Source organism: Haemaphysalis longicornis, unplaced genomic scaffold, assembly GCF_048455015.1.
Source record: "Haemaphysalis longicornis isolate Haplotype H1 unplaced genomic scaffold, Haemaphysalis longicornis Haplotype H1 scaffold_5, whole genome shotgun sequence".
NCBI lineage: Eukaryota > Metazoa > Arthropoda > Arachnida > Ixodida > Ixodidae > Haemaphysalis > Haemaphysalis longicornis.
Genome location: NW_027526385.1, coordinates 77,555,030 through 77,768,046, shown reverse-complemented (window position 1 = coordinate 77,768,046; position 213,017 = coordinate 77,555,030). Strand labels below are relative to the sequence as shown.

At 47.7% G+C, this 213,017-nt stretch overlaps 6 protein-coding genes across 8 annotated transcripts in view; 2 read left to right on the top strand and 4 right to left on the bottom strand.

Annotated features, from left to right (window-relative positions):
- Positions 1-23,058: 23,058 nt before the first annotated feature.
- Crc (bZIP transcription factor crc) lies at positions 23,059-28,797 on the top strand. The gene is made up of 3 exons (XM_077670776.1): positions 23,059-23,198; positions 26,506-26,724; positions 27,645-28,797. The coding sequence occupies exons 2-3, from the start codon at positions 26,634-26,636 to the stop codon at positions 28,649-28,651; spliced, it is 1,098 nt and encodes a 365-aa protein (XP_077526902.1). The 5' UTR covers positions 23,059-23,198; positions 26,506-26,633; the 3' UTR covers positions 28,652-28,797.
- A 4,059-nt stretch (positions 28,798-32,856) lies between these two features.
- Positions 32,857-49,007, bottom strand: LOC144138481 (glucose-induced degradation protein 4 homolog). Its single transcript, XM_077670774.1, has 5 exons — positions 48,765-49,007; positions 45,185-45,352; positions 42,929-43,030; positions 41,641-41,771; positions 32,857-38,000 (listed from the first exon to the last, which is right to left on the bottom strand). Exons 1-5 carry the CDS (start codon positions 48,912-48,914, stop codon positions 37,937-37,939), a joined length of 615 nt encoding a protein of 204 aa, XP_077526900.1. The 5' UTR covers positions 48,915-49,007; the 3' UTR covers positions 32,857-37,936.
- A 214-nt stretch (positions 49,008-49,221) lies between these two features.
- On the top strand, positions 49,222-64,689 carry L(2)k14505 (ATP synthase mitochondrial F1 complex assembly factor 2 homolog l(2)k14505). Of its 2 annotated transcripts, none has more exons than XM_077670773.1 (8): positions 49,222-49,309; positions 49,909-49,956; positions 50,022-50,167; positions 51,067-51,164; positions 56,256-56,336; positions 58,357-58,469; positions 61,542-61,657; positions 64,295-64,689. In XM_077670773.1, exons 1-8 carry the CDS (start codon positions 49,237-49,239, stop codon positions 64,439-64,441), a joined length of 822 nt encoding a protein of 273 aa, XP_077526899.1. In that variant the 5' UTR covers positions 49,222-49,236; the 3' UTR covers positions 64,442-64,689. The 2 variants fall into 2 exon arrangements, with proteins under 2 accessions (XP_077526899.1, XP_077526898.1); XM_077670772.1 differs by lacking the exon at positions 49,222-49,309 and adding an exon at positions 49,506-49,674.
- Positions 64,690-71,401: 6,712 nt separating this feature from the next.
- Positions 71,402-80,637, bottom strand: Hoip (NHP2-like protein 1 hoip). Its single transcript, XM_077670771.1, has 5 exons — positions 80,478-80,637; positions 80,085-80,202; positions 78,808-78,911; positions 77,923-77,956; positions 71,402-71,707 (listed from the first exon to the last, which is right to left on the bottom strand). Exons 1-5 carry the CDS (start codon positions 80,478-80,480, stop codon positions 71,583-71,585), a joined length of 384 nt encoding a protein of 127 aa, XP_077526897.1. The 5' UTR covers positions 80,481-80,637; the 3' UTR covers positions 71,402-71,582.
- Positions 80,638-87,085: 6,448 nt separating this feature from the next.
- Positions 87,086-176,610, bottom strand: LOC144138477 (uncharacterized). 2 transcript variants are annotated; one of them, XM_077670769.1, is made up of 10 exons: positions 175,834-176,610; positions 111,846-111,948; positions 103,978-104,154; positions 101,950-102,194; positions 99,998-100,101; positions 96,585-96,693; positions 95,058-95,225; positions 93,217-93,339; positions 92,315-92,716; positions 87,086-90,921 (listed from the first exon to the last, which is right to left on the bottom strand). In XM_077670769.1, exons 2-10 carry the CDS (start codon positions 111,928-111,930, stop codon positions 88,045-88,047), a joined length of 4,290 nt encoding a protein of 1,429 aa, XP_077526895.1. In that variant the 5' UTR covers positions 111,931-111,948; positions 175,834-176,610; the 3' UTR covers positions 87,086-88,044. The 2 variants fall into 2 exon arrangements, with proteins under 2 accessions (XP_077526895.1, XP_077526896.1); XM_077670770.1 differs by lacking the exon at positions 175,834-176,610 and adding an exon at positions 130,704-130,840.
- Positions 176,611-212,000: 35,390 nt separating this feature from the next.
- Positions 212,001-213,017, bottom strand: part of LOC144139778 (kelch-like protein 10) — a 4,588-nt gene continuing 3,571 nt past the window's right edge. Inside the window, exon 2 of the mRNA XM_077672038.1 lies at positions 212,001-212,099. Within this exon, the coding sequence (XP_077528164.1) occupies positions 212,001-212,099 (99 nt within the window). The remainder of the gene's footprint in view (positions 212,100-213,017) is intronic.

The window sequence follows — 213,017 nt, the reverse complement described above, 5'->3', positions numbered from 1 at the left end:
ATGCGTTTTTATAAGATGCAGCTGATTGTTTCAAAAGTAAGAAATAACCTATTAACCATAATCAATCACGTTTATCTTACATTTCTTGCAAGCGTCAGTGTTTTTGCAGTCCGGATGTCAGAAGCGCGAGCACGCGAAGGGAGTAACAAACAAGAGAAAAGTACGCTGTAACCAGCTGTACAGCTGTCGCCTTGCAGAAGAAAAGAGCAACCGACGACCGCCGAACAACGCGTTTCCCCCCTTAAAATCGGGGCAGTCTGCCGGTCGAGCGGCGGGAAGCAGGCGGCGCGTCTGTAGCAGACGACAAGACAAACGTCGACAAAAATGAACTCAGTAACTACTCTACGTGTAAACCGAACTTGCTGGACACGTGCTAATGTGTATGCTTTCATAAGTCGAAAGAAAATTTTACCCAGCCCTCTTCCTAGCGCGAGAAATGCAGCACGCGCGCAGCGAAAAAAGCACGTGCCGAATAGGCCGCCGGCCCGGCGTACTCCCCCGGAGGGGAGAGGGCAGCGCTTCCCTCGCCCGGCAAACTTTAGCTTCGCCTCCCTATACGGCATTCAGGTACACGCAGCCTGAAGCCGTGCTGCGGCTTCACGCTGCATGGTGGTCATTTGCGGGTATAGTTTACGTCGACGTTTATTACAGGGCATGCAACCTCTAGTTTCCGGTCGGCTGATACGAGAGTTCGTAAGAAAGTCGCCCAGATTCTTATTGGGCGAAAGTCCCGAACTTTCGCCCGCGACTTTTTTTTAAGGTTTTTGGCATGCTCTGGCTCGCATTATTGGCTCGCATATTAGTATCATCGATAACCTGTTCCGGGTTTTTCTTATCAAAGAGCACGGTGCTGAGTTCTCGACAGTTAGAGTCAGAAGCGGATTGGTTTGTGATAATTCTCCTAAAATGATGGGCTGGACTATGCAGTTTTGATATCTTGCCGTGCCCGCTATGGCTACTTTGTAAATGCAAATACTGCCGCCGATCTGTCGGTTTTGTATACAGTTTCGTTTGAATCCTGCCCAGGGAAGTTGTAACAGTAACGTACACAATGTTTACCTTGTGTCGGGAGAAGAAAAATACAGTCACCGACCGTTTTTTCGGACTCTACGGGAACCGCTGATAAGTCCGAATAATCGGGAGTTCGAAAAAAAGGATTGACTGAACAATAAAACCTTCATTCGCCCAACGGACGGAAAAACGAATGTAGCGCTTCTGTACACACGCAGGCCTATGCGCCTGTATTTCTTCCAGCGTTTGTTCGTCACTGTAGGCAGACAGTGTTATAAGGGCTCGCGCTAGATCAGTATTTGATGCCTCTGGCGTTGGTGGCACGTCATCATCGGAGTCACTGTCAACCTGCGCCGGTTCCAGGTCCCGGCGTACGATTTCGTCACCGGCACACGGTAGGGCGGTACTATCGATGTTGGTGAAAGCTTCAAAGTCAGCCGCTCCAACATCGACACCACTAGCACGGAGGTCATGACACTGCGGCAGGCGGCATCTCAGCTGTGGGGTTCTGGAGTGTGTCATTATCCTTGTCCTCATTGCCAGCCACAAATCCCGCATGCCGAAAGCAGTTGCGGATGGGGTCCTGTGTCATTGCCCTCCAAGTATCAGATAGGATACTGATAGCCGACAGCGCATCCACAACGTGGCTATTGTCACTGTCCACAAACAACAGCACACGATTCAGAAGGCGCGATCTGCAGTGCAGATTGAAGTTCTTGAGGAAACCTTAGTCCACTGGTGGTATTCGGCCGTAAACATTCCAAGAGCACTGAAGCTGGAGTCCAAAAAATTGAAGGAGGGGAACAGCGCAAATCTGACAGACACGAGAAGAAGGAGACGACACGCACAGCGCTGACTTACAACAGTTTATTCTTTACCGCTGGGGCACATATATACCACCACGGGTAAAAATACAAGGAAAAGCAAGACTAACACGATAGTGTCTCTTATCACCATTGGTCGTCACACATCACCTCTCGCTCTGCGCCACAAAAACACGTGCTGCACTAACCTGGGGTCAAAAAATCTAATTCTTTTTGGGAGAGGGTCAGAGATTGCATGCTTACGCATTTATCTTTTAGGCGGGCGATTTCGGCAGCTTCAATTATTTCTCTGGTGGTTTTATGCTTATTTTTTGCTATGACCTTTGTCTCGGAAAAAATAGGGCTGCATCCGCTAACACTGCCGTCCCTACATGAAGACCCAGGTGGCCACAGGTGGCCACTGGCCACAGGTGGCCACCGACAAAAAATTTTGCCGAATCAAAGTTCCCAGCCGCCGCCCCTCAGACTGGAATTTTGCCTAATTTGTAGTAATCGTCGCTCTGCAGAGCTTGGGCCCCCTGAGAGGAGTAATTTGGCCACCAAGACGCCTGGTGGGATCTTTAACGTGCACTGAGGACTGCCAGTACACGGGCGTGTAAACATTCACCACCACCACGTGAATGCTACCCTTTCCGCAGAGCGCGGTTGGCCCGCGATGTCGGGCAGCCGCCAGCATCGACATGCCCAGCCGCTGCACACGCCTCGCAGAGACTGAGCCCCTGCGGAAGGGGGAGGGCATCCCCTGGGAGAGGAGGACATGGGGCCTGGTAACGGCCCAGGTCCGGTCCTCCTGTTCTCCAGCTGGCGGAGGGGCCGGCCACCATAGGCGGAGCTGTGTTCTCCACCAGGTGGCACTTACGCACGCGCCCCTCTCCGCTGTGACGTTATACCGGTTTCCCGCCTGTCACAGGGATGCCCTCAGTAGGGAACTGTTTTAGGTGCCTTATCAAGTTAGCGAACACACTGTGGAGGAGTGACAGGAACACGAAGCTCTAGCAAAGCATTGTGGGATGCAGGACCTAACGTGTGCAGTGCTGTTCCCGTTGGGTCACAAGTTTTACATATTTAAATGAGTCTACAACCATACCACCGACTCTACAAGTGATGTTACAAAAATTTAATGTAAAAATGTGCAGGTATTTAGGAAACTGTCTACTAATACGGAGCATTCAGTTAATCCTCTTGACTGCATTGTTGTTTCCTATATATCTGGCGAAATATGGTTATAAGTAGACAAATACGTTTGGCTATTTATTTTTCTATAGTGTTTGGTTTCTATTTGCCAATGATGTATATTTACACGGTTGCCAGTTTAGGACGCTCTCTCTGCATAACGATTGTGTGAGTGTCTCAACTCCGCGACGTATATGTTTTTGCAGAGATCCATGTCATAGAGAATTTTTGGGACACTTTTACCGTTTTTATTCGTGTTTGTGCACTTATTTTTGCGGATTTGTAATTTTCGCCTTCGCTTTGTGGAAGCGGTGTAAAGGTAAATATTGTCACGCGACGACCGGACAAAGAAGAGACGAACCATGCGTGACGGTTGTGCAATATATTCCCAAGACGATAAGACCTATGCACATGCGGTCATGGCAGTCCACTGGGATGCGTGCAGTCTTGGGCAGTAACTAGTTACTAGTAACGCGTTACCGGTAACTAGTTACTTTTTTCAGTAACTTGTAACCGTAACTAGTTACTTTTAAGTTAGAGGAACTTGTTACTGTAACACTGTTACTTTTTAGTGGAGTAACTGTAACGAGAAATATCGTTACAGTTAATTTATTTCTATAAAAATATATCCTACAGCAACACTCATTAACGACCAATGTACAGTTTGCGCGTTTCACTTTTTTGGCCTTCCTTCCGCAGAACCTTCGTCTACTTCATGTATACCAGCGCACTCCCTTCTCATGGGTGAAAAACAACTGGACTAGAAATGTTTAGGCGTGCACGTGTGCGTGGTGTCCCACGCGGTCTACTAAGGGCTCGAAGTTTCTAAGTCTAAGCTGCAGTATTTTCCTCAGTAGCGCGACATCGCTCTCACCCAGGCCATAAATAACGGTGTGACACGCGCCTAAGCGCACGTGGATGCATGTTGACGCGCGGCTGAACCATTTTCGCCTCATCTGGAGTGCAGTAAAAGTGTTTGACACGAAGGTGAACAGGGAAACAAACACCCACAAACGCCGCACAACGCAATGAAACCTTTGCACTTTCGCGCAAGCCTGGAAAACTCTGGTCAGGGCGTCGCTTTCTCATTAGCGACGTGCAGCCCCGTTTGCAGGGTCATAAAAGGCCGCGGGGAGTCTCTCTATGGCCTCGCGCTCGTCCTGCGCTGTGCGCACTGTAGAGTGTTCGATTCACAAGTCGCAGTTGCTTGCGACCATTGTGCGCTTTAGAGACCCCTGGCCGTATTTGGGACCACGCGTTTGGGACTCCTGGTCTAGAGGCTTCATAGAGTTGTCAACAGTGCTCGAACGAGGCCGAGGGAGTAATAAATTTCACGCTCCTCCACACATACGACGACCCCAACGATGGTGGCCCCCGAGTGCCCTCACATCAGCCAGCATCTTGGCCGGCAGACGTCTGACCACACTGCCACTGCACAAAGAAATGTTCTTGGAAAGCCTCGCGACTTCGTTTCGAGGGCAGTGGCCGAAACGAAAACAGTAGCTACATCTGCTTTTGAATGTTGGGTGCAAGGAATACTTGGGCGAGCTTCGTTCGGCCTACGCCTCAAAGCAAACGTATGGAGGGGTTCCTGGGATCGGCGACGTGATTGCTGTGGAAGGCTGGGATTGTGAGAGCAATTTTTTTCGGTCGAGACGGCAAAATCCGCCTTCAGTAAAGCGTTCATTCCAGTTTCTATTCCCTTTGGAAACATCTTGTCTCATTCCGGGGATGGGGGTGGCTGGGGGTTGGGGGCGGGAGAACGACTCCGAGGGCCCACGACAAATGTCGCTTCGGCAATGGCTCAAATTGGTCTGTCTCCGACCACAAGTACAAAATAAAAAGTTAACGAAGCGCTTTTTTTTAGTATCTTTCAAAAACACCTCGACAACCGATGTACTCCCACGTCCGTTTCCCTTTTCCTACAAGGGCCTTCCGTCGATCCGTCACCTCCGCCCCTTTTTCCCATTCTCTCTCACTACACGGGGCGGTCAAGCGACGGCATTGCAGGAGAAATTAAATTAAGTTGACATTGACTCTCTCATCCCAAGGCGAAATTAAATTAAGTTAACATTGACGCTCTGATCCCAACTTTGAAAAACCACTAATGCTATGCTACAATGATGTTTGCAAATAAATTTCTTGCAGCGATATTGCAGCAACAACAAAAAAATAAAGTTCCTTATGATGGATAGCAAAACTTCCGTAATAAAAAAAAATGAGGCGTACACACCGATTGTTGGTTTGGGCATGAGAGTGCATCATTTTAGGTTCCCATCGTGTAGGCTTTACCAGGTGAAATTTTTACTACCTGCATGCCTTCGTACGTTTTATTAAATAAGCCAAATAATTTTATCTATTACTTAGTTTCATACAGTAAGGAAAAGTAACGACGTTACTTTTTTCAGTAACTGTAATGGTAACTAGTTACTTTTGGAAAATTCGTAACTGTAACTGTAACAGAGTTACTTTTTTGGGTTAGGTAACTGTAACTGTAACACTGTTACTTTTTTTCGGTAACGTGCCCATGACTGGATGCGTGGTACCTGCTCCTTAGTCGTCTTCACTCGTGGGGAGGGACAGTGCTTGGCTACTCTCTGGACTTCGTCTCACTCACGAGGCCTTTCACCCCCGGTTGAAAGCGACCGGCCCGATCGATGCCGCAGCAATGTGACGACTGCAGTGCGGACGAGTGATGTAATAAAAACCCTTTAGAAGTGCTTGCCACCACGGATGAGAATGATCTCTCATAATGTCCAGTTCGCAACAGCGGTGGGAAAGCAGCGACGAAGCGTCTCAGGTAGTCAGAAGCACGTACGACCGGTAGTTTAAAAAAACTTGTTGCGGGCTAATTGGTTCGTGATTCTTAAATATGTTTAGCGCAAAAAACCAAAGACAGTACACCTCCTTTCTTGAGTAGCGTCTTTGGTTTTTTTGCGCTAAATATATTTAAGAAGCACGTACGACTGCAGGGCTGGAAGCAGGGCATCTGCCGATGTGTTTACAAAACGATGGTGGGGTTGGTGGTGGTACCAGTGAGATGGCTCATATTCGCTCAGGGGGATTGACCAGAAAATGGGCGCCTTATCGAAAGAAACTATGCAGTTTCTTTCTTGCAAGGGTACTTTTGTAAGGGTTTCTGTTTTTCTGCTGCGATGCGGCTTGAAAAGCCTCGATGACCACAAAAAAATTTCAAATCGCCAAATATTTAGTGGAGGCAACCTTTACGAGGCATATCGTGTGTATGATTCACGCCCATACGTAGTAACTGCAGAATGCACCAAGCTGGAAGTCGAGGTTGAAATGCAAGTCTTTTCCTTCGCGCAAACTCTTATGCAGTATTTTGTTGCCTTCATGCAGTTCGGCGTATACAGTAATACATTGTAGCTAAATGCTCCTGCAAAGCGGGCTTGGTAGCCCATCCTGGTATGCTGTGGTTGGGACGTTTGACAGTTGACAAATGGCGTCGTGCACGAGAGAAGGAAATTTCATGGGCACCTTCTAAGATTTACCACAAAAAGAAAGAAAGTTTGAAAGAAGTCGCTGAAAGAAAGTTTGAAACAAGGCGTGCCATAAAGATTTTGGCCCAGATAGACCCGATTCTTGTTCCCGTTTACGTTCCGTGGCCTTGCACGTAATTGAGCCTGTCGAACTCAAAATTGTTAAGCTCAAAAATAAATCTAGGAAAATATGAAGAGTAAAATAATCGAAAGGTCTGGTCTATTACACGGAGATTACTCATCAGCAGATGATACAGCGGCGATGCCATCTGCACGAGGAATGTTAGAGCACAGCGACACAACATCAAGGGTAAATAGCAAGCAGTTATCAGAAATTTCAACTTTGACAACAGCTATTCTTTGCCGGTAGCTATTAAATCATCGCACTCTCAATGCACGTTTTCCGGGTGTTTGAAAACTTATTTACTCGATATGTACTAAACAATTCCTGCTTATTCCTGTTCTTTGTTGTCGAAGATAAGCCTTAAGTACAAGAACGGCCCTAAAAGGAACGGTAAGAGACAAGTCTTTAATCGAAACGTTTATGAGGGACCCAAAATTCTTCAAATGTGCTCTCAAATAGCCTTAACAGCCATTGTGCTCAGAAACAAAAAATTTTGCCGAATCAAAGTTCCCAGCCGCCGCCCCTCAGACTGGAATTTTGCCTAATTTGTAGTAATCGTCGCTCTGCAGAGCTTGGGCCCCCTGAGAGGAGTAATTTGGCCACCAAGACGCCTGGTGGGATCTTTAACGTGCACTGAGGACTGCCAGTACACGGGCGTGTAAGCATTCACCACCACCACGTGAATGCTACCCTTTCCGCAGAGCGCGGTTGGCCCGCGATGTCGGGCAGCCGCCAGCACCGACATGCCCAGCCGCTGCACACGCCTCGCAGAGACTGAGCCCCTGCGGAAGGGGGAGGGCATCCCCTGGGAGAGGAGGACATGAGGCCTGGTAACGGCCCAGGTCCGGTCCTCCTGTTCTCCAGCTGGCGGAGGGGGCGGCCACCATAGGCGGAGCTGTGTTCTCCACCAGGTGGCGCTTACGGACGCGCCCCTCTCCGCTGTGACGTTATAGCGGTTTCCCGCCTGTCACAGGGATGCCCTCAGTAGGGAACTGTTTTAGGTGCCTTATCAAGTTAGCGAACACACTGTGGAGGAGTGACAGGAACACGAAGCTCTAGCAAAGCATTGTGGGATGCAGGACCTAACGTGTGCAGTGCTGTTCCCGTTGGGTCACAAGTTTTACATATTTAAATGAGTCTACAACCATACCACCGCCTCTACAAGTGATGTTACAAAAATTTAAGCCTTGGTTACTGGATAGTTGGTAATGTTTTCTCAAAGAACAATTACTGCGTCGCTGAAATACGAGAGACAGGAGGGTGCCAAAAACCTGCCGAAAACTACTAAATGCAGCACTCACCTTTTACCATAAGCTGCCACCAACGCTTGAATAAACAAACTGCGTCGCTTGGGCTGAACTGGTACCGCTGTCACAAGTTGTAGGACCAAACAAAGCCCACGGCCTAAAAATATTCGCAGAAACTTTGAAAATCGTCTTTTAATACGTAACAATTTATGTGCTATGAATTAATGTAACACACGACAAAGATCCCCGTGGCAAAATCCCAGCACTTTAGCCATAAAATCAGTGTTCAGCCAGTTACATGTGCCTTCTAAGTACCTTCGTCTTATAGAGGAGAACCGTTGGCACGACAAGAAGAAATGGTCGATTGTTTATGGTTCGTTGCAGAATGCGCATAGCGGCAACGGAGCCGGATTACAGCGGTGTAAGTAAAAATTTAAATTTGGCACGCGACAGCGAAAGCTTGTGAGGGTGACTTTGCAAGCTCGCGACTGGCTTATGCTGCACTTCCGTGAGTACCAAAGGTCCCCGAGCTCCGAGTCTTCGTAAACAGAATCAGGCATAGTTCCAGGTAATAGGCACAGCCTACGAAAGCGAGCCGAAGTGAGGAGACTAATGGGTGGCAAAATCTCCACTGCTGGACCGCCCAATGCCATTCCCGCCAGGGCATCCGCCGATTCATTAAGCCAGATACCTGCATGCCCAGGCACCCAAACCAAACGAAGTTTTCGGTGGGAGGAAGGCGAGCTCGACGTAGGGGGGATGAGGTTGTGGAACTAAGTGCAGAAAAAACGGCAAATGAATCCGGGAGAATTATTGTCTCTTGTGTAGAAGAGCCAAGCTTACGAAGGGCCAAGACTATTGCGAGAAATTCTGCGTGGAAAGAAGTAAGAAAGTTTGGTAACCGGGGGAAAAAAGCCCAATCTAGACCGGGGGAAAAAATACCCACGCCTTCCTTCTCCTTCCGAACAGAGGCATCAATAATGGCGTGGGAAGAGAAACCGTTCAGATGATCCTGTAGGAGGCCTGTCAAAAGATTCAGAGGGACTAATTTAGACTTAGAGGGTGAAAATTTCATCAAACGAGATATCTAAGGACGAGACTCCATCAAGTACGGAAGCCGACAAGAGGGCCACATTTAAAGGGTCAAGTAGGGACTGTACGAAGTCCACCTGTGGTTGTTTGAACCGCGGCCATGGACAACCGAAGGACAACGAAGGACCTGTAACGAAGGCTGTTTGCGGCCTAGATATGGGCGATTCCATAACACGTAACTGTGCATCTACGCTGCACGAGGGCATGCATGCGGGACTAATTGACGAATTCGGGCTTCCATGTGTAAAACGTTGAGTGGCACATAACCAGGAAGACCCTGACATAACCTTAGAGCTTGTCTTTCGAGAATTATCAATGGGCGAAGTTTTTACAACCAAATGCTAGAATTGGCCGGACAAGGTTCTGAGGGCAGGTGTCAAGACGACGACGAGGAGGACCCACACGCGCGCCTCCATGACTCTTCGTCTTGACACTGGGTTGGGAGTTGTCCACGAAGTGGGCATACTCCGATGAGGGATATTGCCCGTGGAAAGGAGGGTTAAACTAGGGTGACCAAACTAGGGGCCGAAAGAGGAGACACAATTCAATAGAGAGTTATAGCAGATCGGAAAAACGGATCCGGTACGGTAACGTCTACCGTGTGGACGCCACCGCGCATGCGCAGAACCCTACCGTATACCGGAGCGACTTGGCTGCGCGGTACCGAGACATACCGTGTCCGTCGTTCGGAAGCGGGCGGCCGCTTTGGAAGAGTTTAGTACACGTACGATTGGCTCACGCCTAGTCGAACGGATTGTAAATATGAGATCGTTTAAGAAAAATGAGGTTGCAACAAGTGAAATCCACACGATTCTGACAGCTCGAGGAGCAAGCGAAACACGGTCCCGGCCCAACTGCCGTGGCTTGTGTCGTCGAACGACGCATGTCCGATAGCTTCTTTTAGGTTAAATAAAGGCGATGCGGCTACTTAACTAGTATTAACAGCAACATGGGACCCGTCTACAAATCGGCGAGTGAGGAACAGGCGGTATCAGTGCGAGGGACTCTCAAATACAACGAAAAACTAGAAACAGCCAGCCGTGTGTACTGATCTTGACCTACTGGCGCCATTTATTGAAATGGCGTAGAGTTAAAATGTCGCTCCATGTTCACGCAGTCGCAGTTCGAATCTCTGTAGGGGCGTTGGATGGTTTTTTTTTTTTTTTTTCTCTAATACTGTCTTTAGCGCTTTTGAGAACAGAAAACTAATATTTCAGCACAGGAAGCGCCACAGACTCACGAAAAATTGCCAAACGACGTACAACACAAGTCGCTCCCAGTCACGGTAGCATGGCCGGTAGTTACGGTCTGCTATAACTCTAAAAACGAGCCTTCCCGGTACGGTCCCGTAGCGGCTACCGTGTACCGTACCGGAACCGTTTTTCCGATCTGCTATAACTCTCTAATGTCTTTCTCACATCCGTACGGAAAGACAGAAAGAGTGATTTTAATAAATATAGAGTAAGCGCAGACAGGTCGGCTTGATCATAGAGGCCCCGGCCTGCTACTCTGTGTGATGGAACGGAACGGGGGAAAAGAGGGTTGTTCGAAAGTGACACGTATGATGATAATCGGGTTGAGGTGAGAGTATAACCGCATGCAAATACTGCCTATACCGTATACAGTACATGTTCAACAGTTACCACGGAAAGGGCTGAGCTACAACATGGCTGCCAAACCGCTGCTTTTCAAAAATGCCAGAACAGTGCCTTGAACTCCTTGTTTGAACGCCACGTGTCTGGCTGAATTCCCAGAAGGCCATTCTCAGGCAATATCCGATTGCCTAGCCCAACGACGTGGCTAACTCTCCGCGCAGGTGCATGAAGGCAGGACAGTTGCAGAGAACCTGGGTTGAATGGCCTCTGGAATATCACACATCCGTATGGGCAGTGTGGTTACGTTACGCTGGAAACAGCGCAAAGTAATCACGGGCGAGTGCGCATGCGCAAAGCGCAGGCCAGCAGCAGACAGCCGTAATTGGCTGCAGCCCTCAAGGCACACTTGGCTGCTTCCGGTCGGCGTTCGCCACCGGCCACCCGATATCTAGCGTGGATATCTCACCGGCCGAGGGCCGCTTCTTTTAAGTGCGAATGCACTTCTTAAGCGAGCCTGAATCGTCCGCCGCCGTCCGCATAGCAACAGCTGCGGGTGCGCGCGCTCCTCGTCTTCCTTGGCAACGGGGGGAGATGGGCGCGCGCTGCCTGGCCGCTGACATGGCGCATACCCACGCGGGGGATTGGCCAGGAATCTCCTCGTCTTCCTTGGCAACGGGGGGAGATGGGCGCGCGCTGCCTGGCCGCTGACATGGCACATACCCACGTGGGGGATTGGCCAGGAATCGGGCGTGAGAAGGGCTAATGCACCCGCTTAAAGGAGTACTGACACGAAATTTCAAAGCTGAGATCCGCTCTAGCAATCAAGTACAACGACAACACAAATAGGTGTCTGTGAATAAATGCATCTTTCTTTCTTTGTAGTTGTGTGTGTGTGTGTGATTTCTCTTTCGCGAACATTACCGAACCGCGCAAATTCAACTCCTGCATTCGCACTTTCACATTCTTCCCCTCGGGGAAATGCGGGGAATTTTTTCGTCTTTCGTAGGGCAAGCTACACTGCGCTACCTCGGGCAGCCTTCGTGGGGTGACCAGTTTCGCGCTTGAGCGCCAGAGTTCAAACCACGTCCCCTTCAGCAAGCGCCCCGCAACGAAGCAGCGGCCCGGTAACGGGGAGAGACAGGAGAGAGGTAGGCGAGGAGAGAATAAAGAGACGTGCGCGAAATCCGTGCGTGGGACGTGGCGGAGGAAGGCGAGGAGGCCGCCGCCGCAGCGATAAGCGCGCGCGCCATGAAGGAAGGCCAGGAGGTCACGTGCGTCGCAGAACCGTGTGCGATAGAGGAAGACGAACATCCAGCTGTGGTCCCTCTTACAGCGGCGAGGCTTAAACAACGCCGTGAGGCGAAAAAGAGGAAACAAGCTACTGTTCCGTACAGCTTCGCTTCCGTCAAGTTTGACGCATTAGTGTGAGCTTCCTTCATTTTTTTTAACGGCGATGGCCGAGAGGCAGCCGCCGGGCGTCGTATATTGCCGCTGTTTCGCCGGATTGAGTTTAAAATGAACAAACAAAGCGGCATGAAGTAAGAAAAAAAGCCAGGATCGAGGCTGACAAGAACTGGGCCGCAAAAGTGCCGAAGGCCCGGGGTACTTTTTGTACGAAAAACCCGCGGAGGCGGCGGCTATAAAAGAACGGGGGCCTAGTCCCAAAGCTTTTATTTATACGCAAACTTAGTGCTGGCTGCCCGCAGTGGTACCATTCCTCAAATGAGGCCGAAATAGTCCGTCCGTCCGTCTGTCTGTCTGTCTGTCTGTCTGTCCGACCGACCGACCAACCGACTGACTATTGCCCAGCTTCTGCCGGGATGAGAGAATTAAAGTTTCTGAAATACACTGCTGGCCGTCCGTGTCGTACAGACTCAATAACGCGGGTTTTCTGAAACCTCACAAAAAAAGCATAGACGCATAATAACCAATAAATGATTTTTTTTAAGTTCTTAAATCGATCAAATTGCTTTCTGCGCCAAAAGATTACTAATATGAACGGTGATAAACGGAATTGAGGATGTTGCCCTAACCAACCTCAAACTGGGCGAATGAATATCTGTAATTCTCGAAATCTGGAACGCGCTAGATTGCCCTGCCGAGTGACTTATCTTCCAGCCTTAACTCCTGGGGCTAGAGGCTTGAAAATTGAGCAGTGCGTTCCCTCCGTGATAGAGACCCGTGTAAGCAGCGTTTTTTTTTATTTAATTACAGCCATTTCCGGCTAAGAGACAGAGTTAGATATGTCTCTCAACACATTCATCTCAGCTTTTTTAAAGTTATCGAATCGGTTCCTGTCTCTGATGATTACTTACACAAATACTCGAAATAAGTACAAGATTTTCCACTGATCAAACCTCAGATTGGCAATCTGGCGATCCTAGCAACCTGAGAGAAAATAACTACGAACGGGTAGCCATGAGGGGCACCAAAAACACTGCAGTGATTCTAACGCATTGAACCAAATTATTACATCGGTCTTTTTTCGCGTTACTGCGCGTTATATGCGAAAATACGGGTGACGCCGTTTGAAAGTGCTTGGGAAACAAAATTGAACTTTCGCGATTTTGGCATACACCCAAAGCCAGCGCCATTATATCGCAAAGAACTCGTTTCATATATTTCGCTGTCATCGGGGACCATGTATACCCAATGCCACCCTCGGTGACCTCATAGCCGTCTCATAAGTATTAAATAAACACCCGTACTCGCCTGAACCCTGAGTGGGTTATAATTTATTTGCCCTCGCTAAAGGAACCCTTGAGTGCACAAAAATATTCGCCTCTATCGGTAGATTACAGTACCGTAAATGCAAATATGCCACTCGCTGAAACAGCAACTGCTTATTAAAGCCAAAAACATGCCATAAGTGTGAAAACAGGCACCACCGCCTTATACGTATCCCACACCACGACAATTGTGGCGTCAAAAATCCTAAGTGGTAAAACGAGATAACGTGGTGGAGCTTGTGCAAGAAGTTTCATGAAAAAAAAAGGAAAGCAAGTATGTGTAAATGTGGAAAAATGAATCCGGGAACTCCTTCTGAACACATTAGTTTCAAGAAGGCGCGAGTTTAGCTCTTAAGCATTATTAAGCAGCTTCTTTTACTACAACTGCTGCTCGTTAGATTCAGTTTCAGTTAAATAGGCCCAATGCCTTGCATGTGATGATGATGATGTTTATTAAAGGATGTACCTAGCCTTGCGTGGTATGCCGGCAATTGCTCCCCCGATAAACACCTTCTTGCCGCTATGCGCGGAAAATCACCAGGAGTCACATGTGCCCCTTAAAAACCCGAGGATCAGGCGCAAGATGTCTCTCCTGGTGATCCAATGGCCTATAGGAAAAATGATATCATCAAATTTAAAAGGTTAAGTCTCCTGCCACGCGCGTGGCACGAGCTGCGCCCCCCTGGTAACGGCTGCTGCCACGCAGAAGTGACGTCAAGCTAAAATAATCACGTGACTTCCTGTCGTTCACGTCTTGTTCACGTCGTTCACGTCTTGTGTACCGATGTTCTTCGCCCGTGGTTCGAATGGCAGGCCTGACGCATCGTTACGTCCTTATCTCCCTGTACAGCGGCTGCCTCGGGGCGCTTTTTTCTTGTTGGGAGGTGTGCTTGTAATTATTTAGATTGGGTATTTTTTGTGAACTTGCTGTTGCACGTCTTGGTAAGCCTAACGCATTGTTTTCTGCACGCTGCTTCGCCCCGCTTTTTACATGCCCCTAGAACTGTAGTGTTGTCGTTTAATATTTTGTAAGCTTCACGTTGTCTTGCAGTTCGCGTGCTATCGGCTTTACGCGCCAGCATTCGTTGTCTACTTGTGCCTCGCTTCTTCCATGCCAAGCCTTGTGTTCTAATTCTAGAGTGGTGGCTCAATTATAAAACGTGGGGATCAGTATTTTCCATCGCGTCGCGCCGTGGGTGATGACATGCCAACGCGAGCGACGTAGTGTCAGCGTGTGCACGAATCGAGTGTCGTCTGGTAGCGCACGGCATCATCGAACGCAATCCGACCTCGCATGTAGCTTCTGCAATTTTTCCCCCGGGGCAGTAGTACTATCGCCGAGAAATGTATCCTGACTATTCCGCAGAAACTATCTGTGCACGCGGCGCTGCAGAATCCGTGCAGGGAGCGCAGCTTCACTTCCGTGGGTGGAGCCCAACTGCCCGTCCAAAGATATCTACTCAAGATACCACTGAAACCATTCGCTGACTGGCTGGCTTCTTGTGCAAGGAGGCTCAAGCTCCAACTGTGCAAGCATGGGAGAAGTGCAGCCGATAAGATCGCCGTGTGAGCCAAGTTTGGAACTTCTGCTAGTAGTCCTTTAAAAGTATGGTGTGTATAAGGTTAACAAGTGACAGTTCAGTTATTGTTCATCTTTGCGCAGATTTGTTGCTCTTTCAACTTAGAAAGCCTTAATGAAATGATAGGCAAGGCTTAAAATTACTGCTTGGCTTTTATTTCCTTTTCCTTCGCTCCAGTACCTTTCGCCTCCTCTAACCTGGTTAGGCAACAAAACTGCCTCCTGCATCTGCTTTGAGTATGTATTTTGATAGGCTCGTTCCTTCTTTACTCTTGTGTTTGGCTTGGTTGGAATTGAACATAACCAGCCACAATACTTTCATTCACTCTCAGCAGGATGGGCTAATGATGATGAGAACTTATCTCGGAGGCTTGCAGTCTATGCACAAATTCCAAGTGGCCCATCCCAAGCACTCTGCGGAATTCAACTTGACACTAATGCTTGTATTCGCAACTGGTGAAGCGTGCTTAAGCGTATACTGTCCAAGCCTTTGGGGTAGTGAACAGGAAGAGTTTCCAATTGTGAGGGGACGTTTCACATTCTATTGTTTTTTAACTCTGCACTGTGTAAACTGTTTTGGAAAATTGCTCAAGTGAATTTACTTAGTGGTAAGGGGCATTATAAAATGTCCCATATTTCGTTCACAATGATGCAAGTCTCGTCATAAGCCAGCTGCTAGAAAACACATTCACGGGTTGTGTGTTGTGTGCCCATTAGCTGTTTCTTTTTCTTCCACAAAACGGGCACTTAAACAATCCTTTAAGCCAACAGGCTTAAAAAATGGTTTATCAAGTACAACTTCAGGATAATGGTTGGTGTCGAGCGTGACATTGCCCACTCCCAAGAGTACTTCTTAATACCTTGTGCAAGAACTGGAGCCAAGGCCACGTGCGTGGATGTGAATGTCTGTCGGTGTTTGTGAAAGTTGCAGTACAGCTGGAAGGTGTATGAGTCATGGGTGGCTTTAACAATAAAATGACTGCTGAACGTACTTTTGCTCTGGTATCAATGAGCAGCATGTAAGCATTGATAAGTGCTTCACTGTTGACGTTTTTGTTACACAAAAGCAGGCCATGTTAAGGCCCCCTGGCAAATATTCATGAAAAACACTGGACCAAAAAGCTGCCAACACATGGAAACAATGTTGATCACGGCACCTTTCCTAGTACTACAGTACCATTTATCAGTGCTGTGTTTTTTTCCCCCCAACTAGTAAACTATCCCAGCGCTGCACCTTAAGCCAGAAATCAAACACTTGCTTGTCAATGACAAGTGATCTGCCAAACTTCCGTGTCTATGCAAAAAGTGAGTAGCTCCACTTTCTGTGCACTGTTTGCTGTGAAGCTCCATTTCTAAACAAAATACCGGGGTTCTTCTGGAAGATGCACAGCATTAAAACCTCAACAAAAAAGGGATAAGCAAGCGATACTTTCTTGCACTACACTAGAGTCCTGCGGGAAAGCCAAACCAGCAAGTGATCTTTTTCTACAAAGCACTGCAGAGGAGCCAAGAAAAAGATTCCTTTTTGCGGACACCAAAGCTACGCTGGAAAGCCAAAATGTGTGGTGTCTGTTACTGCAGATTAGCTGCAAGACGGGCATGTTCACGCAAAGATTTATGAACCAGGCTGGCGGGGTAACAAAATCATTGAATGAGGTTACAACAAAATGTGTTATGAAAAATGATATAATACTGTTTGCTATAAATAGCAATTAAAGGTATAAAATGGTTTTGACACCAATTAAATGGCCTGTTGGAAATCATTGGCAAAACCTAAAGAGCAACATTTCATACAGCTGCAAATGTGAAATAGCAAAGCGTGGTTGGGGCCTGAATTCAGCAGGCATGCTCCAGCTGAGAATGTATAATTGCAGGGCAAAACAATTATAAAGGCCTAGGGAAAAGGTGAGCTTAGTTGAGTTACCACCAAGGTATTTGGTAGAGAGAATAGTTACAAAAATAAAGAAGCAACATGGGAAGCTTTACTTTCCCTGATTTAAGTTTATCAGCACTGAGCTTCATGTTCTGCATGTCCCATTGAAGAATGTTACATCTGCATGCACTCGGCACATCACATTTTACGGTATAACACAGTTTACTTCGAACATAGGTAAATAAGAGAATATTGCATAAGCAGTTCATTTATACGTGAAATAGAAACAGCAGTGTTTTTAAAACGAAGCCCGTAAGTGTGCTGAATGAAAGGTACCAATGATGAGTTTATGTTGTCACTAATAACAAATTTCAACGACCTTGTCAGAAACAAACCCCTTCCATGGAGGGACTTTGTGTAATCATAAGATTTTTTTTATAAAAGGTTGTAAATGCCCTGTAAATGTATGTCAAAAGGTATTTTAACGCCCTAGTCGTGGCCTGTGAGTCATCGGCGCTTTTTTCTGGTGTTTAGATGATCAAGGGCTGTTGTACGGGATCCACCTTCTCTTCTCACTTTGGTCACCATTTTCTTAGTCACTGCATTCATGTGCTTGGTCAGGGAGCTAGCAAGTGAGGACGAAAGTCGGCACCAACTATCAGCCGAGTTCCTTCAGGCTGGGACAATTGCTGGAGAGGCTAAACAATGTTTTTAAAATCCCTAACTGAAAGCTTTCACTTTTTGTTTTGTTAAAGAACATTTAGGCAACCCTTCAAGAACTGTCCGAAATTAAAAAATGCCTATTGTGCTCGTTAAATAGTTAATCTACGCAGAGTGAACGATGGCATAAGATCTATTGATGCGAACCTACCCTTTGAAACTGCTTAATATTTAGCAGAGACTCACTCTATTCATTAGCTGTTTTATGGCACTGTGTGGGTGGGCTACTGGTTTCCACCTACGGAGCCTGTGGGCCGTGCTAGTTTCCAGTCCTCCTGTCAAATGTTTTTGGGGACTAGCACTACCCTGCAGTGTGCGAGCCATGGATTCCTTGGGTTGGCCATGGGAAATTCTAGTGAATCGTTACAAGCCACCAAAGAAAGTGAGCATTTGTTTATCGACCACTGTTTTGTGGCCACGAAAAGTTTCATTCATTAAAAAGACTAACAAATGACATCAATTTTATTGCAAACTTCAAACAAATAATTGGTATTACAGAAAATGTGTAAAGCAGCTGGAGCTCCATAGCCACTTTCCAGCTATTTCTCCATGCCATCACAGAATTTTGTTTGTGTGACTAACAGATACCGACCTATTCCATTGCAAAGAAACATAACTGGGCGATTGCAGTGGGGCCTCTAGTTCCGTTTGATCATATCACTTGAGTGTTTACGTACAGTTAACATACTGATGACTGTGTTTATAGTGCATGCACATATAACATCAATGTAGTTTGAAATTTGGATCTTTTTCACCATTTCTTTTTGTTAAATTCGCCCCATGACAGCCTTGACGTTTGCCTATCAATTACATTTGCAGCATGCTCGCTGCTTATACCTGTTTACACAAACAATCCGTAGATGCTTTCACGTACCAGGCACATCTGAAGATTCTCTTTGACGTTGCTTATTGAGCCTGTGCAGAACCCATAGGTTTTCATATGCTGGAGTGCATGTATGTGTATTAGATATGATGGCCGGCCAAGTGTACACCCTTGATATTACCGTCTGTACAGAGAGACTTATCTGACCCTATCGTCTGGGTGTCCTGAATTAACTTCCTTTGCATGAGGGACTCAGTCAAGTCTGGCCAACATAGCGTACACCACGGTACAGTGAGACGTGAAAGTTATACCAGTGCAGTAGCTATGAGATGAAGCGCCTAGCTAGTCTACCTTTTGAAGGTCGCAGGTCCTAAACTGTCGTAGAATCATGTATTCTACTACGAAATCTTTGGTTTCTACTAGGAAATCTTTTTAAGCGCTGAATATCACGCAATTATGATGCTTGTGGCGCATGCTCACAAGACTTTTCTGCTCATAAAACGAATCCTGGGTGTAAAACAAGTTTTAAGCTGAAATTTCGCCCACTAGAAAATAAGAACTTCCCGATTTTCCTAAGTTTTCCTTGCTAATATTTCAGAAGAGGAGATCTACTGTAGTGGTACGTACGCGGTACATGTGTGGGGACACCAAAGATTACATTTCCTATTCTTGGCGCAATTGTCTGTAACTGTAACGCGCACATGTGCCTAGTAAAAAAACAGTTACCGCCACTACCCTTCGTCCTCGGCACTGTACATTCCGATTATCTTTTGGCGCTGCATTTCGAGAACACACACCGCGATTTCAGGTCGCCCATTTAAGCATTCTGAACTTGCCGTGGTGCAAACTGTTGATAGCAGATGCCGCCGCGCCGACATGCGTCGGAAGGTTCACAGAATAACGCTCGGACGGTGTCTTTTCTTGTGTGGAACGCAGCTTGTTCGAACGGGGCCAGTCGGATGTGCGATGTCGTCTCACGTACGCTGAAACTGTACGTAGGTACCATCGGCGTACACCAAGCATAACCAAGCGGTAACAGGTCAACATTACTCGAGAGCGGCTATTTTGCTGCGGTCTGGAAAGGCTGGCTGGGTCCCCACGCAATACATAATCACAAGCAACTTTCTCACGTTTTCACATAGTGCTTCTAACAATATGAACTCCGGTTTATCTACGTTGTCGGCCCGAGAAAATCGGAGCTTCGTCACGCTATAGTGCCTGGAATATAGCACTGTAGTCACGCTTTCGGATACGCGACTCCATGTACGCGATACGGCAGCTGGCAGCAGCAGCAGCATCGCCGGCTGCTCCCGCAAGAACAAAAATTGTTTGTTTAGAAAAGTTTTAGCAGTTTAATGGTGCGTTATTTTGTACTACAAATAAAAAAATGCGTATTTCGGACTACACTACACAAAATAATGGCAATTATTAGTGTTGTGACGTCTTCATGACGTCATTATGACATCACGCGTGGCAGCAGCCGTTGCCAGGGGGGCGTGGCTCGTGCCACGCGCGTGGCAGAAGACGCTGCCAATTTAAAAATCATCAATACAGAACACTTCAGATCTTTGTGGCGATTACAACGCCAACCTTGTGTTACCAAAGGAATGAATAGGACAGAGGCATCCTTATTGTTCCGCTACCGGACCAACTCAGCGCGGACACCAGCGTCGCTTCATGAGATGAACCTTATCACCTCACCGCTGTGCGCAACGTGTTGTGTAACAGGTGACATCGGACATTTTCTTATGGACTGCCCAGAGCATGCGACGGGCAGGTTAACTTTGTTTAAAGGAGCCATGAAGAGAAAACACAAGTTTGGTTCATTGAAAAGATTGCCTCGTTAGAATCATACTGACACAACTTTTAACGTAAACTTCGCTCAAATAAGCTACATATCTAGGGAAAAAAGGAATGGCCATGCGACCCACCAGCTCATTTTCCGCAACAGAACCTATGATGTCATTCGAGTCAGTTTTGCGATTGGCGGAGGCCGGCACAAGCGGACGCAAATTAGGTAGCGCTTAGAAGCTAGCCGAACGAGTGATTTGCGCTTAAATTTAGGGCAAATTTTTTACAAAGCAATAAGAATGATGGGACAAACAGTCAAAGTTACGAAAGCACATGTAAACATAGAAGTACTGATGCGTACTGCTGTTCGTACTGCGCAGCTCATGCTTGGTTTAGCTGCACAGCACTACGGGGCTTGGGGTTGTCTCAGATGCCACTGGCCGGTTGACGCAAGCAACGGTATCTTACGTGACCATATTTGTCGAGCGAGCAATGTTTCAGGAAACGATAATTTTCTCCCAGAACAAAAACAAGCCAGGTTTAAATACAGTCAAAAACAAACCAAAGGCTTGCCATGGTATGGTGGCGCCATCTAGGTTCTGGTAACGTAAAGAAACGCGGGGACGCACCAGCACCGCTGTACAGGGTGGAGACACCCTTTGAACGGTCCCGTGCCGCCGCAATTGGGCCAACGGGCTCAACGCGTTGTTCTTTTCGTTTCCCACGAGACCTAGCAACGCGAAACAGATAATATGATTCAAACTTCGCCAGTAAACCGCGTTGGGGCGATAATTTTTGCGCGGTTTTGACAGTGACTTGCTTCGGCGGCGAGCGAGCGACCCAAAATGGCGGTGCCACCAGCGTATACGTGTCTCTACCCTGTACGGCGGATGCGTGAAATAAGGTACTCTAGGCTGCAGAGCGGTCGGTTCCTGTGATGTCATTGCAGATCCCGAAACAAACGATTTAGCGGGAAAATCAATATTTTAACCTAAATTGATTAATTTCTCAGTGAATAATGCATCGTTTGCATCTGGACAAGCGCTGGGGGCACTACAAAACACGAAATCTTTCGAATAAAACAAACTTGCATTTTCTCTTCATGGCTCCTTAAAAACTTCGAAGGAGAGCCGCACCGCATGCCTCTTTGATTTGATTTGATTGTGGGGTTTAACGCGCCGACGCAACTCAGGCGATGAGGCGTGCCGTAGTGGAGGACTCCGGATTAATTTTGACCACCTGGGGATCTTTAACGTGCACCGAAATATCGAACACACGGGCGTTTTTGCTTTTCGCCTCCATCAGAAAAGCGGCCGCCGCAGCCGGGAATCGAACCCGCGACCTCGCATGCCTCTTTGGATGAATGTCTTGCATACTCTCAAAGGCCGTCAGAAGACTTACGCGAGTGAACGCGAAAGCTTTGACACTTTTCGCAGTTCAAGTTTATTTAGATGCGAAGACCAGTGGCAAAACCCAGAGATAAAAGGTGCAATCGGCTAAATTACGGGTCAGGCCACAGCCGCCTTGGTCAGGTAAATCGCGCGACTAGTTTCCACTTCTTCTGCGTCCCGCAAAAATGGAAAGAAAAAAAAGGGAGAGAAATGGCAGCCTTGATGATTCAATTTTAGAGAAATAAAGCGTCATGTACTGTTGAACAAAAGACGAAATAACATTGAATAGTGTGATCTTTTGGTTAAAACAAAATATTTTTTAGCCTTTGCTTCGCTCACATAACTTTCTTCATAGAAAAGTTGCGCCCACTGGAGGAGACAAATGTTAAGGTTACGGAAACATTGTTCGCAACTTTTGATGTTCTGGATCCCCTACAAGATCCCTCTTCACACTTTTTTGCGAATAATGCATATTCGCCACCGTTTACACTTGAAGCTGGTGCGGAAGTTTAATACACCTCATTCAAGTCACCCGAAATGCGTAATTTGCATCTTTTTTTGCGTTTTTCTACTTTCTACAGCCATTTTCGTTCTATTTGGTAATAAAAATTCATACTCAAAACATTTTCATCGCATTTTGTTTTATATCAATGGGTGTTGAATTTGGCGCCACTTAATTCTTCTACCGGTTCCGCTAGATAAGCTGCAACCTTTTACCCCTTGGTGGTGGATTGGAGTCGCAGCAAGCGTGGAGACAATATTGGCTGCTTGGATAGTCAAACGTGCCTTGAGGTTCCTACTGTTCGATTCCTATTCGTCCCTGCTATAAATCACAAGGAACATGAATACGGGCCCTCGAAGAAGACGGTGGTAGCGCTCAGCAGCTCACTCAGATATTTCGTCTAGCAACGTGAGTACATTCAATATGGCGGACATATGCTGACATCTATCCACCTCGAACAAGCTGTGTATGCGCTCTAGACGATTCGAAAGTCCGCTTGGGGCGCGATGGTGTGGAAGGCATGCGAACTGTAAACTACGAATATTGCGATCTTTGACTTCTGTGGTTTCAATAATAAAAGACACAGCATTCAATTGCATGGTTATATCTGCCAGCGGCTTGTATGGAAGCTCTAGGTTGCCTATGGCGTTGGGCGTTTGATGGCGGCAGAACAAAAAAATGTGGAGTTGTTTATTTCAAGCATTTATAATTAATGGCAATGGCAGCCTCAGCAGGCATTGCATTCATGCCTCTTAAGCCCCCACAAATGCTATACGCGAGAAAAAAGAAGTATTTGCGTTATTAGAATTACACTAAACGGCTGATGCAATACGCACTACCGTACGGACACACGTGTGCGGCTGGAGCCGGAGCACTGCCAAACTACTACCGTCGCCGCAACAGAAAATAAACCAGTATTCCCGGTTTTTTTATTCGCCAGAAATCAATGACCGCATACTATTTTTATAACTTAAAGCACATTTTAAGCATTAAAAAATAAGATGAACCCTTAATGACGTGCTTGTGACGGAAAATTAGGTAGCAAAATTGCGGATGATTCATCCCAAATGCGCGTGTCGCCGGACTACATTCTCATTCGCCCTCATGTCACGGACACAGCTAGATCGACATTTTTCTGCTCTCTGGGAACCACCAGTGTGATGGAATAGTTGCGCTTCACGGCTCGCACCGTAAGGTGCCGGCACCTTCAACCAGCAAGATGGAGTAAGTTTTTGTTCATCTTTCGTTTCGTCTGTGTGAATTAAGAGGTGGCGCGATGCGAAGCAGCCACCGCACGCAGCTACGTTTCCGGGTTCGTCCGCGCCATCGTTGTTATTGTATCGACACAAAACAAATGTCCTATCGTACTTTCTGTTCTAACTGAATTCTTAGAAATCGCTGGTGTGTCATGTGAGCGTGTATCTGTAGTAAATGAAGGCTACTGGTAGAATGACGAGACTGAAAGGTTAAGAGGCTACATTGCAGCGCATTGCATAATTCGCTTGATGACGCGGCAGGCGATTTGTCGAGTACTTATTAGAGCCAAAGGCAAGGTCAGGCTGCGTAATTCGATCCGTCTTGCTCGACGCGTGACATTCACGACAATCCGGAACCACTTTCGAGTTCGTTTACCTTGTCTGCCTTGCCCTCGATTTGGGCGGCCCTGACGTCGGCGGTGACGTCACCCAGACGTCATAAGTGTGCATATTCTCGTGTTACCAGTGCCATGCTGCCCCGAAGAGCAGTTTTCTTTTTCACGTGGGTTTGTCTGGCGCTTCCGGTCAGCAGGTGTTCGTGGAGTATCAGTTTGATAAAGCCCATTGTTTCAGGGGGGGCATTGCTGATAACCGTGTTTTCCTTGAAACCGAACTGCCTTTTTGGCGTCTACCTCTTGCCCCCTTTGAAGGGGCTCTCAAGCACTGCTCTGCATTTTATACCACTCAGACATTTCAAAAGCTATTGAATATACTTCCTTGAACTTGAACATCATGGTTGCACCACTGTGATGCAAGTCATCTACTACACAGACATTTAAAATTTGAGGTTATAGAATCCACTTTTCTTTAACAATGCTCTTTCCTTTGGCTCTTTCAACGTTTTCATGGTTGCTTAACTTGCAAATCTAGGCGTGTTGGTACACGATCAAAGAAAAACCAGCACAAAACCATCGTCAGAACAGTCCGTGTGGCCCTCTACTTGTACTTGTTTCCTTTTTTCCGCAAGTTTTCTTTGATCATGGTTGCTCTACTGCAACGCTGGTTATCTTGGTTGACGTTGGGAGTATTTTCCACACTTTCTCAAGTAGTGCCTTGAGTGGAGTCCCCAGATCGTTGAAACTTTTTATCATCATTATCGCTGCACCGATGAGATTATCATAATCTGTGCCCGTTATCACGTCAGCAGCTCTAGCTTGAGACACTTAGTCCTTCACACGTCAAATAGAAACACCACGGTATCCCCGGGATGTCGCGGCCCTTGGTCTCTCCTATTTTACATAGATGTCGTTGAGTTTGCCATGGTCTGCCGAATTGTGGATGCTGGCACACCACGACGATAGATCTGCAAAACTTTGGTCATGAAAAGACGCAGATTCTTTACAGATCTTTACAAGATTCTTTACAAGTGTCAGAAACAAAGCAGGCAGTCTTTTTTTTTTTTATTATTGCGCTGTATTTTTAAAAGGTAACAAAAAATGGGGCGTCACTGCCCTGAAGGTCACTGTATCACGTGCTCAACTCCTCCTGGGGTTTCGCTTGGGTAAGGAATAAGGAAAGAACAAGGTTACCTAAATATGAAAGTGTCATCCATGTGGTCACTATGACTTGTAGAGAATGGTGAGCAGCAGAGCCAATCCGTGAGCAGCAAAGCTGTCGAATTTCTTTAAGTGGCCGCATGAAAACCTGTTGCAGCTTTTATGGGCTTCTGGCACACACAAGAAATGTGTGTGGACACCGGAAATACGTTACTCAGTTTTGTGTGAATTGTTCGCTGAGCTGGTCGGAGCGCAACGCTGAAGCTGGGACTAAGCACTCGAGATAGAGAACTTCCTTTGTTTTTCTCTTTATAAAAATTAGTTACACTGCCTACGTGTGGTAGCCTTGTTGGTTTCCAGGCAGGACAGGACTGTTACTATCAGGAAAAGGTAGTAATAGTTGCAAACACCCATGTTTTAGAGGTTCGTCATTTTTAGTGTTGAAACAAACATTGGAAAGGAAACTTTGGGAGGCATCTCTAAAGCCTCACGGTTTTAGTGGGCTTTTGAAAAAAATTACTTACGAAATGGTTAGAGCTGCAGTCCACAAATATTAAGCACATTTCCTGAGGACATAATAGTACCCATCCTAATCCAAACTCCTGGAGTTTGAATGTAACAAGCGGAAGTTGCATTGGGGAGGAGCAGTGGATATTGCTAAAAGTAAAATAAGTAACAAGTAGAGACTAGCTAGTTGGGGAACATACATCATTGAAATTTAAGGGTGAACTAAAACAGGTGCAAGTGCCTTTGTCGTCCCCTTTTCTTGTCCCTGTTTTAATTCGCCCTTAAATTTCGATGATACTAAAATGACTTTAAAGCGCCCTGAGGGAGGAAAAGAGCGCAGGAGGCAGGCACGAAACAAATCTTACCAGATTTAAGCGAAACTACATTTCTTTCAAAGCTGCTACAACAGCTGTTGTGGGGGTAAGATAAAGGCCGTATTGTAGCTGTTGTAAATATTATGACCAGATGGCACTTGCAACGACCTCAGCACTGAGGAAGAGTGAATAGTTTTGTATCTTGTTTCAGCTTTTCTCTCTCTCTCTCTCTCTCTCTCTCTCTCTCTCTCTCTCTCTCTCTTTTACAAACATGGTGATTTGACTTCCATGGTCTAGATTAAGGAATATGGAAGTCAACTGCCCTTACAAATTTTTGTGTAGGAGCATCCAACAGACATTTGGTTCATGTTTTGTTTGTTCCACTGGGCGTCGAAATTTTCCTTTGCCATGGTTACTGACAGAAACAATTGCATGCCAATTTGATTTTGGTCCACTTGACGTTTGTACACGCATTGTCATGGAGCTGCGCGCTGGTAAGGGCGTCCCAATACTTAAGTTGTTTGTAAACAAAAACGGCATCACCGATGCAATGCAGTTGCTGCATATTTTGACGAAAAACAGCCCTTAAACGATCAGGAAAGAAGGAATTCACAATGTTAACACAACGGCTGCTTTAACGAGAACAAAATCTTTGTTGTCGTTGAGCACTTTTTCGTTTTTTTTTTTTTTGTCAAAATATGCAAGTCAACTAGCCAAATTTCAAACTGCAGTTGTAGATGGAAAATGAAAGCACTTAGTTGTTCCCACAATATGAATGTGCTTGTGCGTTTCACTTTGTGTGTGTGTGTGTGTGTGTGTGTGTGTGTGTGTGTGTGTGTGTGTGTGTGTGTGTGTGTGTGTGTGTTTCATAATGGACGTACCAGCACTGATGCTAGAGGCATTGACTTGGTATGCGCATGCTACGGGTGACTAACATTCCCCATGATGTCTATTGCAGGTTTTCAGGCTTTTACGCCTTGTTGCCTGCCTACACCCCGGCAAGTCAAAACGTTGACCAATCACCACAAGTCACCCGATTAGCACCCCAGACATCTCATTCAAAAGCAGGAGTCCAGACCGCACAGCATGGACGACCATTGGGACCTCGATTCGGTGATGGAGCTCTGCTGCTCCAAGCTCAGCCCCGAGCATGAGCTTTATGCATTCGAAGATGGAGGTACGTCTTTGCATGACGCCCTCGTTCAGCGAATCGGTGTTTTTTGGTGCAGCCTGTGGCTTCACTGCTTGCCACTAGCAATTGGTTCATTGATTTACTTCTGAACTTTCACTTCGGTTTATAACTGCAATGCTTGTCCAAAGTTGTGCTTCAATGAGAAAACAGGGATGTTTGTGCGTCAAGCGTGGCTTCCCAAATGTCTGTGACAGGGAAGTGGATACAGTCGGGCCTTGAGAAGTCAGTCTTGCATATGTCTAGTTTTGGGCTGTGGCTTTTGTTAAATTTTGAGATTGTGAGGTCTGAAGTGGGAAAGTTGAACAGGAGACAGGGAAGTGGATACAGTCAAGCCTCAGTCTCGATACAAGTCAGTCCTCAGTAGGTCGAGTGCCATAACTTTCGCGAATTTTTCAAACTGCGAGGTGTTAATTGTGAGTGCTTGACAAAAAAAGGTCGGAGTTTGTTAGCAGAAATGCCCAGCATTCATTGTGTATTGCACATTTACGCACTGTCAAGCTCTTGGTAGACTTCACTACTGCACAGGGGAAAGTCTGCCATGTGTTTAGTGTTGTGTGGGGGAGAGATGCAATTCATAGGGTATAGGTGTTGGTCATTTCGTCTGGATAAGCCTGTGACAGGACATCTCATTGTTACTTATGCTGAGCTGAGCAAATTCTTAAACATTTGGGGGGGGGGGGGGGGGTGGGGTGCACATACATGTGCTTGAAAAAGCGCAGTGGTTAAGGATGGTCCAGTGTTTTGGGCTAAGTATATCCTATTTGTAGGTAACCCAGTGAACTCAAAATCTTGAAGACATCACAAATTCGTTTCCTTTTAGCATTGATGTCATTGCAGCCTTCAATCGTTGCATCACTATTTTAGAGCGCACGTCGCTTGAACGCACTGTGCCACCTTCCTCGCAGGCAACCTAGACTGGCTGGACCAGAAGGTGGACCTGTCCGCCTGGGCCCAGCTGGACTTCCCCGATGACCTGCCCGCAGTGATGCTGGAGCCCAGCGACGTCCAGGCGGCGCCGCCTTTCCAGCCCAGCCTGCCCGCGTGTGGCGCTCCCAAGGCCGACAACTGGGAGTGCTACACCCCCTACTCCTCCCCTCCCCCCAGCACTCCCCCGACACCCAACGCCGTCGTCCCCAACGTCGACATCTTCATCAACTTCGAGAGCCCCGGCCACCAGGGAACCACCGACACTCCCACAAGCTCCTCTCGTCCCCCGACGCCCTACTACGTCTTGGGCGTCGGTTCGCCCCAAGGAGAGATCGGCGGGCCGGCATCCTACCTCGCACAGTGCAGCAGCCCGGCAGAGATTATCGAGTGCGCCGGGTCACCCGTCGTCGAGGAGGCGGTTGAAGAAGTCATCGCTGTTGCAGATCCTCTGAGCCAGTCCAGCAGCCGCGCTGCATCGCCGTTTGACAACACCGCAGACTCGCCCGTCAGCACTTGTCCGACGTATCTGGAAGACCCACTCCTCACACCATCAACAAGCTACTGCTCAGTCCCCTCGCCGGAAGATGTGAAGCCCGAGCTGCCGCTGTGCGGAAGCCCAGACCCTGAAGAGGACGATCCGATGGATGCGGACTTCGTGCCCGAGAACAACGGGTCCGATTCGGAGTCTGGGCCTGACGCAGCGTCGGCGAGCACGTCGTCTCGCGGCAGGAAGCGCACGGTTCGACGGCGTCGAAAGGTGGACAGAAACAGCCGCAAGGAGCGGAAGCGCCTTCAGAACAAGGACGCAGCGACGCGCTATCGGCAGAAGAAGAAGCAGCAGTTCAGTGTCGTTGAGCAAGAGCTGGAGGAGCTGAAGACGACAAATGTCAGCTTGCAGTCGGAGGCACAGCGGGTGCAGAATGAGATCTCTTATCTGAAGGGACTGATGAGAGAGCTGTTTCGAGCAAAGGGCCTGATTAAGTAAATTCGTGGAGTTGTTTAACAAACCACCCCCTCCCCAAAAAGGTCCGCAAAGCATCGGCACGCACAGTAGACCACGGCCACATGTAAAAATGCTGCACAGCAGATACAAAATGCCCTTGTTGCATCAGAATGTTACAGGACTTAAAACACCGGTTGATATTTTACACAAGTAGTCATTACTGGTGAAATTTTATTGTCACCCTGGCTGTTTATGGCAAAATCTGATGAGGCCAGCAACTTAAGATGACCCCCGGTTGGCTTTTCGAAAGGTTTATTTGAGCCGCGTTCATTTTGTTACACTTTTTCATGGTGTTCCTACAACTAGTGCTGATGGCCATGTTGTTAGTGAAGCTGCATGTTGTGGTCGGGCTGTTGGGTGTCCTCCACTGTTTCCTCCTATGACATCGTCACAACGCCTTACCTTCTTTTTGTTTTACCCCCATTGCATTCCGATGCATGCCTGTAATGAAATGTATTTATGTACTTGTACTTGATGAGCATGTATGTCATGTGCAAATAAAACGTATACAACCCATAAACATTTGACTGAATTCCCTGCCACTTTTATATGGCAGCTGTTTTCATTCTTTGGCATGTGTTATTGAAATGTCGCTCGATGCGACTCTTCTAGCACGCATAAAGTTGTTTGCGGTAATAGGGACTATTCTTGCAACCTTGTTCCTGTTCACTACGAAGGCTGCATGAAAAGGGTAAAGGTTAGCTGTGATACTCTTTCACTACACAAGTTCAATTGACGCATACATGGTAATGCTCTCTTCTCGTTTGCAGTGCTTGTGCACTTATCCCATAAACATTTGACTGAATTGTCTGCCACTTTTATATGGCAGCTGTTTTCATTCTGTGGCATATGTATTGAAATGTCGCTCGATGCAACTCTTCTGGCATGCATAAAGTTGTTTGCGGTAAAATGGACTATTCTTACAACCTTGTTCCTGTTCACTACGAAGGCTCCATGAAAAGGTTAACGGTTAGCTGTGATACTTTTTCACTGCACAAGTTCAATTGATGCATACATGGTAATGCTCTCTTCGCGTTTGCAGTACTTGTGCACTTATTGGCTGCAATTGAGGGTGCAGTGATGAAAGTTTTCGCTTCAGCGCAGTTCTTGTTTTCCCAATGCAAGTAGTGGTGTTCGTTCACACAAGCAACTGTGAACAGCAACTACATAATGAACAATGGTGCTACCAAAGTGGCTAAAAGGGCCCTGTACCCGGACAATAGGTGAGCTGTAAGGTGGTTTACATCTAATGAACCTATTAAAGGTTCTGCAAATAGAAAAGTACTTTATTTCAGGGGCATTTGAAGGAATGCGTCTATTACAGGCCAAGCATAGCCCAGTTCTGATAGCTTGCTGCAAGCATTGCATCATTATAAGCGAGCTGAGGCGCCACGTGATGACGCGTTGCAGGTGTTTGCGAGCTTGATATGGCAGGATGGACATTGACTTGGCGGGAGTTTAAGCGAAGTACTGGTTGGGCATGTCTCGTAATTTCGTAACTAAAAAGGACCTTCAGAAAAAGGTATGGAAAAGAATGCAGCTAAGCACGACTGCTAGAGACCTGCCGGCGAGTATTGAGATATACAGTGCCTGATAATTGTTGCAGGTGAGTCCGAACCGCCATCTTCTACTCGCCTTTTTCTGATATTTGCACGCTTTAATCCTCTCCGAGAAGGGTACAAGCCAAGTTCTTCAAGTGTGGTGCAGAATGCTAAATACGTAGATATATGCCTTGCCCTCCGACACTCAAAAGGTAATCGTTTTTTTTATGTGAAGAATGCATAGAATTGAGCCAAGAGGCTATTTTACGGTAAAAGAAATCACAGGTCTTGCAAAAATTTCGTCACTTATAAGGCCCAAACCTAAGCCGGCCACACCAAAACCTGCGATTCTACAGTTACTGAGGTCGAACAATAGGGCTCTTCTGGCAGTTTCTTGAAACAAAAAAAAAAAGCGAAGTGAACAAGTAGATGGTGCTGGGAGCCTACAGGAAGTGAAGGCTCGTATTCGCAAGGGAACGACATCTCCACAATACAGACAGGTGGGAAATGTCCTTTGCTGCCACACGTTAAGGTGGAGCGCTCGAGATCGTTTGCAGCAACACTGACTGCATTGTACGCAGCAGTCTCCTCTTTTCCCCCTTCTGCCCACAGAGTAGTAGGCGAGAGCGTTCACTGTCAGGTGAACCTTCCCTTTACCCAAAAATTGTCTTGAAAAAGGCAGGTTCTTAACTAGCTGCAAGGATAATGAACGTTTCTTTGGCCTGATTACTTTGACAGGATTCTCTGAATTTGAGAGGCAAAACTTTGCCTTTTCAAGCTCTTTTAAAGACTGCTAATCTGTGTGCGTGCAGTTGCTGAAATCTCGCCACTACCTCAGTTGAAGTTCAACTCCGAAGGCTGGAACAAGCAGGCAGCAGAAAACGTAACCATGAAGAACAAGACCCCTTAAACACTTATGATGCTGTAAATACATAACAGTTAGTGCCTAATTATTCAATAGCTGTGCTGGCATTATGTGTGCAGCTATGTTCCTGGGCACTAAACAAGGCAAAAGTGGCCGGGGCAACGGCAGGGAGTACAGTGGCGTGCTGCACAGAATGCCCTGGCTCGCCAGTGACTGTTGTTCTGCCGGTTGAGGGCAGCGGGGTGCCAAAAAGGAGTGCAAAGATCGCTGAAAATGTGTCCTGTCACCATCATCGCATTGTGTTTCTTGTCTCCGTTACAGTGACTATAAAAGCTGCCGTGGCTTGCCGCCGTTGCTTTCTGCCTTGTCAGGCCTATATTAGGCTTAACATTAGGTAGCCCTAACATTGATTTTAGTGACCTGCCAAGCAATGTCAAATTAATTGTACATCAAGCTGAGAGTATGGGTTTACAACGTTGCACCTTAAAGAATAACGTTACGCCCACCATTGCACTGTCACGTACACGTGTATCCCTTTCCCACTGGGCAGGCCTAGTAGTATTATTTCTAAGGCATGCACTAATGGATCCACACAGTCTGTCATGGGTAATCGGGACGTCAGGTTGGCACATACGCGCATTTGCAGCCAACTGGAATTTTTTGCCGACTGTCTGCGTCCAACAAAAAATTGAGTGCCGTAAATTTAGCTACCGCGTTTTGTAGATGGCAGTCTTTTCATTTTATGGGCCACTTAAGAGACTATTACAATGTTGCATAAGCATATCACATAAAGTTGGCAGTGCGCAAAATGAGTTGCACCTGTGTTTGAGGTTTCTGCCGGCGAAAGTGAAATTTCAAAAAATTGGTCTCTTTACAAAAACAATAATCCCGACAGTTTCGATCCACGAAGGTTGCACTGAACAATGAATAAAAGTACTGGCTAAAATATTGAAATCTCAAACCATGGTAGTTTATGAATGTCAGAAAATCCTACACGAAACAAAACAAGGCTTTCAGTAAAGCATCCAGAAAATGTGTTCAGAATTTGCCTACCATCTGAAGCCGCTCAGAGTGAAGCCATGTGGCCTCTTGAAGCCAAGAGGTCCCGTGTTCTGCAATAGTGGTCTTGGATTTTGATTTGACTGTAGGGTTTAACGTGCTGACGCAATGCAGGCGATGACGTGCACCGTAGCAGAGGGCTCCAAATCAGTTTTTACCACCTGGGGATCTTTAACGTGCGCCGAAATCTCGTACACGCAGGTGGTTTTGCTTTTCGTCTCCATCAGAAAAGCGGCCACCATGGCCGGGAATCGAACCCGCGTCCATGGGCTCAGAATCGCGCCTTAGCCACTGGCCACCGCGGTGGGTGCACTAGCGGGCTCGTGTTTGCTCGCTAGTACTTTTTTCATGTCTGTGTTTTGCTGAATAAACAAGCTCGCATTGTAAAAAAAAAGTAAGTTTTAAAGACTTATAGGGAGAGCCTGCACCGATAATCTTGCACGTGATGCTTTTCTTGCCTGGTGGCTTCAGCTAAATCTGCATCCTCCATATGGCTCCTGCAAAAATTGTGCTTGCATTAGAATGAGAACCTGATATCATCCAGTAATCACTTTTACACATTGGTGTATGACATAGCACAAGTACTACCTGGCAAAGTTTGGCTTGAAGCTCCTATCCAAGCCAAGACAGGTCACGGACCCAGAACGCAAGTCTACAATTACACAAATCACCCGCACCTCAGCCAGGGGCGACGAGAAAACGCAAAAAAAAGTGACGCAGGCCGTGAACGACCGAAAATATTTTATTGGGTTCTCCGTCAACGAAACGTCTCCAGGAAGCCACTTTGTCGCAATGCACAGTCATGCAAGACGAGTTTGCGCGCACGCGTATAAATTACTGTACAAAGGAAAGCCCTCCTCTCCCCCACTGGGTGACTGCTTCTTCTCAAGGTACACTATTGTGAGGTTCCCACCGGCGTCGCGGCGTCTTGCACTGCAGAAGTCCAGTTCACAGCTGCGAATGATGCACGCCTCCTTTCGCGAGCTTGAGAAAAATACGCATCGTTAAAAAAACTTCCGGGGCAGGTTGGTGTGTCGGATAAACCATTTCCCCCTGTCTCACGACACAGCAAAAACTTGCTTTTCGGCACACAGCATTTCACTTTTTTGTGCATTCAGATGAATCGACACAACCGGAATGCTATTTCGAACAAGCGGAAATGATTCGAAAGTGGCAGAGGTGCAGAAAATGTGTGCTGTAGAGTGTAGCACAATATGTAATTTCGTCTCTGCGAACACGGCAATTTGTTCCTGGTTTCTGAACACGTGTGACAGCCCCCTACAAAAACGTGTGCAATTATCGTCATTATAAGCGGACCGCGCAACACCAACCAACACAACGGAGTGCAATTTATAAATTACACGAGGCACTCTTCACAATGCTCGCAATCTTTCAGCTGAACAAGATCCAGAGAACAAATTTTGAAAGGGGTCCTGAAGACAAAACACTACTTTGCCCAACTCACTAACCTCTTTTAAACTATGCCCGAAAGACCATTTTTTTAGCTGAAAAGAACGCAAGGCATATTCAAAACTTCCAAATTTCGCACTTCAGCAACATGTCATGCGCAGGAGTGTCGTAATATGGGCTAGCATTACGTCAAAAACAATAACAAAAACAATTATTTGTGCATTCCCTACTACGTGTTAGCCTTCAAGTGGCACAATCAAACAGAACTAGAGGTCCCAGTACACTGGTTCGTCTGTTTTCCCTTGATATCTGCATTATTTGTTCAAAGTTTGCGATACGATTGGTGCCACCACTATCAAAGCAAACGTTTTAATAAAGCAAACTTGTATTTTGTCTTCATGGCCCCCTTGAAAACAAGGTGCTCGTTGTCAAACCTTAATAAAGGAGTACTGACACGAAATTTCTCGCTTTCAGTTTTTATGCTGTAAAGAATACCTATTGGCCCAGTAATTACGAAAATTGAACCGAAAGCCGCCAGCCGCCAACACAGAATTATAGCACGTTTATTGCAACCAATTTCAAATTTGGTCGCCGCGCGGGAAAATGGCCGTTCAAAGGTCAGCCTGCAAGCGGGCCAGCCTTACGTCACGGTCTCACCCGTGACATCAGGGACGTTTTTCTTTCCTCCATGCGTTCGCCGCATCGTCTGCTACGATTGAACATGGTCCGCACTCGCCCACGCAGTCGACATGTCGTCTGAATCGTCAGACTCGGATGAGTCGCTGCCACCCGACAGACAGAACAACTTTATTTGGCCAGGCGATTCGGCCGGCGATGTCTTCGCCGTCGTACGTTTTTTAATATCACTGCGGCTCGAACCGGCGCAGACCGTGATAGCAACAGCTTGTCGCCACTCTTATCATCAATCTGATCGCGAAAAAGAAGTTCCACATGCGAGAAAGTAGATGTTAGTGTGTTGAAAAATTGTGCTTGGGGTTGTTATCAGCGCTGAATTTAAAAGTGGCGTTCAGATATTTGCCGCGATGGTAAGCCTACGCTGACCGGCAGAGGAGGTTCGGCGCTCCGACCCAGCACTGCCGGCACCGCGGTGCGGCGAGCGGCCGAAAGATGGCGCCACCTGCGCGCTAGAATCAAAACAGGCCACGGCAGATGTCTTGGACACCGATCGCTCAAACGGAAATTATTGCCAAAATAAAGCTCCATATGCGAAAAAGGGGATGATAGTGTGGTGAAAAGTTGTGCAAGAGATGGTCATTCGCAGTTGTACAGATACCAGCGATCAAATAGCCGCCACGATACTAAGCCTAGAGTTCCCAACACCCAAGGTGACCCGTGCAACCCCGAGCCCGCTGGCTTGGGCGACAGTTCTTGCGGCCGCCGCCGCGCACGAACTCAGTCCACGTTAAGCGCTGCATGTCGTCGCGTGGAAAATAATGCATCTTGGCGTCGTCGTCGATTTGCTCGGACAGGCTTCCACGAGCAGTACTTCGCATACCGCGAGCTTGCCATAGCACAACTTGGGCGAGCTCGGCGACGCGCACCGCCGCGTCGCCCGTCGACATCGCGCATGGCGCGGTGCCGGCACCGCGCAGTTTTCGGCACCAGTGCAAGGGAACACCATGCGCCGGCCACGAACTGAAAAGCAAAGACGTCGAACACGCAACGTTTACAAGCATTGCTCACACAGCTACGCCCACGTCCCCTGCCCAAACGAATACCACCGACAACAGCAGCGCAGGATATCGTTTCCGGTTCCGAAAATGACTATATGACGTCCCCCTGGACCGGCCAGACACGCAGGCCGATGTTTCGTCATGCCGAAAGCGATTTCACTAGTGCTGCCGATTTGTGGAAGCTCGCGGCCTAGACAATCAAAATCAATTTTAGATGTGATTCCGGCCTCGGATCGCTGCAAAAATTTCTGTGGGGCATCTGTACAAACAACTGAAGCCAATTATATCATTTTTTAGGCGTCAAAATTTGGTGTCAGTACTCCTTTAAAGAGATGCACTTTTTATGATGCAATTCTAAAATGTTTCTAAAAATCCATACGCAAAAATGACAATATCATTCTGAAACCGGAGCAATTCTGGACAAAGGCCAGCGCAACTAATTACCAAATACAAACAATTTGCACAACTTTGGGCGCTTCTCTTGGCCTAGCAGAGGCCTCATGTTGTCGTAATAATTAAAACTTTATCGGTCAACAGAATGACATACCACTCGATGTGAACCATACTGACCCAACTGAAACATTCGGCTGGTTGCATTGTTAAAACATTAAATGCGACAGTTTTTTGCCACACCTTAGCACATCCAGAAACCTGAATGGCAACACATTTGCTGCGGCATTTGCTCAGTTTACAATTTTCTGTAGTTGCGCCACCCTAGCAAGCACGCAGAAGCAGCGTATGCCATACAAAACAAGCTCCCAAAGCACGTAAGAGATAAAACAAAAAATATTAACGGGACCGGCGACTGAAATTTGTCGGGTATGTTCGCTCTGGCCCAAGTGAGAGGGCATCGCCTAAAATATGTTGTGAACTTGTTTGGCTGGAAATGTCATCAAACGTAAAACCACAATTTTTTGGCTCCACTGATGTTACGTAGGCCACCAGAAGGAATGATGTCACGTCACCAAATCACACTGCAACGCATTCATTTGCGCAGGAAAATACCGAAACACTAATAAAAGCGTGAGTTAAAGTAAAAACAGTGGCGCACTTTTTAATGTGCAACGTTTTGCTCCTGACCTGGCCTGTGAAACGCAGTTTCATTTTATGCTGATAGAGGGCTCTACAAGTAAATGCAAAAAGAAAAACTGGTTATTCGTTATTCGAGCTAAAAGCTATTGTTACGGGACATAAATAACCGGGGAAAATAAAAAGACCACAGAATGTGATCGTCGTCCAAAAGTTGAGCTCAAACAAGTGTGCTGTTGGAAAAAAACGTTGAAAATGGAGATAGCTAGCCATGCCTAGTGCTTGAATATCATGGCAGAAGTGTTTGAATGCTTTTGACCTGAAAAAGCTTGAAATAAAGAAGTCATTATTAATCCCCCCAAAACATACCTGCGCACATTTTCGGCATATTACACACAAGTTTCAGCTGGATAAAAAGTTTCCTTGTTACGTGATGCACCTACCTCCGTAGTGGGCAGTTAAGACACTCAACGTCGCCACCTTTCAATTTCCACAACAATTGGTGCCCGATTAGAATTATTCCCTTTAGGTTACCGGGTTCCTTTACATAATTCTCTCTACATAAACCGCAGGCTTTCATACGCACTAGCGAGCATACGATCAAGAAATTTCAGCTGTCGGTCTCCTTCAGGCAAGCACAAGCAGTCGTTTTTGAAGCCCTTTTGACGGCCAACTGCAGTGAAAATCTTGGCCTCTTGAATAAAAACACTGCAAGGTACGAAATATGAGAGCTAAGATTCACAATCTCAAAACCAAAATAGAAAAACTGCAGCCATTAGAGAAATGAAGCAGCAGCCAGCCAACCACTCGGGGAAAAAGCAGCTGCAGTAGAAATGCACCCAGCAGAGATCACCCGGAATGCAGTTATACTTCAGAGCTTGCGTGCCACCTTGTCTGTTACAGGGTTATTTCGAACGCTTCAAATGCCGTCAAACAAGGCCTTTCATGAGGCTATTTGGCGAAACACCGGAACAGTTGATTTGATAATAGTGTCTCCTGCCGGTCGAAAATTCATCCGGCTGAGGAGAGATTTCAGTGCAGTTGGTCGTCAATTCGTAGCTGCACAACCAGAACACCAAAAAACCGGGTCTATAACTTCCACACAAACATTCCAAGGCAACCGGCACGAGAACACTAGTCTCAAGTTACAAACTTGGGGGTTGGAACGCAAGGTGCACAAATCAGCTCACGAACCTTCTTTGCTGACGTGGCCACGCAAATTCACGCAACCGAGAAGACACACGCCGCTTTTACAACAGCCACGCGTTAAAACGCCACATCTCGGGGTAACCGGTTATGAGCAGTGCAAGAAGGCGACGCAACACGCGGGGATCGCCCACCAACTGGCTTCTCTTTGTCGACACCGCTGGGCAAGGCCAGCACGCCGGTGGCGACAGGACTAGAAGGAAGAAGACGCCACCCCCGCTTCTCTCGGGCGAGCACGCGCGCACACACACACACAGTTTTTTGCGGGCGTCTCTCAGGATTTGCGGTCCCGACCGGCGACGATGGCACAGTGGACGGGGGAGTCGTCGACGCTGTGGAAGCCCCGGCGAGGCTTCGGAGCCCGGGCCGGCCCCCTAAGCCCGGCGGCAGGCCGAGACGCGAGTCCGCTCGCAGTGACCGCCGTGTCACAGCGGCGCAAAAGGACGGCAGCGGTGCATCGGCTTCACCGGAACTCGTAGATTTGGATGCTGTGTTCGGGAACGTGCCGTAGCGTTAGTGACTGGTACCTGCGAGAGAGAAGGGGAGCATGGGGTGGTCATCGAGTGACCGAGCCAAAGTGGGAAAAAATACGGGAAAAAATTCGGAAATACTGCACCACCTGATTTCCGATCAAGGATGCCGGTGGCTGGCTTGCATAAGTTCCGGGCGAATGCCCACCCCCGAAACACCGCCCACCCCTTTTAGGGGTGAAATATTCATTTTACTAAAAGAAACGAAAGATCACCCACCCCCTAAAATCGACGTTAGCACTGATGAGTGAACAAAATAAACGCGAATCATCTAGTCATGTACTGATGCGGTCACTTATTTGTCCTTTCCGCACTTGGGCCGAAAGTTCGCCCATCTCGCATTTTTTCTTGAAATCTCTCCAGTGTTGATTGGCGGTGCGACCACTTTTTTCTAGTTTTTCGCACCTGACCCGAACGATCGCCCATCCTGTATTTCTCACTTGCTATCTCTGTAATTTGGGTGGGTGTTCTTTCTGAACTTTACGGTATATAATTTCCGGGTTTAAATTCCCTTGTAAAAGGAAAAGCTGGCTGTCACTAATAAATACAAAACTAATACAAAGAACATGCAGATCAAAACCGCGTTGCGGTGTGCTGGTGAAAAATAACTTGATTCCGCTTAGGCACAGTTCGCGATAATACGCACACTAGAGAGTGACGAAAGCAATGCTTAAATGTACGCAAAATTTTTCGGCACAGATTCAAGAGACTGACAGGTAAAATTTGTTGGGTATATATGTTCTCTAATCTAAGTGACAGAGCTAGAGCATCTGCGAAGACATTTTACCGCAAGGTGGTTTTGATAGCAATGTCGTGATACATTTAAAACCTTGTTTTTAGGCTGCAGAGCCGCCGGGATGAATGCTGGCAACCATGCCGCAATGCAACTTTATTTTATCTGTACTCGAGAACGAAGAAATTGCCAATAAAACACAATATAGGCTGAAACATTTTTATCATGTTTACACATCTTTTACTATATAAAATGCCAACTATCATGCATACTGGCAATCATATGATTAAGAAATTGCAAAGTTGTCGGTTTCAATCCGACAAGTAAAAAGTTCCATACGCCCTCATTCAAATTACTGGCCGCGCAACTAGAGCGCAAGATGGCAGTTCAAGAACATTCACGCACAGCCACATTTTAAGGCGAACGTTACGCGAATACTAGCCTCAAGTTACAAATCGGGGGTTTGAAGCAAAACACGCAAGGATAGGCTACAAGCCTTCTTGGAAAGCATGGCTGCACAAGTCCACACAACCGAAACGTCAAATGTAATTTCTACAACAGCCACGCAAAGCCACATTTCAGGGCAACTGCCTCGTTACAACCGCAAAAAGGGGAAAGGGGGATGTGTACAACATTGAGGCAGGGGTACACTTTCAGAAAACTGCGGGAGAAACTGCAGTTTATGTTGCCAGCAAAGTGGCTTTCTATGACGGAAACAATCGCGACACGAAAACACGCTTGTTAGTGGTGGGAGCATGCAATTGTACATGCACGTAGATATAGTTCGCACAGGCTTTTTCTTTTTTAGAGCTTTAATTAGTCACAGCATGCAACACGTGACACTCTGTTTCCAAGTCATTGCAGGCTGGGCACCTCTGGTGCCCTGCAAAACTTTAACAGAACGATTTGGCTGCGCCCGTCCATACCTAAACTGACCGCTAAGATACTAAATCACCCTTACTCGCAAAAGTAATGGGAGCATTTTTCCATTTAAAAAAAATCCCTGAAATAAAAACAAAGAAAGGTAGGCCTGCTGGGTCTGCACTGCAAACTGCTAGACAAACAGCAAGCCCGTTTTATCCCCAAACAATAAGATTGTGGCCGTCTTAAAGGGACACTGAAGTGAATTTGTCAAGCTCCCGTTTTTGCTTGCACTGCGTAGACTGGCTCAAATTAGCACACTTTTCATCGTTTATCCGGTTGACAAATCGGAAATTATTTTACAAAGCGCGAAAGAAGAAAAACTACCATGCGCGGTTTGCGGCGGCCGCACCAACTAAGGCTGTGACGTTGGGAGGAGGGGCGCCGTGATTGGACGATGCCCAAGGTCAGCAATCAAACAAGTTTCGGTTTCGGTTCTGTAAAACATAACCAATGGCGTTGTTGGATGGGCATTCTCAATATCTCAGTAATAATCGTACCGCGCTTCTGCCATGTTGTCGGCTGTAAAATGCACAAGATAAGCCTCCCAGGACGGCTTGTAGTCGTAGCATTCACTAGCCGAGACCTACGCAGTGCATGAACGCCCTCCGCGTACCCGCAGACGCCCAAATGTCATGCGCTTTTCCCCCATATTTGGAGCTTGCCTCCCTCATGCCTGTATCGTAAAAAGCGTGTTCGCACCAGGCCAAGGGTCTGTTCATTCTGGCCTGTGCCCACTGCCTGCAAGCAGTCGGTGCTTATGGCAACAGCACGCCAACGAGAACTCGCTAGCGCGCCAGTGCCAGCCTGCGCGCGTTTTGTGAACTAGTTCGTGGAGCCATGAACGTTGCAGCCCAAAAAAAGGTGAACTCAATATAGAAAACATCGGCGGAAAACAAAAAAGTTAACTTACAAAAAAAAAAAGCACGTACCCACGGGGATTCGAACTCGTGACTTGCAAAACATCTGCGGTGACATACCTAGCGCCCCAGACAACTGAGCCACGGAGCGGGACGCGGAGGCTTAGTTAATATAGGGTATATATTGTACAACCGGTTTACACTTTTATTTAGTTTTGGCATTTCAAGCAGCTTAGGTGACTATTTGTTGTACTGCGATCGTGCAGTAAGCGTCGCCCGAGTTTCCACAGTAGCTCACGTCTAGCAATTGCATTTCGTAGACGGAAAAGCGTTCGCAGATAGATGCGTAGTCGTGCTGCTGACCGCTGTGCTTGTTCGCCCAGCGCAAAAAAGTGCTTCCCGCGCCCTAGTTTTACGCTGTACGGTAAAAATATCAGTTGATTTTATTTCCTTAGTACCTATATTGACTTCGCTGACTCTTCTCCCGCCTTCAAGAGGCCTTATATTTTCCTACTGGCGTACCAGTCAGCGAAGCGGCGCATGTGCGCTTGTGCAGCGCTTGTGTGAAGCGACCTTGACTTGGAGCTAGATACAGTGTACAAACAAACCAAGTAAAGAAAGGCACATTCTTCCATTCACAAACGTGTCCTGGCTTCGTTTCAACTAAGTGAACGAATTGCGACCAAGCAATTTTTTTTTTAACCTCCTTGATTGCGACGACCCGCCGGCGGCCGGCGGACGAAACGCTGGGCCGACTGACTCTGTCGGCCGGGGAGCCGTGCAGTAGCGCAGCCAATTGCCAGCTCATCCCCTCCTGACGTCACACGAAAAAGCCACAGAAAATGGGCGAGCGTAAAGAGAGGAAGACAGCATTTTCGAATTAGTTTTTCTACTAAATAAAATCGCGTAAACGCGCCTAGAGTGGTCGAAACATGGCCTGGGGACTCCGGACTACAATTTGCGCTAGTAATCCCGCAATGTTTACATATCACTTCAGTGTCCCTTTAAATGCTAACCACTAGAGTGTGCTGAGTATAACAGGAAGTGCTCGGCATGCGCTGACTTGGAAACAGAAATACGGAGCTACACAAGCTCTCCGTAAGAGACGTGCGTCGCGGCGTACCATTCTGAGCTGCGGTGGTAATAGTATCCCTCGATGGTGGCGGACTTCTTCTGGAAGCAGATGTAGTAGAAGCCCGCAAAGGACGCCCCGTTGATGTCCTTGATCGTGTGGTCCGGCACTAAGAAATGCTCCTGCAAACATTGGAAACATCACTCACCAGGATAACTGATGCTCCGCGGAGGCAATGAAGCGAGTTGTATTCATAGGCAGCTGTCAGGTGCTGAGGAGATTTACGAGCCTTTTTCAACAAAGCGGTCACCATAAACTCCTTGGAGAAATCCAGCAGCCTACCTACCACTATACAAGTGCGTGCACTCGTAAGGAGGCCACTTCAGAAAATTGCCCAGCATCGAAAAAAATTATTTGGTTTTAAAAAATGAAAACTGGGGGAACTTACTGCCAATCATTCGATTAAAATGCAATAATATTGCTTGCTAATTATCGTCATAAGTGATTTATTGAGACCCGAACAGTAACAAGGCCTTGTTAATTATATGGGAAGGGAACACAGTGTTTTGGGACTGGTTCACAGCACGCCACTTTCAAACTACAATCAGTCACATGCCCAACGGACAGCTCCAAAGGGGTCAACCTCAATATGTTGCCTACAACTAGGTCATACTGCCTGGCATCACAAGAATGAGATATGCACCCCACGTAGTTTCGCATTCCCTTGCAGCAACTCCTTCTCAGAGGCTTCACAACTACACTGCGATGCCATGGTCTTAACCAGATGGCTAACAGTGGACAGATAATTGTAGACACGTCTGCTTTGTGTTGTGCCCACTTTTCAGTGTGTTTGCTTGCTAAGAGCTGGTAACAGTCCCCTAGGTCCTTCCTCCCTGAAATATTGAGAAGGTTCAAAAATTTTCGAAGGTCACATCACTTGAACTTTTAAAATCGTTTGGGTGTTTTATGCGTTGAATCTACACTGGGGCTGTGAGGAGCGTCTCGGTGGGGGGCTCCGGAGTAATTTTGACCACCTGGGGATCTTTTAACGTGCGCCGAAATTTCGAAAGACGGCTGTTTTCGCTTTTCGCCTCCATCTGAAAAAAAGCAGCCACCTCGGCCGCGTATCAAATCTGCAGTGTCCTTGGCTTAGCCACTGAGCCACCTTGGCAAGTGCTGTGCTTGAACTACCAGGACACACTGTTTTAACTGTGTCCCAGAATTGAGTCAAAATTGCGCCTTTAGAACGTGACCGTAACAACTGCGGACAAGTTTTTCTATTAACAACATTGCAACGAGCCCGATAACACGGTGTAGGACACAGCAGTGGGAGCCTCACCTTCCATCTCATGAAGACGTTTTCCGACGCTCGCAGGTTCGTGTAGTTGAAGCTGTCGGAGTTGAACGTCTTGGTGTAATCTTCAAACGACCCAAACTTGCTCTGCAAAACAAAACGTCAGCATTAGTATTACCAAAAAACAATGGCAACGAAGGGTGAGGTCAAAATACACGCAACGCCTGTGACAGTGGTCAACAATATCGTTTACTGCCAGCAGACTGGCGTCATCGCTGCTCCAAAAGCCATATTATTGTACAGCTGAGCTAAAAATGGTGCGCTCAGCAAACAGCGTTGTGGACAAAACGGTACGCCCGAAAGGATGGCACAAGTTCGTGGTTCCCACATGGAGCAGAGCCAAAGGTGGGTGAGGCGCCCGGAAAAGCATCAAATAACAGCCGTGCTGACAGGCCAAGAGTAAAGGACTTCAACCTCAACAGCTTCAAAGAGGATGAAATACGTAGCTGGTGGAGTCTGTTCCTTAGTGTACAAAATACTGCGGATTCAGTTAGCAAACACTTCACAAAGCCATAATTCTTTGTTGACCAACTCTGTCAACAGCTTCACAACCATTCTTTTCCCAAGTCCTGGTTCACGGGTCTGTGCACATGAGTCGATCATACAATTATCAATGCAATACTAAAAGCCAATTCGAAAATTGTCATTAACAAACCACACCATCCATTCCCATAGAAAAAAGTTGGAAACAAACAGTAAATGCTAGTTCAGCTCAAACATTTGTGAACTTCGTTTTGAACACGCTAATAGCACAACTGAGGGTAGAACACACAGAGGTTATTCCTCATGCGGGAATTTTTCTATGATTCATCATAAGTAGTGCTTGAAGTAGCAATTTTATTGAACTACATTTTTCTATGCCCTGTCTTTGTTTGCATAAAATTCATTGAAAACATACAAAAGAGCAAGTCCTTTTGAACTGCAACACTAACGAGCCCGTGTTTGTTGACAGCAAGCAACCACAAAACGGTTTTTTATGCTCAAAGTTGAAAAACAAAAATATGCCACAAAATGTGCTTGAAATATTGACCCACTTTGAATCCCCTTGCATTTAACAGCAGACTACTGCTCCTGGTTGCTACATGCGTCAATAATGCTTATTCAGAGACAAGAATTCAGGATATTCAAGGACTTCCAAGGCCCTTCCAAGGCATTTTCAAGGGTGCAGGGGAGCATGTGTACTAACGTTTCACTACCATTTTTTCACACTAAACGTCTCCTCCTTTACATCTAAAAAAAAATGATTTAAAAAAAATCTCTTTGGAATAGCTCCACCCTTTGGAAGTGGACAAGTTTACCCTCACCCGCAGTAGTACCGAGGAAGCTTTACAAAAGACACGCCCAACTTTTTCGAGCTCTGCAAATGCTCATAAAACACAGCCTCGAATAGCGGCTAACATAATACCTCTGCCATTCTCATTCCCCAAATTTCTGCGTTCATTATGGGGGATCGACGACTCCACTGGCTCTGCCCGCCATCATACCCGTCAAAATAAAATATTCCAGTAAAGCTTAGGAGCTAGATGCACTGTGTTCTCACATTCAGAGTTTTGCTTATCTGCGCTCATTTTTATTCCACCCAGGAGTATCAGCACTATTCGCTCTCGAAATGTAGTGAGGCATAGCTGTGGCAGGGCACAGCAACAGGAAGATATGTAAAATGAGTAACAGGATGAAGCAATGCAGAAAGCGGAATATGGAAAATTGGAAGGGGACGTATGGTAATTTCTGCCTCGTCCGATACAGGGATTTCATTTCGTAAGAGCCAGTGTGTAAAGCAGCACACCTGTGCTCACAAGCTCACTTTAAATTGTAAAAGCTGTTGTATAAAGCAGCCCTACTGCACCCGCCAGCTGGCTTTAAATTGTAAAAAGCATGTTTTTGATGGGGAGTGTGCAGGGCCACACTGATATAAGCCACGAAAAGTCGTTTACGTAATCGGTTCTCTTTGTTGCTTAAAGAAATCAAGGGTTTTCAAGGAGAAAAAAAAAATGCTAACTTTCAAGGCCCTTGAAAACTCAATTTTCAATTACACGCGTTTTCAAGGACCTGTACGAACCCTGTTATTCAGAATACCTGAGATTGTACGACGATGTTAGTGGCACGTTAAGGCAAGATCGTGTCGGCCAGCCAATCTACCCCATCATACACCGCAGCAGCAAATAGCACACTGGGGCTCATAGTTTATGAAAGTGCCAATGAGTGAACGGCCTGCGACTTTGCCAAAAGATGCATACGTACCCAGTGCTTCTTGTCGACCTCCTCATCCGCGTCCCATTTTCTCGTGAGGAACGGGTACTTGCCGCTGATAATCTCGCCGTCGAAGAATGTCGTCAGTGTGGGGTACTCTTCCGTGAGGCCCTTGATCTTCAGGTAGCCACACAGGTACGAATTGGCTTCGTCTACGTGCTGCACAGGGACAGTAGAGGGCAATGACCGGGTTAAAGAAGCCATGAAGACAAAATACAAGTTGGGTTTATTAGAAAGACTGCTTAGTCCCGATAACAATGATACCAATAGCATCGCAATCTTCGAACAAATAACGGAGGTATGAAAGAAAACGTGTGAAGCAGTCGCGACCCCCTTGCCAATTTCCCGCAACTTTTCTATGACGTCACGGAACCTTGTTTATGCGATTGACGACCGCCTAACTGACCTGTCGCAATGACACATGACTGGACGTCTGGAATGGGACCTCTAGTTCCATTTCACCGCATCACTTGAATGCTAACGTGCAGTTAACGCACTGAAAATTGTTTTATTGTTGGTCCGTATGACGTCATTCTTGCTCATAACACGTCACTGTGGCGCAAAATTCGAATGTTTTTGAATACGTCTTGCTTTTTTTCGTTAATAAAACATGTTTCGTGGCTGTAATGTAGCTGAGTGAGATACTGAATCCTAGTTCTTTCAAATTAAACGAAGTTGTATTTTCTTCTCATGGCTCCTTTAAGACGAGTTGTCTGGGCCTCGATAGAGCATTCTGCTAGAGGACTAGCAATCGATAAAGTTAAAAACAAACTGGGACAGGAAAGAAACTCAAATTAGCTGATAACAAATTGAGGCACAGAAGTCACTCAAACATACTTTCTGCGTGCCGCATTACCGTGTTCACAGCCTTATATGTACGTGAAACATGACTTCCGGGAAAACCATTAAAAGAGTCTCGAAGACAAATTACCGGTTCGTCGAAATAACACTTGTATCAATTGTGACGCAAACTCACTCGAATGAACCACACTGTGAGAAAAACACAACAAGCAGGCGGCTCAGAATCAACTCTCCTGCACTAAGGTTATGACCAATTGCAACACGTTTTTGCGATCGGCTGATGCCAATAAAATAAAATGCAGGTTGCACAGGGATTGTAAGCTTGCAGATGCAGCCTGTATGTTTAGTAGTTCCCCCTGGTTTAACATCGTTCGCATATAGCCTGGTGAAGAATCGCTCTGCTACCTTTATTATCTCGTCCGTGCCGTGTGTAACATTGCCCTGCTCGTCTCTGAGTGCGTACGTCTTGTCTTGGTCAATGGCTAGGTAGCTCCCTTTAAGTTGCTTGTAAGCTTCCTCCTATTTCAAGCGTTTTTCCAATTACTGCAATGTTATATGCACAAATGTTGTTTGTTTTGCTTCTTTTAATCAATTTCGAGATCTCGGCCAATCCAACTTAATCCACCGTACTTGACACTTTTATGTTCTGACGTTTTACAATCAGTTACTTCATTTTCCCAGTTTGTTTCCTACATGTTACTTCTCCCATAGCTGCTGCAGATTCTGTGATTGCCGTTGTTAGGTTGCCATCTAGCCTGTCTACACTATACTCGTGTAGAAGTGTGAATTTCTTTTGAAAGGCTATTTTATATTCTTGCATCCTTGCTCTGACTGACTCCACGCTGGCTTTACTACTTTTCAGATGTTTCCTTCTTTCTTTTTGAAGATTCAGCCTTAACCATCCTGTGATCGCTGCTCCAAATCTTACTTAGCATCGGTCTTGCACGATACCTGGTTTGTAACTTAAAATGAAGTCAATTTCATTTTTTGTTGCACCGTCGGGACTTTCCCGCGTCCATTTCCTATTCCTTTGTTTGTAGGAAGAATGTGTTCATTAACCGCGGGTAATTTCTCTCCACAAATCCCACCAGTGTATCTCCTCCACTGTTGCGATTGCCTATTCCAAAATTTCCCACTGACCTTTCTTTCATTTGCTTCTCGTGTACCTTTGCAAGTGCAAGTGCGAATTAAAAGTGCATTTACTTGCAACTGAGGGCATATTTTCTTTATAGCAGTAAGAATAGCTGGAAACAGTAGATGTTCTGAACAAACCCGTAAACATGCAAGCCCTTGCATCAGGCACTGCATCAGCGGATGCTGCACGCCCCAACACCATGTAGACAATTTTTGGGCGAGCTGGGCATGTCTGCCATGATATCGATCAATTGGCACAACGACAGCATTACTTTTGCGACCCTGTTTGTCGCGTTATACCCAATTTTTCACGAACTGATTACAGTGAACCGTAACAAAATACAGCACGTACATGTTGATGATAAAGCCCACTTTCGCATGGCCTCCTGTTAATCCAGTTCTGCTTCCTGTTGTGTTCAAGCATTTGAACGCTGTTTGAAGCAAACGTGCCAACTCTCCAATGCTGTACCTCCCTCTAACACGACTGCTGCTACACATAACACGCAATATGGTGGAAAAACTGAACGCAATGTGGTGGAGAAACTGAATTTTTGGCTTTTATTATTATTTTCTCAGTCAATAAAGCATCGATTGCTGGTGGACAAGTGCCAAGGGTACCATAAAATACCAAACATTAAGAATAAAACAAACTTGTGCGTGGCTGGCCCCTTTAGGTGTTAGCAAAACATCACCTGCGACCAGAGCTAATGCACCTTCAATTTAGAATTCTTCTGAGAAAGTTGCACATCTTCATTCTGTAGCTGCATTTGAATGAATGAGTGTACTGTCTTTACACAACACCATCACATGAAAAACGTTGTCTTGCGTCATTGTATCCAAAACAGATAATGGTTGAATCCGACACCACCTACCACGGAACCAAAGTCAAAACAGCCACAAAGTTGGCGTCTTAACACCGCGTCCACAGCGCAAGAGGAATTCTTGTAGGACACTAAACGTTCCTTACGCGGAAAGCAACCTCGGGCAGACAAACGTCGCAGCTTCACCGACCTCAGCAACAAACTGAAAAACGAAACCACGGGATGCGTTTGAAGCTACGATAATGCCTAAAGGCGCCAGAGGTTGTCCCTAATCCAAGGGGCTTACGTCTTAGCACATGCCGCCCCGTCCTAATCATCTGAAGATCCTAAACGCGCCGAGGCTATCCAAGGCTTGCCCCGACGACAACAGGCGACTCAGCAATCTCATCAGCTCTGATTGCGCGACAGCACGCTCCAAAGGTACACTTATCGCGCGTCGTCAAACAGCGGGAACGAAACGAAGACGTCACCTGGGAGGGCACAATTCCGTGCCAACGTCCCGAAATGTCTCCTGGCGGGCACTGCGAGTGCGCTTTGTTGAAAGAAGTGAACTACCGACGCACGCAGGACACTAGTGTCGCAACCACGGGTGCATGTGCCAGCAATTTCAACCGGATCGTGTATTACGCCATCCACGAACTGAACCGGCGTTGGCACCCTCGCGATTTTTCCGGGGTGCCACGGATCCCGCGCCCGAACTTGCAACCTCAGCTGCTGATCACGCGCCTTCTGGTGCAACGCACTTTAGACGTGGTGCAGCGTTAGCGAAGTCTTGTCGGGAGTTTGAAAGAACAGCCCGGCGGGGCCCTACTCACCTGAAGCACAACTTCGACGTCGTAGCTGTTACCCTTGCTCTTCTGCTGACCCTGGAACCGCGAGCCGTTGTACAGCAGTGACCTGGTGACGCCAGGCTGCTGTGCGTTGGCTGGTAGAGGTGGCACAATCTCTGTCGTCCTTACAGGCATAACTGGTTGAAGATGCGCGCTGGGACCGCGATCGCGACAGGTGACCCGTGCTTCAGCGAGTGGCCATGTTGAGTAGCTCGTGACGTTGCCAAAGCGCGAGAGCAATCGCGCCTCCTGATTGGACAAGCGATGTATGGGCGGTGCGTCATGGTGTGCCACATTTTCGTTCTCGAAAGTTCCCCAAAATGCGTGAAATGTTTTCCTGCGGGTCACAATTGCTCTTTATTTCTTTGAAAACGGCATAAAATTTTAGATAAAACATTCCAAAAACTTAAAATTACTCACTTCATAGTGTAACAGTTTCATTGTTTTGCGATTGCCGATGCCCCACAAAAGTTGTCCGTGCTCTAACCAAGAACAATGGATTCAAATTTTCGACATTGGTTTCGAACAAGGTTTCGGTATTTTCATCCTTGTGTCTTGCGTCAACTTGTCGTTTTAGATTGTACCGCTTCCTTTCGTGGTTCTGTTTTGAGTAAAATATTTTTTAAAAAAACGCTAAAGGTACGTCAAATATTTTGTTTTGACAGTTCCGCAATGATTGACCTAGCGGATAGAAATTTTCGGCAGTTTCGCCAACGCTTTCGTTTCGTATTTTCGATTTCGTCAGAGTGGCGCCTCACGACCGGCGCCCAACGTGGTTTCTGCGGTTTCTCTCCGGCGACAGAAATGTTTGGCTTCACATGCAAAATAAGATGCGCACTGTTCGTGGCTCGAAGCTCCATAATCACTGGGCATCATTCTAAAAGGTTCTATCCAGGTATCCCGATATAATTTGCACTTGATCTCCGTGTGTCGTGTCGCGGGAATTTCATTGTAGAAGTCAGATTTCTCAGCACTTAACTCGGCGTTGTGAGTAATTATTTGCTTTACAATAACGAGATTTAGAGAGATTTAAAGAAGAGGGGCAATTGTTGCTCTTCTGCATAAAAGCATTACACACTTATGAAACAAAATGGACTGAAGTGCGCCTTGTTTCGGTTTTCTGATGCAGCCAAGAGAAAGCGCTTCTACAAGGATGTCGGTGTTATTCGCTCCGGTGGTAAGTTGCATAATGGACCAATCGCGCGACAGTGCAAGAAACTCACCTGCTTCGAACATCAACAGATCAGTTCGAGGTTTGCCTCGACCAGAGAAAGCTGAAGACTCCACTTGGAAAGCTGCTCCTGATTCCCAACGAAGCATTGGCTGTCGCTGTCGCCACGGAATGGGACTGCCAAAAGGCGGACATCAACCCGAGCGAAATGCACCTGGTAAATTGCTGAGGCTTTCTCCGACCTCTTGTGTGTTGTTTGGCGTGCATTACTCTCAGTGTACACTCGGTGTTTGCGCCCTGCACTTGTCTACACCACAGTGCTGACGCAATTTCTCATTCCCATGAGGCGTTTTGGGGAAAGATTGCGTTTTATTTCTTTTTTTTTTTTCGGGGGGTAAGTGTGCTGTCGTCATCAATTGCTAGTCGCTCGATCAATATCTCTGTTTTTCCAAATTCAGTGCTTCTAGGTCAGGAAACATATGCTGTACAAGAAACGCAGGTGATGTGTCAGTGCAGGCGTACATACACATCATGAAACCTGAGAATTGTGTTGAGCCCCAAAGCACTTTATGAACTGCAGAACGTATGTTCTGGCTTACATCGGCACGAGTAATATAGTAATCGACCAATGTAGACTGGCCTGACGTTTCATGACATGACGAAAAGAGCCTTGCAGACTTTTTTTTACAAATTCTGGAACCGCAACATCTAACTTTGCCACCAATACAAGGCAACCGAGTAGCGTAAAACTTGCAAACGGACCAGGAGGCTTCTTTCGAGCTCTCGGCACAAAATTAAAACATAAGAGATGCAGTAATGTGCTCTGTTTTCACCCCTCGCAGCGGCTTAGATAACGAAACATAACAGGCACCAAACGCGACGATGGCCCAAACCAAAATGCTCACACGCCAAACGATGGTTTTTCCATACAAAGGTTATGTGGGAACTCTTATAACTTATTCCTACTGCGCACACGCGGCCTGTCGCCAGGATGCGCACCATGTACCGGAAGCCATGTGCTCCGTTGTTCGTATTTGAATGCATATCGAATGTACATTGTGGAGCGAGCACACAATGTACGTAATCGTCCATTTTCTTACTTGCCCAATTTTGCAGACTGGCCTCTGCAACACGGTTCTGGACAACCCGTCAAAGAAATCAAAGGAGGATGTAGCAGCTGAGATCCTAGACTTTCTCGAATCGGATACTCTCTGGTGAGTGCTGCTGTTGCAAGATCGGGTCCCTCGGGAGCTCCTTTTCTTTTTTGTAGGTAGCTTACGTGCCCCAAGGGGAGAACATTTGTGCCAGCCTATTCTTGTTGAGGTTGCATACTTATTTGTACAAGTTTCTGTCACAGTGATGGTGTTTGTGATACTATGGCATCCGTGTCGGAGTTTCTGTTGTCCTTAAACAAACAAAAAACAGAGGATAGCGGCCAGTTGTGTGCCACATTCCATATGACAAAAGTCTTTCAAATCCGAGAGAAACATTCCGTTTCCGAAGTGGTACAGAGCAGGGATTTCCTGTTTGCACCTAGCGTCATCTATTGGTTTACTTTGAGCGCTACCGATACCATCTTGAAGTACTGCTAAAAGGTCTTGCCATTCGGCCTTCATACCTTGAAGCTGTAGCCTCCGGTCTGGACATAAATTGCCTGGGTTTGAGGCCATGCAACTCTGTATTTTTTGTTTAGTCAACTGACTTCTGACTTTTCTTAACCAGAAAAGTTTTGTCCTACATTAATTTTTCGTGCTCTTTTTTTCTTAAATAAGGGTGTTGAGGTCACTGTAGTGGCACAAGGAAGCTTATCACTGTGTTTATTTCACTTTCTGTGCCGTGTGAAAAGGGGCGGTTTTGTCTCATTCGAGAAACGGAAGGATGCTGCCCAAAGCACTCCAATAGCACATACCCTTCCAGGGAGTTGACTGAGAAGATAGATGAGACCAAGAGAAAGCAAGCCGACTTTACGGCCAAGGCCAACTCAACTCTTTGAGGGTCAAATTTTCACACTGATTGTGACCCCCCAGGATCGATATTTTTTTATTGCTGATTTAAATTCTTCGGGCAAATCTATTTCGAGAAAAAGTTGTAATTTTTTTAGGGTGACCATAAAGTGACAGAAAAATTGATTGATTGATTGTGGGGGTTTAAAGGAGCCATGAAGAGAAAACAAAAGTTTGTTTTATTCGAAAGATTAGGTGTTTCATAGTACCCCAAGCGCTTTCCCGGAAGCAAATGATGCTTTATTCACTGAGAAATAAGGCAATTTAAGCCAAAATTTTAAATCTCCCGCTAAAATTGAACATTCCGTGACGTGTACAATGGCGTCATAGAGCCGGTCCATGAAACAGATACTTAGTATGTCGACTCCATATAGCACCCACACGCGGGAGTCGATCGAGACGGCAGCCATTTTAAAAATACTAGTAAAACCTAGTGCACCCGCAGCCCTAGTCACGGAATCGCCTGATCCGGAGAACAAAACTCTCGCCGAGGAGCTCGGGCTTGCATTTAACAACCTCACACCACAAAAACGCTCAATGCTTCTAAGTGCACGAGCGGCAAGAGTTGTGGGATACGCAGTGGACGGGAAAGCGACCATTCCGCGATAGCCACAACAGACGAACGCCCAGCCGTCGGCACCGCTGCCTCGTCAGCCCCGTCGCGACGGACGAATATAGACTGGTACGTATGTGCCGTATTTTGATTACGGTTAATAATAGTTCAATTTCAGTGGCAGTATCACTTATGCCAGTTGGCCGGTGTCGTGTATGGAAAGCCGTTCGCGCGAGCTCTCTGCTTCGACCAGAAAGATACGAGCGTCAATGCGCGGTGTTTACGGCATTTTTTTCCCCAAGGTCAGAGCGATTTGACGAAGTCGGCGACGAGCGCCAGCATGTCCCAGGAGTGAGCTAACGTAAGGGTCCCTGGTGTAATCACTTCCTCGGAAATGAAGCGAGCACACTCGTACTTCCTTTAGCTCTCTTTCTCCTCCGTTTGCAAAGTTCACAAAACGTAGCCACTTGCTTCGCCTAGGTTCGTCGTTGGGCAGCACATGAAAGGAGATCTCCTCACCGGCGGGGATGTCGCACTCCCTCAACGATTTGCCCGTACTACATGGGCATTTCAAAACGCAGCAACAAAATTTCATTGTAAAGTACTCGAACAAACTGAAGTTTTCAGTGGTTGTAAACTGGAAACGAGCTCGTAACGACAGCAGCAAGCCAACACCATTCGAAACTTACGCGACGACTGGCACTATCTCGTCGCTTCTTGCTGTTCCTTACTCCCCTCGTTTCTATTTTTACCTTTGCTGGTTGGCGATATGATGGCCAACCTCCTGTGAAGGGATTACGATACGAAGCAAGGTTGCGGCTGTGCGGGCTGGAACGGTTCGTTGGCCCCGAAGAGCCTCGAACCCGAAAATTCGTCTGCGCGACGGCGAGATGTCGAGCTCGGCCGGCGCTAGTTTCGTACGCATTGGCGCACACGCTTGCATGTTCGTTCGGACCTTCAACCGTTTACTCCACCGTTCTTTGTCATAAAAAGAATGTGCAGTGTGTTTCACGGGCATTTAGCTCGCTACGCAAACTGTAAGCCCTGCCTAACATGCGTTTGCTTTTGCCGGCCTCCGCCAATCGCAGAGCATTCCCAAGTGACATCACAGGTTCTGTTGCGGAAAATGAGCTGGTGGGTCGCATGGTCATTTCCTTTTTTCCTAATTATGTAGCTTATTTGAGCGAAGTTTGCGTTATAAGTGGTGTCGTTATGGTTCTAACGAGGTAATCTTTCGAATGAACCAAACTTGTGTTTTCTCTTCATGGCTAACGCGCCGACGCAACGCAGGCGATGAGGCGCGCCGTAGTGGAGGGCTCCGGATTAATTTTGACCACCTGGGGATCTTTATCGTGCGCCAAAATCTCGTACACACGGGCGTTTTTGCTTTTCGCCTCCATCAGAAAAGTGGCCGCCGCGGCCGGGAATCGAACCCGCAAAGTGACAGAAAAATCGTTTGTGTTGTTATAATACACGTGGTTTATTCATGAGTAGCACAAGAAAAATTCTAGACCTGAAAATTCTAAAAAAAAAAAAAACCACAGGAAAGATTTATGAGTTTCATGGGCGCAAGAAAGCGGAAAGCGCCCGGAGGACAAAACTGAAACTAGCTGCTGCATGCCCACACGTGACCGGATGTGCAAGCGATAGCCGGCGCACCGCTGAAGTAAAGAATAAAAAAAAGGAATGAGGAGCCATCAGTGCAAAAAAAAAAAATTCACATATTTCCGCAGTGTGGCAGCACACGCCAAGCGAGAGAAATGATCTCAAAATGCTCGCGTTTTAAACATATAAGCAATGACAAACATGTTCGTCATTGACCATTTTGAAGGATTTTGCAGGGGACGTACATGTACATCACTGTCCTTAAAAGGGTTACAGCCAGCAGTGCAAGTGATAATGTAATCCACACAGCTCTGTCCGACACGTGGCCCCATAGTACTGTGCAGCTTTAAAGGCCACCTTTAAGGTCAGTGCAAGATCCTCCGGAAACATAAGTCTTCTTACTTGCTTTGAAGGCCCAGCGATTATCGAAGATTCCTCCGCTGCTCTATCCTGTTTGCGTCGCTTCCTTCGCTTTCATTTGTTCGTGTTTTTACGCAAATTAGTCCGACAGACAGATTGGCCGCCACTCCCACGGCAGCTTCCTCAGAGTCATAGCTCTCCCCCGCGTGCACCTGTTCTGCGCACGTGCCATTGCATTCACCTGTCACGCGGCACACACCAAAATAATTTGCGTTCCATTCGGGCAGGGTGCAGGGTTAGCGAAGTGGTTGGAGCACATACCTGCTGCTCCGGCGATGTAGGTTCAACTTCCTAGCAAACCCAAATGTGATTTTATTTACTTATCGTAATTACCCGATTCTAACGCGCACTTTTTTTCCGGAAAAATATGTCGAAAAATCGCATGCGCGTTAGAATCGGATACGAAACCGAAACTGCCGAAACAGCGGAAATTTTGTCCCATCCATCGCCATCGCCATCTCAAGATGGCGCCAAAGTATTCTTTCCTCCATGGCTTTTAGCAACAATTTTTCGGATGCAGGAAGCACAGGTGCCGAGGCTTTTCTATCGGCGTTCACACAAATCGTCAAATCGTTCCACTTGCGCGCTTGATAACAGCAATGGCAGCAGCGGCTCTCACGCGTTCAGAACGAGCGGTCGGCTGAAGCGTGCGCCTCTGGAGAAGCTCGCGGGATGGGCGTGCGAGGCGTGGGCCACGATCCCATCAACCATGGTTGAGCGTTCGTTCAGAAGTGTGGCATCGCGAACGCACTTGACGGCACCAAGAACGAGATGTGGTCAGCAAGGAGTGACGAGGAGTGAGATGAGTGAGATTACTTCGAGAAATAAATCGCCCGTTCCTCTTGCACTCGTTTTTCTGGCTCACAAAGTTCCGTGCGCATTGCAGTCAGAGGTGCAAGTTTTTTTTCGTTTTTTTTTGCCAGGAAAGTCGGGTGCGCGTTAGAATCGGGGGCGCGTTAGAATCGGGTAATTACGGTATGTATTTTTTACAGCACCAGCCGTTTTGGTACCATTTGTGTTCATGCCAGGAGCAACTACAGCCACTTTTCGTGGTTGATGAGACATCTGAGGCTTTCGCCTGCGAGCTGTGCACGATAGTACAAACGTAGTGTAGCACAGGGCACAGACTAATGCCCCTGTCACGCGGCAGATCTAATAACATTTAGAGCAAACTGTTAGTACTTAGCAAACTGTTAGTAGTATCTAATGCCATTTAGAAAACTGTTAGGAAACTTATATTTTACCCTTCATGTTGTTTCTCAAATAAGGACAGACAAAACACTCCTAACAAAAAAGAAAATCTCGTCCCCAATGCACATGCTACCCTAATACGGATTTTTTACGATCTTGTCTCGGCTTTTGATGTCTACTGATGTCAGATAAACCGGTGATTGCCTTGTTTTTATTTTTAAAAATAATCCTTTGTTATGTTTTAAAAGGATATTATGTATTAAAACATTTTAGATGCACTTGAAATATAATTTTGCGGTTTTGCGAGCTCACTAATCATCACCGCTATCACTCACAAATGACATTTGTTTCGCCGAGACTGCACGGCCAAACCGAATGTCGTTAACGTCCAATGTCATCTGCTCTGAATGACATGAGATTTGCCGTGTGACAGGGGTATAGAGGGGTGTGGAGTCTCAGGGAGACGTTTTATGTATGTGTGTGCAATTGATGCGGCAGTGGAGCTTTAAGTGCACGCTTTGGGTCTTTCGCAGCTACCGGATGCAAGAACCCGAGGAACTTGTGGCCTTGCAGAGCGAGAAGTGGGACCCCGTCTTGATGTGGTACGAAAAGAGGTCAGTCTCTTAATGCATTTGACCCGTCACCCTCCTCTGGTTGTGTTCTGCACACTCAAATTTTTTACAGTACGCACCAACTTGTGTGTTTTACTTTACCCTTTATTTGAATACGAATATCTTCACTTTAGTGCATGTAGAGCTTATAAAACATAGCTACAAAAGGAAAAAGATAACTAAAGCAATTGGGACTTTACACGTTTGAGTGTTTATGTACCAGCGCTTGATAAGAAAACTGTACAAAAAATAGAGAAGAGAAGATTAAGATAAGACAGTACAACAATGGAACAAAAATTTGGCATACATTTCTATGAAGAAATGTGGGTTTCTCGACGTACTGTAAATACAGGAAGTATATTTGACCAGCTGGTGTCCCTGCAGTCATTGAAAAGAGGCCCTGGCATGACCAATACTTCACTGCAAGCGTCGCCAACAAATCATAGCCCTTGATTCCTGACACTCGTGAAACTTCCACTTATAGATTTTACATGGGTATAGTTCCACTTCAGCTAGAACACACCAAAGTTAACGTACACTTGTTTCGCACAAGGCTTACATGTGTCTGGCTTTCTTGCGAAGCTTTGGCGTCTTATGAGAAAGCGTACCCAAAGGGGCTTACTGTGAGGTGAAGCTTCATTGAAAGGTTCCAAGTCGTGTGGTCTACGATGGCCAGTGATGTGAATGTCTGAAGACTTCAGATACTTTGAAAACTGCGCTGCCAATTGAATCAAACACTGAACACTATCCACGAAGTGTTCAAAGTTTTGAATGTTCTCACACCTTTAGTAAAAGTGGAACTTTCTGCCTTAAATTTTTTATTTTAGGCAATTGTCGAACGTGATTTTTTTTTTTCTTCTTTTTTTCCCCCTATTTATGTAAAACACCTTACACAGGTTTTGGAGGTTGTTGGGTGAGAGGGGTTACATGAAAAGCGATGTAGATGTACAGTAACCCCTCGTTACAACGAAGTCAGCGGGACGACGAAAAATTTCGTTATAAGTGGTATTTCGATATAAGCGACCACTCGAGAAAACCTAAAGGAGCTGAGCTTTAATTGCATCACAACCGCAAGGAATCAAAACACAGTGTATTCAGCGAAGCAAACCTTTATTCAGGTTCCAAAAATGCAGTGAGCTTTCGCTGTTTCAAGTTCTTGCCGGCCGCGAGCAACCTCTGCTGCAATTTGACCAAGCATACATAAGGCTGTGGTCGGCGCCCATAAAAGTGGCAGTGGCTGTGGCCAAATTTAGGGGGGCATGCGGGCGTCACGAAACTCTACGAGAGTTTTGCACTGGAAAGCGCCGCACCGCAAATGCCGTGGCTCCAGTCTGAGGATGTCTTTGTTGCGCTCAAAAAATGATTAACTGCTCATTACGGGTACACAGTGCAATCATGAAAACTGACCAGTTTTGCATTAGCGGATTTGCATGATCAATAAGCAGTTTTTCCCCACGGTGTGGAGCCGTGAAGGTTGTAAAACAAGAGTTTTCCAGCGCCCCGTCGTCAATGACGCTGCTAATTCTACGGTTCGAGTGTCGGTGTTCGCGCACCGTCACGTCCACGCCATTGACCAATGTATAGAAACAAAATTCAATGACCCTGCCATGCATTTGGATCGTTTGTCTAAAATTGATGGCGCGAATCGAGCATGTTCGGCTCGAGAAAATCACGGGGGGAAAGACCCCGCCATGTTGACAGCCTGACTCGCCGCTGAGTCGTCATCGCTCGGCGACGCCTCCCCTCGCCACTTCGCTCTAAGCGGGTCAAGCTTTTCATGCGCTTCGAGTAATGCGGCCTAAAATGCATGTGTTGGGGTTGAGACCAGAATAAATTTCGAATAAAGCGATATTTCAAGTAAAGCGATTTCGTTATAACGAGAGATTACCGTAGCTTGGCTTCCTTTAAAAATGTTTGCCCCGGGTGGCTTGCCCAAAGTTATAAATAGAATGAGTCCCAAGCTCTCTCCACTGTCTCGTAAGTGTCACCAATGTGTGACCTCTGCACTTTGCCGCCCTCCAAGGTTTGGCGTCACGCTGGAGCCCAAAAGCGACCTGGCAATGTCACAGCTGCCCCAAGAAGTATGTGACAAGGTCTTCAAGCACCTCGTCTCCTATTCACTGTGGGGGCTGACAGGTGAGAACGATTTCTCGCTGCAGGCAGTACGCAGAATAGTTATGCAGCGAACTGTCTCCCACCAGGTTCTGACCATAACTGTGTGTGTCTATTAGGTCATGTTGACAAAGAATCATGCACCCCTTTCTAGCTCTCAATCTAATGTAGTTACATAAGAAGAAATCACTCTGATATTGGCCACTAAGATGGCTCTTTTACCACGCCTAGTTTGATGTACTTGTCACGATTAGTTAGCTCACACAGTGGAAGTTGTAAACATTACAAAATTCCCATCTGCTGCTGTCAATATGTTGCCATTTGTGGAGAAAGTACAGCGGAACCCTACTGATCGTTCCCCGGATTTACAATGGATCACCGCGGTCCTGGCAAACTCCCAGTAGGAACAATGCATTAGAAACCCCGATGATATGACACTTGGGGCGACGCGGTCCGCTTCATACGACGCACCCTGGCACGGTTAAACCGCCATTTTTCCCATCTTTTACACCGCTTCGCTGCCTCGTCTCGACCTTTTCTTATTCTTAACCCCCGTTTGACGCTGCTTGATGTGCAAAAGTCCGCAGGCGGGCAGTGGGCCAGACCACTTGCTGAACAGACGCAAGCAAGCAGGCGGGTACTTGCGAGTGGGAGTTAACTTTCAGCGACCCCATGGAGCAGCAGTACTCTACTGCACCAACTGCGAGAAGTCGAAGTTCAGGTGGCTGGCGGGCAGTGAATTTAAAGCTCCCATCAAGCCGCCGACGAACGTGAAAACACATACGATGTAATGACGATGACCAAACGCCCGCTTTCCTTGCCCTCTCTATCCAAGTTTCTTCTTTTCACGACGCTCTCTCTCCCTCTACCTCTGCTCTCTACTGATCAGTGTTTTTCAAAGTGGCATTGGCGCTGCGCCCTTTTTTTGGCTGCCTTTTTTTCATTGCCGGCTGACACTATCGTTCGTTTCACACTCGCCTTTTCCCCTCTCAATTTGTTCGACCACGTCGGCCTTGGGCACGCAAGGCGCAGGGCTGGCAAGCTATAAATGCGCCCGGTGACACGGGGGGTCTTTTTTTTTTTTTAATCTTTTGATTTTAAAATTATGTGAAAATGTGCTAAAGATCGTAGTTTAAATAAGTTCTTAGCCCACCTGTTGCATGAGACCGTCTACTAGGCCAGCATTTACCCGCACCCCAGTCATACGACACCCCGGTCATACGACACCCTGGTTATACGATGCTTTTGCGCAGTCCCTTGAAAGTCGTATTATCGGGGTTCCACTGTATGGTTACCGAAAACGGCTGCAACTCTTGTTTTATCGAAACTATCCTGAAACGTATTCGAATTCACTCTAAGGAAGCTATGTGTGTGTGCTTTTATTCAATCAATATAGTATAAAGTCACCATACATAACTCACTATAGCTATCCACCACAACTTTGCTGGTCTTCGATTTTCACAGTGGTGGAAGGGCTCTAAATTTTCGAATTTGAGCAGATATGTGGAAAGACCAAATACTTGGAGTAAACAAGGTTGAAACCAAATGTTGGGGGATCCTACTGATAGACATTTTTCCTGTAATTTCTGTAGTTAAGCGTACATTCAGGTATCACATTTTTCAACATCTTTTTTCTTTTTTTTTTTTTTTTTTTACGCTGCAGCTTTTTTCTACACCCCAGGTTGTCGGGCAATCAAAGGGCAGCTCATTCTCTAAGAGATTGGCCGAGAAGCTGTTAACTCTTTTGTGACCGCGCCACAGGCCATCGTTCACGGGTGAACGATGATTTTCAAACCTCCCGCCAAAAGTAAAAACGGCGCTATTCGAACAGTGGACGCCATCTAGCGTGTTCATTGAAAACCCTTTTTTCAGTTTCATTGCCGTTTGTTTACATTTTGTATGGGTAGACGGCGTCGTGAGTGAAATATGAATCCAAGGTAGCGGCGATTTGGGTGAAAATGGCGTCCTGTTTCACTGCGCACTCCGCAAAGGCAGACAGTGGTTTGAGGGACTTCGGCTACTGCTGCTGCTGATGATTTTTTTTTACCCCAGCAGCAGTGATGACCCCAGCAACGATGTGGATTCTTCAGATTTTAGTTCTGATGAAGACTTCCCATTCAACAGCCTCAGACTTTGACAGGTGCTGCCAGGAAATGTTCGTTTTTGACTTCGCGCTGTACTTATAAACAATACGTGCCTAATATCTGATGACTGCGGCATTACTTTCATGTGTAGGGTCTGGACAACGTACAGTGGGGGATATTTTGCCAAATGCACAGCGCCGTATCGCGTTATCATCTTCATGACAGCCTGGTGCTGGTGTAAAATTAGTGCTGTGGAGCGACTCGCGCTGCTTCTCAAAAGTGCTAAATTTATTTTTCTTGGTTTTTACAGCTGAAGGGATAATGATTTTGTGTCAGAATGCAAACAGGTATGCTTGGATACATATTTTAGAGAGACTGACTGACTCTGGAGTGGCTTCGCGGAGGAGCCCACCTATCAGGGCCGCTAGGTTGGTGGGCCCGCAAAAATCCAGAACTTGGTGTACAGCATTCATGTACTATATATTGAATCATAGCTTAGGAACGTAGAAACATTTTGTATATCTTAGAATTCCTGAAATAATTTTTAGGCTCAGTAAAATCGTCCATTTGTGTTTTGTATACTTTTTCTCTGCATTTTTTTTTGTTTTGTTGCCCAATAAACTGTCAATAATGACAGTTTTCACAAAAATGCTGTTATGTGTTTGAAAGAGAAATCTATAAGCTACAATTTCATGCATAGCAATGCTAAATGTGTCCAGTAGCTCAAGAGAGAAAAGGTTTTCTGGAAGCACTCGAAAAATCGGCGGTTTTTCCGTGGTCACAAAAGAGTTAACCATTACAATTGCCGTTGTTAACTTCAGGGGAAGTCACTTGAAAGGCTGTGATAACTGCGGTCAAACTGACACCTTGCTGTCGTACGGCAGTTTTCGATTCACGCTGTCACCCTCGTAAAGACACTGTCTGTGCTCACGATGTTTTGTTTTGATCGTGGAAAAAAAAATGTGTGAATCGGTTGTCAGCTGAGTACTACTGTGTTGGCACAACCCTTCAGGTATCCAGTACGGCACCGAGAGCCTCAAGTCACTAGTCCTCTGCCAGGCAGCCATCCACCAGTACTTGACAGTTGAGCAGGCCGTTACGCTTGCCAGGCTGGAGAGCGAATTCCAGGTATTTCTTTTTCTTCCCCCTACTTTCGGTTACTTTTTTCTTGGAATCCACAGTTGTATACCATTAATAATAATTAAAGTAGTAGTGACACGAAATTGCAAAGCTGAGGTAACTATGTAAAATGCTTCCTTTTTATCGGGAGATATCTCCCAGCAAGTTTCAACCGTAACGGGTCAGTATAACGTATTTTAAATCTATTTTAACCTTTGCCCACACGACAAAGCCCAGAGCAGGCCGACATAACATCATATGCTCCTTGCCCCAAACTGCCGACGTCGGGGCTCCCGTGATGTAGCTGGCGCGCTGGCTACGGTTGGCGTGCGCTGCTATGCCGTGTGTATCACGTCATGGTTTTGGGACTGACGTCATGCTGCTCGGGCGCGTGGAAATGCTGAAAACCGCAGACGGTCTGGGCATGCGCATTCGCTCTCTCACGCGCACATCCAGACCGTCAGCGGTGCAACAAGAATGGTGACGTCAGGTGCTACTTCCTGTCATGGCGGCCGCTCGGTGTTCGTTTTGTCGAAACCGAAACTGACACGAATAAACGACGCCGTAAATGATTGTTTACGCTGCAGTCGACCATCTAATGTGCCATTCTATGATTACTGGGCTAATAGCAAAAAAAACGTAGCATGAAAATTTCGTGTCAGTACTCCTTTAATAAAAAGGAACTGTGTTTACACAACGTAGTAACGACCAGCAGGACTGCTTGCATTTTATGCTAGAGATGGCTGGCTGAAATTTCTTTGAATTTTGTTGTTGCTGACTCAAGTAAGCTGCTTTATGCTATGCCAGTTTTGAGTTGATAGTTTGTGTCGCGTTTATAAAGAGTTTACCTTTTAACAAGATGTGGCAAGTCTGTAGCTTTTCTTTCTAGTGCTGCCAAAGGTGCGTTCAAGAGCACCCTGGTTCTTTTGCATCGGGGCAACGTAATTTAACACAATGTTCTACATGCATAGCGCCTGAACAAGCGAGTGTGCTGTGGTAGTGAAAGAGGCTATCTTCAGAAAAGACTGAGATGGCGTACTTCAAACCTGTGTGACAACCACAGTTAACAAACTGTGGTAGTTAACGAACGGTGTAGTAGTTAACGAGGTGGCCAAAATTGTACCTTCTGCTTTCACTTTGAGGATCGTTTTTCTTTCTTTTTTTTTTTTTTTTTTTTAATCTAAGGCCTAGACCTTCTGTACATAAGGAAGTAAAAGGTCACACGAGTTGAACAACTTTGTGCTGGCACAAATTTGAGTTCGACAGGTTCATTTCACTTTAAAGGGGCGCGAAGATGAATTCTCGTGCGGTTGTTTCAGCCATACAGCCGGAAGGGGGCTAGCCATATTTACAGTTAAAGGAATCGTTTCTTTGTCAATTTCTTTGCATCATTATGTGGCGCCTTCTACAATGCTTGCACTGAAACTGGAAGTGAAGCAAGGTGCAATGCCAGCAACTCAGTACTAAACCTTGGGGAGGCCTGGTTGAATCATGTTGGGAAAAGCGGGAGCAATACTTGGACAAGGAAGTAGACAGCACGGAGCGCTCTTTTTCACGCGTGGGAGTGAACAACCCGCACAAAGCCTACACTTTGGGGGGGGGGGGGGGGGGGGGCACAATGGGTGTACTAAAACGTTACCTAGATCTTGCAGATCTAGATGGTAAGAACGTTGTGATGGTGGCGGGTTCAGAGAGGAAAGCGTTATTATAAACACACGGAGAAAGGCCCTTTGTACTAGAAATGACATAGAAGAGCTGTGAGTTGGGCGTGTTGGTAAAGGTTCATGTTGGGAAAAGCGCGAACAATACTTGAGCAAGGAAGAAGACAGGACTGAATCAGTTGTATCTGGACTTACATGCTTTTGTGGAGGTAAAGCTCTACTACAGTGCATGTTTTGAGGTCGTTCATTGTCACAAGTGACCTTCGGCCACCACGTGACTAGGCGAGGTGAAACGGCTGCTTTGCTGGTGCTTGGTCCCTCAGTCTTGCCATCAATAGTGCGCCAGCGAAAGGATGGAGCCCATCATCCAGTAGATATAGCTTGTATTCATTGGCGAGGCATGCATGCAGGCAACCGTGTGAGTGCGCCGTCACTGGTTACGTCGGGCTCCGCGGAATGGCGGTACTTGTCCGTGCTAAGCACATAGTGCGTGTTGGACGTTCCAAACTCTATCCCGCAGAATGCAAAGTAATGTCTCAAGTCCAATGTGAGTGCGATTAATAACATCTCTGCTGACACCACCATTGAGAATCGGGTTGAAACGGAGCAGACAACGCACGGCGGTGTTTTTTTTTCTTCTTCTTCCCTTCGGCGTGCGGGCTCAGTGGCACAAGCCGCGCCATGTCTGTGGCACGCTGCAGTGCTTCGGCCATGTCCGTGGCCGTTTCCTGTGTTGCCAAGCGAAGAAATGGACAGCTAAACTTTTCAGTGAATACCACCTATAGTTAAAAGGCAGGCTGTGGAATCTTGAGCACAGGCAAGCTTTCGCGGAACACTGTGTGCATAGTCCTTGCCTTCGCCTGTGATGACTACGTAGGTTTGTGAGTTTTAAACCCAAGCCATTTTTGTTCTCTCTCTCTCTTTCTCATGTTTCGTTGTATTACGCTGTTCACTCAGCTAAAACAAGGCAAACTTTACCTCGCAGACAAGTCGCTGGGGGAGTGTGGAGTGGGCCCACGACCTCGACCGAGAACAAGTCCTGAGTCGGCTGGCCGCGGCCGTACTCTTCGTCCAGCTCACCTCAGAGTGGTCCTCGCTCGTCTCAAAGATGAGCGCTCGGTCGGAGAGGTGACGAGAACGCGGACGTGATTCCGTTGAGTCTACTAGGTGCACCGCCGTTCTGTTTGGGACGAGTGGTTTTCTTTAGAAGGACAGACCGAGGAAGAAACTGGGAGGAGTTGAAGAAAGTAGAACGTCTTTGTGCCATGTGCCCAGATGTGGACTTGTACCCAGCTGTGTATGGATTTCATAAGATCTGGCATGTCTGTACTGAACTTCGAGAGTTTGACTCTATGAATAAACGTTGTGCTTTGCAGTTGACGTTGCTGGTGTGGGCTGCGTTGCCTATTTTCAGGTAGAAGTTGTGATGGAATATTGGAGCAGGGCTGTTTGCAGAACAGTGTGATTTGGAAAAAGGTAACGCCTGTACTTCAAGCGAGATAATAAAAAGTTTTGCCTGTGCTAGAAATTACAGATATCGCCCCATTTCAGAGCAGCAGTATTTAATAGTACACATTACAAAAACATGGCTGCACCATGGAGTACAGTCACAACGGAAAAAAATTGACACAACAGACTCATGACTGCAGCAGAAATATTTGAGGCACTACTCTCTCTCGGCGCACCTACTGCAATAATGCCGAGCACATTCCATTTTTTTTTTTATTGGTTGATTGATTGATTGTAGGACTTAACGTACCGACGCAACGCAGGCGATGAGGCGCGCCGTAGTGGAGGGCTCCGGATTATTTTTGACCACCTGGGGATCTTTAACGTGCGCTGAAATCTTGAACGCACAGGCATTTTCGCTTTTCGCCACCACCACAAAAGTGGCCGCCGCGGCCGGGAATCAAGCCCGCGTCCTTGGGCTCAGCAGCACAATGCCTTAGCCACTAAGCCACAGCGGCGGGTTAAGCACATTCCATAAAAAGAAAGGGGTGGCCGGCGAAACGCACTCCAACAAACAGCTCACATTTGAAATGATACCGTATTTTCGCACGCATAACCCGCCCCTGCATGTAATCCGCACCCCCACTTTCAACCTATATCCTCGCGTATTGCCCGCACATTTTATACAGGAAAGGCTGCACCAAAGGCTCTGCTCAAGCAACACATTATATACTATGTAGACAGAAAAAGGGTATACTTAGCTAGCAGAATACACTGACTGCAAGGCGAAAGTCCCAATTCACTAATAAAAGTCAATTGTTAGAGTGCGCTCGTCCTTGTTTTTTCTTCCCTGTCCTTGTATGTTTTGCGCAATCGCTGCCATGGAAGGCTTAGTCAGTGTTACTGCGTAGGAGCTTCACAGCACAACGCGCATTGCCATGAAGCTGCACTAAAAGAAAAACCCCGTGTATTATCTGCACCCCTACTTTGCCCCTGAAATTTTTGCATTTCTGGTGCGGGTTATACACGCAAAAATACCGTAGCTCGCCCATTGCTTATTGGTAAAATCATGCGCCAATGTTGCTGCGGACGCAGGGTAATTTACTTTTTTTAGCTGGCGTTGCGAGCACCGGTATTTCATTTATCGCAGTTTAATTGCAGGGCCAACAGCAGGATGGGCTGTTTTCTGCTGGCCATAGAGTAGAATGGAAAATGGAATGTGATTGCCACTCTCGCTATAGACGCACTCGGGAACAATAGCACTGCATGTTTTTCTGATCCAGTCGTGAGTAACTTAATTGTGCCAATCTTTTTCCGCTGCGACTGTACATGGCTTTTTGCACAGCATATTTCAAGTAATTGGCTCGCACGAGACTTCTGTACATGGGTTCACTAATACCATTTATCGCATGTGAAAGGAGCGCATATTTATGCGCACTTCTATTCACTCCTGAGCTGTTGGTAGCACAGCACTTGCCTGGGGTGGTGACACGCCTAGCCATTCATGTCTACTAACTTCCACCTTAAGGCCTCGACTAGGGTGCATCGGTGTGCGCACAAGCCCCTGAAAAATGTTGGCAGCTCGACACCGACGCCTATTGACACACAACAAATGGCTTCTTTGATTTGTCGTTTTTGGACTACCCAAGAACTTCTTGAGAGCTGTCTATGGACTGCCCTTGCAGCAGAAATCGTTGTGAAAGAAAATAAAAAAAGATCCAGCAGCTTTCAGCCTGTTTAAAATGAGAATCGAGGAGACCAAAAGTCCTCCATAGGGCGTTTACAGTGGCTGAACCAAGAAGCTTATCCACAGTGCGAGGCGTCAGCATCACATTTGGCTCTGAGATCATTCATCTGCCAAGTCAGAGAGTTTGTATCACCTCCAGATTTGCTCCACAAGTGGTGGTAGCAAAGTGTCCTCCTCAAATGCGATTGCATTTTCGTTTGCCTGAAGCAGCTTGCTGTAGTGTGCTGGTACGTAGCAGCAAATTCTTTTTCCTGACTGTAACCATCAGTAGAATTACATACGGCACTCCATACCTCAGTCTCAAGAATAGTTGGCCCGACGAACTGAGTAACCTTATTCAAAAGGCATTCAAGCTTGTACTTGGCCTACACCTGACAACTTCTACTGGCAAGCTAATGAAGCTTGGTCTGCACAATACTTGGGACGAACTCGCTGAAGCCAAAAAGGCCAGCCAGCTCAAAAACTTCAAATGCACCAAAACAAGTCGCCGTACACTACGTTGCCTTGGCTACGATGCACAAGAGACAGCGCATTTAAGAAACAGCGCATCCCCCCTGCCCTATGCCAACTTATCACCGTTGCTCCCACCCCTAGAAATATGAATCTCGTATTCAATGCATACTGAAAAACAGCCAGGATCAACATCACCCACAGTGGGTCCTATGGAGGCAACAAACCAGCAGTCTGCTACACAGATGCTGCCCAGCACCCTCGAAAGTCTGTGTAGGCCATCAGTGTTGACAAGAACCGTGGCAGAGAACTCACAGCAGCCACAGTCTTGATCGCGGACATAGTCTGCAGACGAAATCACCACCGCTGCCATCACGGGCTCAGACTACCTCACCATCATCTCAGACTCCAAAACCGCCTGTCACAATTACCAACTAGGTCGTGTTTCTGCTCAAGCCATTCACATCCCGGACAAACTACAAAGCCCCCACCCCGAACCCCAGGCCATGCATCCCTTGAGGGGAATGAAGTGGCCCACGCCCCCACCCCGAACCCCAGGCCATGCATCCCTTGAGGGGAATGAAGTGGCCCACGCCGCTGCCCGTGAGCATGCCCTCTGGGCCTTCCCCTCATTGGCGGACCAATCGATGACCTCCAGCGACGACATTCCAAGAAGATACATTGGTGTCCTCGCCCACTACCAACGGCAGCACCGAATCTACCGCCCGCCACAGCCCAACATGACCAGAGAGGATGCCATTACCCTCGTACAACTGCAAACACCTACCCCCATGGAACACTACCCCATGCCATATACCCAACAGCATATACATTGACTTGTCAACACTGCCCCGCAACCAGAGCTCTCTACCATATGGTGTGGGAGTGCCGACAATCATCATCACTAACCCCCCACCCAACCCCAACCCTGGGGCAGCGGGAAAACCAGCTGACCAGTCCACGCCCTCAAGACCAGCAACTACTGGTGGACAGGGCCCACGGGGCAGCCAAGGACCAAGGCTTACTGGACTAGAGGCCTCCCACAAAGGAACTCGTGCAGTTCAATAAATGTTTATTCCTCCTCCTGGGTGTTACGTGTTTAGCCGGCGACTGCATCGAAGTTTTTGTGTGTGGATGAAAGACGGCCGTTAAAAATCAGAATCCATGATCACAAAATGCATCAGTTCACACTGCTCAGTTGGATGTTGGGACTGCTTTTTCGGAACAGTGGGAGGCCTCATTGCACAGGGCAAACGAACATTGCTCCCAAGCACAACAAGTGCATATTTTGGCAGGCTGTACCTATGTCTTGCAATAAGTGCGACAATCTGGTTGAAAAACAGGCCTAGACAAATATGGTAGCACGCAAGCATGCTGTGTGCAGTAGTAAAGGCTCTAGTGCCAACAGAGAGCAGGCAGTGCTTCTCACTGGAAAGGCATAAAAAAAGCTGTTAAAACTCTAATCTTTGCTCTGATGTTTCAACACAGCGGAGAGGCATAAACATGCGTAATAATGCAAGGATTCAGAAACAAATGCAAGTTGGAAATTTTGCAGTGAAACAGCTTTTCGCTGTACGCTAAGGAAATTACTGCACTCTTCTTTTTTGCTATGTTCAACCCCATTTTAGAATGCCTTTAAATGTCCATTACTTACTTTTCCAATGACATCTTCATTGACAAGAGAATGCAATGAGTTGCTTAAAGAGCACGGATGGCTAGCTGATGCCACGTAGCCATGTGACGCCATGTTGATAGCTGATGCCATGTGATCCCACTTTCTCTGTTCTTTGGCGACCGTTCTACAAAGGCAGGGACGTGCCAAAGATCACTCGGTTGCTACACCCTAGAGCTAATGGTGCGGGTTAAAGCTCGCTGGGTTGGGTGTAACGGTTTTGTATTGTGGACACATTACTGGTGTATATCTCAACTTCTGTTTGTTTCACTGGGCATCTGCCAGTGTTTCTGCAAAATAGGGCGCAAGTGAAGAGGACAGTGGAGTTCCAATTGTGTGTATAGTAGCAGTAGTGACTGCTTCCACGAGCCACGATAAATGCTTTGTACTATGGCCATTTGGTATGTATGCACCCAGTTCTGTAGTCTGTAAAGCAAGGCTTATGCATGATCAGTTAGAAGCTAAGGTGAAGGTTGTGGTGTGGTCAATAGGGCATGATCACTTATGTGAAGACATTGTGTCTCATCTCATTAGATTATGCATCTACCCTGAATTGCAAGGGTCCAACAGTGTTCATCAGTGCAACTGACACTGATGAGGTTATTAGTGCTCGAGAGATTGGATCATAAAGGCTGGTAATGCTTCCAAGTTGCTTGAGCTGCATACAGTGCAGGTCTCAAGAAATCTGCCAGGCAAGTTGATTGCATGCTGGTGCATTAATCTTTTTATCTTAGTTGTACCACGGTATTGAAATTTTTCTAAAGTGTTGAATCCATGTGGCAGATTTATTTGTTGATTGGGACGCCAAGCAGATTGACCCAGCCTTCTTGTGGGTCACTAAGTTTGTGAGCGCTGATAAAAAGGTGAACTTTGTCGCATTCAGGACTACCTCCTATCTTCAGCCGCACCAGTGGGGGCTATCTGCATGCCAGTAGTTAACTGTCAGAACATCCAGTGGTGGCAGATGTATTTTCTTTGTCCACAAAGTGATATCATCAGCGTACATGGTGATGCGAACATCACTCTTTTCATGAATTGCAACGGCCAGCTTTCTGATGGCAAGAATGAACAGCAGGCAAGAAATGACTGGACCTTGCAGTACACCTCTATTGTTACCAAACCGGGTTGGAGAAGGGTTGCCAGATTCCATGCCCAAGGTGCAGTTCTTAGAAAGTTCACGAGGTAGTTATTCATCTGGCGGCCTGGACAATAGCATGTGCAACTGCATCAAATGGTTTCCTTAGGTCCACTGCCGAATACACGAGGTGCCACATGGCCTGCTCATGGCCCTGGCATTGAGAACTCTTTGAAGATGTCATAGAACATAGTGAGTACTTGTGCGAAGTTTATAAAGCCCAAAACAGTCCCTGCTGGCTTTTGCAAAGTCCTGTGTGCTGTCCTGCAAACACTCATCTCCATGAAAGTGCTCTTAGTAACTGCCACTGGTATCCTGCTTTTATCTCACTTTTAGTCCATCCCAGTAGCCATGTGATTAAATAGCCCTTAAGATGCCTTGGAACTTTTTTTGCGCACCTATAGCTTCAACAGATTGCAGTGCTCTAGCCAGGTGTAGATATACTTCAAACTGTTGCAATTACCGCAATGAGCAACTGCTACCAATGCGGGTGGCGATGTGTGGAGCTGGGAACACAAAAACGCAAGCTAGAACGCATGAATTTTACTATTTTCCATGGGGGGGACTAAACCAAGGCACCACTTTGGTGCATTCGCACAGCATAACAGCAGCACTCTAGTGCGAACAAGTGACATGGGTGTTGCGCTCGGACAATGAAGCAGCAAATTTACACATTCACGCTCTAGTTTTCGCGTTCCACTGCAGCCCAACTCCAGACATGCCCAGCACCACACCCATGTTGGATGTGTCGGGGCCCGGGGCAGAACTCTCTCGAGTTGTGCTCATTTAAAAAATGACCATTCCGTGCCCGTTCTAATTGTGACGTAATTGAAGCTGTGCAGCCTCTTACTAAAGACGCACGCAAAAAAAAAAAAAAAAAGCGTTACACTCAATGTGAAAGCCGTCGGAAGTGCAGAGCAGTGATTCACCATAACGGGCTGTAGCGCTGTTATCTGCTCACTGCCACCACTGAACGCATTTCAAATTTCCCGACTTCGCAGTGCTCGCATGCCCCCTGCCTGAAGCTGCGCTAGCAGGAGCTCTCTTCTTTTTGTGCTTGTTTTTCCTCTCGCGCGTGCCAGTGTTGCACTGCCACTTTTTTTCGCTTACTATTGTAAAAAACAATCAACAAGCTTTCCTCACTAAATGAATGCGGGTGCCGCAGGTTAATTACGTATATTTTGCCTCGAATGTACCTACAGTTTTCTTTACACCACACAAACGGGGAGATGTACGACAAGCGCCAGCGGTTCACAAGTTTCAAACGCTTGCGACTGTATAAACCACTTGGCTTACGAAGCCTCTGTAGGACACAGCGACGACAGCCGCTACGATGGGACGCCGTGTGGCTCTACCTGAGTCCAGCAAGCGAGTTACGATGACAAGGCGAGCCCCTAAAGTGCTCTGCACTTAAAACTGACGCCTCGCTAGAGTTGTTCCTCGTCACATCCGTATCGCCTCCTTTCAGCCAATCAGGGCTGGCTAGAAACAAACGGAAACTTTCAAATGCACATGAAATGTACAAAACTGAGGACTCCACCCCTGTCCTGTGCAACCAAAGTTCCACCATGTGAAAAGGACCAAGAGGCAAGCTGTAGCATTCTTGCATTGAGAGAAAGAGCGAAAGAAAAGAGCGGTCTCAGGTTAAAAGCCTTTATCGGTTGTCCAGGCTCTTAAAACGAAAAGAGATAACATAAACAAAAGCAGCTGACAGCAGCAACGTGCTCCTGATGAATGCACAGAACAATTTCTCGTATGGTACAGGAGGCCGTGCGTGGCTTCTCCACGTGGTCGAGGTGGCTTGTGGCCGAGCTGTTGCCTCACACGAGCAGCTTCTCGATCTCCGTCTGGAGGCTCTGAATTTGGGGCTTGAGCTGCGACCCCTCGTTGACTGTGACCGAGCAGGCGATGACCGGTCTCGACACCCCGCACGCTCGGCCAAGGGCTGCACAAAAGGGGAGCAATCAGTGAGCCACACAACACAGACCGGCTATCTTCCAGGCCACGACTGTGCGACCTCACAAAACTTAAGATGCCCTAACAACCGTGTCATAAAACTTGCATTGGACATGAGGAGACCTTAAAGGGGCCACGAAGCCAAAAAACAACATTGTCTGGTTTGAAAGAACAGTGGTAACTCACTCGGCTCCATCCCAGTTACCAAGCACGTTTTTTAACTGCACAGCCGCCAATCACACAAACATGGTTCTGTGATGTGACAAGAAATCGCCGGAAAGTGGCCGAAGAGTCGCCACTGCCGCGTGTACTTTATTTAATAGTACCGTATTTTCGCGTATAACCTGAACAAAAAATGTGAAAATTTCAGTGGCAAAGTAGGGGTGCAGATAATACGCAGGGCTTCAGTGACGGTATCAGTGACGGCACAGGTGCTCGACACTCAATTACTGGAATTAAGCCATAAAATTGGCATCCGTTGAATCACCGAGCAAAATGCAAAATGCCACCTTTAATCACATTGTCTTTATTCACATCTATTTCGTTTTATTTTTTAACTGCAGTTTATAACCCCCCCCCCCCCCCCCCCAAACCCGAAAATAATTTCTGGCTATGATACTGTGGGAAGTAACAGACACCAGAATGGAAGGCTCCAAATTAGGACCAAATGAGATTACCGTATTTTCTGGTGTATAAGTCGCGGTTTTTTTCTCAAATTTTCTTGGTGCGTCTTATCTACCGGTGCGACTTATGGATGAAAATAAATCTGGTTCTCGGCGGCCGCGCGTGGCCAGCACACGTTAAGAGACGCAACTCTATAGTCTAAATGAATCCGAAGCCCAGTGCTACGGCGTTTCTCATAGCCCATATGTCACTTGGGTACGTTAAACCAAAGAATTTGCAGCTTTTTCTAGTCAAAAACAATGATAATGGCCTGCGACAAACGCGCGCCACTTCCTGCCATGCGCAGTAACTACAGTTCAGAATAAATTCAAAGTAACATTAAACTAAGTTGCAAAAACAAAATGCAGCTTATAAGTTATGACAGAGATTTGCGCTGAACCAGGTAAAAGGTAAACGTGCTGCTAATTTTTTAAATGACAGCTTGCTGATAAGTTTTGATTTTCGGGTCGCTTCCGCCACGTCACTTCCGTCCGCCATGACACCTTTATGGCAGTGATTTACGACAGCACGCAAGAAGCGTGCGACGTTTGGAGAGATGGCCAAATGGGTCTCTCACTCTTGGGACTCCATTTCTACAAAAATAGTTTTAGCCAGGTTCATAAAGGCCGGAGGGATGCGGTCTGCGAGTGGTGACGATGTTGGCAAAAAAGACATCAGGGAGTCAGCGGCCGACAGCGATGCGCCGGCGGAACTCCCACTTGAAGTTGCCGAATTATTTGTTAGCGAGCCGGAGGAAGAGGACTTCGATGGTTTTGCCTAGACACTGTCTGTAGGTACATGCCATCTGTGTGTATCAATAAACTATTTTGGAGAAGTTAGTTCTGTCTAGACTTTGGACGGTATTGCACGTGTCTAGCCCTCTTTACTGGGGAATGCTTTCATAGGCGGCGGGCGCCACAACCATGTACTTTCGCCGCACTTTCTAACGATCTGATTCATTATGAGTTTACCTAATTAACAAGTGCGTCGTGTACACCGGTGCGTGTTATACACCGGTGCGACTTATATACGTTTTTTTCAGAAAAACTGTCATTTTGAGGGGGGTGCGACTTATACAAAGATGCGACTTATAGACCGGAAAATACGGTATTCACATCGCACAGAGCACGAGCACCTTTTGCTGATGCCACAGTCAGCGTTACACTGATGTCCTTCAGTTGAGCTCCCTGATCAGTAAAATATCACAGTATCTGGAGGTCACAAGTTCCCCAAACGAAATAACTGAGACTTATGCAAATTTTGACAATGAACTCGGAAGGATCGCAAGGCTGCGTTCTCGCTGCTGTTCTGCAAACTCCTGCAGTTTCAGCAGGTAAAAAAAAATTAGCGCAAAATAACTTGGTGTCGACAGCATTTTCAATCTGTCTGTGCCAAGGTGCAAAGACCTTTCCAGAAACTGCAGCGCCGCTCCTTCCCCTGGCGGGCGCGCGCAAGGCGTCATGGGAACTGCGTGCGCGCGCGGGGCGAGCGCCGACGGGGTGGTCGCGCCGCGCGCCGCGTTCGCGGCGTCCGTCAAAGGACCAAGTTTAAGTAACGCGAAAGGATGGGCTTGCAAAGTTATGTTGCGCATCAATTAAATCATCTTTAAACCATAGAACCCAAAATAAGAAATAAACTCCGCATCCTTCTGAAGCTGCCTGCACCGCATGAGAACCTTTTGTCGTCTGCTAGCAACGTCGTCTGCTAGCTGCTGGCAGTTGCAAGCGTCTTCGTGCTTCTTGCTGCCCGCGGGAAAATAGAAATTACTCAACACGAGGAAATAAAAAACAAATGTGCACTTGAGCTCCCAAAGAAAAATACAAATAACCGGCTCTTGCCTCCGGCAGCCCGCGGGGAGCTGTGTGGGAAAACGAAGAAGCTCATATCGTGTGCACACGTTATTCGTGATGCATTTCCGCGTGTGTAAAGCTACACTCGTTTACGACCTGCCTTAGCGTTTGTAGTTCACGCGATACTGACGATATGGCGCCAAGGAAGCTGCAGGAGGCGGAAAAACGTGCTGTATGATCGGATGGGACAACAATACGCTACGAGACCGGCATGTTTCATTGCACAAGTTTCCGAAGGACAAGAAACTTAAAAAGGAATAAGTTCGCCAGATAAATCGCCAGGGTCGTGATGGCCGATTCCCTTTGTGGGAGCCGTCCGAACATCACAGGATATGTGGAGCCCATTTCAACGCGAGCAGACGCAAATGTTACATGAACCGTATGCGACCATTTTTCCACACCGGGTCTTCTCCGAGAGGTGTCCTCCGGTAAAGACAGGTACGCCCAGCATTATAACGTAAATTCCAGGCATCCGCTTCCAGGCATCCAAGACGAACTAGTGATATGCAGCACTGTCGAGATACCCCTGTCAGCTCAGAGTAATCAACGCCCGTTTTGTAATGATTTTTAGCACAAACGGCGTAACAGGGCATAAAGCAATATTTTCACTCCAGCAGGCAACGATGCGGTTTCTCCAACGACAGCGACTGCCTGCAGCCCGTTTCCTGCGGCATTGGAGTAACGGGGTTTCTGCTGTAGTGAGTTCAGCATTTCGACTATTTCTTTTCGGTCGCTCATTGTGGAATTATTTCCCAGTTTTAAGGTGTGGTGTACTTCCTGTGAGAAAACAAAGGAGACAGCTCGTCATAGCTGACCCAGGATTATTGATCGAAGATGAGCTCCGTGAATTTGGCGTTAAATTGAACAGATCCCCCATGTTAAATGATCGGCGTCAACTGACAGTAACGGAGGAAACACGCACACGGCAAATCGCCAACCTAAGGAGACACGTTGAGCGAGTTATTCGAGAAGTGAAGAACTTGAGAATACCGTGGTATGTTGTCCCAAATGCGATGGCTGACAAGCCAAACCGGATACGGAAAATTTGTTGCTACCTTAACAACTTCACACATGAACCACTTCTCAATTGATAATTAAGCAAAATGTCAACTATGCGTGTTTTGCATTAGCGCCCTCTGAACAGTTTTACCTTTGAGTCGGTATTGGTTAGTTTTTCTAACGGAGTAATTAAAAGTGTACGTGTCTTTTTTTCGACTGAAATAAACATTTCTATTTTCATATTTACACACAGCCGAAAACATAAAAAGAGCTTAGGATTGCACAATAAGACTCGCCACCTCTTGGGCACCAGTACTTGCAACAAATGCAGACATAGTGTAGCATGAATGGACGGTATACACACTGCAACTCCCCGAAATGCAGCAGTTTGTTGAAGAAATGCGGGCGGTGGTGAGAATGCTGAAGTTTGAAAAAGAAGCCAGTGAAGAAAACAGCTGTCCAGGACTTGATTGATTGATTGTGGGGTTTAACGCGCCGACGCAACGCAGGCGATGAGGCGCGCCGTAGTGGAGGGCTCCGGATTAATTTTGACCACCTGGGGATCTTTAACGTGCGCCGAAATCTCGTACACATGGGTGTTTTTGCTTTTCGCCTCCATCAGAAAAGCGGCCGCTGCGGCCGGGAATCAAACCCGCGACCTCGTGCTCAGCAGCGCAAAGCCTTAGCCACTGAGCCACCGCGGCGGGTCAGCTGTCCAGGACAGCAGATGTTCTGCATGCATCACACAATGTTAAACGCCGAAGCTGCACCGTCAACAAATGCTCCGTCCACAGGCGCTGTCGCGCACGGCACGGTTTGGCACGCTAGAGCTACATGAAGAGCGGCCCGGGCGGCAGCGGCGGCGGCTGCTGCGGCGCTCACAGTTCCCAGGCTGCTTTGCGGCCGCCGTTTGGGGGCGCGCGCAACTTTCCGGAAAGGTCTATTAAAAAACTTCACATACACGCCGCTCCATCGAACGATCCTGCAGCACTCGCATTACGGCCACCGCACCTTCGCGACCAGACAGGTCCTCATGGCAGGGCACACACTGGCGGCGTTCCAGAGAAGCGCATGGAGCGGTGAACAAGATCTGGTCACGCCATCGCGCGCAGTGTCAACACCTAAATGTATTCCTACACTGTGGTGTTGGGTAAAGTGACCGTTTCACAACGCCAGCGAAGACACTGCAGTGCTTTTGTTGCTGCATGGCCTTTTATATAGGGAAGCATCATTATCTCAAGATTTGACGCGGGCACCCTGCTAACAGTAACAAAACTGCCCATGTAAACAAAAATAATAAAAAATGCTGTATTTGAACTTTCATAATATGCACTGAAACTGAATTCTGAATTCTAACACGCAGCCCGGCATGCTTCGGCACTTTCCTCCCATGGTACCTTTTTTTTTTGTTTTCTTCTCGCACAAATGCAGGCTGGTTCGATCCGCACACCCAATATGCCCTGTGCCAGCACCTGTCTAGCGCTCAACACTGCCTTTTGTGTACCTTATTCCTAGCTCTCAGCTTTGCCACGATGTCTCGGGATGCCTGTAGCTCCATTCAGATTCAGAAGTGGTGCATGGCAACGGTGCAGAGAATTTTCTGTGGTGCCGGTGCAGTGCAGCAGCGGAGTTCCGCAGTGCCGTGCACCACAACTGCACCGTCAGCAGCACCCCTGCGTGTTTGCAATCGAGCGAGGTGCAGGCATAGTCGTCTCCTAACCATCCTCATCTGTCGTCCTCTACAACTCGATGTTTACGGCCATCTGGGTTGCGCCGAACGGATCAGCAACGACGTGAAGTTCATCCCGCCTATCTTCGAGCTCGACGTACTTCACGTGGTTGCCGCAACTGCCGGTAGCCGCCTGCCAACCCACAACGCCCCAACTAAGGCGTGTACTCATGGCACCGAATCGCTGCACTTCCTCCGTAGCAGGTGCAGCAGTTCTCTGCACCGCGGCTGCACCATGAGCAATCGAGGGACGCAGTGCATGGCACCTATCCTGCAGTGGTGAATCGAGCGCTTTGGTGCAGTGCACCATGCAACGTTGCAAGGAATCGCGTCTGAATCGAATGGAGCTTGCGTCTACCTTTCACCGGACGACTATAGGCACGTCTCAGCCATTCACAGTGAAGCAATAAGGGTTGCACTGACTTACCAACCCCTTCTCGCACATTCCTGAGTGCAATATCACTTCCAGCCGGCTGCGATAGTCACCCTTTCTTTCAGTTTTGGTTTAGAAAAGACCAAATTTCGATTCCCGCTTACAATGCAGCGGCGTATATCTGGGCCTCCAAATTTTGCACGTAGTACCTTTTAACAAAATACTACAGGAAAACAGTTCGTTTAAGAGGCCGAAAATTTCATTGCAGTTGTTGTTAGATAAACCTTGAATCACCACTAGGGTTTCCACATCCTTTAGTATGCTGCAGCACTTTGATTGATTGATAGTCACGGTCTACGTGAGTCTGTGCCGTTTATAGCAGCAAAGGTAAACAGCAACTTCCGATGCATTCACAAAAGGCATGGCCACAGCCTGTAGCACTGTTTTATACAGACGGGTGTACCACCGCAAGCTGCCTATTTTTGCATTTCGTTTGCCTTGAATTAAAGCAAACTGGCTGTAATGGCCCCAAAGCACCGCAACACAGCTCCAAAAAAACAAGAAAACTGCTCCGAGGCAGCGATGCTCACCATGTTTGGACCGCACGAACACGTATGGCACGTTCTGGGAAAAAAAAAAAAAAAGAAGAGAGAGAAAAGGAACACGGGTGTCAGCAACAACATGAGAGAGGACACCGACAGCCAACAAGGTCATTGTCGCAGTTGATTTCTTAAACCAACAGCTCTGTGGCGGGATTCCAGGTTTTGTCTATTTCAAATGTGCCCATTTTGATTGTTGGAAGGCATTGCACTGTTGGGATGAAAGAGACACCCTAAAAGGCAGCAAGGCTACACCACACTGCTCCTGTTACAGCAATTCAAAAAATCAACTACCGCTCTGTCAAACTAGATGAGGGAACTAGAAGCTTTTTGAAATCAAGTCCAACACCAAACGAACCAACCCAGAAGCGAACACCCATTTCTTATCGAGATGATTTGCTGCACTGCGACTGTGCTGTGTAGTGCTTTACTGATACCGACGTTTTCCCCCGATATGGCGTTTCCCTAGCATTAAACCATCATCGTCACTAGACGGAGGGGTGCATTTTCCATCTAATTTCGCACGTGCGTGCGCAGCCCTCTCCAAATCCAAACTCCTTTCAACCGTGCTGAAATGGCGCAATCGGGCAGACGCCGACTTCGTAAGACGAGGGACCCAGGTTCGATTCTTCTGACCACGGGAAGCGTTTTATTTTTTTCTTCACTTCACCCACAATCATCATCATCACAAAAGAAAGTTGGCTTTCCTGCAGTGTGTTTTGGGTGAACTACAGACGACAGACCAGTGAGAGGCTTCACAAAGCTTTTGAGACAGACAAAGCAATACGCTTCCACCCCTTATTTTTGTGTTTGCAATTTTCTTACCCCCCCCGCCCCCCTTCCCGAGCGAGTCTTTCCCTAAAAAGCAAGCCTCACCTTGTCTTCACACAGTAGTGGCAAATGCAGGAGAATTTCGAGGGGCGTCGCGTCGGCAGCCATGACGATGATTTCGGCGAGACCACGGTTCAGGGCCTTCGTGGCTGAAAGGCAAAGAGGAAGTCAGGTTCCGTGCCCTTGTCTTGCTGCTTCGCTAGGTCTTTCACAACCTCTCACTACCTCCCCAAGACCTGACAGAGGCTTTCCCCAACATTCCCACCAATACGAGGGCTAGTAACCAGAAGCCTTTTCCCCGCGAAGAGCCAGGAGTTAAAAATTCAGGTACAGATACGCATCCAAAACACGGATTTTTATCAGTAGAATGCAAGTTAATTTTTTGTGCTTAATAAACATACGGGTAGAAAGGAAGCACTACGCCGCATGCGTCAGCTTCGAAAGCCTACGTCTTTTGTCACCACTGCCCCCACTCCTACGGGGCCCCAAAGTCAGTCCCAGTTGCTTTTTCGTGTGGGCCGCTATTAGTGACATCCACACTCACTAGTCGAGGCCTAGACTACAGGCCAACAATGCTCCTGTCGGCCGACAAAGGCGTTTTGTGCTCTGCTTCACGATGCCACTGCAATAAAGATTGTTTACCACCTCTGCAGGATCATAGTTGAAATATTTTGCATACAGCTGTGCTCAGAATCTTGCAATAATTGCAGGAGGGCATAAATGTCTACTTGTGTCGGACGATTCTCAGTACTGGAGGACGAAACGGGGGCACAGCGAGCACGCCTGGCCTGTAACACCTTACCGATTGATAAAAGTATGAGTGCAAATTGGTGCACTCCACCCACTGACACTGCTAGTACCTCGGCACGCAACATGCGATGGAGTTGCGCAGTGTTACGCACGTCACAGGTCTGCCTCCACCCACTCGACTCGGCGAATTCATGTGCGTTGGTAAACAAGCAAAATGCACACGACTGCTCAGCAGTACTCTTAGTTGTGAAAGGTGAACTGTGTGGTACGGTAGGCGCTGCCAATAAGGCAACCATTGTAGTTCGGTGATTTTTTTTTTTCTTTTTATAAAGGACTGCACTAGTACCTTATTTAGTGACACTAGACTGCACGATGAAGACGAATGAATCTAATTTCGTGAGAAAAGTGTAACAGAGAAATAGCGCAAACGGGGAGTATCATAACATCGGTTATTACTGCTAGGCCAATCAACCAAGAAACAAGCAAAATCTGGTCGCCGTTCACAAAATGCGGCAACGCCGGGACGGCACAAGCCAGGTGATTTCAAACAGGCTACGCAGGAGAGGATTTACCTTCGTTGGCTCCCTTCCTCATCTGCTTGTAGTTGGTGGCCTGTTGAACGATGTTCAAAATCTTCGCCGTCAGCTCTGGATCGGCCAAGGGGTAGGCTTTCGGGTTCACCTCGTCGGTCTGAAAAGTTGGCGCCAAACACGATGTAGTCACAAGTTCAAGCGACGTTGCGCGACGATTCGGTGGATAAAAAAGCGGTAATGCGAACGAGGCAAAAACAAGTTAGCAGGCTAGACTGATTCAGAGCCACATGGTTGCAAGGGCTTCAACACAGCATGCGCCGCATGCATGTGCGACGCCAATCGGTAATGCACTCGTAGGCCTACGAGGCTGTCGTTGAAGTCTGTAGCACCAATGCAGCCAGTAAAACTTGAACTGAGCAAGACAGGACTCACCATTGTGTAGTTATGGAGTAGCTGATTGCTCCGAACTGCAGCTTTGAAGCTTGGGGAGTGCCCAAACAACAAGAAACGTTTTTGTCGAAAAGTACCTGCGATGAAACCCCACGTGTTGTTTGTTAGCGTCGGCCTGCGGTGAACGATGCTTGATGATGATGGTGTTCCAACCATCTCTCCGTTCCTTTCAAAACAAAAAAAATTTATAATATAATTACAATTAACATAGTTGACATTTTATTTTAATAACATAGTTTTATTCATTGGAAGTTGCAGTTTTTGTTTTACTTTTTTTACACAGGGTCGAAAGCAATCACTCAGCTGTTCTACATACTTCCTAATCTTATTTACCTTGAGGCCGTGAAATTACAGTTGCTTTACAGTCAGTAAAATTATTTACTACAACTACACTGTATAACTTAACCTCTAAACGCGAAGTTTCTTTTTTTCTCTCTCAATAAGGGCGCCTCTTGTGGTGAAAAGCACCTCGCGGAAATAGCAGACAGCTTTCCGAAACGTGGCACGCAGCTGAGCTAGTTGGTACATACTTTAAGAAAGAAGAAAACGTGGCGCAAACTAGACGTGGACGAAGAAAACAAGATAAGACATATAAAGGCGCCTGTATATGTTGTTGTTGTTGTTGCGCCTTTAGACTTACCTTGTTTTCTTCGTCCACGCCTAGTTTGCGCCACGTTTTCTTCTTTCTGGCACGCAGTGCGCGTCGTCTGCTACGTACACTCTGCATTTCTTTTTGCACGCTGATGGGAGCGTTGCAAGAACGCGCACAGAAATTTAGCCGACATAATTAATTCGTCATTTTCTCTAGATGGTGAGCAACAGCTAACGCTCTTTCATACGACGAAGCTCAGTTTTAGTTCGTTCACCGTGTCGAATTTTCAAAGATGCGAAAATGACACTTGCAAGGTGGTTGCAATGAATGTTGGGCCGGACCGCGTAGAAGGTCACGCGCCCAGGCTACTTTATTGCAGACGTACAAGCCGGAAATGCTAAAGGCTGCCTCTATTCTCACGGCAGTCGTGTGGCCCCGCGACGCGCTGTACGTGGCCTGCGACCAGGCGGGCAGCCCGACGCTCGTCTTCGACCGGCGGGTTACCTTTGGAAATTTCTCACGGAAGTTCCCGTCACTACCTGGCGGCCCTAAAATTAGCTGAATAATATTTGAAGTAAACTGACCTGAATTTACCTGTTTTACACTCGAAACAAATGATAGACCCGTACTGATACTACCTTATAATTTAAGTGACGAAATGGGGGAGGGAGAAGGTTTAATGTAATAGGCTACGTAACCTAACGTCGCCTAGCCTCACCGAACCTAGCGTGACCTAACCTAACCAATTCTAGCTAAACTAATGCGACATAACCAAACGAAACCCGACCTAACCCAATCCAACCGCAACAAGCTTGACCTAACCCAGTCTAACTACGCTGAACCCAACCTATCATACACGGAAACAGTTGTGCGAGCGAGTTCTCGGGGAATATTAATTCCAAAGGAGTTTATGGTACCCACTACGCTACCGGCGCGCTGCTCAGTCGTCCGGCTCAACCGGCAACGTCGCAAACGGTCTTGGCCCTACGTCGCAAGGAGCAGTCGTCTTTCTCGACACCGGGGCCGTGTCTCGGCCGGCAGCGTCGGGGCGGTCCTCGCGCCTATGCCACGAGGGTGGCCGACTTGATGATGATGATGATTATAAGGCCCTCAACCCCCCCCCCCCCCTTGTGACACGTAGCCACAAGGGGGGATTGGCAAGGGCTAGATCACTTATTGAAATTCATTCGGAATTCAAAATACTAAATTATTTCCGGGTAGAAAGAGGCCGTAAAATAAAAGTTTGCTATGATTAAAACCTCAATTACCCATTGATTAGTACCCTTCAGCAATTCAAGCGATATAAAGCAGAAAGGTAGGCTTGAATACAATTATATATGTCCCTTTTTCCATACTACAAATTTGTTGCGCCAACAGATGATATAAGTGGAACAGATTGAGACAACCCAAACGCTCAACTATAGGGTCCTTCAAAAGCAGTTGTCTGGCTGCCGAAAAGCGGTGACAGGCGAGAAAAAAGAAAGTTCGATTGTTTCCGGGACCTGGCACCGCACACATATATAGTTCCGTAGCGGAAAGCCCTGTTCTAAACAGATAGAAATTTAGCCTTGGAGTCCTGCAGCGCAGCTCGGTGAAAGCCACTTCGCATTGCCGCGAGCCACAAAAATTTAACATTCCACCCGATTTTTAAATGTTGATACTCTTCAAATGATAGGACTGTATCTGAACGAGTAGTCGCCGAGTGCCAGTATCGATCGTCTTAATCTTTAAGATGCAAAAAGAGCCAGATTAGATATGCCGAATCGAACGGGCGCAGTGACCGCGAGATTAGCTATGGTCCGCTAACTGGTCCGCTAACTCGTTGCCCCTGATGTCCGTACGGGCAGGGACCCAAGCCAAACGTACTTCCTTTACGTGCCTTAAAACAATAATGCGCCGTCTTGCCGCCTGCAAGACCGAGCCGCACCTGTTCACATCTTCTACCTCCGAACTTCGTGTCTTTAGGCTATGCGCACTAAATTCATTCTGTGGATTGGCCGCTCTTCTGTCATCTGGCGTAGCAAGCCAGCGCGACGGCTCGTCTAGCATCGCCGTTTTCCATTAAATTTACTCTCTCTCTCTCTCTCTCTCTCTCTCTCTCTCTCTCTCTCTCTCTCTCTCTCTCTCTCTCTCTCTCTCTCTCTCTCTTATTTGCCTTGCTGCAGCGACACCTCATCACAGGGGTCTTTATCGAGCACAAGCACACGTGGCGAAAATTTCGTTGAGAGAGAGAGAGAGAGAGAGAGAGAGAGAGAGAGAGAGAGAGAGAGAGAGAGAGAGAGAGAGAGAGAGAGAGAGAGAGATGTTCATTCGAGCTTTCTAAAGTGGGAGTGGTTCCCTAGTCCGGGAAGAGAGCCTTCGCTCTGGATGCCCGGAGCTGCTGGACGTCCAGACGGTCGCTGGTCACCAGGTTCTCCCACAGCTCAGGGGTCGGAAGAGGGGATCGGAGAGGTGGAAGTTTGGGATTGCACACACACTGTATTATAATATGAGCTACAGTTCCGGGTTGTGAACATACAGCAGAGTATTGAGTTGGAAACATACGATGCAGGCGAACTGGGTGAGGAAAGGTATTGGTTGAAACTTGCAACTTCCCGCTTCCCCCTTCTTTTCATAGACTCTGGGCGTCTAAGCTGATCGTGTAGCTCAGTTGCGACATTTTTTCGTTCTCTTTAAGGGTCCATAAAGGCAAAAATTTAAGGATTCATACCCTGACGTCGTGGAATGTAAAATACGCACATGTAGTGTCTGTGCGTGTGTATACTTTGCTGCTTCCGTAAAGATAAACCGCACGTTTGTAAAAACAAGGCAGAGTATGAATGCAGCGAAGCGGGATGGAGCTGAAAAGGGGTTCGCGCCAGCTGGCATGGAAATATATTTGTCGGACGCCGGGCGTGTGTGAACACGAACGAAAAGCCCTGGAAACAGCCATATTTGGTGTCTTACAGTGAAGCTAGTTGTTTGTTTCTTTTGTACGGGTCTTTCAAGTCCGCTGCACGACCAGTTTCGGCGTGCGCTCCTCCACAATCTTTCACTTCTGCTGGCGCTGTAAAAGGGCGGATGACACGACATTGTCTTCACTTATGGACGCGACCGGTGACGATCCTCTACACAAGCTTAGATCAGGTGTGAGTGACGCCACTGACGTCATATACGGTTTGCCTGCTGAAATGTTGCGATCTTGGTCATCAAACGATAACAGATAAACGTACATGCAGAATTTCTAGCGTTCTTACCGGACAAAAGCGGCAAAGGAAGATTCCGTATTTTCTGCTGCGGGAGCGAGCACAATCGTCTGCGACGCTATAACGGGTGTGCGCATGCGCTGGCTGCCAGCGTGCGTGACGTCACGAATGAGAGGGGGCATTTTCTTTTACTTGAACTGGTGCAGATTAGTGCAGTTTCGTGCAGACCTGTGCAGAGTGCTACTGGGGATATCGATCGGTAAAAAAAGATGAATATCTGCTCCACTGCTTGCACTAGTTCAGCCAGTTCAGGCAACAAAAAAAAAAAAAAATGCTTGTACTGTGTGCAGGCCAGTCACAGCTCAGTGGCGCTCGTCTGCCGGCAACAGAATTGTTAATTACGGTTTTCTAGTGTTTAGTCAGTTGGGGAAAAATAATTTGAAATAAATTTATTCACAATATATCATGGTGTCGAACTGAAAAAAAAAATACATGTTCGGTTACAGTTCGGGTCCGGATGAATTTATTTGTTCCGGTTCAGTTACGCGGTTCGACTAAACCACGTTCCGAACCAGTTCGCCAACCGGTTCCATGAGTTGAAATATCATAGAGGCGAGAAATGAAACTTTAGTAGTTTAAAGCGACCATAAAAAGAAACATCTTCGCACTTTCCAGGTGTGCCACTTTTTCACCAAATTATGAAATGCAACAAGTAGACACGTTTACGATGTGGGTCCACGTCGTAGCGCAGTGCATACAATCTTGCGGCCTGACCGCAGCGAAATAACGGCAAAGCCTTAAAGGGGTCATGAAGGCAAAATACAAGTTTGGTACATTAGAAAGACTGCGCTGTCGTGATAACAATGATGCCGATTTCATCGCAAACTTCGGAAAAAATAACGAAGATATTAAAGAAAACGCGTGGAGGAGTGGCGACTCGCTAGCCAGTTTCCGGCAACTTTTCAATGACGTCACAGAATCTTGTTTGGGCGATTGACGGCAGCCGAACTGATCAATCGCCAGGACACATGACTGGACGATTGTAGTGGGCCACTAGTTCCGTTTGATCGAATCTCTTGAATGATAAATTGCAGTTAAGACACTGAAAATTATGTTTTTAGTGATGCCCAATATGACGTCACTCGTGCCGATAAAACGTCACTGTGGCGCGAAATTTGAAAGTTCTTAAGTATTTCTTGCGTTTTTATCGGTTAAAAAACCTCTTTCGTGGCCGGAATGGAGCTGAGTGAGGTACTGAAGCCTAACTCTTTAGAGTTAAACAAAGTTGTATTTTGTCTTCATGGCTCCTTTAAGTTAACTAGGGAGAGGGAAGAGATGCGCGGGAAATGTTAAAGTTCCACTAACGGATATTCAATTGAGATTTTCTTACACTTCAAATGTCTGTGTTCTTTTTTATTGTGATTTTTACATCAGCCGCTACGGACTTCAGCCCCGCCTCACCTTTGTGGTGCGGATTCGGTGGCATCAGGGGTTTACCAACCAGAAGCACGGCCAACTGGGCAAGTGGGCCCTGGGTCATAATTCGCAAACCGCGCAAATTTGACGCAGAAAAAGGGGGAGACAGGCGTTCTTCGCTTGCTTACTTGCCCCTATGCGCAAATGAAATGCGCTCTATGTAATATATATATATATATATATATATATATATATATATATATATATATATATATAGAGAGAGAGAGAGAGAGAGAGAGAGAGAGAAATAAGGGTTGGCAGTCAAAAAAACCTCGGAAATTACAGGGGAGAATGTGGTAGGTCATCCACCCGGCGGGCATTTTTCCTCCACTTTCTTTCTGTCTTTCCAAATTCTTTATCCGTTTCAATGACCTACCACATTCTCCCCTTTACTTTCCGAGGTCTTCTTGCCTGTCAACCCTTATTTCTGTAATAATTCAACGAGCCCCTCATTTCCCATTCTGATTCGCTACACACACACACACACACACACACACACACACACACACACACACAATATATATATATATATATATATATATATATATATATCCTGTGCAATAAAATTTCAGGTGTTGGGCACGCCTCCTGTCTCTTCCCTTTTTCAAAGTTTGTGGTCCTTGCGCTGTTTGCAATTACCAGCCATAGCTGCGTGACAGGAGCCACTTCCCCGAGTCGTTTTCCATTACATCTTTTCGGACTCCAAAGTGAAAGTGAATTGTGCTCCAATTTCCACGAAAAGCGTCCGAAATCAATTTCGTGAACCGAACACGCAGACGTTGCCAGGGTAATTAAGATGGTATACTCTGTGCACCCACTTACGTACACGTGTGCATGTCACGCGACACAATGAAGAAAAAAAAAAAAAACCACGCCCCCCCTGCCTCCAACGACGATGGCTGAACGCGAAGCTTTCTCGTAGTGGATTCTTTGGTTGGCCAATCCTACACTTCCAGTGCGTGCTGCTTTGGCGGTACTACACAACACTTTTCTAGAATACCCGCACCAACTTTCGGGTGTGCGCTCCGTAGGCCTAACGTCTGGGTTTGGGCCCTTGGGGTGTACAGCGTGAATCGGTGCCAGCTGCTTAGCTTTTGCTTCGGCCATGTCGATCGGATATACGCCGGCTTCGTAACGCGAGGGACTCAGGTTCGATTCCGGCGACGGGAAGCGCTTTTATTTTTCTTTCACTTCACCCACGATCTTTCATCACCACCGCCAAGAGAAAGTTGGCTCTCCTGCCGGGTGTACGACACCAGTGAGGACTACGACACTTATGCCGAACAACGGAATCAGTGAGGACACTAAAGCTTCGCTCTAATAATGAGACATTTACGAACAGGCAAACCTTTTTTATTTTTGAAACCTATGACAAGTAATAACAACGGTGGTTTCACTGCAAAACGTAACAAGTGGCTCAGCACCACAGACGCTTTCGGCCATCGCAGTGACCACTACTAAAGCTGCCTTCTGGGCGCTTCTGCGGCCCACGAGCGCCTGGCTTCAACCACGCATCCATAAATTGTGAAATGCAAATGTGCTGCTGAGACATGGCACAAATATGGTAATGATTGGTGATGAAGTGTCTGTAAACTCCGGTTGTTCGGTGCTTTATTCGTGAGAGTACTCGAGCAATTTTATTTTATTTCAACGTTTTCAGCGGGCTACCCTCCAGCGTATGTAAAGTTAAGCCTTCTTCCGGTGGGACTCTTCTTTACTGCCTCGTCAATGGATACAAAGACGAGCACAAGCAAACACAACCAGGATAGGGAAATTCCCCGTCTGCCCTCCAGGGCCATGGACTACCAAGTGAGGTTAAAGTACATTACTACTCGCTTCACTAAAGAGTCCGCCCTGGTGACATAACATGAGTCGTAACGGATGATGCCTCCAGAATGCAAAACGTCGCTGTAATATCGAGCTTTCTAAGTATATACTTTGGGTAATGCCTCTTTGTAAAGACAAGGCATCCACCTTTACTGAAACATGCATATCGGGAGCACACAGCCCCGATCTGCACACTTGCTGTGTAGTTTTACATGCAGCGATCTACACAGTGCAGTAGTGCCAACATCGAAGTAGCGCCGATGTGCTCGTTGTACCGCGTCCTTCCTGCCTCGGCGTCTCGTTTTTATACGTTCCCTACAATCTGTGCCCTTACTATGACTGAGCCGAGTAGCGCGCTTTACTGACCGTGTCGTTACACCCTGCTATGTACATCTGTGCGAACACTGTGTTCATGTGGATGGTCAAGAGCGAGCACGTCCGCCTTGCACCGGACAAGCCAGCGGCCGCCTCACGCAGCGGAGGCTCTCTTCTTGCTGCAGAGTTTCTCGTGTCCTTCCGAGCTGCAGGCGGACACGGAGCTGTCGAAGGCCAGCTTGACGGGACACTCGAACTCGTGCACGGTGTACTTCTGCAGCCACTTGTCGTAGTAGCACTCGTAGAAGCGGCTGCAGTCGGTCGGGTGCCGGAACAGGCCCACCCGGGTGCAGGCCGCCTCTGGTATGGTGGACATCTTGGACGCCCGGTCCCTCTGGTGCTGGCCGTCGGCCGGCAGCTTGTTGGTGGCCTGGATGTTCTCGACCAGGGTCTTGCCCTTGAGGAACACCGAAGACTTGTCGGGCGGCGGGCTGTCGGAGACGATCGCCTGTGACTGCTGCACCGACTGTGACTTGTGGACGCCGTGGGCGAGCTGCTGGGGGTCGAGGATGTCGACCGGGTGCGCTGGCTTGGCGAGCACGCGAGCCCCGGCGTGAGGCAGCTCGGGCGGCTGTCCCTCGTCGGTGGCGATGAGCTTGACGGCCTGGTCGTCCTCTTCTTCGAGCAGGTCCTTGAGCGGCGTCACCACGGGGCTGCTGTAGCTGTCCGGCCGCATGCGGCCCAGCACCTTCTGCAGTTCCTCGATGATAGACTGCGGGGGTTCGTCCAGGGGCGCCGCGTGCTGGATGGGCTTGACGTTGGTGACCAGGGGGTCGCCTTCCTCGACCACGAGCTTGTTGACGGCGTACTTGGAGGGAGCCTTGGGGACGACCGTGGCGGGAACTTTTGTCGGCGCCGGCCTGGTGGGGGGAGCTGAGAAGACGGGAGCCGCAGAGGGTGGCGGCTGGGATATGGCGAAAGTAGGTGGCGGTGAGGGCAGGCGTGGAGGTGAAGGCCGTGTTGTGGGAGCGGGTGCCGTCGGCGTGACTTTCCTCGAAAGCGGGGCGGTGGGTACCACCGGTCTCGGAGCCAAGGCGGGGAACGTGGGCGTTGCGGGAGGCGGAGAAGCGGGCGTAGGCAGCGGGATGTTGCCGCTTGCGCCGAGGTTCTGCCCTGGGGAGAAGGAGAAGGCGGGATTCTGAAACGGGGCTGGTGGCAGCTGGGAAGGTGGTGCGGAAGTGTAGGATGGCTCAGGGAATTTCGGAAGCTGCTGGGAGAACGCTGGAGCTGTCGGAGCCAGCGGTCGGCTTCTGGAGCCAGCGTTGAGAGCGTCTAGGGAAATCAGTTCGTCGTCGTCAACCTTTCTGGGAGCCGGCGTCGTGTACGTGAATTGAGGTCCCTGACCGCCAATGGCGAATGGCGGAACAGTTCGTGTCTCCGGAGGTTTGGGGTAGAAGTTTAGTGGCCTTGTGGGTATCGGCGCGGGGGCCGTAGGTTTCGGCGGAGTCGGTGGTCGCAAGGGGAATTCGTGGTGACTGTCTCCGAATAAGTAGTTCGTGCCGAACATGGTCATTCCTTGCCTGAAGTTGGTGTTCATGAAAGTCAGTGGGTTGAAGAGGTAGACGTTTGCCGAGCCGAAGGGCAGTCTTGTTCTCACGATCTGCGTGAGACCGTTGTAGTTTCGCGGGGGGTTCGTCTGAGTGTGACCGAAAAGGAACGAGCTGCCGCCTCCCTGTGGTTTCTGCGTTCTGAAGTAATTGTCGTCCGATGGACCAGTCGTGAACTGGGGCGCTGGTGGAAGCGTTTCGTAACGGATGCGAGATGACGGACGCACGAGAGGAGGCGAAAAAGCCTTGCGTTCGTACGTTCCAGCGTAGCCTCCGTAGAAGGAAGTGGCTGGATTGAATCTCATGTAGCTGTTGTAGGGTCCAGAGAGTGGCCTGAAGCCACCGTCGAGCTGTGGAGCGTAGGTGAATTGCCTGGGAACTTCCTGGTACGGCCTTAGGTACTGGGGAAGCTGCGGTGGGCCCGGAATGAAGCCCGTGCTCGCACCAGGACCATGGACGATGTGGTGCCGGTACAGGTTCGAGAGCGTGTGGTCGAAGTTTCGGTGCACTTCAGGTGGTCCGTACTGAACGCCTGGGACTTGGAACTTCGGCGGTGGGGGCGGAGGAGGTGGAATGTTCACCGTTGGCACCCTGTACGTTCCGGGCACAAATTGACCCGCGGTGTTGTACGTTCCTGGTTGGCCGTACAGAGAAGCGCTTCCAGTCTGCAGGGGTGGCTGCGTAGGTAGACTTGGCTGGAGCTGCCCGCTGTAGCTTGAGCTAGGCTTGGCTAGCTGCGGCGCCTGCTCGTAGACTTGCGGAGCGTAGACCTGCTGTCCGTAGTAGACGCCCTGTCCCTGAAGGTCCGACGGGTGGTAGGACGGCGACTGTATCACGCGGGCTTCGATCTGAATCTCCGGATAGTGGGGTCCAAGCGGGCTTTGCAAGTCGGACAGGTACTGCGGCGGGACGTTCCTGGTGTGCACGTGCGACGGACGGTAGACGGCGCTCTTCTTCACCAGCGGATGTACCTGCGGCTGCGGTGCACTTAGGTGGATTTCGGTCGGGATGACGCCGGTGGGCGCCGACACTCCGTGAAGACCCACGGGCTGAGGCCTTTGCACGTGGTCCTGGAGAAGGACGTGGGATGGTCCAGGAGGTCGCTGGTAGTGCTCGCTGGGGCTGAACAGGGACGCCCCGAAGAGGGCCTGCTGGACGACGCCGGAGTGTCCACCGCAGCCGGGGGTGACCGCCGGGTAGTTGCAAGTGAAGCTGGTGGGGTCGAAACCGAGGCCGTGCGGGCAGCGCATGTCGAACGGCGTCAGCGTGCCGTTCTCGTACGTGTCGTCGCAGAAGTAGAAATAGCGGCAGTTTTCGGGGTCCTGGTAGTAGCCCAGACCGGGACACTGGAAGGCAGACTTGGGAGTGGTGGAGATCTCTCCCGAGCCGTGGCACGATTCGGACCACGCGGGCCAGTTGCAGACCTGCGAAAGGCATTGTCTTCAATTAGCTGCTGTCATCTAACTCGTAAGTTCACTAAACTGTTTACTAACGATAACAGCCTCACTCACTTATCACCTACTCATCTTATTACAACAGCAATAATAGGCTAATTGGGCAAAAATGTCGGCGTCCATAACAAAAAACGAGTCCTTTAAAAGAGTTCCATAGCACGAGGCGTTTCACAGGGCGAGCTTAAACTCGGCAGTAGCGAGGAGTGTGAATTTACGCTAGTACACCACAGTTGAAGAATGCAGCCTAACTATGTTAACAGACAAGCAGCGAAATTCACCATCGCCGTCAACTCTCCCATCTCCCGGCGGCAGGAACTAGCAGCGGCGTAACACGTAAGAAACAGACCGAGGCCATTCGAAAGTGGGAAGATGAATCGCAAAGCAAATAGTTTTTACCGGCAAGATGACGAAACCCTTCGACAATGCGAGCCGAAAGCAAAGCGTCTCAGGCGTACAACTAGACATTGTGCTTTCGTATTCACAACCCATCAGATGGGCTTGGGTATCTTCGGACAACTTTTACCTTTGTAAATCGATTTGCTCACTGCACGTAAATTTGCAAATTCGTCAGTCTACTGACTGGTCAGAGGCTGCTCCCTTGATGAGCTGATCAATTTCCCAGTAGTCCGTAACAAAAAAAAAAAAAATGGCTGACGAATGCGAAATTTGTACACAGCGTGAACTGCAGTCTTCTCGGTCAAGGCGCATAGCTGCTCCGTCTCGGGAAGTGATCGCGTGATGAGCGAACGCGCGCTACTCTGCCGCTATCTCGCAGGCTGCGCGTCGCCGCCCGCGAGCATGTTGTTGCAAATCGTGCTTGACCTTACCGCGCAAATGTCACGTGGTTCGGATGGGCCACGCAAGGAGGACGACGCCCAAGGACCATCGGGATCAATTTGAAGGTGATCACGGGAGCGTCGATTAGCGGGCCTTCCAACCTACACAGCGCCCATTTTCAGAATTTAGGAGATAAAGGTAGCAGTGCTTTCTTCCCCTCGTTGTCTCTTGCGTGATGCAACCCTGATACAACCCGTAACATGGCGCTGCTGCTTGCTTATTTGCCACCCGAGCGATCACCTTCAAATTGATTCGATACATGCAGCACGCAGCACGCAGCGGCTTCTGTGGCGCGGCCTCGGCATATATACTGCCCTCCCCCTCACACGTTTGCCACATTTTCATTCTTCGTTTTCCCTTTGTCTTTGGTGTCTCCCCCTCGCTCGCTCGGTTACGAGGCTGGCGACGCCATCAAACCACAGCAGCAGACTTCGCACTAAAACGGCTTATCTGGAAGCGTTCCATAGAACGAGGCGTTCCACTGCTTAAGCTCCGCAAATGAACCGACGCGGCCACCGGCACCCACCTCGATCTTCTCGTCGAACACGAGTCCGGGCGGGCAGTCGAAGATGAAGACGGTGTAGTCGTGCTTGCGCTGGTCGAACTTGACGCAGCGGAAGAACTTGGAGCAGTCCGCCGGGTGCCGGTACGAGCCGGCCCTGGTGCACGTGAAGCCGTTCACGCTGTACGAGTTGAGCCCGTCCACGTGCAGGTTGTGGCCCTGCTGGTCGACGATGCGCACGATGCGGGTCTCGGTGTTCGTCTGCAGGTACTCCACCTGCGTGCCGTGCACCACGTGGCCCGTGATGCCCTCGTGCAGGCTCTGCAGGAGCGGGAAGTTGCCCTGGCCGCACACCGCCCGGCTGTCGTCGTCGTTGACGGCGTACGCGTACACGCCGCCCAGGTCCTGCACCTGCACGTACTTGCCCTGCACGGAGCAGAGGGAGAGACGACATGGTGTTCGTCATCATCAGCGTGACACACCTGAGGCCAACCGTTCCGGGTAGGCTGAGGATGGAATAACAAGATGACACAACCATCACCATCAGACAGGAAAAGTGAACCCGTTCCAGCTGTATGCACTGCTGAATTTATTTATTTATTTATTTATTTATTTATTTATTTATTTATTTATTTATTTATTTATTTATTTATTTATTTATTTATTTATTTATTTATTTATTTATTTATTTATTTATTTATTTATTTATTTAATTTTGCCGGCTGTTCACTGCAAGTGAAATAAATGAACTAGAGGCGATGCAGTAAAAGCTCGTTAACCCGAACTGCTACGGGAAGTTACCTCAGTTCGAGTTAAAGTTCGAAATAATAGTAGAGCGGCTGGGAAGCAGAGGGGCATGTTAACACTTTAGTGCTAGAAAAATTCCCTGATTACCGGTTGCCTTTTCAGTTTCGCGAGAAGCATACCTTGAGCCTCAAGCTCATCTCGTCCTCGAAGCCCATGAAGGCGTCGCCGCTGACAGCATACGGCGCGGTCAGGTCAGCATCTCGCTCCACCGTGAAGTTCAGGTTGTGCTGCAGAGCGCAGAACTGCAAGGAAAAAGGGGGAAAAGGACGCATCAGGAACTTCCCCGCATTGTGCCATAGTTTTAGTGCACCTTACCACGACCTGAGAGTGACCGGCGAGCGAGCTCCCCCTTCTACGCACCCAGACTGCTTATAACTATGCATGTCCGAATTTGGACCCACAACTAGCCTTTGGCTTTGGGTCCAAGCACTGTTTGCAAATATTATGTACCTATGATTGAAATAAACCAATGATTGATTGATTGATTGATTGATTGATTGATTGATTGATTGATTGATTGATTGATTGATTGATTGATTGATTGATTGATTGATTGATTGATTGATTGATTGATTGATTGATTGAGACTTAAGCTTCATAACAGCGTGGGAAGAGACCTGCTGGTGGAAATCCAGCTAGCCGATAAATTCAGGGCAGCCGACTAAGCATGTACAGTCTTTGTCAAAATTTTCTAGGCCAAGACTGAAGTGCACTGGCAGGCAGCAAAAAAATCCAATGTAGAGGCTTACATCTTGATCGAGGCTGAAGCGTTTAAGGCCGCGAAGCTAGAGAAAATCCTTTCTTTTTTGCAGTCGTAAAATCATTTTGTTGAAGTTAAAGGTTAGCTTATTATTTGAGTTGTTGTTGCCCGGAAGGCTTAGGTTTGGCCTAGAAAATTTTGGCAAAGACTACCTTCTGATGGGCCCTAGTGGGATTTCAACGAGAACTGCAACTCGGCCACCACGACTGACGCAATTTCTTTGTCGCTATAGGCCCAGTCGCTGCATCTTCACTTCTGCAGCATAGGTGACAGGGCGTTTACGCACACCTGATTCCTCGTTTTAGTCTCTCTTCAGTCTCACAATTCATTCACGATGCACCAACTGATGCTTCACTGCGCTACACGGCACTGATGTCATGGGCTGTGACCTCAAACCATCGACCAATAAATGGTGGCAAAATTTTATATAATATTCTGTAATATGCTTTCTTGGATGTCTGTGGATTTGCTGGTGTGTAAGATTACTTTAGAAGCTTTCTTGAAAGCGCACATTATTTTTAAGGGAACTGTTCTCAATAGGTAACCGACGAATGCACTTTTTGGAGCTCACGAAAGAAGCCACCTTGGAAACAGCCATTCCTCCCCCCACCCCTAACCCCGCCTTCCCCGCTTTCTTTTTTCTGCCGAATATTTGCGGTGGTGAGAGAGGCTGGCTTTGTAGCTTTACCTACACGTATACATCCTTCTCGCTTTTCTGCGAGCGGGTTGTTAAAGTTGTCGCGCTTGCAACACATTCAAGTTGTGCAAAAAAGCCAGACGTGCAGAAAATGGCGAGCATGTCATTCAGACTGGTGACTTGACCCGCAAAATAAAACTGCCACCATCCCGTCCATTCTTCACTGCGGGGTCCGTCAATCTGTTTTGCGAGCCTCCAAGATGAAACCGGTACATTTATGGCCCAGAACCAGCGAATCAATTCAAATATTAGCGCAGCAGCGATTGTCTCTAAACCCGAATTTGCCCGGAGTGCGTGTCACCGTCACTTTCTTCATCATTGGTTTCCCAGCAGTACCGACTTGCTTCGTTACGTATGCTGCTTCCTCACGTCCTCACGCAGTGAACTTGACCAGCTATTATTTAAAGGTAAGAGCGATTTTAAAGGAGGCCCCCGGAGCACCATCCGCAAGTCCATTGAGCTCATGTTGGTACGTTGTTGTTGCTTATGACCCCAAAGCTTACCTGGGCGCGGTTGAACTGGTACGAGTCGTCGTGTCCGTGGTACAGCGGGGCGCCCAGGGCCGCGATGCCGGGGTCGGCGAGACGGTACGTCATGCCGAACATGGGCACGCCCACCACGACCTTCTGCCGCGGAACGCCCATCGACAGCACCAGGTTCACCAGGGAGTCCTGTGCGGGAGTAGAGAGCGAGTACGTATACGTCAGCTTGCCGCTGAGTGATGTCCACCCGCTGCTTGGTATACACTCGCGGTCATTTGCTCCATCTTCACTTTGCTCTTTTAAAGGGGCTATGCAACGCTTCCGATAAACGCTTTCACTCTTTCCTTCGCGTCTAGAAGCATTGTGAAAGCACCAGCAGCACGGAGCGGCACTGCGTGATTTGATCGTCGCAGCAGATACGCCTTCTGTTTGTGCTTTGATTTTGTGGCTTTCTTTTTGAAGTTGCAATCGAATGCATTCACTGGTGCAACTGAAGGAAAGCCGGCTGATAGCCGCTACATCGCTGTAGTGACGTAATTTGAGAGGCTGAAGATCGCCAAGACCGGTAAACAGAGGAAAACCTTTTGAGAAAGTTTCTAACTTTCTAAGGCATTTAGCGGTAATTCGGTAATTTAGCGCTTTCTATGTTAATAAGGGATTTAGCGGTAGCTGTAACCTGAGGTGACCCGTTTTTCGAAGTATTGGATGTCTTTGTTGACCGGATTCTGTAAGCATTTAAGATTTAGAAAAAAAAATTAAAAAAGTGCTTTAGGGTCTCTTTGAGAACGAAGGACGAGAATTTAGGGCTGATTTCTCTTAAATTTCTCCTAAGGCATCTACATTAAATTCTAACGTTTTTAAACTGTGCGCGCCTAAAATCCGGCGGCACTTAAAATATAGACAATGCGGTAATTTCACCGGTACACCTAGCAGCCGGAAGTGTAAGTACCATTGCATTTTTGGGTTGACTGAAACGGAAAAGATTCCCTGATTACTGCGGTCACTTTACCACCAGTGTAGTTTTCGCTGCGTAGCACTAATGAGTACATGATAGGTGTATTCGGATTGGGCTGCATTAGCTGAACCCAGTTCTAGCAGTTCAGCCTTTCCATGTTCAATTTGTCGGAGGTGCAAGAGTAGTACAGAACGAGTGCAGAACGAGTGCTGAACGAAGTTTTCTCTTCCCTGCTAATACAGAGAAGAAGTTGCAGAAAGCATACGATACGTGCAAGGCCTGTTCTGCGGGATGGCAGCAGTTGTACTGAACTGCCGTACACTGCAGGTATATTCCGAATGGGCTGCATTCAATGAACTACTTCTGGTAGTCCATGGTTTGCATGCTCTATATGCCCGTGGTGCAGAACGAGTGCAGATAGAGTGCACTACGAGTAAAGAAGGAGTGTAGAGTAAAGTCTAGTCTCTCTATGCACTCCTGCGGAAAAGAGACGATGCGTCCAACGCTGGTTCTGCACCGATAACTGTACCAGCGAGTGGACACCCCAGTCGAATAGGCCTAGTGTGCACGATTGCACCGCGCCGCGTGAGTACCGTGTTGTCCATGGCTCCCCGGTCTCCGTGCAGTGGGGCCGGATGCGAGGCGTACTCGGGCTGTCCATCGTGGAACATGAACGCCGGCACGTTCACGTAGTCCGCGTTCCTGCACGGTCAGAAGGAGGACGATGCAGTTTTTATTGGGATACTGGATGAAGCATATTACAAGTACAAGGGCAGGGTCTAAGGCCACGGAATAAGGAAAGGTAACGGACGAACAGCTGGTAGTGAAAACAATCCAGTTGTCACTAAGTAAGTGACTAATTAATTCCTTATATTTTATTGACAGACTGTCTGATTGGTTTGGTTCGATCAGTCAGTAATTATTATTGTCATCATTATTATTACTATTATTATTGTTATTATTATTGACCGATCAATTGGTTGATTGATTGATCGATCTATCGATTGATTGATTTATTGATCGATTAATCGATTAATCGATTTATCGATCGATAGATCGATTGATTTATCGATTGATTTATCGATCGATCGATTGATTGATTGATTGATTGATTGATTGATTGATTGATTGGTTGATTGATTGATTGATTGATTGATTGATTGATTGATTGATTGATTGATTGATTGATTGATTGATTGATTGATTGATTGATTGATTGAACTTTAAGAAACAACAAGCGCGATATTCGAGCGCGATATTCGAGGGCGAGATTCGAGTGCGATATTCGAGGTGTCCCCGCCCAGTTGAGGATGCATTGGTGCTTTCTCGTGAGATGGGCCTTTTCCATCAGCATACTCTGTGATAAAGCACAAAAACCGCTATCTTGTGCAGGGGGCGCGATTGAAAAGGCTGTAATACCGCGGCGGACATCGCCCAGTGGAATAATTATAGAGGGCAGGGTCCTCTAGCTACTATTTGCAACTCCCCGGAACGGTGTGGTGGTCGGCGTGTGGGGGATTTGCAGGACGGGTTATGCAGGGGTGGAGGCCTTGCCTTCTGCAAACCAACTCTCGCATTGCGACTGTAGTTTTCTGTTTTGCATTTGTCCATCGTCAATCTCGGACACCAATGACTTTAGCACGTTTTGTATAGCACGGAGCTGGGCTAGCGCGCACATATGTTCGCTCAAGATGCAGCGGCAATGCGGAGGGGCCTAGTTTCTGTAGGTAAACGTTCCAAGGTTCTGTCTTTCGATTTCTGTAGCTATAAACAATCAAAAGGTGTGGCTACCAGTGCAGCCATTAATTAACGCCACCGTACTACGTACAGTTCGCGCACAGCAGGCCAACCTATAAAAAATTTTACAGACATTTGTAGAGTTGTCCACTAATGCATAGACACTCTTACGGCAATTGCCTGTTTCGTCAACCTTACGTTTCCTTGGTGGCATTGAAGGAACCCGTATTGCCACATCCATCCCGTTGATATCAACTGAGCCGGAAGGACGTCCGAAAGCTAGAAGCTGATATTACGGATTGCAGCTTCGTTTTTCCCCTTATGGGATATCAGGCATTGCTTCCGTGAGCCCAACGCGATAAGTTATCCCAGAAGGTACACTGACATCCTGGCACATTACCGCTTGGGGCGAAGAACCTTTCCGCCTCCACATATCGACATCTCTTGCGAAGACACCGTCATCTATAAACAGCTCAAGACGAAGACATTTCCACATGGTACATTACTACACTCGATACATCCGACATTGTACACATACACTTGTAAATTCTGCGCACAGCCATGCACTCTCTACCACATGGTGTGGGAGTGCCGCCACACACCATCCCTTGCCCCAAATCCGGACCGCTTATTTTTGCAGGTTGGATGACCAGCTCAAACCCGGATCACCAACGACATCTGGTAGACCGGGCGAGGCAAGCCGTCAATACCAAGGGCTTCCTGGACTAATAAAGAGGACCCCCCCCCCCGGCGGTCAATCAAACCACTTTGACTGCTCTAATAACCGTTTCCACCTCCTCCTCCTTCTTTGTAATGACCCCGGTATGGCGACGGCTACGTCACCGTTTTTTACCGCCAGCAATTATATATTTGTTACCACGGCTACCTAAGTAAGGTATTATTTTTTATGCTCAGCAGCCCAACAGAAGGCTTCCCCGCACGCACAACAGTAACACGGGAAAGTATGCTTGCAAGCGGGCCTGACGAAAACGATTTTTCCCTGATAATTTTTTCGGGGCGAAACAACTTAAAGGCACGGGCTGTCAGCGTCTCTTGCCGTCGTCTAGTGTAGTCGCAGTACTAACACAGCGGGACACTCGTTTTCAAACGCCTCGCGCTAGAACGTTTCATCCTCGTGGTCAAAAACGCGTACTAAAAGAACACACCGGGACGCTCGTCTTCCAACGCCTCGCGCCAGAACACTTTGTGCTTCAAAGACACGAGACGTTTCCAGCAAAGCTGAATACCTCTACTGAACTCGGCACTATCTACGACTCGGAGGTGCAGGAGCCTCACCAACACCAGGAACATTAGGACGACGGAGAAGAACCCAAGAAATACATTATGCATATTGACTGGGATTAGCTGCGCGACTGCTGATTGTACATAATAAATGTACATATTTCTATAGTTGAAACAAAATCGTCTACTGTCTCTCATTGCCCATTAGAAGCGATTTTTTCCGAGGGATACACCGGCGCATACTGCATGCTTCGCCTTTCCCCAGTTGTCACGTTAGTGAAGATGGCCCAGTATTTTTCTCTGTTTAATTTGTTCCTTGTCCATTGCATACAAGTTACACACATTCCGAATTTGCGCTATTATAACGATTAATTTGCCCATACTTGCCAATTACTAATTTTTCTGCGCATACAAGGCGCCACACTTCTTTGTTTAAGTTGGGGACAGATTCTGCTGGGGCCCTTGCTAAAGAAAGCTTACGCATTAACTAAAAGCCGAAGCAGTGCTTGTTAGTTTTCTTGCGCTGCACGTTAACTCTGTCAGGCTAGCCCAACTCTACAGTTCCATACCTCTTTTAGAGGTCTGCTAAACTAGTAATTGATAGAAACGGTGAACTTGCAATCACTGCGCTTGTATCCAAAAAAATCCGTTACATGCCAATGCGAATCGAGTGCTTTAGACAGTGCAGGCAGCGGTTCGTAATGCGCAACTTATAGAGTGTAAAACAATGCATTTTGTAAATGAGGAAACTCCGCAAGGGTTCGCTTTTTTTTTTTCGTTTGGCCTCGCATCATTTTACTACCGGGCATGCAAGCTCATGACCACCGCCACACTCCCTGACAGCTGAGTCCCGGAATAGCAGCGCAGTAACACTAAGACAATAAAGGGAAAGAGAATTGAAAATACAGAAAAAGGGCAAAAAGCGCAAAAAGAATAATCAGGAACGAACGACTGGTCACAGGGAGAACGGTTGAAAAGAGGCAAACAACCAAGTGTTGCCCAAAGAGGACATGGGGCAGAAACGCACCTGACGATGTTCCTAAAATCGTAGGCGTGGTTGACGAGGGTGGGCTCCTTGGCGACCGTCACCGTCACGACTGGATGCCGGATCGGCGACTCCTGCCGGAAATGCTGCAAAACGGTGCGAGGGAAGAGGGGCTCACTTTTGGGCCTGGCATTACATATACCGCAAAGTTCCGAGCGAACGCCCACCCCCTTTAGGGGGGTAATATTAAATTTGCTAAAAAAACCCCCAAAGATCGCCCACCCACTCAAATCGATGGCTTTCAGGTTTCAGGGTTCAGGTTTTATTGAAAAATATTTGCATACAGGAGAAGAACAATGGCAATTATTATTACAGAAGGAGGTCCCAGAGTTTACACTGTCGAGGGGACCTCCTGTGCTGAGTACAAAAGAAACGCACACACAGGCAGGTAGAGCGTTACAGAGATCAGTGAAGCGATATTTGGCAAAGAACAAAAAAACATAAATAGGAAATAATTAAACAGATATATTCAAAGAACGGGTTAGATGTAATAAATTAAGGTAATGGTCACTGATTACCGGCAAACTGTTGACCACAAGTGATTTTTTAAGCAGTTATAAAATAAGCGTTCAGAGTTGATGAATTTGATGTCTGTGGGCAATGAATTCCAAAGAATTATTCCTGAAAAGAGGACTGTTTGTTTCCCATAATTAGTGCGCACTTTTGGTAGTAGCATATTGTTTTGTTCCGCGAATCGGGTAATATTGGGGTTTAACACCAATGAGTGAAAAAAAAATAAACGCGGATCATCTATTCACGTGTTGATGCGGTCAATTTTTCTTCCTTTCCGCACTTGAGCCGAAAGTTAGCCCATATGGCATTTTTTTTCTCGATATCTCCGCAGATTTGGTTGTCGGTGCGGCCACTTTTTGTAGTTCATACCCAGCTTTCTTGCTCAAATTCCAACCGCTCAGGAACCTAGCAAAACCACTTTAAGAAAGTGATATTTGGCATAAGGCCAGAAGTCAACGCGACGATGAAAACACCAAAAGAACTTTCCAGGTTTCTGAATATTTTTTGTGTAATTCGCTGTCAAATCTTACTCCCCATGCATTTCTATGGGATAGTTTCCGTGGCTCAGGAACCTAGTCGCGCAACGTGCGCGACTTGAAACTGTGCACAAAGCAAGCATTCACCCCAAATATTATCTGTGCAAAAGAACTTTTCGTTTCGCTAAAAAATTGCAGAGTAATCACTGTTGAGAGGACTGCCATGAGCGGGAAAGCTGCACATGTTTTCGCACCTGACCCCAAAGATCGCCCATCCCGTATTTTTCACTTGGTATCTCTGAAATTCGGGTCTGTGTTCTTTCGGAACTTTACAGTACGCGGCTCGTTGCGGCCGTGCATCAGTTTAAAAAAAAAACACCTAAGAAATTTGTGTACACACCTGAACGGAGGAGCCATATCCACGGCGACTCCTATCGATAAACACAGTGTCTCAAGTGCCGTCCGACGGTGCTCCAGCTCTGAGCTATAGGCACGGCTAGGGTTCCGTCCTACGACATTCGTGTATTTATCAGACTAGGCTAGCACGGGACTGAACATGAGCCGTAGTGGCGTAGGGGTTCCGTCTTAGCTCCGTAACAAGAAGGACGGTGGTTTGAGTCCGACTCTTGGCAGTTTTTCTTTTCTTTCTTTTTTGTAGTTTCAGCTGTAATCAAAATTTTGGTGGCTTAATTATAGTTTTCAATGTTTTAAATGGTTCATTTCTCTTCCTTGCGTTAGGTTAGTTCCTGTTATAACGTGAACTAACCTAACCTATAACGTGAACTAACCTAACATAACCTTTGCTCTCCCTATACGGAGGGCGAAGCAGTGCCAGACGTGGCATATTGTTACGAAACACTGCTGGACGTCACTTTAGTAGAGTGCTTATAGTGCCGTCGGGCGGCACGCTGGACCAAGCGATCAATAAAAGGGGGAAGGGCTCACGTGCAAGAACTGTCCGAGGACGGGCCTCTGTTCCATCGCCACCTGGTAGTCGACCCCGTGTAGCTGGTAGTCGACGTCTATTCCGCGAGGTTTCGTCGGCGCTATGGCCTGGGACACGCTTTGGGCGAGGTGCACCAGCTGCTCCTCGTTGGGCACCTCCTCGACGTGGTCGAGACCCCGGAGCTCGACCATGGGCACCAGTGCCGGGTTGCGCTTCCGCAGCACGCCCAGCGCCGACAGGTTGCCTGCGACCACACGCGGTCAGTCCGAAGCTGAAGCTATAGGGTTAGTTGGTGGAGCGTGACGGAAAATAAATAAATAGCGCGAAAGACACGGACGAGGGAGCGAAATTTATATATTTATTTTCATTTTAACATTCTGCCAATCACATTTGGGATTTTTGCAGGTAGGGCGATACAGTTGTTGGAAATGCACAAAATGCAAACGCGGTTTTCGTTCATACAGGATTACAAGGGTATAAACATGCGAGACAGGTTTTATAATACCACCGCAGTCACAGGCTTCGAGTGTGGCTATGGTACGTTTAGGTCTACCACTTGGTATTAAAGGTAGCTGGGTAGCTGTCGAGCCCTGTACCAAGCGGCACTATTGTAATTGCTTATTTGGTCTTGGTAAAGTGAACTCTTCTAGTTCACTTTAGTCTTGGTTAGTTTACACAGGCAGCTCTCGAAACCCTTCTCTCTTCCTATAAGCCTTGCGTGCCTTTCGTAAAATTCAATACACCTTCTCAATCCCGCATTTTTGCTGGAGCAATATTAACACTACGTGAACATCGATGTCGCATCGAAGGTGGGATGAATCATCGTTGGTCATGTATGAGCAGTTCTTCGATAACTGGGGTGGTTTAGCCGGAATCAAACGTTTTTTTTTTGTAATCTCTACAGGTCATGTACAGTATTTTTCAGAATTTTCTAGGCCACGCACAAGGTTTCTGGCGCACGAAGAATTTGAAGCATACGCTTAACATTTAATGGGGCCAAAATACTTTAGGACATTAAGAAAGAAAAGAGTTTTCTCTATCTTTCCGGCATAATGCGTTTAACTTAACTCAAGAGGTAAGATTGTACTTCGAATTTGCGCAGGCATCTCGCATAAATGTGAGCCAGTGTTGAAAAACATTGTTGATTAGCCAATCCCTTCTTGCGATTGATGCAGGTCTGAAGTATGACTGATAGTAGTTAGCCTTTCATTGGGTAAACTAGCAGTACACAACACAGAGAAAACTGATAAACCCACAGTTCACGAGTTTCTTCGGCATCACTCGTCGTGTAGATGAGAATTGGGTTGGTATTCTTACTCGTCTACAGAAGTCTGCCTTATGTATACATAAGTCTACATTATTTAGACATAAGTCTACATTAAGTAGACATAAGTCTACATAAGTCTACATAACAGCTTATGAACCCTGAAGTTTCAGTAGCGTGAGAGCACTGAAGTAGTAGTGGTCGCGTGCGTGAGCAGTTATGATCCCCGTCTCTTAACCAATTTGATCTTGTCTATCATTCTCCAGTACTCGCGTCCCGTTTGTGGTCTGTGGCTGGTGACGACTGTTTGAGGACACTAGCCACTATCGTTCCCGTAGGCAGACAGCCAAATTGGGACTAACGTGTTCGGCGCTGATATCCATGTCCAGAATGTGAGGATATCCATCCAAATCTAAATGAAGGGAATATTCGGCTTCCAGAAGCCCTAGGATTTAAGGGTACCACAGAGAAAGTTAACTTCAAGGCTGTCGAGGGGACGAAAAGAAGATTAGAATGCTGGTGGACGAAAACCAGAGAGGGGAATATTGCCTAGGACAGTTACCGCCTGTAACAGGGAAAAAAAAGTATTTCGTGCCTAATAAGCTTTAGAGCCTGCCCTAAGCAGCGCTAGTATTAAACCAAGAGTGTAAAACATGGGTATATTACTCCTTTTTGGTAAGATGACATGTCATCACCACGCTTCAAAGGGCAAACTAATAGCAATCAATCAATCATCATCATTTTCTAGGAGGAGCGTACGCACCGTGTACCAGGGGTCCCAGCGAGAGGTCGCCGTGCACCTGCAGCTCCCCGTAGACGACGTGCGTGCACACGCACGGGTCCAGCCGGGACAGGTCGAAGTGCGGGTCGTCGGGCCGCACGTAGCACACCACGGCGCGGCTCGGGGTGAGGCTCGGGTCGCACACGCCGGCCGGACGACCTGCGTCGGTAAGTTGAATGAATGGACGAATGGATTAAACAAATGCCATATACAGCAAACCTTCGCTATGACGGAGTACTCGGGATTGTAAACTTCGTTATAAGCGATAATTCGTTAAAGGGGCTGGCTGCTTTCCCTAGGTCGAGTACTGAATTACAGTAAACCCTCGTTGCAAACTAATCGCTTTATTTGAAGCGTTTTATGGTTGTCATCGCAGTGCATAGAGAGCAAATCATCTCGCTTTTAACGAATTATCGCTTATAACGAAACCAGTTTCCTGCCCGGAGGCTTTTGTTATGGCGGTGAATGACTGTGTGCTCTTTTCATTTATCAGTAATTTTTGCATTGGTCAATAAAGCTAAAGAACTTCCACCAGGAAGCCATTTCTTGCGCGGAATCGACTTTTATAGCTGCATTGAACGCACTTTCTGAGGATATATATGTTCTAATAAAAGGGGCCAGTGCTAAACAGATAAAAACGGGATTCACCCGCAATATTCATTCCACGGTCATTGGGTTTCTTAGGCTCAGATTGTCTGGGCCATTATGAGCAAGCGAAGGGAAGGAATGCGCGAATATTATAGCCAATAAACCGCAAGATATTAATGTCATTGTAAATATAAAATCAAGGAATCTCGCGAACAGTCGTACCCTTTCTAAATGTTTGTCGCAAAAGTGAAAGCAAGAAAACTTGCGAATAATCGTATATCCCCTCGATATTTCTATGCTTTTTTTTTCTAAATGATCTAAACACCAATAAACTGGTATCGATGCATCGATCACATGCATCGATGATATTTTTTTTAGGTCAGAGCTTGAAAGAGACGAAATGAGAAGCGTAAGTATTTTTCGCACAAGTTTTTGTGTGCGAATATCAGCCTCGCCAGTCACAGGTACGAAGTATTTTTGCAGCGTAAAATAGAATTTCAACATAGACGTAAACGCTCTAAGTGATACAATACACAGCGACCAGGTAGCTGCTGCGATGCTTTAGATACGTTTTAAAGTAGAGAATTTTAGGATTATGTTATTTTGAGCGGCGACCCTGATATCGACCGTTGTCACCAAAGAGGGTGAATCGGTGACAGCGGTGATGTTGATGCTGGTGGGGTTGCTGAGAGAGAGAGATAGAGAGAGAGAGAGAGAGAGAGAGAGAGAGAGAGAGAGAGAGAGAGAGAGAGAGAGAGAGAGAGAGAGTATAACTTTATTGAGCCCAAGACGGGGGTAAGGGAAGAAGTGAGACGGGAGTCCCCTTCATTCTTTCCCCCTCAGACGGCGGCCATGAGTCCTTGCGCCCTGGCGGCGTCTTCGGCCATCTGGGCGGCCCGGAGTTGAACGTCCGGTTCTGTACTGAGCAGCACGGTCTCCCACTGCTCTGAGGAAGTGACGTCTAGTGCTTGAGGTGTGGTGTTCACTTTAAGGGGGCAGGCCCATAAAATGCGTTCAAGGTCGGCCCTTGCTGAACATAATTTACGCCTATTTTCGTATAGTCCGGGGTAACAATGACTGTACGTCACCGGGTTCGGAAAAGTGTAGGACTGAAGTGGACGCCATGCTACTGACTGCCACTTTTCCAAGGTGCGATGAGCTGCGGGATATCTGGCCCTCCCTAATCTGTAATGATCGATTATCTCCCTTTAGGTCACCAGGCGGTCCCTACCCCCCGTGCGAACGATGCCTCAGGTGTTTCTGGGCAGTCTCGGAAGCTCAGACCTCGAGCTCCCTCGTGAGCGTTTTCGTTCCCCGGAAGTGCAGAGTGCGCCGGTGCCCATATAATTCGGACCCCTCGGAGTCTTCATTCTTTGGAGGATACTATTGATGCTTGACGAGAACTACCGTGTCTGGTAGCGAACAGGCGTTTCCTAGTCAGCACAGCCAAGCGACGCGTGGCGCCATCTAGGGGCATGTTTGAAGCTATGTCCACGTGCATGTGGCCCTCAGTTTAATCGCTCAGGACCGCTTGGTCTCGTAGTGTAGTAGTTCCCCTCTTGCAAAGCAAACATCCTAACCCGGGTTCAAACCTCCTTACCCCTTTTTTTCATTTTCAAGGGTTTGTCATATTTGAATATTAACACTTGTTATCGGTCATATGATCGATTTATGACATCTTAATGCAAGATAAATGGGATTTCGGGTACTTTGTTGCCTTTTGGTCAGTTTCAGCTACTGCTTCTTGTACGTTCTTGCCGGTTTTCCTCTTTTTGGTCGATTTCGGCTGTTTCTGTTGAATATTTTTGTACACCGTGGTTTTCAACCATTGCAGGTGACCCGTTTTCGCTGTTATTTTTTTTTTTCAGTTCGGATGGTTTTGTACGCTTTAGGTACGTTTATGCTGTGATATAACCCTCCCATAAGCAAGCTCAGGTGACGGATGGCTGTACTGACTAGGAAACGCATATACGCCGTCTGGTAAGGTAGACGCACACATGGTTGCCCCGCATCTCCTTGGCGCATGGCTCATGTGTAGAAAATTCGCTCGTATTTTCTCTAACTCATGTGGAAAAAAAATCATTCGTGTTCTCACGGATGCATGTAGAAGAAATTCACTCGCAGTCTCTGAAAAAATTAATCGTATTTTCTCAAACTCATGCATGTACAAAATTCAATCCTAATTTTGTAGATACTTGTGGGGAAAATTCACCCGCATTCTCTTGGGCTTATCTGAGAGAAATTCACTCCTATTCCTTCAGGCTCATGTGGAGAAACTCTCTCGTATTATCTCAGATCGCTGGTGAGAAAATTCCCTCGTATTCCTTTGTATTCACGCGGATAAAATGTACTTGTATTATCTCGGACTCATGCGGACGAAGCACACTTCTATTCTGTCAGACTCCCGCAGATCGAGCGAAATGGCCTTTCATGAAAGTGTGGCCCCGTTCCCTGGTGATCACTAGCAACTCTTGCCGATGCGGGACACGAACAAGTTCTTTGGAATTGCCAAACGTCCCACCGTGAGCGTCGTCTTCGTAAGGCGTTCTGTACCACACGATGCAAACACATGACCCTACGCACACGGAGGCGAAAGGTGAGGCTTGATTTATGTTCAAGGGACTGTTACGTCCGTGCGAAGTGTAAAATAGCCTACGTTTAGAAAAAAGAGAGAGGGGAGAGACTGTATCCAACACGGAATCGGCAGATTCCGTAATTCAGCTTAAACATTTTCCAGTTTCGACGTTAGAACAAATCGGACTGCAGCCATTGCGCAAAAAATGCGACTTCAGGTTCAAGGTTGTCGCCTGTTCCTTGCAAGGATTGCATGTTCCGCAATTTCGCTCATGTACATTCAATGAATCGAAGTCGTGCTCGCATGTAAAGTGCAAGTCTACCTATCCTGGCACGCGCATTAATATACGTTGTCTAAACGATAGCACGGACTGCGGGCGCCCCCCATGGTGTGGGTGGCTGGAGACGCGATGTAGCAAATAGCTTGTTGCAAATGATGGAACGGCGTGCAGCGCAAGAAAAAAAAAGCGGCAAAGATTTCTTATAAAGAGAAATCAGTATTCTGCGTATGAGCCAGGTCTTCAACATTTCGCGTACGAGAGTACAGTGTGGGTCATGTTCAAATATGCATCGTCATTTGACCCTGGGTCAGTTGCTCGAAAGACAGAGAGAAAAGAGTGTTGTAAATCGCTGTTTCAAGGCGCCAGCATAATGCTGTCAAGCAAATGTATTTCAAGCTTTGCGAGAGGTCATCTATCATACTCTTTGACGTCTCTTCGTGGAACTCACCTTATAGCGCATGCGTTCTCTTGTAGCACTTCGAGGCAAAGCTTTGCCACAAGTGTTAGTAATGCACATCCGCACCGAATTAGAAAATGGGGACAAAATGAATGAACACTTTCAAAAGTCCCGCAACACAGTTACGAGACTGCTTAACGGATGCCACTTTCGGGCTGTGAAACTAACGATTCTCGGAACTCGCAGAATGCAAGACCCAGCATGCGATCGTGCATACGATTCACGTAGCTTCAGTACCCATTCTTTTCTCGAAGCGTCAAACCGTCTGGCGTTCAGAAACACGGGACGTGGACTTAGATTAGGCACGCACTAAGCTCTCGGTGCAGTTCTTTGGAGATCTGCTCAGAATTTCCAAAGCCTGATGCATAGGCGAGTACAAGGGGCACGCGAGCAGCACGTGTTTTTTTCAGCGCGCGAACAGATCAGGCCACCATGTAGATCGCCGTCCAAGGTCTGCCGCAGAACGTCTTGAATAGCCTTGGGGGAATGTGGTACGCGCGATTTCTGAAGCGTCCGTTAGTCTCCTCGTGCGATTGCGGAGAACGTGCTGTGAAGCTATATGAGGACAGATCTTGTCTTTAGCAGAGCGTCCACGATAAGCGACTTCGGGACTAAAAAAACGTGGTTGTTCCCTCTTCCATGGGAACCTGTAAAACACGAACGGGAAATGTGCCTTCACAGGAGCAGTTGAATGTTTATCGTGCATAGATATGAACTTGCACATCGCCATTTATATTTCGTCGGTATGGTACCGTTATACGCATCAACGTTAGGCACTGGACTGCACACGCCGGAGCATTGTGTAAATCCGACTGAAACCACAGGCTCTCGCATACCGTCCGTGCGAACGAACCCAAACGGGTTGTCAGCGAATCGTTTGGTGAACACACGGTCCGCTGCAGCGAAAGGAGCAGCGGACCGGGTCACGAGCGCGACATCCGCAAGCCAGCTTTCCCGCAGCTTACGCTGCGCGTCCTCCGTGCACGTAGGCGCTCGCATCGAGGCGCCAACTGTCGGCGCTCATTAGCGTCATGATGCACTACTTCGCTTCGCCTCTCCAAGATGGCAGCACCATCTGAAAGGAAGGCTATAAGGGGCGTTTGTTGTTCTATTCATGCGTCCGATCATAGCGCTGTCGGGAGCGCGTTTCATACCTCCCGTTGCGGTTAAAGAGTTCCCGGATCGAATCCCGGCGCAGCCACGTCAATCGAAGTTTTTCTGGTGATGTCATTTCCGTGACGGATATGACGTCAGTTAGATCTTAGTGGACCCCGGCATAAAACACCTTCGTGTTAAAAAACGATGTGGTGTCTCAGTGGCTAAGTTGCCATGCTGAGCACAACCTGGATGGCAACATTTAAATAAACGGTTCACCAAAGAAGTTTATTTTAGTTAACTACATACGTCTTCCGAAATAGCTTTCTTGTCAAATAAATGCGTGAGGGCGCCAGCATGATGTATTTTGAAAGATGTGAAGCTAAGGCAAAACTAAAAAAATTCACAGCATATCCACGGGGTGAATGATGATGAGTGGGTGAAGCTCCTGAGGGGAAATCATCGGTAAAACCGTGACTCTTCAGTGAAACTTCGCCCACTACATCTGTGTCCGAACGTAACGTTTAGAATGTCTCGCTTAAACCGCGCGTCGGCACCTTGGGGCTGAGCTCGCCTGATGCGTTTTGCAGACGCCTCACGAGCTCTCACTGCATCGGGGTCTGCCTGCCGATACGCGCGCTTTCTCGCCGCTTCCCGTTCTCTGACGTTTTGGAGATCCTCTTCGCGCCGCAGCCGTGCCGCTTCGCGTACGGCAGGGTCCTCGCGCCGTTGCCGTGACGCTTGGGCCTCTCGTTCTCGAACGCTGGGATCTTGGCGGCGTCGTCGCGCAGCCAGACGACACGCTTCGGCCTCTCGCTCTCGTACGGCAGGATCTTGGCGGCGGCGTCGCGCAGCTTCACAGAGCGCTTCTGCCTCGCGGGCTCGCACATCTGCAGCCTTATCCATCGGGCGACTCCGAGCGCGCGCCAACAGCGAACGGATTTTATTACAACGCTCCCCGCCATCTAGTAAACAATCCAAGAACTAAACTAGAGGTAGCCACGCCATCTAGTAAACAATCCAAGCGCATCTTTTCATCATACCGCCATCTAGTAAACAATCCAAGAACTAAACTAGAGGTAGCCACGCCATCTAGTAAACAATCCAAGAACTAAAGTAGAGGTGGCTACATACATACGTCGAGGATGGACAGACCCACGCCCTAAGGAGCTTCGCCCCTAAAATCCTTGCAAGGCAGACCCATTTGATCAGGGGCTAGGAACGTTTGAACACTTTAGCAGTTGACCGTGGGAATACTGAGCTGCTAGGGTTCATCGTCGTCGTCGTCATCACTAATGTCATCATAATTATCTGCCTGTTGGTGTCCACTGCGGGACGAAGGCCTGTTCCAAATATTTCCAGCAATGTCTATCATAAGCGTGTCGATTCCATTATTTACTCCCGCATTTTAGTAGTTCATTCCGCCATCGAGTCCTTTGTCTTCCCCGATTTCGCCTGCGGCCCGTTGCAGCTATAGTACGCCTGTAAGAGAATGGTCCAGCTATTGTCCCTCGTATGCATGACGTGTTCCTTAACCCCTTGTTTCCTTGTTCGTTCTCTTGTTCTCAACAACATACGACAACATGCCTAGGGTTAGTAACAAGAAAATACAAGAAAAAAAATTCCCCGCATTTCCCCGAGGGGAAGAATGTGAAAGTGTGAATGCACGAGTTGAATTTGCGGAGGTTCGGTAATGTTCGCGAAAGAGAGATCACACACACACACACAACTACAAAGAAAGAAAGATGCATTTATTCACAGACACCTATTTGTGTTGTCGTTGTACTTGATTGCTAGAGCGGATCTCAGCTTTGAAATTTCGTGTCAGTACTCCTTTAAGCGGGTGCATTAGCCCTTCTCACGCCCGATTCCTGGCCAATCCCCCACGTGGGTATGTGCCATGTCAGCGGCCAGGCAGCGCGCGCCCATCTCCCCCCGTTGCCAAGGAAGACGAGGAGATTCCTGGCCAATCCCCATCTCCCCCCGTTGCAAAGGAAGACGAGGAGATTCCTGGCCAATCCCCCACATGGGTATGCTATGCGGACATCGCCGGTGGACGCAGGTTCAGGGTCGCTTAAGAAGTGCATCGCACTTAAAAAACGAATGAGACATGCAAACTAGGCGCGCAATTCTCACACTACCTGTCGAGCGAGCGCGTGCGATTTTTTGTCGACGCGACCCGATAGGCGCAAGCAAGCAAGTTTGGTAAGAATCTGGCGCAAGACAGCTCCGCTGTTAAAGGGACCCTGCAACACTTTTGATAAACGCTTTCACTATTTCCTTCTCGAGCGGAAGGACTGCAAAAGCTATCGTTATCGCCAGCACGGAGCGCCACTGCATGATTTGCTCGTCGCTCCAGATACGCCTTCCATTTCTGCTTTGTTTGTGTGGCTTTATTTTTAAAGTGACTATAGAATGCATTCATTGTTGCAACGGAAGATGGAAAGCCGGCCAATAGCCGCTACACCGCTGTAATGATGTAATTCCAGAGGTCGAAAAAAACCAATACAGGGAAAGAGAGAAATTTTTTAGCAGGTTTCGAAGTTATCTCATGGGCATGGAGCGGTATTTTTTGTCTGAGGTGCGTTGCGTCCCCATAATCTTTGTCTTCGATGTGTTGGTTGACTACGTGCTGAAATCACTTAAGATTTCGAAACAAGTTGGAAAAAGTGTTGTTTCTGGTTTGCGCAAATCATCATATTCGCCTACAAAATGGCTTCCCCTCAATAAGAGACTGCATGCGGTGAAGCCGACTAACAGGCCTTAGAAATCGTTTTGGCACGCACACCGAACGGCGGGAAACCCGGCCCTTTGCATATCCCTGCCAAGCACTAATGAGAATAGTGGGCTCTTACCGTGGCCTTGGGAAAGACAGGGCTGAGGCCAGGACGCCAGCACCGCCAAAAGCATGGCAGCGAAAACTGCGTTCTCCGCCGCCATCTTTGTTCAAGGGGGGCTCTGAAAAGAAATGAGAATAAGGGAAGGAGTTTGAGCAGGTTATTTTTTTCACCCTGCCGATTTCAAGCAGTCGGGACATTTTTCATTGTGTGAATACTACACGCTACGTTGATTCCAATGGCAGTGGCTAATCTGGTCGAGTCAGTATGGTGGCGCCAACACGCGGTTTTTTAGCTGCAGAGCTGTTTAAGCTTTTCGTTCCGCCGTCCATGGCGTTACCAAAAAAAAAAAAAATGCCGAGCGCACGTGAGCGTGTGCCTCGTGAGGACCGTTTGGCGTTCGCCAGCTCGAACGTCGAGTACACTCTGCCCAGCGTTCAAGGCGTGATCTCTTGCGTGCTGTTCTCCTCGCCAGTTCGTGTGCGTTCGCGCCTAAAGTGGGGAGCACAGACGCCGAGTTCGCGCTACAGACGCAGAGTTCGCAAAGCCGGTTGCCGCCGGTTCCAGAGTGTGCTAACGGGTTCCACTTCTGAAGTGATGTGAAAGGCTGCACGGACAAAATGATCCGGGCCTGCCAGTCGTGGAGAACTTTCAGCGGCAAGTTCGGAAATTAATATGAGGTGCAACAGCCGAGTCTCCGATGAAGAGAGAGAGGGGCCGCCAGTTCTGCTGTTTCTCCAGCCTTGCACCGATAGTGCAAGCTGCGGCATTATTTTTTTCTTAATGCGCACCACCTGGGGGACCACGATTACTTAAACCATTTGATGGCCAGCGTTGCTCAGGAGCAACAACCCAAACATTTTTTGTGTCCTACGTTTTGTGCTTATTCTGACACTTCACCGCAACCTGTGGACAGACGAAAGTACCAGGACCTTTAAAAATGGGAAAGTACAGTTGCTACACGTACTTTTGCGTGCTAAAAACGAGACTTGTTTATGCGTGACGAGTGACATTGAGCCCGGCGTCTCGATGGACCCGTGGCAGGTAAGCATGGCACGAAAGTGTGCGATTTCCTTCTCCTCACAAATGATGACGACACAAACTTTACGTTTGCGGTCTCGATTAGAGCCATAATATGAGTATTTAGATGCTGGGCGAGGTAGCAGCAACTGATATATGGAGCAGCTTGGTAACACGCAGTGCGTGATGTTTTTGGCGGCAGGAATTTGAGGTTGCATCGTCTCAGATGGCAGTCATGCAGGTTCTGCAAACACGCCAGACGCTACGCCGAGGACGAGCTTCTGCGACCAAGGCACCACCAACAGGGGAATGCCAATATATACTTTATTAAAACGGGCTCAAGAACTGAAACCCTTCCCGTTCCACCGAGGTATAACGGGTAAATTAAATACATTACGTAAAACGTAAAAACGTAAAAGGTAATTGAACAAGATAATTACGCAGAAACTGACTTACTAAAGAACAATGGCAAATACAAAAGATCTAAAGGCTATTATCGCGTTATTTGCCGCTGACTTTGTTTCTGCGTGTGAGTGAAATTGTGACAAAATATTTGAGGGGTTAGTATTGTTGAATATTAGCGTTAACTAGTATTGTCATTTCTTCTGAAATTTTTAATGTTTTTGTATGTTTTATTAGCTCCGGTTTCCTTCTTACGAGATAATTTCTGTGGATATCAAGAAGTTGTTCTCTGTGTTTGTTTGTTATTGGGCAGTCCTGTAAATAGTGATCAAAACCACGGAGAAAGATTCCGTGATCAAAACTGTCTGCTGGTAGGTTACAGTTACATATGGTATTATTTGCAATGGCGAACCTATGAAAATAAAACGGAAATCTACCGTGTCCAGTGATAAACTGTGACGTGTAATAATTGGTGGGAAAGTGGTCCGGAATTTTGTAAATATTCTCTATCCATTGGAATGTGTAGCTTTCATTTCCTTCTTGTTGCCACTCAACATTCCAATGTTTTCTTAGGTTAATATTGAGCTGTTTTTTGATAAATTGTAGTGAAATAGGCCAGTCAATTTTTCCGCCATATTTTGCTGCTTTTTTAGAAATTGTTTGTAGCGGGAGTGGAGTTATAGCACAAGTGGCTATAAAATACTTTCTTGGCGCTCTCTGCCCTAGTTGGCCTTCCGCCGTCAAACACAAATCATCATCATCAGAGGCTATAAGATGGCGGTAACTCCGTTGCATTACTATGAAATGTTTATGAAACGGCGCTGCCATCTCCGCGAGGGCAGTGGACCTGTACTGGACAATGGAAGTACGGACAGCGGAGTCAAATTTCCACTGTCTACACATTGTTTGTCTCGCCAAACGGAGACTCCGGTTGGCTGCTCACAGGGATGGAGGTATTTATTAGACGACATGCCTGACTGGCGAGGTGAGGTTGGGCGGAGAGAGAGAGAGAGAGAGAGAGAATTTCTTATTGAGCTAAGTTTGGGTGGGGTGGTTCCTCATTTCAGGTAACCATGGGCCGTCCTAGCTCGACTGGCCCTCTCGACCAGCAGGAGTTGATCTTGAGGGAGGGAGATGGACAGCAGTATCTCCCACTGCTCAGGGGTAGGGGAAGGAAAGGGGCGGTCGCTGGCAAGATGGCGAACAACCAAAAAAGGATGATGATGATGATGATGATGATGATGATGATGATGCCCTCAAAGTTTTCTGCCGTACCCACAAGGGGGTATTGGCCAGGGCTAAATCGGTTGTTGAAATACGTGAGGACCTCAAAATACTAATTTCTTCTCAGAAAGAGGCCGAGAAAAGAAACTTCCTGATGAATACAACCCGAATTGCCCATTAATTAGCACCCTTCAGCAATTCAAACGACCTGAAGCAGAAAGAAAATCTTGAATACAATTACATGTACCCCTTTTTGCAAACCCAAATTTTCTGTGCCAATAGATAATATAGGTGGAATAGAAAAAGTCAACCTCAAACGCTCAATTGGGTCCTTCAAAAGCAGTTGTCTAGCTGCGGAGAAACGGCGACTGTCGAGAAAAAAATGTTCGATTGTTTCAGGTACCTGGCACCGCACATATAGTTCCGTGTAGGTTAAAGTCCTGATCTGAACAGATTGAAATGAAGCCTTCGAATCCTGCAGCGCAGCTCGGTGAAGCTTATGTTACTTCGCATTGCCGAGCACCACAAAAATGAACATTCCACCCCAACTTTAATTGCTCATACTCTTCAAATGATAGGAGTGAGTCTGAACGAGCCCCAAGCCAATGCGCTTCTTCGTCGTCGTCTGCTGTGCCGCTTCACATGGCACGTGCCCACACAGGGAATGTACAATACTCTTTGCAGACTTACGGCTTGGAATCATTGGAATAAATGAACTCTGAAGTCATTGGGCTGCCACTTGCATAAGCAGCGCATATTTGGGCTTGTCAATCAACTGTTCAGTGCGCAATCGCCGCTAGCCTATATGCACTTAGATTTCGCCTCTGTCTCCATGAAGCCTAAAGAAAACAAACAAACAAAAAATGCTGCCGGAGCCAGCATCAAACTTGGGTCCTTGAAGCCATAGAGTTTCTTTGTAAGTATACTAGAGAGGAAACTGCGCCTTGTAAGCCATGTCGTCGTGGGGGTTCATGGGAAGACCCCGTTTTTGGCTTGGGCTTGGCATGACAATTGGATTCTTAAGCGGTTTGGGGGATTTGCTTTCTTCACTATGCTTTAACACGTTTACGAGCTACAAGAAAGTTGTTGTTGTTGTAATCCTTTATTTCAATGGGAAGGCCATGCGGCCATGATAAGGGAAGAGGGGGAAGAGGCAGGGAGGAGTAGCCGAGTAGCACAAATGGTGGGTCCTTGAACGCCTTAGAAGAGATCACTGCCGTCAGCAGAGCAAGGATAGCGTTATTGGGATCATGTGAGTGCAGTCAACTTTTAAGCAAGCGCGAGGAGTCCGTGCACGTGCGAAGGAGCGCGGTCGCAGCCGGCCGCCTCGCTGCCGTGCAAGAGGCTTAGCTGGCGGGCACAGTTCAATAGGCCAGGAATGCGTCACCGCGTGGTCAGATCCGCTGGAGACGAGCACGAACGGGAAGCTGGTCACTTCGCGACACTTTAGAGCACACGCTCAAGGAGATAACACCAACAAGTCCGGCACTACCAGAGGTCGAAGACGGAGCCTATGGAACACATGTCTACCTTCTTCGAGCGCAAGTGGCGCCCTCCTCCCTGTTCCGTGGTTGCCGTGTTCGGTGAAACAGCAGGCAGTGCGTGATCGCACCTGACGTTGCTCATGCCGCAGTTGAAGGACGCATGACTGAGCGGGTGATACGCCGCCGCGAAATTTGTAGCCGACAAAATGGAGAAACAAAACGCACTTCGACGAAGACAAGATACGACCACGGGGATACGACAGATACGGGCGCTTGTATGCGTCCTATCTTGTCATCGTGCACGACTGTTTAAGGCCACGTTTTCTTTTTTCTTGTTAAACTAGTTTGCGGTCGGTGCACCGGTTCACCACGAAGGCAACGTTTTAATAGGCACGCTCAAAAAACGTTCCAAACTCTTCAAGCAACTTATTATTTGCAATAATGGTAAAATTAATAAAATCAGAGTCTCTAATGAGTTTCTCCCCCAAATATTAACCTTGTTCGTAACTACAACCTCAGTCTGCGGAATAGCAGGTACAACCGTTCCGGCAAAAATACGCTTTACTTCCTTTTTCTTTAGTTTTAAAACAGCCTGTTTGTATTTTCCACTTACATAATTGCACACTATTCTTCGCGTTTTTGTGGCACTTTGTTTATATTTGCGGTCACTAAAACGTTTCAATTCAAGCCAATCATGAAACTAAGGCGAGCGCGATGCATAATGGCGGTCCATGTGAGACGCATAGACGGTAGCGCCAGATTCCTCTCTAGTGTATATTGTAAGAAACTCTATGCTTGAAGCCCACGTCTTACCGGCTATGCCATGTTGGCGGGATATCCTCTACAAAAAAAAATCCCGTGCCATCTCCACTAACGTGAAACCTGAGGAGGAGCGAAGTGTATAAATGTATAAGTGTGTTCTTGCCGCCTTGGCATTTTTGCGCACGAAGATGGAACCGTTGTTGTGGTAGAGGTATACAGCTTTGCTGAAAGTCTCGTGTCTTCGAAGTACGAATCGTTCTAGCGCGAGGCGTTTGAAAACAAGCGTCCCGGTGTGTTTTTTTAGTACGCGTTACGTTCTAGCATGAGGAGTTTTCAAAACGAGTGTCCTGATGTCGTAGTACCGTGACTACATCAAACGATAACGCCGACAGGAGACGCCGACTGCCCGCGCCCTTAAGGAGCTTCGCCCCTGCCCACCACGCCTCGCTGCAGACGCTGCCAAGTGGGCTACAAGGCGTGGGCGAGACATTTGAAATCGCTGAGAACCTAAACTTTGACCTTGACGAAAAATGTGATGTTAAAGAATGTGCGTTAGGGCAACATTTTTTGGTTAATTCAGCTGTTATTTCCTTCTGTTAGGCGAGACACGTGATTCTGTTGACAAGTAATGTGGGTGACAGTTACGCTGCGTGTTGACTGTAGAGTTTTCACTGTAAAACTGTGGTCCATTCTCTAGCCGCCGGAAATCATCACGCAATGCATTCTAAAAAAGCAATTACATGTTCCCGCAGCGGTTTCCCATTTTCTCCATTAAACCCACACGCTATTATCACCGGTAGCTTCTTCGATTGCGCGTCTAATTATGCCTGTGTGCACCACTGCGACATTCCGTTTCCAAGTCAATGCAGGTCGGGAACTTCCTGCTACACCTAGCGCCGTCGTGCGGTTAGCTTTGAACACTGCTGCAATCTTCTTGATAAACTGCTCTGGTGAACTCGCTGTTCGTTCTCTGTGGCCTACCGGTAGCGTCCGCGGCTTCTAACGCTTACACCTTGGCTTCGTGCACCGGCAGTTCTACTTTTTTTTTATTTCCATAATTTTTTATTGAAAAGAAGAATGCCCCCTTAGATAAGTTCTATGCAATCTTTTCGTGAATAAGAGTGGTCTAGTACCTTTTAGGTCATTGTAGGTGCGGTGAGGAGTATATCACTATGTTTAACTAAAGTTCTACCTCGCACCGGAAGTGTACGTCCTGCACTGACTTGGAAGCGGAATGTGTCACTATGCGGTCTCACCGAAAGCTGCAGCTGAAAAACGACTGATGACGATGATGATGATGATGCTAACGAAGATGACTACAATGGCGATGATAACGAAGCGAATCATTTCTTCCCAATTCTCTCTTTTTCGCCATCCTAAATTTTATAGTATTTTTTTTCAATCCCTCTAAATTTCTTTTATACAGGATCGAGTAGTTCAATAATGTTTTCTTTCCCACTGTCGTACCACTGGTGTTTGGCCGACCCTCTGTTTGGGTATGTGCCTTTCACAAAGGAAAATCTTCATCATCATCATCAACAATTAGCGATAAAGGGCGGGACAAAAATTCTGTCAGGTACCTAAATGCAGGGCTTTGCTGGTTTTGATACGCCACGTTTGACGGTAGTCTCGGCTCTCAAACTCCGCTTCTATAGCTTTCCACATTCGTCCGGTACTTCGCGCTCTTTTTTATGTCTTTGTTTTTCCTTTTCCCGCCAGTGCCGACGATCGTACATTTCCAGGCCTTTCCGTGCCAGCTGCGTACAGTACGTGACCGCCGGCGTTTATCCGCGTTCTTCTTTTAAAGTCGCCCTTGACACGCCGGGTCACGCTCTTATCGAAATCCACGGTTGTCGCAACATCTCCGCTGTCCACTATCCGCCTTTTCGCGCGCTCATTGGAGTCAGAGATGGACGCTGAGCGGCATCCGAAAGACGCTCGCAGTCTATGTTTAACGCAGTAAGCCCCGCATAATTCCGCAATCGTCCGGAATACCCTTACATCGTGTTCCGTGCGCTGCAGCTTCATCGAAGAAGTGTGTACGGCAGACGCACAACTCGCTCCGGGAGTCGCAGGATCCTAGCATTAATTTTTTTTTTTCGAGCGGAAGCCTTAGAGGTTTCTTCAGATGGGAAAAGTGACCAGAGTCGTCACAGTTACAGCCAGGCGCGCTGACCGCAGCGCCAACCCAGCTGTTAAAATTGTGTTAACATGAAACAAGAATCAGCCTGATGAACAGGCGAACGTGACGGCTCGGGAGTAGAACAGGTGCAGGCGGAGCAGAGCTCTGGCTGTGGATTTGGATTGGATTGGATTGAATTGGATTGGATAAATTTTATTGACCTGCGTAAAAAGACGCAGAAACGAAAGCGAAGAAAGCGATGCAAACACGATGTAGCCGGAAAGAAGTCTTTGATAAACGCTAGGCTTTCGCCCTCAAAGCACGTAAGCAGACGTATGTTGCCGAGGAATCTTTTTTTTTTTTTTTTTGCTTCGAAAGCTATCTAAGGAATCCTGGCAAGCTGTACCCCGTGTAGATGTTAGCGAAGGCGTGTGGGTATGGGACATACCACAGCCTTTAGAGCCGCTACCGGCGTGGCCGGAAGTTAAATCTTCAGTTGCGCGCCTCACCATACCACAATTCTCGATGTTCCCACATCCACCCATTTCGCTTATATCCCATACTCACATCTCTTTTTCCGCTTGAGCGGATGTGAAAGAACGGTGTATATATTTGACGGGACCTTTCGGCGTGTAGAATGGCTCACACGTGATCCAAAAGCGCCGACTGAGCATTAGATAACAATGTACGGACAATGTCTTTGACGTAGCGGTTGAAGGAAACGCTGAATGCCCCGTAGTCTTGTGCGGCAATCACAACGCGGTACACGGACAACAGCGAGAAAGTGCGGTTGCGCGCCGCGCGCATTCGCGTTCTGGTGGCGTTTGTTGGGGATTGTAGTTGGACCTCCTCCTTTTCGAAGGGAAATAACATTGTATTGATATCAATTGAAATTAGTATGAAATTAGTGCGAAAGTGAGAATACCCATGCCTGCGATACATTTGAGAATTAGCCTCTTCTACTTTGTCACTCAGCCCAAGAGATAGGATAAACGTCTGCATTTATACCGGTAAGTCTTCCTATTACCGGTCACCGTGCCTTGGTGAACACAGCCCTTGGAAGCAGCGCGGACTCGCGGACTCCTCGACCCAAGCGGCCGACCACGCTCCCCTACTTCAACCTCATGCTCAATAGATGCCCACTACTACTATTACCGGAAACCAAATTACAGGGTAGCAAAAAGGACTCCTAGGACACGTAAGCACTTCTTATGGGTTGTGAATGCGAAAGCATGAATGTCCAGTTGAACGCCTGAGGTGCCTTGCTGCCACCTCGCATGGGCGAAAGTTTTTTTTTTTAAATCTTGCCGCTTGGGACGCTTTGCTTTGCGACCTGCCTTATGTGGTAGGCCCCTGGTCTAACTCTAAATGAGAATCCTGAGCGACAGAAGCTCTATTGACTTTCCTGCGAAGTACAGGGAATAGTTAGAATCTCCGAAAAAGCTTCATTACTGAGCACATCATTGTAGTCATAGCCGTCATCATCACTTCACCAATTTCAGTTTTCCTCATACGTCTGGCCTTTGCCAGGCTAACCTCACCACCAGTACCTTTCAAGATAATTCTCTCTCCCTCCCTCCCTCCCTCCCTCCCTCTCTCTCTCTCTCTCTCTCTCTCTCTCTCTCTCTCTCTCTCTCTCTCTCTCTCTCTCTCTCTCTCTCTCTCTCTCTCACTCTCTCTCTCTCTCTCCCTCTCTCTCTCTCTCTTTCTCTCTCTCTGTATCTCTCTCTCTCTCTTTCTCCCTCTCTCTCTCTCTGTATCTCTCTCTCTCTGTATCTCTCTCTCTCTCTCTCTCTCTCTCTCTGTATCTCTCTCTGTCTCTCGACCGTCTTAACGATTTCGAATGGTTTCAATCTGTTTCCTACTTTTGCGCTGCTGCTCGTTCCTGCGACAGAGTGCCGGGGAAAGTTGACAACGATGGCGTACTGGCCTGGACGCGGTGTACTGGCCCGGACGGCCACCTGTCCCTACTGGTGCGTTTAAGATCACGCTATGGAACACCTCGTGCTATGGAACACTTCCCAAGGAGCAGTCTAGCTGACCCAGACGCCAGAGCCAAAGCCAAAGCCGGTATTATCGCTTAATGAACCGTCTAATGCCTCCGCATTAAAATCGAGGGCACTTGGACAAGACGACACCGCTATTTTTACCCACATGTTTCCCTTTAAGAATACGGTGGCTTCAACGGGAATGTTAGTCCTGGTGGCCGTATACGGAATTCGCTACTTTCTGCGCTAGGTATGTAACAGGCGTAGTGCCGGTAAGCCCGGCATCTGTAGGTTGATCTTTCGTGCACAGGTCACGTGGCTTTCACGCAATCGTTGCGAGATGCGATGCAGGCGCTTGTGAGAAAGTAGATAGAAGATCAGTCATGTCTTATCGGCCGAAGCAACCATAAAGGGATCCCTGCCAAGTGTTCATCCACAGGACCGCGCTCATGTAATTCGAAACAAATGTATAAGTCGCTCGCGAAGTCCACCGTCCATTCAAGCGTGTTATATTACGAAATATGATGACGCTGCAGCGCGTTTCTCTTATGGATCATTGGCGACGTGTTCTCGGAAACGGTGGAGAGAAAATTCAGCGGGTATTTATTTCACGCTGGTATGAGGCTCACTGACGCATCGCTTACGCGGTAGGTGTGTACCTTGAACTGGCGGTATGCTATGATGGATGCAGTGCTGGGCTCGCAATCCTTGAAGCGGCCACGTCTGCTGCGCAGTTCATATCAGTGCACGCAAGGCCGCAGTGACACGGTGAATGTAACGAATGCGTCGTGAAAGGTAACGCGGCAGCAACATACATGAGTGCCCACTTGGATTCACCGGCCTTGGGCAGTCCGTGAGCTTCCTCTTAGGGGACATTACGCCACAACTCCGCTAAAGTCTGTTTTGTCACGAATAGATGTATACAACTGTATGCCAACCGCGATGGTTCCATGCAACTAGGGCAGCGCGCTCGCGGTGGCGGTGGGTGGAACACAACTGCTCATAAGCACATACCGATCATTAGCTCGCACTGAACGACCAATGTGGGGCATGTGGACCATTCAGAGTAACTACACGAAGGTCACGGGACTCCGACTTGCGTTGGCACGGCCACCGCATGTATGCGGGGCCGAGCTTAAAATTCGTAGCACAGAGGCCACAGTGAGGACGTACGGCTACGCATCGCGTGCGTTCGCCATCCAAAGTGGCGATCAGTGCCAAAGTACGTCACAGTTTTGTACCGTCGGCCGGCTAACCTCCCTCCGTGAAAATATACCGAGAGTCACGCGAAACGACGATACGCTTACGATGCAACAGCAAAGGGGTTCTGAAGATTTGTCCGTTATTTCTTTTCTCCGAGTGATATAAACGTTACATCATCAAAACCCATAAATACAGTTATTCTAACGCAATATGTCCTGATGTCCCTTCTCTAGAGAAAGAGTGGCAGTACGTTCGTGCGTATGCGTCTCTCCCAGCCGTCTCGACGAGTGGAAAAGAATGAACATATGAACATGGAAGCCGTGGTAGTTTGAACAAGACTCTTTTATCACATACAAGAAAGTTTCTGAATGAACGAGCAACCAAACTAACCCAGAACCGGAGACAACAAGCCCTTAATTAATAATCACTGTCAAAACTTCAAGACACATTGAATATAACATCTCTATAAAATCATCATACAATCGCCACTAGCAACTAAGCCTACCGCAGTCACTGCTGTCGCTGTTGCGTTGACCTGCTGCGGCCGTCCCAACTTCTGTCTAGAATGAACGTACGCATTAAATACTATTTGCTCCCCACAAAAGTAAACCCAGTTCCACTTAGCCTGGAATCTGCCGAAACAGCGGAGCCCCGGTTCGTTTGGGTCGGCTTGAACGTAAACCACGCAAATTTCACGGTTCGTTAAAAAAAATCGGCAGCCAAGCGTCAATGGCGGAAGACCCCCTCCTCTCTCCCTCCCCTAGCGAAAGGGAGAAACACCCGACCTTGCGAGATCACTGCGCCCTCTATCCGTGGGTCTGCAAACTACCGGCGAGGCGGTTCCCAGACACACCGATAGAGGCCGCCGGAGGGTCTGGGAATTTTCTCATAGCCCTGCGTAGCGCACGGATATTGCCCGTCGGATATTATCCGACGGACAATATTCCGGTTATTGTCCGTCGGGCACACATCAAGGGAACTCTTTGAGACGTCTGCTTGTTGACCTGGACACTTTCGGAGGTTAATCCAGCTGCGAGTCGCACCTTTCACGTATTTTTTACGGACGGTAGACTTTATCGGGCTTTAAACGCGAAAATTTTAATCTGTCTGTCCACTTGGCTGTCTCTCGATTCAGCCATCCTACTAAAAGCTGAAAGAATTCTTGAAGAAGAAGTTTCTACAGACAAAACATTTCCGAACCATACATCTAACACCACCCTTCTTCCTTATCAACATTGTTGAGCTAGAAGAAAACATTAGGCATATTTGGGACAACACGTCAATTCATAGCCGGTATTATCACTCGTCTTTTAATTAAAAATAGGTGCGTACTTGATATTTTGGATAACACATAAAAACTGCACATTAAAAAAATGTTTTGACCCAAAAGGAGAAAAGGTAAAGGAAAGGCAGGAATGTTAACCAGGCTACGGCCTAGTATGCTATCCTACACAGGGAAAAGGGGAACAATGAGGAAAAAGAGGAAAACAGAAAAAAAATTACACCATCTTCCCGGAGGGCAACCCTGAGTAGTATGCGAAGCAGCCATGGTGTCGACTGAAGTTCCCATTAGTTTTCACTTCGTCGTTTCCGTTGACGTTCAGCTTCGCGTGCCTTCGTTGTATCTGTAGCTTCTTGACGCAGTTTGAATGAGTGAAGGACATAAGGCGCGTTCGTAGCACATGCTCCTGTCGCGGTTTGTAGCGCAGTGGGAAGAGCGCCGCGTACCTCCCGTTGCGGCCAGAGAGTCGTGGGATCCAAACCTGGCGCCGCCTAACTATTTATTTTTATAGTGGACTGCGCTGACGTCAGCCCAAACGCTGACGGGGATGAAGAGGCGCGCATGCGCAGTAGAGTGCGGACGGCGGACAACGACAACGAGGGAGGGAGGGACACAGCCCCGAGCATGAGACGCTTCGCATCTAAAAGAGGAGAACAGAAAAAGAAGGGGAAAGGTACAGACATAGCGTAGAGTGGTGTGCCCAACGGTAGGACACTATGGACAAACAATTTCAGGGAGTTCATAGAGGGTAGTCTTTTGTGCTACAGTCTTCTGTGCAATTTCGTAGTTTTTAGAGAACACAGGACCGCGTTTGCCGCCTTGTCCGTAGATGACGGGGAAGGCCAGCAGATACAAAAAGGGCTAGCACCCGAGTCTGGACTTCGTGGCGGCATTCCAAATCCAACAGTGACGAAAGGTTCAAATTTATGGCGCGCGAGCAGTGCGAAGGCGGGAAAATTTGACTGTTTTGAGCAAACCTTCACAGTGTTTATCGAGGGGGATACCAAAGGCGGTCGAGGCGGTAATGAGCGGTTATTTCTTTGTACGTAAGGAGTCTATCTCTGGCGGATCTGGCCCCGTGATAGGCCCTCGAGCCGTATTGTGGGCAGCCTCATTACCAGCGAGGCCAGCGTGCGCCGGAGTCCAGACAATTTCTACGGGGGGTCGGGTGGGTGGCGTCGGAGAATTTTGGAGGCCTGTGGCGAAACATGGCCGTTGGCAAGATTTTGAATGGCCGCTTTGGAATCGGAAATTATTATCGCGGAGGTCAGCCTTTGGAAGGGGGCTAAAGCTATTGCCGCCTCTTCTGCTCTGGCGGGATGGGAATTATTCAAGGTTAGGGAGTCGAGAGGGGGATTATCAAGGTCGTTAATGGCTGCAATGGCGAATGCGGCACGGTGCCTGTATTCTGCAGCATCCACATATACCACGTCGGCTCGAGCGGGGAGTCGTTTTTGGAGAGCACGTGCTCTCTGCTCTCTGCGGCTCGCGTGGTATATGGGATGCATGTTGCGGGGTAGTGGTTTAATTATAAGCTTTGCATGGGTTTCAGAAGGAAGGCTCACGCCAACCTTACTAATTCGGAAGAACACACGTGGCGTCTCCTTCAGACGAACACGTTCCCTAATCCCGCTATACTTCACCGAATACACCCTTCATTGTACCCTTCCCCAGAATGCCTTGCATGTGGCGCTCTCGCTACCCTTCCCCACATCTTCTGGGGGTGCCCGAAAGATCCCTTTCCCCTAATTTCCTGTGGTGAGCAGTGGGAGGAAGCGCTGGGGAGCTCAGACCTAGAGGTGCAAACCTCCTTGGTCACCAGAGCTGCCGATGTCGCCACCCGGCACAAGCCAGCGGCCACAACCGCCCCCTGAGCCACATAAAGCTCAATAAAAATGTTTTCTCTCTCTCTCGAGGAAGAAGCTAGACAGGTGAAGAGCGTCAGAGATGGGCTGGGAAAAAAATGGAGGCGTTTGTGGTAGACGACAAATGTCTTTAGACGACATTTGCAACGAAGTGAGCGAATACGCGGCCGATTTGTCCTTTTGATTCTGTCGACGATCTTATGGCATATTCGGTTGGGCGTATACGAGCGCTCTGGAGTGCTCTGAAAAGCGGCCGCGCCTTCGGTTGGTAGAATTCGACCGCTCGAACTACCTTCGGTTGGTTCGTTCGGAGCGTCAGCCTCCGACTCGGAGCGCTCCCGACCGCTGTGATATTCGCCCCGAGCGCGAACACAGTCGGCCCCTGGCGGCGGCGGGACGAACCGCTCCTAGTGTGGATGGCGCTCTCGCGTCGTCTGCTTTTTCACGTTGCGTGCGGCGCAAGACGCGTGCTGCACACGACAAAACAACCAATATCTGTGCTCGTTTGGCAGTAAGCAATGACAGTAACCTCCGCGTGCTCGTTTCCTCTAGAAACGCAATAATCAGCGGCCGTTGCGGGTTAATGCACTGGTTTAATTCCACGAAACATCTTCGCTGTGGTCACCGCTTGAGTGTGAAACGTGTTATAAACATTGCTTCCACACATTGCACTTTTCGTATTGTTGAGTGCAGTCGTCTACCGTTTCGGGAACGTCGAAGGGTGATTTTTGAAGGTGGCGTGGCGATTATTTAAAGGATAAAAGTTCAGTACGCGAAACGGGTAAGAAGCGACAAGACCTGTGCATACGCGTGCAAATTCCACACCCTTGTAAAATTGCGCTGTGTCCTTATAGAAAGAAGAAACAAACAAAAACATTTACACTGCACACGACCCGTGCGCTATCGCCCATACATTACCGGGCACGTATTTTACACCCGCAAGCGTCTGTGTGATCGTGTCCTTCCTGTACCTTTTCTAAAATAAGTACCATTTTTGGACAGTCGTTGGTTATACTCAGGAGGAGGAATAAACATTTATTCAACTGTATCGAGTTGCTAATTTTACGCATTATTTAAAATACGTTTCTATGGATGCGCAAGAGTATTTAGGGGGAATGTTTCGGTAAAATTAAGCAGTTGTGAGTTTGCGTCAGTCATGTGGCATTTTGTGTGTCATTTTCATATATATCATTTTCAAATCCGACATGAATCACCTTGTTCAGAAACGTGTCTCACTCAGCATAACCAAATGCCTAATTTGGTCACGTCTTAACCTCTTAAGGTGGAACTAAGTTTAAAGAAAGAGGAGAAAACGCGTAATATATAATGCACGTTGTTGCCCACATGTGTGTGGGGTGTGTGCCATGACTCGCTTTTTTTTTTTCCCCACAATGCTTGCTTTCAATACAATTTTGAAAAAGGCGTCCCACAATTCCTGGACAATCTCGAACCAAAGGGGGGTTAATCATTTTGGAAAATACGTGTACTGTTTTTTCACCGCTACAGAACACGACGCCTAGTGTAGTTTCGATTGTAAATAATACTGATAAACATAGTTTGGCTTTTCGCGCGCGTTACATGCGTTCTCTTCTCGCTGCTCTTGCAACGTTGGCAGGACCCCCCCCCCCCCCTCCCCCTTCCCGAAAAAAAATGAAATGCGCAGAATTTCATTTTTTAACCTATCCTCAAGAATTAAATGCCAAGACAAAGGCGATATTCAGTTTACAAAACAAAGTGGTTACCGGGAACCCGTTGCGTTGATTTGCAACGAGAAATAAAAAGGAAATGTTTTACTACATCTTCAACAGCGCAACTTCATTTATTGCCGTCTTTAGGGTTCGTAAGCGACCTTATACGCAAGAATGCAAACACATCTCGCTGTTGCAGGCCCATGTTAGATTTTAAAAGGAACGCAAATCGTCAACAGAGCAGCCGTCACAGAAAATTTGTGCTCACTGTGAGGTCCCAGAAGCTTGGTTTGCACACAGTAAGCCTGCTTGTCACTCTGCGAAAACCTAGCTAAACATGAGATGTTGATTGTACTGCGTGCGTTGACAATTCAATTCGCAAGCTCACTTGCGACGAAAGCCGTAAATAAGTGATCCGAAACCGTTATTCATGAAACCTTCCTTCAGAGTCGCTAAAATTTCATTTAAAAGACCCGTTAGAGCGGTTACATTTATATCTCTGCGCTGATCAAAATTCAGTAATTTTATGTTGCCTTTTGAACACACAAAAAATATCGTAAGCTCTTAGAAGGAATTTCGGGGCAGTTAAGTAGTGTTACCATTTCAGAGCATCCCACAAATGCAAGAATGCGTCATGCTACCAGTGAAAGCGACTGAGATTGCCGTTGTAAACTGAATTTCAGAGATCGAGGCTTCCTGATTTGTTTCTATTTATGCTTTTATTGGAGGCTCAAAGCCATAGTCTGGAAAGATCGAGCTTGCTACGAGCCACAGCGTAAAAGTTCATTGTCACAATTACGGCCATTCTGAGATTCCCGATGAGTCGTCGCGTTTTTTGGCGTAATAATGAAAACTGACTGCCGCTGCCATGCTATACATTGAACGTTGAGTAACCGAACTACAGCATACCACTCTTGTTTGCACCTGTCGTGCGCACATACGGCGACAAAAAGGCACGAAGCGCGCCCACAGTCGCCACCTACATGTCGAGCTCGCGGCGAATAGTGCCTAGAATATACTGGCTAGTGTGCCGAGGGCGGCTTCCAGGCGGGCGCCGCGAGCGATGTACGCGGCCGGCTGCCGCTTGGGGCGCTGCCGTGCGGGAGCGTGCGCGTTCGTCCGGCCCGAGCAGATCGCGCGGTTACCTCCGCGCTGCGTAGCAGACGGCAGCGGCAGAACTTTCCATTCCCGCTTGCGACGAAAGCGAGCGAAAGCGACGGGAATTATGTCGCGCGACGAAAATTTGTCCCGACCATTCGACAAAAACGATCGTCGCGCGACAAAGTGACGGAATTCCCGTCGCTTTCGTCACAAGTGCGAACGGGCCTTTATGCGCAATCTCCGTACCGCACATAAAATAAGCTCTTGCTTGTCGCCTGAGCATACCGTTGATATCTGACTACCTTACACTGTGCTTGCGAGTGTATTTAAACGATGTCACTAGGTTTGAAACGTAAGCGCTCGCCGTGCAGCTTTGTAATCATTGCGCCTGGCTGATAAATAATAAATACAATTCAACAACATCTCATAGTTTAGTCCATCTTACAACGGTAGTTGAACATCGTACAAATGATAAGTACCATTCTCTCAATAAAAAGATGAGCGAAGTCGTTCGCCTGGATTTCACATCTCACGTTAGTTAACGTGTCAGCTAGCTAGTGCTAGCTGTTGCGAGCTTCATCCACGAATCAAAAGGATGACGACCCTCACTATAGTAGTTGAGGAGCTGCCTGATTTTCTCCTAGGGGTTCGGGAAGATCGAAGCCTCTATAGTTTTCTTCAGGTGCGGCCACGTTTTCAGTCGTCTCGGTGGTCACCCTGCGGTGTTTCGCAACCGGCTCCTGCTTACAAAGGTCTCTGATCTGTCTTTTCGATACAAGTTTCGGATAAGGTGCATCGGGTATGCCTCCAATACTGTATAGGGACAGCATCCAGCTTGAGCCGAACTTTGTCGCGAGGGATTTCGTTCACAACGCAGTTCACCGTGTTATCTTGAACGAACGCTCAATGCAGTTATTGTCAAAGTGTTTTTCCCATATATACTACCGCATTTGGCGTCAGCTTCCTGTCCGCTCTCTTGATCCGCTTCTCCCACTCTGACAACCGTGAAGGGTCAGTCGGCGCTTTGATTGATTGATTGTAGGGTTTAACGCGCCGCCGCAGTGGCCGGCTCCGGATTAATTTTGACCACCCCCTTTAACGTGCGTCGAAATCTCGTAACACCAGGGCGTTTTTGCTTTTCGCCTCCATCGAAAAGCGGCCGTCGCGGCCGGGGATCGAGCCCGCGACCTAAGCTTGTGCTCAGCAGCGCAATGACTTAGCCACTGAGCCACCGCGCCGAGTTCAGTCGGCGCTTTAAAGAGCGACACATTTTCCCTGATGGAACGGTACCCGCTAGTGCACAGCGGAACAAAATGCGCGTGCTTTCATTTCGCTGCTTCTTGACGCTTGCCATAATCTGAAGCTGAAGTTGGCACAAGCGGAATCAATAAACAGTTGCACAACGGCATCGGCATGCCGTTGTGCAGCTGTGTATTATATGCAGCTGGCACGCTCCGTATAAGCAGCGCTATAGTGCATAGAACATGCGCGTGAATAAGCATTTGCTCGGTACAACTGCTCTGAACCAACTTTTCGCAAACAACTGCAGCCTCCGTCACCCTTCTGTATTTCTTCTGATGCTTCGTTCCTATTCCGCAAGCCGCGTAGCATCCGCTGAATTCTAAACATGCCCCTTGTTTGGGCGGTATACCGTTTTTACACAGCGGCGCAATTAGCATGTTGTCGATTTGCACCATCACTTTGGCATTGTCAGCTTGGTTCACAGTTAAACAAAGCGGTTTCAGTGACAGGTACGTGAAAACAACAACCCGGAACACAGCCCGCGATTTGGCGTGGCACGGATACTCGCGCACGCCCGCAGAACCGGTGCAATATCAGCCCAAAACTGCTGGGAGGGGCTGACGGAACGGCTTGCATGTCGAAGCACCCACGCAGAACAATAAACGGTGCATCTCGGCGAAGAAAAAATACGTCCACAAGTTCTTTAACCACGCGCGCACAAGGCCACCTTTCCGCCTTCCGAAGCGAAAAAACTGCATCGTCTGCTGAAGCAGCACGCTCCCGCCAAGCGGCGCCATCTGGCGGCAGCGGTGGGCTTACATTGCAAACGGCGCCACGCTCTCCCATAGCGAAGCGCTCCGCTCGAGACACTAGCCAGTATATTCTAGGCACTATAGCTGTGACTTCGAAGTGAGAGCGTGGCGCCATCTTGCCGGGAGGACGGGTCACGTGACACAAAATGCCGCGGTTTACCCCGGCCGGACTGGAGGAGCGGCGAGCGCGCATGCGCGCCTGCCGCTCCTCCAGCCTGCTTCCAGCTAACTCTATGCCTCCAGCCCGGCCTTGGCATCTGGCGACTCCGAGCCAGATGACGGGAGCGGCCAACCGAATACGCCATTAGAAAGTTCTTCAGCTGACACTGCTCCCACATATTTGTTGAGCTACGTAAACCGTCTGGTTTTTAAGTGACGCCAAGAGAAGCTTTAATCTCAGCACGGTAAGCAAACAAATGACTGGACAATAACCGTACGCCTTGTCGTCACTCATTCTGACGTAAAGTTAAGCGGTCGCAGCTGATGCTCCAATGGTCAAAACAAATAGGTTGCTGTACGCTCACCACTGCGAACGCAACTATACGGACTAGTAAGGCGGAAAGTTGGGCAAGTTTGCTAGCTAAGGAATTCATGGCGCTAATCAATATCACACTGGACGGAGCTTCAATGAAGAAAGGACGAAACGCACGCTAAACTAAACCGACATTTCACTCTCCTTACCTGGAAGGAAATAATCGACGCCGACACGATGACGGGCACGGTCGAGCGACAATGAAGACCTCTCGCCGACCACTTAGCATAATCGTCTGCCGTGTTTACATCGTCACGTACGCGTAACAGCACATTGGGCCAGTTCCAAATGCACCCGCTTTCCGGGAGCGCCCATTACTTAACACGTACGTTCATCCTCGGTAGCGGTAGACCCACGCGCAAGACAGAAATTACACCCGAGCAGAAAACTCGTCAACCGCCGAAGCTCACTGCCGCCGCCTCCGCCACGCGACAAAGCCACAGTGCAAGCAGAGTCAATAGAATTTTAGCTAGCTTACCGCGCGTACCGTGTGTTTCGTGCGTACCGTATGCACCGGGACCAAACTGGGCATGGGCGCATTCGTTGCGGTAGGATGGCTTAGTTCCGCTAAGCCATGCCCACGCATTCGTTCCGCTGAGAGGTAGCCCGCCTCGCCGTGCCCGCGCGCGCATGCTCAGTCGAGTCCCGGTACACACGGTACGCACGGTACGCGCGGTACACCGGTAAGTTAAAACTCTCTTATGCAACAGTTAAAACCGGTCCACGCTTGCCCCCCCCCCCCCCTTCCCCACACCGCGCTGGGGGTAAGCATAGGGCATGTTGACTAACCTGCCATCTGTTGACAGAAATTTGAAGCAGTACTCAAGTGCTTGCAGCTTCTGCGGTAATTCATGTAAGGAAAACCGCGGAAACATAAGCAAGAATTACCTAATTTGAGGAGCAAGGTGTATATTATTATGTTGTTTTTGTAAGTAAAGGAGTAGCAGAGTTCAGTTTTTGCCCCCTTAGGGCAGCGCCAATACATGGTGCATGTTGAAAAACTCTTCAGCACTTCAGCGGAAGTGACGTCACAACCAGAAGCGACATCTCTTCCGATCGTAACTACCACAGACATCACTTTAGTGACGGCGCCACACATGTCTTCGAGCATAAGGCTCCTCACCCGCAACAGACACCTTCCCAGCATGTGATGTTTAGCAGAATTCAACGGCCTTGAACTGACCTTGCTACAGTTAACTAGAAGCTGTAACCTTGCCGCGTATCTTTCAGGACCGAGGCTTCAGAGAACCGGGATGGCGGGGCTTAAAAACGCTACTTGCGCGTTACAGCGCACAGGAGGATTCATCGCTAAATGCATTGGCCTTGTAGCCCACAATGTAAATTGATTTACACCCTTTTTGTCTACATATATCACCCTTACTCCGTATCCAAAAAAAAAATAGACAACCACATTCTTCGAAAGGGTGTAACTAACGATAAAACACCCTTTAAAAGGGGTATTCTTGTAGTTTTGCGAGGGTGTAAGGATGCTATAAACGACAAAACCCTTAAGGGTGTTTTTTTTTGCTAGCGTGTAAGGGGGTTTGTTATAGACAGTGACTTACACCCTTAAGGCTGTAAAAATCACTTTACAGTGTAACACCCTTACACCTCAACAGAAAACAAAAACAGACAATCCTTGATAAGGTGTAATTAACCATAAAACACCCTTTAAAAGGGTGGATTTTTGTGGTTTTGATAGTGTGTAAGGGATAAACGACAAAATACCCTGAAGAGTGTTTTCCTTTGTTTTGTTTTTTCTTGTTAGGGTGTGAGGATGTTTGTTATAAATACACCCTTACTACAATATAAATGAATACTACTTACACCCTTAAGGGTGTAAGTAGTTTTACAGTGTATACCACTCATTTCGTGGAAACACGAATGCGATATCATGTAGAACACGAAGGAATGCAGGAGCGAACTTTGGAGACGCATATATCAACCCACAAGCTGAGCTTACCATTTTTACGCCGTGGGTGAGCTGTTCTTGGTAGCTAACTCCAATTTCGCAATTTAAACATCAATCTCTAATAGCTATTTTTAAAATTTTAGTGGCAATGTATACGTGAGTTCTTTACCTTGCATTAATCACTATTGCTGCATTGGGAGCAGCTATACATGCGAACACGGATGTCGGGTATACCAGCGAGTTTTCCTTAATTATAAAAATGGATTGATTGATTGATTGATTGATCGATTTATTGATTGGTTTATTGATTTATTGATGGATTTATTTATTTATTTATTTATTTATTTATTTATTGATTTTTTTGATGTATTGATTTATTGATTGATTGTAGGGCTTAACGTCCAACGCAACGCCGGCGATGAGGCACGCTGTAGTGGAGGGCTCCGGATTAATTTTGACCACCCGGGGATCTTTAACGTGCGCCGAAATCTCATGCACCCGGGCGTTTTTGCTTTTCGCATCCATCAGAAAAGCGGCCACCGCGGCCGCAGCAGCACAACGCCTTAGCCACTGAGCCACCGCGGCGGGTTAATTATAAAAATGTGAAAGCGTAAATGTGAATGCGCATAAACCATACCTAACGCATTCTCGGCACTCGGTGGTCGTGGTGACGTGAAACCATACGCAAACAAATCTTCTTTGTTGGTGTCACTTGGGCTACACTTTAAAAACGGAAATCCCAGCTTCATGCGGACACACGAAGGCTATTTTCTTGATTCGCTTCGTCCAGCAGCATTGCATTTCATCCTCTCGTCATAATACCGATTAATAATTCCAAAAGTGCGCTTTCCGATTTAAGGTAAGTAACAAAAAAATTTAAGGCCGTTCCACTCAATGTGAAAGCTGGCGGAAGTGGAGAGCAGTGATTCGCCATTATGGGCTGTAGCGCCGTTATCCACTCACTGCTGCCACCCAATGCAATTCAAATTTCCCGCCTTCGCAGTGCTCGCGCGCCCCCCTGCCTGAAACTGCGGCAGCGGGAGTTCTGTTCTTTTTGTGCTTTGCTTTTCCTCCCACACGTGCCGGCGTTGCACTGCCACTTTTTTTCCCTTACTGTCGTAAAATCCCACCCAACCAGCGTTCCTAACCAATTGAATGCGGGCGCTGCCGGTTAATTACGTATATTTTGCCTCAAATGTATCTATAGTTTTCTTTGCGCTAAACAACGGGGAGATGTATGACAAGCGACAATGGTTCACGAGTTTCGAATGCTTATAACCATATAAGCTGCTTGGCTTTCGAAGCCTATTGGTTACGCCGCAACGACGGAACGCCGTGGGGCTCCATTTGGGTCCAGCGAGCGAACTACAACGACAAGGCGAGCCCCTAAAGAGCTCTGCACTTAAAAAACGCCCCCATTTGGTGCAGGGGTAACGGAAAGCTCAACTTCTTCTGGCATCAAGCGTGACCGTTCCTTGCAGGCCTTCGTCGACCCACGTTTTGGCATCCTGGCTTGTTTTCACTGAGTATTTCTTCTTGGGTTCTTGTTTGCGCCGCGACCGTTTCTCGCGACGCGGCTTCGCCCGCCCGCAGTTCCGACGATCTGCGCGGGACAGGAATGAAGTACGGGCGCGGTAAGAAATGCCTGAAGGTCAATTCGGTACGGCTCTTTGGCGAGATCGCCGCCGTACGGTGCGTGAAAACAGCTCGATCGTGAACGCCGACGACGATAGATCGGGGCGCTTGATCTTCGCACTGGGGGATTTTCCCCTCAACGAGCGGAGACGTCTCTTCCAGCTCCGATCGGTTATGTATGAGCAATTCCGGAACGCGAGGTCTTGCGCGTGCGCGAGTTGGCTTTGTGCTACGAGCGAATTCGGCCGGGGGAAAAAAACAGATGAGTCACGGGATGGCCTGGAACGCCCACTGTAGTGCTTAGCCATGCGGATACTGCTTCCTCGAACTGAGTGGCTGCCCCAGATATTAAGGCCAAGGTAGCAATACTACCATCAAAGAAACAACAACAACAAAAAAAAAATCACGGGCCATCTCCACTAACGTGAAACCTGGGTAGGCGCGAGGCATGCAGTGTACCCGTGTATTCTTGGCGCCATGGAGTTTTTGCCAACGGAGACGAAACAGTTGGGGGAGGGAGGGGGGGGGGTACAAGTATACAGCTTTGCTGTAAAAGTCTCTTGTCTTTGAAGCACGAAGGACTCTAGCCCGAGGCGTAGACGAGTGCCCCGCGTTTTCTTTTTTTTTTTAGTACGCGTTACGTTCTAGAGCGAGAGGTAAACGAATTTCCCGGTGTTTTAGTACCGTGACTACATAAGGTGACGATTACGACGACGAGAGGAGACGACGACAGCCTCAGCCCCTGAGGGGCTTCGCCCCTAAAAAAACGTAAGCACTCATTCTTGCCGTCTATCTCCGTGCGTACACCTCGCCATTTCCGACACACCTGTGAACCACAAGGGGAGGTATTCTCGTGTTTGTCCGTTCTGAAAACGTCCGTTTCGCGTCCGTTTTATTGTGACGTACTTCCAGTTGTCGGCAGACTTTGGGTTGAATTTTGTGCAAGTGTTCTTGCAAACACATTTTAAAAGACTGAATCTATTTTAAACTATATTTTATGTGTTTATTGTACAGCCAGCGAACCAACAACAAGGCGACGAAAAATCGTCTGCTCCAAATCGTCTGCTCCGAGAAGCCGCGGCTCATAGCTCCGCCGTGCTTGCATGACGTCACATCCGGGTGTTCGCTTTCAGCCAATCAGGGCATTGCTCTGAACGGGCACTTTTGAAAGGGACACAAAACAAACAAAACACGAGAATACCGCCCATGAACTCGGTGAACCCTAGAAGCCATAATCACAGTGACAATCGTAACTCAGCACTCATAAGATAAATGTCATCTACACCCCTTTGTGATTTGAGTCATAATAACACAATCGTCATCATCGTTTTGTCGGGTCACGACCAAGGAGGTTAAAAAAATAGTCTGCGCACGCATCTCAGTTTCATTTTCTTTCTGATGCGTTCGCCAAAAGGCGGAGCTTGAGCTTTCCGCGCATAAGAACCATGCCGCAAGTGAGCGTTCTTTCTGTTATCTTATTATACTTTTTTTTACTTGCACTTCTTGCACTTTACAGTGCGAGCACGTTTACCCTATTCGACTTGTGCCGGAAAGAAAAGACGAAGGAGGCGTCAATGACCATGAAATAGATAAACAAACTAGTAGAAGGGATAACTGGGCTAGATGGTATCGTAACGTACGATGAAGAAAGTCGCGTTATGCAACGGTAGACGCAAGCACACAAAAGAGGACGCACAGCCGTTGTATGCCTGTGTCACACTAACGTTTGTTGGTAAAAACTTCGAATAGTATCGTGTATTGTAGTTATTATGGCCATCTCCTGCGTGGTAGCGTTGAAAGCGTTTTTGAAAATTAAATAAATAATGGCTAGAAAATAAACAAAAGTATAAACGACTCGAAATGATGTTTCACTGGAACCCTCATAACTTGGTATCGCCCATCGTTACTTATACAAGCCTAATGATGTCATGAATGAAGTTTCAGCAGTGCGCATGCTCAATGGAGGAGCGTGACGTCACCTCCGGAGCACCGATGCGCGAACATAGGGCTGCGTTTCAATTCGCGGACAGCTTGGTAGACAGGTTACGAAGCAGCCAAATTAGACGTCTAAAGGAAGAAGAATTTGGAACGGCGCAGCGGTCACCAACGCAGACGACAACGTTGTCGCAGACATGTTGAGTAACGCAAGCCGCATGTTTCGTAAATAATATATTACCGTTATTATTACAAATAATATGTAATTTAAAAACTAAACAAAAGCATCGTCACCACTAGTACATATACTCAATATTCCAACATAATAACAAGTTACTTTGTCACAACATTAGTACACAAAAACGTGGCGCTGGCGTCGCCTAGTAGTTCAGGCAGGAAGGTGGCATGCGTCGTTGCCATGGAGGAAAGAAAAGGTTAGGAGAGGCCCTGACGTCACATTTGTGAAGCCGAGTCCCGCCATGACTTGAGCCCACGGAGCCCAGCACTCTATCCCATCATTCGTTGCTGTCTCCGGTTTGATTTGACTAACATGGCGTCGCCCTGCCCTCCCGCTTCGAAGCGAAAACAGCTTCGTCGCTAATTCCTCGGTGCGATGTCATCTTCTAAGCTGTTGATTTCGCCTTCAATTTGCCCATTCTAACCCTTACCCAAAGTTTCAATCGAAAAACGGCCTTCGTTTTTGAGATAGAAGGACGATTTTTCAGCTCTTAAGCCTGGCAAAGTAGCGTTTGTCGTCGTCATAGCAACAGGCTCGCGCGATGGCGAATGCAGACGCCTCCGACGGCAGAGTTTTCAAACTGGCCTAATCTAAAAACGTTTGTCGTAGCGACGGCGCTGGTTTGCAAGCGTAGCGAAGCAGCCACATACCAAGCGCCTTAAAAATTTGTCCGTTCTATTCGCCCAAATTTGGCCGCCGCAGTTGTAAACAAGTAAGCAACATTGTCCATGGGCCCAAGAAAAATGGCGTAACTTCCTCCACACTTTTCGCAATGCATTGGGATGCTAGGGGCCTCTCCTGAGTATTCTTTCCTCCATGGTCGTTGCTGACTTCGATGTTGTCTCTTCGAAGCAGTGTTCGTTGACTGCTTCGTTTGAATTGGAACGGGGATTAACATGGCGGACTGTCTGCGTAGACGGAAACGAAGCCGGTTGAAGATAACTTGGAGAACACCCTAAGAGTGGAAGTGGATGACGTCACGTGGTGGCGTGGCCAGAGTTATTCCTCGTATACCGGTGCGTTGTAGAACGGGGCCGCAACGCCGGACGCAAGCGTCAACGTCACGCCGATCCGGCGGCGCGGGAAGAACACTCAGCCCGTGACACCGAGTTGAAGATACGTCGTCGAGATGGCGACGATGCTGCGGCCAGGAAAAAATTAATCAACAACGCGATGTAAATATATTTCGTACCATCATACCGTCGGGTCGCCAACACACCTTCTCTGGTCAGTGGAATGGCCGAAATTTTTTTTTGTAGCGTAAGCTACACTGGCCGAGGTTGAGCAGTTTCGCGTGTGCCGTGAAGGGCCGTTCTGCGCAAGCGCGAGGGACATTGGATTGACTTGGATTGGATTTGGATTGGATTGGATTAAAGTGGATTGTGTTGGATTGTGTTGCGTCATAGCCGCGGCAGACGCACTGGTGCCGGCGCGTGCCCAGGTGTGCGCCTCAATTGCGCAGTAGCCAAGTCTGACGCTGCACTGGAGCCGCTTGATAGCCGTTTCGCGTGGCTCGTGAAGAGCCGTGCTGAGCATGCGCGAGGAGCAGTGACTGGACAGGACTGGCCTGGACTGGACTGAATTGGACTGGACTGGACTGGACTGGACTGGACTGGATTGGACTGGATTGCTGAACCTTAGCTCACGCTACGTATATCCTGGCATAGCCGAGCTCAGACACTACTAATTTTTGCAAAATGTCTCTCGTGATTAAGTGATGTGTCAAACCAAAATGAAGCCATGTAAAACTCATCCGGGCACATATGTCTGCTCACGTGCTTGCAAGGCAAAAGCATTGCGGCTTGCACTGGTCATACTTATCAAAGACTTCTTGACTGTTAGGCCGGGTTCAGACTGTTACCGCACCTGACGTAATATCTTTAACAAATAGCGTCATTTCACGTCTCAGCCAACCGAACTGCGTGAAACGCCGTTTTTGTATGCCATAGCTCACGATATATATGTTGCGTTGGTAGTCTGAACATGGCCTTACATCGTCTTTGCGTCTCTTTCTTCGCTTTCGTTTCTTCCTCTTTTGTTGTGGAGTACTGTGACAGACGGACTGCAGCCGACACTTCAGGCCACACCTTCCTGACAGCCAGAGTTCTCCATGCCATCACTTTCACCATGGCACGCACTATACTCGGGAACAAGTTAAGAACGGCAATAGTTCATGTTCGGTATCACTCCGCCTAAGCGACGGACCCGGATGTTAACGGGCGCGCGCGTTTTGAAAGAAGATTGCTATGAATGCGTCATATTGTCGCGAAGAGGAGATCCCTTGATGTTTTTTGGTTGTTTTTTAGTTCTGTGCGGCCGCCGGGGCTCTTCCTCCCAAGTGTTAGTGTGAAAGCGCTTCGGACGCGGCTGGGCCCTGGCGCCCTTATTTCTGAGAATCGGCTCCGGCGCGTGTATCTGCCCGTCGGCCGACCGGGAGACGACGGCTGTTGGGGGAAGCGGGCCCTCGCCTCGTCTTGTATTACCGCGCGCACTGGCGTCTCCGACCCCCGTTGCGCGCCTACGCGGGCCGCTGTGTACTTCCGACGACCTTCCCTTTTCCCCTGTCTACTTTAGTGCGTTTTGTCTAACTACTTGCTCTACGCCCGTAATTCTCCAAGCGCGCGTTTTCGAGTCGGAACCTTGTGTCTGTGTTTTTTGGTCCTTTTCACTTTGGCGGGGACATGTCTGATTGGAGCTTAGAAGCGTCTTCCTGATTGGCTGCGGGTGTGCCTTAGCCTTGTTCCCTATCGTCCGCACACGCTAGGATGCACTTTTTCCCCCAGTGCGTCCCCCCCAAGCAAATATAACGCGGCCCCTCTGGGGAGCGAGAGCGAGCAACACCAGGAGAGCCGCTTGCTGCCGATCGTCGGGGCCAGACGCCGGGAGCCCTTCGCCCGCCAGCTATGTTTCGCTAAGTACTCTGAATCTATTGGCTGTCTTTTCATCTATGTAATAAGTGTAATTGTTTCAAGTTTGTATGTGCCAAATGTCATCAATGTTACAAGTAAACTAAACAAGTTTAACCTTAAAACTTCTTCGACGTCTCGACTTCTTCCTTCCGATCTTCATGCTACAGTAGCGACAGTATGTAACCAAAATACTACGTTACAATATTGTAACGTAGTATTTTGGTCACTATACTGCCGCTACTGTAGCATGAAGATCGGAAGGAAAAAGTCGAGACGTCGAAGAGGTTTTAAAGTTAACTTGTTTACTTTACTGGTAACATCGGTGACATTTAGCACATATGAATTAGAATGAATACACTTGTTACATAGATTAGAAAGACAGTCAAAGATTCAGAGTACTTAGCGGGACATAGTTGGCGGGCGAATGGCTCCCGGCGGGAGGGCACTACGACGAGCGGCAGAGTGCGGCTCTCCTGGTGCTGCACTCTCTTCAATCGCCAGAGGGGCCTCGTTATATTTGCTTTGGGGGGACGCATTGGGGGAAAAAGCGCATCCTAGCGTGTGCGGACCGGGTGGGAAAAGGCTAAAGCCCACCCGCAGCCAATCAGGAGGACGCTTCTTAGCTCCAATCAGACATGTCCCCGCCAAAGTGAAAAGACCAAAAACACAGACACAAGGTTTCGACTCGAAAACGCGCGCTTGGAGAATTACGGGCGTAGAGCAAGTAGTTAGACAAAACGCACTAAAGTAAACAGGGGAAAAGGGAAGGTCTTCGGAAGAACACAGCCGCCCGCGTAGGCGCGCAACGGGGGGTCGGAGACGCCAGTGCGCGCGTGTAACACAAGCCGAGGCGAGGGTTCGCTTCCCCCAACAGCCGTCGTCTCCCGGTCGGCCGACGGGCAGACACAGGCGCCGGAGCCGTGCGTCCGAAGAGCTTTTACACACAACACTTTGGAGGAAGAGCCCTGGCTGCGGGCACAGAACGCAAAAAACGAACGAACAACATCAAGAGACATCGGCTTCGCGACACCTCCCCCGACGGAAAAAAGAGTGCCCTCACTCTTGCACAAAGTCTAAAACATAAGAACACATTTTCGCCAACTGACGGCGATACTGACATTCATGGAATGCGGACTCGAGGAAATGAAACACACTCTAACACCAGAGACACGAGTCGACAACCGTCTCCGCTGAATCAGTCAACGCACACGCGGTCACTTAACGGAGTTCCGTTCTTCACTTCACGCGCGCAGTCTTTTTGTCCAGCACCCGCGAAAACATTTCACTTACAAGTAACAACAAGAAAACAACACGGACACCAGGAATAACATAGGAATAGCAGGCGCGGTCTAAAAGTCACATCTCGGAGAAATCTCAAAAACAGCTCCACCACTCAGGCCATTTGCCGAGTTCTAAGCAGTAAGGCGCGAAAGAAATAACCTGTCCTTAAACAACAGATCGCATAAAACATGACGCAAAGTACCCGCTATCCAACTTCAAGTAACCAGCAAATAAAAAAATAAAAACCAGCGCATTCTCGGCCATCGTCACTCAAGCAAATACTCAGTGCCTTAAAGATAGGAGTACAAACAGTTCGTAAGAAGGCACTAGAAAACTGAAATAAAATTATATACTAGGGCTCACTGTATCGATGTTGTATCTCACCGGCAAGTGGAAATCTACGCATACCAGCCACTGTTGGGCACTTCACTTGACACAACACATCTGCCTTCGACTCTGCTCTTTCTAAAACCATCCTTCTCGTCCACTATGACAAGAGTGTACCCCAAGTAAATCGAAACGCTTTCTGAAACATTGGCAAAGAACACAAAGGAACGGCTACGAAAACGAGTTGCAAGAAAACTACTAGAAACCAACACGAAAGAACAGCTCAAGAAAAACGAGTTATCCTACAAACTGCCGACCATCCAAACATAAAAGCTACAAAATGCAAAACTTGATATTCGGGCGCATGATACAAGAGATGTTGGCGCCTGACGAAGCCTTTCAGACGCTCCTAACCGCTAAATACTCCTTTACAAACAATAAAACAAACAAAAAAAAAAGAACATTGATACACACTTTTTCATGAATAGGAGCGGTAACGATATAGGTAGAACATGATAAAATAACAAAGAAGACGTTAAAGCTACATTACAGTTAGTGTGCATGCTTACAAATGAAGAAAAGATTGTCACATCTCAGCAGCGGTGAGAAACTCTCGCCAACCCGACGCATTCGCAAAGCTGCATACCCACGAGCTCTCCCCGTCCGCGGCATCCCGGGCACCCCTGCTGGTGTCTTTGTTTGTACTTCGAGTAGCGTCGTGCAGCGGAAACATCTCTCAACTCCTCGTTTCCCTCAGACCCCCAACCCCGAAGTGGCTGCCGTATTTGCTTCAAGACATAACCTAACTTCGGTGGAAAGGAGCCGAGGAAACGGACATCAGCAGTCTCTAATATAGCGAGATCTGCGCAAAAATCAGCCTTTGCAAAGGCGCGTGGGGGTCTTCTTCGGGGCTCCTTCGCCGGGAGAGCCGAACGCTTGTGCCGTTAAGATTCTGACTACAAAGCTGTCCAACTCCCGCGCGAAGAGCCCACATACCCCACGAAAAAACGGCTGCACGCTCATAAATGTTTGCCTCAGCATTAACAGCGGCTAGTTACATAAGCAGGCTGGTGCTGGCAAAGGAAATGAACCAAAGACAACCAATCAGTGGGCGCCCCGGACACGCGGAGAAGAAAAGCCTACAGGCCCACAGCAATGCGGTGCGCCGAGAGGCAAAAATCTCTCACCTTACTGCGTGCGCGGGAGGCTCGCCGCCGCGATGGAGAGTGGCGGTCGCGGCGACGTTCGGTCCGCGTCGGGGTCGGGGGCTCTTCTTCGAAGGAGCCGATGGCGAGCATGACGGGCCCGGCTTGCCTCGGGCTGATAGCGCGGTGCCGGCCGTGAAGCCGGAGAGTCTTTTGCGCTGTCGCACATGTCGCTTGTTTCCGCCGCCCACGGAGTGCGGACGGATGGCGCGAACTCAGATGAGGCCTGCTCGGCAGACTGGATGGAGAGGCCGACGACGAGCAGCAGGAAGATGAACGACGAGTGGGAGGAGCCCATGATGGCAGAGGGGGTCGTCGTCGTACCCCGCACCTCCACCACTTTTGTAACGTAGTATTTTGGTTACATACTGTCGCTACTGTAGCATGAAGATCGGAAGGAAGAAGTCGAGACGTCGAAGAAGTTTTAAGGTTAAACTTGTTTAGTTTACTTGTAACATTGATGACATTTGGCACATACAAACTTGAAACAATTACACTTATTACATAGATGAAAAGACAGCCAATAGATTCAGAGTACTTAGCGAAACATAGCTGGCGGGCGAAGGGCTCCCGGCGTCTGGCCCCGACGATCGGCAGCAAGCGGCTCTCCTGGTGTTGCTCGCTCTCGCTCCCCAGAGGGGCCGCGTTATATTTGCTTTGGGGGGACGCATTGGGGGAAAAAGCGCATCCTAGCGTGTGCGGACCGGGTGGGAAAAGGCTAAAGCCCACCCGCAGCCAATCAGGAGGACGCTTCTTAGCTCCAATCAGACATGTCCCCGCCAAAGTGAAAAGACCAAAAACACAGACACAAGGTTTCGACTCGAAAACGCGCGCTTGGAGAATTACGGGCGTAGAGCAAGTAGTTAGACAAAACGCACTAAAGTAAACAGGGGAAAAGGGAAGGTCTTCGGAAGAACACAGCCGCCCGCGTAGGCGCGCAACGGGGGGTCGGAGACGCCAGTGCGCGCGTGTAACACAAGCCGAGGCGAGGGTTCGCTTCCCCCAACAGCCGTCGTCTCCCGGTCGGCCGACGGGCAGACACAGGCGCCGGAGCCGTGCGTCCGAAGCGCTTTTACACACAACACTTTGGAGGAAGAGCCCTGGCTGCGGGCACATAACGCAAAAAACGAACGAACAACATCAAGAGACATCGGCTTCGCGACAATATCATCCGCGTTTTCTCGCATAGCTTCTTTGTCGTTGCTGCAGTTGTTTATAAGCATATTAAGACCAAAAATTCACGGTAACGGCCCGCGCCATGTTCAAAGTATTCCCAGTAACGCCCTACTTGCGCCGCGCGGAGTAACATCCAGCTGCGGTGATGAGGCAGAGCGGCAACTTCCGTTGCCATTCCTAAGTTGATGCTAAGTTGTACCTTAGTATATGCTGACTTTAATTCCGCCGCTGGCATCGTTTAAATTTATCGCGGCGATAACACATTCTACTCCAGTTCTGGAGACCCTGGTTCAATTTCGTTAAGAACTCAAATGTGTTCTGTATGTATACTCTTTACAGTGGAGGTTATTGTCTGTAGCAGAAACCAAACAGCAACGCCTCTTTTTTTCTTTCGCAAAATGGTGCACTTAACTATTTCGCCTTAACAAATAAATGTTGAGAAAAAGGCAACGTTTGTTCACACTGTATCGGTGTCTAAGAACGTTGCAGACGCGGGAGAAAATTTGCAGTCGTTTCTTTAGGTAGAACGTGCTTACGCTCCGTGTCGCAAGAGCGCCCCCCATCTTCGGTGGCGTAAACACCTAGGAAGTGGCTCTCTTGTGAACGTGCTCCAAATAAGAGAGCGCTAAGTGGTCCTAAATGAGCGACGGGCGTCAAAACGACCACGTCACGTCTACACGCTTTGCTGACCTTGTACACGAACGTAACCTGAAAGAGCGTGAAGGAAAAAGAACTCGAGTGAGAAAAAAAAAAGAACCAGGTCTGTTTATTTACCCCGTTAGCGGACACTATTCTTCCTTAACGTCAGCCGACAATATCTAGAAGCACTTAGCGCTCGCAGCGGTGACGCCGGAGCCCGCCGGGTGCGATCATTAGCGGCCGTCAGGACCAACACCTTCACGCTGGGGGCGAAAAGCGACGCCCTTGCGCCATCGTCGGCCGCGGCGAGCGTGATCCATTAGAGGGGGCTGTAAGGCACGTCGCTCGCTGAGACAAAGAAAAGCTCGCATAACGCGCCAAAAGCGAGCGCCGCGTTGCGCAGCCGTCCCCGGTTGCGGCAAAGGGGAGGACGTGTACCGCGTTCCTTCGAACGTACGTAGCAGAGGAGAGGCGTTACCGTGGCTGTGTCGACTGGGCGGTGCTGTAACAAGGAGCGTTGCCACGGGCTGCTGATCAAATATTTGATGTTTCGTGGGCGTAGTTGTCCCCGCGTGATCTCTTTCCGCCATCGCACTATTCATTATACGTTAGCGATGAGTAGGGTGACCAAAAGAAGCGGTATCTCTAACGACAACGAAAAAAAAGTGCGGGCTAATGCACCGTGTGGAGGTGGTTGGGAAGTGGAGCTTTTTGCACCACCTTCCACGGGTGACCACGGCCCGCTCGCGTTAATTCCAGGTTACACTGTACGTGTAACACGTTCATTTCACTTCAGCACGACGTTCAGAACAGCCTCATGATCGGTGCGATACACACTCAGACTTTGTGTTTTCACCGCAGTTATATTCTTCGGGAACGTTAAGTCAATGCACGTTCCACGGATGGTAGTCGGTTATTTGGTATCGGTGTTGCACACGAGTTCAAACTCTTCGAGGACGAAATGGACGAACCACGGGCGCGCACGCGACCGCACACGAGCACACAGCAGCGCGAGAGGTCGCGTGACGCTATGACATGGCATTAAGTGAGAACGCAGGGGTAAACCCGCAGCTGTGCTTGGTGAGTACACCGTTTGTCTCCGCCGTCTCCGCGTGCGCTCGTAGCTCAATTGGTAAGACAACGGGCTCTGGCTCCGTTTCTCTATTCGGTCCAGGTTCGATTCCTGGCGGTTCCAGTAACGCATTTTATTTGTTCGCGGGAGTTTCCTATTGCTGCCGACGGTCGCGACAGAACCCTTGACTGGTAGAAGTACAAAGCTTCGCTTTGAGGCTGCGCGTAAAGACATGAACTAATTAATGGGAGTAGACAGATATGGCGCCTGTGCTTTCCTTGTTCCGTCCACGTCGTAGCGTGAGTTTTTTTTTTTTAAATTGTCGTAAAGGGACAACAAGCGCAAGGTTGTATTGCGCGTACTTGATCTCTTTCCTTTCGAAGACCTGCTCCCCCCCAATGTGTAGCCGTGCACAAGAATGCTTCCTTCTTATTTTTTCTTGTGCTATTGCGGCCCATGGCAATGGCATCCCGGACTGTAGGGGCGCCAACCACACTGCATGATCACTTCAATACCAGCGCAGATAATCCCCCCCCCCCGGTATGCCTTACGTATACTGTGGGCCGATAAACGTTTATACTACTACTACTACTACTACTACTACTACTACTACTACTACTACTACTACTACTACTACTACTACTACTACTACTACTACTACCACCACGACCACTATCGCTACCACTATCCCTACCACTATCGCTACCACTATCACTATCACTACCATTACCACTATCATTACCACTACTACTACTGATTGATTGATTGTAGGTTTTATCGCACCGACGCAACGCAAGCGATGAGGCGCGCCGTAGTGGAGGGCTCCGGATTAAGTTTGACCACATGGGGACCTTTAACGTGTGCCGAAATCTCGTGCACACGGACCAGTAGTAGTAGTAGTAGTAGTAGTAGTAGTAGTAGTAGTAGTAGTAGTAGTAGTAGTAGTAGTAGTAGTATATTCGTCCATACGCGTGTCCGCGGACATTCTGTGCGCGACAATAAACCAGAGCGACCCTACATCCTTCGTGCCCGAGATTCGGGAAGCAATAATGTAAATTATGGACTCGTCAACGCAATAATCGGACTGCGCTGTATGCTGCCGCGGTGTTTCCTGGGGGAAGAGAGCGCACGGTGGTTCCAAACGCTGGTCACGCGTACAGCTCGTTTCTCGGGTTGACCTGAGTGCAACCTGCCCCCGCCTGTTGCAGCCACTGTCGAGATCTGAAACAACTGGGAACAAGTGGACGAGGTTAATACTGAAATGCGTATTCAGGGCGCCAACTTGTCGCGTTGTCTCCGGTGCATAATCTACACACTGCACGAATGCACCTGTAAGACCAAGCGTTTAGGGTTCTAATGAGGGTGTGGTTATGAAGCTACGGGTTTATAGGGTCATCTAATAAACTGATCAGTACATGCGCATGAAGGATGGGTTCCACGCCGGTGATTTCACTGTCCTCCCCAAATGTCCAGAGACATCACGCTTAGGGAGTGAGCTTCTTTGAGCAAACGGCGCCTCCGTCGTTCTCCAGAGCCTGGCTCTAGAGTAGTATTCTCGCATAAAGGGGTCTTTGCCACGGTCGACCACAAAAGACGGAAGTCTGTGCCTTGCAGAATCATCAACGACGACGTCATAATCCCAACGAGAAGCCAAGTCGTTATCCGCGTTAGAAGGAACTGATGAAAAGGAAGTGAGCGTTTGGGTAGAAGGTAGCATGGAATTTGTGAAATGTACAGTCTTTGTCAAAATTTTCTAGGCCATGCCGAAAGTGTACAGGCCTAAAAAAATTCAATGCACAAGCTTACGTCTCGAGCGAGGGTGAAAAGTTTTATGCCAGAAATCTAGAAAAAACACCTTTCTTTCTTACTAAGTTAAAGTTTAATCTTATTCGTCGAATTCTTTGTGGTCCAAAAGCCTTTGGCTTGGCCTAGAAAATTTTGACGAAGACTGTACGTTGCAAGGGCGCCGTCTATATACAGACCTTTTAATTTCTTAAACTTTGGTAAGATAAGAATATGCTCGACCATCCTGTCGAGTGCGCCAATCTATTGTGCCGCTATCACCGCCGACTGATAAAATAAAATAACTGGTGACTTAAAAGCTGGCAGGTTATCCGACGTTCTACGAGCGGATATTGTAAACAAGTTTTAGTCTTGTTGCCATGCTATATACGAGAGGAGCCTCCGGCGGAAAGGGTGCCAAGTGGCGGTTGCCTACCAGCGAGGTCGCAACCGGAATGATATTGATTGCTTATCATCCTCGCTTATCGAGTCAGCACCCCTCAAAACTGGACAAATATCTTTCCTTCACCTTGGCCGTCAACGCTTCGCACACTCCCCAGCAGCAAATAGCAGCACGCCGGACGCATCGACATTCAAGTTACGCGTACAAGTCCAAGTTATTCTTTCTGCGTTATTGTTCTTTTTTTTTTTACTTTCTTGGTTGCTGTTGTTGGGCCAGTTCATATTTAAAGCGATGGCACTGACAACAACATTTCAGCTTTTAGTCGCGTCATGTTTGTGCCTCCTTCGCGCAAGGCTTTGGCTTGACGGCTGCGCAGCGTAACATGATATACCTTCTTGAACCGCGCTGTTTTAAAACAGGACAAGGAAATAGCACACATAGCGAGATATTCCTTGCACATGCGCAGAGGCGCTGAGACGAGAGGGTGTTTTTGACGGGTTGAAATCTCTTTTATATCAATTTATATTGCCGCGAACCATACATTGGGTTAGTTTATTTGTGTTTTGCTTTTACCGCCCGGCTGCGCCGGTCTGTGTTATCTCTGCGCCAAGGGAAGCGCGTGTTCCATTCTTTGTTTCTGTGCCGCATGTGTTATCTGTCGTGATAGGGAGAGCATTCCGATCTAACGTGAACAGCCCAGAATAATCTTCTTGGATCTACTATGTTCTCGATGTGAATCGACGTTTCGAGAACCACGCGCGCCGAAAGATAAAAAGCCTGCAGTGCGGACGCCGGAGCATTCGATTCTGCGACGCTCGCTGACGCAAGTCACTTTGTTGACCGCTGCTTCGCCGCCTCTGTATTCTTTTGAGTTGTTAGGGGAGCACAAGTTCGCTCCAATAAACTTGTTTCTTTTCCAAACAACTGCGTTGTCCTTGGCTTCGTGACAATATCGTTGATTCGGACCAGTGTCTTTTTATGTATAACTGTATGTGTTGTGAAAAATAAATCAGTTGTTAGTTCGCGCTTCGTCTCGTCCTGTGTGCTATTTCCTTGTCCTGTTTTAAAACAGCGCTGTTCACGAAGATGCAAAACCAACTAGCCCCCATTTTAGCCTTGCTAACATGATATAACTTGACCTAAGGCTAGCCTAATCTTACCTTGCATAACATTGCTCGAGAACAAAAAAAAAAAAAAAACACGAAGGAAGCTCACACTAACGTGTAAGACTTGAAGGTAGCGAAGCTGTACGCAACCTTCACGACCATCACGACGGTTTCAGCCCACAATTGCAGCCGATTTGCTTCAGTAGACACACTGTTGGGCAAGTTGGTGCATATTTGGTAAAACTTGGAGCGCGATTCAGCAAGGACGTCAGACAGACGACAAACACAAGCGGAGAGTTGCTTCTTCACTGCCGCAACGGCCTTTACTCTATCATTGTTGCTGTAAATGTGAGCTTCCTTCATTTTTGTTGGAAGTGATAATCATTGGACATAACCTTAGATGGGCGTACGCTATCACGTGTTTTTTTCTCTTTCCGAGCAAGTGTTGCCACGATTACGGCGAACGCTGAATCCTGGCCAATCTTCTTGGCCAATCTTCCTAAGTGGGCGTGCTTGGCTTGACAAACGTGCGCCGGGGACGCTGGGTAGTCGTCCCGAGGCACGCACACACGAGCGCTAGGCATTTTCTTGGTTTTGTTAATAACTCAGCGGTCCCCGCGAGGCCCGCGCTCACGTGTGCATGCGCACTCGGCAATTTCTTCGTATTTTTAACTGCGCACACGAAAAGTTATACGATTTTCTAACCAGCTTCGCTGCTTAACAGCTTTTTGGCCTGCCGAACTTTTTAAACAGCTTCGCTGTTTAAAAAGATCGGCAGGCCTAAACTTTCCGCTGCTCCACAGTAAAATGCAATGCAGTGGGTAAGTTTTCAGACGACTCTGGATCGCATGTTCTGTTCATCATTTTGTGACATGAAAATATCATTTTGACCAATTAGTATTTTGAAGTTTTGAAGTGTTTTGAAGAATTTTCTGGCACAGCTATTACTGAAAGCGAAAGCTTGACTTGAGGTGATTATTACACTCAGGTAGTGTTCTTCTAGGATACAGAGATATTAGAATTTGGTAATCTAAGCGTAATTACATTACCCGCAACTTCTGGGGATTAATTACACAGAAGTGGTTTCCGCAAAGCGATTTCGCTAAGGTAGTTCTAGTTGAAGCTTGCTATATGCGAAATACAGTCAAACCCGGTTATAGCGAACTGCAATATGCGCCACGATTAGTTCGATACATCAAATACTTCGAAATAGCCGAACCCTCTTATAACGAGATTTTTGTTACTAGTTCGCAATACGCGGGACCCCCCCCCCCCTCCTCCTGTCATCCCCGCATGCAGAAACGAACATAATAAAGTATGCCATTACCATACACAAATCTATTTATTGCAAGTAATAAAGCTATACTTTCCGCTGTAACTACCTACTTTCCCAAGCAGCGGTGATTCTTGTTTTCACTTTTCGTCTTGGCGGCGTCAACTATTTCTGTACATGAGACATCATTTGCATCAGTTGCAGTCCGTGTCCTTCACTATCGAAGCAATATTGGTGGAGCACATTGACTGCCGAAATCGCTTCATTAAGCATCGGACGGCTTTCACTCGTGAGATCCTCCGCCTCTTCGGTGCTTCCAGGAGCGCCAGCAGCCATGACATCGGCGACGGTGTCGGCGTCCGAGGGGCTCACAGTGACGGCAACGTCGTCGTCGACACTCAGACAATCCTCGAAGGGCACTCCTTTCAGCACAACATCGGGAACGTTGGCGAGCTCTTCCTACAGTTCGCCGACGCTTCCATCGTGGTCCGGACTCGCTGACTGGGAGGGTTTAATCGTGAGTCAGACGCGTCGGAACCAGTTACGGAAAGTGCCGGGAGTCACGTAGCTCCATGAGCGGCTCAACGTCTCCATCGCAGCCAATCAACATCTCAATCACCGCTCCGAGACCATGAATTTGGCGGCAATTCTAGGCGCGCCGAGTTCGATATATCGGATGTGAGGTTCGTTATAAAGGAATATGTTTCGCGTGTATTTTCCTAACTGATTTTTTTTGTTCTATATATAGCATAATTCGCTCTATCCGGGTTCGTTATAATCGTGTTTGACTGTATGGCCTTATGAAACAGTTCTACCAGGTAACTGAAAAGATGGATCATTTAATTTTCGTGAATTGGGTATGCCATGAAACTACTTGCATTAAATATTTTTTCTACATCCAATACTTGAAATAAAGATTGAAATTACGTTTTCCGTTTTTCATCGAAACAAACGTTTAAAATTAAAAGAAAACGCGGGAAATGAGAACAAAAATTTTCAAGTATACCCGCGCTTATACCATGCCTGGGGTTTTAGTCGCCTCACACTGGCTGTAATGCTCGCCGTATTGTAATGCCCACTCGACGGATTCGGTTCAGCTAATTCGGTTCTTTAACGTGCGCAGAAACACCACAGCTTTAACATCAGTAGAGAAAGTGGCCTTAATTTCTCACTTTTTTAAACCGGAACAACTAAATCAAAGTCTCACTTTCAAATTCGCAGGTAACATTCGGCGAAACCAAAACTATCCGATGAACTTTAAACGTTAGCTCCGACGTTTAACAAAACAAAAAGATGCTTCGCTTCACTGACTCGATTGTGTACGTGTTATGAACGTAAATGTGTACCGAGGGGAGCATTTTCACAAAAAGGCGTGCGTGCGTGCGTGTGTATGTGTGTGTGTGTGTGCGCGCGTGCGTGCGGGCGTGCGGGCGTGTGCGTGAGTGCGTTCGTGTATGTGCGTGTGTGTGCGTGCGTGTGTGTATGTGTCTCGCGTGCTTTCACATGTGACGAAAATTTCACCACAAAAACAGGACCCACGTCTCTAAGTCCGCATAAAGCACAGCGGGGGTTCATGAGCGGGAGGTGCTTTAAATGCTCACATTATTAAAGCACGCAAGATTAATGTTGCTCTCAAACTTTGGCCGCAACTTTCAACGAGACCATAAATTTTCGGAGAGACATTATTTATTAGCGCCCTCGAAGTGGTGAGTCGGCCAAGGGTTGTTGAGTTTATACTTTGGCATCAGTGCGTTATAAATTAACCCTGAAACGTTTTGCATCGTTAATTCCCTCGTGTACAGGTCACAAGAGTCGCGCCTCCGAAGAGGCCAGCTCTCGCAAGGACGTCCGGTGGACTTTGTCCGCTTCGACGTTTTCGCCGTGGGCCGCTCAAGAGAAGCACGCATCACCGCAATTTGTCGCAGGTGGTGTACGAGGAATTGTAAGTTGTGTCGATCTCAGAAGCTGCCGCTTTGACCTGTAAGTGGCATGACCTCAACCCTGTTCCCGGCCGTGGCGGCCGCTTTTCTGATGGAGGCGAAAAGCTAAAACGCCCGGGTGTACGAGGTTTCGGCGCACGTTAAAGTTCCCGAGGTGGTGGAAATTAATCCAGAGCCCTCCACTACGGCGCGCCTCATCGACTGTGTAGCGTCGGCGCGTTAAACCCCACAATCAATCAATCAATCAATCAATCAATCAATCAATCAATCAATCAATCAATCAATCAATCAATCAATCAATCAATCAATCAATCAATCAATCAATCAATCAATCAATCAATCAATCAATCAAGCAAGCAAGCAAGCAAGCAATCAAGCAATCAATCAATCAAGGAATCAATCAATCAATCGGCCTCAACCCGCTCTCCCATAACGTGGAGGGCGTTTTCTGAAACTGACGCGAACAAACAACACAGTCCCGCAGAAAAACCCTGATCCCTCTTGGCATCTTATACCCGCAAGTAGTGCAACCTGGATGTGGTGAAACCGGCACGATTTCAAGTCAAATACAGGCATTTTTTTTTCACACGCGCTCATTTTTTTCGTCCAGGTTTTTGTTTTAATGTAGAAACGCCGCACTGCATGCTTACTTCAAAATTCAATTCCTCTTATTCAATGGATTTGGTAAGAATGGAACTATAGCGGTGCGTCATACATGCACCATTCGTTTGTACGTGCATAGGAATTGAATTGTGGGGCTTAGTACATTGTGGTGCATCGGTACATTTCGGTGCACCAAACATCCGGTGCATCGTACACGCATCGCTTTGTTCGTACATGCGCACGAACTAAATTTGTGTCCGGTGTCAGGCGTACACCACCAGTTTTGTTGTTGTTGTCGAAAACGTTTATTAAGAAAAGAGAGTGAAGGAGTTGGCTGCTACTCCACCTACGGCGAAGTCCACCTACAACTACGTCCATGCTTACCTTACAGATCGTACGGCCATAATAAGCATCGGCCCCCATCGGTCCGATCGCTTTAGCACACCCGCCCAAGGAACACCACAAGGGTCAGTCATCTGCCCCCTGCTATTTAATATTGCTATGGCCGGACTACCGCCACTGCTTTTAAACATCCCAGATATCTCTCACGAACTCTACGCAGACGATATCAAAATTGGGACCAACAAAGGCTCCCCGGGCCTTCGGAACAAGACAATCTGCAGCAAGCTACTGACCTCCTATCTCTGCACATGTGGTCTTCCCTACGCACCAGCCAAGTCGGCCCTCCCAATGCTCCACCAGCTTGAAAACGTGGAATAAACTCACTGTCGTCCCAAGGAAGGAGTTTACCCGAGAGAATGTCTCACGCGCCTTACAGCCGAGTAAACACGGCAGCACCCCGCGGTCACGCGTCGGTCGGAAAGGTCGGCCGCTGAGGCGCCCGTTCACACGGCCAGTCCCTTCCACGCGAGGGGGCCGCTTCATTGAAAATAACGGAGAGGGGGTCCGCGCGGAGGCAATGAGTGAAACAAAGCGCGGCGATAACGCAATCTGAGCGCTCCCATTTGCGCCAGTGGGCGAGCTCTCGCGTGGGAGTCGACGCGGGGGCGGACGTGCTTAGAAGAAGTTCACTATGGCGCCTCGGTTGCCGTTCGGGGCGTCGCTGACAACCTTACTTTTAGTTGAAAATCAAACCCCGGTGAAATCAAATTGTGCGCTTCGTACGCTGATTACATTAATTCTTAAAGGGACTCTGCGACACTTCCGATTAACGCGTTCGAGCGCGTTTATCGGAACGCGTTTATCGGAAAGAGTCACACTCTTTCCTCCGCGTCTGGAAACACAACGAAAGCTACCGTTATCGCCAGCGCGGAGCGGCACTGTGTGATTTGCTCGGCGCAGCAGATACGCCTTCCGTTTCTGCTTTGTTTTTGTAAATTTCTTTTCAAAGTCGCTATCTCATGCGTTCATTGCTGCAACTAAAGGAAAGTCGGCCAATAGCGGCTACGCCGCTGCAATGACGTCATTCCAGCGGTCGAAGAACGCTAAGAACGGGAAAGAGAGAAAACTCTTTTGAGCAGGCTTCCAAGTTGCCTGATGGCCGTAGGGCAGTAATTTTTGGCTGAAGTACTTTGCGAGCCCCTAATTTAAGTACTTGATGTGTTGGTTGACTACGTTCTGCAAGCATTTAAGATTTCGAAAAAAGTTGAAAAAAGTGTTTCAGGGTCCCTTTATCGACTACGGGTCGATCACGTATTGGCCATTCATCCCCCGTTCGACCCAAGCGGAGCCCCACTCCAAATTAGCGCGAGGAAAGGAACGAGGAGAGCGCAGTACGACGACGCTCCTTATTTGGGCACAGAGGCGAAAGCGCAGGCTCGCGTGAAATTCGACTGCGTCTATACCGCAATTGTGCTCGCAAGGCATGAGACTCGCAAGTCGGCAACGGCGAGCTCACGTCTCGGATGAGTAGCCACCAGGACGACGCCGAGGCCCGCGTCGCGGCGCGTAAAAACGTCGTTCTGCCGGCTTAAATAAAGTTTAATCAATCCAATCCAGAATTGGAAGAGCGGGACGAATTCGTTTCGTTCAACTCAGACGCGTTTTCCGCCTCAGTGAGGGGTTCAACGAGAAAAAAGAGCACGGTGACGATGTTCACGGAAGACAGTGGGGATCACTCCAAAGATCATGACCATCCTTGTCATGGTGAACATGGATGTGTCACCCCGCAGCTGAAGAGAAACTTTTTTTCCGAATCCTAAATGCTTGCAAAACGTAGTCAACAAACACATCCAATACTTTAAAAAGGGGGTCACAAAGTACGTCAGCCAAAATTATGGCTCTATGCCTATTAGGCAACCTAGAAAGTTACGTCATTGCAGCATACGTCATTGCAGCAATGCAAGAGCTATTGGCCGGCTTCCTTTTAGTTGCAGCAATGAACGCTTTCGATAGGTGCATTAGAAGAAAAAAGCGATAAAAAAAACTCCCACCTCCCCTCGCGGGAACCCCTGTGTAGATGCGACGCATAGGCGGAGCGGCGAAGGGACCGCGTTTTATAGCGCGCATAACGTTGAGGGGACTGCGTAAGCCGGTCCTAGTCGATGACGACGTTGGCGTACTTGTAAAGCGGCGTGGACTCTAGGTGTTTGAGCCAAGCATGGATGTTGCTTCGCCGGAGAACGGCACACCGGTTATATGCGCAGCGCGCCCGAAGGAGAGGAAAACGCGGAAGAGAGAGTACTGCACATGCGCCGGCCCCAGCGCGTCTGCCGCGGCTATGACGCAACGTGCCGCGGCTATGACGCAACGTGCCGCGGCTATGACGCAACACAATCCAACACAATCCACTTTAATCCAATCCAATCCAATCCAATCCAAGCCAAGCCAAGCCAAGCCAAGCCAATGCCCATCGCGAGATAGTGTTCGCTATCGGAGAGGAGAGCGGGTGAGCGGCGGAGAGCGCAGCTGGCGCGACGAGGAGAATGGGGGAGGGGCGGACAACGCCGCCGACGACGACGACGCCGGAGGGACAAGGCGAGTGAATCAGATGCTCTGCATCTAAAAAGAAAATCCCGGGCCATTTCCACTAACGTCAAACCTGGGGAGGGGCCAAGCATGCAGTGTATAAGTGCATTCTTGGCGCCTTGGCGCTTTTGCCCATGGAGCTGAGACCATTGGGGGGCAAGGTTATACAGCTTTTCTGTAAAAGTGTCTTGTCTTTGAAGCACGAAGCTCTCTAGCGCGAGGCGTAAATGACTGTCCCGGTGTATTTTTAGTACGCGTTGTGAAGCGTTCCAGCCCAAGGCGTAAACGAATGTCCCGTGTTTTGTGTTTTTTTTTTAGTACGGGTTATGTTCTAGCGCGTGGTGTAAACGACTTTCCCGGTGTTTTAGTACCGTGACTACTTGAGACGACGGTTGCGATGACGACAGACGACAACAGGAGACGAAAAGAGCCCCAGCCTCTAAGGGGCCGTGCCCCTAAAAGCGAAGAAACGGACGGCGAGTCTCTGCGACGGGCAAATCACGCAGTGTCGCTCCGTGCTCGCGATAACTGCAGCTTTCGCAGCGCTTCCTGGCGCGGAAGGAGTGAACGTGTTTATCGGAAGTGTTACATGGTCCCTTTCAGAGAGACAGAAGCAGAACATGCGCGAATCTGAGCAGTGTGCGGTTTGCCTGTACATGAATACACTCACCATACGATAGCATTCTATATTTTCACCGATTAGGTTGAGCGAGAGATTATCCGTAGAGGTTTATTCTGCTTTCACGCTTGGGCCAGTTCCAAAGGATGCATGCGCAAAAGCTAAATCATTCGCTTTGCTGCGCACCGTAACTTCCCGACGATTGCACCGCCCGTTTTATCCAATCCACCTCTCGCCCTTGGTGGGCCAGGATGTTCAGCGGGTTTGTCGATAATAGATCATGGCGCATGCACGCCAGGCCGCTGGCAGCCTGAGAAGTAAGCGCGGGCCAACCTTCCAGACTCATCGACCAACCCCTACGAACGCCTCCGACGCACAAAGCGATGCTGTCCTTCAAACAACCAGCGTGAATAGAAACGACAGGGTTGCGAACCCGCTTGCAGGCTACACTGGCCGTGCGGACCAAAACATCCGCCCTATAACACAGGCCGCTTCTCAATAACACCGGCCGCGAGTCGATCGGTGGAGAAGCGCCGCCCGTGACAATGGGGTTCCTCTCTCTCTCTTCATTTTCTTCCCCTGACAATAGAATCTGTTTATCCCTTTCTTCTTCCTCGGCGGGCGTATTAAGGCGCGTTCCGACCTTGGCTGGCAGCCGGTCGCCTCTGGAGGGCGTCTAATTGATCATGCACGCAAGAGCGTGCGAGGCGCTCTCAATTAGCCGGCGCTTTGCTCCTCGCCGGGGGCGTGGGAGCATGTGTGTTTAGCCTTCCGGTTTCCGTCTTTATATACTGCGCCGCGCTGACTCATCCCGCGGGCAGAACCATAAATTGGCCTAAGGGCGGGAGATCCTTCTTTCAATTTGGCGGTGTTTGCATTGTTACCAATGGTAATCTAGAGATGGCTGAGCTGGAAGTACAGGTTGTTCCCGCTTTATAAGTCGAAGGCCACTACGCAGTCCCTAAGGCCACCTTCAGGAAGCTAAATCCGTGTAGTAGTAGTGGCGTGGGAGCAGGTACGCAGTGGCCGCGTTTCTGCTCCTTTTATTGCAAATGTCGACGAAAGACGATAGTCGACTGGCGCCCCTGCCAAATAAATGCCTCCCTTCTCTTTCCGGTTGGAAATAATAAAAGGAGCGCTAAGGAGACGAAGACGAAGTAGACACACACACACACCACATAAAGGCGCCAACTTCACAGTTTATTCATGAAAACCACGCTTACTTATACTCAGGCCAATAGTACATATTCAAAATTACTGCCATGAATAAGCAATTGCTGACGGCTTACGAATAAAATAGTAAAAGCATGTAAGCCGTCAGCAATTGTTAATTCATGGCAGTAATCTTGAATCTGTACTGTTGACCTGTGTATAAGTAAGCGTGGTTTTCATGAATAAACAGTTGGAAGTTGGCGCCTGTATGTGGTGTGTGTGTCTACTTCGTCTTCGTCTCCTTAGCGCCCCTTTTATTCTTTCCAATAAGCATGAACCAACTAGCTCAACAAGTTTTTTTAAGTTCTCTTTCCCGCTCACCTCTTATGCTTTTCCTAACCCCCGTCTCGTTTCTCCAAAGGTAGCACGCTAGAGGTTCGCTCAAGTCAATTTAAATTTACCGCGTTCCCCTGCTCCAAGTCGGGTGCCCCGATACCAGCGCTGCCGTACGGCGGAGACACGCGTGAATCGAGACGCCCTACTTCAACGTTTATAGAACCACGTTTCCCTTTCCCACGTGCGTTCCAAACGGAGCGTGGAACCTATCTAGTAGAACCTTTCGTAACTTGCCGTTTGATTTCTTAAAATGCCTCCAGAAGATATATAGTGGCGAGGGCGAAAGCAGGTGACGGAGTGAATTGGTTTTTCTGCAGTGGATTTCATTTGCTATCGCAAAAATAAAAAAAAATTCATGGATTTGTTATGAAGGAACACGGCAAATATCATTTATGTATTGATTTTCTGCCGCATATTTGCGGAATATTTTGTCATTGTTCGACAATGTTGACAAGTATGAACATTACTACCGAATTCAGACATTTAGATTTGGCTGTGGGTATACAAACCTATTGTGCGGCTTCTATTTCACTTTGGCCGGGTGGCTCAATCGAGTCACAGACGGACAGGCAGACTGACAGACAGACAGACCAAAATTTTCACGTCTAAGTAGCCCAAGAAAGACTATCGTCTTTAAAAAAGAGCATAGTAACACCGTTGTTAGTAGTCCACAACACACCTTCCTTCTTCATTCCGTTCAGAACCTCGCCTTTCGTCCCCAAGTCCAGCGTACGGCATGGATTGCCACGATAGTTGAGACTTTTCGCTAAAATCGAAGCCTGAAACTTCCGTCACCCAGACTGCTCACACAACGCCGTGCGCAACAACAAGGAATGGTAGAAAACCTCAAAAGAAAGAGTGATGCGTTCACTGGCGTGAGTCTCAGCTGAACTGCCAATTTATCGACTGTGCGCTGTCTCAGTTGCGATGGCGCCGACGTCAGTACGAAACACGGCGCTGTTTTTGCGCTTGAATATTTTGCATTTTATCGAGAAAGGATGGTCTCCTCAGTGCTTCTTCTTCAGAAAAACTTCCAAATTACCGATGTAATGCGTTTTAGCTTCGAATTACCGAACAACCTCAATTGGGTTGCACGTAAAATTGCCGAGACCAGCACATCACTTCCAATTAACCGAAAATTCGAATTAAGATTCTTCCAATTATTGACAGTGGACTGTAATGCTAGTAGTGTTCTTTTATGTCAAAATAGATGTGGCCGTAATTTTTGCGATGGCATACAAAAAATGCGTCAAAAATAGTATTTTAACAATAAAATACAAAAAGGCCTCGGGCCCTAGCTTAGTGGTGGTGGTAACACGCATTTATTTTAAGAGCCAGGGATTCAAAGACGCCCTGTTACGCTTTAACGAATTTTGGTGTCTACGGGAGAGGAGGTAATGGGAGTTGGGGAAAAAGTATGATACATCCAATGGGGTATGAAATTAAAGGAAATGGTGAAGGCCAGAGTTCTCGACGAAGTTTCGTAGAGCGGTGAGCAGGCGCCATTCTTCGCTCTGATTGGAACGACTTGGATAAAGCCAATCGTTAAGGCTTTGTGGGCTTGCCCATTCTACGTTTTTGAAGGCTTCTTGTCGACAGTCGGCAAATCGAGGGCAGTCCCACAGGATGTGTGCAATATCGTTATTGGCTGAGCACCGTGAACACCTGGGATCATCTAGACTACCGTATCTTGTAGCGCGAAAGTGTGGTGTTCTTGTCGAGCCAGTTCTAATCCTGTGAACGATCGTGTGCCATTTCCCCGGCCAATGCTGAGCTATGACTGGAAGCTTCACTCCTAGAGCCTCTCGTAGTTGCAACTTCCTTTCCGAAACCTTGCGGCGGGTGTAGAATTCCGAGCTCGAAATGGGTTTTCACAGTTCTCATCCGTCTGCTCATCCTGAGATGCAGATGATGGCACTATGACCGAATGAAGCTCAGGAGAATGTCCATGCTCAGAAGAGAAGGGGTGATCCCGGCTCAAGCGCCAGGGCCGAGAGTACCAAAAAGTCTCAACAGATGGCGCGCCAGCAGTGCGAAAGCGGGAAAATTGAAATGTATTCGGCAAGCCTCCATTGCGTTTATCACGGGAGGGCGGAAACAGGCGGGAAACAGCATTAGAGGGGGGGGGGGGGAGATGAAAGTCACGTGACAGTGACAGCAGAAGACCATCTTCTTTCAACGAAATTTGCAGCAAAGCGAGCAGATACGCGGCCAATTTTTTAACTCAAGCGTCATCGTCAGCGTTCCTTGTTTTTAGCACAGCTACAAATCCAATCCAATCCACTCCTATTGCTATCATGATCCCGCTCCTCCTAAGAGAGACTTTCGCACACGCACACGCGAGCGCTTAGAACTATTCCACAGAAACTCCATTAACCCCTTCACATCTGCGTACCACCTTGGGGAAAGTGTCTTATCATTGGGCGGTTATCATTCAGGCGGTTCAAGGAACTCGGGCGGGGATTTGCCGGAAGGAGTTCCAGACGAGAAGCTTTTGAAAACAACCCGCCTGCGTCGAGCTTCGACGCTTCGCCGCCAGTTAATGGGTGCGTGAAGCGCGTACAACGGTTATGTTTCTCTCCCCGTCCACTACGCGTTCTCGCAGCTCACCTACGCAGGCGTGTGCTGCTCTGGCGATCGCTTTTTAACGCATTGCGCCCCGCTTAATTTTTCCCAGTATTATCTTTCACTCTTGAGCGCGCTCGAACGGTTCCTTGTTCTAAATTTCGCTCCACCCTAGCAAGCGGCGGTACAGCGTACACGTCTTTGCGCTCCGCGCATTCTGTCCTGAGCCTCGTCACACCTACCATGTCCTCGGTCTAATGTTATGCAAGGGACGTTCCGTCGACCTCGAGCACAAAGAAACCGGGACTTTCCAGTCCACCGTCAACGGGTTTCGTTAGAGCCAAGTGCAGGGGAGCTTCTACTTAAAGAGACCGCGAAGACAGAAACAAGTTTGCCTCGTTCGAACGGGTGCACAAGTCAGCAGTCGAAGCGAGTGGGTAGAGCAAGCATGAAACACTTAAAGCACATAATAAAGGAAACAGGTGAAGGAGCGGCGACTCATCAGAACTGTGACGTTACAGGGTCTAGTTTGAGTAATCTGCATCCTCCGACTTGAGCCACCTTGGATGAATATGCATACGCGATTGTAGTGGTAAAGCTGCGTTTGCTTGATCACACTGCCTGACTGCTGGAGTTAAAGCACTGGTGACGACGTTTTTGGTACCTTGCCAATGACGTCACTGGTGGCGTTTCGTAACGGGAAGTTTAAAAATTTGTCAATATTTGTGGTTTTTCTAATACGGCAGCGTTTTTTTCTAAACGCCAGGCGCTTTTAGGGTGGTGCTTTATGTCTGCTGAATAAATGCATAACTGGTGAAGTTAACACGTTATAGTTATATCAGTGCTAATGTAGATGATATGGACCTTCTGAATTTAAAAAAAAAATCAAAACAAGAAAAAGAACACGATGCCTTAGCCACGCATTTGTCAACAATATTGAAGAGAATCGGAGCATGGCGTATCATAGGAATACATGGTGCCTTCAACTTCGACACTAAGCTGCTTACATTGCTCCAGGTCAAGCGTCTTCATAGCAACGCATTTGTGCACAGACGTGAAGCCGAGATTGAAGGAGCCTATGTGAAACAAAGAGGCTGGAAAGAAGGTTTACGCATTACTGAACAATTTTCAGAATGTCTGTACCTTTCTTTTTTGGGGGGAGGGGGCTAAAAACAACATCCTTCGCGAACGAAGAGTAGTTGCGCGAGGTGTCGAAGAGCTAGTTTTTTTCAAATAAAACGGAATGTTTGCGGCCCTAATGACCCCTTTAAAGGACTTCAGGTACCCAAACCACGAATTTGTTGCAGTAAACACTCCCTGTCAAGGAAAGTTGCTGTACAGGAATATACTGGGCAAGGGATATGAAAAATTTGGCTTGAACAAAATGCTCGTTAAAGCGAGGCTTTATAATAAAGTCTAGGTGATCATAACAGGAGACGAGGGTTCTCGTGCGTGCGTGCGTGCGCAGAATGCCCACAAACCCATTTTCTATAATGTGGCGTGATACTGGCACGCAACATCGCTTGGCCGCGGATTAAACGTACAATGTGCGCTCATCAGTCATAAAATTGTGCTAAAGCGGCTATCCGAAGCCGGATATCTCGATACTGCAGGCCTGTCGGAACAGAATAGCTTTACGGTTGAGACAGTGGGGCTCGTGGCATGTTGTATCACGGCATCAGTTTCTCCGAGTTCTTACGCATCGCGTTGACACAGATCCCGAACGGCCGGTTGCTGCGGCTGACTGTGCATTCCCCACTAGGCTTTTCCTTAGTTTTTTCTGCCACTTTTTTTTATCTCTTTAGCGTGGTTTTAAATCCGGCGGCAGAATGCAAAGCACGTTCCCGCTCTCGCCACGCCATTTGCATGTTTCGCTTGCAAGTCTGCGACGCTATAGATTTCGTCGCTGATTTTTCCCAAGCCGATGCAGCGGCGCGAATTCCGCCTGCTTTGCTCGTGCGGACTAATTCTATCGCCTGGCTAGCAGACGACAGGCCATGTCGCCTTGCGAAAGGCATCGTCTGCGCGCGTGATTATTGATGGGGCGGTTGAGAATCGTCTGCGTAGCAGCACTACCGGGTATTCTATGCAAATTCTGCGGGTGGGGTCAAACGACCACACTCCGTATTTTGTGTTATAGTTGTTCCCCGAGGTTTACGTCGTTTAAAGGATATTAGGGACATCTCTACTGTATTAATAAAGTGACATTCTGAAAATTGCATTACACATCTAATGGGCGTAATCCCGATCGTTTCACTTGGGTGATCATAGCATTTCCCTAACATTCCATGAATCACTGATTTGCAGACGATTCTCGAGCGGCACACGTCAGTAATGTTCACACGTGCAGACGATGTGTTTCATTTCGCAAGACTACTTCGTGTGTCGTGCTGTCGTGGTACTCTAGCGAGGCAAGTCCGCCGTATACAGTTCATCTGCTCTAGGAAAACAGATAGAATTTGCGATTTGAGTGCTTTAGGTAATAAGAAACATAAAGCAGAAAAACACATGCACACCGACAGCGATAAGGATATATATGCCAGTTTTTAAGTCTTTGCGATTGGGCCTGATTAGGGTCCTTCGTTTCCGGGTTTCCTTATTGCTTTTTTTTTTGTACACAGGGAATGGGAGGTAATTATCGGTCGCTATCTTGGAAATTGCGAACAGAGAGAAACCACATTTTTTTAATAACTTCTTTCAGGTATTCGAGTTCTACTTTCCCGATATGTGGGTACGGACCCGGGCAGTTTCCTTCTCTCAACAGCAGGCGGCTCTCAAAATCTACGTATCAATATTCTGTATTTCTGCCACTCTTGCTTCTACACGAGGAAAACTTTGCAAACCGCAATCAATTACTACTCCGTCGCTTGTGCTCCGCAATAGTTCATTAAAGCTTGTGTCAGAAATAACAGCGAGTGAGTCCTGGCCGACGGGTTCATTGCCACTTCTAAACGAATCTGATCCTCGGCTCAGTCTGCGAAACTGCCACGCGTGTTCTGTTTTTCAAATGTGCACTAATCGTGTCCACGCCCGTGGGCACGAAATGATGGTTTTCGTGCCGCACGGGTGAGCGCACAAGACTTCCTCCCAAACAAGTTCTCCTAGCCCATTGTCCATGCAGCAGAATAATGTAGTCGTCCAATGATCGGGTACGCCGGAATCTTTGCTCTTCATAAGGATGGGGGAAATTCGGCCTACACTAACCCTCCCCCTTCCCCCTTTGGTAAAAAAAAAAAGAACTCCTTATATTCTTGCTTCCGAGCGAATGGCGTCCAAATCCATGACTGCCTCCTTTCCTTAGCGTATCGTATCTTGCAGACCACACAAGAATTCTGAGTTGGTTTGGACTTGTTGCGCAATAAACACCAACGCGACGCTGGTGTACCCTAACAAGGTTTAGGTATCGCAGAGCCGGTGGCCGATATCTGTATTTCTGTGCGCCATTCACCAGAAATTTTCTGGCCACGGTTCCCTGTTGATGAATCACATGCGATGCAGCAGTGACCAGCGATAGGGCCACTATTGATTTGTGGGTAATGGGTGCCTAGTTTGTCATCGATGGGCTATACGTAACTTTGGGTTATTGGTTACTCTCGGGTGACCAAGGCGTGGGTCACGCGACTCACAGGCGACCTACATGTGGTTTCCTAGTGTTGGGTAACCACTCACCTACCGATTGCAAGTGACCTACTAAAGATCAGGTCTAAAAGTGAAACACCAGTCACTTTTCTCGCTAATACTTGTGAAATACAAACAGAGAGATGAACCGGAATATTTCCGCTTACCTAGCCCAGTGAATGATTTTGCGTTAAAGATAATTATTCTGAATACACGATGAGAGCGTGGTTGGAAAGCGAAGCCAAACGATTGCCCGACATAACACGATTGACCGGGTTGCAGTCCCAACGAGTCCAATGTGATTCAGCATACATCTCAGTTAATTAGTAATTACCTCAAGGAAACATGGAAAAACTGCGGTTTTATTTTAACAGAGAAGATGGGGCTGTTCCTTTGCCGGCGGCTTCGTGATAACGCTGGAATGGCTTAGAAGGGACGGCTTCATGTTATTTGAATTAAAACTGCCTCTGACAATTATCGATATGATACTTGCTAATATAAAACTACGTACTCGCTTGACTAGTTAAACGTCCTATAATTTGCTTCACGGTACTTCTTACGAAACAAGAGTCACAGCCGTAACGACACCCCTCCGGTAGCAGCCCATGAATGGACAACAGAAGGGAATTCTGTAACGTTCCCAACTCCACTGTGGGCTGACTACTTATGACAAGTAGACGATGGCAGAGTCGCCATCGGCGCGATGGCAGAGTCGCCTTAGAGGGATGTTTTTTTTTCTTTAAAATGTATATATCTACATTAGTGGTCAAGAGCTACAAAGCCTTCCCTAGAAAGTTGACCTTGCCGCAAGTCGTTGTGGTTTGCAGCGGTAGGCAGCGTCGCTGTGAAGGGCGTTGTCATTTGACGCGAGCTGAACCTAAGCTAGTCGTGCCGTAACTACTCCGCCAGAACGAGCGTTGTCCGCGAAACCGGAGCCAGGTAAGGGCATTCCAGCAGCGAATGTGGCAACCACTGCTGTCCCTGCCTCGCAGCTATGTACAAGGGTGCGCGAGTGGCAGTCGGTGCAAGCACCCTGTCACGTACGCGTACGCGAGATTTCTATCGCCGCTAATGACAAGACGCCACCTCTTTCTTTTTTTCCTACCGCGCACGGATACGCACGCCGGAAAACAAGCGTGCTTACTGTCACCGGCCTTGGTGCGCTGAATGTAGGAACCTCGCGAGCGCTGGAGACGAGGCGGAAATTCGACCACAGTTTGATTTGCCAAAAGCTTCGAGCAGGAAAAAAAAAGTTCCTGCGTTTTTGCAGCCGCCCCTTTCCATAGGGGCGATTTCCCGTGCAAGCCGGGTGAACTTCCCAAGCGTTGTAGTCCCACACAAGGGCCGAGCGCCAGGCCGGGGAGTCGCTTGTACCTATTTTATCGGTAGTTGCCCGGCGCCACCAAGGCACACGAATGCACATGGTGCCTTCCGCAGCCCCGGTGGACGCTCAACTCGCAGCCGCCTGTGGCAGGACATGCCGCCAGACTCTTTTACCCCCGGCAATGCGGCAACGCGGCATGATGGCCGGGGGCCCCGCCAGATGGACATGGGTCAGGGGCCCCTCGCAAGGGTAAAGGCAACTTTTGCGTGCGTACGTACGGTCGGTCGGTGATGAAAGCGAGCCGTAAGCTGCGATAATTTTTTGTTTTAGTAGTGCCCCCATGCGCTGCCCTTGTCGTTGCGTCAGTACGTGGGTATCGCACCCTCGCAAGTCATATCTGTTTGAAGCTTTAATATGCATCCTCGATGTCTCGATGCCTCCAAACGAGACAAGAAATGCTTCATTCAGATTATGGTGGTATAGTTTGGACGGAAGTACTGTAAAGATTCACGTCAGCCAATCAATATGCATTTGCCATCTGTAGATTTCATTTTAAAAATGCCGTTCCGGAATCCCTTCACCCTGGACGGAACCTAACCTAACCTAACCTAACCTAACCTCGGGTCAAGACGTCACACCAGGGGCCCTTCAAGAAGGAAAAAGCAAAACACCAGCTTATGGCTGCACTTGTGCTCGGATGTATTATACACATCCAAGATCACGTGTTTTTTTTTTCTTCAGAAACTATCCGTAAACAGCTGAACATACACCCTTGACTCGAAAGAAGACAATGCCTTCAACTGTGAAGTGTCTGTTCCGTACACGAAGGAAAGGAGGACTTGTAATGTCCACTGTGCATACACCTCTGGGCACGCCCAAGAGCGATATTGAGTATTAAAGCAAAGCTTTGCTGTTTTTGTCCAGCAGTTTCGCGTAGGCTCCGCAAGTAAACCTTTGGCCGGAGACACAGCCCCGACGACAGACCCCTGGAAGCGCATCACGTGATTCGCCGGGCCCACTGTCGGCGCTGCGCACAAAGCCCCGTTTTCGGTCGTTCTGCTCATATAGCGGCGGTGGCCGCGATGGGAGCGGCTGCTCAGCTAGCTCAGCTGATCGGCAGCCGACCAAATTCGCAGCCTCCCACGCATGCGCCGCTGGGCCGTCTCGGGCTATGTGACTCATCTTGCGGCGCGTTTGCCGATAATGAAAGCGAGGCCAGGCCTCCACCTGCGGGTGTTGCACGGGACCGAACGGCTTTGAGCCGTGGTCGGAAATACAGCTACATCAAAGGTTATCCAAGTGAAACCAAGACTCAACCAGACTAAGCCAAGCCTTTGCTTTGCATATCCAAGGTTAGATGAGCCAAGGCGCAGCCATTTTTTTATGGCCGTGCACTTTGCATGGGCTAGCCGTGGTGACACTGCCCCGCCGCCGCCGTCGTTGCTGAATTCAATGTGGGCGTATCAAAACAAGTGAAATGATTCGAAAAGTTTGTGCCAGAAGAATTTTGTTTGCAGTGCCGCACCAATCTAAATTACTGAATTACTCAACAACAATAGTGGGAAATTATAACTTGAGAATGCATCTAAGCGAGATTTAATACTCCTCGGTTCAACATGATACGACGACAAAAGCGCGGGAGAACACACGCAAGAGGAAGAAAAGGAACATACAACATAAAGGGGGGGGGGGGGGGAGTGGAAAAAAGAAGGGGTAGTTTGTACGATTGTAAACGAGCCCATCAGTGTGTAGCAATGGCACAGCTCTCGTCACTATAGTAATGAAAATAAACATTCATATAACCCTGTGGAACCCTGTGGGGTGCGCTACAGGTTTCCTGATCACCCCCTTTAACATAGTGGAATGTTTCTTCTTTTTTTGCCAATTACTTAAATAAGAATGAACTACAAAAAATTAAAGCTCTTTCACTCAATGTGAAAGCTGTCGGAAGAGCAGAGCAGTGATTCGTCATAAAGGGCTGTAGCGCCGTTATCCGCTCACTGCTACCACCCAGTGCATTTCAAATTTCCCGCCTTTGCAGTGCTCGCTCGCCCCCCGCCTGAAACTGCGCCAGCGGGAGTTCTGTTCTTTTTGTGCTTGCTTTTGCTCCCGCACGTGTCGGCATCGCACTGCCACTTTTTCTCGCTTAATATCCTAAAAACCAACACAACGAGCGTTCCTAACCAAATGAATGCGGGCGCTGCCGGTTAATTACGTATATTCTGCCTCAAATGTACCTACAGTATTCTTTGCGCTAAACAAAGGGGAGATGTATACAATATGACAAGCGCCAGTGGTTCACGAGTTTCGAACGCTTATAACCATATAAACCACCTGGCCTTCGAAGCCTCTGGATTACGCCGCAACGACAGCCGCTACGACGGAACGCCGTGCGGCTCTACTTGTGTCGAGTGAGCGAGCTACGACGACAAGGCGAGCCCCTAAAGTTCTCTGCATTTAAACATTTCTTACTCATTACTCCTCCTTGCAACGTGTTTGAACTAGGCAACATTTCAACCGAGATTGAAATAGCATCCAAGTGCTTAATTCGGATGAAGATGCGAAAGCGTTTACTCCGCATTTTGCAGTGTGCAAAAATTTGAAAGCAATGAAAGTGTGTCGTGCGGGAGGTGAAGCAATGGAGAGTGCGGGTGCGTTTCGCGATGTAAAAAATAGCACAGAACGCAGGAATTGCCCGGTGAATTCCTGTTGTAGCCAGCGCCACCTACAATTATCTTTAACCTCCGGTATTAAAACCCCGGAGCTGTTTAAGGTGTTTTATAAAATTTTGTCATAAAATGGAGAAATAAGGTGTTTTTTCGGCAACAAATGGACATCAATTCCAATAGACGAAACTTGTGAAATCCAACGTTGCTGAAACAGCCGCCACAGGCACTGCTCACTGCAGGAGTTCCTCATCAGCACACTATATCACCAGAAATTTTCACTTCGCCAGCCCCGGACGACACACCTCTCTCTTGTAGTACACTAAACTATTGCAACTACCCTAGAGATAATACCAGAAATGGTGTTTCACGCTTTAGATGGCAGTGGTAATAAGACGGCGGCAATTTGGCACCCTTTGAAGAGCGTAGGCATGGTACAGTCGTCCACTGCCTCAGCTGGAGCGACGCTTTACTCCTCCTGATTTGGTGCAATGTAATTTAGTACGAACTGCTGCATTTCATTCAAATTTAGGGGGACACTTTTTGATTGATTGATTGATTGATTGATTGATTGATTGATTGATTGATTGATTGATTGATTGATTGATTGATTGATTGATTGATTGATTGATTGATTGATTGATTTTATGGTTTAATGCGCTGACGCAATACAGGTGATGTGGCGTGCCGTAGTGGGGGGCTCCGGATTAATTTTGCCCACCTGGGGATCTTTAACGTGCGCTGAAATCTCGTACACACGGGCGTTTTCGCTTTTCACCTCCATCAGAAACGTGGTCGACGCGGCTGAGATTCGAAAAGGGGCCACTTAAGTCCTGTACATTCGTTGAAAGAGTTTTTATTCCACGTTAAAGTCGAATCTGATGTTCCAGCCAAGCCTGTAGACGACTGTACCTCAGCGTGGAATGAGCCGTGCACATGGTGGTGGAAACACGGTTGATATGAGCTATAGGCCAGGGACAACTGTCAATGTGCGCTTCGAAGTTTGAACTCTACGAATAAGGCGATGAACCAAACTGTAGTATAGGTTCGCGTTCGACGGGTAACCAGCGTGCATTCCTGAGCGACCAATGGTGCATTGGAACAATCGGTGAGGTAATTTGTATGCTCGACTTGTTGAAATAGAAGGAGGGGAGGTTGAAGTATGTTCGGAACGCGACGGCCAGAATGAGCATTCTCACGTGCTTGGCGCCTCACTCCTTCCTTGCAAAATGAAGCCATATTTTGCAAGAATTATTTCACAGCGCACTGCTCGAGCATCAACTTAGCATGCATTCCACACAACGTGCTATCTCTGCATATTGCGCATACGTTTCGGAGAATGGCCTTGTTTTGTTGAGACTGTGTTAGAAACGTCGGGACGCGAAGCTATGCACAGTCTCGTCCAGTCAACAAGTTTAAAGGAATTCCTGGGCGTGGCATAGCTGTTGGAGCACCGGGTAGGCTTCCAAGCGACGTTGAAATTCAGACACTGGGAATCTTTATCTTTAGCTGCAGTCTTTTTTTTGCGTGGAGGCAAAAGAATTTATGATTAATTCCTCTTTCAAGATAGCTCGTAAGAATACGGAATGGGATGAGAAATACACTCACTCACTCACTCACTCACTCACTCACTCACTCACTCACTCACTCACTCACTCACTCACTCACTCACTCACTCACTCACTCACTCACTCACTCACTCACTCACTCACTCCTTATCCGTACTTACTAGCGTGAGGCACAGCTAGGAGGGGAAAAACGACTAATTAGAGCAATTGTTTGTAACGCCTCAAATAACGTTCACTTACATTCCGAACCTCACGAGACATCGCATAGGACTTGGAAATAAATGCACGCATGCCAGCAGAAACACAAACAAGCATCTCTCTGCATCCAGAATAAATGTAAGCGGGGTTGATTGGGCTGGCTTGGATAGCGGGGGCTACACAAAACATCGCAAGCTACGTGGGTAGAGGTGCGGCGCACCGCCGTGCGTTATCAGCTCAAGCACATGAGTATACATTTTCCCGAGTTCCTTATCATCGGAAGACATTCTCTGGTCTTGGTTACGGGAGCGTGGTCAAGCTGTCCTCATTCTTTTAAGTGCAGAGCACTTTAGGGGCTCGCTTAGTCGTCGTAGCTCGCTCGCTGGACCCAAGTAGAGCCAAAAGGCGTTCCGTCGTAGCGGCTGTCGTCGCGGCGTAACCCGGAGGTGTCGAAATCCAAGCGGTTTATATAGTCATAAGTGTTCAAATGAAACTCGTAAACCGCTGACGCTTGTCATACATCTCCCCGTTGTTTAGCGCAAAGAAAACTGGAGGTACATTTGAGGCAAAATATACGTAATTAACCGGCAGCACCCGCGTTCATTTTGTCAGGAACGATGGTTGGGTTGGTTTTTAGTATACTAAGCGAAAAAAGTGGCAGTGCAACGCCGGAAATTGCGGGAGGAAAAGCAAGCACAAAAAGAACAAAACTCCCGCTGGCGTAGTTTCAGGCAGGGGGCGCGCGTGCACTGAGAAGGCGGGAAATTTGAAATGCGTTGCGTGGCAGCAGTGAGCGGATAACGGCGCTACAGCCCATTATGGAGAATCACTGCTCTGCTCTTCTGACAGTTCACATTGAGTGGAACGGCTGTAATTTTTAAGGAGAGGAACTTAAGTGTCCCATTGCGAGAAAAACCGGCATTGTAATCGTGGTGCGGTACATAAAATGGTTTCCATCCTGAACAGTAAATTAAAAAAAATATCGTATAGGAACCGAACCCTGCACCCCAAACTAGGAGGTGAGTGTGCTGCCCCCTATTTACATAAGCACGATGCCGGCGGCGGAACAAGGGCTAGTCTAGCGCGTACCGCGCGGCAATAAGTGAGCGTGATGACACGTGAGTAGAACAGCCGCTGTGGAGAACTGTGATTCTGGGGAAGCCGCGCCGTGGAGTGCGGCCGGCCCGCCAGCAGGCGTAATTCGCGTCGAAGGACGAAAAAACGAAAGCGAAGAAAGAAACTGAAACACGTTGGAGCAGTAAAGAAGTATTCGATAAGTATGGCCAGTAGATGCCGCAATGCTTTCGCCTTGAAAGAGTGTGAGCAGACTTAAATGCTCCGAATGTTTTTAACAGCGAAGCTGTTTAGCAATTAGCTGATTCTGGCGTTTCACAAAACTCGGTGTAAAGAAAAGAAATCACCGTCAGGATTCCAAGCTGTGTCTGGTAGATAAGAGGAGTTGGCGTCAGTCGTCTTACCCGCTCGGCTAGGAGCGTGAGTTATTACCCGGGAGTCAAACGGCTGTGACTGTGGGGAGAGGCATGATGCCATCTGCTTGACACAGAATACTTCATAGGGCACACGTTGGACCTGCGGGCGCCTAGTTTAAGTGTGCGCGTTCCGTGCATTCCTTCTGATTCTTCGATTTGCGTCTCCTTCGCCGTTATAGCAACAATGAATGAGTAAAGGTCGTTGCGGCAGCGAAGAAGAAGCCAATCGGCTGCAATCGTGGACCTAAACCGTCGTGATGGTCACGAAGGTTGTGTACAGCTTCGCTACTTTCAAGTCTTACGCGTTTGTGTGAGCATCCTTAATTTTTTGTCTCTTGGAGCTAAGCTTTCAGCATATTCTACAATACGATAGCTGTCAAGAATATCCTACATACTAGTGGTTCATCGACATTAGTAAAAACTTCGCGGCTGCTTATAACCACAACGAGCGTTTTTCGGCCTTAGCCGGTACCGCACCGCCAAAAAGTACATGAGCGGAATAAAAAAGAGTGGTCGAGAAACTGCGTACGCACGGACCGATTTTTCGCCTCAGGCAGGCACCCGTAACGTTCTGTAGTAACAACAGACCCCTATACTTACTGAGGTTTTGTCGACGGCCAACGGTCGCAGGAGGACATAATAAATCTTTATTCCCCTCAGGTTTCGTTGCGTAAACCCCGATGTGAACTCTTTATACATGGACCTCTCTGCGCTATATCATTATCCCAAACAACAGCAGTGGTGGTATGGAGGGGACAAGCGTTACAACGGAATGCAAAGCGTCCCCTCGCCGAGTGTCCGAGCCGGCTGCGAAGGTTTTCCTGTGGGTCCACGTATCTCGCGCCGGCATCGCGCCTCCGTAGCCTCCAGCTCGGAAAAAAAATGAGAAGTGCGGGCGACCTTCTCTAAAAACACGACGAACGACGCGACGACAGCCGAGAAGATGTAGAGATTCGAGAGCGGACGTACAAGCTGAACGCCAAATTGGTAAATGAATTAAATGGACAGTCACACTTAGCTGGACACGCGACTGGAATGCAGGGTCAGGTAGGACTGGTGCAACGTAATTATTTTGTAACCGGTTTCGACTTTCGTTTTCCGTGAGGTGTTTGTACCGGTGACCCACGTGAAAAATAAATAATTTCCCACATATTTCCAAGAACCATTTATTCCTGGCAGTGCCAATGCTGGAATCCTCCACACCAGTGATCTTCTCTGCCCTGCACTTGGTCTATCCATGACGTCGTGCAACCTTCCGTAAGGACCGCACGTTGACAGGAACGATCATTACAATCACAGCAACCTTTAAGAACCTTTAACTCTTCGGACAATCCAGCAGGGTCGATGATGGCAACGGTAATGGTCACGTGAATGATTTAATTTACGTTCTTGGCCAATTCCCTCGCCGATGTACCATACAGCTAACAAGTGGGCTGTGTTCCTGGACTTCGGAATTTCGCCTGACGTCGCCTTAAATGACGTCGCTGTGAAGAAAATTATAAGCACGCGCTTAGGATCGCTGTCTGGAAGTGGATTGTGATCCTGTCGGAGTGACATGCACCGAGACATGGATTGGGCCAAAAATGGCAGTGGAACTATCCTTTCTAAACTCGTTGAGTTCATAAAAGGCGAAAAAGAACCTTCTGGGTCAGCAAGCAGGTGAGCTGAGAAGCTGGCAGGCAAGAAACTGTGCCGTCATTTGTACGTTGAGCTTTTATTCATTTTGATGCCAATCCCCCCCGCCCCCCGAGTGCGTATGGGACACGTGCCATCATGTGCGTAAAGGTCAGGAGCTGTTTTGTTTTCATGGCGTCAATTTACACTTCGCATCTTCCGATTCCCCCTTGGCCAATCCCCCCCGTGGGTATGTATCATATGCAAGAACAGACACATTCAAATTCTCGCTTTGCACGCGCACTATTTCAGACTGGAACCAGGTGGCCGAATCACGTCCTTTCCACACTGGGTAACTGTGCACTGTTTAAATAAATAAATAAATAAATAAATAAATAAATAAATAAATAAATAAATAAATAAATAAACCGGAAACTTCGCAAGCCCCCGGATTTTTTTACTGCGATAATAGAAAAGTCGTTCCGTCCAGGGTAATTGACTGCCCTTTCGCATTACAATGGAGCAGTCGACAACCAGCACTTACAAGTGCATCTTTTCTTTTAAAGCTGTCCACGCTGGCACGCGCGCAGTTTTGAAAATAGGTCGCGTACTGTTAGGGACCTTTTTCGCTATACAAAAAAAAAAAAGACGTCTTTCTGCCAATGCCTAACGCTCAAGAAAAAAATAAAAACATAAATGGGCGCTCCGCAACAGCCGATCCACTTAAGTTTCCCCTACCACTCCAATGTAATTCAAAATAAAAAAAAAAAGGGATGCAAGGCTTCACGTCGCAGAATCTTGTAAGGCCAAGGACCAAGGATGATCGCTACCGTGATTGGACTTGTATCGAGGCGCCTTCGTAGAAAACGCGTCGCGCCCAGCAGTAAGCCGTGCGCTCCAAGAAAATGTGTTCCGTCGCGTCCACAGTTCTACAGTTGTCACAATAGGGGTCCCCTTTAATTCATTTCTCTCTTTCTTCGTTTCAAGCTTGTATGGCCATAGGGTGTATTTTTCATGCCTGCGAAAAAAAAAAAAAAAAACTCCAGAGGCCCCACGTGTCTTTGAAGCGACGGTCGTACACGGCGCGATGCGTTGGAAAACGACTGTCCCGGTGTGAGCGCCATAGGGAGGTTTCCGAGGCGTAGGAACATGATTTGCGAGGCGTACGAAGGCGAGAGGCGTTTGTGTGCGTGCGTTTGTCAGTTTGTGTGCGTCCCTTTTCGCTCCACACTTGCGTTAACTTGACAACCTGCCGTTTCCCATTATGAATTTCATTTAAAGGGACCCTGCAACACTTTCGATAAGCGCTTTCACTCTTTCCTTCGCGTCTGGAAGCACTGCGAAAGCTACAGTTATCGCCAGCACGGAGCGGCTCTGCGTGATTTGCTCGTCGCAGCGGATACGCCTCCCGTTTCTGCTTTGGTTTCGTGGCTTTCTTCTTAAAGTGGCTATGGAATGAGTTCATTGCTGCAACTGAAGGAAAGCCGGCCAATAGCCGCTACATGGCCTTAGCGACGTAATTCGAGTGTTCGAGAATTGCCAAGACCGGGAAAGAGAGAAAAATCTTTTGAGCAAGTTTCCAAGTTACCTGATGGGCACAGAGGGGTCATTTTTGGCTGAGGTGCTTTGTGAGCCCCTAATCTAAGGACTGGATGTGTTTGTTGTCTACGTTCTGAAAGCATGCAGGATGTAGAAAAAAAGTTAAAAAAGCTGTTGCATGGTCCCTTTAACTTTTTCCTCTCCTCGAATTGGTGAGGCCTCTCACGAGGAGCAGCGCGCCTACGATGAAGAGGGGCGATGAGAAGGAAGATGAGGAGGTAATCGGCGGCGGCGGGCGGCAAACAGCATCAAAGAAGAGTGCGCGAAATGTATCTGTCTTTGTCAGGGGTGAGGAGGAGAAGGATAAACATCTTTATTGTGGGAAAAAGTTGCGTGAACCCTTCAGGAGGTGAAGTCCTCAGTCCAGGACCCCATATGCCTTTCCAGCCGCTACAGCCCGCTCCACCAGCCGAAGCTGTTCGGACAGGCATGAGCTGGACAGGGCGCGCCTCCAGAGCTCGGGAGAGTTGTACGGATTTCCTCGTACTTTTGATCTAAATTTCGTGTCACCTCTATGTCGTGCGTGAAAAAGCTTCGCTGGTAATCCGCCTTCACAGAGTGGAATGGCTCATTATTAAAGCAAAGCTTTACTGCTTTCGTCCAGTGGTTTCACCTCGGGTGCGCCAATTCAACCTTTGACCTCAGACACACCCCTGCAACACATCCCTCGAAGCGCATCGCGTGATTCGCCGGGCCCGTTTTCGGCGCTGCGCACAAGGCCCCGTTTTCAGTCGTTCTGCCCAACTGATCAGCTGAGCGGCTCGCGGTTGCGGGCACTAAGCTGATCGGCAGCCGAGCAACCCCCCCGCATCCACGCATTCGCCGCTGGGTCGTCTCGGGCTACGTGACTCATCCTGCGCCCGGCGAAGAGGAACGCCGCGTTCGCCGCGAATGAAAGTGAGGTGGGCCTCCTCCTGTGAGCGTTGAACGGGACTGAACGACTTTGAGCCGTGGTCGGCAATACAGCTACATCAAAGGTTAACCAAGCGAAAGCAAGGCTCAAACAGACTAAGCCAAGCTTTTACTTTTACAAGTAAAAGTAAAGCCAAGCCAAGCCAAACTTTTACAAGGTTAGCTGAGCTAAGCCTGTCGCCTGTCGCCCCCCCCCCCCCTTCCCTCCTCATCGTCCTGCGGTTTCTTGTTCCCTTCACCAAAGTAGCCTGCGGGAGCTTAAATTCTCGCAAGCCGTTCCGGTTTTTGTTTTTAAAGACAGTCTTTAATGGGTTACCTAAACGTGAAAATTTTAGTCTGTCTGCACTCGGTTCGGCCGTCCGTCAAAAAATCTAGGAGAAACAATTCTTGAACATGAAGTGTAGAAATACATGGCACGTTATTCATCCCAAAGGAAACCCCAAGCATATATCAAACCAACAAAAGCACGTAGGTACGGGTAGGTACGGGTACGCAGGTACGGGGTAGGTACATAGGTACGGACTAAAATATTGGAGTGCTGGTGGAGGGGTAGCAGAAGGGGAATATAACTTAGAGCAGCTACCGCCTGTAGCGGACAAAATTTATTTTGTGCCTCCCACCAATAGCAGCACGAAAATTAGAATACTAGCAGGACAGCATAGATACATCAGATTATTTAATGAGAGGGCACACGTCGCCACCCCGTTACCAAGGGTACCATTAAATATCAATCAGTCAATAAATCGCGGAAAAAAGGAATTGAGCGAACTTTCATTGCATTCATCACGGGTGGAGCGAAAGGGGGGGAGCATAGGGTAGAGGTAGTTACGTGTCAGAAACGGCAGAAGAGTACCGTCTTTCGACATTTTCAGCGAAGCGAGTAGATACGCAGCCGGTCTTTTTCTTTAAGTTTTGTGTTTTGTCTCCTTGAGTGGGACAGCACGGAAGAGTTCTGGGCAGGATGCGAAGAAACAGAAATAACATTGTATAATGATATAAATTATGCTTCAATAACGATAACACGTAATGCTGTAACATAATTTGTAAATAACAATAGCCTCCCTTGAAGTAGCGCAAGGACCTGTTGAAGGTTTCCCGCTTTATTTTTATCTCTTGTCGCTTAAAACGTAAAAGGAAGCCTCTCAAAACTCGGAGACAGTTTTTTTTTTACATCGACGAGAAAGTATCGCTCACCTCAATTCACTCGCCGCCGCGAGTTCGATGCTTTGCTATTCCAGGGCCACCAGATAGTGGGGTGGCGCCGATTTCAACGCGACGTTCTTGAAGTCCTTTCACGTGGTTTTTCTGAACGACACCGCGGCCTTGTTATCCAGAGCCCAGGGAGAAAGGGCCTCGACGGCGCAGGCTGCCTTCGTTACTCCGACTTCGTACCCAGACTTCAGAACTGCGACTTGCCGGTGACAGTTCGAAGAAACGCGCACCCCTTAGGGAACCCCACTGGCTCAACTGCTGTTCAAACAGTCGCCCACGTTAGGAACACACGTTGAGGATAGGGTGTTCTCCAAGACTCTGGAGCACTTGACTGCTTCGCCGTTCCCAAGGTGCTCAAGCAGCGGATGTCCTGGAAGACGATCGCAGCCTCCGTGATGCCGCGCTGCCCGCCGACCGATAACACCGAACACGAAGATGTGGACTAGATGTCGGCCACCATCGCGCAACAACACACCGACCGGTCCTCCGTTCTACAGCGTCCGCATCCTCCGACGGCAGCTGATCTGCGCGGGAGGCGACGGCAAGACGATCCCGTCCGGAACGGAACGACTCTCACCCGGTGGTGAAAGCTGCCTTTTTGCTCTCGCCGAGGAGCTGGCGCTGCTGCTACCACTCCGCCCCCTTTCGCCGCGGCGACCAGGTAACGGCGGCGGAGGTGAGGAGGACGCTTCTCAGGGCCGGCAGCGTTGTCCCTTGCCAGAGACGGCGACGCGGGACCGTATCTCGCCGGCGGCCCAGATACTTCTTGGGCCCGCGTGGCTCGCCCCTGAAGAACGGGATTGCCACACGCGCTGGCCGGATGTGCACGCGGTTTGTCCGTCGGTCTGCCGCGGCGGCCACCGCCGAGCCCGCGGCGATCTTGGCTCGTCCACGGCCGACGATCTACATCCCGCGTTGGCTGCCCTTTGACGTCTTGGAGAGCGACTGAAGGTGGCTTTCCAAGAAGGCGACATTAAAGCGCTGCTCGCTGCGTTGGAACAACGTGTTGTTTCTGTGTGAAAACACGCAGGGGTACGTTGTGTGTTTTTAGATACTGTCCCCCTGTTACAAGCGCTTGCACTTGGTCGAGTTCTTTGGCTCATGGCGGGAAATGGTCGCCTTTGGTTCTGTCATTGTTTTTGCCAACGTGAGTGGCAACAAGCTTTTGGCACGGGTGGATCAGGGTGGGGTGAAAAGAATTAGAAACGGGCTGGCTAGAAGCGCTGGAGTAGACCTTAGTCCTTGGCCAAGGTCAGGAATGCGGTCGACACCACCTGTTTTAAAGCGAAAGCTTTCTTAGTTGGACCGATGGCGTTCTGTCAAAAAACTAATGCATTTCCCCATAGACCCGTTGGTCAACCGAAAAGCTCTGATACGTTCTTTGGACACCATGTGCACGAGATTTCGGCGCACGTTAAAGATTTCCAGGAGATCAAAATTAATCCGGAGCCCTCCACTACGGCGCGCCTCATCGCCTGTGCTGCGTCAGCGTGTTAAACCCTATAGAATGAATTAATTATTAATTAAAAAGATCTGGACACACGGCGCGTGCATGAAACCGGGCTTCCATTGTGTCCGAACGGTTACTCGAAAATCGCGAAAAAGGAACGCTTCTAGATAAGCCAATACACGCATAGACCATGAAGGAGGAGTATACAGTAGTATACCTTTATCTCATAAATACCACGTATCGCATTCATTCAGATCGTGCGTAGATCCGCTTACGTAGTGCGCAATTCGGGTATTTGAAAGAGTGACGATCGATTGGCCGCACTTTCAGCGAAGGCTGGACGCACTTTTAGCTTTAGCGCTTCTCTCAGTTTTATTTAGAAAGGGATGGTAAATCTTTCCGTCCGGTGATCCTACCGGCCCGTCAAGGGGTCGTTCGTATGCGGTTGCGCATGATTTCTGTTTAATGGCGTTGCCCCGTTACATCGTGGGCTTGGCACAGCCACACCAAGTCGGACGTGGTGGGTCTCTCAGTCCGGGTAGCTCGATTCCGTCCAAGGTTCCGGCTCCATGGGCCGGACATTCCTCCCACGTCCCCGTACCACCGCCATGGCTCGATGAAATCCGGAGTAAGCGCTCAAGAAAACCTAGAGGAAGCGGATTCGAATCCGGTGGTTTTGCCCGCCGACTGGGAGCCGCGTGTTTATTTCATCGCATAAATGCAATTGAACCCTAGCACGTAACTTCTTTCGGGAGTTTGTTGCGCAAGGAAAGTGAAAAAGTAAAGTGTGTCGCTTTTTGTGTCCTTTCGGTATACCAAAGGTTGGCAAATTCCTTTCGCGCCGACATATTAGTACCATTTCTGTACCCTATGCCAGCCCCTTTGCCTTTCATGACAGCTGATGGGAAAGGAAGGAATGAGAAACTGCCCTGGTCAATACGCTCGTAATAAAGTACCTTCAAATTGCAATTCAAAGCGCATTTGTAATTAATTTTGTAACACCATTTTGTATTTTAACACCTCCGCTGTCCAATCATGTGATCATGGTTTAAATTAAATCTTTTCTTACAACATAAAAAATCACGTAGGCTAAATGCATTCAATAACGGTTTGTACGTTCGCAAATCGCGCTGCCGTATGATCGTGGTTATAATTTCTAGAAGAATGCGGGGATGATACCGCTATTAAAGCAATTTGGAGGACCGAATACCAGGTACACCCAAGAGCAGAAGTTTAAGGACCACGAAAGCAGCAATTTTGAGTCATTTCTCTTCCGCACGGCAGCTCGGAGTACTATGTGCGGTAGTTTTCAGTAGTTCAGTACTTATACGACATCTCGCCTCCATTCGGCAGTTTGTCGGGCTGCTATACGAAGAGAAATAACCTAAAATTGTCATTTCCATCGTCCGTAAACTTTTGATCGTGGCTGTACATTTTTTTACGTGAACCGGCGCAGATGAGTGCAGCGACGTGCAAACCAGTATAGACTACTACTAGAGCTCTAAGGGGGTAAAAAACGAACGTAATTTGCCCTGCGTGCACCAGTGCGGCCAGTGCAAGTGAAAAAAAATAAAAATGAAAGCAGTTACACCCAGCGTGAAAGCGATTCGCACTACGGGCTGTGGCGCCGTTCTCCGCTCTAAGCTATACCACCCCACACGCTCTTCCCCTCTCTGTCTCACTCCTCCCTTGATGAATTGAACAGAGCTTTGTTCAATGCAATTCAATTTTCCCGCTTTCTCAGTGCTCGCACGCCTTCTCCTCGTACTGCTCGCATCTTTTTTCTTTTGTTTCTTGTTCTGTCTGGAACAGCACGAGCGGGAGTTCTTTTCTTGTTGTGCTTGCTTCCATCTCGCACGTGATGGAGCCTGTCTGCGCCATTTTGAACGCGTTGTTTTAAATGCAGAGCATGTCAGTAACTCACGATGTCACCCGCGTTGACGTCCTTCGTAGTCCGCACCGTCGTTGTCCGCACCCCTCCCCCTCACTATATAAAAAAAAATACTATCCTGCGCCTGGTTTCGATCCCTCGACCCTGCGGGCGGAACGCAATGTACATGGTGCTCTACCCACTGCGCCACAAAGCCGACACAGAATGGGAGGCTACGAACGCGCCTTATATCCCTGACTCATTCAAACTACGTCAAGAAGCTGCTGATACAACGCATTCACTACCACCAACTCCCCAAACACTAAACGTTAACGCAATACACCCACCCCCTATGCGACGCATTTACTCGAGTCCCCCTCGCGGGGAGATGGGCCCAATTTTTTTCTTTGGCGGCCACTTTTTTTCGCTTACTGTCGTAAAAACCAACCCATCGAGCGTTCCCAACTAAATGGACGCGGGGGCTGCTGCTTAATTACACATATTTTGCATTAAATGCACCTGCAGTTTTCTTTGCGCCAAACAACAGGGTCATGTATGAGCCGTGCCAGCAGTTCAAGGAGTTTCGAATGGTTCTGCTTGTATGAACCTCTCGTTCACGCATTCTCTTAACTGTTAGTCGGAAGGCTGAATCTAGGGAAAAGCGGGTTGTTTTTGTATCATTGTTTTCCTCGCATGTTAATCTTTTGGTTGTAAGCAACTCTAAATTGTTTGTATGTTAATCTTTTGTCTACAATCAACTTGAAGCTGTTTATGTGTTTCTGTAAGTGTCTGTAACTGGCAGCTTTCGCGCTCTATTAGTTTTGTAGCGACAGGCGCTGCACTTGTTTAATTGTTTCTGGTTGTTACGTTGTATCATTGATACCAGGATTTTTTGATAATAAATTTATCCTTTCAAGCGGGTTGCTTTTCGAAGCCCCTGTTTGGCTGCGCGACGCCGCGTGCCTGCGGTGGCTAGATTCCGTGACTGCGGACGAGCTGTGGCGGCAAGCCGGACCCCTAAGGGGCTCCGCACCTAAAAGATACCGTCCTACTATGTGAACAGTTAGAGGTACATACAAACGCACAAACAGACTCCTCCCTAACCAATCCTACTTTATAAATTGACTCAGATGTCATCGTCGCACCCGCTTACGGGGAGCCATCTGTACGCTTTTAAGTTGTATGCGAGTATAGTAGACGTTTGAACTTGCGTGTTCCGGTTTAATTAATTTGGGTTACTGCCAGACCAGGAAGTGTGGCTTCACAAGGAACGTATAAGGGTGGTCTACTGGCCCACGTTGCACGTGCCGAAGGTGCAAGCTGTCGGACTCGACTCTACAAAGAGGGTAATGAATCGAGCTCGATAGGCAGCCCCCGGACCCGCGTTACACGTCACGAAATGTAACGGTTTCCTTCCAGCGCCGTTACGCCTCCAAAGCCGCGAACACCCGCAAGTTGACCCGATGCACCGTAACTCTATCTCAGTGGGCTGATCTCCAGCATTAGCCACGGCATGCGCTTCCCCGACAGTGGCGAGTCAGGCCAGAACCCGTTGCAAGTGGGTGATTACCAGACGACAGTGGGTCTCGGGACGATTTTTAAAAGCCTCGTTGGCGGGGCGGCAATGTTGTTTGGCTTACTCCGTGCGCCACCTACATGCGTCTTTCCTAGCGCTTTTTCAGCATTGAGCATGGGAGATGATCTGTGACGACAACTTGTACGAAGGAACTTAATGGTTACGCCTTAATTTCTTATCTGATTAAGGTATACTCAAGCTTCACATACGATTAATTCATTATAATTATTATCTCAGCTCATCGTTAATTCGTTCGTAAGACCATCTACTATGTCCACTGCATGCAGGACGAAGGCCGCTCCCGATATGAGAGATTTCAGTCGAATCTTCCTGGCCAAATCTTGTTCTGTGGAGCTCGGACTGTTTGCTGCAGTGTGTTGGGTGAGATTAAAATCCAGACAGCCTGTTTCCTTTGATTGCATCATAGATTATATTGTAACATTGTATTAGAAAGTGTTCTTATTTTGTTTCTGTGACGCCCCTTCCCCCCCCCCCCTCTACATTATTTCTGTCGAGGTTTGAACCAGTATGCTGTGCTCACGACACCAGCCCTGTAACGGACGCACAAATCTATCCGCAGTGGACTCCAACGCTGCACGCGCACGAAATCGAGTATGTGCCGCACTGTGTGTCCCGGCTTCAAAACAGCAATTTATCATTAGAGGGTAGAGGTCTGCCAGCGCTCCTGGCGAAGGCGCACGGGCGAGCGCGCGTGGCTTTCGATCACGCGTCCCTGTCCACACGCGAGGGCAATAGACCGGGACACAGGACCGGACCTTGCGGGCTTCCGCTGCGCTCCACAACAAGACACGCTCTTCGATGGCCGCACGCAACGAGCGGGGGCCGGGTTCGATAGTTTCAAGAAACCGTAGGTCTGGGGGGTCAGTACGGCATGTCGCATACATCTTTAACGATTTCGTTTGCTTGCACGAAAGGCCGACGGGTCAGTCCTTTCGCTGACCGCGTTGCTTTGGACGTGTGTGCGTGCGGCGTTGTCCGGCGTAAATAGTGCAGTCGTTGCGCGTGTTGCGAATATCAAGTGCCTTTTTCGGGATGTTTGTTGATCATCATCATCAGCCCGGGTCTGGTCGTTTATTGACTGGCCCTGGATTCATCTTGCCCAGTGCGCGGACATGTACAGCCTGTTCTTAATACAGTCGAACTTGGTTATTTCGAACTCGCTTAATTCGAATTTCTGGTTTATTCGAACTGACGCTGCGGTTCTGGCAAAGTTATATGTATTTAAAAGGGTTTAGTTACTTCGAACTTCGAACGTCCTATGCTTCAAGTGTAATTCCAAAGTGTTGACGAACATTTTGAGGTTGGTGGAATGAGGATATCAGAAAACAGTATCGGGGAATAGGGTTAGTCATCGGCTTTAGCCATGACATCTTAAGTGATAACGTGTGCAGCCTCGCAACAATTAGATATTCTCCTTTTCTTCCACACATGCGCGGTCAAAATTTGCGAGTCACTGACATTCGTCGGTAGTAGTGAGAAACGACTCACTAAATAACCAACAATTTAGTAACCAGTTGGGACTAGTTGATAACGAAATGCTCAACAGCGCACCACGACTAAGCAAAACAGAAGACATTCACGTGAAAAAAAAAGAAAGCCCAGATTTTTAGAACGGACAAGAGCTTGTTCTGCAGCGTCCATTTTTTCTGCTTTTTATGCGCTGTGTTAACATTTAATTACGAGTCCCGTAACACATAAAGGAAAAAGGAGGTGGGCGGAGGGGGGGTAGTCAACTTCTGCTTCTCGAGCAAATATGGCGTCATAGGCGGCAGTTTTCCCTTATTGTAATTATCGTATGTTCTCCGACCTGTCGGGCGTGTCCTGATAATGGTGCCGTTCAGAGCAATTATAGAAATTGGCGGCTACCGCGGAGTTTACTGTAACTCTGTTCCGTTGCCTACAAACCATTACAATACATCACAGGCCTCTTTTCCTCTCTCTCTCTCTCTCTCTCTCTCTCTCTCTCTCTCTCTCTCTCTCTCTCTCTCTCTCTCTCTCTCTCTCTCTCTCTCTCTCTCTCTCTCTCTCTCTCGTTTCTTGCGGTGGGAGTTGTGGTTTGAAATGAACTTACTTTCCTCACCACATTTGGGTTTTGCATTCTTTTATTCCTCTTTTTTTTTTGCACATCTACTACTCATTCTGCAGTGCACAGGGGAATCCCCCAGAAGGCCTTTTTTGGGGAGGTTAAGTGGCCTTATAAACACAATGCCTTGAAGTCAAAGTAGTCTCTACCGCCTTTTGCATACTTTTTTTGTTTTCTCTGGCAACTTTACTAAATACATCCGAACACAATACGAAAAAATGGGCGGAAATTGCGAGAGCTGTCTACTAATGCGGAAACATTCCTACGCCTTTTTTCTTCATTTATAGTTCTTTTGTTTTGCCTTTGACCAATAGCCTGTTTTTACGTTACTACCACAATTGAATGTGTTACTCCAATTAGGCATTTTTGCAAATGCATGGGGTGTTTGAAAGTTGGGGCTGTGGGTATACTCGGCAAAGCTTGCTTTCGCCCTAAAACTATTTGGACCCTTGTCCAAGCCGCTGAGGTCCAAGCCGCTGAGGTTCACATCGAACCACCTCTTAGAAGCGCATTACGGGCAGTGCTTTTGTATACGTAGAAGAACTGACTATTGGGCGAGTTGGTACTGATTCATAGTGACTAACAGCGCGCACAGACGAAAAACAAAGGCAAAGAAGGCGAAGTGACGTTTTTGCGCATGACAATATACCGTAAAAGGGGGAGGGGAAACCGTCAGATTAACACTGCACAAGGTATGGTTGGCCATATCTTATGCAGTGTTAATCTGAAGGTTTCCCCTTCCCCTTTTACGGTGTATTGTCATGCGCAGCTTGTGTCATGTGAGTATATATTTCGTGTTTTCTTTCAATAAAAAGTAGTTGGGAGTCAGCGCTCGTCCCGTCGCCTTCTTTGCCTTTTGTATACGTCGCCAGCCAACGGCCCCGTCTTTGAAAACCCGAGTGTTAGTATTGCGGTGGGAAGTGCTCGTACTAAATTGTTTCCCCAAGCTGTTACCGTCCTCGCGGTTACCCGACATGCAGGATCGATCTTTTAAACAAGCATACGTCGAAACAAGTTCCAACTATTGTTACCCAGTGAAAGCACTTTTGCTCAACCGATGTAGCTTCGTACATCAAGCAACTAAAATTAAGCGACTTTTGTAGCCCAGGGCATGCATGGAAATTGGACCGCTTGTGGGAGTTTCCTTCCTTGCTGCGGTGTAGTAGCAACGACAAATCGCTAACCGACGCTTTGCATACATTGAGAGCGTGTGTCATGATCGGGCTAGTTTCCGGGTGGTCGAATATCTTGCAAGTGCATACGTGGCTGCTCTGGCCGTTCTATGCGTAGACAGGAGCGAGGGCAGACCACGTAATGAATTAACGGTCAGTGGGTCCGGCTTGGAGATCCTTGAAGGAGCAACAGGCGTGACGCAGGGAGTGTGCGCGTCGTCGTTATCGACGAGATCTGCCGTAAGGTAATAAGCTGACCGTGACCTCCTCCTCCTGGTCATCAATATGTAATACTTCCGCAAAGTAGGACAGCGGGCGACACTTTTTTCTTTCTGGGCTGCAGTCGCGGTGAGCGACGTGTGCTTGCGTTTGTGTGCATGACCGCAGCTCGATCCAGGATTGACGCGCTGCAGTTTCCTGCTTCGGAAAAGCTGCATTGTCCACTTCACAATGTTGATACACCGCAGGGCATCGCAAGGCGGGAACGGATGCGGGAAGTTAAGGGAGAGGCCTTCATTCTGCAGTGGCCCCGCAAAGACGATCATGATGAGGATTATGATGATGTGTATTGACAATACAGGGAAATCTGTCGCTACAGTCGCGGGCCGCCGTGGGCGACGCTATTGCCGCGAGCGACGTTCCTCGCCTGCTTGGCTTAACTAGCCATATGGCTTCTTTTTTGTCTCAAAGCCCAAATCAAGAAAAAAGGTAACATTTTTTTTTTCTTTTTCATCGTACATCAAGCTTCCAAATAATCACTAAGAAATTAATCTTTTTGGGGGTTCAATTTTATAATAGCACAACAAATATCATGGACGTCTTCAGTGATATTGCTGCTTTTTTGCAGCCACAGACAACTTTTCAGCCTGTTCATTAGCCATGCCAAGGACAAGTGGAACGTGCCTGCCCGGTACATGACGGAACGCTCGCTGAAGCGGGGCTCCCCTAGACAGTGGCGCCAGATTTCCCTCTAGCATATATTAGTATGAAACTCTATGGTATTGACGACGACGGTGACGATGACGGTGATGATGATGATTATAAATGGGTGGCGGCGTTCCCGAGAACGAGAGAGCTCTTTAATGACCTGGCGAGCTCAGCCATTCTATAGCCGCCCGATTTTCCGCACCAGATGGTGGCGAAACCGATATGAAAAGATCTCGCACATGCACACGCCTGTTCAAACACACACACACACACGAGAAGCACACACACAATAAGGCGAAACCGTCGTTTGTCCGAGGGCTTACAGCTCACTGTCAAGTCCAGTGTTCCGCGGAGAGACGTCGAGAGCGCTTTTGTTGCACGACGTGCCATTCCTGTAGTGACTAACGGCTCAAGAATATCCCGCGAAGATATCTAGGGCAGAATTACGAATTGTGTCCATTTGAAAATGTCCATTTCACGTCCCTTTGCAGCCGTAACGTATTTCCTCTCCGGGAGGCCTCTGACCAATGGATGCGCTGTGCCACATTCGGTCGCCTGCTTTCAGTCAATCAGGGCTCGCTCGACACGGATGGTTTACAACGGAAATGGAATGGGCGAAACCTACAATTCCGACCTCGGGCGGACAAGGACAGGTCCAAAGCAGTTCGCGAGGAGGTAAAGATTCCGAAGCACGTTAAAGAACCGCGTGGGGTCTAAGTTATTCCGCATCCCTCCCCACTTCTCACCGCATGACACAGGCGTGGCTTTGGCGGGAGAAAAACACAAATTTGAATTTGAATAGCGTCTGATCCAATCCACGCGCTAGGTCTTGAGTCACCACCAAGCAGGGCTTGAGCTGAATGTCCCCGGGTGTTAGTTGTTAAACGAAAGACATCGTCATCCGTCGTATAAGCACCACGCGTCAAAAAAAGGGAGCGCCAGCTTCTTTGCCATATACTCCTGTGATTGCACGGCTGCCGCATACAGGGGGCAGTGTGGCTGTAAACACAGAGAAAGCTACTCCGCAAGAAACAAGTCGAATAAACACCTCCTCTTTGCGCTCCGGTTAGTTTGACTTGTACAGTAAAAACGCCACGGCTGCTTTAGTGCTTTAAACGCAGCCCGCTGGAATCTTGAATTCCCACTGAGGAAATATTTCACAGCAGGACAAACCGCTGCTGTGCTTCGACCACATTTTTTTGGGCCGCGGCTGTCGCAACGAGGAATTCGAACACATTATTGAGTAGGTAAGCTATAGACCCGTACCCCCTCCCCAATTACACTATGGTGATTTCATAACGTATGCCTCTCTTAAGTCGTTATACATTTTCGTGTATTAAGTTTTACTTAGTGTATCAAAATAATGAGCGCAATGTATTGTTTCTTTTTTTGCTGAAGGCTAACCGCCCACTTCGTATGACACACTTGATACACATGGTACCACCAAAAACCCATACACGGGTTCTCAGTGTTAACAAAGTTCTAAAGTTATCTTCCATCCATCCCTACATCTGCGACATGTGCCAAGAAATAATGGCCCCGATCCAGAGCTCTGAAATAAATATCTCCCCCCAAAGTGCGGGTGCTTCGTCGTGTTCATCATCATCATCGTCGTTGTCGTCGTCGTCGTCATACTAGCACCATCATATTTTTCACCTTCTTGTTCTTCGTTTCTCTCCTGGTCTTAATCATAACTACCATCCTATTGTACCCTTCTAAAGCGCCGCCTCATGCTAGGTAAAATTGGAGGATATGAGCAGGAATCACAATGCCAGCACCTATACTTGAAGCCCCATCGACTGACACATAGGTTGCACAAAAATGTCGGTATTCCAAACCGAAACCGTGCTTGACCGCAAACTGGACAATTAGGAACTCAATTGAAGTTGCCTGCACGGTCCTTGAAGATTCAATAAGTGTTAATCCTCCCTTCCTGCTATTCCCATTTCCCGCCTCTGGCCAACCAGCCTTCCCTTCCCAATAAAGGACTTTACTACTACTACTTTGAGGCTCGCGCCGATGCCGGGCTAAGGATTTATTCTAGCTAAGCTAGACTTACTTAATCTAGAGTTACTAGTCTGCTTACTAATTTACAGTCAGTTAATTAAATTATATAAATATATGGTGACTTAACCCACACGGGAATCTCGTATGCAGAGGCGCGTTATTTTTCGCGCCTGCATCATAGACTAAGAATTGAAGGGGAATCTTTCTTTAAAAGAATTCTTATGGAGAGGATATGATGAATCGGGGTGGGTGCGTTCATAAACAAGCAAAAACTAGGGCGAAATTGTTACAACGAGAGCATTAGGTCACCGTTACGATCGCTACTACGTCCACGCAAATTTACTTGCGTGCGGCGTGTTTTTGCGTCGATCCAGACATATACGTATATCACACATAAATTACATATATCGCTTAGCTATACATACAGTATCTGCCCGATTGTAACGCGCAGGCAAGTTTTCTCTTGAAATTCTAAAAAACGAATTTAATCTGAAAAAATAAGTTAAAAATAAATATGCGCGCCAGCTGGCAAAGCATGCCCATCGCGGAATGTGTACGCCAAAATTTACTCGTGTGACGTTGACGGATAGTTTTGAATTGGATTGAGTTGGCTGCTTCTGTCCACGGCCATGCCGGTTTTGCGCCCGATTGTAACGCGCACACAAATTTGGAGGCTACGTTTTTAGCGAAAAATGGCGCGCATTAAAATCGTGCAGGTAACCTATTCTGCGCAAAATGAAGAAAATGGCTGCGTATCTGCTGCTTGGCTGCAAATGTCGTCGAAAGACGATAGTCTTCCTCTCTCTCACTCCCACACCCTCCCGTTCCCCTTCTCCCCTCTCGCTCCTCACTGGAAGAATACAATGGAGGTTTGTTCGAAGTTTATATAGTTTGGGTACCAGGACACGAATCCCTTGAGGGGAATGAGGCGGCTCACGCCGCTTCCCGCGATTACATACACCGGGCCTTTTCTCTCACGGGGCAGTCACCACCTTTTCCACCTAACTCGCAACCTCTCTTGTTCCACACAGATATCTTGGCGGTCTACCGACACAAACGGCAAATGTTCCCCATTCCAAACCACCAACTCACAAGGGATGAAGCAACAACGTTCAGACGACTTCAAACTAACACTTATCCACACCGTACCCTTCTTCATGCCATTTATCCGACAGACCATCCAGCCCCCTGCCACTACTGCTCAGCGCCCGGTACCCTATACCATCAGGTGTGGGAGTGCCAGAGGACACCGGACCTGCAACCAATCCCCAACCCCTCTATACAACAGTGGACGGCGCGGTTGACCAGCAAGGACCCTACGTTCCAGCTTGACCTGGTGCAAAGGGCCCGCGCAGCCAGCCGCAGCAGGGGATCCCGGACAGGAATCCCCTCCACCGGGCGGGTGCCCTAATAACCGCATCTGTTGTTCTCAATAAAGATTTCATTCATTCATTCCTTAAATTCAGTTCAGTTATCCAGCGCTCGCAATATTCCCACGCCATCGCTTGAAACGTTTTATTCGTGTTTATTATTTTTATTTATTATTGAAAGTTTTTACTCGGCGCAGGCCGAGTCGACATCTTTTGTTATAATTTTCGCGTTTATTTATCTTTCTTCGACGCCGTTTGTCACTGTTTATTTTTTTCTGTCACTAAAATTAATCCAATGTGCATTGTTCATTGAAATAATCCTCTCGGTTATGTAGTCATATTTTCTTTTCGCTGAATAATGTGAACACGTATGAGTCATGAGAATAGATTTATTAGTTTGGAATGCGGTTTTGCTTGTAATACTTCGTTGCAAGATTTCTTTAAACTGTTCTTTTTTTGCACAGTCAGTTAAATCGAGTGACAGACATACAGACAGACAGACGGACAGACACAGACAGACAGACAGACAGACAGACAGACAGACAGACAGACAGACAGACAGACCCCACGACGTTGTAACAGCGCAGCGCCTTACTTCCTCGGATATCGTGGCGCGCAAACGTACACGGAACATCGTACGTGTTTTTTTTTTTTTTTAAGGAATAAACTAGACCACCAACGGTGGCTGGCGGCCGCCATTGCGTTGGGGTTAAGTCTCCGGACACCCCGCAGTCAGGTCTACCTCTACAAACGTTTACGAACAGTAGGTTCTCCACTTCTTGATATTCTTTTCTTTTCTAATGGGCCATCGAAACGTTCGAATGCGACCGGCTACTGCTTATTACGCGTCTCGAAATTCCAAATTGCTCGCAAGCTTGCGAAAGCGTGCGCATTCTCGCGCACGTGCGGGATCGGGGTCTGTATCGCCGAGTCCTTTGACCGCGCACAAGGGAAACGTAAGCTGGGTCCGGCGATCGAGTCGAAGGGGCGCTCGCTTTTCGCTGACCCAGTCCGGTCCCCGTGTTCTGACCTTTGACCTCCGTGCGTGTGCCGCAACTGGTACATTTCGCCCTAATGGGGGACCTCCCCCGAGCGAATTTGTAATAAGCGTGGACATTGTCGACAAAAAGCAAGAGTAAACAAAAAAACTTGTTTAGCGGGGATGATAATCGTGTCATGGACTCCGCTGTAACAAAGACCTCATTGATTACTTAAGCGGTGCGACCTTTCAAAGCGGCGGGCGAATTTCAACATTAGAGGGCCCGAATGATTACCACCCTATTCCGCATTCGTCGCAATATCATTTGTTTCATTATCGGCAATGAAATAATTGTTGGTCCATATAAAGTTTATTCATCCTCCCCTTTGGTCTGTCTGTCTGTCTGTTCGACGTGGAATAATAATAATCAATCAATCAATCAATCAATGTTTATTAGAGTGCCCAGGAACAGCCGAGGCCTTGGTTCTGGCGCACTGAGGAAGACAAAATGCGGCACTAATATACAGCAGAAACTCACAATATAAACAGTCAACAAGAAGAACGAGCGAAGAAAAAAAAAAGCAGTAAAACCCTAAGGATAATAAAAAGGTATTCCAAACACAATTAGACGATTAAGAAACTCTAATGGTGGATCAATGACAAAAGTATATGGAACAATGGTCACAGCAGTTGGGTGAAGTAAGCAGACATAAAAACATATTCGCAGATATAGGCGAAAACACAAAGCTTCAATTAAACATGAATGTATGAAAGAAAATACAGGAACTGATTTATGAAAAACAGCAACAGAAGATGGAAAGTACCAGACACATCACAATAAATCGGGTGCGATGGAAAGCAAGTAGCATACCGTAATATATGACAAGTCGATGAAGCAGTTACAGCCACAAAGTCACGAATATATTGGACTTACAAACCAGAAACAAGAACTATGAAGACATTTCATACATAAAAACCATATAAAAAAACAAAAAAAAAGTGCCGAAAAGAAGAGTAATTATTGTATCACAGCTAACAACCCAGTCAAAAACTCCCGAAGGGGACGTTGAAATATATCAAGTTTCCCAGAGTGACAGTTATAGAGACGCTGCACTCTTTGGAGGGGGGAATGGGTGTTGAGTGCTGTATAATAATAATAATAATAATAATAATAATCAATCAATCAATCAATCAATCATGTTTATTTACGTGCCCAGGAACAGCCAGAGGCCTGAGTGCTGGCGCACGGATAGTTATATGAAAACAAAATACAAGAAACATATTGCAAGAAACAAACAAGCGACAAGACACACACATATTGAAGTAGCGAAAATTACAAAAATAAAGCACAGGCGGAGCCTGGGTACAGGTAAAAAAGAAAAACGAAGATGCCTTTGTGGCTCAGCTTATTGTAATGAATACACAACAAGCAGAGAACAAAGTTTGACAGTAAGACGACAAAAACAATGACAAGAGTATAGAGACAAATGATAAGACAAGCATGATAAGTAAACAGTTTCAAAACAGGCAACTATATTGGTTAAACAGAACCGCAGAGAAACCAAATTTCAGCAATAAAAAAAAAAGAAAAACGAACGACAGAGATACCATAGATGTTTAACATACTGTGTTCAACAGCGCAGTACGGTAAATTGTAAAGGAGCTTTGAAAGATGTCAAGGCGTTCAGAGAAGCGGTTGTAGCAATTCTGTATTCTGCGCACTGGAGAATGATTGGAGTTGCGCGCAGCGGTCAAGAAAGGGCGATGCGACCTGGTGGGCCTCTGTGGAACACTAAACTCTAAACAGTTAAGCAGGTCCGCGCAAGAAAGGTCACCATGAACAACTTTGTGAAGAAATGTAAGGTCTGCACGCATACGTCTGCAGGTCAACGAAGGAATGGAAGGAACTATGGGTAAGTCAGAATCAGGACCCGGACTGTGATTGTGATGACGGTGCTTAAATATGGATAAAAACTTCTTCTGCACACGTTCTATTAATTCACTACTAGATTTGGAGATGCCGTTCCAGGCAACAGAAGCATATTCTAACTGGGGGATACATATTGCATTGTATAGCATTAGAAATGGATCTGGAGAAGAGAATTCCTTTGTAATCCGACACACATTTCCAAGGCTTCGGAGCGCTCGCCGGGTGATGAGCCTAATATGAGAAGAAAAAGAGAGGGTACTGTCGAAAAGAACTCCGAGGTCCCTAATCTCCTCAACCCTTTGCAAAGGAGCTCCCTCTATACTGTAGGAAAACAGTAGACGATGGGTTTTCCGGCTGTACGTGACAACCTTTGTTTTAGCTGGATTTAAAATTAGACAGTTTTTGCTGCACCAGACCGATAATTCCGACACATCCCTCTGCAAGGCACAGCAGTCCTGAAAACTGCTAATGTGCCTAAATAGTTTTACATCATCAGCATAGAGAAGAAATGAAGATTTTGTTAACACTGTTGACACATCATTGATAAAGATAGAAAACAATAGTGGACCCAGCACAGAACCCTGAGGTACACCACTGGTTGCAGTGTAAACACTAGACCTTTTGAAGTTTACATCTACGTAAAAGGACCGGTCAAGGAGATAGTTGGACAACAAGGCAACAAGGCTTGCATCAACACCGGACATAGTAAGCTTGTTAATTAATAATTTATGGTTCACTACATCAAACGCCTTACTGAGGTCAAAATAGATAACATCCAACTGGCCGTTTTCACAAACTGCAGCCGAAGCCTGAGTCATGAAGCTTGCAAGATTTGTAACCGTCGATCGACCCGAGAAAAAGCCGTGCTGATTTGGTATCAGAACGTTCTTGACGCAGGCAGCAAGAACGTTGTGCAGAGCTGACTCAAAGAGTTTTGAGGCGACACAAAGGAGTGAGATTGGGCGATAGTTGGTAACGGCTGACTTATCACCAGACTTAAATATTGGAAAAATTCGAGCAATCTTCCATGCACGAGGAAATTTGCCGAAAAGTAAACAGTTATTATAAATGGAAGTTAAGACAGGCACAAAAATGTTGCCGTAAACCTTAATGAGGGCTGCTGGAATTCCGTCTGCACCACAGGAAAATGACGGTTTCATCCGTTTAAGGCTATCATTGACAAGTTTTTCATCGAACATAAGTGTACTAAAATTAGACATATTATTAAACGATAGGCGTTCGTCGTGACCATCTGGCAGTTGAAAGACAGAATGAAAGTACTGAGCAAAGCTAGTGGCGACATCCTCAACCTGTTCCCCATCGGAATTAAGCAGGCTAATGTGTTCTTTAGACTCCTTAGAACGGCCGCGTACATACCTCCAGAAGTCAGCCGGTTTCTGAGACGCAGAAGCCTCTAACGACTCTATATAGAGCTGGTGGTCACGCCGGTAGAGGCTTTTACAAAGTGAGCGATACCGACTAAACTCCGCTTTCCACTTGTCGAGCCCAGAACGCTTGGCCTTTTTGTGGGCGCTGTCCTTAAGTTTAAGCGAACTTCGAAGTTCTTTAGAGAACCAATGGGGAAATTTGGAATGAACAGGCATATAACAAGGGATGTACTTTTCCATGCCACTCCTGACAATTTCGGTAAAACGTCGAACCTGTTCGTCAACATCATTGACATCAAAAACACTAGACCATTCAGCAGATGAATAAAAGTGATAGAGCCCAACATAATCTCCACGCTTGAAAGCATATCGCGGGACTGCACAATCGTCAACACCACCATAGCAATGCTGGGCAGCGACAGAGACAGAGACAATAACAATAATAATAATAATAATCAATCAATCAATCAATCAATCAATCAATCATGTTTATTTACGTGCCCAGGAACAGCCAGAGGCCTGGGTGCTGGCGCACGGATAGTTACATGAAAACAAAATACAAGAAACATATTGAAAGAAATAAACAAGCGACAACACACACAAATTGAAGTAGCGAAAATTACAGAAATAAAGCACAGGCGGAGCCTGGGTACAGGTAAAAAAGAAAAAGAAGATGCCTTTGTGGCTCAGCTTATTATAATGAATACACAACAAGCAGAGAACAAAGTTTAACAGTAAGACGACAAGAACAATGACAAAGTATAGAGACAAATGATAAGACAACCATGATAAGTAAACAGTTTCAAAAACAGGCAACTATAGTGGTTAAACAGAACCACAGAGAAACCAAATTTCAGCAATAAAAAAAAGAAAAACGAACGACAGAGATATCATAGATGTTTAACATACTGTGTTCAACAAAGCAGTACGGTAAATTGTAAAGGAGCTTTGAAAGATGTCAAGGCGTTCAGAGAAGCGGTTGTAGCAATTCTGTATTCTGCGCACAGGAGAATGATTGGAGTTGCGCGCAGCGGTCAAGAAAGGGCGATGCGACCTGGTGGGCCTCTGTGGAACACTAAACTCTAAACAGTTAAGCAGGTCTGCGCAAGAAAGGTCACCATGAACAATTTTGTGAAGAAATGTAAGGTCTGCACGCATACGTCTGCAGGTCAACGAAGGAATGGAAGGAACTATGGGTAAGTCAGAATCAGGACCCGAACTGTGATTGTGATGACGGTGCTTAAATATGGATAAAAACTTCTTCTGCACACGTTCTATTAATTCACTACTAGATTTGGAGATGCCGTTCCAGGCAACAGAAGCATATTCTAACTGGGGGATACATATTGCATTGTATAGCATTAGAAATGGATCTGGAGAAGAGAATTCCTTTGTAATCCGACACACATTTCCAAGACTTCGGAGTGCTCGCCGGGTGATGAGCCTAATATGAGAAGAAAAAGAGAGGGTACTGTCGAAAAGAACCCCGAGGTCCCTAATCTCCTCAACCCTTTGCAACGGAGCTCCCGCTATACTGTAGGAAAACAGTAGACGATGGGTTTTCCGGCTGTACGTGACAACCTTTGTTTTAGCTGGATTTAAAATTAGACAGTTTTTGCTGCACCAGACCGATAATTCCGACACATCCCTCTGCAAGGCACAGCAGTCCTGAAAACTGCTAATGTGCCTAAATAGTTTGACATCATCAGCATAGAGAAGAAATGAAGATTTTGCTAATACTGTTGACACATCATTGATAAAGATAGAAAACAATAGTGGACCCAGCACAGAACCCTGAGGTACACCACTCGTTGCAGTGTAAACACTAGACCTTTTGAAGTTTACATCTACGTAAAAGGACCGGTCAAGGAGATAGTTGGACAACAAGGCAACAAGACTTGCATCAACACCGGAGATAGTAAGCTTGTTAATTAATAATTTATGGTTCACTACATCAAACGCCTTACTGAGGTCAAAATAAATTACATCCAACTGGCCGTTTTCACAAACTGCAGCCGAAGCCTGAGTCATGAAGCTTGCAAGATTTGTAACCGTCGATCGACCCGAGAAAAAGCCGTGCTGATTTGGTATCAGAACGTTCTTGACGCAGGCAGCAAGAATGTTGTGCAGAGCTGACTCAAAGAGTTTTGAGGCGACACAAAGGAGTGAGATTGGGCGATAGTTGGTAACGGCTGACTTATCACCAGACTTAAATATTGGAAAAATTCGAGCAATCTTCCATGCACGAGGAAATTTACCGAAAAGCAAACAGTTATTATAAATGGAAGTTAAGACAGGCACAAAAATGTTGCCGTAAGCCTTCATGAGGGCTGCTGGAATTCCGTCTGCACCACAGGAAAATGACGGTTTCATCCGTTTAAGGCTATCATTGACAAGTTTTTCATCGAACATAAGTGTACTAAAATTAGACATATTATTAAACGATAGGCGTTCGTCGGGACCATCTGGCAGTTGAAAGACAGAATGAAAGTACTGAGCAAAGCTCGTGGCGACATCCTCAACCTGTTCCCCATCGGAATTAATCAGACTAATGTGTTCTTTAGACGCCTTAGAACGGCCGCGTACATACCTCCAGAAGTCAGCCGGTTTCTGAGACGCAGAAGCCTCTAACGACTCTATATAGAGCTGGTGGTCATAATAATAATAATAATAATAATAATAATAATAATAATAATAATAATAATAATAATAATAATAATAATAATAATCAATCAATCAATCAATCAATCAATCAACCTTTATTTTCGGTGCCCAGGAACAACCCTAGGGTCTTGGTACTGGTACACCATACAAAAAAAAAACACTACAATTAAGACAAAACAACACACAAAAACTATATGTATGACATAAACAATAAAGTAAAAATAGTTACAGAAATCTTAGAAAGCAAAAAAGGAAAAAAAAAAGAACCGAAAGTCAAAAAAGAAAAGGCAGGCTTAGTGTTGCAAGCCATGCCACTCGGCCAGCGAAACGTTCAGTAGATGTGAAAAATAGGAACTATACAAGCAAATATTGAATCAACATGACATAGAGTATACGTATGTAACCAAGGTTTTCTAACAACATATTAGGAAGTTAAAAAAAAAAAAGGGGGGAAAAGCTTCAGCATTACCAACACTGACACTAAAACGTACAAATATTCAAGCAACACAAAACAAGAAAAAGTGAAAAGCAAGCAAGAACAGTTTGCACATAATACACAGGGTACATAAATTTGGAATGACATAAAGGACTTAAGCTACAACAGTTTTCAACTCATTAGAGAACAAAGTAAAGGAGCTCTGGAATATATCAAGCCGAACGGAATATTCATTATATGCACATTGTATTCGGCAGATGGACGAGCGTCGACTATTTAAAGCAACTGGTCTGAAAGCTGGAAATTTTCTTAAAAGTTTATTTGGCAAATTGACATTGATAAGTGTAACCAAATCGTCACACAAAATATTACCATGAAGAAGTTTATAGAGAAAGATAATATCAGCTCGCATTCGTCGACACCGAAGGGAAGGAATGCTTTTCAGAAGAGACATGATGCCGTTTGCGTCGTCTTGCACATGACGGAAGCGGTGCTTAAAGATAGAAAGGAACTTATTTTGAACCCTTTCGATACGGTCACTATTGGACTTGCAAGTTCCATTCCAGACAACAGACCCGTATTCAAGAAGAGGTAAGCAGAGAGCCGAATACAACTTTAAGAAAGGTAGCGGACCTTTAAACTCTCTAGAATACCTGCAAACAGCACCCAGACAACGAAGAGACCGACGGGTAATTTGTGCAATGTGGGAAGAGAAAGTCAGAGAAGTATCAAATAGTACTCCCAAGTCTCGAATTTCAGTCACCCTCGGCAATGCAATGCTTGCAATTTTATAAGAGTATTGCAGCTGTTGAGTTTTTCTACTATAGGAGACAACTTTAGTTTTTGAAGGGTTCAAGATAAGGTCGTTTTTGGTGCACCAACGATGGAATGACGCTATATCAACCTGAAGAGAATTACAGTCCTGAACACTACGCACTTCTCTAAAGATTTTTATATCATCAGCGTACAACAAAAAAGAAGAATTTTGAATGGCAGAAGCAACATCGTTAATGAAAATGGAAAAAAGAAGGGGACCCAGAACAGAGCCTTGGGGTACACCACTGGTTGCTTTGTACCTAAATGATGTTTGACCGTTAACACTTACATAGCAATATCGCTCCTTGAGATAACAACGTATAAGACCCACCAAAGAAGCGTGTACATCTAACAGAGTGAGCTTTGCAAGCAATAACGAGTGGTTGACAACATCAAAGGCTTTGCTCATGTCACAGTAGACCACATCCAGTTGGCTTCTACCAACGATTGCTGGGACAGCCTGCTCCATGAAGCATACAAGGTTCGTGGAAGTTGAACGACCACGCATAAATCCATGTTGATTAGGAATGAGGACATGTTTAAATGAGAAAGACAAGACCGTATGAAGAGATAACTCGAAAATTTTAGAGGCAGAACAAAGCAGCGAGACAGGCCTATAGTTTATAGCATCAGTTTTTAGGCCTGACTTGAAAACAGGGAATACGCGAGAGATTTTCCATGAGCGAGGAAACGTTCCCGACCGGAGACAGTTATTAAATATTGAAGTGAACACAGGAACGAATATATTTGCATATGTTTTTAGGATTGCAGCAGGAATACCATCTGGCCCACAAGAAAGCGAGGGCTTGAGCCGCTTGATGCTGGTCCGAATGATGTTCTCGTCCAGTTGTAAACAACCGGAGTTCTTGCCCTGGTGACAAGGGGCGCTGCTGTTGTCACTACCACCGCTAATCCCAAAAAAAGAAGAAAATTGACGAGCAAAGCAGTCGGCCACCTTGACAACCTCATCTCCGTTGGAGTCTAGAAGACGAATAGAATCTTTAGTTGTACTAGATCTAGAATTAATGTATTTCCAGAAGGCTCCCGGTTGGTGAGTTGCTTTAGTTTCTACCGACGCCAGGTACGAAGTATGATCACGTTTGTGCAATATTTTACATAGGGCACGTAGGCGCCGGAATTCCTGAGCAAACTGGTTGGCACCAGAGCGCTTCATCTTTCTGTGCGCACGTTCCTTGAGTTTCAGGGCATCCCGCAATTCAGAAGAAAACCAGTGTGGAAACCTGAATCTCCTCGGTAAATATTGCGGGATGTATTCCTTCATACCCGAAAGCACAATCTCTGTGAAACGGTCGACTTGTTCATTGACAACAGTGTGGTCAATGACGGTCGACCAAGGGGCAGCGGAAAAGTAGCCATACAGCCCAGCATAATCTCCCCTGGCGAAAGCGTAATGAGGTTGCGTGTTGTTGGAATTTACGGAACGGTGGAGCAATGAAGGGAGGCAACAGGAAATAGAAAGAGGAGGATGAAATCTGTCCGGTATTACTAAAGAACAATCAGAGTGCAACACACTAACGCCATCAAAGTTCGAAAAGCACAGGTCCAGAATATTTCCACTGCAATTTTTTATGCGATTACACTGTGCCATAGAAGTGAAAGCCAAAAAATCTAGCAGCCTATTACCCTTCTGTTCAATGTGGTGATTGTAGTGGGAACAAGTTAGCTGGCTCCACTCCACGCCAGGAGCATTAAAATCTCCAAGCAGGAGGACTTTGCGGTTGCCATGAGTGATAAGCACCTGCTCAATGGAGGAGATTAACTTATTGAACGCCTCAGGAGCTACATCAGGAGGAATGTAAAAAACACCAACTAGAAGTTTTTCAGTTTTAGAGAAATGAATTTCGACCCATAAAGACTCATCGGCGTTATCAATATCACTACGTAGCACACACGGGAGAGATTTGTCAACGGCGAGAAGGACCCCGCCCCCTTTTTGTTTGCATCCCGTTAAAGCACGATCATTACGATATACATGGTAATTTTGAGGAAAATAATCACTGGATAAGATATCAGGGCACAACCAAGTTTCAGATATAGCTATTAAAGGAAAGCAAGAAGCCAGAACGTTACCAAAAAATTCAGTCGCCTTAGTTCGAAGACCTCGCACATTCTGATAAAAAACATCTAAACTAGTCATGGTTGTTTTTCTTACGTGATGCGCTCAGAGCTGTGAAGCATGCCTTCGCGAAACATGCCTCGAAACTCCTTAAAGAGGCAGTCTTTCGGCCAAACAGCGGGGTCATTTAGGCGCTCGAAACACTCTTCATTCAAGGAAATATAAAAGGATGCATAGGTGTCGAATTTAGTCTTCAGTCGTCGGCAGCTCAAGGGCGAGACACCTAAAGTGGACAGATGAGCATTGAGACTGGCAGGGGTGGTGGTCGGAGAAAGCTTGGAAACAAACAAAGATTTGGGGCGCTTCGGCTGCGAAACGACGACCAGTCCAGATGTGTCTGACGCACCCACACATGCCCGGCTTCGGCGCTTCTTCTCAAAACTGGGCGGGTGACAGTCAGGCACAGACACGGAAAGCACTGGGAAAGGGGTGGACGGAGTTGGGTGCAGTGTAGGAGACGCCGGAGACACCGCCTGCAGCGGAGCCAACGTAGCCGACGAGGATGGCACTTCATTGTTAACAGCTTGGATGAAAGAAGGCTTCCCCGGGCTGCCGCGCATTCCATTCTGCAAAGCAGCGGGACGGCGAAGCAATTCAGCTCGCAAGGAGCAAACCTCTTCACGCAGGGAAGTGACCAACTTCGCATAATGGGCGCGGTCTCCCTCCCTCTCCTGACGGAGGCAGGCAAAAGCCCGCGCGTTTTCCCGGCGCAGAAGGTCGTTGTCCTCGCGCAGTCCGGCCACTTGGTCGCTATAATAATAATAATAATAATAATAATAATAATAATAATAATAATAATAATAATAATAATAATAATAATAATAATAATAATAATAATAATAATAATAATAATAATAATAATAATAAGATGAAGAAGAAGAAGAAGAAGAAGAGGAGGAGGAGGAGGAGGAGGAGGATCTCCCACCTGTCTGAAAGGTGCCTTCATAGGCCTCGCTTTGCGCAGTGAGCTTTGTGCAGCCACTGCAGGGAGGTCCAGTCTGCCAGCCACTATACTTATTGGTATAGCGGTGATTGTCCCGCCTCGGACATCAGCTTCTGTGGGTGCCACTTCGCAGTCTACACGGATTACCTTATCTGTGCCGGCTTTTCTTTCATGCAGGGCTCATGAATCGTGGTTCTGCCGCAGTGTTGTTTCCTCTTTTTTCCCGAGATTCACTGAAAATTCGAATAAGTTTCCTTTATCCCTACAGCTAGTTGGGCTTCTTTTTATCTCTCCCATTCTTTTATTATCTTTTCGTTCGCTTTTTCTGACTTCTTAATTATTTCCACGCAACATTTCAATTACGTTTAGGCAGTGTGCTTAGCCAGTTAACGATATTTTATGCAGTTATATTTAACTATACAGATCTCAAAGCAAAAACAAGTGATTTGCCGGGCTATAGCGCACAACGCCCTGGCCTTTTGTATATGCTACAATGTGGCCGCATTGCAATCGGCGAGTCGTGCACAGTTAATGCTGGATATAACGAAGTTTACGAAACTTCGCAATTTTTCGTTACATGCAGGTTTCAAAATAAGGCTGGCGGGAATGAAGCAGAAATGAAACCAAAATGCTGGACATAAGTGACGGCGAACTCACATTTAAAGGAGCCATGAAGACAAAATACAATTTGGGTTTATTAGAAAGACTGCTTAGTCTCGATAACAGCGATACCAATATCTTTGGAATCTTCGAACAAATAACGGAGATATTAAAGAAAACGTGTGAAGCAGTCGCGATCCCCTAGCCAATCTCCCGCAACTTTTCTATGACGCCACGAAACCTTGTTTGTGCGATTGGCGGCCGCCTAACTGACCTGTCGCGACGACACATGACTGGACGTCTGTAATGGGGCCTCTGGTTCCATTTGACCGCATCACTTGGATGCTTACGTGCAGTTAACGCACTGAAAATTATGTTTAATTGTTGGCCCGTATGACGTCATTCTTGCTCATAACACGTCACTGTGGTGCACAATTTGAAAGTTTTTTAAATACTTGCTTGATTTTCGTTAAAAGAACATCTTTTGTGGCTGTAATGGAGCTGAGTGAGATACGGAATCCTAGTTCTTTCAAATTAAACGATGTTGTATTTTCTCTTCGTGGCTCCTTTAAAGGATTTATTTCACAGCGAAAAACGGCGTGATTTGCACCTGCTGTTTTCTCACATGCAAGCTTAGGTACGGCACGGCCCTCCAAAGAAGCAACGTCACTCAGCCCCGCATTCACAAACGTAAACGAAGTATCACTTTTGCCTTTTGACACTTTTCGGGGCCTTAACGCGTTTCAAGTACCAAACTTACGCTGAATGGCTCATGAAATTGAGGCTATTTTCCGCGCACAAAATTGGGGAGAGGGTGTGCTAGCTGGTATACTGTACCGGCGGTAACGTTCTCCTTTTTCGCCGGCGGAGACGGCATTTAAAAGTGCGAGCTTGTCTTGGAACTCAACTTTCCGTTTTCTGACAACAGAACTCACCACCGACGAACTGACACCACAGATAGCGGTGGAGACGCGCGACTACAGGCCGACAAGCAGGCCTGCAACCAACACCATGCGCACACTCACACGTGGTGATATCCTGACGAATTCGCTGATATCCTGACGATTTTTCAGAAAAAGCGCAAAAAACAGTGGCTTATCAGCGTAGAGAGTTCTTTACATCAAGATTAACAGTCACAACACCTTCGTTACATGCTAGATCGCAAACGCAAGGGTTTCGACGGGGCTGGAAATGGGTAATTTAAAAACTTTGTTAAATCCAGGAATTCGCTACATAGAGGTTCGTCACATTCAGGTTTAACTGTATACCAACGCAACGCGAGCTTATTGTTCCTTCGGAATAAACCTCTAACAGGAAGCTTCAGGTATTGATACAAAAATATCTCCGGCAGGGGTTTCAAAATACTTCGTTGAGCCGAAAAATTCGTTCTTGTGAAGGTTTGCCGTGGTTACCCCATTTTTTACTGTCGCTGAGCCTAACGTGCGCACGTTAAAGTGGAGGCGCCCACTGTGGGGAAAGCTATAAGCATCTAGAAGCGGGGCAATCAGTTTCACACACAACATAAACGGCACAGGATTCGTAAAATTTCGTTTAAGTGAAAAATTCGTTCAAGCGAGGGCTTGCTGTAGTTATCCCCTCGCGCTGCCTCCAAGAAAGAGCGGAAATCAGAGCTTAACAGAGAAATGTTGCGAATGGGAGTTTCAAAAAAAAAAATATGCGTTTAACTGTAAAAACTTGTTAAATCGGAGGTTTGGTGTAGTTACTCCTTCGCTAACCGAGCCTAAGCCTAATTGCGTGCACGTTAAGAAGGCTCCGGCGGCCGGGATTGTTGTGAGTGCCGGAAAGAGCGGCGGCAATCTCCGATGCGAGGGCGGGTGTGAGCGATCGCGAGGCCTAGTTTGCGGCCACCACGCAGCACAAAGAAACGGAGGGAACCTTCTTCATCGAGTCGCGGCGTTGGCTGGTTCCGCCTCGAGAAGAAGACGTAGCAGTATTTCGAACGACGGCGCAGCGCGGGGTCACCTTATTCCGTCGACCAACGCTTTTTTCTTCCGAAGCGTGCGTGTGTGTGTGCGCGCGTAGCCTTCCGTCGTTTTTTTGTTTATCGGTCCCGTCCCACTCGACTTCCGGCTCAAAGTGGATGGAATGAGCCAGCCGTGACATTGTTCCGACAAGGACAATATCGGAGGCGCGGATAGCTTATGCCGTTGAGCCGCCGAGTAGGCGTGAAGCCATTACGGAGCGCCGGAGCGGTTTGTGTGACGCCGAGGAAAATATTACATTTTTTTCTTTATTCCCCACTCGCTGAGGAGTTCCCTGTTCCCGCCGCCGGGGCTCTTTACGACTCGGTAGTGGTCTCTTCCGGCGATTCTCAATACACCGAAAAAAAAAAAAACGACGTTTAGTCGAACGCCGCGCATAACGACGTGGTTTTGTCGGTCGCGACCGGCCACGGAACTGGCAGATCCTCCTCGCTCCTCGCTTAAAAGCGTCCGGATTCGCAAAGCCAAAACTCTTGGTTCAGCCTCTTCAACTTTGTTTTAGTGAGGCGTATCTCGCCCTTACCACAAGGAATAGTAGAGATACGGGGCTGTAAAGTCACTGCACGCTGTTTTCACGTTAGATAACAGCGAAGTCGAATTACAATAAACAGTACACTCTTGTAACGAAACCGCTTCATGCCGATCCTCGCTTTATTGAGTTTTTGCGGGGCTCCAACTGCAGTGCAAGGAAGGCAAATAATTCCCGCTTTTAAGAAGTACAACCTTTAACGAAGTCGGGTAGGCTTCATGACCCAAGCAAGGCAGAGAAGCCAGAGTGTTAGGTTGACGGGAACGTTCGAATATTATCAGGGAAAAGCGGAGGAGAGAGTACAGCACCTTTGGGTAGTCCCGCGGGTGTCGTTTTGCGCATAGTTAAAATTCACGCCAGGCAGAAACGCAGTGTGCTCCGTTGCGCACTAAAATGCATTGGAAAGCAGCGCGGTTAATTTCTTTCCTAGGAATGCGTTTCTCTTGAAACGACCTGCTTGCTCAAGATGGCCTTCCACAGTCTGGCAGCACCCTGGAGAGCCCCGCCCGCTGTCCTAGACAGAAAAGAGCTCGTGCATAGGAAAATGTTCGATCCCTTTTTGTCGTTTGTGCTCTGATGTCAAAATCTGATTTTCGTTTTCTTTACTTCGGTATGGACACAAAAAAGCTGCGACTGTCCAATAGCACCTAAACAATTTAAAGATTCTCTGTACGAAATAACAGTGGGACAGAGACTGAACACAGGTGGATGGTCACATTGTTGCGCAAACGTTACACGCCATTAATTACGCCGATGCCCCCGCATCAGCTCAGCTGACAGGTGCATTGACGTAATTTATGGCAGCACCTGACGGCGCAATTCATATAAACAAATGGTTTATGTAAAACAACGCGTTATTCCCCCTTGCGGAGACTAATGTTCATGGTCAGAGTCAGGTTTAAGGAGCTCCGCGGTGCCTCGGTTTGTCACGTGGAAAACAGTACTGAAGAGGGGGATCATATGTCATGCCATTTCGTCTGTCAGATGGCCCCTAAAGAATAATAAAAAAAAACTCGTTTATAATGTAGGAATGACTCATAAAGTGGGCTCCAGAATGCTTTACTTCTGATTCTGCCTACGGAAAAGAAAAAAAAGTAAGTTAAGCTAGCCAAGAGCATCAATTTCGTGCACGAAGCCGAGCTCCTCTTTTCTTTCACTGGTTGGAGAGACAGCACTCCAAGGACACCATATATGATGCCTCCACTGAACATCGACTTCTTCATCATCCGATGTGCAGTTCTCCAGCTTAACTTTTATATGCGCCGGTTCGGCCTAACCACCACCTGTCTTCGTGCCCTCTGAGGCGAACACGGAACAACAAACCACTTTTTTTTTTTGCGGTATTGCCATGACAATATTTTACGTACTTTATGCGACGTTAGCTCGCCGCTCCAATTCAACGACCTGGCCTTGCTCTGGCAATGCCTGTCCCGCTTTCGGGGCCACATCCCTGGTATTCTGACACGGAGGCGTGGTTTCAGCCGTTTATTCTGACTGCGCCGAGGTTACGCATATCTTCTCTTACAGCGTATATTTGAACCGGCGTGAAAATAAACTTTTCCTTTTTCCTTCTCACCAATATCATTGCACACTTCTTACTTACCAATTCTCTTTCTTTGTTGCTCTATCTTTTCTTCAACTTCATTTTTACACTGTCATGTTATGAATTCATTTTTAACAGCGTAGCTGTTGTTACGGGCCCTAAGTTCGGGTTTCGTGCGCGCCGAAAACTCTCCGCAAGGAACGTTATCACCTAGGCGTCGCGTAGCTGTCGCATTAGTCATTACCCACTCTACAACGAAAAGACACGTGATAGCGGCAGCCCCAACACTCGAGAGCGCATGCGCTCAGTATTCTAGAAGAGCCCTTCGTGCTATACTCTGTTACAACTCAAGAACGGCACCACCTCATGTAGTGTATCACTCCGCCAAAGCGCCGGACCCGTGACGTCAGTGCGCGCTCGTTTTGAAAGGGGTTTGCTATGAATGCGTAATATCGTCTGCCTTGTCTCACGCAGTTTGTTTGTCGTCACTGGAGTCGTTTATAAGCATATTAAGTCCAAAAAATCACGGGAACGGCTCACGCCATGTTCAAAATATCCCCAGTAACGCCCTACTTGCGCCGCGCGGAGAAACATCCGGCTACGGTGATAAGGCACAGCGGAAACTTCCGGTGCCGTTCTTAAGTTGTCACCGAGTATAGAGCTCGCATCATAGTGTGCATACGCCCAGTATAGTCACAAAAGACCTCGCGCGCAACGTCTCCGCAGTTCTCGGCATGGCCCGGCCGCGGATAGTTCGCATGGCCGTGGAAGTGGCCGTGAACCGAAAGGCAGGGCGTGCTACTGAAACTATGTATCCGTCAATGCTCACCTACAACATCTTTGCGATTCAAGTCTTGCGTATGAGTGTAAACTTCCCTGGATTTTTTAACGCTTTGATATCATAGCTCCTATTTCTTGGCCACTCTGCCACTTGAAAATGAGCCTCAAGAAAAGGAGGGGGCAAAACAACAACATTGCAATTAGAAGCCACCGTCTTATGGCTGAGATTTCGCAGCTTCTCATCTGTTCATTTATCTCCCAGCATAGTTATCCCACTTCTGTCATTGCAACGCTTTACGCCGTCAAGGGGAACCTATCGGGCCTCATTGCACCACTCTCTGAAAATTATTGAATATGACGCATGGAAGATCATCTTCTGTATAATAGTTCCGCTGGTGTCCGCGCCACTATGGTCGCGCCATGATCGATTTCAAGGAAAGAAGCCCCGGAGGCAAAACTGCGACTTGCAGTTGTGACCATGCAGTCTCGAAGGTAGGCTCACGGAGCAAGCCCTAAGATACGTCTCCCCGTCGGGGCGTCACCGTGCCACTCGGAATCGATGCGTCGAACCACCGAAGGTCTCTCGACCGAGGCCGCGGCATCAGTTTGCAGAGCACGCATCGAGGAGTTGGCGACTCGATCATGTGCGGCGCTTCTTTCCTCAAAGCAGAAGGGCGCCTTTTTTAGTCGCCGAAGGTATATGAAGAAACTGGAATGAAAGCCGACTGGCAATGGAAACAGCACTGGAAACTGCTTTCGTTTTGAGACATCCTACGTTAGCGGCCGGATCAACTCCGGTGCCGACTAAACCTTAAGAAGTTGGAAGTCCACAGGTCACGTAGTTAACAAGGAGCTCGTAACTCACGTAGCCGTAACACCGTCCAATTATGCTGGCATTTTGGCATTTTTCGTAAGCATCTCTGCAAAAAAAAAAAATGTCCCGTCGATCCATGGACAGACAGCGACAGAATAACAGTTGAACGACTGTGCTCGTGCGGATAGAAATGACGTCAAACCGAGTTGGCAGCGGTGGCGCTGCTTTCGCGCCGCTGCCGGCCTTGCTCCGGAAACGGCGGTTCCTTACAGTCTGACGTGCCCGTCGCCGGCTGTCCCAGCGTTGCGTGGAGTGTGCCCGTAATGCAGGGCCGAGTAGGCACGCGTGTTTCTGGAACACAGGAATAGCTCCCCGAAGGAGTCACAGGACGAATAAGCCACGCACCGGGCCTCCCACACGTGCTAACCAATCCGACGGGAAGAAGACACCCTTCGAAGGGTGAGACACTACGCGTCAAGTGGCGGGTCGTGCGAGAGAGAGAGAGAGAGAGAAATGTTTATTCGAGCTTTCTAAAGTGGGAGTGGTTCCCTAGTCCGGGAATCCGTGTGATGGCCCCTCCCGGGCACAGGCCATGAGGCCATCCGTCCAACCATGAACCGGATCCACCAAGGGGACAGCTTTCCTTAGGGCAAGCTCATGAAACTCTTCAGAAGCGCAAGCATGTCTACTTTCCCCTGGCTCCTAGAGATGGTGGTCCCGTCGTCAAGACAAGTTAGCGTTCCCAATTTTGAATTTCGCGCCACTTTTGTCGTAACGGGGACACCGCGTATGGTCCGGGCTGAACCTGCGCTCTCATCCACCTTCAGAGTGGAATGGCGCATGAAGTGTTTTTCTGTACAACTTAACGAGTTTACCGTTATTCTCTTCGCGGTGTCGGCCGTTTTGTCCTCTCCATCTGTCAGACCCGACGCTGGACTTTCGGCCTTCCGAATCAATCATTGGTTTCGCAATAATAAAATTACCCAAGCGAATCACACACTAGAATACCGTCATTAATACAACCGTTGCACTGTGCAGCAGGTGACGGCCAAGCTACCGACCGCTAAGGGCGCACGCGTCTCGAAACCGTGATTTTTGCAACGGTTCTGCACTAAAGCAATTCGATTGACCGGCCGTTAACCCTCGAGTGTACGGCGTTCCGCTGTGTGCCGTTCGGTACGTTCGGCGAACCCCGTGCGTGCGAGACTCCCGTGAATCTCAACGAGGCGTCGGCCACTGTCCTCGCCGAAGCCGCTCTGCAAGGCCACGGCCGGGTGGCGTGTTGGAATGGAAACAGCCATAACGATTCGCTTTCCTTGCGGGGATCAGCGATTTGCCGGCTTGCACGTTGAGGGTGGACATTCCTGGACGAAGGAAATCGCCAATTACGACAGTCGTAAGAGGAAGTAATGCTTCGCACTTGCTCAATTACGACGGCTGGATCGAGGTGCAGAGGCGTTGCTCTTGCTTGAGCGGATCAGAGATGCATCCAGCTGCGGTCGTATAATTCGTCCTTCGTAATTCGGTTATCCCCAAAAGAAGAAACGAGGACAATCAGCCGTGCCCTGATTTTTTTCTTCCCTGGTTCTTTCCTGTCTGCGCCCTGGGGAGATTATAGGAGAAGCGTGCCATGCTTCGGAAACTGAGGGGAACTGTGGTCAGTTCAAGGGAAGCAGTTCGCACTGTCCAAGGCGGGTGACGGACAAGCCCCAAAGCACGGAGAAAAAAAGCTGCCTTAGCTAAGACCACTTGTTTCAACGCAAGGGAAATACAAAGAAAGTCTCATACTAAAGTCGCTCGGTTCTATAACTATACATGTCGTTTAAAAGGATGCGCGTTTGGCTTATAATTGCCCAGGAGAGGGGTGGTTGAATGGTCGGCACTGGTACCACACAACTTTAAGAACTTGAAGATGAACAAAGTTTAATTTCGCTAAAGTGACAACTCCAATCACAATCAGAGGTTTTTGTGACTGCGATTCGAATGTGTTTGTGTGTGTCACTGTCTATGAATGTATGTATGCATGCATGCATGTATGTATGTATGTATGTATGTATGTATGTATGTATGTATGCATGCATGCATGCATGTATGTATGTATGTATGTATGTATGTATGTATGTATGTATGTATGTATGTATGTATGTATGTATGTATGTATGTATGTATGTATGTATGTATGTATGTATGTATGTATGTATGTATGTATGCATGTGTGCGTGTTCGTGCGTTCTTGTGTGTGTGTGTCTCCGTGCATGTTCGCGACGAGCGTGCGGCGAAGCCATCCGTCGAAATGGTGGACAAAGCTGCCCCATACGAAGGCTGGCATATCGGGCTGCAACATAACCAGGTAAGTACCGCCAGCGATCTCAATATTACGCAATACTGATCATAAACTGCGACCCTCATGCGAAATTTTAGTGCGAGTTTAGTTCAAATAACTTTATTTCTGGACATTGGTATTGCAAAACCACTTACATTGTAATAAGCACCCTTTCCACCTCTCACATAGCACACAATTCTCTTCTCATATTTCATACACGCTACCCAGGCCTACACCGGAGGGAAGGGGAACGGCGAGCTTAGCGCCTTCTCAAGTGAACTAGCATGCTAATCCTACATCCTTACATCCTGTACTAGATAATAATAAACTGTATTTAAAACTTACTGAGTACCATGCAGAATATATTAGCTAAGGAGAGCACTAAGTACTCCGGTTTGAAACGTATCTGAGTAAAGCTATATATACCTCGAAAAAAGAAGTAGCTCGTTAGTTTCAACGTACTTCCAGGTTTAAATCTATGAGGTAATTTATTTTTAAACAACCACCATTGTAAACAATTAACTACGAAATTAACAATTGCGCGGGAAAAATTGCGGGTGTGCTTACAACTTTCTGAGGATGCGGAGGCGAAAGCCTCTCGCCTGTTGATCTGCTGTTGAACTCTGTTAAACTTTGCTGCCGCGTCCGTCACCACTTGACAAGCACCCTGGACAGCACCATCCGAATCTGGTTCCGCTCGCTAGGCCTAACTGGGAACCTCTTGTTCGCCCCGTAAATACCTTTACCTCTCAAGGTGGCTCGTGCGGTAGCGGACTTCCCTCCTACGTAACTGCTCTTTCCCTTTCCTGATGCTCGATCCCCTGCTTGCGCTTGCTCTGACAACAACTTCAACTTTTTTACCACCTATTTTTTTCTGTACCTCACAACGCGAAGGCATAAACATCAACGTAGAAAGTTTTCGGCTTACGCTCTTACCACAGCGCTGTATTGGCTCTCAGGAACAATTGTTTCGCATAATTATTTCTTGCACTGAGTTTATACAAACTAAGCTTGCCCCCCCCCCCCCCCCTGAAAAAGCAGTGACTGTTATCTCCCCCCTCCCCCATCCAATAAAAAAGGGTCCAGTACCCTTTATGCCTGTTAAGAGCTCAACACAAGTTCTTGCAAAATATATTTGAGCGGCACTGACTTCCAAGAACATTTTTGAAATACCAAGGTACTCACATAAGTATTCAAGCACATAACGTCAAGTCATTAAATTACGTACAAGTCTACGCAGCCTATTCGTTCCACTGTACCTACGAGACACCAGTCACTGTTGATGCGCGTTCCAGAGGTCTGTATCTTAGTAGATCCGCGTCGCTCGTAGGATAAGTAGATGATCCGCCCCTAGATCAAACATCAGATAGCGGAAGACCACCCGGCACGGTAGCTTCCACACCACAGCGGGCCACACCCCGACACTGAACGTGCGATTCGGCCTGGTTCCCGCGAACAAGGCATCTGCCGGGTTGGCCCTCGCTGTGCTAGCTTTCGACCATAGTTCTTTAATTTGTTCTTTTACGACCTTTGGTGGGGCGTGTATATCAGTTTGGTGCCTTTCAACTACGTGTTTGGTTTTTCAACTGAGCCAGCTGTAATGAACGCGGCTCTTATCTAGTCGTCCTTTCCTTCCAAAAGAACAACAACAATAAACTTGGCGCTTTACAATATTTGATCGCAACGCGTTCGCTATTTCACACGCCAGCCGTTGGCCATGCTAGTTTTAACAGCCTGGAAACCCTCTTTCGAAGCCCGATACCGCCGAGCTTCTGTTCCAACAACCAAAAAAGCCACCGCACTCCTTCTTAATTATCTATAATTATTGTGGTGGCATTTATAGTAATGCGTATGGTACGCAGGTAGGTTTATATCTGGTTGATCAAGCCCCGCCCATGATGTAAGGTGTTACGCTTGAAGTCTTCATTAATGTTTGTGTTGATTTTTGTTAATATTGGCCAATGCCGCTTGCCGCCTGTCGCACCGGGAGGCTGGGGCTAGTCAAGCTGTTCTACGGCTTTTTTCCCGGCTCTCTTTGCGTAAACGTGTTTGTTTTTTTTGCGCAAGAATAAATCAAAATGAAATCAAATATGATTCAGCTGCGTCGGCGGTGTGAACAAGTGCCGATGCTAAAAGGTGTAAGACATGGTGGTTCCTGTAACCATAATTGCATACGTGGGATTATGACGCGTGATGTCACCACGGGAAATGTTACAAATGCTGTCCAGTTTTGGCAATTATCTGCATCGCGATTTCTGGTAAAAAAGGAAACGTCGAGGTAGTTAACGTCATCCCGCTCCTCGCGAGAAACAGCCCACTCTTCGATTGCCAGAGCGGGGCTTACCGCGAATATATAAGCACATAATATATGAGCCCACCACCGAGAGTAGCAGCGTTGTTTTAATTAAGAATTCACTTGAGATTGGTTTTTACAATAGCACATAAAAAGGCAAACAACTCGTTAGAAACGGCGTCGAAGGGGGAAAGATGAGACCAAACATAGAACAACAAATCACGTCGGTGCGAATTGTTCCAAGCACAACAGAAACAAAAGGAGCGAGCAGATGGCGCGCGAGCAGTGCGGAGCGGGAAGGTTGAATTGAATTAAACAAACCTCCATCGTGTTTATCACGGGAGGACCGAGAGGGAAGGGAGAAGAGGAGAGGAGAGGGCGTGACGGGGCAGGGGCGGCCGAATACTATAGTCTTTTGGCGACATTTGTGGCGATATAGTACGAAGGGCCATGGGCGATTGTATGGGAGGGTGATGTCAATAAAATGGCAGCATCTCCACTGCATGGACGATGGCGAGAGTGCGCAGTATGGGGACTCGAAATGGCATCCAAGTTGCGCCCCAACCATATTCGAATTGAGCCGTGAGTTGCACCTTATTCCCTAAATCGCTTGATGGTTGCGTGCGCGTGGATGGACGCGGACGGACATTGGGAGGTTTTAAGGTACTCCGCACCGTCACAGGCGAGGAAGTAAGCCGTTTGACACTCGGGTACTGACTCACGGTCGTAGCCCAGTGGGTAAGACGACTGACACTAACTCCGTCGGTTCTACCACACACAGGCTCGAATCATATACCGGTGCCTGTGTGATTTTTTGCTATTGTAAATGCTATGCTCACGGACGCGGACGGACATTGTGCGGTCCTAAGGTGCTCCGCACCTAAAAGAAGGAAACTGAAAAAAAAAAAGAACATACAGTGCGGCGTACAACTGGCTGTACTTCAGAGGTAGCCTGTGATAACAATGGCTTACTTCTTCGAATCGCGTCGGAAGCGTCGACAAAACTGCTTCGGATGATTGCGTCGACCCTTATTACGAGGCGTGAAAACGCAACAACTAACAAGACTTCCTGGGCTGTAGAAGCTGACACTATGTGGCACGCCTGGTGTCCGCTGTTCAGCAAAATAGTAAGCCCAATAATGCATTCTGGACACCAGTGGTTCCAATTAAGAAAAAAAAATAGACTGTTTCACGCGGAACAACGGAAGCACGGTGAGTGCGCGCTTGCAGTTGCACTGGACATGGACCTTGCTTTTGCTGGTAAAATACAAGACGAAAAGACACTTCAATAACACGCTACACTTCCACAGCAGCGTCGTCACAGGAGGAATGCTAAAACGGAATTACCAGCGCGTTAACTCCATGTTAGCATTCAAGCGGTACCATTCAAGAAAAATATAGGCACCTCTAAATCGCGACGTCATGGTTCTTGGATGGGTTTTCGTCTGATTCTATTGGGAAAATTTCATTGGGTCCTGCGAGAAAAGTCCTATTGCTAGGTCTTCATGCCTTGGCTGGAGTCGTCCCCGCAGATGTAGCCAGCCCGGCTAAAGGCCCCTCGCTCTTCGTCACCGGGACTCCCGGGTCCCCCTGCCTGGCCAGCGCCACGATGACTCACTGGACAGCCTGGAGTTGAAGATTTTGATCTTCAGTCCGCACCGCCTCCTCGAAGGCAGGCGGCATCCTTCTTTTGTTTGATTCGTCCGGTTATGCGAGGCAATCCCAGTTGATGTGCTCCAGTCTTGCTGGGGCTTTGCGACACACCCGACAGGTGGCATCAGGGTATGTCTCCGGGTACATCTTGTGCCTTGGGTAGGGGCTCGGGGCCGTCCTTGTTTGGAGTTGCCTATAGAGGACCGCCTGCTCCTCCGCGGCCGCATGCGTTTAAACGTGTCCCTGCATCGATGTTATCCGCTGAACGACAAAGTGGTAGGTGAGTGATTCCAACTTCGTCTGTTTTCTTCATAGCCTAACTCGGTAACGTCAAAAAGGCACTATTTTTATTCGAACAGGAGTCTTTTGAATGAGCCAAGCTTGTATTAACATAACATGACTAGTAACGAATAACTTAATACGTTTTATACACATTGGTGTATTGTCCCACGCCGGGCGCGTGTTTCCAAACGCTTCGCTGCACAGAGCACCCGCGTGCAATATCACTGCGCGCGCTATGGTTTTGAGCGCCTGCTAAAACGAATTCACCATTCGGGCTCTGTAGCCGAGATGTAAAGTACTGAGCACTGTCGCTGACGGTATGGGTTCGACCCCAGCAGGTCAATATCTTTCTTTTTTCAGTGCTTAATTTTTTTTTTCTGAATTTAATTTTTTTTTCGAAACTCAAATCTACGCGTTGTTTTTGTTAATAATGGTGATTTGGCATGTTTGAAGTCGGATTGGGTTTAGGGCGAAGCCAATAACCACGTTAAATTACCGTTCTCCGTCGCGCGAACAGACATGTCACGTGAGTACTCCGTGCAGCGAAGCGTTTGAAAATACGTCACCCGGGCGTAGC

What these genes read in the sequence shown, in the direction of transcription:
- Crc (XM_077670776.1), top strand. Translation starts at nt 26,634, where the DNA reads ATGGACGACCATTGGGACCTCGATTCGGTGATGGAGCTCTGCTGCTCC. An exon ending in TTATGCATTCGAAGATGGAG is followed by an intron (nt 26,725 to 27,644) that starts GTACGTCTTTGC and finishes CCTTCCTCGCAG; the next exon opens with GCAACCTAGACTGGCTGGAC.
- LOC144138481 (XM_077670774.1), bottom strand. Translation starts at nt 48,914, where the DNA reads ATGCCTGTAAGGACGACAGAGATTGTGCCACCTCTACCAGCCAACGCA. An exon ending in AGGTCGACAAGAAGCACTGG is followed by an intron (nt 43,031 to 45,184) that starts GTACGTATGCAT and finishes TTTGTTTTGCAG; the next exon opens with AGCAAGTTTGGGTCGTTTGA. An exon ending in TACCACCGCAGCTCAGAATG is followed by an intron (nt 38,001 to 41,640) that starts GTACGCCGCGAC and finishes TCTCTCTCGCAG; the next exon opens with GTACCAGTCACTAACGCTAC.
- Hoip (XM_077670771.1), bottom strand. An exon ending in GAGGAAGGGAGCCAACGAAG is followed by an intron (nt 78,912 to 80,084) that starts GTAAATCCTCTC and finishes TTTGCCTTTCAG; the next exon opens with CCACGAAGGCCCTGAACCGT. An exon ending in CACTACTGTGTGAAGACAAG is followed by an intron (nt 77,957 to 78,807) that starts GTGAGGCTTGCT and finishes TTTTTTTCCCAG; the next exon opens with AACGTGCCATACGTGTTCGT.
- LOC144138477 (XM_077670769.1), bottom strand. Translation starts at nt 111,930, where the DNA reads ATGGCGGCGGAGAACGCAGTTTTCGCTGCCATGCTTTTGGCGGTGCTG. An exon ending in GCTGGGACCCCTGGTACACG is followed by an intron (nt 102,195 to 103,977) that starts GTGCGTACGCTC and finishes GTGTGGTCGCAG; the next exon opens with GCAACCTGTCGGCGCTGGGC. An exon ending in TCCTCGGACAGTTCTTGCAC is followed by an intron (nt 100,102 to 101,949) that starts GTGAGCCCTTCC and finishes ACCGTTTTGCAG; the next exon opens with CATTTCCGGCAGGAGTCGCC.